This window comes from Panicum virgatum, chromosome 9N, assembly GCF_016808335.1.
Source record: "Panicum virgatum strain AP13 chromosome 9N, P.virgatum_v5, whole genome shotgun sequence".
NCBI lineage: Eukaryota > Viridiplantae > Streptophyta > Magnoliopsida > Poales > Poaceae > Panicum > Panicum virgatum.
The window spans coordinates 77469828-77747851 of NC_053153.1; the positions used below are offsets into that span (position 1 = coordinate 77469828).

The 278024-nt window shown below is 48.7% G+C and overlaps 25 protein-coding genes, 2 long non-coding RNA genes and 2 pseudogenes across 34 annotated transcripts; 14 read left to right on the top strand and 15 right to left on the bottom strand.

Moving 5' to 3' along the window:
- Positions 1–11320: 11320 nt before the first annotated feature.
- LOC120693351 lies at positions 11321–11867 on the bottom strand. Its single transcript, XM_039976770.1, has one exon. It carries the CDS (start codon positions 11662–11664, stop codon positions 11407–11409), a length of 258 nt encoding a protein of 85 aa, XP_039832704.1. The 5' UTR covers positions 11665–11867; the 3' UTR covers positions 11321–11406.
- A 1540-nt stretch (positions 11868–13407) lies between these two features.
- Positions 13408–18666, bottom strand: LOC120692738 (nuclear pore complex protein NUP96-like). 2 transcript variants are annotated; one of them, XM_039976123.1, is made up of 6 exons: positions 18361–18666; positions 15183–17743; positions 14905–15028; positions 14529–14674; positions 14327–14424; positions 13408–14025 (listed from the first exon to the last, which is right to left on the bottom strand). In XM_039976123.1, the coding sequence occupies exons 2-6, from the start codon at positions 17646–17648 to the stop codon at positions 13839–13841; spliced, it is 3021 nt and encodes a 1006-aa protein (XP_039832057.1). In that variant the 5' UTR covers positions 17649–17743; positions 18361–18666; the 3' UTR covers positions 13408–13838. The 2 variants fall into 2 exon arrangements, with proteins under 2 accessions (XP_039832057.1, XP_039832056.1); XM_039976122.1 differs by having other exon boundaries at positions 14327–14442; positions 18361–18657.
- A 254-nt stretch (positions 18667–18920) lies between these two features.
- LOC120692741 (alanine--glyoxylate aminotransferase 2 homolog 1, mitochondrial-like) lies at positions 18921–22013 on the bottom strand. Its single transcript, XM_039976124.1, has 9 exons — positions 21674–22013; positions 21048–21278; positions 20791–20961; positions 20401–20544; positions 20097–20276; positions 19765–19990; positions 19529–19642; positions 19335–19421; positions 18921–19244 (listed from the first exon to the last, which is right to left on the bottom strand). The coding sequence occupies exons 1-9, from the start codon at positions 21914–21916 to the stop codon at positions 19201–19203; spliced, it is 1440 nt and encodes a 479-aa protein (XP_039832058.1). The 5' UTR covers positions 21917–22013; the 3' UTR covers positions 18921–19200.
- A 4109-nt stretch (positions 22014–26122) lies between these two features.
- Positions 26123–27499, bottom strand: LOC120689378. The gene has a single exon (XM_039971667.1). It carries the CDS (start codon positions 27497–27499, stop codon positions 26123–26125), a length of 1377 nt encoding a protein of 458 aa, XP_039827601.1.
- Positions 27500–32345: 4846 nt separating this feature from the next.
- On the bottom strand, positions 32346–33758 carry LOC120692911 (transcription factor ILI3-like). The gene is made up of 2 exons (XM_039976298.1): positions 33254–33758; positions 32346–33077 (listed from the first exon to the last, which is right to left on the bottom strand). The coding sequence occupies exons 1-2, from the start codon at positions 33356–33358 to the stop codon at positions 32925–32927; spliced, it is 258 nt and encodes an 85-aa protein (XP_039832232.1). The 5' UTR covers positions 33359–33758; the 3' UTR covers positions 32346–32924.
- Positions 33759–34385: 627 nt separating this feature from the next.
- On the bottom strand, positions 34386–34987 carry LOC120692912. Its single transcript, XR_005682789.1, has 3 exons — positions 34944–34987; positions 34801–34869; positions 34386–34719 (listed from the first exon to the last, which is right to left on the bottom strand). It is a non-coding gene; the product is annotated as an uncharacterized LOC120692912 (long non-coding RNA).
- A 12907-nt stretch (positions 34988–47894) lies between these two features.
- Positions 47895–50421, bottom strand: LOC120688761 (F-box/kelch-repeat protein At1g74510-like). Of its 2 annotated transcripts, XM_039971133.1 has the most exons (3): positions 49922–50421; positions 49750–49819; positions 47895–49619 (listed from the first exon to the last, which is right to left on the bottom strand). In XM_039971133.1, the coding sequence occupies exon 3, from the start codon at positions 49549–49551 to the stop codon at positions 48280–48282; it is 1272 nt and encodes a 423-aa protein (XP_039827067.1). In that variant the 5' UTR covers positions 49552–49619; positions 49750–49819; positions 49922–50421; the 3' UTR covers positions 47895–48279. The 2 variants fall into 2 exon arrangements, with proteins under 2 accessions (XP_039827067.1, XP_039827068.1); XM_039971134.1 differs by lacking the exon at positions 49750–49819 and having other exon boundaries at positions 49922–50328.
- Positions 50422–72563: 22142 nt separating this feature from the next.
- Positions 72564–78342, top strand: LOC120687750 (transcription factor ILI6-like). Its single transcript, XM_039969779.1, has 3 exons — positions 72564–76396; positions 77430–77573; positions 77952–78342. Exons 1-3 carry the CDS (start codon positions 76322–76324, stop codon positions 78102–78104), a joined length of 372 nt encoding a protein of 123 aa, XP_039825713.1. The 5' UTR covers positions 72564–76321; the 3' UTR covers positions 78105–78342.
- A 24704-nt stretch (positions 78343–103046) lies between these two features.
- LOC120689578 (sucrose transport protein SUT1-like) lies at positions 103047–109025 on the top strand. Its single transcript, XM_039971882.1, has 13 exons — positions 103047–103468; positions 105782–105847; positions 105937–106035; positions 106166–106230; positions 106328–106412; positions 106505–106538; positions 106679–106778; positions 106898–106973; positions 107293–107487; positions 107573–107716; positions 107803–108036; positions 108153–108260; positions 108362–109025. Exons 1-13 carry the CDS (start codon positions 103283–103285, stop codon positions 108530–108532), a joined length of 1563 nt encoding a protein of 520 aa, XP_039827816.1. The 5' UTR covers positions 103047–103282; the 3' UTR covers positions 108533–109025.
- On the bottom strand, positions 108878–110650 carry LOC120689579 (uncharacterized protein At3g28850-like). The gene has a single exon (XM_039971883.1). The coding sequence runs from the start codon at positions 110494–110496 to the stop codon at positions 109504–109506; it is 993 nt and encodes a 330-aa protein (XP_039827817.1). The 5' UTR covers positions 110497–110650; the 3' UTR covers positions 108878–109503.
- A 3887-nt stretch (positions 110651–114537) lies between these two features.
- On the top strand, positions 114538–118105 carry LOC120692409 (homeobox-leucine zipper protein HOX21-like). 2 transcript variants are annotated; one of them, XM_039975686.1, is made up of 3 exons: positions 114538–114818; positions 114950–115344; positions 116197–116540. In XM_039975686.1, exons 1-3 carry the CDS (start codon positions 114611–114613, stop codon positions 116476–116478), a joined length of 885 nt encoding a protein of 294 aa, XP_039831620.1. In that variant the 5' UTR covers positions 114538–114610; the 3' UTR covers positions 116479–116540. The 2 variants fall into 2 exon arrangements, with proteins under 2 accessions (XP_039831620.1, XP_039831619.1); XM_039975685.1 differs by lacking the exon at positions 116197–116540 and adding an exon at positions 117271–118105 and having other exon boundaries at positions 114545–114818.
- Positions 118106–124003: 5898 nt separating this feature from the next.
- On the top strand, positions 124004–124914 carry LOC120693145. The gene has a single exon (XM_039976551.1). The coding sequence runs from the start codon at positions 124090–124092 to the stop codon at positions 124633–124635; it is 546 nt and encodes a 181-aa protein (XP_039832485.1). The 5' UTR covers positions 124004–124089; the 3' UTR covers positions 124636–124914.
- Positions 124915–130959: 6045 nt separating this feature from the next.
- On the top strand, positions 130960–134863 carry LOC120687799 (probable serine/threonine-protein kinase PBL3). Its single transcript, XM_039969815.1, has 6 exons — positions 130960–131869; positions 132586–132944; positions 133032–133167; positions 133262–133398; positions 133492–133615; positions 134119–134863. The coding sequence occupies exons 1-6, from the start codon at positions 131812–131814 to the stop codon at positions 134586–134588; spliced, it is 1284 nt and encodes a 427-aa protein (XP_039825749.1). The 5' UTR covers positions 130960–131811; the 3' UTR covers positions 134589–134863.
- Positions 134864–135738: 875 nt separating this feature from the next.
- LOC120687800 (3-dehydroquinate synthase homolog) lies at positions 135739–138851 on the bottom strand. 3 transcript variants are annotated; one of them, XM_039969817.1, is made up of 10 exons: positions 138693–138851; positions 138266–138448; positions 137782–137951; positions 137399–137497; positions 137206–137274; positions 136861–137001; positions 136571–136660; positions 136294–136461; positions 136128–136203; positions 135739–136005 (listed from the first exon to the last, which is right to left on the bottom strand). In XM_039969817.1, the coding sequence occupies exons 1-10, from the start codon at positions 138778–138780 to the stop codon at positions 135881–135883; spliced, it is 1209 nt and encodes a 402-aa protein (XP_039825751.1). In that variant the 5' UTR covers positions 138781–138851; the 3' UTR covers positions 135739–135880. The 3 variants fall into 3 exon arrangements, with proteins under 3 accessions (XP_039825751.1, XP_039825750.1, XP_039825752.1); XM_039969816.1 differs by having other exon boundaries at positions 136855–137001; XM_039969818.1 differs by lacking the exon at positions 137206–137274 and having other exon boundaries at positions 136855–137001.
- A 22273-nt stretch (positions 138852–161124) lies between these two features.
- LOC120693457 lies at positions 161125–161978 on the top strand. The gene has a single exon (XM_039976901.1). It carries the CDS (start codon positions 161405–161407, stop codon positions 161744–161746), a length of 342 nt encoding a protein of 113 aa, XP_039832835.1. The 5' UTR covers positions 161125–161404; the 3' UTR covers positions 161747–161978.
- A 2814-nt stretch (positions 161979–164792) lies between these two features.
- LOC120689816 lies at positions 164793–172366 on the top strand. The gene is made up of 3 exons (XM_039972231.1): positions 164793–165234; positions 165394–165675; positions 172035–172366. Exons 1-3 carry the CDS (start codon positions 165217–165219, stop codon positions 172080–172082), a joined length of 348 nt encoding a protein of 115 aa, XP_039828165.1. The 5' UTR covers positions 164793–165216; the 3' UTR covers positions 172083–172366.
- Positions 172367–173707: 1341 nt separating this feature from the next.
- Positions 173708–174449, top strand: LOC120689813 (annotated as a pseudogene).
- LOC120689815 lies at positions 174428–175829 on the top strand. The gene is made up of 4 exons (XM_039972230.1): positions 174428–174921; positions 175115–175153; positions 175390–175474; positions 175569–175829. The coding sequence occupies exons 1-4, from the start codon at positions 174568–174570 to the stop codon at positions 175649–175651; spliced, it is 561 nt and encodes a 186-aa protein (XP_039828164.1). The 5' UTR covers positions 174428–174567; the 3' UTR covers positions 175652–175829.
- Positions 175830–179636: 3807 nt separating this feature from the next.
- LOC120688493 (cyclic dof factor 1-like) lies at positions 179637–182425 on the bottom strand. The gene is made up of 2 exons (XM_039970833.1): positions 182008–182425; positions 179637–181100 (listed from the first exon to the last, which is right to left on the bottom strand). Exons 1-2 carry the CDS (start codon positions 182128–182130, stop codon positions 179916–179918), a joined length of 1308 nt encoding a protein of 435 aa, XP_039826767.1. The 5' UTR covers positions 182131–182425; the 3' UTR covers positions 179637–179915.
- A 5544-nt stretch (positions 182426–187969) lies between these two features.
- Positions 187970–192135, bottom strand: LOC120692574 (annotated as a pseudogene).
- Positions 192136–196622: 4487 nt separating this feature from the next.
- On the top strand, positions 196623–197757 carry LOC120690538 (50S ribosomal protein L18-like). The gene is made up of 4 exons (XM_039973223.1): positions 196623–196917; positions 197008–197111; positions 197180–197332; positions 197411–197757. Exons 1-4 carry the CDS (start codon positions 196788–196790, stop codon positions 197561–197563), a joined length of 540 nt encoding a protein of 179 aa, XP_039829157.1. The 5' UTR covers positions 196623–196787; the 3' UTR covers positions 197564–197757.
- Positions 197641–205209, bottom strand: LOC120690537 (pectinesterase 31-like). Of its 3 annotated transcripts, none has more exons than XM_039973220.1 (6): positions 204882–205209; positions 199430–199534; positions 199296–199336; positions 198596–198706; positions 198195–198371; positions 197641–198017 (listed from the first exon to the last, which is right to left on the bottom strand). In XM_039973220.1, exons 1-6 carry the CDS (start codon positions 205173–205175, stop codon positions 197858–197860), a joined length of 888 nt encoding a protein of 295 aa, XP_039829154.1. In that variant the 5' UTR covers positions 205176–205209; the 3' UTR covers positions 197641–197857. The 3 variants fall into 3 exon arrangements, with proteins under 3 accessions (XP_039829154.1, XP_039829155.1, XP_039829156.1); XM_039973221.1 differs by having other exon boundaries at positions 197641–198043; XM_039973222.1 differs by having other exon boundaries at positions 198596–198797; positions 199279–199336.
- LOC120690536 (pentatricopeptide repeat-containing protein At1g74630-like) lies at positions 205086–207298 on the bottom strand. The gene has a single exon (XM_039973219.1). It carries the CDS (start codon positions 207176–207178, stop codon positions 205661–205663), a length of 1518 nt encoding a protein of 505 aa, XP_039829153.1. The 5' UTR covers positions 207179–207298; the 3' UTR covers positions 205086–205660.
- A 1239-nt stretch (positions 207299–208537) lies between these two features.
- LOC120693363 (rhamnogalacturonan I rhamnosyltransferase 1-like) lies at positions 208538–213328 on the top strand. Its single transcript, XM_039976777.1, has 8 exons — positions 208538–208936; positions 210319–210386; positions 210482–210570; positions 210655–210817; positions 210900–211189; positions 212016–212220; positions 212482–212639; positions 212768–213328. Exons 1-8 carry the CDS (start codon positions 208774–208776, stop codon positions 213003–213005), a joined length of 1374 nt encoding a protein of 457 aa, XP_039832711.1. The 5' UTR covers positions 208538–208773; the 3' UTR covers positions 213006–213328.
- A 588-nt stretch (positions 213329–213916) lies between these two features.
- LOC120693364 (ribulose-phosphate 3-epimerase, chloroplastic-like) lies at positions 213917–218012 on the bottom strand. The gene is made up of 9 exons (XM_039976779.1): positions 217685–218012; positions 216978–217086; positions 216484–216624; positions 216278–216391; positions 215709–215787; positions 214729–214838; positions 214593–214649; positions 214400–214469; positions 213917–214259 (listed from the first exon to the last, which is right to left on the bottom strand). The coding sequence occupies exons 1-9, from the start codon at positions 217777–217779 to the stop codon at positions 214210–214212; spliced, it is 825 nt and encodes a 274-aa protein (XP_039832713.1). The 5' UTR covers positions 217780–218012; the 3' UTR covers positions 213917–214209.
- Positions 217928–219420, top strand: LOC120689379. Its single transcript, XM_039971668.1, has 2 exons — positions 217928–217981; positions 218306–219420. The coding sequence occupies exons 1-2, from the start codon at positions 217928–217930 to the stop codon at positions 219149–219151; spliced, it is 900 nt and encodes a 299-aa protein (XP_039827602.1). The 3' UTR covers positions 219152–219420.
- A 138-nt stretch (positions 219421–219558) lies between these two features.
- LOC120693365 lies at positions 219559–222198 on the bottom strand. The gene is made up of 3 exons (XM_039976780.1): positions 221939–222198; positions 220744–220817; positions 219559–220094 (listed from the first exon to the last, which is right to left on the bottom strand). Exons 1-3 carry the CDS (start codon positions 222119–222121, stop codon positions 220016–220018), a joined length of 336 nt encoding a protein of 111 aa, XP_039832714.1. The 5' UTR covers positions 222122–222198; the 3' UTR covers positions 219559–220015.
- An 813-nt stretch (positions 222199–223011) lies between these two features.
- Positions 223012–225214, top strand: LOC120693014 (methyltransferase FGSG_00040-like). Its single transcript, XM_039976414.1, has one exon. It carries the CDS (start codon positions 223243–223245, stop codon positions 224863–224865), a length of 1623 nt encoding a protein of 540 aa, XP_039832348.1. The 5' UTR covers positions 223012–223242; the 3' UTR covers positions 224866–225214.
- A 2641-nt stretch (positions 225215–227855) lies between these two features.
- Positions 227856–229356, top strand: LOC120693317. The gene is made up of 2 exons (XR_005682958.1): positions 227856–229051; positions 229125–229356. It is a non-coding gene; the product is annotated as an uncharacterized LOC120693317 (long non-coding RNA).
- Positions 229357–278024: the final 48668 nt, after the last annotated feature.

A 278024-nucleotide genomic window follows, 5' to 3' on the forward strand; every position in this document is an offset into this window, starting at 1 on the left:
AGGGGGTACGGCGCACGGCGAGACAGGACGAGCGAGCAGGGAGAGGCCGCAATTGGGGGGGGAGCGAGCAGAGAGGACGGCCGGCGTGGTGGTGGCGGTGTGCGGCGAGGGCAGCTCGCCGGGGCGGGCACGGGCGACGAGGCAAGCAGGAAGGACGGTGGCATGTAGCGGCAAGTGGCCGGTGGGGGCGGCGCAAGTGGGTTGGGCAGCGTATAGGGACGGCCGGCGTCAAGCTCTGCTCGGCGTCGTGCTGCGTGTGCTCGGCAGGGAGAGAAGAAGGGAGAAGGAGAAAGGTAAGGAGGGAGAAAAGAAAAGGAAAAAGAAAAGGGAAAATGGAAAAGGAAAAAGGAAAAAAAATAAAGAGAAGGAAAGAGAGAGGGCTGTCGGCGGGATTCGCAGTGGCGGCCGATGCACGCGCACGGCGGCTTCAGTCAGAAGTGACGTGCACGCAGAACGAGGAAAGGGGAACACAAGGACGCGGATTGAATTCGGGTGTCGGAACGGCGGATCATCGGAAAAAGATTTCGGGGAATCAGGAGCTCGGACAGAAAAGAATTTGGAATGATTTGAGCTCAGCGACGAAAAAGATTTTGGAAAATAATATTTTTTGCGGGTGATTTATTTGGGCGTATTTTCGGGATGTCACATAGGGCCACCGCCGTTGGCCGCCCGATCCCCGCCCGCAGGCCGGTCCCCGCGGACCTCATTGGCCATTGCTTCAACTGCCTCTCCTACGACCACGTCGCCGCGGGGTGCCCTAACCCCTCGCGTTGTCTGCGCTGCGAGGAGACTGGCCACTCCGCCAAGAACTGCAAGAGGTCGCGGCGGGGGCCGCCTCCTGCTCGTGGCCTCGGTCGGCCGTTCGCCGCCCCGGCCTGGTTGCGGATGCGGCTTTGGCTCGGCAGCATCTTCAGGCCACCCATTCGGTTGCTTCATCCTCAACGACCTCGCTGGTGTCTGGCTCAATTGCTCGTACCTACTCTGGCCCTCCTTCGATTTGTGCGGCCTCGCCAAGGTCCGAGCCACGCCGTTCGGAGATCCATTTTCCGGCAGAAGCTGCTTCTCCTTCTCCGGCCACGGTCGCGGAGCTCGACCCGCCTAACCCTCCGCCTGCCGGTCATCCTTCTAGGCGGCCGGCGATGAGGATGTGCGTACTCCCCCGCTCTGACGAGCTTCAGGCCGATGAGGATTCATTGGCGGAGCACGCACTGGTCGCTTTGGTGGTCGGCACGCGCCCTAATTGTTCTGTTCGACGGGCTAGATGTTTCATCATCGACAACTACAACATTTCCGGGAATGATTTCTCCATTCACCGTTACCAACCTGAGGACTTCCTGTTGATCTTCCGCGACAACGCAACTCTTGAGTCGATCTTGCATGCCTCACCCCTACCCCCTTCAGGAACTGGTCTGATTCTCCGATTTAAGAGATGGCAACGCTTCTCTACTGCTGAGGCCGACTCCATGTACTTCTGGGTGCTGGTCGAGTTGCGTGGCCTTCCTTCCCATGCATGGTCTGCAGCCACGGCGTGGGAGGTTCTGGGTGACTTCTGTGCTTGCCCGGAGCCCACACCGGCAACGATGGCTCATGCTGACCTCCGGCGGTTCCATGCGGTTACTTGGTGGGCTGACCCTGATCTCATCCCTAACGTCGCGTTCTTGCACATTCATGAGAGGCGTGATCACAATGCCGGCACTGAGCTATTCCTGCGCCCTGATGAGATCATCTACCATCAGTTGCCCTTGTTGAAATACAGGATCGAGATTGAAATTTTGGTGATTCAGGACTGGAATCTCAACTCCGATGACTCCGATAACCTGTACTGGCCAGATCACCTCGGCACTGACTCTAATTCTGATGAGGATGAGTATCCGGGGTTCCGTGATTGCTCCAGGCCCTCACCTTGGCCCAGGAAGATGGTGTTCCGTCAACTCGACGGTGGAGGTGATTCTGGTCCGTCGAGCGATGGTGGAGGTGATTCTGGTCTGTCGAGCGATGGTGGAGGTGCCGGCGATTCCGGTGAGCCAGTCGATACTGCTCGGCAAATGGGTGCCAAAGACTTCCAAACCCGGTCGTCACTCCGTTTTGGTGACTTCTCCGGCGACCTGGGCGGTGCCGGTGAGCATGCCATGCCGCTCCGCTTCATGCCTCGTACACGTTCTCCTAGGAGCACTATTGCGCATGCACCTCGGAGGGATAGGGCTGATCCTCTAGCCCACTCTCCTAGGCTAGTAGCTTCGCTGCCCGAGTCGCCCGTGCTAGCTTTTGACCCCATGACGTGCGACGTCCTCCTGCTCGGACAACCGTTGGGCGTGGCATCTCGTCCGCGACAATCGCTACAGGACATCTCTTTGATCCAGGTTGAAGATTTGCTCCTGCACCGATATCCCGCTTTGCCAGTGGAGGCAATCGATGACCCCATGATGTGGGAAGCGGGTCTACCCTCCGGGTCATGTACTATTCCTGGGCCAACCATGATGGAGGACGCTGCTGGGCCGGGTTGCATCCTTGGCCTTGATGGTCCTGCTCTGGTCGATGGTCCTGCATTGGTGGAAGGTCGTGATGAGGCAATTCTTGAGTCGGTGAAAGGAATCGGGTGCTCGTAGCCTAAGAGGGGGAGGGGGTGAATTAGACAAACTAAAATCCTCAACCACAAGCTCAACTAAGATCATGCTATCTAGATGTGCAACTAGTGTGAAAACTTTCATCCCAAAAGAGTTATGCAACCTATAGCCAATCCTATCAAGATTCTACTCTAGAAAGTAAAGGCAAACAAGGATTGCAATAAGTAAATGCGGAAGCTAAAAGAGGGATGAAAGAATGCAAACTCTTGTGACACGAGGATTTATCCCGTGGTTCGGTTAGCCACAAAGGCACACCTACATCCATGTTGTTGAAGCACTCACAAAGAGTATTGCTTCTCGGTCATCAAGTCTCTTCCGTGAACACAATCACGGTCACCTTGGCCCCGGGTTCCACTAAGGAGTTTCTCCACCAAGGAAGGGGGTCTCCACGTCCCCCGCACAAAGCTTGTCGACGCCGCTCCACACCAAGCTGGAGAGTTGTTGACGTGCCGGCGAGTCACCAAGACTCCAAGGATGGCCGGCTCACCGAGATCTTCTTGTTGGCTCACTCAAGAACCAGCCACAAGGTACAACACCTTGCTACTACACTCACTCATGAGCTATCCTAGCACTCTCACTTATAAGGATGTGCTAAACCTAAAGGATTTGATCACTTTGCTCTTTGGTTGGCTTGGAGATGTTCTTAGATGTGTGTGTGTCTTCTCTGAACTCCAGCAAACTTCAAATGACTTGGGGAACCCATATATATAGCCCTCCAAACGAAGTAGCCGTTTAAGAGCCGTTGATCACTTTCTGCGTAGGGCGTCGGATAATCCGACTAGGTATGTTCGGATAATCCAATCCCACTATGGTTCCCCCCGTAGCCGTTGCAGTTTAAACCCTTGCTGACATCATTCATCCGACGTGTTTATCCGACCCATGCCTGATCAATGCATCGGATCATCCGGAGCTGTGCCAAATTTGAATTCCATCGTAACGGCCACTGATCATTGCCACTAACGATTACTCCGACGCTCAGACTCAACCATGTCGGATCATCCGATCCCACAGCATGATTTCCAACCGAGAAAACAGCCTCTCTGCAGAATCACCCGAACATTAGTCCGACGTCCATTTTCTTAAGGGTCGGATAATCCGATCCCACTATGGTTTCTCGGCCCCTAGAAACATGCTCTCTGGTACATCATCCGAGCATTAATCGGACATGTGTTTTCAAGGCGTTGGATAATCCGGCTGCTTTGATGTGTTTATCCAACCTGAGCATTTCGGATTATCCGAACCCACTGAGAATTTCCTGTTTCCTTGCTTCACTTGTCCAACTTGTCGCAGCGGTCATTTGGACACTCCAAATATATTCTTTCAATGCGACTTGATATCTCTACGGCGGGTTGGACACTTCATCTCGACGGTGCATTGGACGTCTCGTCTCAACGGTGCATTGGATGTCTCGTCTCAGTGGCGCATTGGACGTCTCGGATATGGTTTGGAAATCATCCAAGGGACCTAAAGAATCCTACAAATGTGATCTTGCAAACTTGTTAGTCCCATTGATTGCATTGTCATACGATCACCAAAATCACTCGAAATGGCTTAAATGGAGCCTTGTTCGTTACAGTCGGTATGGTTTGACAATGATTCCTCATTGGTCGTTAGTTCCACCCCAACCAGTCACCGCAATGTCACCACTACTCGTGGCACTTTTGCTACGTTACCACTACACCTTCCTGCCGATATTTGCACCCCCATCAGGGAGGCGGTTGCTGATTATGCTACAAATGTGTGCAGGGTCGCCTCTCCCCCAGTGGTCGCCGACCCGACAAAAAAGGTTCGGGCACGCCCCCAGCCCGAGGTGATGAGCATCAGACGCAGCGAACGCCTAGAGAAAAAGTCCCATCTTGCGCTACGAAACCGGCGTTGCAAGCACAGAACGTGCTCATGAGGCGGCTCGGTTTAACAACGGAAACTGCTCCACCAGATGCTACTTCATTCCAGCATTTTGTGGATACATTCTCCAGCACCCTATCCAAATCCCAATGTGAGGCACTAGATGTCCTACTCCCAAACGTGTCGTCCTTTGTTACTGAGGTCGATCCGGAGACACTGCTTGCTTGAGTGTCCTCCAAGTCTGTTGTGGTCGTCAACAATTGTTTCCCATGTTAGCAGATAACATTCTCATTTGGAATGTACATGGTCTTAATTCGAGGGCCCGTAGGTCGGTCGTTAAATTACTTGTTGCTCAGGAACGCTTCACACTCGTTGCTCTCCAAGAAACTAAGCTCGACATGTGTACTGATGCGCTAGTCATGGAGACGCTGGGGGTTGGTTTTGACTATTTCTTTGTCCCGGCCACACATACCTGCGGTGGAATGCTTCTTGCTTGGCATAGGGACTACCGGTCGGCTACAAACCCAGCTCTCCACGACTTCTCCCTGACGGCTCTACTTCATTGCAAAAATGCTGATGAGCAGTGGTGGTTCACTTGTGTATACGGTCCCCAAGGGGACGCTGAGAAAACACAATTCTTGGACCACCTCCGGCACACCAGGAGGGGATGTGCTGGCCCCTGGCTCTTGTGTGGGGATTTCAATCTCATCTACAAGGCGGAAGATAAAAACAATACGATTTTGAATCATCTCTTGATGGGTCGCTTCCGCAGATTCCTTGATGACGTTGAAGTACACGAGTTGCATCTTTATGGTCGCCGCTTCACGTGGAGCAATGGGAGAGACAACCCAACCCTTGAGCGACTTGATCGGGTTTTCGCCTCTGACGAATGGCTGCTCTCTCTCCCAAACCATACTCTCACCGCTTTGGCTTTTGAATGTTTCGATCATGCACCACTACGCCTATCCACGGTCGCTGTGACACACACTTTCAAGCGCTTTCATTTTGAAAGCAACTGCCCAAATTTGACGGAATTCTGCAGAAAATCAGTGAGGCTTGGGTCTATCCTTGGACGAATGCTGATATTTTCACGGTGCTTGATTTCAAGCTCCGCAACACTGCAAAAGCCCTGCAACGTTGGAGTGCGAAGCAGGTCGGCTGCGTGCGGCTTCAGCTCGCCATTGCCAAAGAGTCCCGAAGCCTTGCTGTACACGAGCTGCAGCTTAGAGGAAAGGCAAAGGCAAGCTGCATAGGTTTGGCATCTTTAATGCGCACCATCATCCCCCAACGCTCCCGAATCACTAATATCGCTAAGGGTGTAACGAACATAGCACCATTTATGCCATTTCGAGTGATTTTAGTGATCGTATGACAACACAATCAATGGGACTAACAAATTTATTAAGTGAATCTTTTTAGGTCCCAAAAATGTATTAAAAAGGGTTAGCAAAGCAAAACATGAAGAAAGAACTCAAAGAAATGCTGAATTGGACGAGTTATGCAAAAATCAGTAGCACCGGTCCTTCCTATGACCCTGCACCGGACCTTCCGACAAGCATCGGTTTAACCGACGCTCAAAACTTATTTAAATGAGATGGACTTTAGCAGAATCTTGTAGAGAATTTCACAAGCTTTCCAAATAGTACAAAATCATCGAAATCGGAGTTCCGAGTAAAAAATTATGGTCAAAATACGGAGAAACTGATTTCTGTGTGGCACCGGTTGAACCGATGCCTATCACCGGTTATTCCGATGCTCAAAATTTGGTCAACTGAGATGGACTTTAGCAGAATCTTGTAGAGAATATCACAAGCTTTCCAAAGAGTACAAGATCATCCAAATAGGAGTTCGGAGTAAAAAGTTATGGCCAAAATACGAAGCACCTTGAAGCTGATTTCTATAACCACTGGAAATTCCGATGCTACAAAAAAGGTATCGGTGCAATGCCCGTACTATTGTCCAGAGAGCATGTTTTTGACCCCAGAAAGTTCCTTTAGCACCGGAAGTTCCGATGCTACCACCGGATATTCCGATGGTACCATTTTTCAGCAGTAGAACTCGTCAGAAAGGCCCAACGGCTAGTTCAAGCTATAAGTGACCGGAAGAACCGATGCCTTTGCACCGGAAGTTCCGATGCCTACGCAAAAATGTGCCCAACGGCTCTAAATGGCTAGTTCAAGTTGGAGACCTATATATATATGTGTTCCCCCGGCCATTTGAAGCTTGCTGGAGTTGTTGGACATCCCACTCACACCCAAGAACACCTCCAAGCCATCCAAGAGCATAAAAATCAAATTCTTAGTCCTTAGCACAAGCTTTGTTAGTGTTAGTGTTAGGTTAGCTCTTGAGTGAGTGATCAAACAAGGTTTAGATCCTTGTACTGTGGTTCTAGAGTGAACCATCCTTGTATCTTGGTGCGCCGGCCATCCTTGGAGCTTTGGTGGCTCGCCGGCAAGTCAACGACCCTCTAGTTTGGTGTGGAGCGGCATCGACGACATTGTGCGGGGGACGGAGACCCCTCCTTCGTGGGCAATCTCCCTTAGTGAAGATCGGGATCAAGGTGACCGTGATTGTGTTCACGAAAGAGATTTGATTGCCGGGAAGCGATACTCTTCGTGAGTGCTTCAACAACGTGGACGTAGGGGCGCCTTTGTGGCAATCCGAACCACGGGATAAATCCTCGTGTCGAGAGTTCGCTTCCTCTCATCTCTCTCATTAAGCTTCCGCATTTCATATTGCAACTTGTGTGACTTTACTTTCTTGGTGTAGCATATTGCTAGAATTGGTTATAGGTTGCAAAACTCTTTTGGGATGAGGGTTTCACACTAAGGTGAACCGTAGTTGCACATCTAGATAGCTTGAATTAGTTTAAGTTTTGTGCAAACTAGTTGGAGCCATAGGTTTAGGTTTTAATAGTGGCTAATTCACCCCCTCCCCCTCTTAGTCTAGAGCACGCGATCGCTTTGAGAGAGTGATGCCGACACCAAATACTTTCACCTGCAAGCTTGCCATAGAAAGCGTAAAAGTCACATCGACAAAATATTTGCTGGGGACAGCGTACTGATTCAGGAAGCTGAAAAGGCCAACGCTTTCCATGCTCACTTTGATGATCTGCTGGGCACTTCCACTGCACGAGGACTACATCTGGATTTAGAAGAGCTGGGGTTGCCAAAGATTGACCTACAAGGAATTGATTTCTGTTTCAGTGAAGAGGAGATCTGGTCGGCCATTCAAGAAATCCATCCGGAGAAAGCCCCTGGCCCCGACGGCTTCACAGGTGCTTTTTTTCGCGCTGCCTGGCCAATCATCAAGGATGATATCTTCAGAGCTTTTCAGGCTTTATAGTCGTTAGATGGACGTAGCTTATACTTGGTTAACCAGGCCTATATGATTCTGCTCTGGAAAAAGGATGATGCAGCTCGGTTGGGGGATTTCAGACCCATTAGTTTGATCCATAGCTTTGCTAAGCTGTTCACTAAAGTCCTGGCCAGACGACTTGCACCCCACATGAATACTTTGGTTCGCGCCAATCAAAGTGCTTTCATCTCCGGTCGCCTCATCCATGAGAATTTCAAAGCTGTGCAGCTCACGGCCAAACTGCTACAATGGAAAAAGATCCCGAGTGCGCTCTACAAAATTGATATAGCCAAGGCTTTTGACTCTCTTGACTGGTCCTTTTTGCTGGAAGTGCTAAAACACATGGGTTTCTCAAGACGGTGGCTAAACTGGATATCCTTAATCCTATCAACAGCGAGCACAAAAATCATTCTGAACGGCTCCCCGGGTTGTCGCATTCGGCATGCACGCGGCCGTCGTCAAGGTGACCCTCTTTCGCCGCTGCTTTTCGTCATTGCCATGGAAGCTCTGAATGCCCTTGTCAGACATGCCGAAGCGAAAGGAGTCCTACAGACTTTAGGAGATAATGCCATCCAAGAAAGAATTTTCTTATATGCCGATGATGTCATCCTTTTTACCTCCCCCAATCAACAAAATCTGGTCGCAACTCAGTGCATTCTAGACATTTTTGCGCATGCTTCTGGCCTCAGCATCAACCAAAACAAGTGTGCTATCACCCCGATTTGCTGCACATTCGAAGAGACGACAGTGCTAATGAAGTTCCTTCATGATCAGCTACAACCCTTCCCGATCAGATACTTGGGTATTCCTTTATCGGTCAGGAAATTAAGGAAATCTGAATTGCAGCCCTTGGTAGACAAGATCGTGACAGGACTCCCTCCTTGGAAAGCAAACTTGCTAACAAAAGCAGGAAGGACAGTGTTAGTCAAAGCTAAGCTGTCTGCCATCCCATTTCATACTGCTTTGGCGATCTCCCTTTATCCATGGGTCGTTCAATGCATTGACAAACGCAGACAGGCATTCTTATGGAAAGGTGCAGATTCGGTGTCTGGAGGACACTGCCTCCTGGCATGGCCGAAAGTTTGTAGGCCGGCTGATTTAGGTGGCCTTGGTCTGCCTGATCTAACTATCCAGGGTTGAGCACTTCGGATGAGATGGCTTTGGCTAAAGCGTACTGACCCAAACCGGCCTTGGTCCCGTTTGCCGGAGAACTCAGAAACTGTTGTGGATGCAATGTTCAATGCTTCCTTATCAGTCGTTGTGGGTGATGGCCTCAATTCTTTCTTCTGGACTGATAAGTGGATTCAGGGGCGTTCGGTCAGTGACTTAGCTCCTGCCTTACTGAACGTCGTTCGCCCTCGCACGCATAAGATGAGAAAAGTTGTGGATGGTCTCCACAACAACTCCTGGGCTAAAGACATCAAGGGTGCACTAACAGTTCAGGTGATCCTTGATTATCTACTACTTTGGGACACCATCCGGCTCTGGCAGCAGCAACGCAGCTCAAATACACCTGACACTTTCAGTTGGAAATGGACCGCCGATGGTCAGTTCACTACTGCTTCGGCATACAGAGCATTCTTTATTGGCCAACATGCAATCCCAGGAGCCAGGCAACTAACGAAATCTCGGGCTCCAGGTCGCTGCAAATTCTTTATGTGGCTTGCAATTCACGATCGTTGCTGGACCAATGAAAGGAGGAAGAGGCACAACCTGCAGGATGGTGACAGTTGCACATTCTGCGACCAGCAATCCGAGTCAATTAACCACCTGCTGGTTGGATGCGTCTTCGCAAGAGAAGTTTGGTACATGGTGCTTAGGAAAGGAAACCTGCAAAGGCTCACGCCAACCCCGTCTGCTTCAGATTTCGTTCTTTGGTGGCTACAATCGCGCAAGCAACTACGAAAACAGATGAGGAAGCCTTTCGACTCTCTGGTTATTCTGGTGACTTGGATACTCTGGAAAGAGCGCAATCAACGTATCTTCCAAAAGGTCGCACTCCCAATAACTGACCTGATCAACTTGATTAGCGACGAGATGAGCGTTTGGGGACATGCTGGGATAGCGGACTTTCTCATCCTCTACCCCAATTCAAGTCAAGAGAACATCTCAACTAGAGGATTAAACGACACGAGTCGTGCATTGAATCCTATGTAATCTTTCTTAGATTATTTCTGCTCGTGGCCTTTACAAGGTCACTTCTTGTAACAAACTCCTTATTCTCCTTTTAATGAAAAATGTGCTCAGTCACGGTCGCTAAAAAAGGGTTCGGATGGTCAGCACCTCTGGGGGAGTTTTGACTTGCCAATCGACATGCTTTTGCCACTGCAACTGATGACTCGGGATACTAAGTTGGTATCTGCATTGGCTAGCGGTTGGCTCAATTCAGGCTTCTACACTCTTTTCTTTGGCATAACAGATATGCCGAGTCTTATTACCTATAATGGCCCCAAGATTAGTAGCGTATATATATTGGCCTAATCCCTACTGCAAAGCATGGACATATAATAGGGCTACTTATAGGGGGGGCGATTTCAGAAAACAAGTGAAGAAATCGGCGAGCACAAACATACCGGAGACGTGGAGCCGCCGCAACAAGAGGTCATGCTGTTGTGTATGTGTGTGTTGGGCAATCGGTATACTTGGGTCTTGAGCTGGTACTGGACCTAAGGAATTTCTACCGAGGCAAAGGGGGCCGGAGCCCAGTTTCACCTCTACTAGGCTCTGCCCCTGGATTCTTGACCATAAGGGGTCTATTTGTTGCGAGTGACAAATTTTAAGCTTCCGATCTTGACAAGGAGGTCATGACAAGGTTGACTCTGGACCGCTGTGTCGCCTGCACGGCTGCACCTCGCAAGCCGCGCGGCCGGGCTGCCACCAACCAGAGCGGCCGCGGCGGGTAGGCACGCCGCGCCGCGCCGCGCCGAGCGCTCCGTGTCAGCGGCCGCTTCTCCGCCTGTGGCCAAAAGCTTCGTTTCTATACTCCAGCATCGGACCCGCGGCACGTGGTGTGGGGCGGTGCAACTCCACGACGAAGATAGGACGACTGCATCGGCAATTCAGCGTTGCCACCAGGTGATCGCGTTCGGTATCAGCAGGGCCGGCTTGTCCAGTCTGATGAAGCATTATATAGGTCAGCCCCCATTCCTAGCTTCCAGTGCATAGTTTCAGTCTAGACTGTCCGTAGCATCAGCTTCGAGTCGTTGCCTGAATAGATTGAACTTAGTGATACAGACGAAGAGGGATCAGACTTGTCCTCTTGCTTTCAGTATTTGCCTTGGCCGACAGGTTTAGCGCCAGCCTGCCCAGCTATGAGGCGACAGTTTCAGTCCTGCCAAGGCGATATGGGCATATGGCTCGGTGTTGTCACCCAGGCTAGCTCTCGCAGAGCAAACGAACGAACTGGATTCTGGCCGGCCGGTGTTTGGAACCGTTTCCGAGCACGAGCACAAGAATCAGTTTAACACATCACAGGTCGCAGTGTCGCACACAGCTTGGTGAAATGGAGATCGATTATGAATGTACAGGTTACACCGGCATATATTTTTTGAGTTTTGACTGATCACTCGAGAAGATGCCACTAGGCGGAGAAGAAGCCGTCGACGGCGGCCAGGCCGAGCCCGCTCTTGGGCTCCAGCTCCCTGAGCTGCACGGCGACGTTGACCCGCACCCCGGACGCGGCGGCGGAGGCGGACTCCACCCACGAGCTCCACACCTTGGCCACGGCGCCGAAGTTCCTCCTGTCGCCGCCGTCCCCGGCCTCCTCGCCGGCGCCGGGGGCTCCTCGCTTCACCCTCTTGTCGAACTCCTCCGCCACCAGCAACGCGATGTCCGCCATGGCACCAGGAGGCTGGAACTTCAAAAAAATTCCTCTTTTACTGCTGTCTGCTGATGATGATCTCACTCTGCTGCTGCTCTTGTTTGCCGCTTGCTCTGCTCTGGATGGTGGTGGGCGGGCGGGGATTTTATAGCCCGGCGTCGGTGCGGTGGTGGGCGATCATTGCTTTGAGCTCCGTCCGGATAAGCATGGCGCGTTTATTTTTCGTCCTTTTTCAGTCCTGCGGTTTGCGCCGCGATCTGATTGATGATGGTGGGGCCTGGGGCGCCGCTGGTTTTGTTTTTGCGACGCCCATTTGTTTTTACTACGGGGGGGACAAGACCGCGCCGTCCGTCCGACGCCCATTTGTTTTTGCAACCCGCGGCCGTGTCTCTTTCTGTGGTCTCCCCATTTCGATTCGTGGCCGGTGCGGCGGCGGCAGCGACGTGGCCTGCGGGGCGCCGCCTGCCGCTGCGTGCTGCACGTTCTCTAGGCTGTAGCACCATTCCCATTTCCGTTTAAAATTGTCACTCTTTTTTACGTAGCAACTTTGACCATCCGTTTTTTTTCGTAAAAACTTTTATAGATACTTAAAAGTATATAGCACTAAAAATGTATCATTCATAATAAATTTATTAGTACATAAATTTTAAATATTCATAAATATTTTGTAGGAAAAAACGGATGGTCAAATTTGCTACAGTAAAAGGGTGCGGCAAGTAAATGGGTTTTTTTCTCTTTTTTTATTGACGCGTCTGTCTCGGCGTACCATTTTATTAGTACCCTGGCATATTTGCAAGCAGGGGCTATAATTCTCCAATATCAAGTAGCCTTGTTAGTGTTTATCGTGAACAAATGTAGCGTTTGTTTTTTGAAAAAAAAAAGAGTAGCGTTAGGTCTACGAGAACGGGAAGATAGACTGTGAAGGTAAAACAGTCACATGTACCGTGTTGGCGTGTGTCAGCATCACGGCGGTATCTTTCTCGACGGGCGGCACAGGCTCGTCCCCGCGGTGCAGATGAGCGCCGCTCTTGTCCTGTGTTTGGCTCCTGGTCTCTCTTTCTACGAGTAGACACACGGTTCCTGGAATCCGAGGGCGGTGCTGGGAGCCTGGGACACCTCACTTGGGCGCCGCCGGTTAAGGCAAGCACTGAGCACGCCAGGTCGCCAGCAGCCCAGCAGAGCACGGTCACGCCATGCCTTGGGCTTCGGTCACAAGAGTACTAGTAGTATTTTGTAGGACTCGATTGAGATTTTCTTTCATAAGCACGGGTTAAATAGATACGTCTTGTATGATGGATCCAGACCTTAGCTGACTCATCATCTTATCATTTCTCTTAGACAGCTGGGCTACGAGCTACATCATTGAGATTATTCCAAACCATCACTAAAGCACAAAAAACCATGCAAACTACACACCATCGGCAGCGAAGGACCAACTTCTCGAGTTAACCATCCACAGAAACAAAGCTGAATTGCAGAGGATAGAGACGAGTCAGGAATTCAGGGTTTGATGCCTGATGCCATAAAAGATGCTATCGTTTTCCTGCAAAGTGAAACGCGCGCGCCGCGAAGCCAGAAACCCATGTGTGCCGCGTCGCCATCCGTCTCCGGTATTAGTCCACGGCAGCGGGTCCCCGTTTCGCTAAACAAACCAGAAGCTTCCCAAGTTTGTTCAAAAGCAGGCTTTGCTCACTCCAGCAGCGTGACCTGACACCTGATCCTCTAGACGTGAACGCCAGAGCAAGATCAACACACTTGGGAGGAACAAACAAACCTGCACGGATTCATTAATCTTCAACGTATCCCGTACAAAGGTCGCTGTGGCGCAATTCTTTTCGTAATCACAAAAGGAAGCCGAGGAAACAAAGCTGATGGGCAGAGCCTCACAACAAAACAGTTTACAAACCTGTTACTCTATGCAACCCCCACCCCCGCGGCACCCCAAGAAAAAAACAGCAACATGTCTTCCGGGGGTTCACAATGTATGCCAATTAAGCGTTGACAGCATCAGATTATACATTTCTACAACACGAGACGTGCAAACTCCTGGAGCTCTTCGGTGCATTGTAGAGGCTTCAGAGGTCTCCTTCACCCAGATTCCACACCGGTATGAACAGCAGCCATGTTTAAACGCTGCAGATCAAAAGAAAGGTCCCAGAGAGCCTACGGAAACGATGGCACGGATCCTTCTGTCATGAATCACTGCACAGAATTTCTGTGAAGATAGAAACTGCCTCCTGTACGTACGACGACTTGCGGTCATCAGGGACCGGAGCATTCAACATCGTCTGGAAACATTCCATGTGTTGATTCATTGCCACGCCTGGGGCCTTCATGAAAAGCTCACATAGCTCATCTGCCATCTTCGAGTAGCATGCCCTGCCATTCTCAACACTGTCAGCAAGCCCAGCATGAAAATATTCTAAAACAAAACCTAAAACGGTCACAACACACTGTGGGTGAACTCAAAGTAGAGTTAACCAGACAAACTTTGAGTAGTTAATATAATGAAAACGGTTTTCCTCAGGTACCTTGAGATTGCATAAGGTAATATAGAATTCAGTTGCGACAAAGGGACCAATTCCACTAAAACATGAATAAAAGCAAACCTATCAAGCAGAGATTGGTTCTTAATCTCTTAAGTGCTGGATCTATTGTACATTGAAGAATCAAATGTTACCTTGATTCAACAGGTAGTTTGCTTCCCCATACTAGTAATGAATCATTTAATCGGCCAAAGAAATTTTTGCATGATTCGTTTTTCCTCGAAAGTGGATCCTGAAAGATAAAGTAATGCTGCTTTCATTTACATATATTCAATTTCTTAAAAAAAATACATATATTCAATAAAATGTTATAGTAGCTGAAGAAAGAGTTCATACTGAATCATCCATTGCACTTTCTTCTTGCATTGAGTTCTTCAGAATGTAGAAATCAATGTATATCCCAGCACCAAGGTCCCAATCAGCAATTTCAGACTTATGATTCTCCAAGGCACTTGTGATCTCCCAGATCTCCTGATGGTTTGCTGAACCAAATACCAAGAAATAAAGCGATTGCATACTAATATCACAGCATCAAGAATGACATGATTATTGAGAAAAAAAAACAGAAGGGAAATGAAAAGGACACCTCCACCAAGCATATAAACAAATAGATGATGAAGAGAAAAAAGAATAGTAGACTTATGCACAGGAAATACAATGAATCAAGGTATTCACTAAAATATTTGGCCCGTGCACTGTAGGGAATACTTACATGACAGAAACATAGTATGAGCAACAGAGGTCATGAAAATAGTATGAGCTTTCTTCCAATTGCCACACCGAATAAAATTCTCTAGTGCACCCTGCTGATCTCCATAGTATTCATGATAAAGAGCCTGTATATAAAGCTTATTAGCAATGTTTCATGTGTAATGTTTCTCTCTTTTAAACCCACTGGCATCCCAAAAATATTTGCAATATTTTTAAGGGCCACATACTCAGCAAATATGAGCATTACATAATTTGTGATAAGCCCAAAAAAACACTCACCAGAGCTTCATACATCCATTCTTCTGGTATACCCAGTTCCACAATGTATTGCCTTTCAGCATCATCTTTACTCCACAACTCACAATACTGTGATAGAACTTCCCTGATTAACTTCTCATGGATGTATGGGGCATCATCGAGATATGGCATGTGTAGAATGACATAGATAGCCCAATGGCACTTCCCAAGACAAAGTAACTGATAAACATAACTCAAATCCAGCAAGTGAAGATCATTTGAATTGAAAGCACCAATAGCTTCCAAAATTGAACGCTGATGCCATATCATATGATAGTCCAAGGGATCATATGAAGATGAGAATGCACTGAACATAGTTTTTAGCAGCCTAAACTTCTCATCTTGACTGGCATGAAGAAGCATTAGGTAAAAAGAGATGTCAAAACGGTCGCCTGGGGACCAATTAAGTGCTTCATCAAGTGGTCCTTCATCTATATATACAGGAACAGGATAGGGAACTTTGCCCTTACTCAGGAGATGATCATAGAAACAAATTATAACATCAAGTGATGTATCAGGTTGTAATTGATACCACATGATCAAACCAAGGTACCTTTTCCAGTCAATTGATGAATCTAGGAAAGCAGCCTGTATGTTACCAGCAAGCAACTCATATACTTTTAACCTGTCTTCCTCTATATAATTAAAATCTAGACCATTCATTTTCCATAGATCCAGTTGGTGAGAAAGGTCAGATCGATTTGACATTGATCCACCTGCCTGACTTAGCAAGATTGCCAACCGTACATCACCCCTTGAGGCAGCAACTTCTGTGGCCGAGTCCAATTGTCGACCAGTCAAAAGAAGAAGAATATGTTCCAAGTACCTGGCATCACTTAAGGAACCGACCTCGCCTTGCACCCGATGGCAAACACTGTCCTGCAACCAATTGCTAAAGTCTGCTCTCCTTACCAAAGGGAGTGCATCAAGATCTATGTTGACAGAACCTTCTTTCTTGTCTAAAACCATGCCTTCCTGATCATCATCTCCAATGGGCTCCAACTGGTTTACATTTGCTTTTTCTGAGAACAAGACCCTAATTAATTCCCAGACTGTAACTTGATGCATTAACAGCACCCGTGATGACATAGATAAATCACTGACTTCAAGCTGCCTTTCAATGATGTCAATATATGACCTGCAGATGTCTGGCAAAACTAAACGATTTGCCACAACTTTCTGAAGCTTTAATCTGAACGAGTCAGACTCCGTCTCCAGAAATTCATGATCGAGACTCTTATGGAGGTCCATCGGATCAGAAAAAACTAGCTCTGCTAGGTCCTCCTTAATCTTGTTCTTATCATCACGCACAACTTTGTCGCTTGCAACTTTCTCTATGTGAATAACAGAAGATAGGCCAGTTCCAGGACTATTTACCAGACTACCTGAATGAACAAGCATACCATTTGGTCCCCAACCAACACGAAATGACCTACCCATGAATAAAGCAGCATCCACTACACAATTAGCATACATTTTTCCAGCAACAGGAGTTTCTTGCTCAGCTGGCAGCTTAAAGCCTTCAACCTTGGTCATTTTCACTGGAAATCCTTTTTTTTGCCCAGACATTAGCATGCCTTGAGTCGATGGACCAAGCTCTGAAGAATTCATACTGTACTCCAATAGTGCGTGTGGTTCTTTCCGAGAAGGCATACCAGACCTTCTGCCAGCCTTTTGAGAAGACATGTGCAAGGGTGAGACAGACCTTAACTTTGGACCTTTACCACTTGAAGTGGGTGAATCCACATTCATCCTTTCTCTGCTAAGGTACCTCTCATCAGATGGGAACCCATCCTCCATATATCCATCATCTTCCTCATTGTAAAACATAGCCATTCTCATTTCTTGCATCTTTGCAGGGTCAAGCCCAAGGTGAGCAGGCAATGAATGCGAAAGCTCAATTTCATAACCATTTGCAGGTGGGTCTCTTTCTCTTAGTTCGGCAATTGGCTGCCGAACAGCTGCCTCATCCATCACAACATCTTCTTCCTCCTCGTCCACAAGCCCAAATCTACTAAAATGATCAACCTCAAATTTCCATTTACCATTCACTGGATTGAACGAAAGAAACCTAGCACCTTGCGTTCTTGCACGACACTTTAGCACTTCAACAAGGAAACTGGGCTCTGGAAGGTCCTTTAGATTCAGCAGCAATGACACTTCCGCTGCTTTATTAAGACCATGCCCTACAGGAGGCTTACCAGTTTCATCCTCATAAACCACCACAGAATGTTTATCAAACCTGACAATATCATTCAGGTCAATCCCCCTCACATCAGTGTTTCCCAGGAACCTAACATGCCCATATCCAGTCCTCCCGATGACGAAGTTCGGAACCCTGCTGCAGTAGCCAGGATCAGCCACCTCCCTCTCAACCATATCATTGATTGACGGCCTTGTGAAGTACTCAGAGGAGCGCAGCACAGGGAACACAGTGTCAGCAGCCATGGGAGATAGTGTGGTGATAACCCAGAGTCAGCAGCAGTGAGTGAGGGATCCCTGTCGTGCTTCTGAGTACTTCATAGCTCCATGCACAACCAGCCCTGCTCCACAGAAATGGTTCAAGGTGAGATCAGAGCACATGCCAGGGTGGACTGAATGTCATCGTCAAACTTAGAAATAGAGCCAGGGTGCACATGCTAAGTAATGAGAAAAAAGTTTGACAAGGTTCCAGCTAATTTATGTACAGTAATCACTACTCTAACAACCAATGCAGAAGTGAAATATGCAATGACACGAAAAAGGGCCTAAAGCCATTGCCAATATTAGAACCAAACTCGTCAATTGGCTTACAAACCCCGTATTAGCAAGAGCACCATCCTTTTTGACACTGGCGGAACCAGCATTCAAACCTGGGGTAGTCCTGACCAAATTCTTCAACATGCAATTCGGTATAATCCAGTACACAATAAGGTATTTAAGTACAAAATATGCATATACAAACATAAATTAACTGAAACCACGGTACACATAGCACAAATATTTTTAGAAACTTGCTTACATTACAATAAATAGCTCTAATATAAGGTCTTACCGTTCTACATGCTCTCTCAAGTCCCAACAGTAGCAGTAGCAGATAACATCCAATTTACATATCAGGCAAAAAATGCAAAAACTGGATTGGGCAAAAAATGAAAAGAGAAGTGAAATTATAGCTCACCACTGAATGAGATGAGAGAGATGAAGACGGCGAACCGACCGGCGCCCTGGCCGCAGCGATTTTCGGCAGAAACCCTAGCTCCGGCCGTCCGGCGGCTGCTTGGCACTCCGAGGCGGGGCCGCGAGGGAGAGCAGGGAGCTGGGCAGCAGCGACCGGCGCGGGCGGAGGAGGTGCAGCAGGATAGCAGGTAGGGGCCGCCGAGGCGCGGAGGCCGGAGGGCGGGCGCGGGGCGGCGGCGCTTCAGCTAGCTCCTGGGAAGAGGAGGCGCGGTGGGCAGGTCGCGAACTACAACAATGAAATCCAATCGCAATGGGCCTCTCAGTCAGGTTAAGGGAGCAGATGTATTTTGGGCCATTGGTGGGCTATTTACACAAACAGAAGAGAGCAGAGAGCCTGCCATGCGCCGGAGAACCGGCGATGTGATGGACTCTGGCCATCTTGTTAGACCTGCTCGTTCAGCGAGTAAAGTGTGCGTCGGTATTGCCGGTGTACCGCTCTGAGTGCTGCTTAAAATCTGGGAGAAGCTTACAAAGGTAGTATTGGATTGTGCTATCCGTAAATGCTGGAAAATGCAAATATACTTATAAGTAACATGTTTGCTCGCTATTATTTATTAGCTAGTTCTTATACACACAACACGCAAGCCGACAATACATTCTAAATTTCTAATATTTTCTTCCCCTTCATTCATTTATTCCTGCGGAGTTCTATTTCACCATGTCACCACCAGAAGCACATCAACCGGCAACATGCCATCGAATAATGTTTTCCTTTCAGCATCAGGCCATGCATATCTTGCGATTGCAGGAACTGTCGGTTCAACGGAGACGCATTCTCAATTCAGAGGCCTGACATTGCGTGATCCATGGCGTCCACCAAGAAGTCTGTGATAAACAGCGTTTTTGTTAGGTTCATAGTTTGACGCGCAACGGAGCAGTTGAAAGGTATTTTAATGACTGGAGAACTCTTTGAACCTGCGTCGTCCTTTGAAAAGCACATTGGTGGTTTTATTCTGAAGACGTTACCATGCAGACCACCTTTTCCAACCAGTACCCCGAGATCTGGTTAGCAAGGATTATGGAGGAAAAAAACTGTCAGGGCACGTACAGATCTACAGATCAATATACGACCATGGGCATGGAGAGGGAGGGAGAATGAGCGACGGCACCTTTGAGTTTCTCAAACAGTTCGGTAGTTTCTGCCTTGGCAGGGGTCTTCTCCTTTCTGTCAGTAACGAGTTCAACGCCAAGCATGAGTCCCCTTCCTCTAACATCACCTATGACTGACACCAGCAAGACGAAAGGTAGCTAAGTAAGAAAATTTAAACTTTCAGAACAAATGGTTAGCAGAAAAGGTTGGGCCAAAGAAAGACTAGTGAACAGAAATGGAGATTGGAGATTGTACTTTCGTGCTTCTCCTGAAGTGATTTTAGACGCTCCACCAAGTGAGCTCCAACATCAGCACAATGTGCCTGGCGTTTCTCCTTGTCAAGAACCTTAAGCACAGCCAAACCACCAGCAGAACAAACTGGGTTTCCACCAAATGTATTAAATTGGATTTTTTGAGACAACACACTTGCAATCTCAGGAGTTGTTACAACAGCTCCCAATGGTAGACCATTGCCGATGCCCTGAAACAATGGAAATAGCAGAAACAATCATATTAGCATCTGAACATGTGGTATATTTTTTCCTAGGGTCTAGAGGACATGCTTGCACGTCAGAATATGAGATAACCTTTGCCATTGTTACAATGTCTGGAATGACATCTTGTGTCTGGAATCCCCAGTAATGACTTCCAGTACGACCGAAACCACTCTGGACTTCATCAGCAATACAAACACCCCCAGCCTTCCGGACAATGTCATAAGCTAACTTAAGGTATCCAGGAGCTAGTTCGACAGCACCTCCGACACCCTACAGCCATGACAAGGTATCAGCAAGATTTGCCACGTGGATAAGTTATTCTGGAGTGATATTAAAGGACACATGTTATATCATGTCTATAGTATTTTATGAATGGTCTGTTCAAAGTTTATACCTGAAATGTTTCTGCAATGAAGCCTGCAACCCTTCCTGAACTTCCATAAGTTATATGTTCTTGGACCTCCTTGGCATAAGCTGCAGCATCAGATCCAAAAGTCCCCCGGTAAGGATCAGGGTTCATGACATGATGTATTTCACCCTGCAAAAGTTTTGATGAGAAACTGATCATTAATATTAGAAAATGGATACTATTTTGCTTTGTAATCAGCGTGATTATTTGTATCTCGTTTTCAATATGACAGCAGAAGTTCATATAACTAAGATATGCTTAACCTAGATAGATGAGGCATATAATGAAATTTTTTATCAGAAAAGCATTTGAGTGAGTCAAATTGAGTAGTAAACCATCTCTAAAGTGCATTAACTGATTATGCGTTACACAAACCTGAGGAATCGGGTACTTCCATGTCTGCAAACCAGTCAATCCTATTGTTCCAGCACTTCCACCGTGATATGCATTTCTGAGTGCAATCATACTGAGGTTCCCACTATACAGCCGGGCCATCAACATTGCCAGTTCATTCGCTTCAGTCCCAGAATTGACAAAATAGACAACCTGTGGCACCCAAAACATGAAGAAGTCTTCCACTCTTAGATACAGTAATGTGCATTGTGACCAATAGCAGGGAGACAGTATTTTACCTTGAGATTGCCAGGCATTTTGGAGGTGAGTGCCTCTGCAAACTCGACAATGGCATGATGCAAGTATATGGTGGTTGTGTGCTGGAGCAACTTTGTCTGCTCCACCACAGCATTGACAATGTCCGGATGGCAATGGCCGCACGAAACTGTGACGATACCCCCAAAGCAATCGAGGTATCTCTTCCCATGCTCGTCATACAGATACTGCATCTTCCCCTCCACAATGTTGAGCTGTTAACACAGTTGAAAACGAATTCTTCAGTCACCGAGTCAACTAACTTTCAGTCTGTCACTGTCTCATCGTTTACATATAGAATAAGACTACACGGTGGTTGTTGTACTTGTACTGCCAGAGTTCTTGGCACGATCAGTTTATCCCGAAACTTACATGGTAAAGCTAGTAAACCACTATACGAAAACACAAGGAAAATCTATCCTCCTACTGAAATGGTAACGCGCCAGTGATGATACTGATTTGTGATCAGGATCAACCGATCAAGACATGTCCACCGAAGCTCCCCACTTCTTGGAACGTTAATTTCATCGCACGCGGAAAACAACAGTTTGGAGGAAGAAGAGCAGGCACCGAAACAGACACGATCAAACATGACAGAGGGAGCCTTTACCGGCTTCTGGTAGTAGTGGAAGAGCGACGGGCCGAGGAAGGCCTTCCTCTTCTCGAAGATCTCGGCGCCGCCCATCCCGGCGTACGGGCGGGGCTGGTGGTGGAACGGCGGCATCTCAGGCGGCGCCCGCGAGGTTGCCCGCTCGGGCGCCGCCTCCGACGAGACCAGGCGCCGCAGCACGTCCGCCGGGCACCGCCGGCGGCCTGCGGCGGCAGCGCCGCGGCGAAGCAGCGAGGCGGCCATGGACGGACAAGGACCACCGGGAACGGAACCTGAATTCGCCGGGCCGGGTGGTTTTTTTTTTTGAGAGGAAGAGTACTCTATTACTCTTCTGTCACAGCTGAATCGCTGGACGCCACACCCTCAATCGATTGAGGTACAGAGTCCAGGTGGCGGAAGTACCACCGGGTAGCTTACAACCCATAGCAGTAAGTTCGTGCGCTAGCTTATTACATATACGGGGACAGTACAAAAATTCACAGGACACAAACTCCAGAGCCTTTAGGATTTTTATCTCTGTGATTATACCACCCATAGATGAAAGTCTGTAGTCTTCTCCTTCAATTGCAGCCTTCACCATTGTTGCATCCGTCTCCAGACTCACCCTGGGCATCCCCAAATTGGCTGCGATCCTGAGCCCCTCTCTGCAGGCGATCAGCTCTGCGTGGAAAGCACTTTGTAGAGCTTCTTCACTGCCAACACCTGCAGCTCGAACCACCCCATATTCATCTCTAATCACAAAACCCCAGCCACCTGTACCGATTTCCTGTGAAAAAGCACCATCGACATTAATTTTCAGTGTTCCTTCAGTCGGCTTGATCCATTTTTTCACATGACTAACAGCCGCCCCATGGCTTAGTTCTGCAGACTTCTTCAAACTGTCAGCACGCGCAGCTACTGCATATGCTAAGATCCGGCCTGATCTCCTTTGTTTCTCTTCTCTCCATCTGTTCCGTTCATTCCACCAGAGCCACAGGAGTGTAACCACAGTGATTTGTTTTTCTACTGGTAGATCCATAATCTTTGTCATCATTTGTATAGGTGAGCATTCTTTTATCAATTCAAGCCGAATGCCCTCCAGATGAAGCTCGCGCCATAGTTCTTTTACCTCCTTACATTTCAACATCAAATGTGCACCGTCCTCCTCCTGCCTCCCACACATGCAGCAACGTGAATCTATTTTCATTCCCCTTCGTTTCAGTACAGCCCTCACCGCCAATGTATTATGACACATCCTCCATAGAAAATGTTTGATCTTTGGATAACAGTCAATCTTCCATAGCTTTCTCCAAAAAGGATCATCCCCTCGGCTTGTACTTGCTCCACCTGGTTTGCTTCCAGCTTGTGCCCGCAGAATTGCATCTCTATGAACCCTGTATGCCGATTTAACTGAAAACCTCCCCTTCTTGTCAAAATGCCAAGCAATCATATCTCCCATCTCTACATGGATTAGTATAGACTTGATAATTTTAACATCCTCTTCCCAAAAAGTCTGATTCAGCAGTTGGTCATCCCATTTATCAGAGACTGGGTCAATCAGATCTGCAACTTTCCTCAATAGAGTTCGGCCTTTTGGAGTGATCGGCCTGCGGGTTACTTCTCTTGGGAGCCAGGGATCCTCCCATATATCTATGCCTTGTCCATTGCCTACTCGCCATATAATACCTTCCTTCAGAACATCAACTCCCATCAAGATGCTTCGCCATGTATAGGAACACCCATCCCTTACCGAGGCCTTTAACAGTTCAGAGTTTTTATAGTACTTTGCCTTTAGAATTTTGGCACACAGCGAATCCGGATTTTGGATCAGCCTCCATCCTTGTTTGGCCAGCATTGCCATGTTAAAGGAATGGAGATCCCTGAAACCAAGTCCCCCCCTCTCCTTCGGGAGTACTAGCTTTTCCCAACTCAGCCAATGCATGCTGTTGTCTTTATCTTGGTTATTCCACCAATACTTTGCATTCAGGGTGCTGATTTGCCCACATATCTCCTTTGTGATATCGAAACAGCCCATAACAAAAACTGGGATAGCCTGCGCCACTGCCTTGATCATGATTTCCTTTCCTGCTTTTGACAGTAATTTCTCCTTCCACCCCTGTATTCTTTGCCACACTCGCTCTTTCAGGTAAGCGAATACTTCAGTTCGCGATTTGCCAACATATACCGGCATGCCCAAGTATTTTTCACTTCTAGTCTCAGCCCGAATGCGTAAAATCTCTCGCACTCGTCTTCTACTGTTTTCCCCCGTATTAACACTGAACATGACAGCTGACTTATCTGTATTTATAGCTTGACCTGAACATTCCTCATACACCTTAAGTAGTTCTTTCAGCTTTTCTGCTTCTTGTTCATTTGCCTTACACAAGATCAGTGAGTCATCTGCGAAAAGAAGATGTGATACCGATGGGGCCCCTCTGCATACTCGGATGCCATGGATTTTGCCCTCCTCCTCCGCTTTCTCTAGCAAAGCTGAGAAACCCTCTGCACATAACAAGAATAAGTATGGAGAAATTGGGTCTCCCTGTCTTAAGCCACGCTCTGGGGTGAATTCATCCGTCAGTTCTCCATTGACTCTAATTCGGTACTTCACAGTCGTTACACATGTCATCACCAAATCAACCCACTGTTTTGCAAAACCCAGTTGGAGCATCATGTCTCTCAAGAAATTACATTCCACTCTATCATAAGCTTTACTCATATCAAGCTTTATTGCTGCATAGCCCCCCTTACCCTTTGTCTTCCTCTTCAGATAGTGGGTAAGCTCATAAGCAATGAGTATATTATCTGAAATTAGCCGCCCAGGCACAAAGGCACTTTGAGTCTGAGATATAATACTCGGTAGAATTTTCTTTAGCCTATTTGCTAGCACCTTCGAAACCAACTTATAAATGACATTACACAGGCTTATTGGCCGGAGATCCTTAATGTGCTCTGGCTTTTTAACTTTAGGGATTAAGACCACTGTAGTGTCATTCCAGTTGTCCGGCATTGCTGCACCCCTCAGCACGTCAAGCACTGCATTTGTTACATCATCTCCAACTATCTCCCAAAATTCCTTATAGAAAATGGCTGAATTCCCATCCGGCCCTGGCGCCTTTAGATTACCAATTGAATTCAGAGCGTCCCAAATCTCTTCCCTTGAAAAGTCCCTTAACAGACTATCATTCATTTCAGGTGTGACTTTCTCTTTCACACAATTAAGCAGCCTATAAATATCCTGACTGCTTGAAGACCTGAAAAGATGAGAAAAGTGGTTAGTAATAAGGGTCCTCTTCTCCTCCTCATTCTCCACCCAGCCCCCTCCTTCTCTTCTTAGTTTGCCAATCCTGTTACACCGTCTACGCTCTGAACATGAAGCGTGAAAGAAAGCTGTGTTCCGATCTCCTTGCGCCAACCATTTCACATGAGCTCGCTGCCTCCAGTATTGATCAATTTGCTCCTGTGCTTTATCTAACTTATATCTCAGCACCCCCTCCCTTGAGATATCTTCTTGGTTCAATCTCCTTCTTCTACACATCTCCAGTTCCTTTTTTAGAAGCTTCACCTTCCTCTCCAGCATGCTCAAAAAGTTTCCACCCTTCCACTGCCAAAGCTCCTTGGAAACTCGCTTCAGATTCTCAGCAACAGGATTAGGGCCCTCCTCTTTTGCTTCCCTCCACGCCTTCTTTACTACCTCCTTGCACTCCTCTTCCTCAACCCAGGCTGCCTCAAACCGGTAGGAGTGCGCACCACACCGCTGCATCCTCTCCTCCACTCCAGTTTCAATGATAATTGGTCGATGGTCAGAATGGCGGGGGTCCCCATTTATTATTTTTACATTGGGAAACATCTCCAGCCACTCATGATTTGCGACCGCACGGTCTAAGCGCTCCCGAATGTACCCTTCAATTCTGTGATTGTTGTTTCTCCAGGTGAACCTATCCCCCTCAAACCCCAAATCCTCAACTCCACACTCCTGCAAAGCATCCCGGAAGTTGTCCATGAACTGTTGACCACGTTGTCTCCCCCCTTCCTTCTCATGCGCATATAGTATCTCATTGAAATCTCCCGCCAGCAGCCATGGTTTCACAGGGATTGAGATCAGATTCCTCAGTGTCCGCCACGTTTTCACTTTGTGCTCCAACTGGGGTTCGCCATACACCCCAGTGAAGCGCCATTCCTTTCCATCCTCTTCCCTCACATCCACATCTATGTGATACTTGGAGAAATTCCGAAGTGTCACATCTACTCCCTTCCGCCACAGAATGGCGATGCCCCCACTCCTCCCATCGCAGTCACGTACCACCATGTTTGTGAGCCCTAGCGCCCACCTGAACCATTGCATTCTTCTCTCCTCTAGCTTTGTTTCAGACAAGAAAAGGATGTCCACTCTCTCTGACTTCTGGAGATCCAGAAGCCCCCGAACTGCCGGGCGGTTGCCCAGGCCCCGGCAGTTCCATGCCACTAGCTTCATTGGTTCCCGCGGAGCTGTTCCGGCAGCCCCGCTTTTTCAGAGTGCTCGTTCCTTGCCTTCTTGCCCCCCCTATCCGACTCCTCATCCACATCCATTGTCTCCATTCCATTTCGCTTACCCATCACAACCCCAGCCCCCGATTGCTCATCCGAGGTTTTGGATCCCCTCATCTGGCGCTTAAACTTTCTTGGTTGGGTTTGCAAGTTCTGCCCTTCCCTCTGGTTGCTCTTTTCAAGTTGCATGGAGCTATTCGTAGACCCCTCCAAAACCTTCTCTACTCCTGCTCCCGTCTCCTTGTTCTTTTGCCCCTTCTCCTCCCTTTTACCACTACCTCCTGCTGCTGCATCCTTTTCATCCTGGCTCATCTCTGCTAGAGCATCTTCCAGGCACTTCTTGGCCTTATCTCCCTTCTCGTGCGTGGCAGGCAGGTCCATTTTAGATGGACTGTTTACCTCCTCCTCGTCTCCTTTCCCCCTGGTCTTCTCCCCCATATCATCCTTCCTCCATGACAGGGCATCGCTGCGGGTTCTTCCTCCAACACCTCTACCACCCGAACCACCCGAGAACCAAGGGCCCGAACCTCCACTACGACCTCCCCCAGATCTTCTATTCTCCTGGCTCCTCCAGCTCTCTCCTCCAAACTTCTTTTTTGGTGGGATATACCTCAGTTCCCTACCAAAAGGAGCTTGCTCTTCCGCGGCCAGCTTTGTCAGACATGCTTTGTCAGTGTGGCCAATTCTTCCACACACATAGCAGAAGTCCGGCAAGAATTCATACGTAATCGGGCACCACCTCTCCTGAGCTCCTTCTCCAACATCAATCATGATGCCCCGTCTCAGTGGTTTCTCAATCTCAATTCTCACCTTCACACGCAAGAACCTCCCTGCAGCAAATACATCATTCTCCAAATCTACCTCCATAAACTCCCCTAGTTCCTCTCCAATCTGAATCGCCACCTCTTTTTTCATCAGTCCCATCGGGAGGCGAGCCACCCTGATCCAAATTGGAATAGTAGTGAATTCCACCTCATCTATGGATTTTGATTCATCATAATCCGCCATCACCAGCGCTTCCTTGGAGATCGTCCAGGGGCCATCATCCATCGCCCTCCTCTTTCCCGATGTCTGGAGGAATGTGATCAGGAAGCAGTTATCCCCCAGGCTCTTGCATTCGATCCCCTTCATTGGGCACCAGATCCACCCCACCGCCTGCTCGATCGTCTCCACTCTTGCCTCCTTATCGGACAACAGTTTAGCGAAAGCTTTTAGTAAACCATCGTCCCCTCCTGGTTGCTGAATCTTTCCGATCCGGATCTTCTTCCTCTCCTCCTCCGAAAGTTTCAGATCCTTCAACAATCCTTCCACCCCCTCCATCTTCTGCTCACTGCACCTCACCGATCTCAGATGACGACCGCCTCCCAAATTGGTGGACTCTCAGTGAAGGCTAGCACAGACTAGGGTTTAGGTTTTCACGTGGACACTGCGGCACAACAAAAACTCCCCTGCCCTAGATCCCCGCAGACAACAGAGTATCAAGGCAGGAACGAGATCTGTGAATGGGAACCTAAACAACAGATCGATCCTGGTGATCGGAGAGAGAGAGGACGAAGAGGACAGGAAGGGAGACGGCCAGAACGTAGCACCTCCTCGAGTCGCCTAGGAACCCTAGGCGCCGAGACCCCGCGCACACCAATTACGCTATGCTGCAAAACATAGGGATTAGCACGAGGGGGTGGCCGCCGCCGTAGTGGCAGTGACGTGGCAAAGGTCCAGATTCCGGTAGGGACGCCAGCCATCGCGCGGGATCTCTTTATTCCCCCTGACGTGGTGCGGCGTGTGCTCCGTCACTGGCGCGTGGGACCACGGCTGCCGAGGAGCCGGTTGGTGGCGTAGGAGATCTTCCAAGTGGTGGGGGAGTCAGTCGGCGCCCGTGACAAGGATGTTCGTTCTCTTTGGCTTTCGCTTTCCCCGCGGTGCGTGGATGTTTGTTAAAGGATGGTTATCTTGATACGGATCTCTGATCCCTGCCGGGCAATTCAGTAGTGGTGCCTTTGGTTCATTGCTGAGATGAGCCTTTGCCGAGCTGAGACAAGCTCGAGACATACAGCAGTTTGATATTTGGTTGAACGAATTAATATGTACGAAGCAACACAACAGTTGTTTGGTTGCTTGTACTAGTATATTTTGTATTAGTTTGAATGAAAAAAGATAAATGATAAGATCAGATCTAATTTGCTTGAATCCATAATATATATTACTTCTTATTATCATGTTAAATCTTAATCTATTCTAAAATTTGCTAATATACCTTAATTATGAGAGTATCGGGCCGTTCGACCACAGCGCGCGCATTGTACAGAAGTGGTGTGGTGGGCTCGGCGGGTAGCAGCTCCTTGGTCGGCCGGGTCAATTCATTGAGAAGCGGCCCCCGTATCCCGCGACCCGGTCCATGTCGCACGCCGAGCGCAGCGGCGGGGGCCACGTGCGGCCGCCGGCGTGGGGGTCTAGATCCGACCGCGCGATTCGACGACTCCCCCGGCCCGATCGATCCGAGCGATGCGCGGTTCCGTCGCGCGCCGTACAAACACCCTTCCTGCTGCTGGCGCCACCACGCCGCGCATCGCTCCTTCTCCTGCCGACTAGCAGTAGCGAGCAACTGCAGCCGCCCCGCGGCCCGGGTCGTTCATTCGTTCGGGAACACAGGGCCGCCGTCCTGCGGTGTCCCGCGCTGCCGCCGAGGTAGCAGGCGCGCAGGCGATGACCTATCGCCACAGGCTGCCTGACAGGCACCCCGCGGAAAAGCTCGTGGGCGCCCCCGCGCCTTTTTCGTTGCTGCGATCTGCGGCGGGTGAGCCCATGGAAGCTGGTGTCGTTGGTGAACTGGTGGTTCCTCCTCCAGCCCGGTGGCCCGGGCCGCCTGAGCTGTGGTACCGTGGTCCAGTGCCGCGGCGCAGGCGAGCGGCGCGTGGGATCGAATCGACCGATCGATCGATCGATCGATCTGTGCCTGTGCGTCGCTATGGGGGGGTGAGGACCATCTTATCGGGAGCGCCTGGTGCCCGACCTACAGGAGGCTGCTGGGACGATTCGCTTTCGTGCCGGCAATTGCCGCCCGGATCGCGGTGCCCCGATCCGGCGGCAGCGCCTCGCGGCCCTGACAGCGACGCCGGCCCCGCGCGCCACTGTCACGCCACGCCACCGCCGCCCCTGCCGGCCACCATCATGCCACCGCCGGCCGGTTCGCGACCTCCCCTGCTGCCCGGCAAGTGGTGGATCGGCGTGCTTAATTGGCTTCTCGTCGCACGTCACTCGATCCCTTCGCGAAAGAAATACTAGTATATGCATCCACCGATCGAGCACGCGGCGTGCATGGATTATAGACTAAACACTGACGATCAGTGCGAGCTATTAGCACGCCATGCATCTGTTTGTCGCCATTGAAGAAGCGTACGATTGAGAAGTAGTTGCTTGTGCCGCCAGTACGCGCCTGCCTGTCCTAGTATAGTGGCTGCTTGGACCTGGGCGTGGCGCGTCGTTTGACTGACGAGACAGGTGAGGCACATTTCTAGGGCGCGCCAGGACAGGGTTCCTCATTATGTGGGCACCGGCCTGGCCGGCGACCCTCACCTTCTCAGCGCCGGCCCTTGGCGTCGCGGACAGAAAGCTTGCTCTCTCCTCAAATCGCTCCCGGTCCGGCCGGCCGGCGACGACACCTTGGGCGGATCCTCCTGAGCTCGGCTTTCCATGCCGCATGGCCCGGGCCCTCAGCCGTGTGTGTGAGCTGCCTGGATAATCCCCTCCCGTGTCCCATCCGTCCAGGGTTTCGGAACTCATAAACAAACGCGAGCTTTCTCCTCCTCTGAGAGCAGGTATTATAATCGGCTGCAAGGCAGCGAAGTCCGATGTGGAGGAGAGAGTGAAGAGGAGAGAGAAAAGCGGGCGCTCCGCTTGTCGCCGGCTGAATGGAGTGTGTTGTTCGCTGCTGATGGGCCCGGATGAAGCTCTTCGTCGGCTTGCAGCCCGCAGCGGGCGTGGGCGCAGGCGCCAAAGCCTCACATGCAGCCGGCTGGACGGCGCAACCACTATCCTTGCTCTCAGGCTCTCCAAGATCGAGCTGGTCTGCTCCGGCAGAAATGGCTCCTTCAGTCCTTCTTGTGTGCACGCTCTCCTGTCCAGGTCTCTCCTTGAACTGCGAGTGAGCCATTTCCTATGCGCGTGTGGTTAATAAACTAGTATCTGCCAGTGCCTTGAAACGGGGCGTCGAACTAGTAAACCCTAGGAAGTAGGATATATAATCTGTCCTGTTGGATGGATCGTATCGTACGTTTTGGACGCATCCGCGCTTCTGCATAGGCCCTGATAGATCTGACTGGATGCCTAGAGCAAAGCCCCGGATACTCCTGCACAGTCGTTGAGATCTCAGCAAGCAAACCGGCGCGTCCAGACGAGCTCGGGTCAGTAGCTAGCTAGGGACAAAAAGGTTCCTGTGCATCGTCTGATCGATTTGGCACCAGTATTTTTAAGTCGTCCGACTAATCGCGCGCTTATCGGTCTGCTAGCACCACCAAGGTGATTATCTCGACTGGAAGTCTGGACGTCCGACTAATCGTTGACTAACCATTCCATTAGCATAGGGATGACAAGTTTATAGCAAGTTCTGGGTAAGTTTTGGGCCGTCGATAGTTTGGATCTTTTGGCTGGTAATTTGGTAATTCGATGGCAGGTTTTAGGTACGAGTCTCACTTATGTGGTTAGGTGAGTGTTGGTGTGTGCTTCCGTGCTCAGCTCCTAAATGGTTCGATGTGTTTATTCTTAGTGATGTTCAATTAACGGGCTAGTTGCTATAGAATCACAAATAACTAAGTTAGTGACCATCTCACCATCATCATTATCTTGACCTTTGTTTTAAATAGTCATTCTGTTCAGCTGGCTGGTCAGCCAACCAGGCAGCAGCACTTTTCTCTCATAGCAGACCAGCACCAGACACCAGCCAGTCAGCAGTATTTTTCTCTCACAATAAATTAGCACCAGCCACAACCAGCTGAACAGAACAAGTATTGTATAGAATATACCGGACGACTAGACTAGACTATGATTAGGACTGACTTAGCTCGATCGACGACTAATCACTACAAATTATCTTATCTAATTTGAAATCATTGTTTGGCACGTGAGTGATGGGAGTGAATGGACTGCTGCACAGTGGCCGGGATCGATCTCCGTCCTCCCCTGGCAAAAAAAAAAGGGGAAGCCGTCATGGTCTTGAGACCCGTTCGTTCGTCCTCATCAGCCAGCCACTCTCGATCACGGCTCCTTAATCCAGACGTCTAATCGTCGTCGAATCTCGCGGGAATTGGACTGAGCTCGGAAAGCCGGTTTTCGCCACCTCTTAAGAGCGTCGTACTTGCTGTCCCTGCGTCTCGGACACGAGCCTTGATTCCTGATGGTAATGGCTGGCCGGGCTCCGATCGAGTAGTGTAGTCCGGTAGGGAGCGGCGATCCGACGCGACGCCACCATGCCCGGCGAGATCTTGCTGCGATTGACATCTGGTGGGTCCCCATGTCTCTGGGACTGTCCATTTGTCCAAGATACTACTACTCCCTGAGGATCCAAGTCCGATGGACGACAGGCCGGGGCGCCCAGGGGCCCAGGCCAGGCCAAGCCAGAAAGTTTGACCCTCTAGAAACTGGGGCCAGCCCTAGCTTAGTTCCGATCCTACCCACAGGCACCTTCACCTCGCTTTGAAAAAGCCTCAAATCATTCTTGTTTCAAAAAAAAAAAGGCCTCAAAGCAGAGCTCGTTTTTGAACTCCGATCCTCAACCACGTTGAGGTTTCTTTAACCCGCATCGATCGCCGCGCCTCTTCTCTCTCTCGCTCGTCGCCGGCCTGTCCCCTCTCCGTCTGCGGCCGGCACCGAGCGAGCTTGCCGGAACTCGAACCGTTTCCACGTTACGCGCGCGCGCACGTACGCCGGCCGGCGCGCGGCCGCACGAGGGGCCTTCGTTCGAGTCGCTTGCCGTATCCGTGCTGGGCGCCGCCACGTGAAGCCCTCGAGCACCCTCGCCATCCATCATCATTCTATGGCTTAGAGCCTTCTCCGGAAGCCCATTTTCGGCCTCGCTTCTTCTCTCGATATGTTGTCGAAAACGATTTCAACTTTTCAATTAACAAACAAAATTTAACGGACGGGGCACATTATTAACGAGTAGACATCAGGGTGAAAAGACAGGGCAAACACATGGTGCTGCTATATATTTGTCTCCAGAGTGGTCGTCGTTAAGACGTTAAGCTAGCTTGTCCCTCCACTGGCATGGCAAAGGACAGAGCAGACAAGCAGAGCAACAACAACAGGCGATTTACAAATAAGCAAAAAATAAACTCTTAGCTAGGATGCATCTGCAACTCTGAACAGCTACAGTCTACTACAGATGACGAGCTACTACAAGCTACCGCCTACCGGCAGTACCTTGCTTGGTCGGTTAATAGAAGTCCATATATTTATCTCTACTAACCCCTCTGGTACACCAAGAGCTAGCCCTTCGTTCGTTGTCTTCTGAACGAGGGTCCTTGGAAGATAGCAGGTACGGAAACAAACACACGCACATCGGATCGGAGGAGGAGGAGGAAGAAGAAGAAGTAGAAGAACAAGAGAGAGAAAAAAACGAATGAACATAAGCTCCTGGTCGTAGCAAGCGCCAAGCGAGCAGCTCCATCGTCTTCTTCACTAATTAATATAATTCAGCTGCGGCGCGGGCCGCTGCAGCTAGCTGGCAGGAGAAGGCCCTGCTGCCGGCCGGTCACCGGAGCAGGCTCCGGATTATCTCCGCCTGGGGGCTGTCGTTGTCCATGGTCGACATGAGCCCCGACAGCCGCTCCGAGAGGTCGTCCACCTCCCGGTGCAGGCTCTTAATGTAGCTGCACGTCTCCTTCAGGAGCTTCGACGCCGACGACTGCACACATAGGCACGGCCGGCCGGCATCAGACAAAAGAGCCCGCGAGAGCAACAATCCATGTCGGGCTTGGCGGCTGCACCGACGAGAAATGGGGCTGTACTGCACGCACCCTGCTGGACGTGCATTTGGGGAACGGAATGAATTGAAGTGAGCTGTGAATTGAATTAGCGTACCCGGCTCGCGTTCCGGCGGCGTGAGGACTCCGGGAGGAGCGCCTGGAGCTTGGAGATGAGCTCGTTGATCTCGTCGTCGCTGATCCTGTCGCGGCGGCCCGACATCTCCGGCCGGCGACCGTGTCCTATCCTACCTAGCTCAGAGAGTACTTGCTTTGCTTGGATGATGCTACAGCACCTGGCGGATTCTTCCTGGTCGTCGTCTCTGCCTCGGCCTCTCTCGCGGAACTTGCGTATATAATCAGTACGTGTGCGAGCTCGAGTCAAGAGCAAGCGTGCAAACGGAAATAGGAGCCAAGGGAGGAAAAGAAAAGGCGAGAGGGACCTGAAAAGGATTGGGTTTCAATGCCTTAATAATAAGCCTAGCTGCAGGTTAACTTGTTACAGTGTGCGGGAGAGGGAGAGGAGTGGCAGAGCAGTGAGTGGTGGCAGCTGGTTGGCAGCAGCGAGGTAGAAGTAGAACTGGAAGCAGGTTGCAACTGCAATTGGGAGGAGCCTGTGGGTTGGTCCGAAAGAGATGGGGAGGGAGCGCGTATTAATAGGGAGGAGAGGGACTGTCACAGTGTCACTGGGACTGGGAGAGGGGAGATGGCCCCCATCCCCGGCCCACCGCGGATGAAGTCCGGCCCGCATGACCTCCATCGTGGAGCGTTTTTTAATTTTAATATTTTTCAAAATCATTTTTTACAGAAATATATTTTCGGTTTCATAATTTACAGATTTATACTCCTACCGCCCGGCTGCGGGGCGGCCGGCCCCCTGCCGCCCTTCTGCCGGGCGGTAGGGACCTTAATATAAATAAAATTTATTTTTAATCGCATTTTGGCCCCTGGGGGAGCCTGCCGCCCGGCAGCCGGGCGGTAGGCCTACCCGCCGCCCGACAGGGGGGCGGCAGGCCCCTCCCGCAGGTTAAACCTCGCTCGTCAGTGCGGTAGTGCGGTATTAGATGTGGTTTTAAATATTTTGGATAGAAATAAAAACCGTTAGTTAAGTAGATGAATATGAAAAGTATAACTTGGCAATTCATACACATACGCAACTGAGAACGAAATATGTGATGCATGAGAACGAAATAAGTATAACATGACGACATGTTCATAACAAAAATATAGAAACAACTAGAAGCACCTCCTAACCACCCGGCCATGTCGACCTCTTTTACGCTGTGCGTGGACGTGGTCTGTAGGGTATGTGTGTTGGTCTGGAGGCCCTACGTCTCTACCTGGACGTCCGATGGCCACAGGTGTCTGTAAGGTAGGATCGGCCTGCTGGTTAGGTGTAGAAAATAACTGACTCCAGTCTTCGAAGTTCGCCTCCAAGGTATCTTGTGTGGCCCCTATGCAGTAGCAATTAAAATATCTTAATCATCGTCTTATAAGTCATCTATTTGGGTACATATTCATCATACGTACCTGTTGGTGGTGGATACGATGAAGGACCAATATCAGGAAGCTGGTGGTGCGATCCTGTAAACCGTTCAAATTATTTAAAATATTCATAGAAATAAGAAGAACATGATAAATTCGGATTATGGATTAGGTATTTACCTTGCGTTCCTTCTGCTGTCGCCATAGGGTAATACGAAGAAGGTCCCGCATCATATAAGTGTTGTCATCCTATATGTAAATGCAAAAGGAATTAGACTTTATACCAAAATTAATTGAAATTAAGATATGGACTATATGTTTACCGAAATGTCGTGGTGGTGCCTGTGTTGGTTGAAATGACATCCCTGCAGCTGGTGCCATGGTACTAAACGGGGTCCCTCCGTGAGGTTGATAAGGTGGGTGTCCATCACCTGTATGGACTGAGAATTAATTGTTGTTATCAAAGTAGGAAGTCAGTAAGTATCCTCACGTACCTGGATAATGTTACGGAGACCAATAAGATGCTGGGGAAGGCTGCTGCTGTATGGGACCACAAGGAAATGAGGTCGAGACTTGAGACGAACCGTAGGAGTCCTCGTACGATGTCCGGCTACCAAAGGCTTCAAGCATGGAATGGGCTCTTTGTGAAACTCGGGTCCAGGCCGACTCTTGCTCATTCCTATCCATCATAGATCCCGCTCGAATCCTCATCAAATTCGCCCTGGCATCTACATCCATCAACCTGCACATTTCAAACTGCATGCAAGAAAAAGAAAGACATTAACACTCTAATCCAAAGTATTTGAAAAGCGATGATAACTTTGACTCACCGCCCCAGCTAATGCCTTATCCCTATGTCGTGCATAGCCATACTGTGGGGTCGCAACATGCGGCTCTGGATGCATGTCAGCATATATCAAGCGGCAACGAGTCTTAGGCCGGTACCATCTCAGGTACGCCCTGTACGTAGCCTCCGTGTGTGCAGGGGTCGGAAGCGTCACGTTCTCCTTGGTCCCAGCCATCGACCCAAGGCTGCACCCTTGTCACCCACATGTTCGAGAAGGGTTGACCAGCCCTCGACAAACTAAATATTGATTAGTTAAAGCAGCAATGCATTATCACTGAAATGACATATGAATTGTTACCTGTGGTCATGACGTTGGACCCGATCCAATGCTGACAGCACATGATACAACTGCCTTTGACCGAACTGCCTCCTAACCCTGTCCGGGCAGTGGGCCTCAATGTAAACGTCGTACACCAACGCTGTAGTTGTCATCCAAAAGGCCCTGGTCCTGAGAGCAAACCGAAGATATCCCGAATGGGGCACGAGTGTTTATAGCCAACTGAGAGTAGGGCTCCCACACAACGTCTTCAGGTGTCAACCGATCAAACTCAGCTACAAACTCAGGATAGGACCGCCGAGACTGTACGTGGGCCCAAATCTTCTGCACGAAATTAATAATATATACCAATAAGAAATACAAAGAGGGTCAAACAAAGCAATAGAATTGCCAACAGAATAGTACGAGTAGCTGTCATTTCCGTACCTGACGAGTGTACCAGAGAGTCCCCATGGTCGGCCTATCATCCTCGGTGTCACCGTACATATCCGGCTCATACGGTGAGTGGTCGATAATCGGGCGACCAATTGCTATCCTCTCGTACGACCAAAGCTGTAGCAGAATCAGACATCCTGTAAGAATTGCATTGTGCTTATTTTGCACCGATGCCTTGCAGAGGCCACGGTACGTGGCTGCAAGTACCGCTGAACCCCAAATGTATTGAGGCATTTCCCCCACAGCTGCCTCTGTGTTCTCCTGTGCGTAAGGCACAAGCACCCTATCCACATAAGCCCCGTGTGAGTTGTTGAACATTATGTATCCAAACAACCACAACAGGTATGCCTCAAGGGATCGAGTGACGCTATCCTCATCAGCATCATGTGCCAAATTGTCGGACTGCATAGAAAAGATGAACATTTATGAGTACAAGATCAATTATAAAATAAAACCATAACTGCACTAGTCAAAAGCATAACTCTAACATTACTCATAACAAAACGAGGTATGTACCTGTAACTGCAGAATCCATGACTTGGCAGGCTCTTTTGCTTTTGGGTGCTCCTCTACATCAATCGTGATGTCAATATTTGCAAAATGCTCTTCTAGATCGTCCAACCACGTAGACGGGACAACGCGAGGCCCTACGGAATCCCCACTGATAGGAAGACCCAGCAGCATCGCAACGTCCTGTAGGGTCGGTGACATCTCCCCGCAAGGGAGGTGGAAGGTGTGTGTCTCAGGCCTCCATCTATCAACCAGAGCCGTCAGTAGGGACCTGTCCAGCTTTGTCAAACCACTCTCAGCAAGACGGTCTATAGTAAGAAGACCAACCTCACTCAACCTGAAAAGTAGAACGATCAAAGGTAAGTACATTATGTAGGAAACGTATACGAAATAAACGTATTCTCAGAAACATAATCCGACGACATATCACCTGGGCACCCATCGTGGGTCAACAGGAATCAACTCCGCTGGTGGACGTGGACGCAGCATGTTAAGTTTCACGCGCTGAACCACTGCAAGGAAGGACCGGTGCGACGAGTCTATGACTCGGTCAAGTAGACCTTGCGTATCTTCGGCCATACCTAACATAAAAAATATAAGTTTTCTACATTTTCTACAATTTATTTGAAATTTTCATAAACTTTTCTAGCATTTTCTAGCATTTCCTACAATTTTTGTACAATAAATTTTTATAAATAATTTTTTCTAACATTTTCTACAATTCTTCTGCATTTTCTACAATTTATCTGAATTTTTCATATACTTTTCTAGCATTTTCTATAATTTCTGAGCATTTTTTAAAAAAATTTCTCGCATTAAACAACTAATGAATACCACAAAAAAGGTTGGTAAACCTAAATGGTTTTTCTAAAAACTAATCTTAATTCTACATAAATCATAATAAAAACAGTATCTAAATCGCTGAAATATCATTACTGCTGCATACACTAATTATAGAATTAAACATACAAAAAATTTAGAATAAGAAAGTTGAGAAATATTTATTACCTGCGGTTCGGATCCAAAATCCGGCAGGGTTTCGCCGCTGCAACTCCCTCCCTCACCCCTCCTCTCTCCCTCCCCCTCTCTGGATGTCGTGAGAAGCAAATGAGGGGGAGCTCAACCTTTTATGTAGAGGGGGGCAGGCTCCCCCTAGGGGCCAAAATGCGAATATAAATAAATTTTATTTACATTCAGGTCTCTACCGCCCGGCAGCAGGGCGGCAGGGGGCCGGCCGCCCCGGAGCCGGGCGGTAGGGGTACAAAACTGTAAATTATGAAACCGAAAATATATTTATGTAAAAAACAATTTTGAAAAATATATTAAAAAACGCCATCGTGGAGGAGGAAGTGGACACGAGCTGCCCTGGCCCGGCCCAGCCCATGGGCTCCAGGTACAGGGCCTAAAAGGGATGTGACAGTGGTACTATACCAACCGACATGTACTTGTGACAGACAACGCCAGTGTTGATCATGTAATTAGTACCAACAGTACTAACTTCCTACTGGAAAGTGAAGAGCCAATCTATTATCTATTGCATAATTTGCTCGCCTAAGACAATGCGTTTAGTCAAGCGCTCGGATCCACGTGAGCGCTTCTTCTCTAGCTCGCTTGTAGCAACTTGGTGCCAGTGACAATGAGGCCAGGCGGGTGACTGGTGCAGTCTTTAGGAGATACGACATCGAATTGAAATGGGTATTCTTGTGGGAGCCAGCCGGGTTTCCTTTGCAGTACTGCAGGGTAACTTCGGTCGCTTACGTATGGGCCCAATTGCATAAAGATAGGTTCATCGCTGATGACCTGAACTTTCATAGGTGCAATACTCGATTATTGCCTCTCTTCTTCTTCTTTTTTTGCAAATTCAAAAAAGAAATAATCAGTTGAATTTGCAAAAGAAATAACCGGCTTTTGGTACGCAATCAGTTGACGGCAAATGTTGACTTGGGAGCGCCAGCCACATGCACGGACCAGCTGAGCAACGGTCGGACGAGAAGGTACTACCCGCAGATGCTGATGCACTAGCGAGCCACCGCGTTCGGCAGGCTGGAGCTGGAATGAGGTGAGAGAAAAATACTGTTGGGCTGGCTGGAGCTGGAGGGGATGACTGGAGTGGTGTGAGAAGAAATTACTGTAACGCTGGAGGGGAGAAGACTAGCCGAACGCAGTAGTAGTATTCGTAGATCCGTGCTCGGCGAAGACGAAGAGGGCTGGTGGCTTTTGGCGCTGGCCCGGACCGGACATGGAGAAGGACGTGCCTCCTGTGTGGGGACGAGGCCCGAGAACGCGAGGATCTTTGGGATCGCCCCGTTTGAGGCGGTGCGGCGAGATCTTTTTTCCCGCGCGATATGACCTTCATAACTCGGCAGGGGTGGAGCCAGAATTTGATCATTGGGGGGGCCAAACAGTGGTTGGAGGGGGCCAACAGTATTGCCGCAAGCCATCACTGAGGCGATTTCCACCTTTGCTAATGGTGTTACGTGAGCATTAGGGGGCCAGGCCCCTCCCGCCCCCGTCTCCGCCCCTGCTCGGCGGGAACATGACACCCCTGCGCATTCGGATCGGAGGGACCCCACGTATGTATGTACATTTGTGCCCCCCAGGCGGATGGGTGCGTATCCATCCATCGACCATCCGTATCCCCCGCGTATTTTTCAGGGCTCCAGTACCATTCAGACATGTACAGTAAAGATGACCCCTGGCTGCTGCCTGCCTTCTCCTCCTGTTCCCACTAGGCCACTGCCCACTGGCCACGGCACGGGTAGGATGCTGACTGCAGTGGCCGAGGCCTCGCTACCGTTCGTTACTCGCCGTCGGACTGGGTCGGTCGCTCCGCTCCCGTCGTCGTCGCCCGACGGCTCGAGCCGCGGCTGCTGTGCTACATATACGCAAGCTAGGTAGGACTAGGAGGTGGTTTAATCGCTGTGCAGAGGGGCCCACCACCCGCCTCCCCTGCCAGGGAGAGAGAAGTCGCGCGCTTTCAGAGCAACACGGTGCCGCGGCCCTGCCCCCGCCTGCCGTGTGCCGCGCGGCAGATACGGGTGGATTTCAGCGACGACATGGTCGCGTACGCTCGTGGATGGATCGATCGGTCGGATGTGACCGCGGGACGGGAGAAGGGAGAGGTGATCATCAGATGCCTCAATGGACATGTGACGCAGCTCGTGCCACTTGGCACGGCCTTCCGGCGGCACACTAGATGCCATTCATACATGCCGGACCTATCTACGCATAGATGAACTCGTGGTATCTGCGCGAGGAAGCTGGACCATGATGCTTCCGTATCATGTAGGCGTGCCGTTACTCCTGCTAGTATCTCAATTTCTACTTGGTTTCAGACTGCAACGGCTGCACATCCATGCGACTACAGTGGCACAAGTGATGCCAAACGTCCCCGCCGCAGGCAATGATCGCGTTCCGGCGTCGAATGACAACAAAGCTGTAGATAGAAGCACGGCGGCGCGCGCCGTGGAAATTGAAGATGCTCCGTGCTCGGCCGGCGCCATCGTCCGATCCCCTGCGCCCTGACATTTTCACATGGCGAGCAGCGGTTGGCGTGCGATTCGCTGGGAGCCCCGTCCATGATTGCGCCATGATGACGCCGATCGTGCAGCGGTAGGCGCGGATCCCGGCACCGCGGCGTGGTTACAGGGGCCGCTGCCAGTCTGCCGATCGATGATCTCGCCGGCCGGACCCCGGCCAGGAGCCTGACGGATCTCTGGAGAAGCCATGGATCGAGGCACAACGGTGTACCCAATGGCAGTATTCAGATCAGACCATGTAGCCGCGCGATCTCATTCGGGTAGTCGGGCTGCATCCTAGTAGGATTGTAGGAGTGCTTCCTTTCCTCACGAGCTGCAGTGTACGACTGGCCGCGCGGCGGGCAAAGAAAGTAAGAAACCAGTTTGCGTGGGCTGTTTGTTTGACGGGCGAGGACGGACAGCGAGCATGCGCTGCCGCGCCACAGCATGTGCCCTTGTCGACCTGAACCTAGCTTTCAACAATGTGTGTCACGATGACTGGGGCTGTGTTTAGATCGTGTAGCACTTTTTGTTTGTTTGTGGTAAATATTATCCTACAATGATCTAACTAGGCTTAAAAGATTCGTCTCGCAATGTACATCAAAACTATGCAATTAGTTTTTTATTTACCTACATTTAGTACTCTATATATGAATCATTTGTTATATTTAATGTTTTGATGTGATGAAAATGTGATAGAAAGTTTGGAGTTTTTTGGGATCTAAACACACCCTGGAACAACGAGTCGGACACTGGAACTTGCATTGCCGGTGGTCGGTGGATGGAGGACCAAGACCTACTAGACCCTAGATCCGAGCCACAGCCATCTGCATCCACTCCTCGTGCTACGACTGCGACTGCAACCTCGACGCGATGCGACCGGTGCGTGCATGGCAGTCAGGGGCAGGCACGCTGGCTAGAGTGCTAGTGCTTGAGCTCCAGTCCCATCCGACGATCCAACGCAGTGAGGCCAGTTTCAATGCCACAGTTAACGAGACTGTAAACTAGGTAATCCAGCGGGAGTAGTATTATCACCACGACAGTCCTCTCATAATTCATGACACTCTCCCTTCTATCTTATGTCATATCAGTATATTTAATGCTCATGACACTCCCATCACATTTTCACTAAGATTGGCCTGGGCCCGTTTGATTTCCTAGAAAGTTAAGAAATCAACACTTTGACCACTAATTACGGTGTCAAACTAAGAGCCTGTTTGGGAGCACTACACTCCCAAAACAGCCACTCCACTCCACCAACTCCACTCCACCTCCACTCCACTCCACCACCTGTGATCCATTCTGTTTGGGAGAGCTCCACTGCACAAATTTTAGAGGCCCAATTCCCTCAAGCCATCGGCCCAAGAAGCAAGCAGCGGCCCAGCTCAGCCCATCTCAACTCCTCTCACTTCCACGCGGGCCCTGCTTGTAAGTTATCTTCTACCTCTACACCCTCTCTTCCTGAGTTCTCGTTCTTCCTCCCTCCTCCCGTGTGGCCTCCGCCGGTGTGCCCCTCGCCCGCGTGGCAGAGGTCACCGCCGGCGTGCCTAGCGATGAGAGGCGGCATCGGAACATCCTGGGGCGGCTGGACCTCCAACTCCAAGGAAGCGGCGGCACGATCACCAGGGAGCGGTCGGACTTCTAAGGGGGCGGCGGCGGGACTTCGAGGCGGAGGCGGCGGGACTTTTAGGCGGCAGTCAGACCTCCAGTCGGCGGCGCGGACCTCCAGCTCTAGGAAAGCGGCCGGATTTCCATGATGGCGGTGGCGCGACCTCTAGGGGGCGGCCAGATTTCCATGGCGGGTGGTGGCGCAACCTCGAGGGGCGCTCGGGCTTCCATGGTGGGCGGTGGTGCGACCTCCAGGGGCGGCCGGACCACCAGGCGGCGGCGCGGGACGACCTCCAGGGCGGACCTCCAGGCGGCTGCGCGGGGTGAAAGTAGGCGGCGGCCGGACTCCAGGGCGGCGAGCCCGGGCTGGGGCGAGCCCAGCGGGGGCGGTGGGCAGCAGACGTCTCTGGGTTGGGAACTGTTGACTTTTTCTATTTCAAAGGGTATGGAAAGTTTGTAATCAGTAGCAGGTGGGTAATATTCTCCAACTCCACCAGCTCCACATTTTGGTAGAGCACTGTTGAGGAGATCTAGGTTTTTAGTGGAGTGGAGCTTAGTGGTGTGTTTGGACAAAAAAAAAGTGAAGTGGAGTCAAATTTGGTGGAGTGGAGCTCTCCCGGACACCCCCTAAGTTAGTTTACAAAACTAACTCCAGAACTCATGCACTAGGAACCCTGAAGAATCTAATGAGATTTTGACCGCGTAATTAGATGATGGTACTGTAGCATCACTATAGCTAATCATCGATTAATTACTGTTATTAAATTCGTCGTGAAAAAATACACACATTCTTAAAAAATTCTACAAATAAATTTGGTTTAGTACTCCATGTATATAAGAATTTTTTTCTCAACTACAGTGCGCGAGGATTGCTAAAAGGAATTCAAATAAGGCCCTGAGCAGATCGACTGGGCACTGACCGGGTGGCACCTCCCCTCTGGCTCTGGGTCTGGGCTACCTGCGCCAAAGCATACGATAGACCAGAGGCGCTCACTCGGGCCATGTTTGGTTACTATCTTGGAATTTTTTTCAAAAACATACGAATGCATACATGAAGTACTAAACGAAGTTTATTTGCGAAACTTTTTCACAGATGAGTATAACTTTTCGAGACGAATATAATGAGCCAAGTTTCACCATGATTGGCTACAGTAATGCTACAGTAACCACCAATAATTATCCTCTAATCATGCAGTCAATGCCTTATTAGCCACAGCATATGCTACAGTACTATAATTGTTGAGCCTATTTTTTAATTAGACTTTATTTAATATCTCTAATTAGTAGTCAAAAGACATGAAAATTTTTTTGACTCCCTAACCAAATAAAGCCTCGTATAGCGCCGCTCTGCTCCTGCTGCTGCGACGGCGCCTGTCACATGCATACGGGCCGGCCCGGCTCACGGTTGGGGCTGTCTGCCTGTCTCTGGTGCTTCCTCGGGGAAAACAAGACGACGAGCACACCCTGGGCCCTTTTCAGCTGTACGTGGTACCTGCAGCCAGTCCTGGAAATCACTTGCACTTTGACAGACGGCCACGGCCGGTCATGGATTTTGAAAAAACGCCCCCAGCCCTGTTTTTTTTCAAAAAAAGAAAAGAAAGTTAAGTTCCCAACCCAACGAGAGGACACGATTTATATTTTCAATTTTTCATTTAGAGGAACATGTCGTTTTGAAGCCCAGAGTTTGCGGGAGCTCCTATGCATCTTGTGGAAGATAGATAAACTATCTATCTTTAAAGCCAATTTGGCCCAATTAGCTGCTGCAAATATGTTTAACATTTTGATAGCATTAACTCAATATTTTTTATAAAAAGATTCAACATTTGATTTCAAATTGTTGGAACTGTAAAGAGAAAATGTTGAAATTGGAAGCGCGAAATATTGAAAATACTAAATTAAAATGTTGAAGGCGCTTCTTCTCCGGCGAGCTCGGCGCGCAGCGGCGGCACGGGCGGGCGCGCGGCGGTGGCTGGCGAGCATGGCGCGCGGCGGCGGCACCGGCGGGCGGAGGCGGGCACGACCTCCGCGTGCGGGAGCGGCAGCTCGCCGAGCTCAGCGCGCTGAGCCGCGGAGGCGCGTGCGGGCAGCGGTGGCGGCAAGTCAGGCGCGACGTGCGGGACAGGAGGGCGGCGGGGCAGGGAGCGCCAGCGGCGGTGGGGTGCGCGGGCCGCGTGGGATGGCGGCGGAGGTAGGGAGGGAGCGCGCAAGTGAGAGAGGGTGAGAGTTAGGGTTTGGTTGTGTCGATCCAACGGTTGCAAAGGGTTGCTCGAATCTCAAACACTGGAAGGTGTGGAAGAAAAAAATCTACCGAAAGATATATATGATGGGCGAGAGTTTGCAGCACTCACTTTTATGTAACCTATAAACAGAGGAGCACGCTTTTGGGCCGGATTAGCAGCGTCCGGAGCCCATTAATCTCCGACCTCTAAACTGGAGCACAAGGCCTCAATCGTCGGTCAATCAGCAGCCCACAATGCGAAAGAACAAGAGCAAAAAAGCAAGTGGCCACCGATTCATTTCAATCGGACTTAAAAACTGCAAGACCACACCATGTAGACACGTGCGCATACACGGGAAACCGCGTACGCGCAGCCGTACTGGGCGACGGGTGTACGTTATTTTTTTTTCTTTCGGTTCGGCCATACTACGAGCCGTGAACGACGACCGTCGACCGGGAACCCGGTCAACCGCGTTGAAGCAGCATGGAGGGGCACGCCGCGACCATACGGTCTCGGGCGACCCGCAGCCAGCCGGCGGCACGTTTTGCTCACGCAGGCGCGTGCGCCATCGATCGATCGCCGCGACGCGGCACCGGGAACAGCGCCGGCGACCGGCGGAAGGGCCGCAAGGTTTGTTGTTGCGTGGACGAATCGGCAGGCGCAATGATATATTCCCGGGCTGGGTCGCGAAAAATATATTCCCGGGCTGGCCCTAGTGTTTCCTGCCGTCCATGCACCGCGCGCCGCGAGCCAGACGGGGGAACGGGGTGGAAAGGCGAGGCGGGAGACGGAAATGAGGCCCGGTGCGTGCTCGCGAATAAAGGAGATCGTCGATTAGGCAGCACAATGCGGTTTGTGCGCCAGACGTTTCCCTGGATATATATATAATATATATATATAATATATATATATATTCTGTTAGTTATTCTCCACTCAGATTTTATATTCCCTCCAGCTGCAAGTTATACAGTGTGTAAAATGGACGATATTTCGCATCGGTTGATTCGGTGATGGCAATATTATTCTTGAAGAATAGCGTCTGTATGGAGTAGAAAAAAAAAAAGGCTAGCTCAATTTGCTGGCAATAAGCAGGCCTGGCAGCAAAGAAGAACTGCACTCGCGAGATTTAAATTGGCAGCCAGCTCAGAGGGTTACACGACGTTTCAGAACACAGTGGAAGCACAACTGTGAAGGGAAAATAAGAATTTGGAGCTACAAAATTACTGACAACTAACTAGTGCCTGTCTACTAAGGGGTTATTTGGTTCCAGAGACTTTTTTTTAAGTCTCCGGAATTTTTTAGTATTTAGAAGTATTAAATAAAAGTTAATTATAAAATTAACTGCAGAACCCCGGAGCTAAATTGCGAGACGAATCTAATGAGGTATATTAATCTATGATTAACGGATAGTTAATGTAGCATCACTGTAGCAAATTATGAATTAATTAGGCTCATTAGATTCGCCTCGCGAAAAAGCACTCAGCTGTCAAAAAACATTTATAAACATATTTTATTTAATACTATAAAATAGTAAAATTCCTTTTAATGTGATAGGGACTTTTGAAAAAAGTTTGGTTCCAAACAGGGCCTAAGCTAACAAAGGAGGGGAGAACACGCCCTGGCAAACAATCAGCTCTCCGGAACGGGGATAGAAAGAAAGGCAGGGAGAATAAAGCTCTGCCAAGTGAGGCATGTATGCAGTGGCCGCACGGCACGACTCGATACCGGAACAGCAGTACAACAGCGACGCACATCAAAATTATTGCGATCCTATTCCGAACGCAACGCATTCCCATCCCTTGGAATCATTGCGCCCAGGCGACGAAGGAAAGGCGAAGCGGCCGCGCTGTAAAGCGCCGCGGCCAACGTATCCACAGGGAAACCAAACCCCCGACGCCAGACTGGGCGGGCGCGTCCATCATCCTGTATTCCTGTGCCTGGCCGTGAGGCTGATAGATGGAGGGATGGACAGTGGACACCGGAAGCTCCAGGAGTCAAAGGAACAAAGCTTCACGCAACACACAAAGAACAATCAGCTCTCTGCATGCGACTTCATCGGTCCCATCTGTGGACGACTGACTGAGGAGCAGGGTTAACCATTTCGTTTTCCGGTCAAATCCCGGTGTTTAGCGGAAACGGAATTCCGTTCCGAAATTTCGGTCGAAATTTGTTGAATTTTGAATTTGAAAACGAAATATACCGAAAAATACCGAAATTTCGGATCCCGGTAACTAGCGGAAACGAAAAATTTTCCGAAATTTCGCCGAAATTGTTAACCCTGCTGAGGAGTCGGTCACCTGCTGATCCGTCCAGCTCCGAGGACATGTCTATTACACTAGAAATTCAGAGAGTTTAATCAGGTTGGGATACCTGTTATGGAAAGGCACCTGATCCTACAAGGTTAAGCAAAGGCATTGTTGACCGTTTATCCTATATATATATACAAACGTAAGCAAGGCTCAGTCAAGATTCAGAACCTGCCAACACAGATTTTTTTTTGGCACGCACTTCTCTGCACCACAAGGCATAGCAACATGCAGGGAGCCAACAGTTCCTAGTCAAGAAGCAAAGCTTGAAATACATGCGAGGTTTATATTCCTGGTATCCAACTCTACGGAAAGGAAAAGCAGAATGCCTCCTTTAGCAAATCACACTTGCTATTGCTACTACAAATTTTAAACAGGCCGCATGTTACAAACAGATAGTTTGAATGAAAATAGGTCATGGGAAGCAAATTTACACTCTGCGAGCCAATCAGGGCTATTCAGGCAGAAGATATGGCAAGCACAATAATCTAAACTGTTTAGGCAGGTTGCAGCAGAAAGAATTGCACTCAATTTTGGAAATAGTGCAATAAACACAAGGCTAGAAGAATAAAATTACTGGTTCCAGCCAATATGCAAGCACTTTTGTGGCTAGATAAATGCTAAAGGCGTACCCAGTGCCGTAGGCTTCCCGCACTGTGCGGGGTCTGAGGAAGGGTTGTTTTTAAGCCCCAAGCCTTACCCACACAAATGTACAGAGGCTGGGGCTCGAACCCGGGACCTTCCGGTTACAGACGGTAGGCTCTACCGCTGCACCAGGCCCGCCCTTGGCTAAATAAATACTGCAGCACACAAATAATTCCCTTCCCTCCCTGTTGCACACAGCTTACGCTCAGGAGCACCAGATCAATGGGCATCCTAGTAGTTTACTTCCCACAGATGTTAAATAGGCAGGCATAGATCTCACCTTTTCTGCACTTCACAAGTAGCTGGAAAAATGTGGCAACTTTTTTCATTCGGTGAAGAATGTAAAAGCATTCTATACACTCTGTTTTCACTCTAGACAACAAGACCATCACTTTGACATGTCATGGACGTGTAATCCTGATATCGACAGGTAACACAACCATCTTTCAAAAAGCAAGCACTACCATTACAATTTCTTCATAGGTGCGCAACATGTGTCTTACAATTACCATTAGTTATCCAAAGGAATTCTGCCGTCTTATGATTGCAAATATTGTTCAAGGCTTCAAGCTTCTCAGGCAAGCAGAAGAACACAGCCAATGAGTGAGAACAAATTTAAATCCTTTTTTATCTTATGAAGTCCATATTCTCTTATTGCAGCTACTAATTGAGGATGATATCTAGCAGGCAAAAGTACTAAAACAGAACATGCAGAATCAAACAGCTTCAGATTAAGGATCATTTTATTATCCATAAATATGAACAGAACAAATGAATTGTTAGAACCAAATGGATCAAGAATATGCCACATGAAAATTCGCAACAAGCAATTCACATACATAATCACCAAGTACCAACTTGGTAGCTCATAACATCAAGAAAGGTACGCACATTATGAAACAGGCACGATGGATGAAAAAGAATTAGCATTTGTTGCAACTGCAGGCGAATCAAGTATTTCTTAACAGGTTCCTCACATCAATAGATAAAAACCCTCTGAAAGTTTTTTTCTAGATTATTAATATGACATTTGTTTTGCCTAGTCTCGTATCTTTGAAATCACGAGCAGTTGATCCAAATGCAAATGTGGAAATGGATTAGCAGGGAAATAGAAGTATTAGAACTCAAGGGTTACATGAGACTGCTGACAATCAGCTGATGTCCAGTTAATTCCAGAACTGGGCAGAAGGCAGAAATCGCTACGAAGAATAAGGGCTGAAGCAATTGGACAAGCCGCCTCTGAGCATACAATCCTTCATAAATATCCACTTCATTCATCTTTTATTCAGTGGACTCAGCAACCCATCACGGCGCAGTTATACACAAAGTTCCCAGATGGCCGTCTGGCAATCATATTCCACACAGGCGGCTGATCATTTGGGATCCATGAGTTGAGCTCAATAGTACCACCAGTATAGGTCCTCGGGCCTCCGATGACAATCAATCGGTCACCACATGCTCGGAAAGCAAGCCCCCACCCATTCATGGAGACAGACCGTTCAGGCAGCTTTCCAAGAGTGATCCACTTATTGTTCTTCTTGTCATACTTCTTGAGATCCTTCTCACTATAATCAGCAGCATAGAGCTCATTGTTGACAACTGCAATAAGGGGAGGAGCACCAGTCACTCCGTTGAGGCCTTCAGACATGTTCTCGATGATCCTCCAAGACCGCCTCTTCAAGTCATACTCCTCCCCGCAAGTCAGTACTTTGTTGTTGTTGGCTACGCCACCTATTACATAGAACTTGCCATCCATGAAAACCCCAGAACACATCTTCCTTGCCCTATTCATGCTGGGGAGAGGCGTCCAGGTATGTGACTCAGAGTCATACATCTCTGCAGAGCTCAGTATGGTGCCCATAGAATCGGTGCCTCCAGCTACGAAGGCCTTCTCCCCAACACTTGTTGACCCAAACAGGCAGCGGGGGGAGTTCATTGCATCAGCCCTCGTCCATGAATTGGTTAGGATGCTGTATCTGAACACAATACGCGCCATCTCAAACACAAGCAGCTCAGTGCCGACTGCAAGTGATTCCTTATCGGAGCACATGAAGCATTCATCTGGTGGCATCTTGGGCACCCGGATCCAGCGATCTCGATATGGGTCATATGCATCCCATTCAAGAACATTGCAGGAGAAGTAGACCCAATGCTCCGCCACCCCATTCTGGCGCCGCAGGCGGTAGATCTCCCCACTGCGGACCAGGGAGCGGAAGTCCCGGCTGAGGGAGGCCACCGAGCCGTAGTCTGACCGGGATAGCCGGAGGAGGCAATTGATGGTCAGGTCACGGCCGATAGAATTAATGGGGTTGCTCCCAGTGCCCTGTTGCTCCCCACCACCGGAGGCATGGCGGCTGGAGCCGTGGCCCTCAGCGATGTCCGGCGTGTGCGGCTGCGGAGACGGCGGCTTGCTGCGCTTGCCGCCGCCGTCAGCTTCCTCAACTTCTTCCGGCGCCGGGCGCTTGCCGCTGAGGACTTCGTGCGCGAGGTACGCCCACTCCGTCTCGGGCTCGCAGGAGCTCGGCAGGGAGCGCGAGACGAGGTAGGGCTTCCCTTCCAGCATCATGCCTTCTCCCTTGCCCACCCCGAGAAATTCTTCCTCCTGTTGATTTATTTGCTCCTCCTCTTCTACAACTGATCCAGAAAAAAAAAAGAACTCTAAGCTTGCTAAGCAATCGAGACTCGTAGTTACGACTTACGATCTGCAGGCCACATAAATCGAATGGAAAAAAATAAGCGGGGATGAAATCTGAGGAGACCAAACCTCGCGAATAAAACAGGCGCAAAAATCGAATCTAGATCTCGTGGCGAGAAGCCGATCGATCTCCCCAAACCTATGAGCAAATAACCGAATCTCTCAGCGCCACAGCAGCTGAGCTACCACGAATCTTCCGAGCCAGACAAGCAAGACGCCAAAACAAGTAAAAGGAGCTCACCTAAACCGAATCCATGGCAGATCGCAGGCACCAAATCTGCGCTCAGAGATCGCGGCCCGGAGCCCCCAATCAGGTCCTCCCGGGCGCTCCTCCCCCGAGAAATCCCCCACCCTCCGGCCCTCCCCCACTAGGTAGTTGGCCTGGTGGCGGCCTCTCCCGTGCCCTCCTCCCCACCCTCGCCCTCGCCCTCCTACCGATGCGAGAGGATCTATACCAGTAGAGCTAGATAGATGGATGGGCTCTATCTACTGATGCCACTTGGTTACGACTGCCGCTTCTGGCCTCTGCTGCCTCAAGTAGTGTGCTGGGGGAGACCTGCTGGTCTCTGCCCCTCTCTCTCTCTGCTCCCCCTCTCCTCTCTCCCTCGTGTAGTACTTGGGGAAATGGAACCCTCCCCTCCCGGCCTCCCCCCTCACTTTATTTCTTTTTATTTATTCCCCCTCTATTTTCTCTCTCCTCCCCCCTCCATGTTCTTTCGCTTGTGTGCGTCCGTCTGTTTTGGCTCGTCGGAATTGGAAACCGCGCAGGCCTCAGAAATAGAAAAGGGCGGAACCGGCCACCGGCCAGCTCACCTGAAAGCTGAGGTGGACTCTCTCTCTCCCCTCGCGCAGCCGCAGCGCATCCTCCGCTCCGCCGCCTACTCTACTGTACACGCGACGGCGTGAGTCTCTCGCGTAGTATCCTTTCAATTTCTTTTTCATCCGATGCTGATTGGCGGCAGTACAACTTGTTCTTTTCTTTTCATCACTCGCAGTCACAGTACAACTTTTTTGTCCTACTCCTACTATCACCTGTATTAGTACTAGTATTATTACTCCGTACCATATACCAGAAAAATAAACATACTGTATTTTTTATTCCGTCGTCGTTGTCTTGGTTACTCGTCTCCGTCGCAGGCTATATGTATATACATAGACAACCACCGGCTTGAAGTCAATTCAACCACTATTTCTATTTAAAATGCGTACAGATAATCAGTGCATTGATTATGAGCCCCAAGGATTTAATAAAGTGGCCCTGCAAAGAATCTTCAGTCGTTTCTCTTTGCTCAAATTTAATCCTTTTTCTTTTGCGTATGGTAGTAGCAGTAGCAGCAGCAGCACATTAGTGTCTGGATGTACATCAGCACTTCAATGCATATATTTACGTCCCCATTTGCGAATACACCACTTGATACATTCAGGCCCTAGACTAATTGATACGCATGAAAAAAAAAGTTTTCCACTTAAACAGCAGAGGCTAGCACACTGCGACGGGCCTTGTCTTTGCCCAACGGACAAATTTTTTTTAATCGCAACATCATATTTGTATTATAAAAGTTTCTGATAAGCATATTTTTGTATCACGTAAATAAATATTAATGAAATAATTATTCGTCAAGCCTCCCCTTCTTCTAATGGAGTGAAATACGTCTAAGACCATGTTTAGATCACAACCCGTAAACCCCATAAATGCAAAAAAAACATCACATCGAATGTTTGGACAAATGCATGGGGTACTAAATGAAGTCTATTTACAAAACTTTTTGTATGGATGGGCTGTAAATCGCGAGACGAATCTAATGAGGCTACTTAATTCATGATTTGCAGCAGTGATGCTATAGTAACCATTCGCTGATTATGGATTAATCTTGGATTAATTAGCATCATTAGATTCGTCTCGCGATTTATAACCCATCTGTGCAAAAAGTTTTGTAAATATACTTCATTTAGTACTTCAAATTAGCAAGATTCCATCGCAAAATTTTTTTGTGTTTCATCTAAACACGCCCTAATTCTAAATGAAGGGGGTAAATCTTTTGAACAGCTATTGCTCTTTTATTCAAGGAGAGAACGATAGTTACTACAGTAATAATATTGATTACTCCCTCCGTCCTGCAATGTAAGGCATTTTAGTTTGTTCTAAGTCAAACTGTTCCAAGTTTGACCAAGTTTATAGAAAAAAGTAGTAGCATTTTGAATGTCAAATGAGAATAATTGGATTCATTATGAAATATACTTTCTTAATTTACTTATTTGATGTGTTAGATGTTAGTATTCTTCTCTATAAATTTGGTCAAAATTAGACTACTTTGACTTAGGACAAAGCAAAATGACTTACATTTCAAGACAGAGAGAATACTCTCCTTAAATACCTTCCACTGCATAAAGTGCCTTCTGCCGTGGGGGAACAAGCAAGAATTACTCCGGTGGCGGTGGGTTAAATACTCATTTAAGCCATGAAGAAGCTTGTGCTGGAAAATGTTGGCAAGGATGGAGTCGGGATCATGCTGCATGAAAAGGTAAAGGGTATTTTAACTAAGTACAAAATCTGGTGTACTAGGTGGGCTTTTGCTTTATAAGACCAGCTCCCCAAGATGTTAAGTTTGCTCGATCAAGGTGACACACGTACCATTCCTCACTAGGATTTGTGGATTGTGATAGGGCACGCCGCATGTTTGAGGAGTTGGAGCTCTGGGTACACCACAAGTCATTGGTTGAGCTGCTTGTTTTCTCTTGGACTAAAAGAACATGCATAAATCATCTTATTTTGTGGTCTTTTAACAACTCTATTTCAGAGGTGCAGTGGAGATCAATCTTAGCTCGCTTAACTTGTTTAGCAAGATTGAAGTTATACGCATTGCTTTCTTGTGTTCAATTAAGAGGAAGGCGATATGCCATCACCCATCACACTGATCCCACTTCTGAACTAAAATGTCTTCAGATCTGCAGTTGCAGACTTCAAATGCAAGCTCATGTCTGGACTTCACCATGATCTGGCGCTGCTGTCAAAGCCAAGATAAAGGACAAAGGAAAACTTGATTACTGGCAGCACAAACGCAGCCTGAGACTTGAGGTTTAAGCTGCACTCGATGAGACGATGAAGCAGGGAATATCTTTTTCCAGAAAGCCTGATCAAGCGGGCACGCCCTGCCGCTCTGAACAAGTACACGTACTACTAGCAGCAAAGCCGCCGAGCAGAATCTACCCCTGTAACAAGTACACTGGGAGTCTACCTTTCCCCCCTGTACTTGTTGGGTTGGTTGGGCGCATATGGGCGTCGCCGAGCTGCAGCGTGACCGGTGCGGCCATGCCAGAGGGCGCGGGTGCTTCTACACGAAAGCGTGCAGGCATGAAAGGGCGGGCCGCGTCAGCACCCGGTGCTCGCGGCGCTCGGCGGCCGAGAAAACTGCAGCGCGCCCACCAACCAGCCAAGGCAGCCAACCTCTCTGTATGCGTCTCCACCAGCTCCCGAAAGCTCATGCCTATTCCAGGGTTTAACTTTTCGGCGAAATTTCGCCGAAATTTCGGTTTTTTTTCGTTTTCGATAGTTATCGGGATTCGAAATTTCGGTATTTTTCGATATATTTCGTTTCAAAATTCAACAAATTTCGTCCAAAATTCACCGAAATTCACCGAAATTTACCGAAATTTCGGAACGAAATTTACCGAAATTTCGGAACGAAATTTCGTTTCCGCTAAACACCGGGATTTCATCGGAAAACGAAATGGTTAACCCTGGCCTCTTCTGCGGCATCTCCGCGGCAGGAGCCCTGTACTGCTCTGCCTTTGATGACTTGCTCTTGATGAACTTATCTGTTCCTTCATGTTACAGGTCACTGCCTGCATGTTTAGCACCATCTCCTAGCATTCTCTTTGGAAATGCGGGGATTTACCGTGGCTTTTTGCAGGACGTCTCTGAGGTGAAGTCAGCGCCTGCAGCTGCAGTTAGAAACCTGGAATTAGCAGCATCAGTTGTTGTTGAGTACAGGTAGTAATCAGCAGGAATCTCTCTCGCTCACTCCCTGGTCCAAACCGACCGGTCTCTGGCTGCTCTTTTATCAAAACGCATGTTGGGGGTGTGGATCTATCCACGAGAGAAGCGACAGATGCAGCGATCTCAACGACCGGGGCCATCTGCAGCGGCACGTACAACCAGCATAAAAGCGACAGCAACTGGTTTGGTTGGAGCGTTAAGCAAAGCAAGGTGCCCCGGTGGCCGGTGCTCTCGCTCGCTCGCTCGCTTGGCCACGCACCGGGGCCATGATTTCTGCTCTGCTCGTTCGTAGCAGCGCCCGCCCACCGGGGGAGGGATGTGCTCGCTCGCTCGATGGCCGTTGCTGCCCATTAGTTTATTCGTGATCGGGTGTGTTTAGATCATTTGGCCAAAAAATTTTGGAACGGAATTTTGCTATTTTAAACTACTAAATGAAGTCTATTAACAAAACTTTTTGTTCGAATTAGTTTTAAATCGCGAGACGAATCTAATAAGCCTATTTAATTCATAATTAATTTATAATTAGCGAATGGTTACTGTAACATCACTGTTGCAAATCATGGATCAAGTAGGTTCATTAGATTTGTCTCGCGATTTACAACTCATTCGTGTAAAAAAATTTATAAATAGACTTCATTTAGTACTTCATGTATGTGTCCAAACGTGTAATGTGATGGTTTTGACCAAATTTTTTTGGCTTCTAAACACGGCTGTGCGAGTGCGTGGGGTTTAGCAAGGGGATCCGTCCTGAAAAGGAGTGCCCTCCAATCCATGGGCTTATTTGGGTTGGCGCTAGAATCCTAGTAGAGAATCTTTCCCACATAAAGGATTGAATGAAGTTTATTTACAAAATTTTTTTAAGGATGGGTATAACTTTTCGCGACGAATCTAATGATGATAATTAATCGATGATTTGCTACAGTGATGTTACAGTAACCATCCTCTAATCGCGTGGTCAAATGGCTCATTAGATTCTTCAAGGTCACTAGCGCGGAGTTCTGAAGTTGGTTTTGTAAACTAATTTTGTTTGATACTGTAATTAATAATTAAACTGTCATTATTCACTACCACGCTGCAAACCAAACTAAATGGACTCGTGACACCCAGTGCAACGCCACTTTACCCCCTCTCTCTTTCTGTGCCCCGCCTCCTTTCTCTGTGTTCAGTCCGTAAATGCAGTTGCCAAAAAATTCTCCTTTCTCTCTCTCCACCTCCGTCCCAACTGCACTGCATCTGCAAGTACTAGTACTGCTGCGCTTTGCTTTAGCTGCAAATTGCGGAGGATGATGACAAGTTAACCCACCCACTAATGGGGAATTATTCCAATGCCCGGGACTTTCTCCGACGATACCCCCCCTCCTCCCCGGTGTGGAATCAGGGCCGGCGCCGCCGCGCATCCCGCGCCCCGGTTACCGGATTGTCGAGAAAGTCTCACAAAGTTAAGGGGAGAATGTGATTCGCCTCGTCACCGGTGTGAAAAAAATTGCGGTGTCTGCTGAGGACAAAACGACCCCGCGCGCGATGACAACGGAACGTCGAGTGGTTTGGGCCGTGCACGTCGCCTTCAGGCAGGTTGCATCGCCTCGCCTCTGCGCGCTGCGCGACATGGTGGTGGTGGGAGCATAGTTTTCATTTGACCTCCGGGGGTTCGCTTAGCTTGCATCCGCTGCTGATTGCCGGGGAGTGCTTTGGCGATGGACACCATGCGAACGTGTTGCTCCCCCGCACGACTAGAATATTTTTTTTTCGAAATAAACCGCACGACTAGAAGAAGAATATCGTGACTAGCCAGTAGCCACCTGAAAGTGATCGGGTGCTCTAGCCTAAGAGGGGGAGGGGGTGAATTAGGCACTAATAAAAACTTAGACCTATGGCTCCAACTATTTTGCACAAAGCTTAAACTAAAACAAGCTATCTAGATGTGCAACTAGGTTGTTCTAGTGTAAAACCCCTATCCCAAAAGAGTTTAGCAACCTATAGCCTTTCCTATCAAGAAACTATTCTATGAAAGTAAAGGCATACAAATTACTAGAATGAAATGCGGAAGCTTAAAGAGCGGGATAGGAGATAGCAAACTCTTGACGCGGGTGTTTATCCCGTGGTTCGGTTAGCCACAAAGGCACACCTACATCCACGTTGTTGTAGCACTCACTAAGAGTATTGCTACTCGGCCACCAAGTCTCTTCCGTGAACACAATCACGGTCACCTTGGCCCCGGGTTCCACTAAGGAGCTTCTCCACAAAGGATGGGGGTCTCCACGTCCCCCGCACAAAGGTGTCGTCGCCGCTCCACACCAAGTCGGAGGGTCGATGACGTTGCCGGCGAGCTCCACGCTCCAAGGTGCCGGCGCACCAAGCTCTTGTTTTGGTTCACTAATGAACCACAGCACAAAGGCTCTAAGCCTTGCAAACTCACTCACTAAGAGCTAATCCTTTACACAACACTCTCAAAGTGTGCTAAGGGCTAAGGATATGATCTTGATGCTTTTGTATGGCTTGGAGATGTTCTTGGGTGTGTGTGGGATGTCCAGCAACTCCAGCAATCTTCAAATGGCCGGGGTGAGGCGTATATATAGGCCACCAAGTCTTGTAGCCGTTGCTCCAACGGTTAGTTGAAAATCTGCGTACCACCGGAAGAACCGATGCCTCTTGGCAGGGTAGCGTCGGTTCATCCGGTCACTCATAACACGAAGTAGCCGTTGGACTCCTGATGGCTGACGCAGAGACCACCGGTTGAACCGATGCTTTGCACCGATGCCTCACCAGTTCAACCGGTGCTGAAGGAATCTTCTCCTGGATGCTGACGTCATTACACCGGTGGTATGCACCGATGCACCGTCGGTTGAACCGGTGCTGAAGAAACTTCTTCTGGGCACTTGACATCGTCTCTGGTACAAAGGACGGCCATTGCACCGATGCCCTATTTTAGACCGTCGGTTCAACCGGTGCCTATAGGCTGACTTGGCTTCGATTCCCTTCTGCACCAAAGTATCAAGGCGTCGGTTCTTCCGACTACCATCGGATGCTCCGATGCCCTGGCGTCGGTTCTTCCGGTGCTCCTGAATCGAAGAGCTTTCAGGGCGCTGCCCTGAGACCCGCGAGGGGCGGCTCCCCCTCGACCCCCGTCCGCTAACCGGGTAGCGGAACCCCCGTAGGGGCTGCCCTTCGGGCCTTGCTACGCCTATTTTCTCTTTTTCTTTGTCATCACTTGAACCTAAAAGCCTGAGAATGATCATCTTAACAATCATATTAGTCCAAGTGTTGTGTTGTCATTCGATCACCAAAATCACTCGAAATGGCATAAATGGTGCCATATTCGTTACACCACCACCACTAGCTAGCCCCCCCGCATTTGAGAGCGCACGGGTCCTGTGCCCGGCACGGATGATTATTCCTTCCGACCCCTCCAAAAGCTTGGTTCGTTCGGCTTCGACCGCTTTGCATCCGTGCCGCGCGTGGCTCTCGGCACGCGCCCAGCAGAGCTAGACCCGGGTGCCCGTGGCGCGTGGCGACAAAGGGGAGGAGCGAGCCAGCCGGCCACGGCGGCGGGGATGGCCGGAGGGGACTGGGAGCGCAGGGGTACAAGAAGGCGAGAGAAGCCCGGATTTCTCTGAGCGGTGGGCTACTACCATGGAGTGGACGGGGGAGCGGCCACATGCGCCGCGGATCCGATCTGCGCGTGTTTCTCTGAGCTGTGAGCCTGTGAGGCTGTGACCACCCCTGCTCCGCGCCTCCGCCCGCCCTCCTAAAGCGATCTCGTGCTCACATGGCTAGCCGCCCTCTTTCTCTCTCTGCTCTGCTCGCCTCCATCTGCGTCGATCCGCGACGTGACGCGAATGTGATGTTTCTTTCTACACAAGCATGTTTTAAGGCCCACCTCAAACCTCATCCCATCCACTCCCTCCATCACAATGCAACTAGTACTCGCTAATTCAGAGGGAGAGGGGTGGATGCATGTTGCCCACTGTAGCCATCACGCCCAATGATTCGCCACGTCTCGTATGGATATATACATGTGTCGGGCAGGGCAATGGGCTATGGCTCGCCAGGGTAGCCCTCCGAGTTGTTGCGAGATTGAATGTCACTTCAAGGGAACGGCCCGCACAATCGGTCACGGCGCCACGCGGCTCGCTTCGCTTTTCCAGTCACTGATCCCAAGCCGTGCGGGACTGGTGGACACTGTGGAGGAGGTACAGGGGGCGCTTTCCCCAGCTCCTACGCTCGCTTCCACTTGACGCCAACCCCCCGCGCCTTGGCTTCTTCCCCGCGAGCCCGCGTCGCCAACTGCAGCTGATTGTACTACCAGTACTCCCTCCTCCTCCTCCTCTCTCTCTCTCTCCGACCCGTGTGTGCAGTACTCGCTCGGTCCATACAGAAATACGACTGTGCTATCGCTCTATCGCAAGCCAGATGAAGCATGAAGCCGTCTCGCAAAAATCACAGCCCCGTGTAAACTCTGTAACGCTAGTTAGCATCCAGGTAATGCTAGCATTTGGGGTTCTGGACAGAAAAAAATACTTGGACACGCGGAGGCCAGGGTGACGTGGGCCAGGCGGACAGACACGACTACACGAGCGCGGACGGACACGAGCCATGGCCAGGGTTCCCCAAACCGGTGGAAATCGGTCCGATTTGATCGGTTACCGGTTAAACCGGTCCGGTCTGGTTCTGGTTTGGACCGGTACTAAACCGGTCAAAATTCAAAATTTAAATTTAAATTCAAAAAAATAAAAAATTCTCAAAAAAATTTTAAAAATACTTCAAGGTGCGACGAATCTAATGGTGTCAAATTTTTTCAAAAATTCGTTCATTTAGTATAGTTTGCGGGCATTTGAAGTTAAACAAAAAAACGTGCATACAAAAGTATACAAATACAATGTAAAAGTAGTAAAAAAAGGATTGGATGGTTCATTTAGACTAAAACATGTTATACAAACGTCATTTAGTATACTTTGCAGGCATTAAAATTTAAACAAAAAAAATTGAATTTGACCGGTTACCAATCAAACCGGCCGGTAAACCGGTACAAACCATTTGAACTGCGAAATTTGAATTCAAATTTGACTTCCACCGGTACCGACAGGTTTCCGGCCAAACCGGACCGGTATACCGGTACCGGACCGCACCGATTTGGCCGGACCGGTCGCCGGTCGGTAAGTAAAACCGTGGCCATGGGGCTCGCCAGCTCCATACCAGCCCAGGTCCCAGCCTAGCAAACCTGGCTGGAGATTTGGGTGTAAAACACTGTAGCACTTTCATTTGTATTTGATAATTATTGTCCCGTCATGGGTTAACTAGGCTCAAAAGATTCGTCTCGCAAATTACAATCTAACTGTGTAATTAGTTATTTTATTTAGCTACATTTAATACTTCATGTATACATTGAAACATTCGATGTGATGGGGAATCTTGTAAAGTTTTGGAATTTTGAAGGGAACTAAACAGGGCCCGGTTCCCGCCCGCTCCTCCCATTGCCAGGGCCGTACCGGCAAATCCTGAGGCCCTGTGCGAAACTATGAATTGGGGCCCTAGTAGCCTAGTAATAAGTACTATAAAAAAATATATATGTTATAACATAGTGCATGTAAACAAGATATTTCAAAAATTATTATCATACCTATTCACTAGTATTTGGTGCAATGCCCTGATCAAGTGTCTGATTAAGAGGAGGACAAACTTGTGGTTCCTTTCTAATAAATCTTTTCATTGCCCCTTTCTGAGATTGAATTAGTTCATCTACCTTTTGTTTTTTTTGACGCTTTTGATAACCAGATGGATATTTTCTAGAAGACATGGCTAATAATATAAACAATAAAATTGATAGACGCATTTGGAACTAGTAATTAAAAAGCAACATTGTGTCATAGATGCTGGGCGGAACCTAGTGCAGACGTGCAGGCCTGCAGACGTGAGATGTTTGGCCGTCTGGGCGCAGGGCGCCAGGCCACGCGATCGCCGATCGCCGAGCGGGACGCGTGGGCGCAGGGCGCTGCGTCGCTCGATGCCTGCAATGTCGCCTGGGTGCAGACGTAGTGACAGGCCTGCGTCGCCACTCATGTCGGTCCCCGGTGAGTGGTGACGGCGGGGACGCGGAAAGGACCGCGGCGTGCGGATGGGATCGACGTTTTCTCTTCCGTGGTATATTTGAGCCACAGTTTATTTTTTATTGGGCCAAAATACAATTAAAATAAAACCTACTATATAACTATACTTGATATACACATTATATTTTGGAGGCCCTGTGCGGTCGCACGGGCCGCACGGGCCAAAAACGGGCCTACCCATTGCACGTCCAATCCGGCGCCGACGCCGCGTACGGGGCGGCGGCCCGTCTGCCGTCGGTCCCATCCGTCCGGTTGATGTGGTCCGGCTGGCGGCCGCGAGCCCGCGACCCCGACGTCGCGGCGGCGGCCGAGGGCGATCGATGGGCCCGGAGCCGAAAAAGGCTACGCGCAGGGCGGATGTCACGCGCGACAAGGGACTTTTTGGTTAGGCGTTATAATTCTAGCACTAAAAGATAATTTTTCCCCACGAAGGATTGAATGAAGTCTTTTTGCAAAAGTTTTTAGAAATGGGTGTAACTTTTCGTGAAGAATCTAATGATATTAATTAATTGCTGATTTGCTACAGTTATACTACAGTAACTATACTCTAATCGTGCGGTCAAAGACCTCATTAGATTCTTTCGGGTCACTAGTGCGAGGTTTTGAAGTTGGTTTTATAAACTGGTTTTATTTGACATCGTAATTAACGATTAAACTTTCACTGTTCAATAATAGGCTACAAACCAAACGAGAGCGAGACCGCCTCCTGTGGCGGCTGGGGTTGGGGCGCGGTCGACGCGCTGGTTTCGGCTCGGTTCCCTGCGCCGCGCCGCGCTGGTCAATCCCACCCGTCACCTCCGACGATGACGTTGCGTCCAACCACTCCACTCCTGCACAGATAATATATTTATATAACAGTTTTTTTAGGGCGTGTTTAGTTCTCACCTCATAAATTTTGTAAACATTAAAAACACATCACATCAAATATTTAAATACATAGAAGTACTAAATGAAATCTATTTACAAAACTTTTTGCATTGATGGGCTGTAAATCACGAGACGAATCTAATGAGCCTATTTAATCTATGATTGCAACAGTAATGCAACAGTAAATAAAAAAGATGAATGAACGATGTGAATCGATCGACGAGTCTATCGGAACCAGCAGCCGAGACATGGGAATGGGTTCCCTGACACGTCACGGCTCGGCCTGTTGAGAATTACTCGGAGGGGCCCGTATCATCGTGGCGTTGCAAGTTCGCAGCTGCCCCCGGGACGGCGGGACCTACTGATCCACGCTGCTGCGGCAGCAGGTGGGGGCGAGGTGAGGTGAGGTGCGCGCGTACCCTGTACGTGCAGCACGCCGATGTTTGCTTCATCTCGCGATGGCGGTTTGCTTCATTCAGGTGCCGCGCCGTGCCGATCGTTCACGGGCCACGCCCCTCGTCCTGGAGCCTGGGCATTCCGGCTTCCGGGGAACCTGACGAAACGGCCTCTGCCCCTGCGCTGCCTCCTGACACATTCATTGGGGGCGCATGGCCGTGCTGCCTGCCGGTTCCTGAATCTCGCGTAACTGGCTGGCCCGCTCCCGGCGCGTGGTCCCGCCCCGCGAGCGAGGGGAGCAACTGGAAAACTGCGAGAGGAAACAAAAAATGTGTGGGCGCGCAGGCTCGGCCACCCGCGCGTACGTCCTGGCTGGCCCCTGTCCGGCGAGTCTCGGCGTCTCGTTCTCGTCCAGCCGTCCCCATGGCGTTCCTTGCATTGTTAATGTTAGTGTTACACCAGAACGGGCACGGCTGGCCCGGCTCCAATCGGGATAAGGATTGGCGGCTTGGACGGTAGCTCGCTCGTCCGCGTTAACCTTTTTTTTTTTCTCTCTCTCTCTCCTTTTCCCGTTGCTCGAGGGCGACCGGTCGACGGCGACCGGTCGACGGCGAGGTGCGGGGGGTTACGGCGGTCGTACGACGGCGACGTCGGACGTGGTGGCGTTTTCCAGTGGGTTGTGCGGCTTGGAGGGGAAGGCAGGATCCTGCGCATCGGATCCCGCCCCGGGCGCCGGCGCCAGCTCGCGAGTTCCCGACTGGACGAGGAAGGCAGGACGATGGGATGAGGGATCCGCTGGTCACTGGTGGGTGCTTTCATTATTCACTCTGTTCGCCAGGGCCGTCCCGGTACAAACCGGGGCCCTGTACCAAAGTATAAAGCTGGCCCTAATAGAAAAATAATAAATACAATATGATATATTAAATTTCCACAGAAAACATCGAAAGTTATACCTATTTAATAGTTGCAAATTTTTTTACTTGAATAACACCATTCTTTTCATGATTCTCGAAATGAAAATTTCAATGATAAACTCATAATCAATCTTTTACAATATGTCAGTCTTAAGTGCTATCATTTCTATTTTCTTGTGTCATTGTAGAACACAAATAAGACTTCACTACCTTCAGTTTAGAAAAGCTTGATTGCGCTGATCCATAGCTCTATGAGATTGAGTTAAATTCTCTATTCTTTGCTTTTCTTTTCTACGTTTTCAAGAATCCGAGTCATATTCTCTAGATTGATTTGCAAAAGACATGGCTTGGATCTTGAAATAATAAACGTTTAGATCAATTGATGCATAAAAGATCAATTGATCCATTCACCATCCATCAATTGAAACAAAAGAATTAAAGAAATTAGAAATACATTAAGCCTTGACTTGTAGCAAGTACGGCTTGAAGTTTAACTTGAACGCGTGCACGTACGGACTAACAGCCGATCAGGAATGGATTAGCAAGCTGCAAGACGCAGGCGTGCGAGAATTTGAAGCAGCAGACGGCGGACAAAATATTGGGGCCAAATACTAATAAGCTTAATGGATTGTTGATCTGTAACTTGGGGCCCCTAAAAAATTGGGGGCCCTGTTCAGCCGAACCGGCCCCACGCCCATAGGGACGGGCCTGCTGTTCGCTGTTTGGTTTCTCCAGCCAGCCAACAATATTTTTCTCTTACACAGCTCCAGTACCAGTCTCCAGCCAACAGCCAGCAAACAATATTTTTCTCTCACACCACTCCAGCATAACACAGCGAACAGAATGATTGCTGCCCTGCGATGGCGCGGCGCCACCGCTTGGCCACCTGGTCGGATGGCGACGCCTGGGCGGCCGCACGAGCAGTCCACCGTGCCAACTACCCACCACCACCCCCGCGCCGCATTGTCGAATCCTCGGTTTGCGCCGCCCTCCAGCGCGGCCGCCGGTCTCCACAAATGGATCGGATCCCCCGCCCGCGCCGACGCGAGGCGGCGTCTGGATGGGCCACACCCACGTCAGATGAAGGCCTCGAGTGCGTCTGGGCCGAGCCAAGTCAACAACTAGACAGGCCACCCTGTCTGTCTGTGTGACGGGCGGCCCAGATCCAGCATTGAATATTGAAAAAATGTGATTTTTTCTTTTTTATATAAAAAAATCAAAATTTCAAAAATATATGTCCCTTTCGAAAAATTTCAAAAATATACCCCGGTCGCCTTATGGGAGGCAACATGCCCTAAATGTAATTTTTTTCTTCAAATTTGCAACGAGGCCCCTGGCCAGGGGCGCGCGGGAGCAAGGGGGCCTGTCGCCCCCCTCGGGCGATCGGGGGCCCCACCCACAGGTGCGAAAGGGGGGCCTGTCGCCCCCTTCGGGCGACCGGTCCTTCCCCTCCTATATAAGCATTCTACCCCCATTCCCTCCTCATTTGAGCCCAAAAATTCCACCAAAAATCCAGAAAAAAGAGGGGTGAGGAGAAGGGAAGCGGCGAAGCCCTTCCGGATTGCGCACTTGTGATATGCAGGTTAATACATTTAGCTTATGTATTTTTCCATTGGTATTGTAGAGTAATTTAATTTAATTAGTGCTATAGTAGAACCATTTAAGTAGGAGTTTAATGATACTTTAGTTACGTAGTAGTAAATTAGTTTAGAAAATTAGTACTATGCATTTATTATTACAATTGCAGTACTATTAGAGACGTGTTTATAAATTAATTACGATTTAGAATAGAATTTCGCATATGCAGTATAGAATTTGAGTGTCATCAAATAGTTATTAATACTTATATGTTGTAGTTGAAATTTATACTTAGTTTTTACAGATTATTGAATAAGGTAGTGAATTAAAGAGTATAACTCGATAAATATTCTGTGATATACAGATATGTCGAGCAAGATGCAGTTTCAAATATTTTTTGGTGACTACAATGTTTTGTATGGGCCAAATGGAGTAGACTTTTCTGCCTTTAAGTGCACATCTGGCGCCATAGATAAACCTCTGGAGAGGAGTTTTGGTTCCTTATGTAAGTGGCTGCAGCGTGGGTTCCATGTTGATCCGGAGACACATATGATGACCGTCCAGTCTCTTGTTAATTGGGAGGTAGAAAGTGATTTATGGGAATTGATGATGATACACAGCACTGATGACTGGCAGAAGTACATGCAAGCAGCTCTAGAGTGTGGGTGGCCTCTGGCCATTCTTGTTCAAATCCGGGAGAAGGCACAAAATGAAATCCAACATGGTGCAGATCAAGCAACTCCGTGTATTCGAAGAGAGACCAACTATGTTGAGCAATATGAGTCAGAAGAGATAGAGAACCAAAACATCGGACCACAGGGCCTTGCTGATGAGGGAGAGAGGATACATAGCATTGTGGACGAGATGGAGGCGGAAGACCAAACCGCAATGGAGATGGAAGAATATGAGGGCTCATCTGATGACGAGCAGTACTCATTGCCAAAAGAGTGGAAGGAACATGGTTTTGGCAATTATGTCGCAGAAGACGTACGAAATCAGGAGTGAGAGTACAGAGGGAATGAGGTAGTGCAAGGTGCAACATATCTAAACACTGAAGCCGTAAAAGATGCTGTGAGACTATAGGCAATATCATTGAAACGAGAATTTAGAGTCGTAAAGTCTGGCAGTAAAGAATATGAGGTGAAGTGTGTGAATGATGGATGTCCATGGCGAGTACATGCATTCAAGGGAAAATTGAAGTCGAACCGAAAATGTTCCATTGTGACAGAGCACACTTGTTTGCTGTCAGAAGTTCTTCCCTCGCATCGCAATATATCATGCGACTTTGTTGCAAAGCAAATATATGGGTTGATTATGGACAACCTAAATTATGAGCAAAAAATGATTGTTCGACACATTGAGCAGACTTACCAGTACACCATTAGTTATTTGAAGGCATGGTGGGCTAAACAAAGGGTGTTCGAGATGCGGTTCGGCACATACGAGGCATCATATGATAACCTACCTCGTATGTTATCCCAGGTTGCTGCTAGAAATCCTGGAAGATTTTATGACACATTCCTCGTACCAGCCGTGACTAGGGGGCAAAACATTCTGCAACGAGTCATCTTTTGCCTAGGTGCCTGTGTTAGGGCATTTCAGTGTTGTCTTCCGGTGATCTGCATTGATGGCACATTTCTGATTGGAAGGTATAAAGGTCAGATACTCACCGCAATCGGGGTAGATTGCAACAACCAAATAGTTCCGCTCGCATTTGCATTTGTTGAGAATGAGAACTTAGACAGTTGGTATTGGTTCCTTGAACAAGTGAAGGTTCACGTTGTTGCTGCACGTCCAGATGTGTGCCTTATTAGTGATAGGCATGCAGGTCTGCTACAATCAATACTGAAATTGCAACGTGGAACTGCGACAACGCCTCCATTGTGGCCCGATGTTCAAAACAGGTGGTGCATTAGGCATATGGGTGCAAACTTCTATGACCAGTTCAAGAACAAGGATCTTAAGAACATGTTTAAGAGGTTGTTCACCCAAAATCAACAGAGAAAATTCAATGCATTATGGCAGATGCTTGATCAGTTGACTGCAGAGCTAGTGAAGGTAAGGGCATCAGGAACAAGTACGAGTCAGGCTGCAGAGGCTAGGGATTCAATTGAGAAGCCATTTTCACACTGGATTCGAGGTGCACCTAAGGAGAAATGGTCATTCCTTTATGATACCAACGGAATACGGTATGGTATTCAGACAACGAACCATGCAGGGTGTTTCAATATAGTTATGCGTTCTTGTCGTGCCTTTCCTCTTGTGGGAATTGTTGAGTTCATCATGTATGGGTGCATGAAGTATTTCAGAGAGCGTTACATGGCTGCAAGCATAAACATCAGCAACCCCAAATTCAGTTTTGCACAAGAGTGACACAATATATGCAACAGAAGATTGAAAAAGCCAAACTGTACCACGTCATATCAACAGGTACAATGGAGCATAGATTTGAGGTTTTATGCAAGGATAGAACTGGTCGTGGTATCCGTAGAGATATGGTGGTACAGGAGAGTTTGATTACAGTAGATGGCAAAAGCAAAGGCCACTAAGAAAGGCAATTCTGAGGATAAGATGTTTATTCTTGATCCAGCCACTAAGAAAGGCAAATGCCGCCGTCAGACACGTCGTATTCGTAATGGTATGGACGAGTCCGAAGCAAGCAAGGCACAAAAGCGTTGCAGCCAATGTGGAGCATTGGGTCACAACTACAAGAAGTGTCCTCAGAATGCACTTCACGATGCTGCTGACGTCGGTCCTTCCGGAAATCCCAGAGATGGAGCACCTCCTACGTTCAAACGACCATCGGCGAGAATTGCTCGTGGAAGGCACTCGGTGTCATGATCCTCCCAGTGTGCAGTTTGTACCTATATACTAATCGTGCGTAGAGTTTGTATCGAACATATCTGTAATATGTAGTAATCGTGCGTCCAGTTTGTATGGAACATATCTGTAATGTGTAAATATCGTGCGTGGAGTCTGTATCGAACCTATCTGTAATATGTAGTAATCGTGCGTGGAGTTTGTATCGAACCTATCTGTAATATGTAGTAATCATGCGTGGAGTTTGTATCGAACCTATCTGTAATGTATAAATATCGTACGTACAGTTTGTATGGAATATATATGTACCTATGTGTTCTCATATATTTTTGAATGCAGGTATGAAGATGGACTCCTTGCTAGACCCAGTTATCGACTCGAGCCACAAGTCTTTCTTTGCAGCAGTTGAGCACCGAGCCCTAGAGGTGCTACGTCCTCGTCCACCTGGGGAGGCGATCTCTGTACACCACGATTGGGTTGACAGGTATGTAATGAAATATTATTATTTATCACTTATGTATTAGTAAGTATTCCTTTGTTTCGACAATTTTGTTTATTGCAGGTTACGTGAGTCCGGTCTACTGACTCTGGGCCGTCTTGTCGAGGGTGGGCCTATTCAGCTCGACCGATCCCTCCTGATGGCGCTCGTTGACAGATGGAGGCCGGAGACACACACGTTCCACCTCCCGTGTGGGGAGATGACTCCTACACTGCAGGACGTGGCCTACCTCCTCGGCCTCCCAATCGTCGGGAAGGGGGAGGCTGTAGGTCCGCGTGGAAGAAGCAGGTCCGATCAACCCGCACCCGCGAGCAGCAGGTCATTCGAAGACCTGGTTCCTACAGTTTACAGTACGTATTCATTGCATATTTAAATTTAATTATTACAATTCACATGTTGCATTGTCGGTTCAAACCATTAATCTTAATTGTTTATGCAGCCTACCCTGTTGGCTGCGAATGCCGACGAGTACAGTGTGACCAGATCGATGTAGGCGTACCTACTTTGGTTGTTTGGTTACATCATGTTCAACAACACTCATTGCAACTCGGTGGATAGGATTCTCCTTCCGTATGCACGGGAGATTGCGGATGGAGACGAGGACGTATCGCCCTACAGCTGGGGTGAGGCGGTACTTGCAGCCACTTACCGTGGGCTCTGCGACAGCTGCATGAAGACACATGGGAATGCTATCCTGGCGGGGTGCCCACTACTGCTACAACTTTGGTCGTACGAGAGACTAGCCGTTGGTCGGCCCATCGTCAGCCACGAGCCTTACCACGAGGCCATGTACGGCGACGAGGAGGACGACAGGCCCACTATGGGAACTCTCTAGATCTGGCGTCAGGTACGTTCGCAATAAATCTAATTTTGTTATTCATTGTTACATGATGCATTAGCGCAATTTTAATTTTACTTATTCAGACTGCAGAGGTCTTGGGCGCATGCGCAGGTTAGACGCGCATATCCTGAGTTGGTTTCGGAGCTCGACATGCTGACGCCTGAGGACGTTGTCTAGGCGCCTGCTACCCGTGCACCAGCAGGCCTGTCTTCGCACTGCTCCACGAATGCGAGCCTATGGTTTACTACAGCCGTCCTGATTTATGACATCGCAGTTGAGGCATATTGCAACTGGAGAGTCAGGAGACAGTTTGGGCAGCGCCAGGAGTTTCCGGTGCCCACCGCATTGGAGCGTGTCAGTCGCCAGGACCACAGATAATTATGAATGAACTTGGCTCATACATTCGTGTCGAATCTAACGATTCTTTGTGGTCCACTTTTGTAGGTTGTCAAGGAGTGGCTTGCCGTGCTCTGATGATTGGCTCACCAAGATGCAGCCGTGGGTGGACCAATGGGAACATGCAGACGAGCACTTGGTCCATCCAACAGGACCACACACAGACAGCTCTTTTAGGGCTTACCTCACCTGGTATTTACCCCGGACTTGGGCTCGTCTGGTTTATGTTGACACTCACCCGCAGCCACACCAGGCGAGGCCTCAGGATGGCTATGCCCGGCACCACGTGGAGGCCCTGGGGGGCGACAGGCCCCTCCCCCGGCCAGGGACCTCTTTGCAAATTCAAAAAAAATTACATTAAGATTCTGTTGCCCTTTGCTTGGGCGACAGGACCCCTGTCGCCCCTGGGCCGGGCGATCGGGGTATTTTCGAAAATTTTCAAAACAGACATATATTTTTGAAATTTTTATTTTTTTTAAATATAAAAAGAAAAAGACGCTCGAAAAAATATTAGTTGAGCCATGAAAGAGCTATGGGCCCGTTAAGGCCTACGAAACCGAAACCATGCGCTTCGGCTCTGCCTCGCCGTCGCCATGGCGGAGCGCGAGGAGATGCCAGATGGAGACGAGCTACCCGTCTGCCACCGCTCCCTCTCCTTCACCTCTCGCGGTTCGCCTCGCAAAATTTTGATGGATTCGGCTCCGATCCCCGTGCGGCTGTGCTCGTTCCGAGTCCAGTGACCAATGCGGGTCTCGCTATGTCGTTCTGCTCCGACTTTTGGGGGAATGGCGATACGGTCCCCCGCTAGGGTTCCGCACTGTAAGTCCACTCGTCCTCCATTTCAAGCTGCGCAGTTCTGGTTGCTCTTTACTGGATAAAGCAATGCTTTATGTTCTACATATTGCACCTACCAACCACAGTGCCTTGTACCCTCACAATTTTTTGTTCACTTTTCTTAGGATGGGAAATAATGGAAGATTAGGAGGCCAATTAAAGTGCCTAACATACTGATCATAAGATGCAATTATACTACAGAGCATACTAATGGAAAACCTTCAATTAAATTCTTTTGTTGTTTATTTTATGCTCCTATATATTTGTTCCTTTAATTCCCTGTCAGCAACAGTTCTATTTGATCCAACAAACTCCCTATCCTGTGCAGATTGCAACCCTGTTGCATGGACATAATGTAATTGGAGAGATAACATTTGTTAAACTGCAATGGAGATAGGTACCTATTTCCCATCGACTGGGACTTATAAATTTCTCCCAACTACACTTGGATGCTTTGAAATCTGTTCATAGGCAACTTCCTTATCTCCTAACCTTGTAATTTAATTTGTATTACAACTGTGATGTTGATGCTGGGACGTAGAGCTGTCCCTACGAATGTTAAATATATATTAGGTTGATTAGTTTTTGACAACCGAAACATCTATAGATCTGGACCACAAGGGGTACCGATGCTTTGACCTCACCTCTCGCCGCGTCATGATCTCCCGACATGTCGTCTTTGACGAGTCGGACTTCCCCTACTCCACCTCCTCCACACCTTCTCCTAACCCCGAGCTGGAGTCTCTGTTTCCGACTGACCCGGTGGTTCAGCCACCTTTTCCTGTCCGTCCTTTCCCTGCAGGTTTTCCTGGCACACCGGCGCCGCTTCCGGTGATCCCTGAGCCACGTGCGACCCCGGTGCCGGCGGTCGTGTCACGCGCGGCCCCCGGACCTCCAATCGTGCCGCGCGCGGACCCGGTGTCTCCTGCTGCGCCACGCGCGGCCCCGGTGCCTCTCCCTGCACCTGCGCGGTACGCTCAGCCGGTGCAGGTGTACCGGCATCGCTCGGTGCCGACACCGGCACCGCCGCGCTACGCTCAGCCGGTGCAGGTGTACCGGCGTCACTCGGCGCCGACACCGGCACCGCCGCGGTACGCTCAGCCGGTGCAGGTGTACCGGCGTCATTCGGCGCCGACACCGGCGCCGCCTCCGGGCCCGGAGGCTCCTGCAGTGCCTACACCGGAGCCGTCGCCGCCGCCTTCTACACCGGAGCCGCCGCCGCCGCTTCCTCCGGTTGCCTCTCGAGCTGAGCCGGCGGTGTACCACCCGCGAGTCATTCATCGGGATCCTCGGCATACCATCCCATGGTGACTCGGCGGATGGCGTCTCAGGCCGCGACTCTCTCCGCCACAGAGGGCGAGCCGCGGGTTTCTCCGGTACCCTCCTCTGTCCGCGATGCCTTGGCGGATCCTCACTGGCGTCGTGCGATGGAAGAGGAGTACGTGGCTCTTCTTGCCAACCAGACGTGGGACCTCGTGCCGCGTCCGTCTGGTTGCAATGTGGTTACTGGCAAGTGGATCTGGACGCATAAGCGTCGGGCTGATGGCACACTGGAGCGATACAAGGCTCGCTGGGTTCTCCGGGGGTTCACACAGCGGCCTGGTGTGCACTATGATGAGACCTCCAGTCCAGTCGTGAAGCCCGCTACGGTGCGCACGGTCCTCTCACTTGCGCTCTCGCGCTCTTGGCCTGTGCACCAGCTGGACGTGAAGAATGCCCTTCTTCACGGCACTCTGTCAGAGATTGTCTATTGCTCTCAGCCAGTGGAATTTGTGGACTCGAGTCATCCGGATATGGTCTATCGGCTCAACAAGTCTCTCTATGGTCTGAAGCAGGCTCATCGGGCTTGGTACTCTCGGTTCGCCACATTCTTGCTGACATTAGAGTTCACCGAGGCCAAGTCTGACACGTCTCTCTTCATCTACCGCCGTGGGGATTAGACTACCTATCTACTGCTATATGTCGATGACATTGTGCTCACAGCCTCCAGTCAGCGATTGCTTCAGAGTGTCATCTTCTCTCTGTAGCAGGAGTTTGCTATGAAGGATCTGGGTCAGCTCCACCACTTCTTGGGCGTCACTGTTGAGCCTCGCCCGTCTGATCTTCTCCTTCACCAGCGCCAGTACGCACTTGATATTCTGGAGCGGGCTGGGATGACTGATTGCAAGCCATGCTCCACTCCTGTCGACACTCAGGCGAAGCTGTCTGCTGATCTAGGTGCTCCGATGGCTGATCCTACTGCCTACTGGAGTCTGGCCGGCGCTTTACAGTACCTCACCTTCACGAGGCCGGAGTCACAAAGTTCCTGGGTCGACCGGGTCGAGGAGCGGGATCGAGGGTTGTCACTTTTATAAAATTGTGGTACGAAGGGGGTATACCTCTGTGGAACGATAAATTATTATGTGGAACGTGACCCTGATTCATCCGGGTCGATATTTTCGGGTCGATGCGTCTTTAAAAAGACAAAAACTATATATGTGCTACTAATGAAAAAACTAATCTGCACAAGCATATAAGAAATATATAAAAAAAATATATTTAGACCATTGTACACGTACTCGGCTCATTATCTAACAAAAACCACACCCTTAACCTTCTTATCCCAATTATATCTGCTAGTAATGGGGCTGCGACCCCTCTCAAACCGAGACGCGATCCAATTTTGAATGGGACACTAACCCTCTTTGACCCCGACCCTCGAATCGGAACAACGTTTCCGGGTCGTGGGACGAGGCATCGACCCCGAATCCTGTGACTATGGGCCAGACCTCACCTACGCGGTTCAGCAGGTCTGTCTCCATATGCATGATCCCCGGGAGTCACATCTTGCTGCGCTGAAGCGTCTCCTCCGCTACGTCCGTGGCACTGTGGACCTCGGTCTGGTTCTTCACCGTTCGTCCTCTGCTGAGCTGGTTGTCTACACCGACGCTGACTGGACTAACTGTCCGGACACTCGTTGATCCACTTCCGGCTACGCCGTCTTCCTCGGCGGTAACCTGGTCTCCTGGTCGTCCAAGCGGCAGCCGGTTGTCTCCCGCTCCAGTGCCGAGGCGGAGTACCGTGCTGTCGCTAACGGCGTGGCGGAGGCGTCCTGGCTATGACAGCTCTTGGCGGAGCTTCACAGCCCGCTCGTCTACTGCGACAACGTCAGCGCAGTGTATCTCTCCACCAACCTCGTCCACCATCAGCGAACGAAACACGTGGAGATTGACTTGCACTTCGTGTCCCGACCACCTCCCAGTTTGATGACATCTTCACCAAGGGACTACCCTCCTCGACCTTCTCGGAGTTTCGCTCCAGCCTCAACGTAGCAGGTGGCTAATTGTGGCTGCGGGGGAGGGGATTTGCCCTTTGTACTTTCTTCTTGTCCAGTCTTGAACACCGCTGCGTCGGTAGTTCATACTGCGGGGGGTGTTAGCTTTCTTGTTGTCCAGTCTTGAACACCGCTGCGCCGGTAGTTCAGACTGCAGAGGGTGTTGGTGTATATTGAGCACATGTTTAGAGGCCCATGTGTAGGAACTATATATCCCACCATTTTAGGGTTTGGAGGAATACAAGCCATTATTCTCTCCTATTCTCCCTATACATCATATAATTATACATATAGCGCCCCACTTGTAGTGGTTTGTTTTGATGGAATGAATATTACTCCACCAAAAAGTTCAAATATGAATACGCTGGCCTGGCCTCAACATGCGCAGATCAGAGGAACTAGACACTTTCAGTTTTTCAGTGTCAGGACAGCACTTGACACGCACTCGGTTGCTTCCTTTCCTCAAATTCACTTCCCAACTCATCTTTATCCATTCCGTATAACTGATATTCAGCTTTATGGATATTTGGTACCTATTTTCTTATCCTACAATATTAGCCATGAAGTTACTATTATTTAGGCGTAATTGGTATGCAATATTGGTGTCAGTCACCTAAAAAAAACTCGACCCCGGTCCCCGGGGGGTTAGACACCCCCGAGGCATTACCATGAAAGACAGAAGGTTTCTCTTCCGCAGGGTTGAGAAAAGGCCACAAACCCCGGTTGTCCAGGACGTGCCACTAACGGCGAGGGTGTGCGCCTGCGGCTGCGCGTTCACGCTGCAACCGACAGTGGACCACGCATTTCACTGAAATAGCACAGTGAGTGGCCTTTTTTTGTGAGAACGGGGAGTCGAACTCTTGACCTGCAGGCTGCACACCCGCAAGCCTACCACTGTGTGCTCTTTTTGCTTGTCATTTTAGGAGCTCTTATTTTCATCAAATTCCACGCGAGTTACTACAGAGACCACAATCATCCTGTCCTGAACGACTTTCACCGTCAACTTCAGAGTAAGGTACATATTTGGCTGCTGATCATTACCATAGATGCTTTCAAATGCTAGCTTTGGTCTAGAAGCTTTTATTCTATTTCTCGTGTACCAACTGTCCACCCTAATATAATCTAGCTTTCAATGATGAGCATGTTGAGGTCCTGCAGCAAGATCTGGATTCTTTTCCTTGTTAATTCAAATGGCTATTCTTTTGGCTTTTAGCACAGAACATTGTCAGGTCTCTTGTTCCATTATTTATTGGTAGGTAGGTCTTGGATTTCCCTGAAGTGGGTGTATATTTTGCCTTGTTTTCAATTGAAGATGGCTAACCTTCAGTGTCTCCAGATAAGATGATACCTCTTGTGTCAGAATTATACCTGGCATTTTCCAGTCTGGTTAAGGACCTTGGTAGTTATATAGAGTGGGAGCTTTGTGTGTAATGAACTCAACTTTGGTAAAAGTTTCCAATCTATATTGCCTGTGTATACCTTGAATGTTTTATACATATGATTTACTTTCATTCAGGAATCAAGATTCTACCCTGTTCGGTGATTTTGGAGTTATGGCAACATTTATTGATGATATTAACTAATTTGAAATCTTCACTGGTTTTGGAGTTTGTTACGTCAGTGATCTAAGACAATTTCATCATGCTGTGGAGATTAAATGTTAAGGGATTCTCTTACTAATGTCAAATCATGCCAGTGCTGAGGTAGGAATGGCTACTTTCTGTAATCCCACATATCCTAATCATTCCTGATGTGGACCATCCTCTTGAGGATCTTTTCAGTATCAGACCATGAGGCTTCATCACTGTTCCTGGTTGATCTGCAGTACAGATTTACTTGGTCCGCATGATTCACATAAGCCTTTTCAAACTTTACGAACAAATAGTGACAGATTAGTTATAGGTGAAGCATGTGGGAGCTTGTTGTTCTAGCGCTATATGCTAAGATAATGCATGTGATTCCAGCCATCTGTATAGTAGGCAAGACCTACTTGGCCAATTGTTTAGTAGATAGGCAGTACTGTTGATTCGCTCCCTTGATCAAGTGCAGACTTAAACAAAAGACTGATCTCACTTGGTTGTCAGTGTGTGTGTGTGTGTGACCTTGCGTGGAACTGAAGGGGTTCTGCATAAATTAAATCGTGTTCACGTGACAACCTGTATGGTGCTTTCAACTAATTGGATTCAGCTACATGTGCCCCGTCAGACATGCTGCCATCAGGATACGCTTAGATCATCTCCCACTAGCTGGTTTTGATTGGTGATTTGACATACTATACTGGATTAACATCGTACTTAACAGCTATATGGTCACTTGCCGAGTGTCTTACCCTGCAATTGGTATTATATGCAAGTCTTTTGATGGTAACTATGCTCATTACACAGCTAGGCTATTAAGTCTATTGTTAGGGTCAATGGCTCAATTTTTTAAACAGGAAGCAGCTGATGATCTAGGATTATATTAATAGTAGCAGTGGATCGTGTGAATTTGAATATTCAAGAGACAATGAGAATTTGTGCTGCATCTATTTGCTGTCATTGGCTGGCTAATGAGATCCTTATTAGGTTAATGGGATATGTATTCTCTATTATTGCTCTCTTCCTATATCATTAGTTTTTTTTATGATCTATACATCTCGCATTAGAACATAACACCCCCCCCCCTCCAAAAAAAAAAACTTTTGAGGGCTACAATTTCCCACAGCAATCTGTTGTGAAAAAAGATTAGTATCTCAATCATGCATTATGGTGGAATCAGAATATGATGGTTTATGTAGTGAATTTGCACAGAATATAATACTATGCCTTTAGCCACAGCCATTGGATTTGTATGGCAGATACAGTTGTATTTGCAATTGCAAATCTAGTTGTGAAATGCCTTCGACTATTCTACTAGTTATTATTAAGTTTCCCACCGTTATCATGCAACCTTAGATCTCTATCAAGCTTATAGGGCACAGTTCATAATCATTAATTGGAATTTAAATGCTATTTGTCTACTAATATACTTGCTTATGGCTCAGTTTTATACATGCTACACAGATTGCACTAAAATGACCAATGGGATTGAACTGCCTGGAGAAATCTACATGTTGTCAACTTCTGCTATAATTTTTAGTTATTTCAGATCCGCTTTTAATCAGTCACTGGTGTGCAGACTTTTTAGAAATTTCTGGTACACTTTCCTTTAGGAGTTCAAGAGAAAACAGTGTGAAAATGCAAGTACAAACGAACACCCACTACACATGCTAACACTGTAAGGTCACATTCTAATGGTTGAGCTTCTGGTTGTTGTGAAGGGCTAATCTACACCGTATTAACATCATTGGCCATTAAAAGAACAAAGAAAAGCTTGTAGTACAGGCTCAGCTGGTAGTTGCACTATAGCTTCTGCACAGGTTGCATTGACTGGTCAAGCCTCACAATGATTCTGCCACGATGAGCAGCAATTGTTCCTTTGGAAGGGCATATTCATTGTATCATTTCTGCATATACTATTTTCCACTCACTAGCTCATTGGAGTTGAGTTGCCTATATATTTTTTGCTTCCGTCTTAAGTTGCTACTTATTAGAGTTCATTGGAGCTGAAATCCTTGGTAATGACTGCTGTGTTAATTTTTCAAGGATATTTCATTGCAAATCCCGATCTTAAGAAGGTAAAGTTTTTTTTTGTTAACCCGTTGCCCAAATTGTATTATCATATGGCAAGAAACAAAGATTCTCCATATTTTCTCACTAAACCATGATATAACCAATTGAGCAGCCATTCTACACTTATCCCCCCAACGAACACCCAACTTGGTTTGTTACATTTTATGCAAACTTTAGGAAGAGAACAAAACCGACTGGTTTGATTCAGAAGTGTTTATATAAGCAACTGTTTTTAACAAGGCTGCTTGTAAAAAAATTGCAATAAGATAATTTCTTTGTTTACCTCCATTTTTTTACTGGAAACTTTGTGCAGGGATCAGATGCATCAACAGCTAGCATCAGATGCGACATTTGCTTATACTGTGAGGAGAACGGTTAATTAAACTTGACTATGTGACCCATACCTGTATTGATTATGAGGTGCCACAAGACATGGGCTGTGGGTGCCGGATTATCGGGCAGACCAATCAACATCTGGACACTGCTGAATCTGATGTACAGTGCGAGGTATTTAACACTCTTGAATCTATTCACTGCCAATTAATTGTATATGTTCACTTATTAATTGTTTATCGGTTTTTGGGAAACACTTTATGGTTTCTCGATGCATACTGTAGTGGTCATCTCTTAATATATGGTGCAAGAGCAATTTTTATAGGGAACAAAGTTCAATGATGCTAATTTCCTCATTGGCTATATACATGAATTAAACTGTACACAAACATCAATACTATTAGAACTCACGATGCCCCAGAATGCAAATGCTTATTGATTGTAATTGTGAGTACTAAATTTGAACCAGCATTGTTTGTTTATGGGTCCATGGGTTCAATTCCTACTCCTGTTCAGGAAGACAAGAGATGCATGATGCACTCATGGGTATATACTGAATCCTAGACACGTACAAAGATAGTTGTCCACAACCTCATCTATCTAGACATCTACCAGTTACTGCAGAACCACTGATGTTTGTTCATGTGCATATATTCTATACATAATGTGGGGCAAAAATAATAAACATGCATATTTTGGTACGCCAAGTAACATGGCATGTGTGGTTCCTTCTGACAGTTCTGATCTCCAAGTCCGCTTTCTCATTGGCATTTCTTCATATCCCAGTAATCAGAGCCTGTTCCACTTGCAGGGCAATGCACGAGTAACACAACACTGACGCAAGCTCCAATAACCATTCTCTCTAGCTCTCTGAACTATTTACATCCTAGCTTTCACTAAAGTATACCCTACATGTGATGTACTTTGTCCCTATAGGTCAGGGACTCAAGTTGGAACTTGCACTATCATAAGGCTACGGGAAGCTCACCTCATCTTGCCTTCTCTTTAGGCTTCTCCTGTAGAGCTACGACTATTTAACCACCCACAACCCGTCCAATTCTTTCTCCCATGCACTTGTCTTCCCTCTCCACATAGCTTCTCCCCAGTGCTTGATTGCCATTGCGTCATCTACATCTCGAACTTGTTTATCTCACTCCTGCCATCCTAATTGGTCTCTCTTTCAAAACCATTTGCTCCCATCCTCCAGGTAACCACTTTAAGGGAGATGTCGAGCCGGAGGTCACGGTCTAGGCAATCTGGCTCATCAAGGATCACCGAGGAGCAAATCAGTGACCTCGTTTCCAAGTTGCAGGACCTCCTCCCGGAAGCTCGCCTCCAGAGCAATGCCAGAGTATGTAAAACAGTTTGTCGCCATTCCCTCTTTATGAGCTGAATGCTTTGTCCAGAACTAATTTCTAGCAGCAACCAACTTATATGGACCATTGTGAGCTGTAACTTACATTACCCTTTGGCATTCACTGCATTAAGGCCTAAAATTAGAACTTGATCTCGTACCTATGGCCGGTCTTTTGGTACAACTACCGAGTTCGCCGAAATTGCCGGTCAGAAAGCTGAATGGCTTCTATTATTGAGCTGAACATGCTATGAAGTAATTAGCTGCTCCTACAATTGCATTCCCTCTTGCCCTTGTACTCGCGCTTCAACAGTTAGATATGGCATGAGCTTCGAGAGGATGGAGAAGAATTCACCCTTGTTTCCTCCGATGCAGGTACCATCCGCGAGGGTGTTGCAGGAGACGTGCAACTACATCAGGAGCTTGCACCAGGAGGTGGACGACCTGAGCGAGAGGCTGTCGGAGCTGCTGGCGACGTCCGACATGAGCAGCGCGCAGGCGGCGATCATCCGCAGCCTGCTCATGTAGGGAGACAGACAGATCTCGGTACCCTTGGAGCGTTCATAGCCTAATTAAGTAGAGTGATGTTTAGTACTTCGAAGCAGATTAATTCCCTAATTCGCCAATGTACTTTGCCTACGTGCGCGCTGTTGTCGTGTCGACGCTTGAGCCAGAGCTATCCTTTTTTTCGTGTACTTAATCAAGCCCATCGCAATTCGTGCAAAGCTTAATTGTAATTTGTATCATTGCTGTGTGTTCCTTGCAACTGCTAGTAGCCTAGACATTTAACCATGGGAATGGTTCAACCATGGATCGAACCGCAACTGACCCACCGATCCATTTGCTGTGTACAGGAGCACCGGCCACTCCATTTGAATAAGTTTTTAACCCGTGGTGCACCAGTGGATAATATGGGTCGGTTGATTACTTAGATAAGAAGACGATCAGCTTATTGCTTCATGTTGCTTACTTGGTTCCGGTTGCTTACTAGCTTCCTTAAACAAGAACGGCTTGATTGCTACCGGCTACCGTTGTGTACAAATTTTTTTATAAAACATCAAATACGGCTTTGCGCAAAAGTTGCAACATCAAAATATAAGAGCATGCATAAGATTTCGACATAAAGAACATGAATCAGTACTTCAGTAGCCATATCAAAGTTTTTTATTGCATCAGATCACACAATCCCTTCATGCTTGCAACTAGAGCCCGGCAAATCGTAACACAAGAGAGTAGCCACGCAGCGACCCCCATATGTACTAAAGTTTAGACTGAACTATACTATGAATGACTATTAGATGCCACATGAAAAAATTGACATATGACACTTCTTCGCCAAGAATAAAACCTTTTTATCTTTGGCCTGCATAGAAGAGACATTCAGATCAAACATGAGATGGATTTGTCAATGCTATTGCTTACAGCTGGTTAGTTGCCGACTAGCCTAATGCTATTGTCAGTGCTTTTACTTAACTCCAGTCAAATAAAATGGCATTAAAAGGGCAACATAACCAAACTACTACATTGACTTGCATAATGGTACTTCTGCATTTTTTAATATTATAACAAGCTACATTTTTAAGATTATAACAAGATCATAACAAGAGCATAAAGGAGAGTTAAGTGGGCAACAAAAAAACATTTGGCAAATATCCGTAACAAGCAGAAAACTACACTGATTAGAACTCTTTACTGCCATCAAGGAATATAAAAAAAACATTTGGCAATCCAATCAGCACCCCTCTACTATATAGCACTATAGAAAGCACGATTGGTTAAGTGGGCAACTTTCTTCTAAGAAATAGAATCTTAGCACCTAATTGACAGCTAGATGGAACATTATCAAACAAGGTCAGGCATGGAACATTATCAAACAAGGTCGGGATAGTACTGTAACTGAAATCTCAGGTATGCAGTAATAACTTGCATGCGCATGTGTGCAGGCTCTGACCTGCATGATGCGAAAACCCAAACATATATATAGATCTCTCCAAGGAAAAGGAACTGTAACATGGTAAAAAATTCCTCAAAAAAAAAAGCAAGGTAAGATCTCTCCAAACATATATATGCTGGAATTCATCAACAATCTGCACCTCAACAATGTAGCCCCTATCAAACTCATCTGTATCTTCTCCTCTATAACCCTGTTCTGAGTTCTGACCAACCATCACCCTTTTGATTATCCAAACCAGCACACATTTGTTCTGCTATTTCAGCTTCAGGCATAATAGTTGGACGGAGAGTTCTATTTCGCTTCGATCGACTGGAATCAATAGTCTGCCTAGTACTCGGCATGCCTGATTGTCTAGTGGTTGGCGGAGGCCGGCACCACCTTGTTACCTCTCATTCGGTACTTGTGAATGTGCTGCTTCCTCTTTTGGCGCGAGAAGATTCTTAGGAGTTGCCTTCTTTTCTTGCAAACAGGAGGAAGATGCAAATGTGGCTTCCTTTTTCTCCCTGTTGTCTGGTTTTAAAAAATGATGTTCTTTCAACCCGAATCTAAGATACTTGAGAAAACTTAAAATGCAGTGGCACCAGGTGTTTTGAGGTGTTTGGATGTGGGGCATTATATATCTCACTGGATGAAACTTCCGTGGAGGTTCTTTTTCACGAGGATGGTACAATGGTAGACCGGAGCAGACAAAGGATGCGTCATGCATCTGGGCAGTGAGCTTTGACAGTCAGATGAACTGTAGCCAGTTTTAAGTAAAGCGTGCGTTCAAACTGCCTCGTGGGCTGTTGCGAGGATCAGGTACAGTTCTAGTACTTCAACAGTAGAGAAGATAACATTTTCAATTGCGCCTCCAATACCAGCCTCCTAGCCTCCTAGGTAGAAGGAAATGGAAGAAATGAGGGATAGAGAGGATCCAAGTATTCTTTAAAAAAAATTCCAACGGATCCTACCGAATTTTCAAGCCCTCCTCCGCGCATCATGCCCCAGCCACTACTTGAGGTCTTCTTGGTAGGGCTCCAGCTCGGCTTCCTCGTGGCTCCTGCTGGAGCCCTACCAAATGTTCTAGAGGTGGACGGCTCCATTCTATGGATTGTAAAAGCCGCAAAACCAGCTTTACCTATGAGGTTGAAGCTAAAAAAACAAGCTCCGTCATCTCCAGCTGAAGAGCCCTTGGCGGTGACAACCGCCAGGACTCGCATCGCACTAGTGTTTTGCGCGCGCCCATGCGGCGCGCGGACAAGCACAAAATTTAGCAGATGAATGTGCTGAAACTGGAAGCACGAAAAAATAGCAAGTACTTCCTCCATCAAAAAATAAGTCATCTTAAAGATTCTAGGATAAATTAACAAAAAAAGAAATAATTATATTTACTCCTATTTATTACCCATATTTGAGCTAATAATTGATTATGGTTTGCACATGCACTTTCTAATTAGAATAAGATGACTTATTTTTTGTATAAATTTTGGATTCCAAAGTGACTTATTTGTTTTTTAGGTAGAGGTTGTATAATGTATATTATAACCGCGGATCTGATTGGACCGACTAAATCACGTACGTATAGATATGTCTTCATTTGATAGGACGTAGCATGGAAAAGAAGCGCAGAGCAAGAATAAGCCGCAGCAATCTCCCATACAAGAAACCGCCGCAACACTGCACGGAAATCTCAAGGGAAAAAACAAATTTAAGGGGGTGTTTAGTTGGTGAAAAATTTTGACGAAGAAATTTTGCGAAGAGAATTGTACCATTTAGGAGTGGTAAACGTAGATTAATTATAAATTAATTACATGTCTCGCCTAGAAATCGCGAGACGAAACTAATGAGGGTAATTTGAGGAGTAATTAATCCATGAATCGCATATGGTTACTGTAGAATGTTACAAATTATGGATTAACTAGGCTCATTAAATTCATTTTGCAATTTACAGCCCATCCGTCTATATTTAATATTTCATGCATGTAAGGTTCTCTTTGATGTGATGGGTTTTTGGCAACGTTTACAACATTAATTAGGCGTGTTAAATATAGACTAAGCATAAAACTAATTATACGGATGGACGAAAAATCACGAGGCGAATCTATTAAGCCTAATTAATCCATCGTTAGATATTATTTACTGTAGCACGATATTGTCAAATCATTGCATAATTAGGTTTATTAGATTCGTCTCACGATTTTACGCAGGGGTTATGAAATGAGTTATGTCGGTTATCTATATTTAATATTCCTAATTAGTTGTCAAACGTTCAAAGTTACTGTAGCGTAGTGAAAATGTTTGAAAACGGCACAAGCCAACGGATGGACATCGGAGGGCCGGTGATTTTCCGATGATGTGTACCGGCCGGGCGGGCGCCTCCCCGCGCGATTGTTATTGTAGACTAGTGTATTGCGCGCGCTCATGCGCGCGGCAAAGAGCTGTGGTTGAAAAGTTGTGTTCTGCAGCTGAAAAAAGCCACAGAGCATCATCATCCGAGTTGTAGTATGTGCGATTGAAATAGTTAATTGCAGAATAAACTTTACTATCAAGTTGTATGAGGCAGTTTGGTTTATTCCTGTCGCAGAAGATAGGGTCTGACATAAGAGTGATGCAGGTTAAAGATATATCTTACATACACACGTTGCAGAATTGAACTAATTTACACTTACTCTATACATCTTCAGAACTTTTAAAACTGGAAGTCGTAACTATTGCTAAGTGCTGGATGGTCCTCCTATTTCTTCTTTTCGACACCTATATTCTTTGTGCTGACCTTCGATGAAGTCTTGTCCATGAAGCATGATTGTCTTGTGCATCTGAACTAAAGAAGCAGCTAGCTTGCTGAAAGGATCGATTGGAAATGGGTGACCAGTATAAGCTAATCTGATTTTTTTCTTCAGTGTCTGATTGTCCCTTGTAGTGATTTATTTGCAAAGGTAGTACATTAGAATTGTCCATACTAGCAGCGTTCAACGCGTCTTCCATCTTCTTGTAACCCGATATTTTGAATTTCAGCTCTTTTTCTAGTATGCTTTCTCTATCTTCAGAAAACATAAGACTTCTCTGACTGGAAAAAAAAAGATAGGCTCTAGCTGTTTCGAAATCTGAACGGCTGAAGTCATCAATAATTACTACTTTTTTGTTCACTAGAAATGTAATTGCTTCGTCATAAGCGCTTTGGATGGCTTCGTTGGCATTGCTTTTGAAGTTGCCATAGAATTCTTTTGCATTATTTTCAGATATATTGCTGCCGTGGATTCCAAGAACTATTATTTTGCCTACGAAATCGTCTGGATATATTTGGATTGCTACCTCTTGTGTAACTGAGAGATGTAGCCTTTGTGCTGCTGCTTGAAAAATTTGTTTCCTGTCTATGTAGAGACGGAGAGGTTGGTTGACATCAGAATACGATAGGTCCTTTTTCAATTCTCGAAAGCTACAGTAGAGACAGGCGGAAGGAGCGGCGAATCCGTTTCCGGGGCCGATTCCGGTGGCTCCCATCTTCTCCGGCATCACCTCCGGCACCGGCGAAGCAGGGGAGCAAGGAATCGGCCGCCGGTTGTGCATACTTCTTAGATAGTAGTAGATCTAGGGTAGTTTAGGTTTGGTCCGTGGTGACGTGGTCGCATGTGACCTTTTGCTCCTCGGTGGCGGCGGCGGTCCGGCTAGCGACGAGGAGGTCTATCCTCCGTCGTTGCGGCATGGATGCAGGTTCTGTTGTCTGGAGGGTGGTGCTGTATCCCGGCGTCGGTTGCAAGGTGAGGGCGGTGGCACTTTAGTGGATTTTGGTCCTCCGGCTCTTCCTCATCCTCGTCGTCCTCCACTCCGAGGCCGGCGATGAGCTTATGGGGTTTGTCCTCGTCAGATTTGGAGTCCGTGCCGGTGATTCAGATCTTGTCGAGGCTTGTATAGGAGCGTGCCGTCGGCCAATGGTGGCGGCGGCCCAGGTTCTTCGTTCTTTGCCTTTGTTTTAGTTGATGTTTGCCTTCTTCGCTTTGTTGCTGCTGTGGATTGGAGTGGATGGGTGTGCGAAGGCGTGGGGAGCACCAGATCGGGAGGTCCGACGGCTGCTGTTCTTTCAACGGAGATACTTTGCAGCTTTCCAATTTTTTGTCCGATCTTCGATCTGGGGGACAGTGGATGGAGGTTGGCTGCTTCGATGTGCAGAGCTACGAGCGGCAGGGCGGCATCTCCTCGGTGCGATGTTGACGAAGAACAGTAGTGCCAGTAGTAGGGACTTGCTTGTAATTATTTTATCTTTTGGGGTCCTTTCTGCAAAAGAAGGGTATAATGTCCCGTCCTTATCCTTTTAATATATGTGCCATCCTTCTCGAAAAAAAGAGACGGAGAGGTTCCACGCAGCACATGCACATCCTTAGTGTTTTCTGACAGGAGGAAAGGGAAAAGGGCGGTTTTTTATTTTTATATTTTTTAATTTCATTTTTTATAAAAATATATTTTCATTCTCGAAATTTACAGAAATATACACCGGCCGCCCCACTATCGGGCGGCCGGCACCTGGTCGCCCCGCTGCCGGGCGGAAGGGGCTTTTCTACAAAAGTTTTCGCGGAAAATTTGCGCTGAAGCCCCTGGAGGACCGGTCGCCCGACTGCGGGGCGACCACCTCTCCCAGCCCTATATAAGGGGTTGGCTGCCCCACTCCCTCATTTGCCTCACTAAAAATCCAGAAAAAAAAGAGAGGGAGGGAGGGAGAGAGGCGAAGCCCTGTCGGATTTTCAAGCCGGCGACTGCAGGTAACCAAAATTCTTCTACGCTTTACAAACAGTTTATATTGTAATTATTTTTGTTGACACAGTAGATTAGCAATCAGTTTAATACAAGCGTTGATACAGTACATGGCACCCTCAGAATCCACCTGCATTCCAAGGAGTAAGGTGACGGCAACAGTCCCCCAAGGAGTCCAGGTGCCTATGTGATTTTATGAATCCTTGTGCAAACTAATGAAATCAAGGGTTTTGGGGGACGACTTTGGCAAGAGGTTCTTCATGTACGAGAATTACGAGTATGACCCGCCCAAGCATTACGACAAGGATCGAGCAAAGGTACTACAAAACACTATCAGAGTTTGCCACTTTCAGATCTGGTAATGACTTCTAACATGATTGGGGAAAGACTCCACCGCCTCTATGTGATTTCGTGCAATGGTTAGACACCGAGCAATCTCAGCAGGATAAGGACCACGTTGAGCGTCAAGCAAGGTGGGCTGCACAAAGGTGGCAACGAATGCTACATGAAGAACAGATGGAGGAGAAGCGCAAGAAAGAACATGAAGAGATTCAAAAGAGGATTGCAGAAATGAAACGTCAGAAGACAGAGGAACGTGAAGCTGATAGGGAGAGGAAGCGAGAGAGGGCCCGCCGTGCTAAGGAAGCAGGGCCTGAAGCTATTAGGAAGGTAAAATATCCCCGGTGTACTCAGTAAAGCACCACCATGTAATCCCGGTATTTTACATTTCCTAAGGCATGTTAGGTTTACTCACTACACGAGGTTATCGTGTTGCACATGCCACTGCTTTTTATTGTTCAAGTACCTAGTAGTACGAACACCTTAGGCCTCTGCTTTGTAATCGTAGCATTGTTTACAAAATTGTATTGCAAACCAGAAATTTATGGTTCGTAACTACCCTTCTATTTTCAGTACACTACATTCAGTGAGCAATCTATTTCAACCAACCTACACATTTAAAACTGCAACCAATAAATCTTACTACGAAAATACCTTCGTAATGTTACATGCTACCATCTGGTTCAAATACATATCCATACATAACGAAATGTAATTATCACATACAAATGAGAATACATATCCATACATCTGGTTCAAATATATATCCACACATAACGAAATCTAAACGCGACGGGCTCCAAAATTCGGAGGCAATCCATCGGAGGGATTCCCAGAAGGTCCAACCTCAGCACCAGCATTATCTTCATGTATTTTAGGGCGCTTCTTGTAAGTGTGACCATCTGCTCCACACAGGTTGCATCGTTTTTTCTTCTTTCCTGCATTAAACTCATCCATTCTGTTACGGATACGAAGTGTCTGCCGGCGACCTACCCCTCTCCTAGCATCTAGATTGGGAATGTACATTCGAGAGATATTGGATGTAGTGAATTATCCCAGACTGGCTATGCCATATATCTCATGCCCCCAAGTGTGCACAGCGGTTTCTTTTCTGTAATATTCTGAAACAAAAACCCCAGGCTCCAACCCAGATTCTGAACATGCCGCAATGACATGGGAGTATGGTAAGTGAAGAAGCTGTGGCTTCTTGCATCTGTAAAACACCTTGCTTTCCGGCGTTATCAAGCAATCCTGAATGACCCTTTGTCTGCGAACACCCTGACCTGTCCTGTCCTTGCATGAAACCTCAAACTTTTGATCCTTTGTGCCCATGGAGACCACTCTGTGATATTGAGCCTTTTTAATTTTTTCTTTCATGTATTTAGTGACCCTATTACAAAAAACCACTCCTGGATCATTAAATAAGACAACAGTTGCCTGGTACCGCTCTCTGAAGTACCTTGTGCATCCGTACATGATGAACTCAACTATGCCAACAAGAGGAAATCCACGAACATGACGCATTACCATATTGTAACACTCTGCGTGGTTGGTTGTCTCGATCCCATATCGACGCCCACCAATGTCGTATAGAATTGACCACTTCTCCTTAGGTGCATCCTTAATCCACTGTGTGAAAGGTCCGCCGCCGGAACGTCTCAGGCTGGAGGTTGAGGCATGTTCCTTTAGCAGCTCGGCGCATATGTTATCTAACACCTGTCACAAAGCATCAAACCTCCGCTGCTGATTCTGAGTGTACAACCTCTTGAACAAATTCATAAGTTCCTTATTTTTGAAGCACTCATAAAAGTTTGCACCCATATGCCTTATGCACCACCTACTCACAACATCTGGCCATAGAGGAGGTTGTCCTCGACTTCCTTCATATAGTTGCCTTATTACTACTAGAAGACCTGCATGGCTGTCACTGATGAGGCAAACATCTGGCCTTACAGCAACAACGTGAATCTTCACACGTTCAAGGAACCAGTACCAGCTCTCTGTGTTCTCATTCTCAACAAAAGCAAAGGCGATGGGAACCACATACTTGTTGCAATCAACTCCAATCGTTGTCAGTATTGTCCCCTTATATCTTTCTGTCAAGAATGTGCCGTCGATATACAGAACAAGAAAACAATACATAAATGCCCTCACACATGCACCAAGGTAGAAGAAAGCACGAAGCAGAAATCCAGGTTCCCCATATAAACTCGGTATAATGTAGGTATCAGTCGCGCTTCTAGGATTTCTCTGCGTAATTGCTGACAGCATATGAGGCAGGTTATCATATGATGCCTCATATGTGCTGAACCTCATCTCAAACACCTTTTGTTTTGCCCGCCAAGCCTTTGCATAGCGGATTTTGTATTGAAAACGGTCGTCTATGTCCCTAATTATCAATTTTTGGCTCATAATCAATTTTGTTAAGAATCACCACATACATCTTCTTGGCCACAAAAGTGGATGTGATGTTACGGTGATTTTGCGCAACAGCAGTCAATCTGTATGTATGTGGTGTAACAATTGAACACTCCCAGTATGTCTTGTACTTGCCCTTGTAGGCATGTACTCGCCATGTACAATCGCTATTGACACACTTCACCTCATATTCTTTGCTGCTAGACTTCACAACTCTGAATTCCTTCCTCAATGATATAGCCCAAAGCTTCACAGCATCCTTCACAGCTTCAATGCTAAGATACTTTGCCCTCCTGCACAACCTCATTCTCTCTGTATTCGTACTCATTACCCCTAATATCCTGTATCACTGGATTTCCAAAACCCTTGTCTCGCCATTCACGTAGCAACGGGTAGTCCTCATCGTCTGATGAGTCCCCACATTCTTCCATCCTTCGAGCCTCCTGGTCTTCATTCTCTACAGCTTCCACTATTCCAGGTATCCGCTCCTCCTCATCAGCTAAACCTTGCGGCTCAGGTTGAATGACATGCATGTTCTGATCTTCTTTTTCTCCTACCTGATCAGCTATACCTTGCGGCTCAGATTCTATGACATGCATGTTCTGATCTTTATTTTCTTATTTCATTGATTGGTTCATATGAGATGATGTACTTGTGGACCCTTTACCGAAATGACCTGCCTTCTGGTGAATCTGAATTAGCATTGCAAGAGGCCACCCACGGTCAAGAGCTGCTTGCATGTAGATCCGCCATTCTTTGGTGTTTGTTATAAGCATCAACTCCCAGAAATCCCCGTCAGTTGCCCAATTCGTCACAATCTGAACGGTTATGAAATAGGTCTTTGTATTCACATTGAATATCTCGTGAAGCCATTCGCGTATGGAACCAAAACTCCTCTCTAAGGGTTTATCTATTCCGCACTCTCTGTGTTCAAAAGCTGATAGATCTACTCCATACGCATTATGAGAAATATAGTAGTCACCATAATGAACTTGAAAACGAAGCTTCCTCGACATATCTGGCCACACAATAATGATATTAAACTGATTGCTAATCTACTGTGTTAACAAAAATAATTACAACATAAACTGTTTGTAAAGCGTAGAAGAATTTTGGTTACCTGCAGTCACCGGCTTAAAAATCTGGCAGGGCTTCGCCTCTCTCCCTCCCTCCCTCCGTCTCTTTTCTTTTTTTTTCTAGAATTTTAGTGATGCAAATGAGGGGTGGGGGGACCAGCCAACCCTTATATATAACTTGTGGGAGCTGTTCGCCCCGCTGACGGGCGGTCGGGGCCGGGGTATATTTCTGTAAATTTCGAGAACGAAAATATATTTTTATAAAAAACGAAATTTAAAAATATAAAAAAAAACGCAGGGAAAAGGAAGCGGCCAGCCATGCAGCGTGCTGTGCGGCCCGCGCACGATCGCCTCCAGCGAAAGCCCAGCCCGTGGGGAGATTGTGAGCACTAGTGCGGCGCGGAAGGTGGCCTTTTTAGTGGGTGTGAATAGAATGGCCGAAACCACATGCCATCCGTCGTATAGCGCGGGCCAGACATAGGGCCTGTTTGGTTTGAGGGCCCAAGAGCCGAGCTCGAGATTTTTGTCAAAATCGAGGGGGTCAAGCCAAAGTTGGGGGTTGGGGGAATAATTGGATTATCTGTTTGCCCAGCTGTTTGATAAAAAAAATAGCCGATAGAAGTTTCCTGGCGTGGTAAATAATTGCCTTAAATCAAACAGAGGCCACATTCTATAGACGTGGCCAATTTTTCTTGAGGGATGATCCGCACCGACCCATACAGGATATAGCAAGCTACACCGAGCGATAAGTGTAGAGCAATTAGCTTATATGGGACATTATTGTATAATAATAATTCATAAACAGCTGTAAAAGCAAGGAATAAATAGTACCAAAGATAACTTTATTCCAGCATAAAAAGATAATTTTATTCCTATTAAGAAACACAAACACGCTTACTGAAAAGCAACGCCTAAAGCAACAACAAATATAGAAATTGCTATCAATAAGATAGTAATCATCATCATCATCATCATCATCAAAACACCAGCATTTGATAAAAAACGATTTTTTGTGCTAGTTACCTAATTGCAGAAGTGACCTCCACGAACTTATATTTTCGCGCCTTTCTAAAGTTGCAATCATGGTAAGGTTTTGATTTATTCAAACCGCGAGAGATCCCGGCCACGCAGCCGCCGGCAATGCTCTGCCACGGCCCACGAGCCGTCTCCATCACCACCGATCAACCACCGCACCGCAACTCACGTTCCTCGTCAGCACCTTCACAGAATTACACTCACGGAAAAAAAGACAGACAGACCCAGACAGTCTCGAACTGAAACCTCGACGGTGCGGCTCATCTCTGACGTGAAGCTGGCATCACACCGGTGACAGCGTCGCGTCGCGCGAGCAGGAAGAAGAAGACGACGACGAAGAAGAGGCGGTGTCGGCTACCTGCACACGGGGCCCCACGCTGACACGCACCGCACCATCTCGCCTACGCGTGGGGTCGCCGGGGAGGCAAGTGATCGAGCGGCCGGTGTCCACTCGCCCTTGCCTAGTCGGCTGGGCCATGGCAGGGCGCCAGCAGGCAGTGCGCCAGTGCGGACGCGAGCGAAACGTGCCGCGTGCGCCGCCCTCCCCCGCAGGAACCAACCCGATCGCCGCGCCGTGCGCCGTGTGCGCCCGGGGCTCCGGCCGGCGACCGGCGGCCCACCGGGTTAGGAATCGGGCCCGGGCGGTTCGCGCGTCAGGCCGCCGCGAGGGAGGGAGCCGGGATCCGCCTGGTCGGCGGGCGCTGCCTCCTCGCGGCCGGTGCGCGCCGGAATCCCGGGCGCCCGCAAGTGGTTGACACGCGTGCGGACGCGCGGGGGTGGGTGGGTCCGCCGGGAGGCGACCTGAGCTGCGCGTTGGGTCGACGGGGGCCGGGCCGGCGCGCCTGTCGTCAATGGAGCTCGTGACTGACGGGGGAGAAGGACGGTTAAGTTGGGTCCCCTTGTCCCGCTCCGGCGTGTTGGAGGCGACGGCACGGCGTGTCCGTTTCCCGGTGGGTGCGGGCGGGTCAGGGCGGGGGGTGGAGGCCGTGGCGGGCTGGCGGCCATTCGCGCGGCGAGGCAGAGGCGCGGAGCAGGGAGGAACGAAGATGCCATTTCCCTTGCCTTAGCATCGCACGTCCAGTCCAGGTCGATGGAGAGTCCCGCGGGCATCTGACACGAATCAGCAGCGATGGATGGGGAGGGGGCAGAAAAGTCCACCAAGCATCTCAGAGTGCTTGGCTAGATAGATAGACGACCTGCACGACCGCCGTATATTCCATTTCCATCCCCACGGGCACGATTAGTTGAATCGTCGCCGCCAGTGCCGGTCACTGCGCCGCCTCCCGGTCCCGGTGGTAACCCGACGCCCCACCACCAGTCCACCACCCGCGAGAAAAACAATTGCGTGCGCCCGTCAAGGGAATGGAATGCTGGCCAGCACGTGAGATAGATTTTTTTAGTAAAGTCCATCACCGGTTTCTAAACTTATGTCGTTGTGTCATTTCGGTCTCTAAACTCATAAATCGACCGTTCAGATCCTCAAACTTGTCCATATGTGTTATCTCGGTCCATAAACTTGTTCCACTGTGTCATCATAGTCTCTAAACTAGAAAATCAAATGTTTACGTTCTTAAATTTGTTCAATCATATCACTCCGGTCCCTAAACTTGATTTTAAGTCTCATATGAGTCAAAACAAGGCGATCTAAAATCTATATATCAAACAGAAATTCATAACTTTTTCATATGAAATTGAATAAAGATAAATTTTATATCAAAATGGTAGCACTCGATGTAATCTATAATTTTGTAGTTGAAATATTTTTGAATTAAATCTGTTTACAGTCTCAAAATATTGTTGTAAGTTTATAGATTTTGAAATTTAAAAGTTAAAATTAAATTTTGGGACTCTAAACAATTTTAATTCAAAAACTTTTCAACTGCAAAGTTGTAGATCGCGTCGAGAGATACAATTTTGATATAAAGTTTGTCTTCATTCGAATTCATATGAAAAAGTTATAAATTATTTTTTGATATATAAGTTTTAGATGGTCCGGTTTGGATTTAGATGAGACTCAAAACCAAATTTAAGGACTGGAATGACACGACTGGACAAGTTTGAGAATCTAAACAGATGGTTTATAAGTTTAGGGACCGGAATGACACAGCCAAACAAGTTTGAGGACCTAAATGATCGATTTACTAGTTTAGGGACCGGAATGACACAGTCGAACAAGTTTAGTTACCGTTGACGCACTTTACTCTTTTTTTTAAAAAAAAAATTGCACGTGAGATAATTGCGACCCTGATCCGCCAAGTAGGTAGCGAGCATTATTACCTCATGGCTCATCCAGTTGAAACCACTTTCTTTACGGGCACGATACGATACGATGCTCCGGTGTCATCATGACGCTTCAGAATATGGAACACGTTCCTAATTATTCCCATTATTTTTAAACCATATACTTATGCGAATTCATACTAAAATGCTCCTCCCAAGTAGCAGTGTTCCAGAGTTACAGCTGCTTGCATTGAGCTCCGGTGCACGGTATTAATTCCATGCTCACTCCCGGCCGGGTGCAAAACGAATAGTAGCACTCCCGGGCGTCGCCGTAGCGGGCACGCCTTTGGTACAAGTACGTCGTGGTCGCATCGTGGCTTTGGTATAATGGTATCCCGGAAAAACAAGAAAGGGGCCGGGGCGTGCGTGCCGTGCACCAGAATTCGAGCACCTCCGGTGATGGCCCGCAGCCACACCTGTGCACCGAGCCATGCCTCCATCTGGAAGGAATCGCACCGCACCGCACCGCAGCAGTGGCAGTGGCAGGAGGGCATCCAATAATCGAGAGGCCTCCCCTGCCAATCAGCCGCGCCATCCGTGGCCGGCGCGATGGCGGTAGATACGATGCCCAGGCCCCCCCCCCCCCCCCCCCCCCGCCCGTCGCCGGTGATGGCCGCCGGCCGGCCGGCGCGCGCGAGCCGAGCACACGCGCTACAACTGCATGCAAAGCTTAGCGCCTAAGGCTACGCTACGCGCGCTGCGACGACGGAGGCCAGGCACCAGGTACCAGGCAGGGCTTAGTGTAGTTAGGTCTCGGCCACATCATCTCATCACATTCTTCCTTATCCCGTCCACGCACGCCCCAGCCGAGATTTAACTCCTCGGTACTGGAAAACCGGCCGGATAGCCTCGGGAAGCAAAACCTCTCTCTTCCTCCTCCGATCCTAGTATCCTACGAAACACGGACGGATCCATGATGTGGTCGACTAGCTGCTCTAGCTATAGCCCAGTTGTGCGTACGTCCATCCCGTCGCCCATGCCGCCATGGCTCCATCTCCATGCACTTGGCCTTGTTTGGTTGGTTCCAGTAACCCTAGAACATGATTTCCAGTAACCCTAGAACATGATTTCCGAGAAAGGAATTTCGCATGTATGGAGTACTAAATGAAATTTATTTGTAAAATCTTTTTAGAAATGAGTGTAACTTTTCGCAACGAATTTAATGACAGAAATTTCATTTTGACTACAGTTGTGCTACAGTAACCGTCCTCTAATCACGCGGTCAAAGGTCTCGTTATATTCTTTAGGGTTCCTAGCGCAGGGGTTCTGAAATTGGTTTTGTAAACTGACTTTGTTTGACACCCCTAATTAGTGGTCAAACCCCGTTCTAGAATCTCTAGAACACAAACCAAACAAAGTCAAGCTCTGCTAGTGCTAGCACAGTATAGTTTCGATCTCCTTGGACTTTTCGGATAGCACTAGTGCTCCATTCCTCGAAGCTAACCTGAGGATCGGAAAAGCATTCCTTCTTGGACGACCAACCCCATACAGCATACTAACAGTGCATATTCACAAGACATTCCTTTCCCTCGCAGACTTGGCCGGACAAGCAAGCAAGCAAGCAACCCGTATACAGCACTGTATATTCATAGTAGGAATTTTTTTAAAAAGAAAAAAATCGTCAACTAGCTAGGCATGCAGCAGCGATCCGATGCCTTCAACAGTTATTCCGAAAGCGGCGCTGCACTAGGATGCCCATCAAATCAAATGGCATTTCCAAAGGTTGGCATCCATCGCCCGGGCCGAGCGGAGCAGCAGACCGGCGCAGGCCTCGTCGGCGTCCAATCTCTCGCGGGTATGGATGGATGAGGTCAGTGTTAGTGGTGGCGTCATTAGAGTGTGATAAGTATTAAATTTGCTGATATGGCACAAAAGAGAAAAAAATGTCATGAGATGTGAGAGGAGTGTCATCATCATGACACTCCTCCGGCTCGATTACTTAGTTTACAGTCTTAGTAACTGCGCGATGATACTCTCCACTGAGACTGGCCTAATGGATCCGGTGCTCCATCCCCCGCAGTTTTTCGAAATCAATCACCGTGTTCGGCTGGTGCACCAGCCTCCAGCCCTACAATATTTCTCTCTCACATCGCTCCAGCACTAGCCTCCAGCCACCAGTCAGGTAACAGTATTTTTCTCTCACACCACTCCAGCTCCAGCCTGCCGAACGCAGTGAATATGTATAATCCACCAACGGGAGCAGCCGCGCTTTGAATAAAGCGCACGTCCGCCTGATCGATTATTTCTTTTTAGAGGAAAAGGTTTCCCCCGTTTCATTCAAAAGAAAGAAACTATTTCGATATATGAAGTTCAGAGGGTATTCAAGGCGCGCCCGCCACAAGTTCAAACCGCATCCACTATCACAGAATTATCGAGCGAACCAACAGAACTATCATTGTGAGTGACGCCAGAAGTTGATAAACTTTCCACACTCGCCCGATGACGCGTCGCCCAGTTTGATGTTGGAGGAGCAGCCTGCACCGAAGGCTCTGCCCACATGATCCTCAACGGTTCTCTGCATCTTGCCTCTAGTCGTGAGATGATCTCCTCCAGGAATTGCACGTTTTCTCCCTTGCCGAGGCATGTCCACCACCTTAGCATTCTTGCCACCTTGCCCACCAACACCTTTTCGTCCTTCCATTTTGTCCCCTGAAAACATAAGTCATTTCTTAGTTTCCAGATTGACCACAAGGTAGCCGATATACACATGTTCAGAACAGAATGTTTTTTTCCTACTAAGCCACCACTTAGCAACCGGCCCAAAGCCTCCCTCTAAATGAGTATCAAACACATCAGAGAAGAAAGACCAAATTGCTTTAACAGCACAACACTCAAAAAAAATGTGGTTAATACTTTCAGGTTCAGCACACAGAATAATCAAGACTTATTAGACACTTCACTTCTCTTGGACAGATTGTCCCTAGTGAGCAGCTTGTTTTTACTCAGGAGCCAAAGAAAGACTTGGACTCCAGGTGGAATGCAAAGGCCACAAATAGCATTGGGATAGACAGGTTTAACCCCACGAAAATTCACCACCGCATAAAGAGATTGGAGAGAGTATTGACCCTTGGAGTTAAAGGTCCAAATAGGTGAGTCTGGTTCATCAGTGAACACAATGGATTCAGCAATGCTAACAATCTCCCACCACAAATCCATTAAGGTGGAAGGAAAGGTACTCCTAAAGGAGAACTTCAAGGAATTTCCATCCCAGGCATTCTTAATTGATTTGCCTTTTTCATTAACCAGTATATACAGAGGCCAAAACTGGATAGCCAAACTAGAATTGCCAAACCACCTATCTTCCTAGAACCTAATTCTACTACCATCACCCACATTCCAAGCATACCCCATCTCACCCACATTCCAAGCATACCCCATCTGGGCAGCTTGTCTAGCCCAGAGCACCCCTTTCCAGAATGGGGGAAGCACCTTTATCAGGGCAGCAGAACAGATTAGGAGAATTAGTCTTATACTTGTAATCAACAATTTGTCTCCACAAAACTTCCTCATTCAAATGATATCTAGCAATCCAGGAAACCAACAAGCACATATTCATTTGCTGGAGGTCAGGAATCCCCAGACCCATACTCCTGCTTTTGAGACACTAACTGCCAGTTGGCCAAGTGATATTTATGCTGCCCATCCTCTAGATTATTCCAGAGGAAGTGAGCCATTTGGGAGTTGATAGACTCAATGGCCCATTTAGAGAACTTAATAATAGACATCAAGTAGGTAGGGATGCTGGCCAGACAGGATTTCAAGAGGGTCAACGTTCCTCCATAAGAAAGAAGTTTACCCTTCCAGCCAGCAATCCTTTTAATAACCTTGTCCACCACAGGTTGAATATCCACTCTTCTAAGTTTAGCATGATGTAGGGGAACACCCAAGTAGGTGAAAGGAAAGCAGTCAATTTGACAGCAGAAAAGTCTAGCAAATTGTCTACTCCTTTCCTCATCCAAACCCAGCATTAGAACATTGCTCTTGTTAAAGTTGATTTTTATCCCAGAAAGCTTCTCAAAGCAAGCCAGGAGTCATTTAAAATTGTTGGCCTTGTCTAAATTGTTTTCCAGAAAGAGGAGAGTATCATCTGCATATTGCAGGCTAATGATGCCCCCAGGAAAGACCTCTGACATGAGGCCTGTTATCAGGCCATGATCAGCTGCCTTAACCAACATTCTTGTGAAGACATCAGCTACTAGGTTGAACAAAAGGAGTGACAAGAGGTCACCCTGCCTCAGACCCTTACCAGTCTTAAAGTAAGAATTGTCCTCATCATTAATTCTCACACAAATAGAACTACCTCTAACCACACTCTTAATCCAACCTCTCCACTTACTACCAAAACCTCTAGTGAACAACATTTCCTCAAGGAAATCCCAATTCACCCTGTCATAAGCTTTTTCATAGTCAAGTTTAAGAATAACACCATCTTGTTTTTTCCTAGCTATCTCATGAATTAATTCATGAGCTGTAACTACACTTTCTAAAATAAATCTGCCTTTTATAAAGGCGGACTGGTTGGGAGCAATCAGTCTGTGAATTATCATAGTTAGTCTGTTGTTCAGGGCTTTGGAGAAAATTTTGAAACTACAGTTTAGGAGACTAATATGCCGAAATTTTCTAAGAGATTTGGTCTCATTTTCCTTAGGGATCAGCACCACAGTGGCATAATTGATTCTAGAGAGATTTAAATCTCCTTGCTCAAAGGCATGAAACAGGCCCGTCAGATCCTTCTTAATCACATCCCAAAATTTCTGATAGAAAAGGAAAGGGAGACCATCAGGTCCAGGGGCTCCTTCAGCATAGGAGCTGAAAATAGCTTCCTTGATCTCTTCTTCTGAGAAGTTGGCTTCCAGGGCATCATTCTCTTCTGCAGTAATTTTCTCAGGCTCCTTCCAGAAGGTATCTTTCAGGTATATGCCCAAATCAGGCTTAGAACCAAAAAGGGCACTATAGTACTCCATTGCAAGCTTAAGCATGCTTGGGGTATCTTCAACTAGGCCATCAGGACCCTCAAGGACATTAATGGTCTTCTTCCTTCTTCTCTGGTTGGCTACAGCATGAAAGTAAGCTGTGTTCCTATCACCTTCCTTGATATCTCTATCTCTTGATATTTGTCTTGCTTTTATTTCTTCCATTTTTCAAATATTGTCTAGCTTATCCAAGGTTCTTTCCATTTCCTCCTTTTCCATCCTAGTGATGGAGCCATTCTCATATTTTTTGTCTAGGAGGTCATATCTTTCTCTGAGAACTTGTTTTTCTTTCCTAATATCAGCATCTACATTCTTGGTCCAACCTCTCAACTTCTTCCTTAGGAGCCTGACCTTGAACTGCCAGACATCCATAGGATTATCAAAGTGGCAAGGTGTGTCCTAGATCTTCTTAACAAGATCAGGAAAACCAGGTTGAAGGAGCCACCACTTTTCAAATCTAAAAGAACTGTGTTTAGGGGTACTATTAATACCAAAGTTTATGATCAAGGGAGCATGATCACTCCCTGCTATAGAAGCACTCATAACATTGGCCAAAGGGTAGAGATGGTCAAAAGAAGTATTCACCAAAACCCTATCTAGAGCAGCCATGATGGGGTTATCCTGATTATTAAACCAGGTATAACTCCTATAGGGGTTTTTCAGCTCCAGTAACTGTAACATCTCGGGATTTGAAAAAAATTGAAGTTGAAAATAAAATGTGGTTAACTCGCCAAAATCGGCGCCGCTGGTTTTTGGAATCCGGTGCCACCGGATTTCGCCGCCGGTCAGGGAAGAGCTCGCATCTCGGCGTGCCATGCGTCGCCGCCGGCGAGCTACGCCGAGAATGCGCCACGTCGCCTTCCTTATCACCTCCCGTCACCGTCCTCAACTTGCCCTCTTCTTCTTCTCCCTCCTGTTGTGCCCTAGCTCGAGCAGAGCCACCACCATCGCCGCTCCGGCCATCTCTGGCCGCCATTCCTCTATTCCTTCCACGAGTACCTGCCTAGCTTCGTCCTCCACCCCTCCACAAGCCCATTTGAGCGATACCCGGCCGAAATCGGCTCCCCCACGGCCGCCACCGCTTGAAGCTTTGCCTCACACGTCGATCTCCATTCTCCGGCCTTTGCCGCACCAACTGAGCACAGGGTAAGCATCACGGCATCCCCTCGACCTTCCCGAGCCCTCCCTTCTTCCGTTCCAGGCGCGGCGTGCCAAGTTGTGTGCCGGAGGCCAAAACCGGTACCATCGGTTTTTCCTGTGACCGGTGCCGAAACCGGTACCACCAGTTTTAGTAATCCGGTACCACCGTTTTGGGTCCGGATACTCCAGGAGTTTTTCCGGATAATCCGGATGTTGAGGTCCAGATACTCCAGGCATTTGTCCAGATACTCCGGATTTTGGGTAATTTCTTCGTGAATGAGAGCAGTTTGTATAGATCCTTAGTAGTATACTCGGTTAATGTTTATTTCAAAGTTACAAATCATATTTGCATTGGCTCATATTATATACATACGTGTAGATGCCGGCGCCGAAGGAGTCGCATTCGAGGTGATTGCGGAGCTACAGGTGCCACTAGAGCAAGCCCAGCAGGAGGTTCACGAGCACCCGGCCCAAGGCCTAGTTGACCCCAGTAGCGAGCAGCAGCCCGAAGGCAAGCCCCGGTGCATAACCCTAATTTAAATTTATGCAATATATCTAATTAAGTACTTGTGCATTAAGTTTATAGGAATTGTTTGAAACCTTAGTTGCACAATTTTTAGGTTCCCTTGAGTCTTATACTAGTAAGTGTAGGTCGTTAGTACCGCCATGCTTAATAGGCCCCGGAAGAAGTCGAGTGATTCCCTGTCACTCGCGAGTTATAGGATAAAAGTCGAGTAACCACGATTACTCGCGAGAGCTAGAATGTATTATATGTCAGGATACGAGTTACTAAAATTCAAGTTGAGATAAATAGAAATTGAGACCGGGCGGGAAATGTTAGTGAGATGTAGGTGTGGCAGTAGGACAGGGTTCCTGGTGTCTAGCCCTGTCTGTGTCGATTGAGGACCGTACTGTTGTTGGCCCTGCTGATCATGTTTGAATTGTACTAACCGCATACCGGGAGTAGAAGGTAGTCGAAACCGGTAAGCCTTGTACTGCCTTATCGCGGAAGTACATGACTCCATCTCACCTCCTGGGGTAGCCGAGTAGTCGCGGAGAAATGGGGATGCGTGTATTTACTTTTGGTGGTCTCACGTTGAGCTCGGCTGACCATATGATGGTGGGGGCGGTCCTATAGTTCGAGGTGGGGAGGGGAATGGTTGGCTCGTATAGTCCGACGGCGCAAATACGCACCGTGTTGGTTAGATCCACCCTGCAAGGTTAAATCGGATCGATTCGCCGTCAGTCGCTCTCGGATATGAGCACCTTGATCATTGCGTCGCATCGTAGTAATGAGATGGAATATGAAAGATATATAATGATGATTACTTTGAATTATTATTTAATGCTCCACTATGTTTGCTCTAAGTTGTTATGCAAATGTTAGCTGATGGTTAGGTTAAAGAGAATCTTGAGCTAAAATATTGAAAGTAAGGACTCACTTTTAGCTGCTTTTCCGCAAAGCAAACCAATAGCCAAAAAACTTGCATATCTAGATATGTGGGCTAAGTATACCCATAGTCGGGTAAGTCTTGCTGAGTTTTAGTTGCTCAGAGTTTGTTGTTTACCCTATTTCAGGTATAGGAGCTAACCCGGATTCACATCGGTGGGCTCGATGTGACGTCCTCACGTCTTTGTAGTTATCGTTTTATTTATTTGGTTTCTAATGAAAATTTTCCACAGGTTAGACTCTCTTCCACCGCTATCATTTATTATGTGAACTTTAATTTGGAAAAAAATCATTTTGTAAATACCTTAACATTGTTTACTATTTTTGTGAAATTGTATCAAGCTGGTACCGTCTGCGCTCGCCGTCGTGCGAGACTACTGGTGTGTTTCGATCGGTCTGTGGGTGGAAAACAGGCTGTCAAGTTACACTTAATTAAGCTAATGCGCCTGATGTGTTCAAATGATGGCGGTTACATTTAATTAAATGTTTTAATTTGGCGGTTCCGTCACATCAACCCCAAGAATTAATCCAGTTATTAAAGGCATCAGCCCAAACATGGTCAACCATGCCATTACTTTTCTCTGTAGGATTCCTGACTAGATTAAAATCCCCACCTAACACCATTGGACCTTCCCAGTTATCAAAGATAGTATGCAGTTCATCAATGAACTCTTGTTTGCCCTCTTCATAAGGAGAGCCATACACAACATCTAGTCTCCAGACTTTCTTATCAACAGAATTATGGACTACTGTGGAACATAATTTAAAATTCTGGCAACCAAAAAATTCTAACAGATTGTCCTTGACACCAATAAGAATGCCACCAGCTATCCCATTAGCAGGCAGCCAATGCCAAGAAAAGGCAGGACTAATGGCTCTAAAGAGAGCTTCACTGAACCCCTCCTTTTTAGTTTCTTGCAGACCAACAAAACTAAGGTTATTGTTAACAATAAAATCAGACACACATTTAACTCTACCTGCCTTATTCAGGCCCCTAACATTCTAAAAAGCACCTATCATTATTAACAGATTTAGATATAATATTGTCTTGGCTAACAATCTTGTCCTAACTTTTTCCCCCATCCTCTAGATCAATCTCCTTCACAAGAGTTGGTTGCAGAGCATTTAGAGGGGGGAAATCTTCATGATTACCTGGTCGATTATTCCTTCTGCTCGATTGATTGATATCCACTTCCAGCTAGATGCGGATAACAATATGCAGAGCGCGTAGCCTTGGAATTGGATTGGATGGATATGTATTTGCCTCGCTTATCTTGTTATCTTATCGCCCCTACCTCTCTACAGTACTCTACACGCCCTCCACTTTATAATCCTGCTAGCTAGCCTCCTCTACGGGTATTTGTGTGTAAGCAGCAGAAAGAACAGCGCCTTTCTGAAGCCGGCCGGCCGGCCGCCGGTGTTTTTCCGGAGTAAGGAAACTGAGGCATCACCGGCCGCATCTCTCCAACAGCTACAAAAAGATTGCACGGAGCCTGCTCGTCAAAAAGGTGATTGTGTAGACCGCCGTGTACGAGAGTATGAATCACGGGTTGGTGCCGGTCGTCGATTGTACGCCGTCGGAATATAAAGCGAATTGTTCGCATTTCTCGATCAATCAATTCAGGCTTTTTAGTAAGCTAGGCTCAAACTGGTTGGGGTGGAGACCGGTGCATTAGTGTGTAGCGCAAACATACAAATCATCCATGCGAGTGAAGTGATCTATAGCCGCTATAGCAAGCGAACAAAGCTCTGATGAGCCGGCGTTTTGGAATTGAACGAACCGACCGGGGCACTACCTGACTGCACGGGTCCAGAAGCGTCCATGATGCATGGATGGTGATGACCACACCGCATTTGATGCCTCTTGGGGGCATGCTTTGGCATTGGGTTTGACTCCGACGTGGCATGCAGCTACGGTCCACAGGTACTTAAGATGATGAAATCATATCCGTCAGTGCTGTACTTGTAGCCTAGTACTACTCCAACGACTAGTGGAGAAGTAGAATAATGGTGCCTTGGCCCGGAGTGGAAGTCGTCGTTGGAGTTTGATGGAAACTCAACGAAGGAATGAGAGGCGACTAAACCAGACCAAAGTTTCATACTTTTCCGTTTCAACTTAAGTTCAATCATGAGCTAATTAGGTTTAAAACATTCATCTCATTATTTACAGTTAAACTATGTAATTATTTATTTTGTGTCCAAAGATTCGATATGATGAGTACTGTAGTGGCTGTGGGGAGGTATAAAATATAACCTCACAAAATACAGGGAGCTCATGCATGCATGGGAATCGGAGCTCCATTGTTTGCAAATTAACAAGCTGCTGATCCTGAGCTTAGAATGCATGCATGCATGCGCCCATGCGTGGGAGGAGCTCACTAGCTAAACCCGTGTTCTTCGTCGCGGATTACGGCCTTCACCCCCCATCCTATATATAGAGAGAGAGGCTCTGCCGCTCCGAGCAAAGCATCTACGTGAAGTGACGATGACGATGCCAACGGGAACTCCAAAATTAGCAGCTTCAGAGCATCTCCAAGAGTTTTTCCAAAATCTACTCTCTAAATTATCATTTGGAGAGTTATTTGAGTGAAAATCGTTTTCCATATCCCTGTCTTTTCCAACAGCTCTTCTATATCTTATTTGTAGTCTAGAGAGCCATCTCTACTCTCCATCTTTGGCTAACATGAAATCCGGAATAGAGAATATTTATCTTTGAATATTCATTTGAAGAGCCTGTTGGAGGCTAATTTTTCATCCACGTCTTTATTCCTATAAATTAGGGAAGATATAAAGAGTCTCTTGGAGATGCTCTCAGACTGATCTGATGGCGTGTCACCCGCCCTGAAGCTGTGATGCCCCCTTGACACATACCAACTACTTTATGTGTTTCAAAATATTTGGCACTTCACGTTCCCTGAAATATGATTTTCTATTTTAATTTGCCCTCACAAGAATATTAGATAGAAATGCTATAGAAATACTAAAAATTTCTAAAAGATATTATGGTTGCAAGGTGAATTGCCTTGATTTTCGTGTCTTGATCAAAGTTATCAAATATTTGGAAATGGAGGTTACTACTAGGTAGGACATGCTGGCCGCCTGCAACTGCGTTAAGGCTCCCCGTCCGGACGTGATTGTGCCACTGCTAGCTCCCATCCATCATCCACCCTGCACGTCACCGTGCTTGGACGAACGCGCGCAGTTGACCTTGCGCCAAAGACCACCGTGCATGGGTTAGCATTTTGGCTCCTTGCTAAACACTGACGACGCCGGTTGTAGCCATGCAGAGCAGGTTAACAGAGCAAGGTCTTGTTTGGTTGCCTCCCGTAAATTTTTTGAAAAGCCATCTCTCTACATTTGAAGTACTAAACATAGACTAATCACAAAATAATTACAGAACTCGTCTGTAAATCGCGATACGAATCTAATGAGCCTAATTAATCCATCATTAGAGGTTATTTACTATAGCATTACTGCAGCAATTTAGCATCTAATTATAGCCTAATTAGGTTCATTAGATTCGTCTCGCCATTTACAGACAGCAGTCGCAATGTGTTTTTTATTTCGTCTAGATTTAAGTCTTCATGCAGGTGTCGGAAAAAAATTAGAATTTTGATTTATGCAACCAAACACGGCTCAAGGCAACAACAGGGCCTGCCGCTGCTGCCTGGTGGAGACCGGAATCGCTACGAGCACCCAGATGCCAATTCCTCACAGGCCGGATAAAGCGCTCCGCATCGGTCCGATCGAGATCAGACGATCTGGAAAACAATTATCCGGTTATCCCAGATGGATAAGGGCACTGCATGCTATGCTATAGCCTGCGTCCTCCTTGATGCCTGTGGTGGATGTAGTAATAATTAACTGCTCCAGCAGCAGCAGCATCCCTCCCGCTTGGTGGAAGGAAAGGTGTGTAGGATGGCGGACGGGTGGCCGCATCCGGGCTAGGCCAGGCTGGTCCGGTGCTCCGGCCCGGCCCGGTGGCCGGTGCGGTCTGGTGCGCAGAGGCGGGGGCGGGCAACGAAGGTGCCACCGCGGCCTTCCTTTAAATGCCTGGCCATCTCCCCCCTGCTCCAGACACAAACCCACCTCGCTCGCCTCACTCCCCGCGCGCGCTCCCCTCCCCTCCCCCACCCTTTCCATTCTCGTCACCCCCCCCCCCCCCCCCCCCCCCGGCACAGGCCTTCCCAAGCTCTGCTTCTTCCCCTTTGGTCCCTGCGATCCCGATTCGAATTCCTCGACCGCCCGGCGACGACCCATATAACAAGGTTCTTCTGGTGACCTCGGCGGCGGCGGCGGCCTAGTCCGTGTACGCCATGGCTCGCGGCGACGGCGAGCTCGAGCTCACGGTGGGCGTCCGCGGCGCCGGGCGCGGCGCGGCGGCGGCGGCGGACGCGCCCGCGCCGATCACCCTCGGCAGGCTCATCCTCGCCGGCATGGTCGCCGGCGGCGTGCAGTACGGCTGGGCGCTGCAGCTCTCCCTCCTCACGCCCTACGTGCAGGTATACATGTTCGATGCACGCTCTCCCTTCCTCCCGTCGTCGTCGACGAGCCTCGCGATCAACCTGCACGGTGGGCGCGCGTGCGCGCATGCTACGAGATTATTATAATTTTTTTGAAAGTTAAGGTTATTATAAAATATATGTTCACGTGCGTGCGCCGCGCACCTACACGTACGCTCGTCGCCGACTCCAACGGCTGTGACCAAAGAATTTACCTGCAAATTTGATCACGCACTGCACGCCGGGTTTTTTTCTTAGGAAATGCGTATACGATAATCGAGTAGTACATCTTAAATTTTTTTGAAACGGTAGCTTTGGCCGAAACCTTCTCTATCGAGGTCATCGATCTCTGACGTGCACAAGTCAAACCATTCAAAAACATTTGCTTGTTTCATCTCTGACGTGTACAGTGGATGAACTTGAGTGACGTTACCAGTAGTATGTTGTCCGGAGTCACTGCTTCGTCTCATCATGAGACCTCGTGCGTGTGTGCCAGTAGTTACACCATGGCCCTGTTTAGTTCCCTTCAAAATTCCAAAACTTTACAAGATTCTTCATCACATCGAATGTTTTAACGCATGCATGAAGTATTAAATGTAGCTAAATAAAATAACTAATTACACAGTTAGATTGTAATTTGCGAGACGAATCTTTTGAGCCTAGTTAACCCATGGCGGGACAATAATTATCAAATACAAACGAAAGTGCTATAGTGTTTTACACCCAAATCTTTACGCAACTAAACAAGACCCATGACTTCCTATCAAACTCTCATCATGACAAAGAGGAAGGCTTTCCCAAAAATCCGGAGGCGTACGGTGGCCGCGTGCAGTGTGGTCGGCCGGCGAACCGGCAGCCTCTCGCCAAATTAATTCTCTACCAGAAGTTTGGAAACTCTGGTGGATAGGGAAACCTCAAGCCATAACCGACCATTTGGCCCGCCGTCCAAAGTTCCAAAAACAAAGACCACACGTTATGTATGGTCGTCCTAAACAAACCCTGGCCTACCGTGTTTTCATCGACACAAAAACAAAAGTTTAAGTTTTTTTTGTAAGTGATTGCCAAATTTGTAATGTTCCGGGCTAATTTTCTAGGCTCAGAAATAAAATACGTAGCCCAAAAGGCCACATAACTTATTTGGCTTTACCCACCTTTTTTTTGCCACTGGCGGAACAATAAGATATGGAAAAAATAAGTATGATATTCTTTCGAACATACAAATAGATATAGATAGTAAAACAAAAATGAAAAATATCAACTAGTGTGGCCCCTTTAGAGCACAAAGATTCTTTTTTGAAAAAAAAGGAATTAGGACAAAAAATTGGTGGAGGGAATTTATATGATTTGATTCCTATATGATGTTTTTCCTACGTGCCCCGTGAAACATATTATTGGACATCCTAGAAATAGAATCCCATATAATTCGTACCAAACAATAAAAAATTTAGAGGAAATCTAATATGAGGCCCAGCCAGATCTGCATTATATTTTTCATGTCTGCATCCAAACTTTCCATTACAAAATTCCTTACGTTATGGATTCCTGACAAATCGCAATTGAAAGCCAACTCGGATTCACGTTTTGAGAATCTTACTTGCGTCATAAAGGTGGCCTTTCTTTCTGTGCACACGGCACCATGGCCTTGTACCGGTGCCTCCTGCCTTGCTGCCCATGCCGGACAAAATCAGCATGTGTTTTAGAACCTTCATCCATTGTCCATTAAAAAAGAACTGTTCATGTATATGTTCCTAAAAAAAGTGTTCATTATTGATCGAATGGAATATTTTATTATAGCCATGCCTATTCGGCGGGCTACTTTGGATAAAGTTTATGCTCGCTGCGGGTAGGCCGTAGCCTTGTTGAGCCAAGTGCCATCGAGCCGATTGGTGCGTGTGCAGGCGAATCTGTCAGGTTTGATCTGGCACGTTGCCTAACCGCACCGTGCGACCTGGATGGTCAGATTAAAGAGGAACCTTCTTTACTTCTTCAAAAAAAAAAAAAAGAGGAATCTTCTTTGGGCCAGATATATTCCCTTTTTTCCTGTATCTGTAAAAAGATATGTCCTGGCCGATGTATCTCGACGTGCAGAACAAACAAACTAACAAAATCTAATGACAACGTTCTTCTCTATTGATGAAACTGACACTGCCTTGTATATATGTCGGTTCGTTGCAAGTAGTTTTCTCCATTAATGATAATAACAAGAATCAGTTGCAAAGAGTAGTGACCTTTGCAGTGCAAAATACACAAGCTGAAATAGCTGCAAAGTCGATACACATCGCTGATCTCTGAATTTTGCCTATATTCGTGCAGACCCTGGGGCTTTCACACGCCCTCACATCATTCATGTGGCTGTGTGGCCCTATTGCTGGCTTAGTGGTGAGTACCATATTATTTTTTGCACAAATGTTATTTTTCTTTCTTACTGCGGTAATTATCCATTGATCCTTCTTCTTACTGCCTTTCAGGTTCAACCGCTCGTCGGTCTGTACAGTGACAAGTGCACCACGAGATGGGGACGACGGAGGCCATTTATTCTGACTGGATGTCTGCTCATCTGTCTTGCCGTAAGAACCTCACACGCACTCTCTCTAATCCCTTTCGCTGTTTTCTTAGAACTGAACTAATTAAAACTTACTCACTGTTGCTCCTCTCTTGAGGTTCCCTATTAATATTTTTCAAGCTTATGATGTGCAGGTTGTGATCGTTGGATTCTCATCAGACATTGGAGCTGCTCTGGGAGACACAAAGGAAGAGTGCAGGTTAGCTGCTTCGCTCTGGGGCTACTGCCTCAAATAGATTTGTCTTCTGCTTGGCATGTGTCTCAACTGATCTAATACTAGATGATGTGTAACACAGCCTCTACCATGGTCCTCGTTGGCATGCTGCAATCGTCTATGTTCTGGGGTTCTGGTTACTTGACTTCTCCAACAATACCGTGCAAGTGAGTACATTTATATCAGCAATTCAGAGTTTCAGACGAGTAAGTTTGAAATGCACTATAATAAAATCTGACATTCTGCATTCAACTGCCAGGGTCCAGCTCGTGCCCTAATGGCTGATTTGTCAGGTAATTTCACGGCTAACTCACTTCAGGTTTTACCAACAATTGTTACTTAGAGCAACAGACCAGTACTTGTTGTGACATCAGTGGAATTGGCAACCTGATCTGCAACTCTTTCTCTCTCTCTTTTTTGTTTCGCTCAACAGGTCGTCATGGCCCTAGTGCAGCTAATTCAATCTTTTGTTCTTGGATGGCGTTGGGAAATATCCTTGGGTACTCCTCTGGTTCCACAAATAATTGGCACAAGTAAGTCCTGCACTCTTGTACATAATTTTTATCCGGCTGAAAATGTGGATCCTGCATAACTGATAATTTTTATCCGGCTGAAAATGTGGATCCTGCATAACTGATATCATCATGTACAGGTGGTTTCCCTTCCTGAAGACAAGAGCCTGTTGTGAAGCCTGTGCAAACCTGAAAGGAGCATTTCTGGTGGCTGTGGTAAGTTTTATAAATATCTCGCAGCATGTTCACAAGATATTTATGAATACAAATATATCAATGATCTGATTATGTATCACTTAATAACCTTTAAGCATATATTCTTCCCATGTTGATTTATGATTCGCATAGATGCTAAAACTCGGATATTTTTCTTTTCGTTATCTTTCCGCATATATTCCTCCCAAGTTGATTTATGATCTGCATAGATGCTAAATCTTGTTAACCTGTCGGGGGCTGTTCAAAATAAACAAATAAAATAAAAAAAAACGGATGCTAAATCTTGGGTGTTTCTTTTCCTTTCTGTTTATGTGTTCAGGTGTTCCTGATCTTCTGCTTGACCATAACCCTGATCTTCGCCAAGGAAGTACCATACAAAGGAAATCAAAACCTCCCAACAAAAGCAAACGGTGAGGTTGAGGCTGAAGCTACCGGTCCACTTGCCGTGTTCAAGGGCTTCAAGAACTTGCCCCCTGGGATGCCGTCCGTGCTCCTAGTAACTGGTCTCACTTGGGTACGCCATACAGAGCTATCCAGCTAGACTAGTTTCAGAGTTTCTCTGACTGAATTCTGTACTGATATTGGCACTGTCCTTGCAGCTCTCGTGGTTCCCGTTCATCCTCTACGACACCGACTGGATGGGTCGTGAGATCTACCACGGCGACCCAAAGGGAACCACCGCTCAGATCGCAGCGTACGACGAAGGTGTCAGAGTTGGCTCGTTCGGGTTGCTACTCAACTCTGTAAGAATCGTCCCATTCATTTCCAGAAGCCGCAGACTCCGTCACAAATTAATTGCTGACCAGGAGCTTCATCATCCCGCGTGCAGATCGTTCTAGGGTTCAGCTCCTTCCTGATCGAGCCGATGTGCCGGAAGGTCGGGCCGAGGCTGGTGTGGGTGACGAGCAACTTCATGGTCTGCATCGCCATGGCCGCCACCGCGCTCATCAGCTTCTGGTCGCTCAAGGACTACCACGGATACGTGCAGGACGCCATCACGGCGAGCACTAGCATCAAGGCCGTGTGCATGGTCCTGTTCGCGTTCCTCGGTGTCCCCCTCGCTGTAAGCATGTCTTCATTCACCCAACGCCACGGCGTCTTCCATTCCAATGCATGTTCCAACAAGGCTAGGATTTGCTGCTGACACGGCCATGCGTGGCCTTCGTGTGAACCGTGCAGATCCTGTACAGCGTCCCCTTCGCCGTGACGGCGCAGCTGGCGGCCACCAAGGGCGGCGGGCAAGGGCTCTGCACCGGCGTCCTGAACATCTCCATTGTCATCCCTCAGGTCAGCAGCGCTCTTCTCATCTGCGGCCTCTAAATTTCATGGCAGGGTCTGTCTGTCGTTGATCGCAGTGTGCTCACGGCCGCAACTGCTTTGGTGTGCAGGTGATCATCGCTCTGGGCGCGGGCCCGTGGGACGCGCTGTTCGGGAAGGGGAACATCCCGGCGTTCGGCATGGCGTCCGGCTTCGCGCTCATCGGCGGCATCGTGGGCCTGTTCATTCTGCCCAGGATCTCGAAGCGCCAGTTCCGGGCCGTCAGCGGGGGCGGCCACTGAGCCCGGCTCCGCCCGGCGGCCGCCGGCGGCCGGATCAGGCCAGGCCGGCGTGCAAGAAGAGTTTGTATGTTGAACAGAATAAGAACGGGAAACCATGCCATCGTGCAGTGTGCGCTTGTTGTGTCCGGTAGATAGGCAGGCGTGGGCAAGTGGAGAAAGGTAACGCGAGCATCCAGCACCAGGTCTGGTCTCTGCTAGCTAGCTAGTGTAAGGAGCGAGTAGGTCGGTTAAAAGCTGGTGCGTCGTGAGGGCTCGGTCGACCGGCAGCGGTCGCGCTTGCTCCTGTTGTCGATCATGCATGTGTGTAGCTCAGCGGACTGATCAAGAAAAAAAAAAGGTTTTCGATCGACAAGAATGTGCAGCATGCATGAACTGTGTCATGTTAGAGGCTGCAGTACTAGATGATGTTCATGATGGTACTAGACTATGTATTGTCCGCCGTTTAAGATTTTTGGTCGGAGCAGTGGAATTGAAGCGCCTTGTTTTGCTCCAATTGTCCCGTTCTTGCAGCTGGCTTTTGTTGCCTACTCTTTATAGTTTATAAAAACGCGCCGCGACGGCGGCAGCGCCGGCTTTGAATCGGAAGCAACTGCTCCATCCAACCAGGCAACGGCCACCGCGCCCGTGTCGTGTCGCGAGCAAAAGGAGCGACGCGTAGACGAAGCAGTCCACGGCCACTCAGGCCGGCGCGGAAGGTCGACCCAGTTCGTTTTCTAGCATGAGAGCTCAGAGTTTCTCAGGAAACGCCATTGATGAAGCATTGGCACATGTTACTTAACGTGCCAGCCAAAAATCCAAACAGAGACACCACGGTCATCGCGGACCGTCGATCACGCACGCAAGAATACAAGATCATTCACAAACCACGAGGGGGCTTAGCGTTAGCGTGCACCACATCCAAGTGGCGCACACGAATTGAAGGGAAAAAAGAATGGTGCCCGTCACGTCGCGTATCCAAAACCGCAAACGCCTCAGCAGCAGCACGCGGGACACCTGACGATGCCGTTCTCGTTGCAGTCCGGGCACCGCCGGAACCCGCCGCCGCCGTCGTCCTCGTCCTGCCCGCCTTCGTCGTACACGTACACCTTGCAGCTGCCCGAGCACGTCTCGCAGAGCACGAACCGCACGTCGCCGCAGGCCTCGCACGCGCCGGCGTCGCTCGCGGCCGCCGCGCTCTCGCACCCGGCCAGCCTCGCCGCGAGCTCCCCGGCCTCGTGCAGCCGCTTCAGCTCCTCGGCGTTGCCCACGAGCTCCCCGTCCACGAATAGGCTGGGGAGGACGGGCGCGGCCGGCGCCCAGCACCTGGCGAGCGCGCCTCCGCCCGTGACGCCGAGGAGGCCGTTGAGCTCGTCCCGGAAGCCGCGGTGCATGGACACGTCGCGCTCGTCGAGGCGCACGCCGTAGCCCTTGAGGATGGCGCGCGCCAGGCAGCAGTCCTCGTACGTGGCGCGCACGCCGCGCAGCGACGTGAAGTAGAGCACCGCCCGCCGCGGAGGCGCCTTCTCCTTGCTCGTCTTCCCCTCGCCGCCGTCCATCGCGACGGCGGCGTGAGGCTGAGGCATCGGTAGCGGCGTGACCTTGGCGAACGCCGCGAGCTCCTGCGGCGCCGTGGCGACCGGGAACGAGAAGGAGTGGCGCCCGAACGGCGCGGTGAGCAGCGGCGAGTGGTCCTCCAGGCCCGCCATGAGCGCCCACGCGTCGATGTCCTCGGGCTCGTTGGGCGGCGTCATGGTGGGCGTGCGCGGCGCCAGCCTCGTGGGCGCGCGCGCCGCGGCGGGCTCCGGCGCCCGCGGCAGGGCCTTCTCGAGCTCGAGGGAGCCCAGCGTGGACGACGTGAGCCGGACCACGTGGACGCCGGCATCGCCGGGGCACCGGGCTGGGAACGACTGGCTCCGCGGCAGCGCCAGCGGCGACGGGCAGTACCGGAGGTCGTGCCGGGCTTGCCTGGAGGTGGTGCACCCCATGGCTCCTGTGGACAGCACCAGCGACAGCGGCTACTAACTGGCAATATGAAGGAGCTAGTAGTTTGGATTGGATTACCAGGCTGCCAGTGTCATCACTGGTCAGTCAGGTAGGAGCACAATGTTGAGAAGTTCCAAGCAGCGGATGGATGAGCTGGAGGACTGATCTTTTGGGATCGGGGTTTCTGGGGTTTAGGATCCTTTATATATTTGGCTCTGGCCATTGGGGATACTCCCTCCGTTCTTTTTTATATGACACCGTTGATTTTTTTTTCAATTTTGACTAATATTATTTAATTAATCAGTTAGTTAAATGAAGTGAAATGAGTATCTTTATGTCTATTGTCAAGAGTCTCTTGAATCTAATTTGAAGATTTGGCTATTTGCATAAATATTTGTAGAAAAGACTAATAGTCAAACGAAGAAAAAAAGTCAATGGTGTCATATATTTAAAAATGGAGGGAGTATAAAACTACTGCCAGGATTAAGCCTTGACAAGTGCTGAGATTTACCAGCAGCATATGAATAATGTTTGCCCAATTCAGTGATTGTCAATTTGTCATAAAAAGAACAACAGTGCTAAACACATTCTTCTACTTCTTTTTTCCCTCCTGAAGAGAGTGGTTTTGGAACATTCACACTTGGGAGTCTGAACTTTAGGGGGGAAGTTCAAATGGTGGTCTTTCATGTTTTTTTTTAATTAAAGAAGAGTCGGATAATGGCCCTCATTTGTTTGTTTATGTCCATAGCAGTAGCAGCTAGTGAATTTAACCTTTGGTTTAGGGTCGTGTTAGTCAAACAATCATTGATTTCTTCCTTTCGCGCTGCTTTTTTTGTACGCATCTTCCCTGCCCTTGATTCAAGGACCCTGTTCACAGGGGCTCTGGCTTTGGAGCTTCTCTTTTGTAGCACTTGCACGAAGTTACATATACGCGTGCAACTTTGGGTGCAATACAATGGTAGCATAATTATTTTTATATAATGTGAAAATTCAGCATAACTTGGATAGGGTTGAAAACGGTCGGGATAATCCTGTTACCGTTTTCACTTTTACATTTTAATACGAAAACAATATCGAAAATAGAATAGTTGAACACGAAAAAGAATACGGACTTACGGAATATCGAAAACGAACCAATTCGACCGGATATGTGTCGAAAACGAGCGGTCTACGGAAAGTCAGAACGGAAACACACCAAACCGTATGATATCCAATCATCCAACAAACCCGACATAAGTGCCTAAAAACAATAGACAAAATGATAATAACACAAGTAATTGTAAACCATAATAATAATTCACAACCTCACAAAAAAAGTTCACAGGTCACAGCCACACACATAGTAGTGCAGTATATAGTCGTAATGCACAAACCCACACTTAGATAGAAGATTTAACAAATTTATAGCCATAGCCACACACATAATAGTAAAGACAATATATATCGAATTAGTAAAAATGGGAATCCCGATAAAATACGGGAGATGCGGAAACGATCGGGATACAAGCCAAATCGTTTCCGTCCCGTTTTCGAATTTGACATCATGTATTTCGTACCAATTTTGTATTTGTTCGAAAATACAAAAATGAGCGGATAAAATGTAGAAATCGAGGCAGAACATAATGGGATTTATCCCGACCGTTGTCAATCCTAAACTTGGGGAAGTAGGCAAGTAGCCAGTACATGCGAATTTCCAAATACTCCTTTCATTTTTATTTACATTGTATTAGGTTTGCCCTAAGTCAAACTTGACTATTTTTGATCAAATCTATAGAAAATAGAGCAACTACAATACTAACCAACCTATGCATCATCAACATATATTTCATGATGAATTCAATGAAACAATTTTGGTATAGGAAATGTTATTATAATTCTATAATTTTTGTCAAAATGGAAAGTTTAACTTAGGACAAACCTAAGACAACATGTAAATAGAAATAGAGGGAGTAGAAGGCCTTCATTTAAAAAATGTCTTTCCTGATAAAAAGAAAAATAAGATCTGTAGTATTATTTAGAAAAAACAACATCTGTTGACCGCACCCGTTCCGTTCCGTTCCGTTGGAGCGAGCATGGGCGCCCTCGCGCGAGAAGAAGAGAGAGAGAGAGAGGAAGAAGGGTCCAATCCAAGGGGAAGCGGGGCCGCTGGGATCTCTCCTCTCCCCGCCGCTCCCCTAACTAACAAGGCCATGTGCCGCTGGCCTCGCGCCAACGCCAGCAGGCCAGGCCAACTAGCGCCAGGGGCCACCCGGCTCGCGCACTAGCAGCAGGGCCAGAGTGCGACACTGACCACATGCGTGCGACGCGGTGCCTGGTGCATAGGTCACTCTCCGCCCTGTGCGTGCCATCCATCCCTGGCTGTGCCCAAGCCCAACTTTTTTTCGTTTTTTTTTCTCTCTAATAACGTGGGGAGCTAGCTAAGCCAACGCAAGCCACAATCTAGACAGCACCATCCATATGCCCAGTGGCGAGAGTCCAGAGTGGATGGGATCCATCGATCATGCATCCACCCGTCACCTGCACATATGAAAAAACGTTCAAACCATCCATGCAGATAGGTATATATGGCACGCTGCTCGTCATCAGCTGTGTACCAACCAACTATATGTACGTACGTGTGTGCTGTGCGGCGTGCGGAACCTGCGTGGGTCGGTTAGGATTCGGGATTCTGCTTGTCGTCTGAAATTGACGGCCAGGATCGGACCAGACTAGATCATCTTCATCTCGCGCGCGGTAGAATCAGCCGGCTAGCATAGATCCAAATTAAACTTAGGATGGATGGCAGGACAGGGATGGTTGATCGCAATTGCACATGAACGTAATGGCGCCCCCCAGATTTGTAATAAAGGTCCATGCATCTAGCTAGCTAGGAAAAGGCTCTTCAACTAGGTACGAAGAGAGGAGATGTACTGAATCCATTATTTGTTTCCCCAGGGATTGCACTTGACTTTCCAAACTTCTCTTGCCACTTTAAAGTTAGTTATCTTGTGTGCATGCAAGCATAATTGCACTGCATGCTGCAGGTGCCGACTATGATGGAGCGAGATACGCTACTCATTTGCTCATCAAGTTGGAATCATGTGTGCACTGTCATTGGGTCGTCATCAATGTAGCTTTTGGTCCGATGAAAAAAAGGGTAATTATTACCAGATCCTTGTCAATATATAGCTAGAGCCATTTTGTGCAATATGTTATGTTGAGCCACTTTTTTTTGTATTTTTCCCATGTGGTCAACCATATCTCTCCTCATTCACTCTACGGTCCCTCACATCTTCGCATTGTCACATATAACTAGGGATGAAAACGGCCGGAATCGGTATCATAATACGGAAAACAGTGGCGGTCGGCACGGGAATTTCTCGTATTTATGAAACTAATAAAATCAAATATGGTGAAAAATGACTATAAAATTAATTGAAAATAATAAATTTATATTTTTCTATAAACAGGAGCGGTCGGAAATGATATCATAAAACAGAAAACGGTCCCACTTTCATCCCTATATATAACATAGGTCTTCAGTCATCCTTTCTTACGGTACACTGTCATTGTATGGGTAGAGGATCAATATTATAAACAAATGAAAAAGTACAGCACAAAGATAGGAAAAAGTTGCATCAAGAAATTTTGATTCTACTTAAAGAAGGAAAAGGAACAACAGAAGCTAGGACCTATTCATTTTGAGGGTTAGCGTCCTTTTATTTTCCCTTTGTGCCAGCTCATGCATTTCACTTAAGCAGTGACACACTAGAATTTTTTTGGAAATTTAATTTGGAAACACTAGGCCATATTTTTCCAGAATATATAAGGAGATATTATATATGTATGTATATATATGCTATAAGCCTATAACCTTTTTGTGCAAATGTGCACATCAATTTTGTACCATTTTTCTCAGCATAAATATATGTCTCTCAAGGAAACCCTAGAGTTAATTTGATTTTCTTGAGAAAAGATTTATTGGATCTTTTATAATAATTTCCATTTTCCTTTTCTTTTTATAACAACCACCACCCCTGTTATATTTCCATTTCCTCGCCCCTCTCTCTCTCTCTCTCTCTCTCTCTCTCTCTCTCTCTCTCAAATACTCCCCATGCTCCTTGCCCTCCTCCTTTGATGAGGCCAATGGCCAGCAATGGCATGGCGTCCTCCCCCTCGCCCTTCTTCCCTCCAAACTTCCTCCTCCAAATGCAGCAGACACCTCCCGATCATGACCCCCAAGAACACCACCACCACCATGAGCACCACCTCCCTCCTCCCCTTCATCCTCACCACAACCCATTCCTCCCCTCCTCCCAATGCCCATCCCTCCAAGACTTCCGAGGTACGCAGGCACACATCCATCGATCGCCATGAAGTTTATTCGATGGCAGCCACCCCCTTGCGCAGATCGATCACTAGTTAACAACACAGCTGCCTCCGACAGGAACTGATCCACCGCGCACATGGATGCAGGTATGGCGCCAATGCTGGGGAAGCGGCCGATGTACGGCGCGGAGGTCGGAGGCGGCGACGAGGCGAACTGCGGCGGCGGTGGCGGAAACGAGGACGAGCTGTCGGACGACGGTTCGCAGGCTGGGGAGAAGAAGCGGCGGCTGAACGTGGAGCAGGTGCGGACGCTGGAGAAGAACTTCGAGCTCGGGAACAAGCTGGAGCCGGAGCGCAAGCTGCAGCTGGCGCGCGCGCTGGGCCTGCAGCCGCGGCAGGTGGCCATCTGGTTCCAGAACCGCCGCGCGCGGTGGAAGACGAAGCAGCTGGAGAAGGACTACAACGCGCTGAAGCGCCAGCTCGACGCCGTCAAGGCCGACAACGACGCCCTCCTCTCCCACAACAAGAAGCTCCAGGCCGAGGTACCGCGATTATTCAACCACGCCGCGTTCTGTTACTTCTCGCCGCATCTGATGATCCTCGCCGGCAGCCCGGATCTAGCTGCGCGCGTGAGCCTGTGATCCGCACCACGCTGTTGATCGATCCGGATCGATTATTGGTCGTGGCTTCAATTGAATTCCCAGCTCAATGATTGGTAGGTGACGCCTAGCTAGCTTAGGCCGTGTTTGGTTAGTTTTGATGGAATTTTTTTCATTTTTGACCACTAATTTAGAGTATCAAATAAAGACTAATTACAAAACCACCTCCACAACCCTCGTGTAAATCGCGACACGAATCTAATGAGGTCTTTGACCGCGTGATTAGAGGATGATTATTGTAGCATCACTGTAGCAAATCATCAATTAATTAACGCCATTAGATTCGTCTCGAAAAGTTACACCCGTCCCTGAAAAGGTTTTGCAAATAGACTTCATTTAGTGCTCCATGCGGGCATTCGTCTTTTTCTTTTTGTATAATCTTGATTTGACCCGTAACCAAACGCGGGCCCTGTTTGGTTGCATAGCATGAGTAGCACACACAATTCCCGAAAAAAGAATCTCACATGCATGGAGTACTAAACGAAATTTATTTGCAAAACCTTTTCACGGATGGGTGTAACTTTTCACGACGAATCTAATGATAGTAATTAATCGATGATTGGCTACAGTGATGCTACAGTAACCATTCTCTAATCGTGCGGTCAAAGGCCTCATTAGGTTCGTCTCGCGAAGTAGTGCAGGGTTGTGGAGTTAGTTTTGCTAATTGATTTTATTTAGTACCCCTAATTATTGGTCAAAATTTTTGAGCTACTCATACTACAACAAACCAAACAGGCCCTGCATAGCTCAGCTGGGATCCATGTGGGTTTCGGTGCACGCAGCAGAAAGGTTGTTGGAAGCGGCGCCCATGGCCGGCGCTGCCTTTTCACCTGCGCGCCTACGTACCGCCTACCTGCCTGCCTTTGTGGAATCTTGATGCTGCAACGGCAGGGCGGCGTCGCGGCGACCGCGAGTGAGTGGCTTTTGGAGTGGGAATTGGAAAAGCCAGCAGCAGAATATGCAGCGAGTCGAGTCTCTGTTTCTTCTTCCTTCCTTTCTCTCTTTGGCTGTGTTTAGCCCGTGTTTAGATGTAAAAATCAAAATTTCAATTTTTTTTGACACCTGCATGGAGACTTAAATCTAGACGAAATAAAATACGCATTGCGACTGCTGTATACTGTAGCAATTTTCGTTTGTTTGTGGTAATTATTGTCCTATCGTAACTTAACTAGGCTCAAAAGATTCGTCTCGTCGTGTATATCAAAACTATGCAATTAGTTTTTTTTATTTACCTACATTTAATGCTTCATGCATGAGGCAAAAGATTTGATATGATATATGAATAGTGAAATTTGGAGAGAGAAATTTTGAATCTAAACACAGCCTTTCTAGCCTTTCTCCTCTCTCTGCGACACTGCGAGCGAGTCCATTGAGGAAGATGCTGTGGCTGCCGCAGTCAATGGCTTCATCATGGCCGATCCGGCATCTCTGTGCCTCGTCTCAGCGCCGCATGTGTGCAGTGCAGTGTCCCTTTGCTTTCCAATCGGAACTGAAATTAGCCATGATGTGTGCCTGTACATTGCAGAACTTTTGGCACAATCAGTACTCGTGTGATTGGTAATGCAAATGTACTGATTACTTTTATCAGATGATACTCGTTTTGGACCGTGCTGCACTGCCAAGAATTTCGCGTCAAACATATGTAATACTACTAGCAAGAATGTCCTAGGTTTACAGTGATAGATCATCTTCTATGACGTTTCCGCTCTGAACTTGACATCAACGGACGCAAAATTCCCATGACCTCTCAAGGAGTCAAGATGAATTGAATCCAACGCTGATCAGTTGTTGGCTCGTGTGGCACTGCAGATACTGGCGCTGAAGGGCAGGGAGGCAGGGTCGGAGCTGATCAACCTCAACAAGGAGACGGAGGCGTCCTGCAGCAACCGCAGCGAGAACAGCTCCGAGATCAACCTCGACATATCGCGCACGCCGCCGTCCGAGGGCCCAATGGAACCTCCGCCCTCGCATCATCAGCACCCCAGCGGCGGCGGTGGCGGCATGATCCCGTTCTACCCTTCCGTCGGCGGCCGCCCCGCCGGCGTCGACATCGACCAGCTCCTGCACAGCACGTCGGGGCCCAAGCTGGAGCAGCACGGCAACGGCGGCATCCAGGCTCCGGAAACCGCCAGCTTCGGCAACCTCCTGTGCGGCGTCGACGAGCCGCCGCCGTTCTGGCCGTGGGCCGACCACCAGCACTTCCATTGATCCATCACGGATGTCACAATAGCATTGCAATGTTGTGATAGCAGAATTGAAAGATCCGACGAATTCATTTGGATTCTTGGTGACCTGGAGGAAGGGGCACAAAGCTGTGTATGATCTGGTCTGATCGATTGGCGAGGTAGCTACGAGACGACATTGAGAAGGTGATGCAAATTGGGTAATTGGAGTTGAGAGGAGGGGTTGTAAGGGGGAATAAGTGAGGTGGTGTAATTTAATTAGGTAGATTTTTTGTTTGAATTTTGATAGTATCTTTTGCATCTTCTTTCTTTTTGTTTTTTGGTCTTTGCTTTTTTTTCCTCTTTTGTTGACACATATAAAAATTTGTGAATTGTGAGGCACTGTTGTAATTTGTATAGGTGCGTGGTGTTTTCTTTTTGCAAATTGTATGGATGAAGAGCAGTACATCCATCTCTATCTCTCACTCTCTCCAGCTGTATTGCTATTTATATTTTTGTTTCTGAAAAAGATAGAATGTGTGGCTGGTTTTTTTTGACATGTGACTAATGATGCAGTGGTAGGCATTGTGTTCAGCGGTTTTCTATATATACTTGGACAAGGTTAAGATGTTTTACTAAAAGGATAAATGCCATTGAGGTTATTACACACACACAGTGTACATTGAAGTAGTTTACTGCACTTAAGCATATTCACATTGAATGACGCAAGTGAGATATCATCCTTGTCAAATCTAGCTACCGCCCATTACATACTGACCCTGAACACGGATCCATCTACTACATTCTTGTGAAATTTGTGATCAAAGAAGCATGCGTGCATGGCATCCCACAGTGCAATTAAGGCCGCTTAAAAAGGAACAGAAAAGCATGGCAACAGCAACATTTGGACAGCTATCTATGTTTCCCTAGGGTCCCTTTTTCCCTTTCCACGAGAGGTTGCTCACCAACCACTTACGCTTCTGAAAAAGGCCAGCTTGTTTTCTTTTTTTGACAGAGTTCAATCAATCAATCTTGTGGTAAATTGGCAACTCGTTCAGTCAGGGACAAAACACATGTGTGTAACAAACCCGTGTACTGGTGGCTCTCAAGATGGCCTCTTGAGGTACTCGTTGAAGATTGATCACTATGGAACTTAACATTGCATCTTGTGCTGGCACCCAGCACTTCTTCATCCTGGAATATAATACTTTGAAGGGTTCAAAATTTGTACTCCTATAAGGCATTCCAGAACTTTTGGATAAGTATTAAAGGAATCCATTTAATTTTCCTTAGCTCTCGGCTGCATACTTACCTTTTCTATTCCTTTCATCCGATGGTTAATCTTAGAAAAAACTTTAATTACGGCTGGTAAGAGCTCTCAGAGATTTATGTGCCTTTTGTTGTCTCCCTTAATCTGTCCTAAAATTGCTAGAATGTCTATGTTACAGGAAGGGAGTAAACACCTGATTAAATAGCGAAAAGGAATGTTTATGTTTTTCATTTCTACCTGCTGCAGCGGTCTCATGAGCCGTACGCTTACATCATGCATTGGCTTATTGCTGGCAGCTACAGTTTGTCTGAATTGGACCTTGCTAGATTGCTTGCCTACGACCGGCGAGAATTGATTGGTGGGATGGTAATTGCAAGAGCGCAAACAAATCAAACGTAATAAAAAAAATGGCAGGATTGGAACCATAAAATTCTCATCAAAGGAACCGAAGGAAAGGGTGCTTGAATGCCTCGAGCCTCGAGTACGGACAAATTAAGTGACAGTTTTGAAAAAAGAGTAGTAAACAGTTTCTAAGTTATAAATGGCACTGTATGGATACTCTAACTTGGTTAGAAGTTAGAGTTAGTTTCTAGCTCTAAACTAACTCTCAACTATCTCTAACCTGAGTGGTGTTTGGATGTAAGGGTTAAAGTTAGATTAAAGACACTTTTCCAATCATTTGGCTGGATCTGGTGTGGCCAGCTCTTATGTGGCCTCCTGCCGCTCACAAATGTCACAAATAAATCCTCTCCACGAATCCCTCCGCGCCGCCGCCGTCACCCCAGCACCCGCCACTCCCTCTGGCTACACCACCACCACGGCCCACCTCCAACCCACCACCGAGGCCCACCTAGGCAGCTCCATCCCCATGGAGGTCGAGATCAAGCTCCGCCTCCCTGACCCCGACACAGCCGCCCACCACCGCCTCTCCTCCTTCCTCGCGCCCCACCTCCGCTGCACCCACGCCCAGCGCAACCTCTTCTTCGATGTCGCCGCGCGTGCCCCACCACTCTAATCCAAATAAGCACCCCTTAGGAGGATAGTTTTTTGGGTGGGTTCTAACTCACTCTAACCCATTCTGCTTGGATACTTTTGGATTAGGCGATCCCAATCTAACCCAATCTAACTCTAACCATGGATCCAAACAGGACCAATACCACTTGCATCTCCACAGTACATTGTATTTTCAAAAAAAAAACTCCACAGTACATTTACTGGGAGAGGAGTAAGAAGAAAATATTTTTTAAAAGCAAAGAGAGAACGCAGAACAGTGAGCGTACATGGCGTTCAGTGTAGGTCACGTCATGGGCAGGGTCCACAAGTCGTGGAGCAATCCCTGATTCCCTTGCCTTGTGTAGGGGTTGATCACAATGATCAGCAGCGGCGGGGCCAAGTGCTACAGGCGCAAGAAACGAAAGGACCGTGTCTGGCCCCGTACCTCTCTGCCGAGGGGGCTACGGTGGCCGCACGCGTCTGTTTAGTTACCACCTAGTAAATACAAAAAAACCGTAAACGCATTAAAGTGAAAAAAAATCTGGCTAATTTGAAGTACTAAATGAAATCTATTTACAAAATGTTTTGCATGGTTGGTTTGTAAATTGCGAGACGAATCTAATGAGGCTACTTGATCCATGATTTGCAACAGTGATGCTACAGTAACCACCCGCTAATTATTGATTAATTATGGATTAATTAGCATTATTAGATTCGTCTCGCGATTTACAACCCATCCATGTAAAAAGTTTTATAAATAGACTTCATTTACTACTTCAAATTGAGAAGATTCTGACGCAAATTTTTTTGGCCTTTACAGGCCTCACGAACTAAACACAGCCTCAGTTTTTTTTCCTCACGCACACAACGTCACTGGCTGCAAGTACATCATCTCTTTCGCCATCGCCTCTCTTTACAGATCGACGATCCATGGCCGATCCGGCAATCCATGGAGAAAACAGCAAGCAAAACATTTTACTTTTTGCGAAAGGACACAAGGGTTTTTGTCTCGTATCATGGTTGATCATGGTAGCCTGTGGAACGGCTTTTGGTGGGTAATTTGGTGTCAGATGAGCACTAGTACAGTAGTAGTACTGGACAATGTGCAGGCACGAGCCCGAGCTACAAAGCTGACTAGCTGGGGCACACGGTTCAGTACCGGCATGAACAGCCTGATCGATCTGGTCCAGATGTGAATCGCGAGATGCTCGTACACCAGCTGGTACCCGGGTAGGATTTATACACACACGGCTGCACGACCGGCCACTGATTCCGACCGGTATCAAGAACCGGTGAGAAGTGAGAGAAGAGAACATTCCAATCCTTATAGGCTTCTAACTGTTCAGTTTCTGAATCTGGCACACTGATGAACACCATGGGCTAGTTTATTTCCTCAGTGCAGGCAGGACTGGACATCCTCCAATTTCTTGCGCCTGTACATTCAGAAATGCAGGTTCTGGCTGGTAGACGCAATTTTCTCCCGGCGCATCAGGGGAAAAAGGAAAGGCCAGTAGCATTAGGTGGTTCTACCTTCTACGTCTGCTCCAGGTGCGTATATACGAGATGCTCCCGATGGATCGCCGGGCTGGGCGAGGACGAAGAGGCCGGTCGGTCTCGGTCAGCTGCCGGTGATGGCATGGCATGTACGCATAGTGCGTCCAAACTGTTCCATCCATTGGGGGCTCAGTCTAGGTGTCTTTGCTTCGAGATCGATCAGCAGGCCGGGCCATGCGTGCCCAGCCGCCGCCCAGGGGCCACTTCCTCCTCCGCTGTCCGCTCCACGTGACAGCACAGTGCCCGGCTGACCACCATGTGTCCTCCTCCCCCACGTCCCAGCTCGAGGGCGAGATCGATCCAATCCATGGAGATTTACCGATCTGCATCCTCGCTCCATGGAGCCTGGCAGCCTGCCCTGCCGATGAAAACCAACCGGGTGGGTGCAGGTGTGGCCTCGGCGTGTAGGTAGCCCATCCGCCCAAGGGCGCCGGTGGTTGGTGTTGCCATGGAAACCGCACGCACATGATGATGAACCGGCCGCGGCTGAAAGTCGTCAGCCGGGGCGGCCATGGCGGACCCGAGTTTTTTTTTCTAAAAATAAAAGCCGAGTTTTTTTAATGGCGCCCCGAAGGGGAATGGGAGGGGAATAGCAGATTCCGCAGCCGGAGGCATCGAGGCATGCCAGCATGTGTCGCCAACTGCTGCTCGCCCCAACTGATTGACAGGCACCCCACACCCCAGTAGCCGCACGGCACGCACACGCTGGAGAACTCCCGCGCCCGCCATGTGATCGATACATGTAGATGTAGGAGGAGGAACCTGTACCAACGGATCCTCCGACTCGTTCCCAGCAATGGCCAACACGCCGAGCACTTGCGCCTGTCGCCTCGCCTCGCATCTGCTCCGAGCCCTTGGCAACCTGCGCGTGCCTTTCGCGGAGTTTTCCGTGGCATCGCGTCGACCTGCTGGGAGCGGTTGGCTGCCCGCGGCGGCTGCGCTGCGCGAGGCCACGTCTCAACTCTGAAGAGGAAAAGGTTGGCAATTTTCTAGCCGACCGGGGAAACAAAGAACGTGGGTGTCACTGCGGATCCATGGAGCCTGTCACTGTGTTCAGACTGTTCGTGCTTTTGAAAGCAGGTAATGATCTGTGATGGGGATTGGAGAAGAGATGGAGGGCAGGCAGGGCTGGATCTGCATGTCTCTTCCTCCTGAGGATACCGAGGGATTGTTTAGATCACAAATTTTACATCCAAACACCCAAATTCATCACATTGAATATTTGGACACATACATAAAGTACTAAATAAAATTTAATTGTAAATTTTTTGCACGGATGGATTGTAAATCACGAGATGAATCTAAGAGCATCTCCGAGAGTTTTTTCAAAATCTACTATCTAAATTATCATTTGGAGAGTCATTTGAGTGAAAATCGTTTTTCATATCTTTGTCTTTTCCAACAACTCTTGTATATCTTATTTGTAGTCTAGAAAGCCATCCTTACTCTCTATCTTTAGCTAACATGAAATTCGGAATAGTGGATATCTATCTTTGGATATTCATTTGAAGAGCCTGTTGGAGGCTAATTTTTCATCAAAATCTCTATTCCTATAAATTAGAGAAGATATAAAGAGTCTTTTGGAGATGCTCTAATGAGTCTACTTAATCTATGATTTGCAACAATGATGCTAGAGTAACCATCCACTAATTATAAATTAATCGTGGATTAATTAGGCTCATTAGATTCGTCTCGCGATTTACGACCCATTCGTGCAAAAAGTTTTGTAAATAGACTTTATTTAGTGCTCTAAAATAGTAAGATTCTCTTTAAAAAATTTACGCTGAAAAGATAACACACCCTGACACCGGTACACATGTACATGACTAATGACCCGCTCTTCTAAGATCTCGGTTGCTTTTTTCAGTTAAGTCATAAGTTCAATCACATCGCATATTTAAACATTAATTAGAAGTATTAAATATAAACTTATTACTAAACTAATTTCAAAAATCGTGACTTAATCACGAGACAAATCTATTAAACTTTTTCAGACTATAATTTTACCACTAATTGCTACAATAATTATCCGCTAATTATGCATTAATTATATTTAATAGATTCGTCTAGAGTCCTAATTACAACTTATACAATTAGTTTTGTATTAAATTAGCATACGAACATTTAAATTAACATTTAAATATTTGATGTGACTGCTACTTAGAAAATGAGACCTAAGTTTTTGATCGCTCAGTACTACTACATTCGGACAGCGTCCAGTTGAAGCACCAATCCAGCACTCTAGTTGGATGTGAATTCTGTAATGATTTTTTTTTTGAACATGTGAATTCTGTAATGTTAGTTGTTCTAGGTTCGTTAGCAATTTGTTAACTGCGGTCGATCAGTTCATAAGAAAAGTTCTTCCGTGTATTCTGAACCTGACCAGCTTCGGCAGCACAAGCAGCTTCAGTTCATCAGCCCAAGTTTGGAGACCAACAGCGGCGAGCGGGCTCAAATGGTAAGGCAGAGCAATGAGGCCCACGAAGCCCAGGGAACTCGTGGGTCTAAAGAGGCCTACGTGCCCCAATTCGATTCGTCCACGTGCCTTGACTGCACGATAACCACCAGAACCGGGAATCCCCACCGCGCGCGCCTCCAACCCAGTCCACCACCACCAACCAGAGCCCAGCGATAATCCACCGGCGCGCCATGCCGCCGCCGTCCGCCGCCGCCGCAGCCGTCTCCTCCATTCTCCGCCCGACGCCACCACCGGCGCTCTCCTTCCATATGGCCCCTCTCCCGCTGATCAGGCGCTCAGCCAGCGCCGCTTCTTCCCGACTCGTCCTCGCGCGCGCCGACGCGGCGGGGGCGCGCGGCGAGGGAGCCGAGACGGTGTTCTTCGACGGCGGCGCCCACTACGGCGACCTCGCGGCGAACCTGCTCCTGGGATTGACCCTGCTGTGGCTGCCGCTGACGCTGGCCGCCGCGTCCCGCGCGTTCATCCTGCGGTACCGCTTCACCTCCCGGCGGGTCACCGTGGTGTCCGGGCTCTCCGGCGCCGACCGCACCGACTTCCCCTACTCCTCCGTCCCGTCCGTGGTGGTCGTGCCGCGGTTCATCGGCGAGTGGGGCGACATCATCATCACGCTCAGGGACGGCACCACGGTCGACCTCAGGAGCGTGCCCAGGTTCCGTGAGGTCGCCGACTACTGCCGCTCCATGGCCGCCGCCGAGGGCTCCCTCGTCAGCCAGTGAGGAGGGGCTGACGGCGACGAGCGAGGCTGTTCAAGTTGTAATCCCTTGGGTTTCATAGTCTTCTTCTCATCTTCTGCATTGCTCTGTTCTGTTTGCTACGCGAGAGCAACATCTGAAGTTCTGCAAGATGAGAAATTAAGGGTTGTTGATATCTTCATATTCAATACGAATTGTTTGATACGCCGCATTCGGGACAAAGAGCAGAATTCTTGTCATGAGCCACATTTTTTAATGAGAATTTCTACTCATCCGCCATTCCGCCGGATGATTCGTGGGCAAGCGCTGTTGTGATCTGCACACTTATTTGGTTTGAATTTGTGGGTGATTTTGGGTTTCACGTGGTTTGCTATTCTCCAACCACGATTTTCCACTATAACATTTTCGTATGAAAACCTGATTTAGTAACAATTAACAACGGTCATCACTATCTTCATCTAAAATCACAATTCATTTCTCTTAATAAGCTTTGCTACTTGCTAGTCCAAACTATTAAGAGCTATGCGTCTGTAGTTCATATGATTTCCAGTTCAAATTCAATTATTTATGTTGACTGGAAACTTCTTGTTTTTTTAGAAAATGTTGACTCGTGACTTTGGCCTGGCTAGCTCAGCTCGCACATCCAACAAAAAAAATAGTAGTATACAACTGATGTAAATTTTGCAAAGATCGATTGTAGTTGGGCCTTGGCTTTGATTTTATTTATGGGCTTTTTTTTTTGCCTTGTTGTGGCCTTTTAGTTATTCTTGGGCTTGTGTTGTGTTTGTTATTTTTTTGGGTCACGGCTCTGTGTTTTTGACAGCTTTAGCCTGATAATTATTCAATGAAAAAACAAAACACAATCTCCATTTTTTTTCAGGCAACCCATGCAGTGAACTATGCATGGCGCCCATTGGTAGTTCCATTGCGTACTTTAGCAGACTGCCGAGCACCGAGCCAGTTAGGACCACGGTGTTCAGGAGCGAGGCTTGCCACTTTCCTGCCAGTGCCAGCCTGCCAGGTACCAGTCAGTCATTGCTCCCGCAACAGAGCAGTGCTGCAACAGTGGAACAAGAATTAGGCGCCGTTTATTTTTTAAGCAGCTGTCACATTGAATGTTCGGATATTAATTTAATATAAATATAATTGTATAAATTACAATTAGAGCTCTAGATGAATCTATTAAGTATAATTAATACATAATTAGTGGATTGTTACTGTACCAATTAGTGGTCAAATTATGAAGTAATTAGTCTTAATAGATTTGTCTCTTGATTATGTCATGACTTATGAAATTAGATTGTAATAAGTCTATATTTAGTGCTTCTAATTGGTGTTTAAACAAACGATGTGACGGGATTTATGACTGAAACTTAAAAAAATCAAACCTGGCCTTATATTGTTCTGTCGGTGTTCATCTCTTTCTCTAAACATGGTGGTGAGGTGGTCCAGTCCTAATGATGATGCATAGCTAATCAGTAACATGACTCATCACTACTTAGGATAAGCATCAGCGAACAGTGGATTCACACCAAGGATTCAACACTAAACTAGTTTCAAGTTGCTCCATACATGGCCGGCATTCGATTCTCGCGACAATTTGCAAATTTTAAAACATCGGCAGCTTTCACTCCTCCGTCCTAAAAAAAAGGACGATTCCCCTTTCACAGTCTAAAATCTCTCTCTGTCTCTCTTTTTGAAATAACAACCTAAAATCTCGTACGTGTACGAGTGGGCGTGTGCCCTTTCTGGCAAATGGCGATCCTTCTCTTGATGAAGAATTGAAGGCCAAAGCAAAGCACACGAGATGCCTGGCTGAGATGATTGGCGTCAGCGCTGCAGTGGAGTGCTGGGCCGGTAGTAGTGGACCGGTCGACCACCATGGCCATTGGCCCTGGCCCCTCCGATTCCTTTGCCTTTTCTCCGCATCTCCCTCTCGCTCCCTCGCTTTGCTTGCCCTCTGCTGCACCTCCTCCAGAATCAGTGGCTGTTCAGAGTTCAGAGAAATTGTCAACCGCTTGTTAGTAGTGCGGTGTGTCGAGAGGGTTGAAATGTTCCCCGTTGCTCTGCGGTTATGTTTGTTAATTCCAGCAAAAGTTCCAACGCTGGGTTGTTTACCATATCCTGAACTTTTGGTTAATCTTTGCTTCTTATGGTTCTCTTTTTTTTGGCTTAGAACAATCCAGTACACTCCTCACTGTGGAGAGATAGTGCTCGCTGCCTAACTGGTCTGCCTGTCTCCAATCTGCCACTAGCCAACTGCTTGCTGATGTTACATTTGCAAGTAGATTAGAGTAGGAGCCATAAGAATCTAAAAGGCTACTAATACGCAGTATTTCTTCAAAAAAAAAAGGCTACTACGGAGTAGTAGTGATTTTTGTTTCAGTGAAGCAGTGTGCCAGTAGTGTGAGACACAGGAAAGGTCAAACAATACTCTCAACCGCTAATCACTCAACCAGCGGCCTCCTATATTCTGCTGCAACCTCTATTCTATCTTCTAGATAGACCTTCACAGCAAGATTCTTATCCTTTCATTTTCAATACTCCTACCTTTTTTTTCCCTCACTCTTGCAGGGTATGCAAAATTGTTGGCAGTTCAGCCATTGACTTGCTCCGGCCATTGATTTGGGACTCTCTTTTTTTGGGAACTCTAAAAATATGAATGAATGAATGTTGCCGCTGCGCCGCTGCCTGCCGTGCACTGTAGTATAGCTCAGTGGGATCAGGACACTGCAGTCTTCTGTAGTGTACCAGGAGTAGCATTCGGCCGCTGGTTGGACTTGGACTGGACTTGATTCCTGCTGTTCCCCATGACTCGACATGAAACCAATGCAAAGGATTTGGGGCAATCCAAGGACCATGGACTATACTATTTGCAGTCTTTATTGGATGTACTATAATCCTTATGAAACAGATAATCTCTTTGTTCTCTCAGCATCAGAGTTGAATGTCCTACTAATAAACAAGTTTTTTTCGCTCCATGTCTAGCTTTGCATCCCCATCAGGCTCTCCAACTCTGCACACGCTGCTAGGGTTCTTTCACCGTGACATGCAATACTGATAAGATCACATAGGAATTGAAAGCACACAAGGGACAAGAGAGCAAAAGGAAGCAATCCCCATCTGTCTGTAGATCCGTCGTCCCCTTTGCATTCTCGAAAGCGTGAAGCAAAGGCACAGCGGACACGAAGACAACGCATCACGTACAAGAAAAAGGCACATACAGTCGTGATTGATTGCCATGCCCCCTGGCTTGAGCGCCTGAAAACGCCAAGCCACAAAGGAACCTCTTTTCATTTCCCCTTATGCAGTTAGGTCTCCGGAAAGGGAAAGGGCCGCGGGTGGATGCAACATGCATGTCAATGGAATCCTTTTTCTACATGCAGATGGGTTCGTGACGGCAGCTAAACGACCATTTCAGCTGAAGAAAGCCCCTTTCTCCCATGACATCTTCAGTCCCAACTCCCAACAAGGATATCTGAATGATCACAGTCCAGCGTTCAATTGTTTTTGTCGAATTTTGAAGAATGGCGGTGCACCTAAAAATTACTAATTAACACCCTAGTAGATTCTATATTGACTCGATGAACTCTAAATAACATCAGAATCATAAGACGTAAACCAGCCAGTAGTACTGTTCTCTCATACTAAATCAGTAGCAGCTACCAGCCAGTCAGCAGTACTGTTCTTTCATAACAAATCAGCACTAGCCATCAGCCACAGCCAAGCGAACACAGCGTTCTCACGGGCTCCGGTTCACCCTCGTCTTGCTCCGGCGTCACGGTCTCTACACGAATGCAAATGATGCTTAAGAAATGAGCATGTCATGAATGTGTGCAATGATTTGTAAATGACATGAGGAGGCATGCTCTAACAAAGCCAAACTATGATACAGAGACTGGGTATAAGGTGCATAAGTGGGTTGTTCATGAGTGAGTGCAAGGGTGTTAAGCTGGAAAGGGCGGACTGTCCGTTGAGAGGAAGCGGACCGTCCGGTTCTGAACGACGGACTAAGCGGCGAACCATCCGCCGGTCTGCCACGGACCGTTTTAGGGCGATAACATGCTCTCTGTGTAAATTGCGGACCTCCGCGTAGATTAAGCGGACCGTCCGCCTCACAAATTTTGAAAGGCTGGAAATGTCCAGAGGCTCTGCCGGTTGGGTCGGAATCTGGCGGACCGTCCGGCCATGTCGGGCGGACCGTCCGCGACATGTCCGAGGCTCACCGGCGAGCTTGCCGCCGGCGATTCCGGCCACGGTTTGTTCCTAGGGGTTTCTGGGAGCTTAGAGGGTTCACTTTGGGAGCTAAATCCCACATGCATTAGGGTTTCGAAACTCTAGGTCATCAATGGTGATTTGTGCTCTAGGTGGGTTCTTGGCCTCAAATCCCAGGGCAATGGGGACGGATCGGGAAGGGGGTGCACTCACCGGAGACGAGTAGAGTATCGGAAAGAGCTCCAAAGCAACGGAAAAAGCTTGGGGAAGCTCGGGGTCGTCCTCCTTGCTTGGAGCTTGAGGAAGAGGATGAGGATGAGGAAGAAGCTTGTTGGGGAAGCTCCTCCCCAAGGAAGAAGAGGAGATTGGGGCGGTGCAGCTCGCCGGCGTCGTTCTTCGGCGTCCTCCGGCGAAGCTCCGGCGAGGTGGAGGGGCTTCAATGGTGGGGGATGTGGTGGAGCTCCTCCATGGCTTGGAGCTTGAGAGAGGGGGTGAGTGGAGTGAATGAGAGTGAGAGAGAAGGCTGGGAGAGTGGGAGGAGACTCCCAGGTGTTGTGCAGGATGGACTGACGGGTGGGGCCGAGGGGTGGACGTGGCATCAAGTCTCTGCGCGCGTGACACGCATCGGGGTGCTCTAGCGGACCGTCCGCGTGTGGGGTGCGGACTGTCCGCGAGTGGGTGACGTGGTAGGGAATCGATGCGGCCGAAGTTGACCGTGGTCAGTAGTGTGGAGGAACCGCGGACCGTCCGCCGTATAATGGCGGACTGTCCGCCACTACCCTAATTAGTGGATTAACCCAAGAATTTTAAATCTCTCCTAGGTGTTGGCTAATCATGCTTAATGCTTAATGATGCATATGATGACATGTTTCTCCTGTTACTTAACATAAGGCTGTTACAGTGCATGCATCTGGGAGGTGGAAATGGATAGATCAAGGGCAGCAGCATTACTGAAAGTGGTGCGCGGACAAGGGAGTGAGGACAGAAAAGGAAAATGACAATGTGAGATTCTCAAAGCTCTTTTTTTTTATAGAAGTATGATGCAAGCCTCAAGCTCCCTTTTGATGCAGCATTGAAAAAGCGAGACGATAAGATTGATTGGGCCGTATTTAGTTGCCTCCCGTAAAGTTTTTGAAAATACATCTTTCTACATTTGAAGTACTAAACATAAACTAATCACAAAAATAATTACAGAACTCGTCTGTAAATCACGAGACGAATCTAATGAGCCTAATTAATCCGTCATTAGAGGTTGTTTACTGTAGCATTAATGTAGCAATTTAGCGTCTAATTACAGCCTAATTATGTTTATTAGATTCGTCTCGCGATTTACAGGCAGCAGTCGCAATGTGTTTTTTATTTCGTCTAAATTTAAGTCTCCATGCAGGTGCCGGAAAAAAAAATGGAATTTTGATTTTTGGAACTAAACAGGGCGTGATTTTAACTCCCAAGGTCTCATGGGAGGTTGGAGGAGGACAACGCTGCAGAGAATACTCTTGAGCCTTGTGATCATGGCGCTTCCGTGTATGGTTTACCATTTGTTCTAATTTTCTCAAGGACACCGGTGATTACGATTTTGTATTTCAACTCTTGTTTTTAGAGTTTAATATTTCAACTCTTGTTTTTAGAGTTTAATATTTCAACTCTTGTTTTTAGAGTTTAATATTTCAACTCTTGTTTTTAGAGTTTAATATTTCAACTCGGGTTGCTGCACGTGCTGGATGCTTTTCCCCGTTCGCAAGCAATTATAGTAGTATGCCCCCACAAGTTAAAGAGTATTCTCGAGTTAACACCTGATAAGTTTGGTTATTACCGGCTCATCTCTCCTCTATTCGTAGATGCTCACACGCGTACATGCACTCTTTATCTTTCTTTTTTCCAGTCAATTTCATTTTAGCTTGCAAATGACGTGAACCGAAAGCATGATTTTTTCCCTAATCTACCCCCTTTGCTTTAGCAAAAGCTCAGACCAAGATTGGTGTTCAAGATCACGAAAGATACCCTGCAACTTCTGGGTAATCCACTGTTGCTTGGGGGCATATGCGAGGGGATCACCTATTCATCTCTACCCAACCCATAGAACCCTTCGAGGGTATAAATGTAAATCTCCGCTCCCAGAGCGCGGTGCACAAGAGGGAGGGAAAAGCCAGGGCAGCAACCGCTCCCGTTCGCAGCTTCCACACCTCACCACCTGAGCTCGGTCGGTGGCGGGCTGCCCGCCGCTTCCTTCCGTCTGCCGCTTTGCTTTCTCCACCCCCACCGCACGCAGCTCGCCTCCGTCCAGGCAGAGACCCGGGTCAAGCGATCCGGTCGCATCTCCACGCGCACCTCGGCTTCCCCGTGCGTGCGGTTCTTGGTGGCGAGGGTGTGCGTGGCGGCGGCCTCGAGTTGACTGCTCGAGGTGTGAGCTCCGACACCTGCTGCGGCGCGCTCGTTTCTTCGCTGCGTGCGCGGCAGCCGTTCTTGCAGCAGGGTTTCGCCCCGTTCAGGAGTGGGTGAGTCGGTGGGCGGGGTTCGATCTGAACAAGGCTTGGGGTTCTTGCTAGGGGCGCCCGGTTGGTCAGCTCGCAGAAGAAGCTAAGCTGGTTGGGCATGGAGGCTCTGATTGACTTTTGAGGTACCGGGGGTAGACAGGTTGCCTCTTGCTCGCTGGTTTCTTGGCTCTGCAGCTACGGAGCTTGCTGATTTTCCTCCAGAATTTGTGGCGGAGCTCCGTCCTGACCTTGCGAAGATTGGACCTTTGGGGCTGCTTGCTCACTGTTTGCCTTGCTGGAGAATCTTGGGAGCCTCTGTTCCTCTTTGATTCCTTGCATTACTGGTCATCTTGTGCTCCGAGCCAACTAAGGGAGGCCATCTTTTCCCGCTCAGCTCGTTCATGTAAACGGAGGATTGAGCTGATCTAGCTGAGGATCTTGAGGCGACAGAGTTCTTGATTGCCTGCACAGTGCATGAGTAGTGGGTGAATTGGTACAGAGGGAGGGAAACATGGGGAATTGCATGGACACCACGGCGCGGGTGGATCACAGCATGAACAATGCTGCCTGTGAGTGCCCTGACTCTCTCTAGAATTCTTTTGCTCTATGTTGCCAATTTTGCCTTTTACAGTTACAGCTCTGGATTGTTATGGCTGCTTATATGAATTAACCCCTTTCGTGCTAAATAATTTTGAGATCGAACTACTTGTTCTGGCTCAGTTACCTGTTTTGATGTAGAGTTTTTGTTTTTAGTGGTTAGTACCTTCCTTTCTACTTTTGTTCCTCTTTGTTACTTCTGTAGAGGATAAGACATAGCGGTAGGATTTAAAACCAACAGTGGGAATTTTTGTTCCTGAATATATTTAGGGCACTTTCACAGCACTTCTAGGGCCATTGAGGTGGCAATCGAATCTGACAATTGACCTACGAGTGTCATGATAACCCTGATTTACAAATTGGAATATTAGGTTCGATGTACTCTGATTCCACATTAGCAAAACGAATAGAGGTTACTAATGATCCAGTAAGAATTTTGTAGCAGATGGTTATGGTAGGTAGGTTCACAAATTGGGTAGAGCACAAGTTAGGGAAAAAGTCCCTTCTGATCAGCTTTGAAATTGATTGCTGTTAAATTGACAACTTAAACATGTTTACAATTTTCTTAATTATTAGCATAATTTTAGTACCAGAACTCATGAGTATGACATCATCATAATTTTTAAATGCTATCGATATCAAGTTGTTCTGATCCATATTTTTTTTCTGCTTCTTGTTGAGAGATCAGACCCATCAAAAGTGACCAGCAAGACAAGTTTATCATCTGTCCCTTCCACGATTAAGAGCAACTCAACCCGCTCAACTTTTACTCTTTCGTCTATGAGAGAGCGAAGTGAGCTTCCTACTCCTCGGACAGAAGGTGAAATCTTGTCATCTTCTAATCTGAAGGCATTCACATTCAATGATCTAAAAACTGCAACCAAGAACTTCCGACCGGACAGTCTTCTTGGGGAAGGAGGATTTGGGCATGTCTATAAAGGTTGGATTGATGAACACACGCTTGCCCCTTCAAAACCGGGTAGTGGTCTGGTTGTTGCTGTCAAGAAGCTTAAACCGGAAGGTTTCCAAGGACACAAGGAATGGCTGGTAGGTTCATCTCTCTTCTATATATTTCTAATGCTCCAAGAATATTTTTTATTGTTCCCGATTTTTCTTACCCTTTCCCTGCTGCAGACAGAGGTTGATTACCTTGGCCAACTTCACCACAAGAATCTTGTTAAGCTCATTGGTTACTGCTCAGATGGTGACAACCGGCTTCTGGTATATGAATTTATGCCCAAGGGAAGTTTGGAGAATCATCTGTTCAGAAGTATGTATTTAATCTCTATGGCACTGGATTGTGGAGTCCCAAGTTTCATATAACTTGTTTGAGCATTTAATAATGCAATATTTCTACTTTTCAGGAGGTGCTGATCCTTTGTCATGGGCAATAAGGCTCAAAGTTGCTATTGGTGCTGCTAGGGGTTTATCATTTTTACATGATGCTGAAAACCAAGTTATATATCGTGATTTCAAGGCATCGAACATTCTCCTCGATTCGGTATGCTTAAAAACTATTCCAACTCTGATTATGAAGCATGCGTATCTTGTTGAATACCCCTTTATCTTGTTCTTTGTTGTTGTTTCAACGCAGGAATTCAACGCAAAACTTTCAGATTTTGGCTTGGCAAAAGCTGGTCCAACTGGGGATAAAACCCATGTATCCACTCAAGTCATGGGCACTCATGGATATGCAGCTCCAGAGTATATTGCAACAGGTTAGATATTTTGTCTCGGCGTATTTATAAAATAATTGGGTATATACTGTGCATTATTCTTGTGTATGGCTTCATCTTTAACGGGAGATGCCAATGCTGGGTCCTTGTAATGCACTAGCTAAAGCTCACTCAATTATCTTGTTTCCTACCTAAATCATCTTTGGTGGTCCTGGGTGTAATAGATGACTACTTGTTTATGCTAAAAGAAATTATTGTGCCATCCTGCCATCGAATAAGTGTCTTTGCATTTCCTTTTTATTTCAACAACTTGTATCCAATTGTACGTATGTTCTGTTTTGTGTTGCATTCCCTTAAATGGAGCATTTCATTTTAATATGTCAGATTAGTCCTTTGCACATTGCGAATGCTCCAGTGAACTTTATTCCTACTAAGTGCAGAGGGAAAAATATTCCTGGATTTAGGACATAATCGAACATAATGGTAATGAATATAGATGGTTATTTCTGGATCTATTTGTTCTCATGTTGCTTGAAATTTCGTAGGCCGTCTCTCTGCAAAGGCAGATGTATACAGCTTTGGGGTGGTGTTGCTTGAGTTGCTCACTGGAAGAAGAGCCCTGGACAAATCGAAGCCAGGCATAGAGCAGAACTTAGTTGATTGGGCCAGACCTCACTTAGGCGACAAGCGCAGGCTATACCGCATCATGGACACGAAGCTTGGAGGCCAGTATCCAAAAAAGGGTGCAAACGCCATTGCAAGCATTGCCTTGCAATGCATCTGTGGTGATGCCAAGATGCGGCCTCGGATGTCTCAGGTGTTGGAAGAGCTGGAGCAGCTGCAAGATGCCAAATATGGTTCAGCGTCACCACTGGTTGACATTCGGAAGGCCTCACACGCCATACCAAGATCGCCCAGATCACCAATGAGAGTCCAACCTTCGCCGCGGCGCTCACTTGGAGCAGCAGCAGCAGCATCCCCATTGCCAGGATATCGCACTGCACAAGTGCACTAGGACGAGACTTAGAAGATGTGGCGGACCTGTAGGTTGTATATTTGTTGGTTCAGCAATGAGCAGCGTTGTAAGTTTTGCTTCTACTGATGTTTTGGCGATCATGTGTGACACGGGAACACCACTATGTCAATCTATGATAAGTTGCCTTGCCTGGTTCAGAAAGCGTATAGCGTAGTGGCCTGTGTCGTCAGTGTTTTGAAATTCACTCGGCTGGCACGTGTAACTTCCTCGATCTCTTTGTTTGCTGCAATGGAAAATCGCAATGGAGTTGCTCAGTTTCTACTGCAAAATAGATGAATGTTGCTCCATCTCAAAGGCGATTCGAAGTCTTGGTTTCGTCAGGGCTGGCCCTGACTTTTTGGTGGCTCAGTGCGAAAAAAATAATGGAGGCCCCCATTAATTATAAAAATATAAAAAGTCAAATTGGTAATCGGCATGACAAGTAGGTAGCAAATCGGCGATCTGTAGACAGTGGCGGCGTCTCACGAGGATGTCAAGGAGGCACTGAAGCGTGTAGTTGGGCAGATGTTGGAGAAGTTGTCCATTGATTTTCCTCTATCAAATCAGGGCGCGGCTTTATTCCGCCAACTGGACAGAGATGTCACGCCCAACAATATAGGTTACAAAATTTATGAGGGGGTCATGGGTCTGTTTGGATACATAGAGATAATGGTTATCCCTCACCTTTTTAGCTCCAAATTATCCCACCTGTTTGGATGTATGAGGGATAATTTTAAGTTAAAGTAGATTATCTCTCCCAAAATTTTTAGCCCCTTCAAGAGGTGATAATGGGGCTAATTTAGTATGAACCCCACAAAAAAATGTGAGTATACACACACCTAGATATGGGAATGAGAGAGAGGGTGGGCATTAGCCCATGGATCCAAACAACCTATCTTGGGCTAATGCTTAGTCTACCAATTTAAGACTAAACATTAGCTCTCAAAATTAGTCCTAGGCTAATGTTCCAAAGCCCATGCCAAATACTTAGATGATCGAGTCTCTTTCAATATCTAAATGGGCTAGCTTATAAACAAAGATGTTACTTATAACTTGACATGCCTCATAACATAGAAATTTTTGGAGGCCCCCGATTTTTTGAGGCCCGGTGCGGTCGCACCGTCCGCACCCCCTCAGGGCCGGCCCTGGGTTTCGTGTGCAAGTTTTTTTTTGACACAGTTTCCCCCGCTTTTTTCACTCGAAATTTGGTGCGCAAGTTGCATCCATACATAAATTGTTTTGGGCAAAACGAAAGTTGGTAGCAGGTAACAGCTGCATTCTGCGTTCTGTTTTCATTTCTCGACAATGAACTCCTGAATCTCTATCCCAGTGTGACGAGCGCCACCCTGTTTCCTCACCAAAACTTCATCACCGACTGTCAGCGAAGTCACAGGAATAGCAGTTCTTCCACTTGATCCTGTGTCGAACGATAATACAGGCTAGGAATTAGCTGATTGAAAGAGACCTTAAAATGATAGAAGCAAATTAGAGATATTCAACGTGTATAGTCCAATTAATTTTGGACCACAATGGATTTACCTGTGTCGTCGGTGATGAGCGCAACCGTCTCTGCATTCTGTAGGAAAATGCTATACGTATCGTCTCCAGAGTTGTCCTGCAGCAAGCCAGTAGTACCATGAAATGGACATTCACATGAAAAAAAAACACATAAAGCTTACAGCAAGGTACACCGATTTTTTGTTACCTTTGCTTCTACAAGGACGAGAGGCCTTGATTCAATCTTCACACGACCCACAATCGCAGTACGCCATAGCCCATGTTGATCAACCACAATGATTTCCTTTCCTGATCGCAACTCAGAGAGGTAGCTAGTCTTGCCCCCAGGGACAGTGACATATGCATGCACAGGCCCCTAAAAGTGACAAGATCATATATTTCGTATAGGTCTTTGCTGTGTTGCAATACACTAATACCCAGTTACACATAACATCTTACTGCCATCCAATTTATTTTAGACTTACCGCATTGACCCTGAAAGGCCTGCTTGCAATGTAGTTCGTCTCCAAGCATTCAGAGTGAACAAGGAACATTCCTCTTGCATAGGATCCAACCTGAAAAAAAGATGCCATCTAACTCTAGATGCAGACTTGTATGCTTGTATGGACAACAGGAATCAACAAAATGCCACATATTAACCGAACCAATAAGGCAGATCCATGAGGTAACACTGAACGGTGAACATTTTAATATCTCCATAATTTTTTTTTCAAAATGCGTGGCAACAATGAACAAGTGAGATATATACACAAACCAGAAGGCCTTCACCAGGTCGCATCATACTGCAAAGGTCCACACAAACACGATCACCCATACCAACAACTTCAACCTTTGATACAGTAGCCTTTGTCAATGGTAATTGACTCTTTGCCTCATTCCTTCTGTCAAAATAATCCTGAGTCATTAAAAGGGGAGGAAAAACAAACATCTGGTAAATCGTACATGAGAAAACAAAAAGCAGTAGCAAGAAGTAGCCTCCTATACAGCCACATATAAATACACTACAACCATGGCATTTAATACTACAAGCCCATTTTATACTGGCAGGGGTTTACTAGTTAAGCACAGAGGAACTTTGCACAGAGTTATTATAATATACCTTGAGCTTAATGATATCATCCATTTCATCTACTTTAAGTACAACTCCATCAAGCCCTTGCTCTAAGGCCTACGAAATGAGTGAAGGAAACAATGACTCAGCCACAGACAACATAATTTACAACAAATACCTACCAGTATTGTATGTGCGAGATGGTGTTATATCTTATCTGTTGAAATCTCTGGAAAATTACCTCAAGAAAAACTTGAGCCTCAGTTGAATTTGTTGAAACAGCCAATACAGTTCCTCTACATCCTTGGAATGCAGCAACTATATTTTCGGCCGGTATAACCTATGAAATGTGGAAAGGAAATACCACTGAATGATAGGGTAGGTTTATGCAATAATGTTTGGAAGCCACTGATCGGACACACACACTCGTTACATGCTTTTGATGAAATATAAATAGAAAACCTAGAGTGTAGTAATGGACTAATGGTTAATCAATCTCAAGTCATTATGATAAGTTACGGCATATCATAAAAAAGCAAAACAGAACTTTGAAACAATTCTCTTGCTACGGATCAGGGGGGCTAATAAGATTGGTGCTTATGCTGCAATGTTCAGTAGTCTAACCTGCCAACCACCTCGAAAGTCTATGACAATGTTCTTGACTTCTACATTGTCTGGTTGTACGAGTTCAAGCTCTCTGGGTGAAGAGACTTGCGAAATTTCAGCAACTTTTTGATTTTCGCCATCGAAAATCTCTGGACCATCAATAAAGAGAGGATTGATGCGAGCAGTAGCTGAAAAAGCAAATGAGCATGCAAAGTCAAGAATTCATGAATGACTAGAATCTAAGAAGTCTTAATGCTTTGTCAAGTACTCAGACACATAGCTCTACTAAGCCTACACTAACTTAAATAGGAACACAAGGTATGGACATGTTGTCACCCTTTTGGCCTGTTTCCAATGTAAATTAGTCTGCATCGGTCTTTGGAATTTGTAAATTGTAACAGTTTAAATAGGGGATTCAGGCCATTCAACAATCACCTAGTTGTCGAACCAGCAAAGAACATAATATTATGGACTTGAGATAAAAGGAAATAATTGTTCTCACATGACCAATCCTCGCCGAGATCTTTGGATCCGAAGAGGAAAGTGCTCCACCCCCTCTCCACGGCCGCCTTCATAACCTGCCGATTCTCGGTCCACACCCAGACGGTCTTCTTCAGCTCCACCGGCGCAGCAGTAGAGGCGCGCATCCTGACGGAATCGCGACGCGGCGAAGCTGACGCCACCGCTGCACCACACCAATCAGAATCCCAGGCTCACAATCAGTAGCCATCCCAATAGCGAAATCATCGGTTGGCTGGCTACTTGGACCCCCATTTCCCGCCAAAGCCAAACGATGGCACCAGCAAGTGGTGGAACAAAGGGATGGATTGAGCCATTGAGTTGGGAGCCACGAATCGGGTTGGGGGATCTGCGTATGGGCGAAGAATCTAGTAGGAGAAATAGAACAAGGTAGGGACAGTGTGCAGTACCTGTTCTTCGGGTTTGGGGCGCGAGGAGGGAGGCGTGGAAGCACGCTAGGGCATTGGCAGAGCCCGAGGAGGAGGAGGAGACTGCCATTGATGATTAGAGCTTTTGTGGTTTGCTTAGCGCTTCGCTGGCATCATCATCTTCCTCCTGACATTTTTGGAGGGCCCCCATCGTGATGAGGGCTTTGTATGGAGGCCCATGCAGAACTTATAAGAGCGCGATCATTTGTTGGGCCAAAAGCCCAAGTGCGAGAAGGCCCAATACATACACACATGCAGTGGCCAGTGGATTGTGGCCCATGAGATCTAGCAGCCCTGATTAGGCGATTAAGGCCCTGTTTGGATGGCCATATCCAAAATTTTGGATCAAAGAATCATGCATGCATGATATATTAAATAAAGTCTATTTGCAAAATCTTTTCACAGATGAGTGTAATTTGGCGCGACAAATCTAATAAACCTAATTTAGTCATGATTTGCTACAGTGATGCTGCAGTAACCTTTCACTAATTGTTAATTAATATATCTCGTTAGAATCGTCTCGAAAAGTAGCCCTAGAGTTCTACAATTAGGTTTTTTAATTAGACTTTATTTAGTACTTCTAAATGGCAAGATTATTTGATCCAAAATTTTGGATATGCCCATCCAAATAGGGCCTAAGTTGGTTTCCGTACAATTTCACGGGAGAGGATTTGCAAGTCCTCTGCATCGGCGGAAAAAATAAAATCGACCACCTCTACAAAAAGGAACCATTTATAGCTCCTGTTACAAATTAGAATGCAGAGCAATTTTTTTATTACACAGTACAATTCAAACACATACAACAACACATATATGCTCATTCCTAAAACAGACCCATGCAAACCCTAATTTTATGAGCATCTTTGAAAAGTAAGTTGACAACTTTTCTGGATTGATAAAGTCATCACAAACGTCTTGCTGTGGACGGGAACGCCACCTATTATTAAAAACACAATACAGTTAAATTTTGAAATATTATTTACACTGCTGAAAAACTCTACATTCGTCCAATGCCATTAGTACTAGGCACGGTTTCGACCAGTACTAACGTGCCAATTTAGTACCGAGCCTAACCTACAGTGCCCCTGGGAGCCGTTTAGTACCGGCTGGAGGCACCAGTCGGCACTAAAGTGCGCCACCAACACCGGCTCGCAACGGCTAGTGACCATTTAGTACCGGCTGGAGTCACCAGCTGGTACTAATGCGCCCACTATATATCGGGTCCCTTCTTCCTCCCCAAGCCGAGCTAGCCATTTCACTAGAGAGCAGTCGAGCTCGGTTCTTCTCTCATATTAGAGTGGTGCCGCCATTTTATCAATTTTTTGTGTGATTTGCACTCATCCAAGTGCGTTAAAGATTTGCAACTTCATCCTCTCATCATTGTTGGTCTTCATGCTTCGTTTTATGCTCTATAGTTAGAAAAATTTGTGATTTTTAGAAATAGTGAGGATTAGCATGATTTCTTTGATAAATGCAATGATTTGAGGTATATAGAACTGATGACTTGAATGTGGGAATAGGTTTATTGGCTAGGTTGAATGTGGATAATTTATGGACATATTTTTCAATCATTTTCTATATATTAGAAATGACCGTAGTATATTTTTAGAATGAGATGAGTATGTGGACAGTGGAAATTTTTAGAGTAAGTTTAGATAGTTCATGTGATTTACTTGTATATATGACCATATGTGGATAGTTAATTTTTTATAATGAATTATAGAAATGAGTATAGTAGAATTTTTTTATTATGGATATATTATTTTGACACTCTAGAAGCTAAAAAAATATTTGTTTCGGAACAAATATAGGTTGTTAGTCTCCATCCAACGGTGATGGCACTATCTTTCGGGGATACATGATGTGCTATAAGGACGTCGTCAATCGGCTGGTCGCAGCACCAGCACTTCCGGTTGATACGAACACGGCATTTGGCGCAGTCAGCGTGGCCGTTGTTGCACTGAGAGCCTATCAACGAGCACGCTGCCTATGACAAGTGCTGCGTTCCTATGAACCGTAAATGTTGGTGCTGCGACTAGCCGATTGGTGACGTCCTTGTACCGCACCGTGTCCCCCCAAAAGGCAATGTCATCACCGCAGGGTCGAGGTTAACGACATATACATTTTTCGAAATAAAGTTTTTTTTCTTCTAGATGGTTTTTGGATATTGAGCCTGAATCAAAGTGTGTGAACCATGATTGCATTCCATCCCAAGACATCGGCCTGGTATAAAGAGTGTTCGCCTCAAACTGAAGAGTGTCAAAATAATTAAGAGATATAGAGATTTATTTCAATTAATTTGAAGTGACATGGTTAGTTTGGTAGTTATGCAATGCTGAAATGTAAACGAATTAGTGTAAATGTGAGTAGTAGATCTATGAATTTATTCAGGTTTTTTCTGAATGAGAGTTAATGTGATTTTGCATTGTAGATCTACTAATTATGTGTTTTCTCATCCTCTCCCGTCATTTTTAATCGTGTAGGATGAAGGTGCAAGAATGCCAGAAAAAAGAGATCTACCACGTCGGCTTCATAGACCCATTTAATATACATGAGGAGAGTGTCAGGAAATGGCCTAATCGGACTGAGAACAACATATTCAGGGCCTTGCATAAGCAGCATATGTCAGACCCGGGGCAGCGGGACTGCTTATAGGCATAGAATGTTCTAGAGTAAGGAATAGCTCATGGATGTACCTTACCTCTCTTATAACAACCCGAATAGGCGTAGAACTAGCTGCAGTACAAAGGAAACTACCCATTGTATTGCAATAGTACTCCAGCTGTACTCAGCTAGGACTTTCCATGTAACCCTGTCCCTCCGGATATATAAGGGCGGGCAGGGACCCCCTCAAAAGACATCAACACCTAAGGCAATACAAAAAACCACACAGGACGTAGGGTATTACGCAACTCGCGGTCCAAACCTTTCTAAATCTTTGTGTTCCTTGTACCATTGAGTTCCAGAGTAGTCGATCCCTACCTACAACCCTACTGCTAAGGGTATCCCTGATCAGGCTTGGCGGTAAACACCGACAGCTGGCGCGCCAGGTAGGGGACTCGGCGAGTTCATCGGCGAGTTCGATGGCCACTTTCGCTTTCAGCACCATGGTGCCTCCTCAAGGCGTCACCTTCGTCTTCGGCTCGTGGGTCTGCATCGCCAACGGTTTTGGTGATTTTGACAGCCACCTAACCAATCTCCCCACGATAAAGGCAACCTCGTCGGAAAGCTCCAACAAGCTCGCCGGATCAGGCGATCATGGAGTCATGCTGCTTCCCGACTTCGCCAAGGAGATCGAGATGAAACTCGAAGACAACTCGGGTTCCACTTGGATTGAGACTCCTCTTGCCCAACCCACATTCGGGTTGCGCAACGCATCATCTACCTACCGACAGATGATCAAATCCATCTATGAAAATAGCTTGGATCGGTTACCTTGCGTCGAGAACTCCTCAGTCACCGCTAGCCGGGAGGCACCCGTTTTCGACGTATACCCAGATCCAGACGGCTCGTCTGTCGATAGCTTGGATTTCATCACCGATGCGTTGGCAATAATTCAACTCAAATCCTGCCAGGATCACGCACTCGCAGAACTACTCGACAACCTCCAAGAAGTCGCCAGCATTGATGATCTCCCATTCCAACACGGTACTCCTCTCACACCCGAGCGAGAAACCGGGTCTGGAGCAACTGAGCTAGCTGATTACGGGTCTGACTTGGAAAGCTACTCTCCGGAACGCCTGGTCTCCGTAATCAATCAGCCAAACAGGGGTGCTCCTAGCCAGCACGACCCCAACGAAACCGCGGATCAAATCTCAGAGGACAATCTGACTCAAGATGCTCCGCAAAATGAGGATGAAGCTACTTGCACAGCTCGCAGGACAAGGAATCAACGTAAAGAAGAATGCAGGGCCCGAGTTGTTGAGCGTGCTCGCCTTCCCCCACGCAACCTCAACAATGAATTCAACAACGCTGCGGATCCAGTCTTCACTACTCCTATTGCCGCGATGACAGAAGCAACTCTGTGACTCATGCAGATGCCTCAGAACCCGAAGATGGAGCACGTCATACACCTCGCCAAAAACACCGTCGAACAACTCGAGAGACAAAACCCCTTGTCCTAGCTTCATGGCACCCGGTCAAGGGCTACCGCGACAGTCATACCTCAAGCAAGTCGTACCCCCGGAGGACATCATCGTCAACAACGACCGGAGCAGCAAAACCAAAGAAACCAAGAGGATCAGGAAGTCGCAAGCAACCATCGCTCCAGGGGCGGCCAGCCACCAGCTAACCAAGCCCCTGGGCCGCAGCCAAACCGCAACACAACAACCGAGAAGAAGTAGCCGATTCCATCATGGACGCTCGGGACATCATCAACGCAAGACGCCGAGCGCAGCTTGCAGATAATTCTGACCGCTTTCCAGCCCTCAGCAGCGTTTTCGACAATGCCGAGTACCCAAAGGATTTCAATCCAACAAATATCCAGAAGTACGACGGTAAGCAAGACCCTGCTCAATGGTTACGTTTATACTCGACCGTTATTAGTGTTGCAGGAGGAGACACCAACACCAAGGTCCTCTACTTCCCGATGGCCCTAGAACCCGCACCTCTGACATGGCTCGAGAGCTTGGCGCGCGAGTCCATACACCCGTGGGAGGACCTCAAGAAGGCCTTCATCGACAACTTCCAAGGATCACTACATTGAGTAGCTACTCGGCACGCCTTGTCTATGTGCAAGCTGGAGCAAGGCGAATCCATCAGATCCTATGTCAAGCGATTCTTCGACACAAGAGCCACCATCCCCAACATCGCGGACGACGACGTCATCGACTACTTCCAGAGTGGCATTACTGTCCAATCTCTCCACCGTGACTTCGGGCGTAACCGCCCCAAAACAGTAGTGGAGCTACGCGACATGATGCAGCGCTAGGCAGACGAAGAGGAGCAAAAGCACAGCCGCTTCCCGCGCCGTAACAACAACAACAACGAGAAGTGCCACAACAACGGGAAGTGCCACAACAACCGTGGAGGGCCCAGCAACCAGCGGGATCCTGCGCACAAGCGCAAGCCTGACGATACTGTCGGTACGATGGATCACACTCCGCGTGGTAAGAAGAATGAAAAGCCGCAAGATCAGATTGTCAAGATCCTTCATAACAAAAGGTGCCCAATCCACCCCAAGAGTAACCACTCGATGTGGGAGTGCACAATCCTGCACAAATCCTTCCAGTCGGCACCACCAGAGACTCCTAAAAAGAAGCAGAACAAGGATGACGAGGATGACAAGAAAGACCCTGACGGGTTCCAACAGCAGCAAAACGTCGTCAACGTCATATTCGGAGGAGATCCTAGCTTCTCCAAGCGGGCCCAGAAGCTATTACTCAGAGAAATTCTTTCAGTTGAGCCAGCAATTCAGAGACCACTAAAATACAGCGAGGTCCCTATCACCTTCTCCAGGGAGGATCGATGGACCATCTTCTCTGAACCAGAAAAATTCCCGCTAGTACTCGATCCAGTTGTCCAAGGATCCAAGCTCACTCGAGTACTCATCGACGGCGGAAGCAGGCTCAACTTGATCTTTGCAAGTACATTGGCTAAGATGGGCCTCAACTACATGAGTCTGTTTACTCCAAGCAAGGCCCCGCTCTACGGCATTGTCCCCGGAAATTCTTCTACCCCAATTGGCTCGGTCACCCTTCCGGTCACATTTGGTATAGAATACAACTTCCGGACAGAGTACATCAAGTTTGAAGTAGCCGACTTCAAATCCTCCTACCACGCCATACTGGGAAGACCGGCGCTGGCTAAGTTCATGGCAGTACCACACTATGTGTACCTGCTCCTTAAGATGCCGAGCAATACAGGAGTCCTTTCCATGCGAGGGGACCTCCTCAAGTCCTTCGAATGCGACAAGGAAGCAATAGATCACGCTTCCACGATTCAATTCCCTAGCTCTGTCAGCGAAATACTCGCTGTCGCCAAGGAACTCTCACTCAACAAGGACTCGATGCCTTCCAAGAAGCCAAGCCAGTTGTCGGCTAAACCAGCCGGCGGCGTGGGTACCAAGACTATTCAGTTACAAGAGGGAGATGATTCCAAAACTGCCATCATCGGTGCTGATTTGGGCGACAAATAGGAACTTGAGCTCGTCAATTTCCTTAGGGCCAACCGAGACGTATTCGCGTGGAAACCAGCGAATATGCCAGGCGTGCCCAAGGAGTTGATCGAGCATGCCCTGAAAGTCGACCCCAAAGCCACACCAAAGAAGCAATGGCGACGACAGTTTTCCCCAGACAAGCGAGAAGCCATCAAGAAAGAGCTGGCAAAACTACTCGCAGCAGGGTTTATCAAAGAGGTCTATCATCCTGAATGGCTGGCCAGCCCTGTTCTCGTTCAGATGAAGAACAACAACGAGTGGAGGATGTGTGTCGACTACACTGATCTGAGCAAGCATTGCCCAAAGGATCCTTTCGGGCTACCTCACATTGATCAAGTAATCGACTCAACTGCAAGATGCGTCCTATTACCCTTCCTCGACTGCTATTCAGGCTATCATCAGATCGCCTTGAAAGAAGAAGACCAAATCAAGACAGCATTCATCACCCCTTATGGGGCATACGCCTACATGACCATGTCATTTGGGTTGAAGAACGCAGGTGCTACCTATCAGCGCGCGATACAGCTGTGCTTCACTGATCAGCTACATTGCAATGTTGAAGCCTATGTTGACGACGTCGTTGTCAAGACTAAGACCCAGGATCAATTCATCGCTAACTTGGATGAAACCTTCAACAGCCTCCGAAAGTTTCGCTGGAAACTCAACCCAACCAAGTGTGTCTTCGGCGTACTCTCTAGAAAACTACTCGGATTCATCGTCAACAACCGAGGGATCGAGGCTAATCCAGAGAAGATCAATGCCATTATGGCCACGGATGCTCCAGCTACCATCAAGGACGTCCAAAAGCTTACAGGCTGTATGACAGCCTTGAATCGATTCTTATCCAGACTTGGTGAACGGGGTTTACCCTTCTTCAAGCTCCTCAAGCGACAAGATAAATTCGAGTGGACTATAGAAGCCGCGGAAGCACTCGAGAATCTCAAGCATCACCTCCAGTCGCCGCCAATTCTTACAGCTCCACTACCAGGCGAGGAACTACTCCTCTACATCGCTGCGACTACTCATGTAGTCATCACGGCGATAGTAGTCGAACTACCGGAGGAAGGCCATGCTTATGGCGTCCAGAGAATAGTCTACTTCATCAGTGAAGTACTCTCTGAATCAAAGGTTAGATACCCATCAATTCAAAAAATTCTATATGGAATTCTAATCACCTCCAGGAAGCTCCGACATTATTTCGACGAGTACAAGATCTCAGTAATCGCTGACTTCCCATTGGCGGATATACTCCACAATCGGGATGCCACTGGACAGATCTCAAAGTGGGCAGCTAAACTGGGACCCTTAGAAATCAACTTTAAGCCAAGAACAGCAGTCAAGTCACAAGAACTAGTTGATTTCTTAGCTGAATGGCGGGAAAATCAAATCCCAGCACCTCACAATGTCCCAGAGCATAGGGTAATGTACTTTGATGGCTCACTCAAGCTCGACGGAGGCGGCGCGGGAGTTCTGTTCATCTCCCCCAAGGGAGAACAGTTGAAGTATGTGTTCCAAATCCTATTTAAAGTCTGTAAGTGCATCTCGGCCCCTAGTGTGTTTTGGTGGATTGATTGACACCACGATTAAAGGACTAACTATCTTATTGAGTATATGAGCAGGAATTGATTATCATAATTTTAATCTATGTGATGAAATGAATCAAGATTCAAGACATATGCTCATATGACAAGATGAATGACATATTCTTGTATGAGAATATTAACAAGCAACAGCAACCATGGAAATTTGGATATGTATCAACGATAAAGAATTTATTCGTATATCCAAATGAAGCTTGTTGATGTAAGTGGAATTCAAAATGACAAGCCAAGGTATTATGAATGAGACAAAGTTGTATGCTTAGACATAGTCCCGCAATTGGAGAAACTTGTCATAAGGAATGTATGAGATAGTTGATGATCAAGCAAGCGTGAAAGAAATGATGTTCATTGTAATGGCAAAATCAATGTGAGTTCAAGAGGGCTCTCGAGAATAAATGGAATGGGATCGAAAGGCGAGTTTCTAGAGGCTACGTAAGCAAAGGCTTGGCATGAGCAAGGAAACCGATAATGATCAAGTCCAAAAATTCTAAGAGACAAGGAGAATTTCACATTGAGAAGCATTATTCATTAGAAGAAGAAAAATAGCTGGATCAAAATGGATTTCATTGTAAGTTAAATGTAATACAAGCCTACATGAAGCTATATGTGATGCAAGGATGAATAGTTGGAAATCGAGAATGGGTTTCTAGGTACTAAGCTTGGAGAAGGACAATTATGGTTGTGCCGAGGAACCAATGCTAGGGTGACGAAACGTTCTTTGGGTTCAACTTGAAGAATCTTGGTCATGCGTGGTGTTCATGTTGGCAAGTATCAATATTTCTAGAATCTTATTGTGAAGACGGTGACTTGAACTAGAAGTGGATTTCATTCAAAGATAAAGGTTCAAGGTCACTAGCTCAAGGAAGATGTGCTCAAAGTAAAGAAGTCAAGTTGGATGCACACCTCAGATTGTGATTGATCAACACACAGCATAGGATGAAAAAGAGAAGCTCAATAAGTTGAAATATAACTTATCTTTGATCTTGAGTTTAGGTATGCCGTACTATCAAGAGGGATGCATCACAATGGTCTTTGGTTTAGTCTCAGTGCTCAAGTAACCCATGTGAGTTGAGAGAGACACAAAAGCCTCACGTACACATTTTAACATTGCTGCCAGGGCAAATCCGGAAGTTCCGGATTTGGCACACGTGGTAATAACGGCTAGTTGGTTTGAAAACCCGGAGGTTCCAGGTTGTAGAATCCGGAAGTTTCGGGTTCTAACTGTCACATAACGGCTAGTTTTGTTGGGACCGGCTATTTATACCCCTTAGCCCCCTCCTTGGTGGGCTACTGTTCCAGGCTCTATTCTGTTGATTGCTGGTCGTCCCAAGAAGCTTGGTAGCCATAGTTGAGCTCTCCCTAACCTCTCTTTGTGAGATTGTGTGTTTAGTGTATATCCTAGAGTTGGGTTGAGAGAGTGAATGTTTGAGAGCACTAGAGAGCATAGCAAACCTTGAGCACTTGAGATTAGCCGTGATTTGTGTGGTTCGCATTTGTTACTCTTGGAGGTGAAGCCTCCTAGACGGCTAGGCGTCGCCGGCTAGCTCCCAAGGATTGTGGTGAGCAGCGGTAAGTTTGTTGCAGCACCGATCTTGTGCCACAAGGGCACATGGTCATATAGTGGAAGGAGGAAATAGCTTGACCTTGGGGTCGATATAAGCTTCCTCAACGGAGACTAGGATTCACACGTGGGTGCATGAGGTGAATCTGAACTTCGGTAAAACAAATCCTTGTGTTCATTGCATTTACATTTGTTTTGTGGATTTGAGGAGCTCTCCATTAGACACTTGTGTCTTGGAGATATTGTTGTTTCGTATGTGCATGATATGCGTGAACCTGCTCAAGGAACTTCTCTGAGCAGACTCTACAGTTGGGGTTTGAATTTACATTCATTTATTAGCACTACTATTATTGTGTTCACTCTGTTCTGAGTGAACACGGAAGTTCCGGATTGACAAACCCAGAAGTTCCGAGTTCACCTACTATCTAGCCCAAATTCGGAAGTTCCGGATTTGAAACCCGGAAGTTCCGGATTTGAAACCCGGAAGGCAGACAGACAATTTTATCCGCTGCGTTTGAGTGAAATTTTGTAGGTGCGCCTATTCACACCCCCTCTAGGCGACATCACGGTCCTTTCAAAGTCTCCAACAATGAAGCAGAATACGAGGCACTGCTACACGGGCTTCATCTAGCAGTTTCTCTAGGCATCAAACGACTACTTGTCTACGGCGATTCCTTACTCGTCGTTCAGCAAGTAAATAAAGAATGGGATATCAATAAGGATACAATGGATGCGTACGTTGAAGAAATCAGAAAACTCGAGAACAAGTTCTCAGGTTTGGAAATCCACCACGTAGATCGTGGCAACAATGTGGGAGCCGATGTTATGTCCAAATTTGGATCTACTCGAGCAGCTATCCCATCTGGAGTCTTTGTTCATGAACTACATCATCCATCAGTCAAGATTCAAAGTCAACAAGCTACCGACGCGGAGGCCCCGGCCACAGTCAGAGAAGTTCTAATGATCGAAGAAGACTGGCGGATTCAATTCATCGACTTCATCAAGGAGTTCAAGCTTCCACCACACGTTGATGCCAAGAGCGCCGAAGCTGCTCGCATTATCAGGCGAAGCAAAGGTTTCGTCCTCGTCGGCGACAACCTGTACAAGCGCTCTGCCTCCGGCATCCTCATGAAATGTGTTACCCTTGAAGAAGGCAAAGATATTCTCAGGGAGATACATGAAGGAGTATGTGGCAACCATGCCACATCAAGGACACTAGCCGGCAAGGCCTACAGGTCTAGATTTTTCTAGCCAACGGCTGTATTAGATGCAGAAGACCTTGTCAGACGATGTCCTGGCTGCCAATTCTTTGGCAAGAAGACTCACGTTCAAGCACACAATCTGATAACAATCCCTCCGTCATGGCCATTCGCCTGTTGGAGTTTGGACATGATCGGACCATTAACCGTAGCTCCAGGAGGATTCAATCATGTGCTGGTAGCAGTCGACAAGTTTACCAAGTGGATCGAGTACAAACCCATTGTCAATATCTCATCGGATAGAGCAGTGGATTTCATCTCTGACATCATACACTGGTTTGGATTTCCTCACACCATCATCACAGATCTGGGCTCTAACTTTACATCGCAGTCTTTCTGGGATTTCTGCGACAATTCTTGCATAGAGGTCAAGTATGCTTCAGTGGCTCATCCTTGAGCAAATGGTCAAGTGGAGCGTATCAATGGCTTGGTACTCGACGGCTTCAAGAAAAGACTCTACGATGCCAACTCTAAGAAAGGTGGCAAGTGGATACAAGAACTACCCCATGTGGTCTGGGGCTGCGAACCCAGCCCAGCAAAGCGACTGGACAATCTCCCTTTTTCCTCACCTACGGATCAGAGGCTATTCTACCCGCAGATATCATGTGGAAATCTCCAAGAGTAGATGCCTATCAAGAAGGAGAAGCAGATGAAGCTCGACAACTTGAGTTGGATTCAGTCGAAGAAGGCAGGATCAATGCTTTCACCCAATAGGCTAGATATCTTCAAGGAGTCAGACGCTATCATGATCGCAATGTCCAGCGAAGATCTTTCACATATGAGATCCAGTCCTACTAAGGATTCAAGATGAAACAGGACTGCACAAGTTAAATTCCAAATGGGAGCGACCTTTCATTGTGTCTAAAGTTATAAGACCAGGATCATACAGAATTACTGATGCAGACGGTAATGAGGTACCCAATTCCTTGAATATCGAGTAGTTGCGCAGATTTTATCCTTGATCCAAGTTACATGATGATGTCAGTTGAGCTCTTTAGTAAATCAAGGGTTTCTATCAACTTTTCGGTTATATTAAAGGCAGTTTTCAACTTGACAGCATCATATTGGACTACTCTCTACAAGGTTTTTCCAACCAGGATAATCTCCACATATTTATACCGACCTGGATAACCTAAGCTAGATAACTTACACAGTTTTTCTACTGGAATAACTATACAAGCAACATCCTTGTCCTCAATATAGGGACATAACCTACTCGCTGGCTCAAGAAGGTCACCTTTACTAGTTTGTCCAACTTGGGTAAATCGACGGGGTTCATCCTAACAGGTCAACTATATAGGTGACTCCAGCCTTGCGTTAAAGGCACAACTACTCGCTTGCTCGAGTACATTTTGGATACTCTTTCGACATTTTCGTCTTGGGTAACCTGACGGGGTTCATTCTAACAGACCTGTCTTAAGAGTTACTCCAGTCCTTGGTTAGGACACCCTACTCGCTGGCTCGAGTAGATCTTGGATTTTTTAAAGATGGTTTCATCTTGGGTAACCCGACGGGGTTCATCCTAACAGATCTATCTTAAAAATTACTCCAGTCCTTGGTTAGGACACCCTACTAGCTCGCTCGAGTAGATTATGGATATCTCTATACAGTTTTTTTATCTGGGTAGTCCGACATTATTCATTCTAACTGATTAACTACGGAGATTACTCCATGTAAGCACTCTACTCGACCAATCGAGTAGTCTGTACTTACCCTACGGTATCAGATTATATTTCTAAAGACAAACCAAAAGGATAAAAGAAATACATACAAAGACAAGTTCTTACAGAAGATCACAAGAGCTGTTACAAGCAGATTACTCTGCCAAGTTCTTCAAGATCTCATCAGCAATCACTTCTGATTCTTTACAATAGCCCTGGAAATCCTCATCAGAGCAATTAGCGGCTATTCCTTTAGCTATAGGAGCTAAGTTATGACGAGGCCAGTAAGACTTAACAATTCCAATTATATGGGTCAGATAATTTTTGGAGGTGGCTGTCATGATCTCGAAAAACTTTTTAGGAGTTTCCTCTAAGCGTTCCACTAAAGACTTACTCGACGATCCTCCTTCAGACTCTACCATATCCACAATGACTTGAGCTGCCGCTACTAGTCGAGCTTGATCACTCGAAGAGCCTGATACAAGGACATCTTGGTGATTATTCAATTATTGACAAAGCACTGTCAAGAGAAGATTCAAGTACTTACAGGCTTGGGCAGTCTGTAGTTATTTTTGGAGCTTGGTTTTTTCCTCCTCAAGGCTCTTGATCTGCTGCTTCATCTTGTAAAGCTCTCGCGTGTGCTCACAGTTAGCTTCATAAAGTTTGTTCCGTACAGCGAGAGCTTCATCAAGACATTTTGCAATTTCTGCATTCTTCTGAGCCAAGGTGTTCCGATTGTCTACCGTCTGATATAAAGCCTGAGATTTCAAGAAGGACCGATTGGCAACATCCTACAAGTGCAACAAATGATATGTCAGATATCATAAAGTACTCGACATCAGCAAAGACAAAATAGTGGAAATGTTACTTTGGTAAATTTGAAGCTCCATTGCATATAGTCTGCAAGTTTCTTCACATTTTCTACAGTCAGCAGCGGATCATCAAAGAGTTCCTTTCCCAACTCCTCCTGGGCAGACTGTGGAAGAGATTGAAAGGGTACTACTCAAATAGTAGGATTCCTTGACCCTTCAGCCTTATCATGACCAATTCCAGTAACAGTGGAGGTATTTTCAACAGTCACAGATGGAGTGAGCTGGGGTGCTTCAGGATTCGACTCCTTTGATGTTCCAGATATGCTTGCATCCTGACAGAAAGCAGGGCGGTTTTTGATCAACCCAATTACTGGTGACTCGGGGGCTGATCGAGTAGTGGCTTCTGGATCCCTTTGCACCCAGATACAAAAGTCTTGGACCTGACTTTTCTCATGCTCAGGAAGATATTGGATCCTATATGAGCAATATTAAGAATAAGGAAGTTGAGGCTAATTGAATCTAATTTGAGAAGTTCAGATTCTTACTGGCCACTGTCAAGGCGACATGTCTTCCTGTGCAACAAAGATCCAGGAGCTGCTTTACGCTTTTTATCGCCACCAGACTGGGCGGCATCTTCGAAAGAGAGAGGCATGCAGTACCATGTCTTATAATTCTTCTGCAAAAAAGAAAATTCATCAGAACACCAGAGAGCTCATCTTCAAGTACTCGACAATTCTTCTTAACACTTACCCAAGACTTCTCGGGTGGATTGACTGCCGAGAAGAATGCTGGCAACACCAAAGACTTGTCGAAATCATCAAGTACTTTGCAACATCTTCTGACTACCTCAGAATGAGACATGGTTTCTGGAGAGAGTCTGGTGGGGTCTTTTGTACCTTCATATCTGAAGGCAGGATGTTTTCGACGCTGAAGGGGTTGAATTCGACGACTTACAAAGGAAAAGACTACATGATCCCCAGTAGTTCCTTTGCTCTTCATCTTTGAAATAGCATCTAGAAGACATTTTACTTAATTGCCACCAGGTCCAGTACTCGACCAGCATGCTTGGACTTTGGGGGCGCCCGGAATTCTTTCTAGAAGAGGAGATTCAAAGTTCCCGACATGAAACCAAAAACTTTTCCACTCGATTCCCTTACCCGATGGCTTATAAGAAAGGTACTCGTCTCGGGCCTCAGGACAAAGTACCAATTCATAGCCCCCAACAACGGCGGGCTATGTAACATTGGGAATGGGAACAATAATAAAAAAATGTTGGAAAAGATGGAAGTGGGGAAGGATGCCAAGGAATGCTTCGCAGAAATGGGTGAATATAGAAAGATGCAAGATAGATTGCGGGGTCAGATGATGCAATTGGATTCCCCAGAAGTGAAAAAGAGTGTGGAAAAATTCAAAAACAGTACTGCAAAGCCACGTTCCACGAAATCACGGAACAGAACGGTTTCAAGAGTACCTTCGAAAGGATAATCTTCTCCTTCACCCGCACGCCATTGGATCACAGCTTGACTCTGGAGCAGACCCATATTCTCCCGTTCTTGTACAGCTGCTTCAGACATTTTGCTTTTGCGCCAGCCCGTGGAAAGATTGGCAACCGCTTCATCTTTGATTTTGGACTTGTTCTTCTTAGGATCCATCTCAGTGTCACGAGCTATGCTCGGGGGCTACGAGAGGGGCTAATGGATGGCACAAGTAATTGGGAAGTTTGGATCTAAATTTGACGGCGGCCAAGAGTCAAAAGGGTAAAAACCATAGAAGTCACCGCATGGGTTTATACAGTTTCCAATGGCAATTCTGTGAATACCTAGAAGATCAATAGATTGTTCACTACTCTGAGCAGTTTAAACACATATTTTGTCACGAGTTTTTTATCCTTAAATCTAAATTGAGAGATTTAAATTCAAGACTTGGGGGCTGCAGGATATGTGTATCAGAGATTTATTTTTCAAATTTTTTGAAAAATAATAAAGAAAAAAGACTGAAGTAACCCTCAGCCTGATTCTACGATTCAACCTAAGGCTCGGGGGCTTCTCCATATGGAGCGCGAGTACTTCACGCACTATATATAAAGATTTCGGGGGCTTGAGCACCTCACAGCCTCGAAGCAACCGGAAGTACTTGGAAGACTACTCGACGTATCTGAAGGAAGATCCATGAGCAATCAGAAAGACGTTCTGACTGCTTGAAGTACTCGAAGACGTCCATCCAAGTACTCGACGCCTGCAGGACTCGGCTACGAAGAGCTCGGGGGCTTGTCAGACCCGGGGCAGCGAGACTGCTTATAGGCATAGAATATTCTAGAATAAGGAATAGCTCATGGATGTACCTTACCTCTCTTGTAACTACCTGAATAGGCGTAGAACTAGCTGCAGTACAAAGTAAACTACCCGATTGTATTGCAGTAGGACTCTAACTGTACTCAGCTAGGACTTTCCATGTAACCCTGTCCCCCCCGATATATAAGGGCGGGCAGGGACCCCCTCAAAAGATATCAACACCTAAGGCAATACAAACAACCACACAAAATGTAGGGTATTACGCAACTCGCGGCCCGAACCTGTCTAAATCTTTGTGTTCCTTGTACCATCGAGTTCCAGAGCAGTCGATCCCTACCTACAACCCTACTGCTAAAGATATCCCTGAGCAGGCTTGGTGGTAAACACCGACAGCATACTTGTCAATATACTCTGTTACCGTACAATTTCGAGTGAGTTATTTACCTTTTTTTTCTTGACTTGACTATATATATATATATGTATATATATCTAATATTTCTTATACATATATGTGTATGAAACAGATTCCACTGGATACTTCTTATTATTGAGTTCGATAAATGCCGAGTTCGGGTGACGACTCCTTGAGGAAGCCAAAAGGATATTACCAAGACCTCATAAACATCATGCAAAAGGCATGGGGTCGCTTCCTCAAAAAACATATAGGAATCGCATCAACACCATGCGAGCTAGAATTCAACACTAATTTTTCGGTACGAATACATATCGCACATCTACTGTCATTTCTTTAAACAACATAAATATTTCATAACCCATATATATATATATAATACTGTATATATATACAGTATTATATATATAGTGTTTGAGACAGCAGCAATGAAACAACCTATGTGGCTACTATGTATGTGAGCACATGCAAGATTTTTGCACCCGCAACTCGATGACACAACATGAATTCAATGTACGTAGAACAACATTACTAATAATTACTTGCATTTAATTCTATCTAGGTATTAATTGAAAATATTGGTGTTTGCACTTGACAGATTACTGCTATGACGGAGGCCCTCATCGAACTAGAAAGAATCAAAGCAATTCAAGAATCAATCTGTGAATTTCTGCTAGATGAGGTCATAAATCCAAATGGAGAATTTTATACGGATCCTAGGATAAGTGTGGGTCGACTAGAGGCGGAGACTTAGTAACTTGTACAAATTTGTCGAACAAAATTTATGTGCATGACAACTTGTAAATATATTATGAATCCCGAGTGCATTATTATCATATATTAGAAGTACATATAATATTTCAAGTGTATATAATTATGTCGTGGGAATTTTCAGGGGTACCCACAGCCGGGTGGCGGAGCGCACCCGCCTATTCCCAGTGAGGGAGTACTCGGGGAAGTACTAGGCGATGGGGCTAGATCTACGCTGAGATTGGGACTCAGGAACACACGATTTAGAGTGGTTCGGGCCGCCGGAGCGTAATACCCTACGTCCACTGGGAGATGTATTGTCTTGGTTGTGAATGAATCTATCCTCTGCTGGTCTTGGCTCTTACCCAGCCTGAGGTTTTCTAACGGCGCTCTCCCCTTTTATAGATCAAGGGGGGCGGATACATAGAACGTTGATGCCCCGACAGGTGGGCCCAACGTGACTGTGGCTACAGTGGTAGCGAATCTTTCCTTCGATATGCGTACTGCTGCTCTTCTGACACAGGGGGTCTTCTCTTGTCCCGTCAGCGAGGCGCCCGTTGGAGTAGCGTAGCTTGCGGCGTGGCCTGCTGAGGCTATTATGTAGCGTCATAATGGGTGAAGCCGTGCCGTCGTATCCGACTGTTACGGCAGACTGGCAGACGCGGCATGGGCGGCGCCATCGGCTCCACTGCCTTGGTAATACGCGACCAATAGTGCCCCCTGGTCAGTCAAACGCCTCGGCTTCCACTATATCAAAGTGGACGTTCACCTACCGCAATAAATGCGAAGGTAGGTGGACCTCAATATGGAGACCAAGGGCCTCATACACGTGTCGGCCCCGGACCACCCTGAGGCGGGGCGTCCAAACCTTCCCTTGGAGAGGGGTCCGGTTGCTATCCAGGACCCTATGAGGGGTCCGGGACCCCGCGGGGGTCCGGATTCCTTGGGAGGTCCGGAGCCCTGGCTGCTTGCGCTTGAGCGCCTGTTTTTCCTGGGACACGTGGCGTTCCCAGACCTTCCCCGGCCGTGGAACAGGTCCGGGCCTTTGTCGGGAGGACAGGACTTCGGACTGCAGGGGTCCGGCTGTTTGGTTGTAGTCAAGGATGACTACTAAGGCTCTTGCCTAGTCACAGCAAGAGGGGGTACCCCAGTCCTGGGGTACCGACAGTGGCCCCCGGGCCCACCTCGGGAGAGGTCCGAACCCGCGGGTGGGGCCACCACCGTGATGTGTTCTTACGCAACTTGATTGCGTTGGTGTGCTCTTGGAGAGAGTGGGCATCCCGGACCCCTGAGGCCGGTATGCTTGTTGCCTGATTTAGGTACTAGAGTGCTCTCCACGGGGCGACGAAGGTGTAGGCTTAGGGTACAGAACCAAGCTAAGCGGCTACACGGACTTCGGATCGCTCAGGGGGTAGCACTACTTCCCGGACCCGGCTTTTGTCGACCGTGGCGAGCGGTCTCCGCCGGAGCGGGCCACCGGAGTGGACTGGGAGCGACCGGGGCGAGCGGTCTCCGCCGGAGCGGGCCACCGGAGTGGACTTGGAGCGACCGGGGCGAGCGGTCTCCGCCGGAGCGGGCCACCGGAGTGGACTTGGAGCGACCGGGGCGAGCGGTCTCCGCCGGAGCGGGCCACCGGAGTGGACTTGGAGCGACCGGGGCGAGCGGTCTCCGCCGGAGCGGGCCACCGGAGTGGACTTGGAGCGACCGGGGCGAGCGGTCTCCGCCGGAGCGGGCCACCGGAGTGGACTTGGAGCGACCGGGGCGAGCGGTCTCCGCCGGAGCGGGCCACCGGAGTGGACTTGGAGCGACCGGGGTGAGCGGTCTCCGCCGGAGCGGGCCACCGGAGTGGACTTGGAGCGACCGGGGCGAGCGGTCTCCGCCGGAGCGGGCCACCGGAGTGGACTTGGAGCGACCGGGGCGAGCGGTCTCCGCCGGAGCGGGCCACCGGAGTGGACTTGGAGCGACCGGGGCGAGCGGTCTCCGCCGGAGCGGGCCACCGGAGTGGACTTGGAGCGACCGTTGCTGACAATCCGATGAAGCATGTTACCGGACCTCATAGTAAGGTGCAAAGAAACCAAGCCTTATACTAGAAGAGAGCCCGGGACCTCTAAAGTCAGCAGTCCTGGATACTAGAGTACTTGTAACAGGGTAGTGAAGTACGTAACTTTAGGGTACATTACCAGGCTAAGCCACGCGGAGCTTCTCTACCCCAGGATACAAATACCACTTCTCCAGAGCAGGTCCCTAGGGGTCCGGACTGCCTTCCAGCTAGAAGGGGTGTCTTCACCTGACCACAAGCCAGCAACTCAACTTGGATTGTTAGCAACAAAGGTAAAGACTCTGTTTGGGAGGAAGAAATGGTCAACCGAAAAAAAAAAAACAGCCATCCAGAATGAATGCATGTAACCGGGGTGGAGCCTAGATAAGGTCAAGAAAGAAAATCTCCTTTATCATTGTGGTTATCACGGTATACATCAGAGGTCGGGATTACGAGGTCGGACCTCCACCGCTCCGGACCGTTTTTGCCTGTTTGTGTGATAGGGCCAGAGGCCGGGTTTACAAGGTCGGACCTTAACCGCTCTGGACACACACATAGACACCACGTTATTACAAAGGAGAAATTCTCTCATTCCTTTCTTAGGAGTAACCTACGGCTGCATGCTATACAGCGTGTTCTTCGGAGGTGAAGGCACCTTGGACGTGCCTGAACCGCATCATCCAGGATCACCTCGGGAGCTCGGGGGACCCCTCCTTGCCTAAGAGCTGTCACATGCTTACATGGCATGAGACAAATTCTTTGGCCTTGAATGAAAGAGGCCCCCTCCCCCTGCCGTCGCCGTTGCCGATGGAAACCAGAACCCTTGCGCAGCAGATGGACCGGTGTGACGCGTGGAGAAGTGCGGTCGTTCGCCGGCTTGTCCTTGGTGCTAGCGCCAAGGGCCCCCGCGCGAGGTGGCGGGGTCCTGCCTGCAGCAGCACCGAGCAACGCTGAGGTGGATCTCCGGTGCTGCTGCGGCAGGAGGTCTCGGTCAACTTCCTCCGGGATGGCTGTCGGCACTAGGCTCCAAGTTGAGAGAAAGCCTTGAGCCGACGTCATGCCATCGCAGAGGGGGCGTGGCCGTTGCTTGAGAGAAAACCTTGAGTCGACGTAGGAGCAGCGGCGCGCAGCGGCGCCTCCGCTGTATGCTGCTACGCCGGCTCTGAGGTGTCGCGGTGGCGACACACAGCAGACGCCGCTGCCGTGCGCCGCCGCACCGAGGTCGTCGGAGCGCCGGTGCCATAGCATGCGGAGTGAGTGTGCCTTCCTTCATCTTCAAGTTTGCCGTTGCAGAGGGAGAACGCAGCCCAGAGGCCTGAAGATCCAGCCAACGCCTGTCTTCCCCACGGACGGCGCCAAAATGTCGTGGGAATTTTCAGGGGTACCCACAGCCGGGTGGCGGAGCGCACCCGCCTATTCCCAGTGAGGGAGTACTCGGGGAAGTACTAGGCGATGGGGCTAGATCTACGCTGAGATTGGGACTCAGGAACACACGATTTAGAGTGGTTCGGGCCGCCGGAGCGTAATACCCTACGTCCACTGGGAGATGTATTGTCTTGGTTGTGAATGAATCTATCCTCTGCTGGTCTTGGCTCTTACCCAGCCTGAGGTTTTCTAACGGCGCTCTCCCCTTTTATAGATCAAGGGGGGGGCGGATACATAGAACGTTGATGCCCCGACAGGTGGGCCCAACGTGACTGTGGCTACAGTGGTAGCGAATCTTTCCTTCGATATGTGTACTGCTGCTCTTCTGACACAGGGGGTCTTCTCTTGTCCCGTCAGCGAGGCGCCCGTTGGAGTAGCGTAGCTTGCGGCGTGGCCTGCTGAGGCTATTATGTAGCGTCATAATGGGTGAAGCCGTGCCGTCGTATCCGACTGTTACGGCAGACTGGCAGACGCGGCATGGGCGGCGCCATCGGCTCCACTGCCTTGGTAATACGCGACCAATAGTGCCCCCTGGTCAGTCAAACGCCTCGGCTTCCACTATATCAAAGTGGACGTTCACCTACCGCAATAAATGCGAAGGTAGGTGGACCTCAATATGGAGACCAAGGGCCTCATACACGTGTCGGCCCCGGACCACCCTGAGGCGGGGCGTCCAAACCTTCCCTTGGAGAGGGGTCCGGTTGCTATCCAGGACCCTATGAGGGGTCCGGGACCCCGCGGGGGTCCGGATTCCTTGGGAGGTCCGGAGCCCTGGCTGCTTGCGCTTGAGCGCCTGTTTTTCCTGGGACACGTGGCGTTCCCAGACCTTCCCCGGCCGTGGAACAGGTCCGGGCCTTTGTCGGGAGGACAGGACTTCGGACTGCAGGGGTCCGGCTGTTTGGTTGTAGTCAAGGATGACTACTAAGGCTCTTGCCTAGTCACAGCAAGAGGGGGTACCCCAGTCCTGGGGTACCGACAAATTATAATAAATATATTCTCTTGTATGTTGGATACGAATATATACGAATACACAGACGTACAGGAATACGAATACGAATACGCAGACGTACACAAATACGAATACGCAAACATACACGAATACGAATTAGTTGAAACCTAAAAAAATAAAAAAATAAAAATTAGTACCGGTCGGTATCACCAACCGGTACTAAATGGCTGCTCCAGGCGCCCCTGCGTGACAAGCACTTTAGTACCGGTCGGTGGCTTTTTAGTACCGGGCGGTCTGACTGGTACTAAGTGACGGCATAATTAATACTGGCCAGACGGTACCGGGTGGGAAACCGGTATTAACCGAATTCCCGCCCGGTACTAATAAGTTTTTTTTCTAGCCGTGTTATTTCCACGAAGAGACAAACCTATAACCTAAGTTGCTATAAAAATAGCTTTTTCACCAGATGAGCAATCTTTAGGCTAACAAATTCCTGCGCCATTGGTGTGTAAACCACGTGCAACTGAACTGATACAGCACCTGACAACAGTGGCGGATCTAGAAAAATTATTAGGAGACGCTTATTCACTTCATCTTCTACCTATAGATATTTCTTTCAAACTTCAATGGCTACAAATTTATAAAAAAGACTTAGGAGGGGCTCGATGCATCTAACACGGCGGGTAGGGGGGGCTCTAGGCCCGGCTGACCCGGTGCTAGAACCGCCCCTGCCTGACAAGAACGGCCGCGTTTTTTATTTTTTGGTCCCCTGCTCTCTCCCTCTCCAACGGAACCAAGAGCGAGTAGAAACACGCAACCAGTGTCAGTTTCTGCCTGACAAGAACGGCCGCGTTTTTTATTTTTTGGTCCCCTGCTCTCTCCCTCTCCAACGGAACCAAGAGCGAGTAGAAACACGCAACCAGTGTCAGTTTCTGCTGATGGCCCCTGCTGGCGCAAAAGCTCGTAAGCAAGAGCCTGTCGCCGTCCCGGTTCGCGTACAAGGTACAGCCAGCCTGTGGCCCGCCTGATGCCAAGATTCCGTTCCGTTTCCTCAGGATTTGTTTTCTCCCAGCAGGCCAGAGTGGCGCCGCGCGCGCGTTCCGTTTCCCAATCGCCCCCACCAGGCCACCACGACGTGTTCTCCGCGCAGCCCTACCCTCCGCCGCGTACGCCGTGGAGCCGTGTCCTCGACCACTCTGCGCCGCCGCCGCCGCCGCCGCCCCCGCCGGTGCTCGGCGAGACGGCACGCGCTAGCGGTTTGGTGAGCGGTGGACCATGAGCCGAGCGGGCCAGGTCCGACGCGACGGGGCTGCCTCCAGTGAGCGAGGACAGCGAAACGGAACGGAGTGGCGGACACGGAGACGTGGTCCCGCCCAAGAATACGCGGCCGGCCTGTCCCTTTCCATCATCTCTTGCCCGGACGGAGCATGGCCAGGTCCAACCCAACGGCTATCCCGAGACAAAGCTAGGAGTAGCATCCAATGGAGGAACATTGTTTCTTCTAGACCCTCTTGTTACCTTGATATTCAGTAACACATGGAATCTGGTTGTGTGGTTTTTAACGCCCTTACTACAGAGAGTGATTTCACGAAGAACCAGGGACTGTTGTGCAAACTCTCCCCAACGGCTCGATCAACCTCCTTGTCGTCTGATATAAACGAGTTCGCTCCCGCCTCCCACAAGAGGCTGAGCAAGATTCAGCTGCAGCCACCATCCCGAGGAGCAGCACGAGCGGAGCCACCAAGAACCAGAGCAGGAGCACGCGATTCGCCGTCGCCATGGCCGGCTGCTGCGTCTTCCTGCGGTGGCCGTCGGCGTCGCCGTCCCGCATCGGCTACCGCTCGCTCGACGACGAGGCGCCGGCGACGGTCACGGTCGTGGTCGGGAAGGAGCGGCGGGCGTTCTCGGTGGACCAGCTCGTGCTCGACTCCTACCCGTTCCGGGTGCTCCTGGAGACGGTGGCGCGGAAGGAGGAGCGCCGGGGCGGGGCCATCTTCGTCGACGTCGACGCCATCCTCTTCGAGCACATCCTGTGGCTCGCCTGCGACGGCCGCTCCGTCTCGCAGATCCTCCAGCTCGACCTCAAGGAGATCATCGACTTCTACGCCCAGGACGCCTGATTCTCTTGTCCGGCGGCCGGCCGGCCTGCCCGTGCGGCCGTGCCCGTCCTTGGGGTGCGGCTCCTGATTTCTTGATCAGATTTTTTTATTCATTTTGTTCTTCTTCATCTTATATGCTAATTAATATGCATATTGATGAACTTATGTTACAATGATACTGTTGGAAATACTGAAGTATAAACACATGGCCGGTAACCATTTCTGACTTGACTGCCGTGCACTTGTTTGGTTAGTACTTGGTCCTTCTGAAGCTTGCTGTTCAGCTCCGTTAACTCTGTTTCTCCTGAGTTCTTGTTCATTTACAACAAGACGCTGTCAAACATGCAACGCAATTAGAATCTAGGAAGTTCCTTCTGGTCATTTTCACTCAACTAGGCATACAGCCCGCGTATTTGCGCGGCTAATATTGAAAATTCAAAAATTACCTATGTTGTTGTAAACTTATTTTCTACCATACATCACCCATACATCACCCTATTCATTATCGTAAATTATGTCTTATTGTTGGTTAAAACAATTTAAATATGATCTACCTGTAATGACAATTTGATTTGTTGAGTTTTAAAAATATTATGTATATAATTATTCTTATTTTTGTTTTATTTTGATTGATTATTGTTAGCTTTAGTTTTTTATCAATAGTATATGTTTGTAACTAATTGGTATTTTATATTTAATTTTTCATAATGGCATTGGTGGGTGATGTTTAATTAGGCACAGGGGTATTTTAGGCTAATTTTTATCATAATGGCAGTAGTGGATAATTTTTATTTTTCTATTTTTCTCCAATTAACGTGGGAATTTTTAGTCCTTGAGAGCGAACGTGGAGGCTCCGTTTGTTGGCCAAAGAATAATAGCTAATTGGTATTTATATTTAATTTTTCATAGTGACATTATTGAGTGATTTTTAATTAGGCATAGAAGTATTTTAGGCTAACTTTTATCATAATGGCAGTGGTGGATAATTTTTATTTTTCTATTTTTCTCCGATTAACGTGAGAATTTCTAGGCCTTGAAAGCAAACGTGGAGGCTCCGTTTGTTGGCCAAATAATAAGATAATAAATAGGTGTTCTAAAAACACATTGCCTGATGATCACAAGCTGTATACAATAAGCTCTGTCTGAACGTGACGTCCACCAACTCAGAACGTCTTGACCATTTCGTTCGCTCGGTCTGGTGATCCAACTGTCGACTACCTGACAAAGAAAATGCAGATAAATTGAGAGACGACATTATTGTGGGACTGACGAGAGAAAAACAAAGGGCGTTGTTCCTTCCAGGCAATCACATCCTTTGGTGTTTACACAAGACTCCAGCTATTCCAGTTCTGTGTTGGCATCAAATCATCCTCATCTTGTCGTAACTCGTAAACAATCCAAGAAGATATTGCCGGTCTGGTGATGCAATGGTGCTTGTTTCCTTGGGAATCTTCAGATTTCCACCATTCTGTCTTCCATTTTTTTTTCTTGATGATATACTACAATACAGTACTAGAATTTTACATTGCAGTTATTTACTATTAACGCCCTACTCATCCAGCCACTGACTGCGTCATCGGATTAAGTTTTTTATTCAGTATAAAAGCCGCCCTACCTGTCATTGTTACTCGTGTGCATTTTACACCTAGCCCTTGCAAACCATTGACTTAGCCCAAATAATGTTTGGCAGGTCAGGCCACATCCTGGGCTAGTTGAGGGCTTGAGGCCCAAACATAGCCTGGCTAATGTTTCCTAAGTGCTGCAGCTTTTATAAGAGAAGGCACCATCATAATCAGAAGTTATCATTAGTGTTGTACCAACCAAAGTAGTTTAGCCGCACAAAAGAATGTTCTTTGGAATAATAACCAACTCTAACAACCAGATTGGTTGAGAGTTGAGGCGCAGCTTTAGTTCAGAGGATGACTAGCCAATCTTGTTTGTACCTTTTTTTTTTTGATAAACCTTGTTTGTACCAGTTGGTTGCACAGCTGCCGACTCTTGTTCAAAATCCTCTTTTCTTTTTGCTACTTACTTCTCACCAAAACTGTACCAGTGCTGTCTATGGTTGCATCATGTAGGTAGAGCCACAAAAGGAGATGAAATATTCTACACCTTGGAACATATTGTGTTCTCATAAGTATAGCATCTTCTGTTCCAACCAACAAAAACTACAAAGTCCTCGGTTAGAACAAAGGGACAAAAGTCTATTGCTATTGGAACCAAAACTCCGAAGTCTGAACTGTTTTCCTTCAAAAAAGAAGTCTGAACTGTAAAGCCTACTGCCTACACGCATCCTAGCAGAAAAAGCACTTCAATCACAGGTGTCCACCACTCTTGCATGACCTCTCCAGAATATCGCCTATGCATATCTGGGACATTAAAACATGAACAAAACCTTGCCAACGCGTCCAGCCGCTAACGCTATCATCATCATGAATGAATTCATGATGGGAAGTTGGGAACAGTGGCAGTTGGCACCAGCACGCTGGAGCCTGGAGGTGCCGAGAGCTTCGGCAACTGTCTGAAACCTCCTGGGTCGCTGTGGTCTCTAAGAACTTCATGGAAGAAACGAAGTAGTCTGAAACCTGCATCTAGAAGAAGTATGCCTAGAGAGACAGATAACCGCCTGGGAGATGTGGTCCATGTGGACAGCACGCATGCTGCTTTGTCTCTGTGCAAGTTGCAGCCATGGAGCGAGCGAAGGAAGGAGGAGCTCGGCAGCTCGCTGTCGCCTACTCGCCTCCGATCAGCAAGGACGTTAGGCCGGGTGATCCACCGGACTCTGCCTCTCCTTTTCGGGTCACAAAAGGCGCTGCGGCGAGCTGGCCACACGGAGCCGCCGCGGAATTTCCCTGCCGGCCACCATTCACCATCCTCTGCTCCCGAAAAGGCAGCTCCTCTTCAGCTCGCAGTCCCAGAGAGAGGCAAAGCCGTGAGTGTGATCGATGTGTGAAGCTATGGCCGGTGGGCCGGGTGAGCCTCCTCGCCGCTCACGGGTTTGTGGGCCCAAACTGGGAAGCAAGCATCAATACACCACAGCGAGTCACCAGCCTGTGGCCGCCCGCTGCCCGCTCGCCCGCCTGCCTCCGCACTTCCGCAGACGCGGGGACGGCGTCGTGTGCTGTGTGCAACGGGCAGTCAGAGCACGCCGGTGGAGCTCTCGCGGTCGCGGTCACGGCATTGACGGGCCACGAGCCAGGGTTAGCAGGAAGATTAGCCGCTAAGTCTGCCGTGGGCACCTACTGTTAGCTTGATACCAGCTGGATTTCTTTTCTTTTTGCCTTGTCAGCCTATATAACGTCCAGCTTGTCCTCTCCCTCTCCTCTCCAAACAATCGCTGTGCGGCGCCCGTGCCTCTCGAAGAAGACAAGTCCAACACTGTTGCTGCGTGAGGCGCTGAATTTGCTCCACAGCTTCATCAGGGAAGACAGGGGTCAGGGAAGACAACTAGACAAGAACACCAAAGAGGGAGAGAAAGCGAGAGATCATCCATGGAGAACACGAGAGAGGTAACAGCGATCCCCATCTCCCTGAATCATTCGCAGCATCTGCTGTCCCGTGAACAAATCGTTTCTTGCTTCCAGAGGAGATTAGCCATCGGATTCCTGCTGTGATCCGTGAACTCGTTCGTCTCAGTTCTCACTGCTTGCGTTCTTTGGTGCGTGCAGCAGCGGGGCCAGGACGCGGCGGGCGCCAACGGCTGGATGACGGTGCCGGCGTTCGGGGACTGGGACATGAAGAACGGCGCGCTGCCGGACTACTCCATGGACTTCTCCAAGATCCGCGAGATGCGCAAGCAGAACAAGAAGGAGCTCTCCCGCGCCAGCCTCGGCGGCGACGAGGACCTCTCCCAGGCCCAGCAGCAGCGCAACCAGGCGCAGGCCAAGGCACAGCCCAAGCTCGGACGACCCGCCGACGACCACCGCCGGCAGCTCCACGACTCCCCAACGGTAAATAAAGCTCCCTCCCTCCCTACTTCGTCATTTCTCTCATCGTGCTCTGCTCACCAAACGGTCAAATCCCAGGTCTCATTTCAGAATCAACCAAAATTAAATGATTTTTTTTGCGCAAATCCAACATATTTGCATTTCGATTCATCTGATGTTTGGTGACGCGCAGAGTAATAACTAGTGTAAAGATTTTAACTTTCTATCATGTGACAGGAGTACAGAGTGCATGTTTAAAGATGGGGAAAAATCTATTTTTCAACCCTGAACTATCACGATAGTCCGATTTTCAACCTGGAACTATAAAACCGGACATCATACACCCTCAACACTTCAAAACCGTACATATTACCCCCTCGAACCGAAACGACCCGGTTTTGGTCCACGTCATCCGGTTTTGTCCACATCACCCATCCAACGTGGCACCTCTCCTCTCTCTTTCTCTCACAGACAGGTAGGCCCTGCGCCAGCCGCGTCACCCGTCCGCATGCGCCTGCCGCTGCCTCGCCGCCGCTGCCTGCGCCTCCCGCCGCCTCGCCACCGCCGCGTCCTCCCCTGCGCTCCCGCTCGCCCATGGAGCTCCGCGGCGGGCCTCGCAAGGCTGCGCCGGGCCCGCGGAGCTGCGCGGCGGCCGGGCCGGCGAGGTCCAGGCACGGCGGCCTCCTTCCCCCTCCCCTGCGCCGCCTCCCTCCCGAGCTCCGGTGGTGGCCCTCTGCTCCCAATCCTCCTCCGTGCGCGGGCGCGGGGCGGCGACCCTCCCCTGCTCCCTCGGCGGCGAGCGCGGACGGCGGAGCGCGGCGCGGGCGGCGGGGGAGGGGGGCCTCCTCCGCGCCTCCGCGGGAGCTCGCTTCGAATCGGCGGTGGGCCTCCTCCCCGGCGAGCTTCAAATCGGCGGCGGGCCTCCTCCTCCCCGGCGAGCTTCGAATCAGCGGCAGAATCGGTGGTGGGCTCGCCCTCGGCCCGCTGCTCCTCCGCCTCGCGCGCAAGGAGGGAAGTGTGACGGAACCGCCAAATTAAAACTCTAATTAAGCATAATGGCCGTCATTTGAACACATCGGGCGCATTAGCTTAACGGCTTGCGCGCGATTGAAACATCACCGGTAGTCCCACGCGAAGGTGGGCGCAGATGGTACAAGCACGGCATAAAACTTAAAAATATAAACTCAAGGAAAACGAAACAACAAGTTTTACAAACCGAGTTCAAATATATACAATTAATTTACAAAACTTTACAATAGATGTAACTGAAGTTCGAAAATAAAAGATCCTACAACTACTTTTGCTCCCATCAGTTCTGGTCCTACCCGACCGGTCGGACCGGTTCACCCAACTGGTCGGACCGGTCGGCTCCATGCTGCCGACTCCACCGGTCCCACGGACCGGTCAGACCGGTCTACACAAAACAGAAAGGCTGCACACTCAGCCCACAAGTGCACAACCCGACAGCGCCCTAACCTAAGAGTCTCTCTCCTCGACCTGCCACCCCTCTGCATCCCGGCGGATAAACTTGACACAACAGGGGCAGAAGTCGACGTCCGGGTGTCCTGTAATAATAAATGTGGCAACAAACCCTGAGTATTCTAATACTCAGCAAGGCTTACCCGACCAGTGGGTATAACTCATAGTCACAAAGTTCCTGGGTCGACCGGGTCGAGGAATGGGGTCGAGGGTCGTCACTTTATAAAATTGTGGTACGAAGGGGTATACCTCTGTGGAACGATAAATTATTATATGGAACGTGACCCTGATTCATCCGGGTCTATATTTTCGGGTCGATGCGTCTTTAAAAAGACAAAAACTATATATGTGCTACTAATGAAGAAACTAATCTGCACAAGCATATAAAATATTACATTTAGACCATAGTACACGTATTCGGCTCATTATCTAACAAAAATCACACCCTTAACCTTCTTATCCCAATTAAATCTGCTAGTAATGGGGTTGCGACCCTCTCAAACCGGGACGCGATCCAATCTTGAATGGGACACTGACCCACTTTGACCCCGACCCTCGAATCGGAACGGCGTTCCCGGGTTGTGGGACGAGGCATCGACCCCGAATCCTGTGACTATAACATAGCCCATATACCTAGACATGCACGACATTTTGGCTGGTGGTTATTTTGCAGAAATAGCATCTAGAGGTATATCCTTACTTTCAATGTTTTAGCCGCATTTTATCAAAAAATTACTAATCATCTATGATTGGCGAAACTACAACAATCAAGGTAATCAAATCATTAATGGGATGTCATCAGCCCACATTTCATCACTTCTCATTCTACTCATTTTCCTTTCTACGATGTGACCAAGAGATCAAGGCTCTTATAACCGCGAGACACGGCGAATCGATCCGATTTAACCTTGCAAGGTGAATCTAACCAACACGGCACGCAAAAGGCCCCGTCGGACCCCACGCACCAACTTTTCCCCTCCCCGCCTCGCACTGCAGGAACCAGCCCAACGACATATGGTCAGCCGAGCTCAACGTGAGACCACCAAAAGTAAACATATGCATCCCAATTCTCCGCGACTACTCGACTCGCCCCAGGAGTTGGGTGCGGGTTCCTGTACTTTCGAAGTAAAGCAGTACTCGGCTTACCGGTTTCGACTACCTCATACTCCCGGTATGCGGTTAGTACAATTCGATCCCCGATCAGCACAGCCGACAACGGAACGGTCCTTAATCGACACGGATGAGGCTACTCCTTCCCACATCCGGTCTCCCATCCCATCTCTTTCCTCAGGAATACAGTACCTCTTATAATGTAATATAGAAACAACCTATCTCTCGCGAGTGATAGCATTATCACTCGACTTCTATCGAGCCCTATTAAGCATAGCAGTGCTAGCGACCTATTCATACTAGTAAAAGGCCCAGAAAAACCTAGGGATCATGCAACTAAGGTTTCAAACAATTCCTATACCTAATGCACAATTATTAGAGACATATATAGGTGACATAATGTAAAATAGTAGGATGTGCACCGGGGCTTGCCTTGCGTCTGCTGCTCAACACTAGGGTGAGTTGGGCCTTAGGCCGACTCCCCGCGAACCTCCTGCTGCGGGGCTTGCCCCTGCGGCTCCTGTGGCTCCGCAACCACCTCGTATACGACCTCCTCCGCTGCGGACGCTACACGTATGCACATGCATATGACATGAGAAATGCATGCATGATTTTATAAAAATTACAAGTAATCAATACCCAAATAAATTTCTAACTAATTGTATCCACAACCACCTATTTACCCCTGCTCAGCCCAGCTATACCGGTCAGACCGGTCCACCTAACCGGTCAGACCCCCCCCCACCTTAACCTGCCGTGATACCGGTCAGACCGGTCCCTCCGACCGGTCAGACCGGTCTCACCCAGAGAAAAACCTAGGAACCTTGGCGCGGCAAAAATCGCCCACTAACTCCAAATACCTTCTAGGATCTAGTTCAGGGGTTCATGTGGATGCTTTGGACTAGAGGAAACTGCCTAAAACCTTCTAGAACAAGAGATCGATCCAACTCCTAAATTTACCTTGAATGGCTCCTTCCCCCACGAAGAACTCGCGAATCCCGCGTCACCCCATGGAGGAGAACTTGGAGGAGATGATCCTTGACCGATTTGAAGCTCTCCCTGCCCTTGGAATCCAATAGAGAGGATGGATTTGGGAGTGAGGGTTTGAGGGAGGGGGAGCTCGGGAGAGGGAGGAACGGGGCGCTGAGGGGATGAGTGAGTCGTTGGAAGAGAGAGGAGAGCGATTTAAATGCTGTGGGGCCCAAAACCGCCAACTCGGGTTCGACCGGTCAGACCGGTCGCCCATACCGGTCAGACCGGTCCGGGCCAATCTGCCAGCAGAAGTTTTTGGTCTCGGTTTTGATCGTGCCAATTTACTCTAATGGTCGTGGTTAGTGTAAATTATGGTGATTAACACCTGGGTGTTACGGGAAGCAGGGGAAGGGCGCTCGCCAACGGAGGCGAAGCAGGGGTGGGGCGCCGCGCCGCCTGGCCCCGCCGGGAGCAGGGAGGAGCGCCCGCGTCGCTCCGCCCGCCCTCCGTCGCCCCGCCGGCGACGCTCCGCCCGCGCGCGAGCCGAGCTCCCCCGCCGCGAGCCGAGCTCGAGCTTGCGCCGCTCCGGTGGCCCGCCGCGACGGTAGCTCGCCTGCGCCAGCTGCCCGCCCGTGCCGGCTATGCACCGCGCCGCCCCGTTCGCCTGCCCGCCGCGCCGCGCCGCAGGGAGGGAGAGAGAGGAGCGGGGAGGACGCTCCGCCGTCCCGTCCGCCTGCCCGCCCGCGCCACCGCCGTCTCGCCCGCCCTCGCCCCGCCGCTCCTCCGCCTCGCGCGTGCGGAGGGAAGCAGGGGAGGGGCGCTCGCCGGAGGAGGCGCAGCAGGGGAGGGGCGCCGCGCCGCGCCCCCGACCCCGCCCGATGCTCCGCCGCGGCCCCCGGCGGCCACGAGCGCGAGGGCGGGCGTGGCGAGCTCGGCCACGGCGCGCGGGTACGGGCGCAGGGACGGCCGCCGAGAGGAGGCCGGGCCGCTCGCCGGCGGAGGAGAAGCAGGGAGGAGAGAGAGAAAGAGACGTGGGGAGAGAGAGTGGCCAGGCTGGCAGCCACGTCACAAAATCGCTGCCACGTCATAGCAATACCGGTTTGGTTTCAGCTCGAGGGGGTATTTTGCACGGTTTGATTAGTTCAAGGGTGTAGGATGTCCGATTTCGTAGTTCAAGGTCCAAAATCGGACGATCGTGATAGTTCAAGGTCAAAAAACTGACTTTTCCCTTAAATAAACGAGTTAAATTATCAACGGAGACTATGGAGTAAAAAAAACTAACAAGAGGCAAAACCAATTCTTGGAATGTACTGCATTACGACACAGTCAACACTAGTAGCTAGCACCTCTGCAGTCTGTAAGCTACTTTCTAGCTGCTCTCTTTCTCATTACCAACCAACTACCGCGTGAGGTTTCATGGTCAAACTCGTATTCCAAAGCATCGAAAATCTTACATGGACGGTGGAACTGAGCATGTGAATGTGGGGAGGACAGCAACTTGCATTTACATGTGGTAGTACTTGGAATTGGGGTAATAGTTAATGTCCTAAAACAAACGTTCTCTTCTGGTAACTCAGTATAGGATGCTCTGCAATCATGATCGCTTTTGTGCTTTTAAAATGGTGGGATATCTTTTTGTCTAAGGCCATGTTTAGATCCGACCCGTAAACCCCGTAAACGCAAAAAAAAATCACATCGAATGTTTCGACATATGCATGGAGTACTAAATGAAGTCTATTTATAAAACTTTTTGCATAGATGGACTGTAAATCGCGAGACGAATCTAATAAGCCTACTTAATCCATGATTTGCAATAGTGATGCTACAGTAACCATCTGTTAATTATTGATTAATCATGGATTAATTAGCATCGTTAGATTCGTCTCGCGATTTACAACCCATCTGTGTAAAAAAATTTGTAAATAGACTTCATTTAGTACTTCAAATTAGTAAGATTCCTTTGCAAAAAAATTTTGCAACGGAACTAAACACGCCCTAATACTCAGAGGACAGGATAAAAACACAAATGGAGTCAAATGAGCTCACAGCAGCTCCCTGATGATCCCTCTAAGGCTCTAAGCATTAGCGATTTAGCATAATTGTAGTAAGATGTAGGCACTAGAGTGGTGTGCATCAAAATTCTGAATAGCTTCTGAATGCAGGGTTTAGAGAAATAATAACATGAAAGATGCAAAAATCTCTTCCAGTTATCAGGAGATGTACTGAAATATAATTTGGTAAGTTAGATGATTGTTTCAATGTGCGTCGTATCTACTGCCCAAATTGGGATCAGAGTTGGTTCAAACAACTATAGATTTGTTGGCCTGTACATGGACGTGTCCCAGTTTTATGAATTATTCTTTTGTTATAACTGATTGGAAAGGACGAATCTTCCTATTTTCTTAATTATATTCTCCATATCTACATGCCTTTAGAAAGCTGCGCTGATGTACCAGTTGTGTCACTGTCCATATAGGGGAATCTTAGGGAAACTAATGATGGGCTTAGTCAGTTGAGGGGATAAGCAACACCAGGTTGTGTCACTGTCCTAATGGTTGAAGAAGCAGCACACTAAGGATTAGTTGCCAACAAACTAGAACATTTGCTCAGTTTGTTGCCATATGTTCATAATTTTACTCATGACCCAATTGCTGCCACAGATTCAAGATTGCATGTACTTGTAAAACATCAGAGATGAAATAGCGCGATTAACTGAACCTCAAACAATCGCATATTGGACGTCTACTTCACTATGCATCAGTCATTTCTCAGCATAACACTGATCTGCATCATGGTTACTGATCCGAAATTTGCTGACGCAGGGAGGGAAGAAGTTTCTGAGCTACTTCCAGTGCTGTATCAAGGCCTGAAGAGGAGGAAGTGCTTCCACTGCCTGTGTGAACAATTAGGTCTCGGTTTTGTTAAATATCCAAAAATGTGTAATATATTTGTTCTGATGGCTACTCTGTCGATCTGTATGAAGAACAAACCAGTTTTATGGGGGTAATGGTAAACACCGGTCTCCTTGTACAATCCGTCATTGATTTGTTTGTGACATGTGGTACAATGTTACCCTGTAATCTAATATGTTGGAGGGAGGATTTGGCATCCGCTCCATCTTTTTTGTGCGATTGAGGGCCATGATTCGTTTGGATTTGTTTTGTAACTGTGATGGGGAAAATCTGTGGAAAGAAGAAATGACCTTGCTCTTCCACTCCAATTTCTCTGCTCTGTCAGGAACCGAATTGCACAGACTAAGAAAGTAATAATGTAGAACCTGCATTGTGTTTCTACATTCATCAGTGCTGTGCTGCGTGGGTTATGTTGGATATGGCGAATGGTGCACTCTGAATTTTAATTTTTGACACGGGTACATTCTGAATTGAAGCTGTTTATTCGAAGACTACTTCAGTGCAGTGCTGTGTTTTTTCTTTTTCTATAAGAATGTGCTGTGTTGGTTATGTTGGATATGGCGAATGGTACATTCAGAATTGATACTTTTTATTTGAAGCCCAGTTAACACGCTCCAGCAGATTCGACGAAAGAACCGTGAGAAAACAAATACCGAGTTCACATACACAAATGGTGCCGCGATATCCCAACATGTATAGGGAAAATTTGCCGAAACGATGATCAAGTTCATGGTTTAAACGCTAAGTATATGCACTATTTGATCACGAAATTTTCCAATTTTGAATGGGGATTCAACTGATCTTTTGAAATCAACTATATTCCAAACGTACCTCCTCATCCTCAGACGATAAACCTGGAGGCAATTCCTTGTGAGCCATTATAAAAGTTCTCAATTTCTTGTATACCACTAAAAAATTTGCAACGCTATATGAGCCACCACTCCAATTTTTTGATGCCCTGCGTGCCAATGCCGTTAGTTTTTCGGAGAACGGCAGCTAACATCAGGTTAAAAAATCATTTTTGCCCTCTCTTACAGGTGGGCCCCGCGCGTCAGACGTCTTCTTCCTCCAGCCTCCCCACACGATCCGTCCAAGTCGAGGTCAGCCCACGCCGATCCGTCCAAGTTGAGGTCAGCCTCCGCCTCTTCTCCCACCACCGCCCGCGCCGATCCGTCCAACACCCCCCCCCCCCCCCCCCAAATCCTCCCACCAGTCCGCCGCGCGCCGGCTCCGGGAGAAGGCAGCGGAAGCCGAGCGCGAGATGCGGCGCGGCGCCAAGTTGGAGGAGCGGCTCGTCCGCCTCCGTGGCGAGGCGGCGGCGTGGCAGGCGAGGGCGCTGTCGGAGCAGGCCGCCACGGTCACCCTGCACGCCCAGCTCCAGCAGGCCGCGGCCGCGGCGCGTGCGTCGGTCGAGGAGCTCGCCGCAGCGGGCGACGCGGGCCCCGCGGAGTCCTCGTCGTCGGCGTACATGGACCCCCGCCGCACCGGCCCGCTCCTCAGCAGCATCACCTGTACGAGCCGTGTTGGTGGAGACGGAAGGTGAAGAGGGAGGAGGACGGGGGTGGGCTGGTGGTATGGTGGTCCGGAGGAGAACCAGCGGCGGCGGTGGCATCCATGGGCATGCACGGGCGGTCGATGGGCTGGTACCTTGGCCCGCCGGGGTCGCCGGCGCCCGGGAGCGCCGTCGCGGAGGCGCAGCACGCGCTGAGCAGCAGCCCGGGGGGCGGCGACGCCAGCTTCGACACCAACACGGTCATCATCCTCGCCGCGCTGCTCTTCGCGCTCGTCTTCACGCTCGGGCTCAAGCAGCTGGCGGTGCCACATCCGCTGGGCGCGCCGCGCGTCGGAGGGCGAGGCTGGCGCCGGCGCCGGCGCCAGGGGGGAGGGCTCAAGAGGCGCGCGCTCCGGAGCCTCCCCGTGGAGGTGTACGGCGCGTGCGCGCCGACGGGGCCGCGTCCGTCGCCGCCGACGTCTGCGCCATCTGCGGATCTGCCTCGGCGAGTTCGCGGACGGCGAGAAGGTGCGCGTCCTGCCGCGCTGCGCCCACGGCTTCCACGTCCGGTGGGCGTCCCACTCCTCGGCCCGCACCGCGCCGCCGTCGTCGGGGTCGGGCTCTCCTCCGCCGCGAGCGAGAGAGAGATGCCAGTCGCCAGGGGAGCGGGCAGAGAAGCGAGCAGCGGAGAGAGATGGAAGAAGACTGACGTGCGGGGCCCACCTTCCAGAGGGGCAAAAAGTATATTTTAAACTACTGTTGCCGTTACACGAAAAGGCAACAAAAATTTGGAGCAGTGGCTCGTAGAACTTTTATAATGGCTCACAGGAAATGGCCTCGTAAACCTGGCCTTCACCGATCTTATCCGGACAGGGCCCATCTGGCAGTCTCTCAAAAATCCCCAAGGCTGCAGAACCCTGAAGTCCTGAACGGCTCATCGACGAGGAAGCGATGGTGGGGCGAAAGCCGATGCGCCGCCGCAGAACTGATCGGCAGCCGCCTCCGCCGCCGCAGTCCTTCGGCGCCACGGATCGCCCGACCTCCCCACGTTCATCCGCCTCCGCCGCCGCGGTGGCCGCCGACCTGGACGAGCTGCTGCTCACGGCGCCGCCGCCGTCGGCGTCGGAGCCCCGGAGCTTCTCGTACGCGGTGAAGCAGCAGTGCTGGGAGAAGGCGGAGCGAGTGCCGGGGCGCGACCCGGAGAGGTGGCGCCGCGACGCGCTTGGCAACATCGTCTTCCGCAAGCTCGTCGGCTGCCCCGGCTGCCTCTGCCACGACTACGACCACATCGTCCCCTACTCCAAGGTCTCAGATTACAACCGCACAACTAGTTCCTAAAACGCTGCTTTTGTGCATGTCGGTGCGAAAAGCCGGAATCCAACAGCTCCTGGACAGCAATAAGGCTCAGCTTCAAATATTTTTAGGGCTTCTAGATCGTATATATGCGGTTTTGTGGTGACGTTGTATCAGCAGATCACTGACCCTGTAAAATTTACAGGGCGGGAAGAGCACATTGGAGAATTGCCAGGTTTTGCAGGTACGCCATATCTTCTGCAGCGCAATTGAGAATTACTTGAACAGACAGAATCACTCACACACACACAAGCAAAAATCTCTAGACTAAATCGTGTTTGATCGAAACAATTCACCTGCGTGATATCTTGTTGGAAAAAAAACTGTATTGCAATTAGTATGACTAGTGTGGCAGATCTGTTTCTTTTTTGAGGGCACAAACCCACAACTGCTGACTGATGTAGAGATTCGTGCTTGCAGGCTACAGTGAATCGATCTAAAGGCAACAAGACTGAGGTATCCAAATCTGAGCTCATACAGAAGAGTGCGTATTGTAGGGTTTCAGGTAAATAAAATCTACCTTAAATGAGTTTTGTTTTAGTGAAATATTTAGTTATTCAGGTTCTCAGCTTACCGAGTAACTTTTCTGATGTCTTCAGGACGCGATATGGATCTTGTTGAACTCTCTGCCTATGGAAATGTCCGGCGAGGACCAGATTCAGGGGGCTGCAAAATCCAATGAAGTACAGAGTAGATATATCTGAGGAGTTGTGTTAATCAGTTCCAAGTAGTTGCCAGAATCTAAATGAAGAAAGCTTGATTAATTTTTCTGTCAAACATGTTCGATTATGTTTGTACTATGTAGCTTGACGCTTCAAGTGATTTATCCGAGAACAGCAATTGTGATATCTTCGAATCAATATCGTCTGCATTCACACTCAGTAAACCTACCCATTCTCACCCCCCCCCCCCCCAAAAAAAAAACAAAAAAACTGCAGTGCCCAAATGACAGATCTCTGATGAAGACCATAGTTTGGTATCCATCCAACCGATAACAGGTTGAGTGGGTAATTTGACTGGATTTTTCAAGATGATTCTACCAACCTACCAATGTCTTTTCTTTTACTCTGCAGCATGGTAAGTTTACTATCATATGAATTATCTGGAAACACTAATGACAGTACAAACTATACCTAATGTGAATTTCGTTCAGTTGGGATCCTGGCAGGCAACAATTGATAAGTTGCGTGCTTAGTTTAAATGTTCTGTGGTACTATATACTCTTATAAGCTTTTCACTTTATTTTTGTAAACGCTTCAGTCGTTTCGCCATGTATTTGAGAAACTTCTGCAATTGCCTCCCACATTCCAAGGATTAACTATCAAGAATGTTGTATGAGTTGGGGTCAATTTAACTGTGCTGGACAGGATCATTATTTTTTAAATTCCATACAGAAGCTCAAAGGTGTGGTCAAGTCAATCATGTAAGCCTTTTGCTTCAATTGAGACATCACAATTGATCTCATTTCTTGCGCTTGTCTGCATATTTTGTTTGCAGGAGTGTGTGCACATGCTGCACTCTATCTGCATAAATTGATTGATCTGACATTTATATCCACAGATGTATGTGTGGATGAGGATGCATGAAGCCCTATAATCTTAAGTGACAACACACAGAGAAGCAATATATGTATCTGAGCCATGATGCTGCCAACGAAGTGACAGTGACTGGTATTATCTCGAGATCTTTCAGTATGTCCAGAAATCTTTACATTTTTATATTATTGTTTAAACTTATAACCTTGAGTATGATTTTAGGCTTGTCCTGAATCTCTTGTAGTGTAATCAATCTCATATTTTCTGTCATTTTGAATAACTCTAAAGTGTAGTATATTGCTGTCATTGTGTGATAGTGTGAACAGTATTTTTTTGGGTCAAGATAGTCAACTAATCATGGCATATCTAAATTCTGTTAATTTAACTTTTTGTTGACAAACCAAATTAGTTTGTTTTTTTGTCAGTGTTGTTGACATCCATGAGACATTTTTAGATATATTTTGCCATGTGAAATCCAGATCTGAAACTCACATGCTAAATTTTGCTTTACCTTAAAAAGACGTGTGCTACGACTTTATCCTATAAGAGTCTTTGCCATTAATGTGTACTGCACAGTGTTTTTAAAATAGTGCTACAAGTATTGGAAAGACCAGTGGAACCGTGTGTCTAGCAGTTCATTTCCATAATACTTGGCAGGTACCAGGTAACCAGGATTAGATTAACAAAGTAAGGTCTCCAAGTTTAAGTCAGGTTACACCAATTTGCCAGCCATATTTAGAATTATTCCCTTTTGTAGCTTAATAAACAGAATTTGATGCCTTCAGATTAGAAACCTTCAGAATTCCTTATAGTTTTAATTTTGTTGTTCATACATGACAAGGGTACAATTAAATATTTACTGATTAAACACTCAGGATTTTTCTTTCTGTAACAAAACACCCAAGTGAGTTATCTGCTTAACTAATTTTGTTTAGCATGGTTGTTTTACTTCAGACGATGACGTGCCCACTGCTCTACCTGCGACCATGGTGGGTTAGTTGAATCTCGTTGTCATCCATCTTTTTCTCTTTTTACTTTTTAAAAAATTAAGCTTGATTTCATACATAAAATAATTTTCAAAGAAACCATGACGAATTTGTTAAATACTTGTGGACTAGAAGGTAGGTACTCGCTCAGGGACCAGTGACTCCACTTCAGCATTCTAGTGCAACTTTTGCATTACGTGCCTTTGATAGGAAAGTGCACTAAAAAAGTTTGACAACGTTATTGTCCTTAAGGTTTTAAGCTGCCAATGGTATGTAGACACCAAAAGGCAACTGCTTATTGGGTTTGACCTTTAAATATCAAAAGGGATCATTCACTTGTTTCATAACATTGCCGACAGTCACAATGATAAACATGGTGCGTGCCCAATACTTGAGAAAAGTATAGTTTTCCTCTGGCATGTTTTATTATTAGAGAGTATTTCTAATAAGATATCACATTAAACATGTATTTTCACCACCAAAAGATTGCTCAGAGAGGGGGAAAAAAGTCAGAAGTATGGTCTTACCAGAACTATGCTTAGTTAGAAAACCTTTATTCTTTATGCTTTAGAAAAGGGGGGGGGGGGGGGGGGGGGGGGGCTGGCATCTTTAAGCATCCTTTTCTTTTCTAAATTCATTTATTGGTTTGTCGTGTCTTTACCTGAGGTTTTTGTTTGGGGTGCAAAATTCGCATTTGTCTCCTGATAAGTAGACTGGATATTAGATGGACATTAGAAGTTTTGATTTAAGGTCAAACATGCTGGCCTATTAAAGTGGTTGACAATGGCCTAGGTGGAGTTGGCACTACCAGATTTCAACAAGTGAAAAGTAGGATGAGTGGTGGTAATAATACATATTATGGAAACATTTTAAAGGTTGGAGTGTTACCTAACAAATGGGAATGCTTGTTTACTAGTAGTACCTACCAGCAACCAGCATAGGTTTCGTGATGAGATGTGTCTAGGATTTTGTTCGAATCAATGTTTCCCAAATTTCAAGTTTCAGCTAACGGAAAACACTGTAACCAAACTTGTCTGCGTCTTACTGTCATGTCAACACACACGGAGGAGATCCCAACTATAGAATATCAAATATTGATATTAAAAATACTGCTCTTTGCCATTGTAAACTTCGAGTTTGACTAGAATATTTTTAAACTAAATAAGGTCTAGGGCAAAGCTGCTGCCAGTCAGTTAAAGAAAAAGGTCAGCGATTAGGTTTAAATGCACCAGTTATCACTTTTTCTTGTCAGAAATATCCACTTTATGCCTAATTAGAAATTAGACTTTTTGCAGAAACTTTTATCTCTTTTAAATCGTATCGTGGCATGTTGAATACTGGCCTACACTTATCAGATATCCAGATGAGAACTTGCCTGAATTCGAATATTTTTTTGTGAACTTGTTTTCTTATTGGCTAGATTTTTCTGCAGGACAGTTGGCAGTATGTGTGAAGGCAATAATATATTCCTCTTTCGCATTTAAGGTCAGTGGGGCATTCGGTAGTTGTCTATCGCTTTCCTACTTTCTTCTGTGCCTTAGTCCACTTTTTGCATCACTTTCATGATCCAATTATGTCAAATAATAAAAGGAATAAAGAAACAAAGGATAAGCCGAGAAGGAAAGATACTGACAAAGAGTGACAAAGATTAAAAAAAAAAGGAGAGAAAATTGCACCCAAGCCCCCTGAACATGCTCGATTGTCTCACCTGGCCCCTTAGGCTGCAGTTTTCTTTTGCTGTTCCTTGAACTTGCACAGTTGTCTCACCTAGCACATGGGATTTGCAGCTTAATTCCTCAAACCCTTGAACTTGCAATGTTATCCCACCTAAACTCCCAAATTGAAGTAAAGTTTGAGCCTGGGTGAGAAAGCCAAGCAAGTTTGAGGGGCTAGATACGACAACTGCACAAATTCAAAGGGCTAAGGATGCAAATTGCTAGTTCGGAGGGATAGGTGAGACAACTGCGCAAGTTCAGGGCCTATATGCAATTTTCTAGCAAAGAAGAATAGGACCCGGATACTGTTTCTTCAGCACCTGCCAATTCCTATTCAAAAAGAAATTTAAAAAATGGAAATGAGCTGGATATATGCTCAAACGTATCAAATTTCCAAGAATGCAGTGGACCACTTTTGTTCACTGAAATGAGCCAACAGCCAATTGTTCTGATGCTATTGCTGAAAGACAGTTTTGTAACCAAAATTATTATATTATTTATCCACATATAAGGGAACTTGCTCTCCCTATCCCTCCCCAACCCATATAGCTATCTACAAATATCTATTGTAGTTACAAGGTCCGCTTGCAGCTATGAGCTATGTCATACACTCCACTGTCCATACCTAGTTTACAATCCTCTAATGTACAAAATTTCAACTGTACCATGATAAATGGTTGGTCTTTATATCTTTGAGGCTAAGGTGATACTCAAGATCCCTCCTGGAAGGTCAGTGAACGTGAGAGTGCAGCTGGGTTCCCTTGCAAGAATGGCAAGCTGTTGATCACTGCGTGAGTTGCTGTCTTTGCCTCTTCCTTCTGCTCAAAAACTCTTGAAAGCTTGCACCCTCTGCCATCTTTGCCCACCTTATCGCCATTGATCCCAATTAGTGACAAGATGGAACTCCTGGCCACCTCGTCTGCGTCATCTATCCGGATCGTCTTCGGCACCCACACCTTGCCATTTCCTTTGGTGTCTCCTTCCTCATCAGAGTCTCTAGAGCGCTTTCCTGGCGTGAGGCAATTGGACTTTGTGGATGCTGGAGAAGCAGTGCTAAGCGATGAAGCAGACTCAGACTGGGAGTGAGGCGGCCATGGGGCGTTCCAAGCTCCTGGAACTATGCAGCCCCAGTAGGCAGCAGCTGCTGGGTAGAACGGAATTGCGATGCCTGATGTGTAACAGGCAGGTGGTGGTGCACAGCTAAATGGCCACATGGTTACCCCGTTCATGCATGGATGCTGAACAACATTTGCAGATTTATCTGCTGTAACTTTCTCCTTTTGGTTCATTTGGTTCGAGTCTTCTCCCTTTGCAGATCCTTCAGTGCAAGAACCAACTGATCGGTCATCGCTGCTCTTGATCCGCGTTATTGGGACAAGTTTCTCCTTTAGGTGCTTCATCTGTTCTGAGAGGTCTAAAGAGGACATGTCGGAGCCAAAGCTGAGCACTGTGCCATTAGTCTTGGCTGCCGTGCAAAGAGGATCGATGGGCAACGCGGCCCTGACCCTCTGAAGGAAGTGGGAAGCGGCCGACGCACTCTTGCTCTTGCGCCGTCCTGCACCCACAGGCACGTTGCGCATGGCACCGCCGGCCGTCCAGTACCTCTGGCAGTTCTTGCAGAAGTGGCGCGGCTGATTGATGTTGTAGTTGTTGTAGTAGCAGAACTTGGTGTCCATGCTGTTGCACCGGGGGCACGGCAAGATCTTGTCAGGCTTTTTCAGCTTCTCCTTCTGGTTGGCCGTCTCGCCCTGCTGCTGGTCTCCTGACGAGTTCTTGGCAGCTGATGAATCTTCAGTGTCTGCAACCTCATGCTGCAGAGGCGAGCCCGTAGAGTCCTGAAGGGTGTTCTCTTGTCCTTTCAGTTCAGACGTGCTGCTGCCGCTTTGTTGGATGTCCTGAAACCATGCAGATAGTCCTGCTGAGTTCTAGAGTTACTGCAGTTCTTGTAAAGAGTGTTCAAATTTTCAGTTTAATTGAAAATTAGAAGTTCCGAGTTCCGACCCATGGATAATTGAGCCGTTTGGATCAGTAACTAACAAAGTTCTTTTCCTCTAATCCTCGTAGCTAATGAAACAGCTATTGATGTAGTATGAACTTCTAGTACTAGAGCACAATGATGTAATCGACGTGTATCACGCGACACAAATGTTCTGGATCCAAGCTTAAGAAACAAATTAAGGGTGTTGCAATCAGTAGTGGTTGATACAGCTGCTTCTGGAGCCCAGTAGTTTAAGCAAAAGATATGAGATGCTTTCAGCCTTTCAGCAAAATCTTTTGGAAGCAAGGGAAAAAGGGACCAATCAGAAGAGGCAACATAGCAATAGGATTAGTGGTTCAATTTTTTATGCAGCCAAATCCTGCACCACCTTTGAATAAACTGCTACTAGAAGTTTCCTCTGCTGACAAAAGTCACAAAACCATGCTCATAACTTCAACGAAAACAGCAAGAAAGCTGTTGTTATTCTTGAAGTGGATGGTACAGAAAGAAGGAAAATTGGCTTGCTATTGGGAACCAAAAGTGGCAAACATAGAGGAAACTGAAAGGAATAAAGTGAAAGAACATAGAATTCATCACCCTGTAATCTTGATGGAGCAACTGTACATGAGTTGCCATGATCAAACCGTGGGAAAAATAACGAATTCGCCAATTCCAGACTCGATAAATTCCCAGCCAAACTTCAAGACCCAATTCTGATTGCCCCGCTCAGATCACTGTGTCCAAGCACATACTACTTCTCCCTCCAATTCCATGTTCCCCGCCCTTACGAAACATAGAACATCAGGATGTACGGAGAAACCAACCTTGTCAGCCTCGCCCACGGCGGCGGCGGCGGCGGCGGCGGCGACCTCCGGCACCGGGATGGTCTTTCCGAACAGCTTAATCAAGAAATCCCCGCCGCCTCCTCCGACTCTGCACTCCGCCATCTCAGCGCCCTCCCACTCCACCACTCTCACGAACAGCTGGGAACTCCGTTTCTCTGCCTGCGTTCTTGGAATTTTCTTGCAGCAGTATATTTTTCTACCGCATCGTAGCTGCAAGGAAGGGGGAAGCAAGCAGCCGCGGCAGGAGCGATCGCTCTGTAGGAACGAGATTTCGTCTGTCTCCGGATCGATGGATCGACCTGCAGAGCTCGGCCCCGACGGGAATGGGGATGGATAGTTTTTAAAGGAGCACGGGGTGGGGGGTGGGGGCCACGTAGGCGAGCGGGCGGTGGTCGAGAGCCACAAGCTTGATTTGTGGCCTCGGGGGTGCGGTTTTTTGATTCTCCGGCACTATCTCGCTTTTGCCCCTAGGTCCCTCTCAGCCCACATGACTTGGCAAACAAATCCTTCACAGCTGACGTGGACACTTGTTCTTCTTTCCTTCTAGCTTTCACCTCCACCCGGGTTGAGTGCTGTACATATGGAACGTGAAAAAGCAAGGCTCAAATTTATTTGGACGAAGAACATCTTCAGCAATAGCCTTTAAATCATACCATCTACTTTTCGTGTAAGGGCTCCCTCTATTTTTTCGAGAACTAGTTTTTTAACCTCAACTCCAACAATAATATCTAAATCCTACCATCTTTTAATCTAAAAAGGTGGAACCTATTTTATCTGTGGATAGGGGATGGCTCCCTAGAGACTCCTCAAGATAGAGGGTGGAAGAAAAGACTTGGATGCCTCCCCAAAATAGAGGCTTCAAGTTCAATATAACGGAGTATCTGCTGGAGTGTGATTTTTTTATTACACCCTCCAAATTCAAGATGGGAGCTTATTCAGAGGATCTCTTGGAGTTGTTCTTGAGTTGTCAAAAATTAAAGTGACCATCGAGCAGATGGCGGTTTAAAATTAGGAATCAAATCGGCGCCCCTTGAGATCACCATCTAAATCCATGTTTGGTTTTAGGCAGTAGCACACGTAGCACAAATTTTGACCAATAATTAAGGGTACTAAATAAAGACAGTTTATAAAATTAACTCCACAACTGCTGTGCTACTTCGCGAGACGAATCTAATGGGGCCTTTGACCGCATGATTAGATGTTGGTTACTGTAGCATTACTATAGCTAACCATCGATTAATTACCATCATTAGATTTTTCGCGCAAAGTTGTACCCATATGTGAAAAGGTTTTGCAAATAAAATTCATTTAGTACTGTATGCATGCAAGATTCTTTTTGTAGCGCGAGTAGCGCAACCGAAACAAACAGGGCCTAAAATAAAACTAGCAATCGAATCAAAGAGGGTCGATGGTGACGCTTATTCACACGCCTATTTGAATTTGAGATAAAAGTATGTACTTGTGGCTATGAGTTTACATTTAAGCCCTCTAACCCTAGAAGGGACAGACTTGGATGCGTGTAGGTTGTGCTGCAAATTTGTAATGAAGTTGGTTATGAGGAATTTGTTTGTGCTCACAGAGTTGGCGTGATTCGTTTTGCTTTTACACAAAAGTAGCATGGTTTTCACCTACAGGTAGCAATAGGAAAGTGTCGGGCTCTTAAAGAACAGTTCGAGCTCATGGCATTTGGTAAAACTCATACATCTTTCATCATGTGCCACTTGGCTTCTGAAGGCGATGTTCCATTTATATTCAGGCTGGCAAAAGAAAGGCAAAAATGACAGTGTTGCGATATGTTTTAGTCTCCACTTGCATCGTCTTTTCCGATTTGATTCCTTTTCACCTTTCCCATATTATTCCCTTTTTTGTTTTGAGTTTTTTTTTGTGCCCCTCTAAAATCAGTTCATCGGTGTGTGGTTTTCGTCATTTCTGTGGAAAGGACAATGTGATTGTGATGCTGTTGTTGTTGGCAATATTTACACCTGCGTTTCTGTTCCTTAATTGCCAATCTACCCAAAACCTGTTGTGTCAGATGTCCCTTGTTTGAAGCAAAAGGCTGCATCTGAATTCTGAAAGCGATTATGCATTTGATTGTAAGGTCAGCACTGTGATTCAGGTTTGAGTCCATGACAAAACACCAACTTAACGCATGCATCATGGGGGTATGGGACTTGAACCCATAATTAATCGATATGTTTTGCTTTCCTTTTTTTTCTCTTTGCAGGGACGATGCATATGCATGGGGCATTATTTCATTTATTTAGGAGCGTTGCCTGTCACTACTCACCGGCTAGACTTCAGCATAGCTGGCATGCACATGCCGGTTTTAGATGCCGTATTATTATTGCTGTAGCTTCTGTTCCGATACAAATATACATATGGAGAACTGTTACATCTCATGCATGTTTCATATATATATATATATATATATATAGGACATCCCCAGGCTATGCTCCCTGATGAAGGTAGCTACATATACGTCTTCTCATGTCCCTGTTCATGTGGCAAACTTTTCGTGGCTACTTTGGCTAGGGTACATATCCGTTTTCAGGCACATATATATCACAGGAAACTGTAGGTTAATGTCTGTCCTTTATGAGCTATTATATTGTGACTCTCAGCCGTTCATTCTATACCAACCTATGAACTGCAACTAGGCATAGCCACGGAGTTCCATCAACTTAAAAGTTAAAGATGGCTGTTGAGAAAAGGTTTATGCTTTCTCATGATACCTGGCAACTTCTTGTGTTATAGCCGGACCTATCCTTGCAAATTCCAAGCGTTGAAGCTTCATCAGGAAACATTGTAGTGGGGATTAACAGGAGTCAGTCACGTGGGTTGATTTTGTTAAAGTTATATATAATTTTATGATAAACAAAAATACATGTCCATGAGGAATCGAGCAGGTTTCCATGAAGAAGATCTTGTGGCAATCTTTATTTTTTCAATATTTAATTAGTTTAAGGATTCATTCCCATAGTTATTTGATATTTGTGCAAAAAAAATTTACATAAATTTGATATTTGCCCGTTTAGAAAGAAGAGTTCATAATGGACGTAGTGGCATTGCCACTATCTCCACGAACTACCGAGATTATTTATTTTCTCAATCTTTCCTTGAAGTGGGTGCTTTGTAGTTTAATTGGTTCCCCCCTCCAGTCATATAAAGTCTTTGCCGATTATACAACTGATTCAAGGTTTCTCAATTCTTTTCTAAAAGGAGGTAGTACCCTACAATATCTAGACACTTTTGCTTCATTTGTTCTTATTATGCCTTAACCTTAAGCAAAAATGCGTATATCTAGTATCCTGAAAGGCAGACTCAAACATATCATCATGCGAAATTACAGTTATTTGACATTAAGGAAACATTATCGATGTTAGGTTAAATTTGCTGTACGTAATACCTCATCCGTTCCAAATTATAAATCATTTTGCATTTCTAAAGGTATAGTTTTTACTTTGCATCTAGATATATACTATATCTCTGTACATAACAAAAATTATGCACCTAAAAATACCAAAATGATATATAATTTGAAATGGAATGGAAGGAATAGTAAATTGACAAAATTACACCCTCAATTTCTCAAATAAGGAAAACTTGAAACAATGGAAACTTCAAACTTGTGTGTAGCCTTCTTCCTCCGTCATTCCATTTTGCATATGGTACTGTCAAGTTGAGCCGGCCTGTTTGGAGAGTCTAAAATTGAGTGTAAAATTTTAACATATATTAGCACTTATGAACATGCTAAAATTTTTAAATCTTAGTTTAACTTTAGCCCGCCCCACCTCATTAGCACTCTTGTTTGGAGGAGTTAGTGCTAAAATTTAGCACTTCCATCCATTAGCATCCAATTAGCGGTTGCATGCGAATAGAGCCTAGTTTGCGGTATTCTGCTCGACCCTTTTCAGAGTGAGATGATTGTTGGCTTCGTGGTCAGACACGCATACCATTTTCAGAGCTGATGAGACTTGTCCTAATACAAAAGATTATCCTGACCCGAAAAGTTTTCCCATAAGCTCGTACACGTGTAACGAATCAGAGGACACTCAGACGCATCATATCTTTGTACGTGCACAGAGGAACAGTATTGCTCCGAGATGGATCCACCTGTCAGTGATGCAAACTGTCACATCGACGCCCTGTTGGTCGGCCCTTTTTTTCTCCAATTTCCCTAACATGCCCTCGTGGTACAGGGAGAAAAGAACGGTCACGGAAAGCGACGAGACGGCACTCGGATCGCGGGCATCTGTACAAAGATTCAAATCCAGTGCAGAGGAAATGGGAGTCGTGAAGAGAACAGGTGTCGATCAGAACAAGGGCATCTGGGACCTCAACTAAAAAAGCGAGGTGCTGCCGGGATTTATAAATCCAGGAACATGTCGACCAAGGAAACGAGCCAGATTTTTTTCGCGGCCTGAAAGCGAGAGGTTTGTGTGCTTCTTGGCTGCCCTTTTCCGTGAGAGATCGAGCGTTTCTTGTTCGGCCTTCCGGCCTTTTTGTTTGCTTCTCCTTGCTCGCCGGGGAGAAAAAGGGTTCGTGTGAACGAGTCATGGGTCTTACATTATTTGTGCCGTCCTGTGGGCTGTGGCCGATGAAAGCGACGGCGGCGGCCCCGCTGCTGGCCATCGTCGCAGCGCAACGACGCATTCAGACAAGTGTTGTCAAAACCCACCGGCTACTCGGTCAAAACCCACCGGCGAGTAGCGACATGCAATACGAAGAGCCGGAAGGTCGCCGGGGCGCTGGCAGTCACTGCTCCCTCGTCAACGGCCCGCAATCCTGGCACACGCCGCGGCTTGCTAAGACGCAGGGCGTGCCACCTGACCTATACCCGATCAGGAAGGTGCGAACGTGCTTGCGACGATTTGCCTACAAGCACAGACACGTGTAAACATTAGTCCGAGCCGTGGTCGGCTCCCCGGGACGACTCTTGCATCGGCTTTAAAGAGCCGATCGAGTCCCGGTGTCAGATTGGATCTGCATATCCAGATGGTAATGAATAAAGCAAATAACTGTAAAATTGCTTCAATTGAATTTAGCTAATCTAATCCACAATGGTAAAAGCTTCACTGCTAGATCGGAACATCATACACGTAATTGGGCCTAATGAGCGTAATAAATAACTAAACCTTAACCAGAATAGAGGCCTAACAACAAGCGAAAGCCGATTCCCAGATCAATTCCCTGTTAAAACTAGGGCAAAGCATCTAATACATCACCGGATCATCCAACCCGTTTGCAAGGCCTAACCTAGCAGATATTGCGCTGATTCTTAAATATAAGAACAAACCATAACAGATTGGATCTACTAGATGGAAAAGAAGCAGGGTGTCATCTCTACGCAACTAATTCTATACAACAAGAATTAGTATAAGATTAAAACATGATCGCGCAGAGATGACATGATGTTCGTAGATGATAAGCCATAAAAGCACGATGAATCTACTAAAGATCATGCTACGAAAATCAGGATAACTAGCACTACTCGCCATAAAAAACGCTTCAGTACAAGTAATATCAAGGTAAAAGCAAGAACAATGCTGCCCTGATCGCAAGAAGCGATCAAGGCAGCATGACGCTTATTTGGATGAAACCCTAGGATTAGGGGTGGCGGTGCGCCGAGAGTTGTTGTTTACAAAATGTGATGACGTTCTTCCTTTACAAATATCATAGGGTACATATTTATAGTCCGGAGACTTGGAAAACAATCTAAACTAATGTGTCTATATCGGACTCTATCTCTAACTCAATCTGAACTAAATCTAAGAATACATGGCCCAAATGGCACAAATGCTCACGAAGAAGCCGATTCATAAGTCTTCTTTGATTCATGTTTTAAGTCCAACTCGCCTATTAATTTATGGTGATAACAACATGCTTCTGGACCACCCAACAGGCCCATCCCAAACCACCCAGCCAAGAGCCAACACCGTGATTCAGTCTCTGCTCAGTGTTCACCGCTCACCGGGTTAATTACCTTCAGCGGCTGTAAAAAATGCAGAAAAAAATGCTGGTATTCACTTCATGTCGAGTTCCATTTACACAAAGAAGAATTGCCTTTTCTAGTTACAGTGAGGCTGAGGCCAATTGGGGAAGAATGCAGCTGCTGCTATGCAATGGTCTACGGACAAGAACAGGGTCCAGCTGTGCCAACGAAGCCAAATCCCAGCAAGAGGAAAGCGAAAGCCTGGAGGAAGATGTACAGGTAGTAGCGCCCGGCTCCGAGTACAAAATCGTAAGAGGCGCATACCAGGAGGAAGAACGCATCCAGGACCTCAGGAACGTAAATCCTGCAGCAGAGGTCAGATCAGGCAAGCAGCGTCAAGCACACGTTTTTCCACTGTTCTAACGGTACGCAAAGGACACCTGTTATGTGATGAAGTGATTGGATTGCTACCTCTCGACGCACTCAGTTGGCTTCACCGGTGTAAGGAGAGGGACCTCGAGCTTCTCCCTCACATGATCGCCCAACTTCTCGGTGACCACCCACTCGTCAACGTACATGGTCTCCAGCAGCCCGGTCAGGGCGGCGCGCATCCGATGCATGGACATGACGTTCTCGAACAGAATCCATATCGGCACCATATGGATAGACCTGGCATGTATAACATGATATCAGTAAATATGCGAGATTAACGAGCAGATAGGGAAAGCCACTCCCGAGTCTGGAGAAAGATGGGGCACTTTACCAGGGATTCCTGATGGCATTCATGATGGTGATGGCAGTGGGAATGTAGAACATTCCCCAGACAGGGATACTGACTTCAGGGACCATGACGGACAATGGAATCACAATGCAGTAGAACAGGAATGTCAGGATAGGAGCGATGACCCTTCGTACAAAGAAGAAGCTATACAGAAGATGGAATTTCTTCCATACAGATACGCCCTGAATCACACAGAGTAAATTTGCATACCATATGACAATGCCCTAACTTTTCATCAGTCAAATCAATTAAAGTATGCTTGCCTTGCTTCTAACAATGTCCGGTGCCATTTTTCTGAAGAGGTTGGTAGCACCACAAGTCCACCTATGCTGTTGATGTCGGTAGGCCTTTAAGGTACTGGGGAGTTCACTCTTAACCTATACCAAAAAATTTTACTGCAACAGATAAAATGCATATGCAGATGCATATGCATATCCATATTGAAGAATCACCCATTGGAAAATTGCACAAAAGACATACCCTTATATCACCGACATACAAGAATCGCCATCCCTTGAGACTCGCTCGTACAGCCAAGTCCATGTCTTCCACAGTGGTGCGATCCTTCCACCCTCCTGCTTCACTAATAGCTGATACCCGCCACACACCAGCAGTTCCTGCAAAAGTTTCAGTCAGATACAGTTGGAAACTCACATGATTGCTTCTGACAGAGGCTCTTACCGTTGAAACCAAAGAAAGCATGCATAGATGAGCCTGATTCCTGCTCAACCTTGAAATGATAATCCAGCGACATCTTTTGTATCCTTGTCATTAGGCAAACATCATAGTTCACTGCAAAATTTCCCGGCAAAGGCCACATCAGGAACATCCTGAAATCAGAATGAACAACACTTCTCACTTCAAATTATTGACACAACCACATTGCCGGTAGGCAGAGGAAATTGCGTCGAAATATTAGCACTAATCAAACTACTCAATGTTCGATAACAAAAAACTGCACTATATGTTGTCTCACAGTATAGAAGGTAAATGAAAAGCTTGCTTACCAAACTCCCAACGTGTTTGTACCAGAGCAATCTTCGGGTTATGCATGAGAAACGGTACAGTTCTTAAAAGGAAGTCAGGTTCAGGTTAAAAAATGGCAACAAAATCGCACTCCTGGGCATAGCTATGTTCCATGCCCTTCATCAGGGCTCCTGCTTTGTATCCTTTCCTACTCTCTCGAATTTCATATTTTATATTGATTTTCTTGCTGGCCCAATCCTTGCATTCAAGCTCCACAAGTTCCTGCACTTGATAAAAAAAAATGATAAAGACAAATAAAGTGTTCAATTCAGCACAAACAAAACGGAGCTTAAGATAAGCTAAAGAATGAAAAATGGAGCTCTCTGGAGTTTCTTGGGAACAGGAAATTATTTGGTAGAGTCATCTTGTAAATTGATTTTGATCCGCATCTACTAATTGTTTGACCATGCCTGTCAATCAAGCCCTACTTGATTGGAACAGCAATGTCTTGCAGTTGAATTGAACTACGTGAAGTTTCTCCATAAAGGATGATTGGCTTTTCAGATAGCAGCCTTTACTATTAAAAGTCATACTAGAAAATTGCTATACTTTCTGATAGCATGACACAATGGCACGCACACTCTTGTAATTCAAGCCACTAAGGCTACCACCAAGCAGTACAAGCTGTACTCTCCAGCTGGGTATACAAAATTTGTTAGCTCAATAAAAAACTGATAGAGATGGACCAATTTTAGTTGATCAGCATTTCCTCAATGCCAGGGGCAAGGGAAATGGTTTGGTACAGAATTAGGTGAACAATCACACATTTCAAGAAAAAGATGAACACTCACAATTCGGTTTAGCATGCAACAGAACAAAAACCATATGATTATGCAGCGCTCAGCACATGTTTAATCTCATGTTCTTCTGAAGCTGATTCGGTGTTAATTTATCATGAGAGCTGCTTGCTAGGCACTACCTGTTTGACATGGGCATCACATAAACGGAAGAACTACATCTTGATCCAAAAACTCTCCATAAGTTCATGCAAAGATAAAAAATAAACAGCTTAGTATGGGTTACCTTAATGAACGGATCGGTGGAATCATCCAAGACTTGGATTATGATACGGTCTGGTGGCCATGTGAGGGCACATGCTGCTCCGATAGAGAGCTTGTAGACCTGCAAAAGAATGGTATACGCAACACGCTCATTGCCACATGTTGTAAATGACCAAGCACACCACTTGAGTACAAACTTTGGCATGAAACATAGCTACTTAACGTTCTGGATTCCACCAATCAGACAGATTGGGCGATTAAAAAATTAGACAGATTGGGTGACCTGTCAGATGTTGATCGTTATTGCAGCTTAAGATATTGTCCGGGCTTACCTGGGGCACACTGCTGAAAAGCAAACAGTTCAGACAATCTGCTCTGCATTTTGTGACGCTAGCGATGTGGTCCGCACATCATGTACCAACTAGCAGCAAGCATATTTTTGATTGAATTTTACATCTGACAGAACTAGGGGTGGTAATGGGGCATGGCCCTAGTAGCCTCTTCACAGCCCAACAAGACCCTTAAATTATTTAGTTCAAAATTATATAAGATTAGAGCCCGGTCCTTTTAGGACCCGGACTTTAGATTTTCTAGTTCAAAATCTTGGGCCCTTTACCACCCCTAGACAGAACCCCAAGTCTCCTACTAACCTACAAATTTAGCGTGCTATGAACATGAGTCATCAGAGATCCACTCCCCAGTTTTCCCCACCAGGAGAAAAACAAACAACACAAAGCAGCTTACTCGGAGAACTCTAATGGTAAACGCAATTGAACTTGAACCTATACTAATACTACGTACTATTTACCCGCAAGAGTAGGAAAATTAAGAGCTACTAAGAATCGAAGCAATGCGCTGCTGAGTGTCGCATTTGAAAGTGAAACCTCCTAACACAAGCCGGTGATTCCGATGTTTGAATTAGAAAACAGGTCGCGATAACGAGAATCAGCAGCAACGTTGGAGAAAGCCAGCTGGAAAGGCCTCGCCTCCCTCTCATTGTACATGGGGATCTGCACGAGCACCAGCGGGAACGCCTCTCCGCAGGCCACCGCTGCCTCCTCGTCCTTGCCGCCTCCGGTACCCCCGACGGGCATGGGCTCCCACTTGTACCGCCGTTCGGGGACGCGCCGCAGCAGCTTGACGGCGACGAAGCTGACGACGCTCATGTAGTAGACCTCGAGCACGAGAATCACCGACATGGCCAGACACACCCACACCGCGGCCTCCAGCGCCGGCGCCACCGCGCGCGCCAGCACCGCCGCCCACGCCGCCGCGACCCGGTCCCCCGACGCGGCGGCAGCGAGCGCCCGCCCCCACACCGCCTCCATGCCGCGGCCCCCCGGCTCCGGGCTCCGAGAGGTCGGAATCGGAAATGGTGGCGGTCTGGCGGAGCGGAGCTTGCAGCAGCTGGCGACTCCATTTTGATTTGAAACGGGGAAGGCTTGTCCCTTGCCAGGTAGGCTCGCTCGATGGGCCCGCACCGCGCTAGACCCCGGATGCGCGAGCACGAGGAAAAAAACTGGCATTTTGATACGCGGGGGGATTTTGCGAGTAGACCCCTCGGCCCGTGGTTTGACCAGCAGATTACGCATCAGGCGAGAGGATTAAACCATTCCCAGTGGGGGAGTACTCGGGGAAGTACTAGGCGATGAGGCTGGATCTATGCTGAGAAAGGGGACTCAAGAACACACGATTTAGAGTGGTTCGGGCCGCCGGAGCGTAATACCCTACGTCCACTGTGAGATGTATTGATTTTGGTTGTGTATGAACTTATCCTCTGCTGGCCTTGGCTCTTGCCCAGCCTGAGGTTTTCTAGCGGCGCCCCCCCTTTTATAGATCAAGGGGGAGCGGATACATAGGACGTTGGTGCCCCGACAGGTGGGCCCAACGTGACTGTGGCTACAGTGGTAGCGAATCTTTCCTCCGATATGCACACTGCTGCTCTTCTGACCCAGGGGGGTCTTTTCTTGTCCGGTCAGCTAGGTGCCCGTTGGAGTAGCGTAGCTTGCGGCGTGGCCTGCTGAGGCTATTATGCAGCGTCATAAAGGGCGAAGCCGAGCCGTCGTATCCATCTGTTACGGCAGACTGGCAGACGCGGCGTGGGCGGCGCCAGTGCCCCCACTATCTTGGTAATATGCGATCAATAGTGTCCCCTGGCTAGTCAAACGCCTCGGCTTCTGCTATATCAATGCGGACGTCCACCTACCGCAATGAATGTGAAGGTAGGTGGACCTCAATATGGAGACCAAGGGCCTCATACACGTGTCGGCCCCGGACCATCCTGAGGCGGGACGTCGAAACCTTCCCTTGGAGGGGGGTCCGATTGCTATGCTGGGGGTCCGGGACCCTATGAGGGGTCCGGGACCCCGCGGGGGTCCGGACTCCTTGGGGGGTCCGAAGCCCCGGCTGCTTGCGCTTGAGCGCCTGTCTCTCCCCGGACCTTCCCCGGCCGTGGAACGGGTCTGGACCATTGTCGGGAGGACAGGACTTCGGACCGCAGGGGTCCGGCTGTCTGGTTGTAGTCAAGGATGACTACTAAGGCTCTTACGTAGACACAGCAAGAGGGGGTACCCCAGTTCTGGGGTACCGACAGTGGCCCCCGGGCCCACCTCGGGAGAGGTACGAACCCGCGGGTGGGGCCACCACCGTGATGTGTTCCTACGCAACTTGATTGCGTTGGTGTGCTCTTGGAGAGTGCGGGCATCCCGGACCCCTGAGGCCGGTATGCCTGTTGCCAGGTTTAGGTACTAGAGCGCTCTCCATGGGGCGACGAAGGTGTAGGCTTAGGGTACGGAACCAAGCTAAGCGGCTACACAGACTTCGGATCGCTCAGGGAGCAAGCACCACTTCCCGGACCCGGCTTTTGTCAACCGTGGCGAGCGGTCTCCGCCGGAGCGGGCCACCGGAGTGGACTTGGAGCGACCGTGGCGAGCGGTCTCCGCCGGAGCGGGCCACCGGAGTGGACTTGGAGCGACCGTGGCGAGCGGTCTCCGCCGGAGCGGGCCACCGGAGTGGACTTGGAGCGACCGTGGCGAGCGGTCTCCGCCGGAGCGGGCCACCGGAGTGGACTTGGAACGACCGTTGCTGACAATCCGATGAAGCATGTTACCGGACCTCATAGTAAGGTGCAAAGAAACCAAGCCTTATACTAGAAGAGAGCCCGGGACCTCTAAAGACAGCAGTCCTGGATACTAGAGTACTTGTAACAGGGTAGTGAAGTACGTAAACTTAGGGTACATTACCAGGCTAAGCCACGCGGAGCTTCTCTACCCCAGGATACAAATACCACTTCTCCAGAGCAGGTCCTTAGGGGTCCGGACTGCCTTCCAGCTAGAAGGGGTGTCTTCGCCTGACCACAAGTCAGCAACTTAACTTGGATTGTTAGCAATAGGGGAAACTCCGGTCAGGAGGAAAGAATAGTTAAACCAAAGCGAATAAATGTAATCAGGGTGGAGCCTAGGTAAAACTGAGAAAGAAAATCTCCTTTATTATTGTGGTTGTCACGGTATACATCGGAGGTCGGGATTACGAGGTCGGACCTCCACCGCTCCGGACCGCTTTTGCCTGTTTGTGTGATAGGGCCAGAGGTCGGGTTTACAAGGTCGGACTTTGACCGCTCTGGACACACACGTAGACGCCACGCTATTACAAAGGAGAAAATCTCTCATTCCTTTCTTAGGAGTAACCTACGGCTGCATGCTATACAGCGTGTTCTTCTTCGGAGGTGAAGGCGTCCTGGACGTGCCTGAACCGCATCATCCAGCATCACCTCGGGAGCTCGGGGGACCCCTCTTTGCCTAAGAGCTGTCACATGCTTACATGGCATGAGACAAATTCTTTGGCTTTGAATGGAAGAGGCCCCCTCCCCCTGCCGTCGCCGTTGCCGATGGAAACCAGAGCCCTTGCGCAGCAGATGGACCGGTGCGACGCGTGGAGAAGTGCGATCGTTCGCCGGCTTGTCCTTGGTGCTAGCGCCAGGGGCCCCCGCGCGAGGCGGCGGGGTCCTGTCTGCAGCAGCACCGAGCAACGCTAAGGTGGATCTCCGGAGCTGGAGACGGCAGGACGACACGGTCCACTTCCTCCGGGATGGCCGTCGGCTCCAGGCTCCATGTTGAGAGGAAGCCTTGAGCCGACACCATGCCACCGCAGAGGAGGTGTGGCCGTTGCTTGAGAGAAAACCTTGAGTCGACGTAGGGGCAGCAGCGCCCAGCGGCGCCTCCGCTGTGCGCCGCTACGCCGGCTCCGAGGTGTCGCAGTGGCGACGCACAGCAGGCGTCGCTGCCGTGCGCCGCCGCACCGAGGGCGTTGGAGCGCCGGTGCCATGGCATGTGAAGAGAGTGTGGCGCTGCCTTCCTTCATCTTTTCGCTCGTCGTTGCAGAGGATGAACACGGCCCAGAAGCCCGAAAATCCAGCCAACGCCTGTCTTCCCCACGGACGGCGCCAAAATGTCGTGGGGGTTCTAGGGGTACCCACAGCCGGGTGGCGGAACGCACCCGCCTATTCCCAGTGAGGGAGTACTCGGGGAAGTACTAGGCGATGAGGCTGGATCTATGCTGAGAAAGGGGACTCAAGAACACACGATTTAGAGTGGTTCGGGCCGCCGGAGCGTAATACCCTACGTCCACTGTGAGATGTATTGATTTTGGTTGTGTATGAACCTATCCTCTGCTGGCCTTGGCTCTTGCCCAGCCTGAGGTTTTCTAGCGGCGCCCCCCCTTTTATAGATCAAGGGGGAGCGGATACATAGGACGTTGGTGCCCCGACAGGTGGGCCCAACGTGACTGTGGCTACAGTGGTAGCGAATCTTTCCTCCGATATGCACACTGCTGCTCTTCTGACTCAGGGGGGTCTTTTCTTGTCCCGTCAGCTAGGTGCCCGTTGGAGTAGCGTAGCTTGCGGCGTGGCCTGCTGAGGCTATTATGCAGCGTCATAAAGGGCGAAGCCGAGCCGTCGTATCCATCTGTTACGGCAGACTGGCAGACGCGGCGTGGGCGGCGCCAGTGCCCCCACTATCTTGGTAATATGCGATCAATAGTGTCCCCTGGCTAGTCAAACGCCTCGGCTTCTGCTATATCAATGCGGACGTCCACCTACCGCAATGAATGCGAAGGTAGGTGGACCTCAATATGGAGACCAAGGGCCTCATACACGTGTCGGCCCCGGACCATCCTGAGGCGGGACGTCGAAACCTTCCCTTGGAGGGGGGTCCGATTGCTATGCTGGGGGTCCGGGACCCTATGAGGGGTCCGGGACCCCGCGGGGGTCCGGACTCCTTGGGGGGTCCGGAGCCCCGGCTGCTTGCGCTTGAGCGCCTGTCTCTCCCCGGACCTTCCCCGGCCGTGGAACGGGTCCGGACCATTGTCGGGAGGACAGGACTTCGGACCGCAGGGGTCCGGCTGTCTGGTTGTAGTCAAGGATGACTACTAAGACTCTTACCTAGACACAGCAAGAGGGGGTACCCCAGTTCTGGGGTACCGACAGACGTTCCTCAAAGAAGATTAAACCATTGAGCACGTTGGTAAACGGTAACCAGCGTGTGCCAAGCTGTGGAACGGAGCACATCCATGGATCCACCACCTGCATTCACTTCGTTCGGCAGCCAGCTCCAGCTCCAGCTCAACAGTATTTTTCTCTCACACCACTCCAGCCACCAGCTCCAGCTTCAATCAGCTCAACAGTATTTTCTCACACTATTCCAGCTCCAGTCTGCTGAACGCAGTGATGCAGATGGATGCTGCTTGTCTGGGGTGTCCGTCCCAGTCCCAGCTGTCATCCTCACGAGCTGGGCCCTGTGCTCATGGTCCGTCTGGCATGCTTGCCGTCTCCGCATCCTCCTCATTCCACTACTGTGGCGCCGGGGCCCGCGCCCAGATCCAGACATCTCTGTATCCGGCAATCCCTCCCGCCAATCATCGCAGCGTCTCGGGCGCACCCAACGGGCACGCGCCCGCGCGGCACACCTGTTCGACGAATTTCCCCGCTAGGTCGCCAGGCGCCAGGCCGGCCCTTCCCCGCGCCATGGCGTTGCCACGCGCCGCGATTGTCCATCCGCCATTCTCGCCGTGTCCCGCGCTCCCGGCCTGCCGCCTTTCGACCTCGACGACAGGCTCCGGGCCTAGCTTTGCGTACTTCCGGACCCAGCATCCCGGTGAGCGGAGCCGCCGCGCGCCGTCTCCCCATGCAATGTAGCCCAGCAACGTCGTGCGCGTGCGCTCTTATGTCTGTCTTGCCCGTGCAGGCGTCGGCGCGGCGCGGCGCGCGTACCCCAGGATCGAGGCGGCGGCGAGGCGCGGCGCGCGCACGGAGAACCCCAGGGTCAGGAACCGACGGCTGCAGAAGAAGGTAGGCTTCGACGCCCTCCGTCTGGGTTCTCAGGATAAGGGCCAGCGGCTCAACGGAATGTGTTGCAGTTCAATGGCACGGCGACGAAGCCCAGGCTGTCGGTGTTCTGCTCCAGCCGGCAGCTCTACGCCGTGCTCGCCGACGACCACAACAAGAAGATCCTCTTCTACGGCAGCACCCTGCAGAAGTCCATCTGCAGCGACCCGCCCTGCAGCACCGTGGTAGGCCGCCGTCTTCTTCCCCGCCTGAATTTTGCATTCCGGTGGGCAGGCGTTTTCAAGTTGAGTTTGCTTCCACAGGAAGCTGCCCGGAGGGTTGGGGAGGAGCTCGTCAGGGCGTGCGAGGAGCTTGGCATCTCCGAGATCTCCTACGACCGCAACGGCTTCGCTCGAGGCGAGAAGATGATGGCGTTCGAGGTTCCCGTCTCACAGCACGGGTTCCTGCCAAGATAAGGAGGCACCAGGCTTGCACTGACAGTTCACCGTAGCAGCTTATTCAGGAGACGAGAAAGGAAGTTTGTCCCATTCCATGTGATACTGTAATTTGTATGATCCAGCAGTCCTTCAACATCATGTAGTTCATATTTCACAGCAGTCACTAAGCAAGTCAGGCATTGCCAGCAAGAACAGTTTCTCTTCCGGCACTAGACATGATTCCAGAACCGACGGCGCTCAGCCCTCATTACATCCTCCCAATTTATTCATCTAGGTGAAGATGATGAAAGTGGACATAGTAGGTACTGTGTCCTACAGCGAAGCTGTTGAAACTGGGAGTTTTGTTCCCGACCTGTGGAGCAACCATGGATTCTGCACATCTGGATCGACGAAAGTTTTTACGAGTTCATCACCAACCAATTCCTTGCACCAAGCTACCCGTTCCGACATGCTGGATCCTGGACGGGAGCACCTGTGATGAATGCCAATAGCAGTTGGCTATGCCAAACATGCCAATTAAGCAGCAAGTCATGTATAGCCTTATAGCTAGACAAGAAAATGAATGATCCACCAATAAGCTTTCTCGGTATTTTTAAGTTCAAGTGACACTATTATTTAGGAGTAGAAAACAGAGAGACAAAGCTGATACCTGTACTCACAAAAGCAAGCAGTTTGCTCATTCTCAGGTTTGTCCCAGTTATGCCACCCAACAACAGGTTCTATGCAGTAATCCATAGAAGTCTCTGCAAAAATAACCCTCCAAAGAGGCTCCCAAGGCCGACCTAGGTACATGTACGCAGCTTCGCAATTGCCAGTAATAACACACCTAGATGGTATCATTTCACTTAGCATGTAAGCTCTCTATAAAGAAGTAAAAGGAAATGGTAAAGTCACAGGCTCAAGTAAATATCATTATGCCTTTTTACTGTCAGTGTTGTGCAAGGGACTCAATTTTGAAGATTGCGATAAGCCCACTCTAGTCTGTAGATAATCACGTAGTAGGTTTCCTTTCAAAGTTAATAGTGAGAATACTGGTTGTAGTAAACTCACCTGAAGAATACAAATCCAGTTGATTCGGAAGAGGACTTCCGGCCATGAGCAGTAATATATCCTGTTGATTTGCAGTGGATATGGCAATGCTCCAGAAGGGCAGTAGAATCCCTGAAGATGAAGTCATAATTACCTTCAATGTAACAGTTTTTGAAGAACTGCTTTCCACCATGCAAATGTAAGGTTTCCTGAATGATTTTGCCTAGCAAATTAGAAAATCTGAAAGTAATAAAACAATAAACTAAATAATGACCGATATGTTTATGCCTCCATACTAATTGGCACCAAAGGACATCACAACTCATGCGACATTCTTGTGTAGCATAAGCATACTACGATAGTATATTTCCAGTATTCTACTAAGCTACCGCAGAGGTGACTGGCTGACAAGTCAACCCAACAAATGTGGTTATCCAAAGCCTCATGCTGAAGCAAAATGGTTATGCAATTAACATGTATGTACCTTTATGCCATTACAACATATTAGACAACTACATTACGAGGCAAATGAAAAACATATCTGAAAGATCCTATTTCTTGTAACAGGAGAACATTTTGCCAAAGAAGGAAACATTCAATAAACATGAACAATATGATGAAGCACATAGAGCTAGAGTGCAAAAGAACCAACAAAAAGAAAAAGAAAAGGATGCCAAAAATAATGAGCTGACGCAGGGATCAGCAATTGTAGAAGGCACACCTATCTGCTGTGACACAGGCTGCAGCTTCTTGCCCAGACACCTATAATACAGAAGTTCACATCATTACATCAAAACTCACTGACTGACCCGATTCACCATAGGTACCATATATATAAGTCTGCTAGGATAATACCTGGGGAGCTGAGTTCTTAAAAATGACATTTTCTGTAATGAAATCATCCCCCTCCACAATAACTGTTGCACCGCTATATGTTGCTGTACCAATCATTCCTGGTGACTGATGAGAGAATAGAAATGGAATATGTGAGTATCCAGAAAAGGAAAAAGGAGAAAATCATAATGCACAGACTTTGCATGATTATTACATCCGATTTGTGGTAGCAGAACAGACAAAGTAATCCCAGTCAGGCTTATCACTTCGTTCAGATTCAAGAAACAGAAGTGCACACCACTGTTCTTTTGAAAAGATACATTTCATCGCTAGCAGTTTCTCCTGCCCGAAGAAGATTTCAAGTTTAAGGATGTCTAGGAAAATTACTCACTAACGAGTTGCAGTTTGTTAGATGTATGTATAACTCGAGTTTGAGACCAATAGTTATAATACTCAAAAGCCACAATCGTGCTGAACTGCTGGTCACCATGACATACTAACATTTTCATAAGGGATACAAATATCCAATAACCTCACTTCAGCAAAAAAAGGTTCGTGTCTAAAGCTACATGGGCACTAGCAGTAATAAAAAGTCAATACCCTTTATGCATCATCCTTGTCGGAGGATTTCTCCAGCCGGGTGGCGGATTGCACCCGCCTAATCCTAAGTGCAGGATGAGCTTGGGGACAGCCAAGGAATGCTCGATCTAGAGACGTATGAACACGAAAAGCACACAAGAATTTAGAGTGGTTCGGGCCGCCGGAGCGTAATACCCTACGTCCACTATGAGTTGTATTGCCAGAGCTTAGAGAGTGCTGTATGAGAGCTTGCTAGAGCCCTGGGCTTGAGCGAGAGTGTGGAGGAGGAGAGAGACCTGGAAGAAGTCCTGAGAACTTGTGTCTGTGTGAACTTGTCATCCTACCGTGCGTGCTCTCCCTTTTATATGACCAAGGGGAGCACGTACACTGAGCGGGGCCCCGACATGTGGACCCGGCGATATATTATCTTACAACGTACGAATCTTCTGACCAGGCGTAGTCTTGAGCTGTCCTGTCGGAGTAGAGTCTAGCCTCTGTAGCCGCGCGTCAAGGTCATGATGAAGCGCCGAACTACTGACTCAGTCCACTGTAGCAGCGTGCACTGTTGGTCCAGTCAGTAGCTAATCATCATGACTCCTCGCCCATGCACACGGCGCTGAGTTTTTAATGCTTGCCTTGGTAACTGACGAGCCGCCTCGGTAACTGGCGGGCTTACCGTGTTGTCATTCGTGCCTGTCCAACCCATCAGAGGGCGGCTCATGCCCTGCTCTGGCAGCACACGCTTCAACCACCATCATTTAATGCGGCAGGAGGGCTGGCTTCAGGCGGAAGACTCGCGCCTGTTGGACACGTGGCGGCACCGGACCCAGGGGTCGGCGGCCGCGCTCACAGGGGGGACGTGGCGGCTCCGGACCCCTGCCCGAGCGGGGAGCGGAGGTCCGGAGGTCCGCGCCTGTGGGACACGTGGCGGCATCGGACCCGGGGGTCGGCGGCCGCGCCCACAGGGGCACGTGGCGGCTCCGGACCTCTGCTCGAGCGGGGAGCGGAGGTCCCGAGGCTTTCGCCTGGCTGGCTTGATGACTCAGGCCTCCTGGAGGTCCGGCTTCCACTTGTAGAGGCCCAGGTCCGGCCCGCCGAGGTTCGGGACCTGTCCGCGGGGGTCCGGGCCCGTAGTCCATGTTTACCGCTCCTGAGCGCCTTCGTCCTTGTCTTGTAGGAGAGGGTACCCCTATCTGAGTGTACCGACAGAGACCCCCGGGCCCACCTGCGGGTGAGGTATGAACCCGTAGGAGGGGCCAAATCCATGTCGTGGTTGTTGCCTGTTCGGACGGACCGCGCCGGTGTTCTTCGCGGGGGAATTCGTCCCCTTCAACGCCTGCAACGCCAGTAGCTGGTGCTGCCGGTCTTCAGGTACTCTGGCCCCCCGTTTTGTACACAACTTAGGACTGGAGTTTAGTAACTTGCCCACGTGGTCCCGGATCCCGTTGGCAGAGGTCCTTTGGAACAGAGTTTAGGAGGCCAGCCCTCAAGCTAGAATGAGGTTCGGACCTCTAGGTACGCAGTTTCGGGTACTAGGGCACCTGTTACAGAGTGGTGGAGTGCGCAGGCTTAGGGTACGGAACCAGGCTAAGTGGCTGCACAAGGCTCCGGACCACCCCGGGAACAAGTATCTCTTCCCCGAAGCAGGTTCCTAAGGACCCGGACCCCCCTCTAGCAGTGAGGGGGTCCCCATCTGAACCACATGCCGGCCAACTCAATTCGGACACAGGAGTGGGAACCACGCGGGGGTTAGCGCAAACAGAATGCGTAGATTGAAATTGGAATGTAACATCCTTAGAGGCGAACTGAGAATAAACTTTTCCTTTATAACTAGTTGTACATGAGATGTGCGATGTAAGCCAGAACACGGGTTTATGAGGCCGGAGCTGTCCGGACCTCCGGGCCCCCAGTTTTAGGTACTACGGTACTCGCCCTAGGGAGGTAGAGCATGCAGGCTTAGGGTACGGAACCAGGCTAAGCGGCTACACGACTCCGGACCTCCGCGGAGGGTGAGTACGCTTCCCTGAACCTGGTTCGTAGAGGTCCGGACCCCTCCATTGGGGAGGCTCACCGGACTGGACCACACGGAAGTACTACTTAGTTACAAAGAAAAATGTTTTATTCCTTGCTGGGCCTCTAAGGGTAGGACTTACAGAGATGTAAAGTTGGGGGTGCGACCGGAGTCGGCTTAACATCGGAGAGAGCCACCAGAGTCGGCTTAGTGCGACCGGAGTGGGCTTTCCGCCGGAGCGGGCTTGGTGCGACCGGAGTCGGCTTTCCGCCGGAGCGGGCTTTCTCACATGAGTGAGATATGCTGCGAGCTGGGATTTGTTGAAGCTGTGCTCCCCCAGACCTGCTTGATGACGAGCTGGGAGAGCATGACCCGCTGTCGCCATCCTGCTGATGCGGGTGCTTGCCGCGCGAGTTCTGGCCCCCGGGCGTATCTTGAGGGGCCGAGTGCCATGCACGGCCCTCAGCGGCCCTGGCGCACTTGTCCGCCAAGGCAAACATGGTGGCAATAGTTTCCACCTGGTGTGTGGCCAGCTTCTCTAGCATCTTCTCATCACGGACCCCCTGTCGGAAAGCCGTGATAATAGATGCATCAGAAATACTGGGAATGGTTCCACGTACCTTGGTGAAGCGGGAGATGAAGGCCCGGAGCGACTCCCCGGGTTGCTGCCTCACGGCGCGAAGATGGGTCTCCACACCGTGCTGCTGGTACGCGCTGGCGAAGTTCGCCGAGAACAGCGCGCACAGCTCGCCCCAGGATTGGATCGACCCGGGGGAGAGGTTCATGAGCCAAGTCCGGGCTGGCCCGGTCAAGGCTACATGGAAGTAACTCGCCATGACGGCATCGTTACCCCCAGCCGTCGTGATGACGGTGATGTAGACCTGCAGGAATTCCGACGGGTTAGTCGTCCCGTCGTACTTCTCCGGCAGGTGCGGCCGGAACTTGGGTGACCAGACCACCGCGCGGAGATGCTCCGCGAGCGCGACGCAGCCCACACCAGCCACCGGGGTCTGGATATGACCCTGGGACCTTGGTGCCACCGCGCCGAGATCGGCGTTGAGGTTCCGACCCTCGATGTTGAGCCGGCGTTCACGTGCCCGCTCCATGGAGACGCGGGCGTCCTCTCCCGCACGCCTGCGGTTGAGTTCTGCCCGCAGATCAGCTGTCCGCGCGCTTCCCACTGTAGGAAGGCGCGCAGCGGGTTGCTGCGCCGCCCTGTCGTCGACGCTGTCCCGACCCAATCCCCGTGGAGCCGGGGGTGGCCTGGGCCAGGATGATGAGGCGGTCGATGTCATCGCGCCACTGCCTCATCACGTCCGGCTAGACCGCCAGTTCTGGCGGGTTGCGGAGCAGCTCCCTGGCCGCGGCTAATGGCTCGCTCGGAGCGACCTGCGCGGGGGCTCTGGGGGCATGCTCCGCTGCACGCTGCTACGCGCCGTGGGCAGCAGCCCTCGGCGTTGGACGGCGAGAGGCCTGCGGCGCGGGTGTCGCCGCGCCCTCCCCCATCGGGTGGTCATGGAACTCGACAATCCGAGCCATGGAGATGCCAAGTGGGCGATCAAGCGGAAACCAAGCTAGCCCCTACCTGGCGCGCCAAATGTCGGAGGATTTCTCCAGCCGGGTGACGGATTGCACCCGCCTAATCCTAAGTGCAGGATGAGCTTGGGGACAGCCAAGGAATGCTCGATCTAGAGGCGTATGAACACGAAAATCACACAAGAATTTAGAGTGATTCGGACCGCCGGAGCTTAATACACTACGTCCACTGGGAGCTGTATTGCCAGAGCTTAGAGAGTGCTATATGAGAGCTTGCTAGAGCCCTGGGCTTGAGCGAGAGTGTAGAGGACGAGAGAGACCTGTAAGAAGTCCCGAGAACTTGTGTCTGTGTGAACTTGTCATCCTACCGTGCGTGCTCTCCCTTTTATATGACCAAGGGGAGCACGTACACTGAGCGGGGCCCCGACATGTGAACCCGGCGATATATTATCTTACAACGTACGAATCTTCTGACCAGGCGTGGTCTTGAGCTGTCCTGTCGGAGTAGAGTCTAGCCTCTGCAGCCGCACGTCGAGGTCACGATGAAACGCCAAATTACTGACTCAATCCACTGTAGCAGCGTGCACTGCTGCTCCAGTCAGTAGCTGATCATCATGACTCGTCGCCCATGCGCACGGCGCTGAGTCTTTAATACTTGCCTTGGTAACTGACGAGCCGCCTCGGTAACTGGCGGGCTTACCGTGTTGTCATTCGTGCCTGTCCAACACGTCAGAGGGCGGCCCATGCCCTGCTCTGGCAGCGCACGCCTCAACCACCATCATTTAATGCGGCAGGAGGGCTGGCTTCAGGCGGAAGACTCGCGCCTGTGGGACACGTGGCGGCACCGGACCCGAGGGTCGGCGGCCGCACCCACAGGGGCACGTGGCGGCTCCGAACCCCTGCCCGAGCGGGGAGCGGAGGTCCCGAGGCTTGCGCCTGGCTGTCTTGATGACTCAGGCCTCCTGGAGGTCCGGCTTCCACTTGTAGAGGCCCAGGTCCGGCCCGCGGAGGTTCGGGACCTGTCCGCGGGGGTCCGGGCCCGTGGTCCGTGGTTGCCGCCCCTGAGCGCCTTCGTCCTTGTCTTGTAGGAGAGGGTGCCCCTATCTAAGTGTACCGACAATCATGTACCTGATCAATGCAAAATACACTGGTCACCTTCACAAATAATATTTTCACATCAAAATGACATGATTCTTACATATATAAGTAATAGCAACCCTTACTTGTTAAGTGAGATTTTTACGAGGCAGTGTTGTAATTTCTCTTAGGGAGCACATACATGATGGACAGTCTATTCTCTAAGGTTCATATCTCATCAAGTAGGAGGCTAGCCAGAAGGGGCACTACCTGGGTATGCTTGATGCGAGTAGCCGTATTGTCCCAACAGATCCCAGTGTCCTTTATTTCCAATCCACGCAAGGTGATGAAACTCTTGGTCTTGGTCTTGGGAGCAATGGCCATGATTGAAGCCTTGGGGGAAAACAAGTAGCTGGTGCACACACCGGGGGCAATCCTGTTGATAGTGCGCACTTGGTTGTTCAGTGGCACAGCATCCTGCAGACTTGCAAACGAGTCAACTCCATCATAACCAAAGGCTTCAATCTCGGGAGACACAACAACTAAAACCCTCCTATCCGCCATTGCTCCTTATTTTCCCCCAAGTCTTTGGTTGAAATATTTTGGCCCATAGAGCTGTTGGAAGGATTGGTTTTTATGAAGTCTAATCATAATCCTTCAAATACTCTGTTTTATGAAGTCTGATCCTTCAAGGTTCGGTTCCACCGAGGCTCCATACATGATTGCTTTGTACTTTCCTTGCTGATGTGCAGGATATCACATAAACAATTCAAGTAATAGCTATAGAATTGGACTATCTGTAAGATGCATTCATAAAGACAGAATTTCACTATGGTGCACTGTGCCTCTGTACCTGTCTCCTGATTCCAGCGTACCCATCACTGAGGAAGAACTGATGTACATCAGTCATCAAAACTAGGAAGGCAGAGAAATATTGACATGTAACCAACCCTTAGGCATCATCTGGCTTGAAGTGAAAACCAATTGATAGATCCCTCCAGGAGAGATTAGCTTGTGATCCAAAGGCTGACCAGATAGGCCTCGGAAATCTACTGTTGCAGAAAGGCAGTAGTCCAGCTGCTCCAGCCTGTAGCCTTCTTGGCCCCATTTTCATTCATGGCCCGTCTAACCTCCGTGGCATCTGCTGTTCGGCCAGCGGCTGTGTACATATCTATGAGCAAAATGTAATAACCACCCTCCTGCGGGTTTAGGCTCCTTAGTTTCTGGACTGCCTTCTCTGCCATGTCAATATTGCCATGCATCCGACATGCACCAAGTAACACACCCCAGACCACATCATTTCTCTGAATCGGCATTTGCTCTATCATCTTATATGCTTCCTCAAGTTGCCCTGCCCGAGCAAGCAAGTCCACCATACACCCGTAGTGCTCAATGGTGAGTTCAACTTTGCCATAATTTCCTCTTTGCATCGCATTGAACATAGTGCGCCCCTCCTCAACAAAGCCCTTGTGTGCATACACCGTGAGCACTGCAAGCAGTGTCACCCCATCTGGCTTCACAGAATTGTCATCAGCCAGCATCTGATGAAACAAAGTAACTGTGCTATCCACATCACCATGTGATGCATATGCTGAGATAAGTGTGTTCCAAGAAGCCAAGCTCCTCACGGTCATCCCGTCAAACAAAGCACGCGCTTCAGTTAGGCAACCACACTTAGCATACATATCCATAAGTGCATTGCGGAGTGAAACCATCCAACCAAAACCATTGGAATCAACATACTGCCGCAAACGCTCCCCAGTTGCAAGGTCCCCAAGTGCAGTGCATGCCGACACAACACTCACCATGGTCACCTCGTCTGGTTGCACTGCCATTGCATCAAACAACGCCAGGGCCTCCTGTGGACGCTGTGCCTTGGCATAGGCAGAAATCATGGCAGTCCAGGAAACGACGTCCCGCTGCGGCATTTGGTCGAACACCGTTCGTGCGGAATCCAAACGGTTGCCTTTGAGGTGCGCTGTGAGTAGCCCCGAGAAAGAGACAACATCCCGGACGGGAATTTCATCAAACACCCTGCGGGCGTCATCCACGGCAGCCCACGACGCGTACGCGTGCAGCAAAGCATTGTGGACGTGAGCGTGCGAGCTGCGCGCACCGAGGCAGCCGTGCTTGAACGCCTGGGCATGTAGGTCAGAGGGTAACCGTCCCAGTGAATGGCAGCGCGAGAAAGACTTGAGGACAAAGGTGAAGGTGAAGGCATCGGGTCCGACGCCCGCGCGGCGCATTGCGGTGAAGAGCTCGATGCCAGAGCCGGGCAAGGAGGAGGTTGCGAAGCCGCGCATAAGGGTGTTGTAGAAAAAGGCGAGGTGGGAAGCGGCGGCGGAGATGAACGGAAGATGAAGGGAGAGGAGCGAGGAGGCGTGGCGGAGGTCACCAGCAGGGGAGACCGCGGCGAAGCGGAGGAGCTTGGCGAGCACCGTGACGGCATCGGCCGTAGGGAGGATGTGGCGGCGACGGATGAGGGCGGCGTGGAGGAGCCGGAGGTCGCGCTCCGTGGAGCACCGGCCGGAGCAGACAAGCAAATCCGCCGGCGAGATCGATGGCATCACGGAAGCTGGCTGCCTGGTGGGAGAAGCGCGGCAGAGATCGAGGAGGGCGTGGCCCTGCCGAGAAGAACGCCTCCGGCGGGAAAGTGGGTGGCGCGAGCAGCCGCCGCAATCGCCTGGAGCAGAGATGGCATTATGCAAATTTGCAATGAGCCAAACATCATTCAGGCTGTGTTTAGTTCTCCGTTTGACTGGAAATTTTTTCACATTTAAAATATTAAATATAAATTAATCATAAAATTAATTACAGAACTCGTCTATAAGCTACGAGACGAATCTAATAAACCTAATTAATTAATCATTAGCACATGTTTACTGTAACCTTTTTTTGAGGGAATGTTTACTATAACTTTACTATAATAATTTAGTGTCTAATCACGACTTTACTAATAGTGCAATTAGAATAGAATGTATATCTTGGTACATCAATGCATCTAATCATGCCTTGATGGATCTAGTCACATCTGCATCCTGCTGCGGTAGAGAAGCGGCACACCTCGTTCCTGCGATGGCCAACATGGACCTCCCCCATCCTTGGCGACGGACGCGGTCTTCTCCAGCGGGCAGCTCGCCAGCGCCACTGCACAAATAGGCTTCGGGGAGAGCGTTTTGTCCAACAATGTTGTAAATCAAGAAATCTGCACAATGAGTTCTGCTTCTTTGGCTGCAGCTGCAGCAGCCAACAATAGTCAGCTACTGAAGGTAATGTTGGCTGCCATTGCGGTTGCCAGCACAAGATAGATATTTGTTCCGGTAAATTAGTTCTGGTAAATTAGTTCCGGTAAATATTCTTCCAAGTGTTTATATTTGTATAACCTACTTCCTCCGTTCCAAAAAGAATGCAATTGAGTCAAATATTTTTTAAGTTTGATCAAATTTATATAAAAATTCACTAATATTTATACCTCCAAATATATTAAGCATGAAATATATTACATACTTAATCTAATGATATTTATTTTGTAATATAAATATAAATATTATTTTGTATAATTTGGTTAAATTTAAAATTGTCTTACTCCTCCTTTCCTGAGAGCTGCATTCTTTGGGGATGTAGGAAGTATACAATGTACGCTAGATTGTTTCTACTGTGCATATTTCGAACTGTTAAATTTATGCAACTCCATCTCTAGTGGCAACCATCATCCAGTGACAAGCATACAAAAGGCACCGTTTGTCAAGTAGTTATCTGGTTCTCTTCTACTAGTCTTTTTGGCCCAAACCTACAAGAAGCTAACACAGGCTAGACAATATTGCACAGGGTCCACGAATCCAATCCTACTGGACTACTCGTACTCTCGTAGTCGTAGGAAGAAAGTGAAATCAAAGACCCAGAAGCCAAGTGCAAACACCTCCTCCGCTCTCACGGTCACGGGCTCACGGCCTCACCTCACCTCCCCCGAGTCCCCCACTCCCCCCAACTAGGCAAACAAAATCACGGCACCCCACCTCCCGGGCTCCCGGCCGTCGCGAATCTTCTAGAACATTCTCGAACCGCCGGAAACCCAAGCCGCCGCAGCCGCCGCCAGGACCCGCTCCAATGCCCGCGGCGATCGGGAGGCGGCCGCCCGCCCGCCGGGTCTAGGCTGCGCGCGATGGCGAGGTCGAGGCCTAGGGTTTGGCTCGTGGCGGCCTGCGCCGCGGTGCTGCTGTGGGCCTCAGTCGCGCAGCTCGTCGCCGTCGGCCGCCTCCTCCTCCTGTTCGGCGTCGCTGGCAACGCCGATCCTTCGCCGCCGCCGTCCGCGCTTCCGCCCCCAAGTGCGTGGTTTCTGGATTGTTTTGTTTTCCCGAATAAGTTCGATTTGATTCTGCTCTTGTTACTTTCTGTTTGCATGGGACTTCTTAGAGTACTGAGGAAATGGAAATGAAAAAACAAACCCTGCGAGTTACCGGTGAAGTGCACTGTGGGTGCATTTGTGATTGTCCGTACGCAGCTTGGCACTTGCACATTTGCTAAGCTGCAAATGCTGCTGCCGAATGCTTTCATGCGATTAATGAGATTAAAAAAATCTTGCCTCGGATAGGCATGCCAAACGTATACTGCTGTGTAATGATCCTTTGATGTTGACACTATTGTGAAGTTGCAAATAGCCTCATGTTTCGTTGAGATGAACTGGTGTAGGCTCTGTAGGTGCATTGGGTATATGTTGTTCAATTGCTACGGGAACATGGTTTTTACGGCGGTAAGGCGAGGCGAGGCGACCCACCCCCTTCCAGACGCCTAGGCGAGTATGGCGCGCGGCGAGGCGACGCCATATGCACACCTTAATCTTCCATGGGACAGCACAAACATAAACTAATGCATACCTTTTTGCTGCAAAGTTCATCTCTTATGCAACAAGGTTCCAACAGACAAGCACATATTCACCCAATTAGGCAACCACAGGGGCATATACTAGCAGAATGGAGCACACCTATGAGCTATCTATTCCTGATAGCACTACAAATAGCAGAGAGGAGCAGAGCAGAGCACGAGTACTAAGAAACAGAGTAGAAGAAGAGGGGGAGGAAAAGCAGTATAGCAGAGGAAAGAGTACGGGAGGATTGGGGGGAGAACAGAGCAAGGATAGGGGAAAACATCTATACATACACGAATCGAGGAGGGGGCTGGAGGCGGCTGAGAAGATCCGAGCACGGTCGCAGGCGGGAGGCAAGATTCGCGGTCGCAGATGAGAAGTCCCGAGCACGGTCGCAGGCGGGAGGCAGGATTCGCAGGCGCGGATGAGGCAGGCAGGCGGCAGCGGCGCCGGATTCCAGGTTCTCCCGCCTTCTTCTTCTCTTTCCCTCCCACTCTCAGATGGTGCGGATTCCAGATGGGCGCCGCGCGTGAGCCCCTTCTTTTCCTCCCGCGCTACACCTCCCTTTTATGCTCCTTTTCCTCCCGTGCGCCCCTTTTCCGCTCCGTCTCCTCCCGCGCGCCCCTTTTCCTCCCGCGCGCATCGCCTTTTCACGGGTGCGGCGTCCATCCGACGCCTTGGCGAGCGAAGCGACGCCATACGCACGGAAGCCATGGCGAGCCCGACGCCTCAATTGGAAAATCGCCCAGACGCCTAGGCGACGACTAGGCGACGCCTAGGCGACGCCATGAGAACCATGTACGGGAATATGGCAAATTCAATCATTCTTCAATTTTTTTTCAGGAATATACAAGAGCAATGGTTATCTGAAGATATCTTGCAATGGGGGTCTGAATCAGATGCGATCAGAGGTTAGTTGTCGTTTGCTTTACTTCTTCCACTCAACTTCTGATTTCCTTTTTCGTTCCTAACTTCTGTTGCTACTTGGAACCTTCATGTATTTCAGATATGTGACATGATAGCAGTTGCTCGTCTGCTAAACCTCACGATGGTTGTCCCGGAACTTGACAAGAGATCATTCTGGGCTGATCAAAGGTAATCTTCTTTTTCTTTGAGAGGTACACTATGCTACTAACCATATTGATATCTAAAGTGATTAATGCTCTGTGTGGCCGACAGCAATTTTGGAGACATATTTGATGTGAGGCATTTCATTGACTCATTAAGAGATGAAGTGCACATTATTAAACAGCTTCCAGAGAGGTTTGATGCAAGAGATTCAGATATTATACTTCAAATGCCACCTGTGAGCTGGTCAGATGAAAAATATTACTTGCATCAGGTTTGGAACTCATCTGTGACGCACCCTTATTTTCATGGTAAATGCATCACCTTATACTCTTGGCTATCTCTCATCTGTGCAGATCTTGCCACTGTTCAGCAAACACAGTGCCATCCATTTTAACAAAACAGATGCTCGGTTAGCCAATAATGGTATCAGTACAGAGCTTCAACTGCTTAGATGCCGTGTGAACTTTCAAGCACTGAAATTCACCCCTCAGATTGAGGGATTGGGGAATAAACTAATACATGAACTTCGAGCTAAGGGATCATTTGTAGCCTTGCATTTACGTTATGAGATGGATATGCTGGCCTTTTCTGGTTGCAACCATGGTCTTTCACCTGAAGAAGCTGAGGAGCTAAAAAAAATGAGGTTTGTGGCTAACCTTTTGCTTCCTTACTGAGTAGCATAACTATCTGTTGGATATGACTCAAATAGTTCTTTATAGCAAGTGGCAAGTTATCATATCACTTGAATTATCTATATAATTTGTTTGGTGAAAAATTGTTACGTTCTGTACTTGTCTGCCAATGTCAAATACAATGCATAGATATCATAAAAGGTCGTTTCCTGTTTTTCCTCCAAAGCGAAGGCACTATGATTTGATTTTGTGTTTCTATTCTAAGTAAGGTATTTGTGCCATCACTACTGCTGTTAGCAAAATGGACTAGTAAAGTGGCCATAAAATCTTGGCTTTGTTAAATTAGTTTAGTGACAGCTTATTCTGCTCTTACTCATTTTGAAGAGCTGAGTACAAAATGATGCAGAAAGGGACACCACATTATTGAGTTAGCTTCCCGGCCTTCAATTTCAATCCATTGAGCAGAATTGCATAAAGAAAGAGACGACCAGTATTAACCATAGAATCCAAACCCTACTGTCATAAGAAATTTGATAAATCTCAGTGCAGTCTATTACCTACATATATCTTGGAAACAGTGAAAGTAACAATACAAATTTATCTATTCTTTATTGACATCTATAGCTTATTAGGTAAACAAGTCATCGATATTGCAATTTTTTCGTTCTAACTGTAAATGAGAATAGGATTCCCGAATGATGTGGCTTCAACCCTAGTATACTCTACATGTGGCCATTATTAGTTAATACTGACTGTTATTAGAGCTGGCCTGCAAGTATAGTATTGTTCACTAGATGCTAATTTTCAAGGAGCTAACCTTTTGTTTTTCCCAATCAGATATGCTTATCCATGGTGGAGAGACAAAGAAATTGACTCCCAAGCGAAGAGGTCACAAGGACTATGCCCACTTACTCCTGAGGAGACATCACTTGTTTTGAAAGCCCTGGGATTTCAAAAGGATGCTCTTATATACATTGCAGCTGGTGAAATTTATGGGGGAGATAGGAGACTAGAACCACTACGAGCTGCTTTCCCTAAACTTGTAAGTAGGTAGTTATTGTTAAAAATATCTGTCTATTATAACACCCCTTGTTGTTTCGTGGCCATGAATCTTTTGCAGTTTTCTAGTATGCCATTGTTTTTTTTTTTAAGATACAGGCATACCATTGTCTATAGTGAGAGTTCCCCTGTTTTCTGGCAACACCACAGCTCAGTTCTCCAATTGCCCATTATGTCTGGAGATACCATTTTTTTTCATCGTTCCGTCAAAATTACTGTATAAGCAGTGCTGAATATCTTTCAGGTAAGAAAAGAGATGCTGCTAGACTCCGATGTTCTGCGTCAATTCCAAAATCACTCTTCCCAGATGGCTGCACTTGATTTCATTGTATCCACAGCCAGTGATGTTTTCATTCCCACTTTTGATGGTAACATGGCAAAACTTGTTGAAGGCCACCGAAGGTATGGACATTCAGCTAAGGCCATCTTATTCAGAATAAATGTACAACCAGTTTTCTTGTGCAATCAGTTTTCCTTTAAGGAAATCGATTATCTGGTTATTAAATACTTGTTTGGATTATTATTGACAGGTTCCTGGGTTTCCGGAGAAGTGTGGTGCTAGACCGACGGAAATTAATTGAACTTCTAGACCTATACACCAACAAGACAATCTCTTGGGACAATTTTGCATCTTCTGTTCGGGAAGCTCACAAGAGCCGTGTAGCCCAACCATCCTGCAGGCGGAAACTTGAGAACAGACCAAAAGAAGAGGATTACTTCTACGCTAACCCCCATGAATGCCTGGCCAATTCAAGCTTGTGCAGCTAAACCAAGTTTCCGGTCTCTGTAAGATGAGCAGATGAGAGTGAAATCACTTGCAACCTGGTGGAGGCTAGCAGTCGTTTTGATGTGCAGGGACTGAAGCTAACGTGCACAGCCCATCACGATCAATTGACTGACATTCCTGATGCCTGTTGTATAGCCGTATATGTCAGATATTTTTTTCCCGCTTGGCTATTGATTCATTTGCTTTCCAACATGCCAAAATAGGGGCCTGTTTGGAGCATGTAAATTTTGGGGGGTTGTCTGTCGCACATGTTCATTGATGATTACTCGTGATAGTGAAAAGGATATTTTTTTAAAGGAAAAAATATCCCTTTCTTTTTTCTCGCAAAAGAGCTGCGTATCATTGTATTAAGATACGCGGATCTCCTGCGTATTCAAGAAAAAAGAAAGGGATATTTTTCCTTTTGCAAATACTTCTAGTTTTACAAATGTTTAGTGGAAACTTTGCTTTTAAAATTGTTAAGTCAATGCTAGAGTGTGCTGTGGGCAGGATCTGCCTTTATTTCATGGAAAAGACATGCCAATTTGCGCAACGTTTCGATGAAGACATTACTGTTAGCAAAGCCTTTTATCATTTGAAGTGTAGTTGCAACTTCAGTACATCAGTACGGGTCTCATCTGGACTGATCCGTTTCGCCCCAGGCCCGTGGCGTTGCGTAAGCAACAGCGGCATGCCGGCGCATCTCCGGTTCATGCTTAATGGACGCTTTCAAGCGGCCGCAAGAGAGGCAACACGGTTTTCTCCTGCTCCGTTTGAGTGGTGTCGTAGCAGGAACGGCGTGAGTAAATTGAAGAGACAAGTTCACCGCTGATTCATGATATGATTAGAACGGCTAGAAAAACATTGCTACGACTCCTCTTGAGAACCCCTAAAGTTCCAGACGGTTTAACAGTGGAAAATTGGGGAGGCAGAACTCCCATGCTCAATCAACTGCCGATATACACATGCCGGATTTTCGCCAAGAACATCCCATGTATGTTTTAATATCACACAACATTCTCGGAAGCAGTACAAGGCAGGCACCCTTGAGGAAAATAAGGAAAGAAAAGGGATATTTCTTCACTGCCTCCAGTCTTCTTTGATGTCCAATATACCAATATAACGTATGGCTCATCAAGAAACACATCTATACAAATCGCAGCACTGCTAAACTCGCACAGGGTAATTGAGTACAGTTCCAGTTCCTCATGCCGGTACAGCTACAGGTCTTTGGCTGGTCTTGATTCCTTTGATAGCTGCAGAATTGCAAGGAGGATCGATAAGAAATTTAGTATCGGTTGGTAATGTATAGTTGATCCGGAACCTATATGAAATTTCAAATTCAGAATATGAAAAGAGACACTTGAACAATTGTGACACTGAGAAGAAACCATGCCTTCAGCGTAGTCTGGAGCCCCAAAAACTGCAGAACCAGCAACAATGGCATTCGCCCCAGCTTCAATGACCTGTAAGTAAGGAGACATTAGCACCTAACCGGACCAGAAGTGCAGGATTGATCCACAAGTGCAGTATGAGAGGATAAGTTAAATGCCAGCATGGCAAAAAAACAAAAAAACTTAAAATGCCACCTTGTAAGCATTTTGCGGACCAACACCACCATCAACCTCAATCCAGGGGTTTACTCCCTACAAAACAAGAAATTAAATTTTCGATGCTTTGACTCTCAGGGCAGTGAGAATACTTTCAAGCAAACAGGGGATATACCTTCTCTGCGCATAATCTTCTCAACTCTGCAATTTTCTTTACTTGACTCTCAATAAAGCTCTGGCCACCAAACCCAGGATTCACAGACATAATCAAGACCAGGTCGACAACTGCACACAAGAAAGTGATGTAATGTAATTAGAATGATAGTGTATCTGGGTTTATTAGTAATTGGGCTAGTGATGAAGTGATGAGAAAAGTAGTTAAATGTATTCTCAAGCAACTGCAAATTTTTACTGGAAGTCCCTCTAATTTTCTCAAGCAACTACATGGTGGCTAGCCCCACAAGCAGCAGCATAATTTGCATCTTAATAACTAAGGCCGTGTTTAGTTTCAGCACAAAAATTTTTTGCGTTAGAATCTTGCTAATTTGAAGTACTAAATGAAGTCTATTTATAAAACTTTTTGCACAGATGGGTTGTAAATCGCGAGACGAATCTAATGATGCTAATTAATTCATGATTAATCAATAATTAGCAGATGGTTACTGTAGCATCACTGTTGCAAATCATGGATTAAGTAGGCTCATTAGATCCGTCTCGCGATTTACAGCCCATCCATGCAAAAAGTTTTGTAAATAGACTTCATTTAGTACTCTATGCATGTGTCGAAACATTCGATGTGACGTTTTTTTGTATTTACGGGGTTTATGGGGTGGGAACTAAACAGGGCCTAAAGACACTATTATAGTTGTGCTGGTAGAAGAAGCAAAATCAGTGGCTAAATAATGGGGGTGAGTAGCCCGGTTCACACTTCACATGCTTACTCGGATGGACTTGTAATTCCTCCACCAATCCTCAACAACAACCATTTTACTATAAATTATTAATAACTACTTATGAGTATAAGCCTCTAGGGCTTTTGGAACCTAATGTGGCAAGAACAGATATTCTAAACTTGGTCTAGTAGCATCAACAGATTTTTGGAACTTTACATACATGTCAAGATATCATACACTGAAATGAGCACCACGATCTTACCATCAAGAACGTAATCTATTGCAGTGAGTGGAGTCGCTGGATTCAAAACAACTCCTGCCTTTGCTCCTAGACTTTTAATCTGACAGAAAATGGAAAGGTAACATCGGTTACAACTTTCACCATCACAATAAAAGGGATAACATGACGCCATAATGACTAGGGCATTCAAAGTTCTGCAAAGGAACTTGGTGTGCCAGTTAGTTCTAAATCACAATTCACAACTATAGTATATCTTGGAACATTTTGGTTGTAGGTCTAACAGTAGCAAGTAGCAACTGTGCTCCTGTAGTAGGATCCTAGTAATAGTTCAACCTTACAAAACACATACAAAAAGGCACTCTCCTTTCGGATAGCAGTCCATGATTCTATGCTAAATCATAAATGAACGAAAGTACAGTGAAGTGTTAAGGTGAAATGTTAATTGAAGCCATTTTTATTGTATAGCATCATGTAAGCAGGACAAGAACACATTCACTGGTTTATATCCAAATAAAATTGAAGTTATCCACACTGAACTCTATTATCGGAGACATTAACTTGTATAAGATGATGGTGGTGCAAATGTTTACCTGATTGACTGTTCGGTGCAAATGGATGGTTGATGATTGTTCACAGTGGACACTAACAATATCAGCACCCGCCTTAATAAAATCTGGGACTCGCTGCTCAGGTTCCACAATCATCTGCAATAAATCCACATTCAGCATGGGTCAACAAGGGATGAAAGTACAGCATGTTACAACCTAGAACTTGACTGGGGCTTCCAGAAAAGTACCAGATGTACATCCAATGGAAGATCAGTCACCGGACGGAGAGCATCAACAACCAAAGGTCCAATGGTGATATTTGGCACAAATCGTCCATCCATGACGTCAACATGAATCCAGTCGCATCCTGCCATCTCCACAGCTTTTACCTAGTAAAAGTTAAACAGCATGGCAGGATGAGTATGAAATACTTGCTGATTGACATCAACAAAAACACATATTGTTTCTACGCCACAGCTTCTTCTATCGCCTTATTTATTGTGAAAGATTGGGAAGAATTTTTTAATGAGCTGGTGGAACAGGAATACATCATGTAAGGCCAAATTTGCTGATAGATTGATGAAGATGGCAGTACCAATCTATTCCTTCAATAGTAGGCTAACATGCATGTGGTTGTGTAGTACGTATTATTCACAGGTAGTTGTCAGTTCACAAGTAATCATCGGTGCGATAACTCATCTCAAGGAAATGGAATTTGGTGGATTCTGGTATCTTAACGGACCTGTTCACCAAGCTTGGAAAAGTTTGCAGATAGAATGGAAGGGGACACAATGATGTCAGTCTTTGAGTACTTGTCAACCCGAGCAGATGCCCTCACTTGGAATGCTTTCCTGGAAACCACAAAACAAAACATAGAGGGCTTAGCTCACATTTCATAACGAACCGAAAGAAGAACCAAACAACAAATTCATCATCAAGTGGCCTGACTAGATTTTTGGGGGAGCCCTTCCCCTGTTCTCTCGTTAACAGGTAACATGACTGAAGATCACTTAACGAGCATCATCATAGACATGAGAGCAGTGTTTCCGGAAGAAAAAAAAAACATGAGAGCTGTGAACTTAAGCATATGCTAGGACGATCTATTGCATTTCCAGATTGACAAATTCCTCCACAAACAGCATCGAAGTAATCAAGTAACACACGCAATTATTACCCTCACCACCCATCACGACAAGAGCTGTTCGGTGCCAGGGACCCAGGCCATTTGATCCAGAGCGCGCAATCCATGTTCTGCTTCGGTGACGGCACAGCTCACAGTTTGCAGCAGCGCCGCTCGGAGCCATCGGGGGCGATCGCTAGTAACCTCCGGCGAGATCGGACGCGGGGGAAGGGGGGGTCAAACCGCCCTCGACGTGCTACTACCACGCGCGCGGTCGTCGGGGCGGCTAGACGGGGAGGGGAGAAGGGGCGGCGGCGCGTGTGACCGACCTGGGGGTGGAGAAGACGAGGCCGCGGCGGTGGCCAATGGAGGCCGTCCGCAGGGAGGCGAAGCCGGAGCACAGCGACGACGACGGCGACGCCATCGGCCTTGCCACCAACGCTTGCGCCTCTTCGCTTGTTGCACGAGCACAGCTTTGCTCTGGCGGCCAAAACGCTTCGGGTCCAAAGCGATTTGGTTTGGTGGGGGGCGTCTACGCGCGTGCCTGCTGGCTGCTGCGACCTGCGACTGCGATGCGCGACGGGGCGAGATCTGGAGAATGCGGGGCCAAGGCGAGCCGCCCAGTCGTTCGTTATCCGCTCGGCCGCGCGGCACCGACCCAATTGGAGCAGCGTTTCCGCCGCCGTCCGCCCGCCTCGCGCGTTTCGTCAGGTCTTTATGGTTGGTGGCGGCCGAGCCCAACGACCGCGGCGGTTCCGTCGTCACCTGACTACCCGTCTTCCCCCTGTCGCTGCGCGGCCTGGGCCTGTGCCGCCCCCTGCTAATGGGTTGAAACCCACACCTACCCACAGCCAATTAAGATATATGACTAACCCAACTCACCCCAACCCGCACCATTAGAGATGGATTGCCATGGGTTATTACAGTGGCGCACTCCACCCATCAATTAGAGCTTAAAGCGACCAAACAACCGCAGCGAGCGAAACCAAACCGCTCTCCCTCCCCTAGCTAGCTCCCCAGTAGCCCGCAAGCAAGGCAACAAGGCGGCCACGAGCGTGATGGTCCTGGACGGCTCGACGGTGCGCGCCTTTGTGGCGGACGAGGCGGCCTTCGCGCGCAGCGTGGACGCGCGCTTCGCGGCGCTGGACGCCAACGGCGACGGCGTGCTGTCGCGCGCCGAGCTCTGCCGCGCGCTCGAGTCGTTCCGCCTCCTCGACGGCGCCGGCTTCGGGTCCGCCCGGCCCGCGCCGCTCCCCGCCGAGGTCGCCGCGCTCTACGACGCCGTCTTCGAGCAGTTCGACGCCGACCACAGCGGCGCCGTCGACCGCGCCGAGTTCCGTGACGAGATGCGCCGCATCATGCTCGCCGTCGCCGAGGGGCTCGGCTCGCAGCCGCTCCAGGTCTGCACCGCTAAGGAGCTCGCGCTGCTCCGCTCCCTCGTCGCCGCGCGCGCGCCGTGTAGGCTGCTAGTGTTCGGCCTCTCCCCGCCGCTCCTCGCGCTCGCCAGGCTCAACTCCGGCGTCGGCGCCGGCTCCGGGGCCGCCACGGCCTTCGTCACCGACAGCGCTGACGACGCGGACGACGCGCACCACGTGCTCAGTTCCGGGCGCCAGGCCGGCGGCGAGCAGCTGGCGGCGAGGAGGGTGGCCGGCGAAGATGGCAGCCTGCACTCCCGCGCCCTGCGACTGCGACAGACGGGCAGAGCCTCCATGTTGTGCGGGAGGACTCGGGTGGAGTCACGAGTACTCGCCGTCACCCAGCCGCATCAAAACTCGCACCCAACCCGCACTCAATAAAAACCCAACCCGCCCCAACCCAATAGATCCTAAAACCCATTCCCACCCATACCAATTAGATCCACATCAATATCCGATCCAAAAAAACCCAAAACAACCCGACCCACTAACAGGGCTACCCGCCCACGATTCCGCGCCGAAATGGACACCCGATGTCTTCCTCTGTTGGCCTTGGCCAGTGGCCACTGGAATCGTATATGCTGCCTGTGAATTCGGAAAGTTTTTCTCCGACTAAAATACAAAAGGAGAATCAGAGATCAATTGCTACAGGACAAGCAGAACTTCTGTTTCTGGAAACGAAACAATCACTCTCATGCTGCAACGCTGGTTATCCTCCCACCACAAGCAACACATGCAAAGCTCCAAATCTGGACATTCACACCTAGATCAGGATATTCACATCCCTCTGAAATGGTGAATTATTGGCAATATTTTTTTCCAGTTTCTGACGATTACAGCATAAGGCAAACAAATGCTCAGGAAAAAGGTGGCAAACTGATAGCAGCTTGACAGAATGGTTCTAAAGACAATCACTGCGTTTGGCTTGTTGCTCCAGCTCCAGCCGAACAGTACTTTTCTCTCACACCGCTCCAGCTCCAGCCAGCCCAACAGTATTTTTCTCTCGCACCACTCCAGCTCTAGCCTCCAGCTCCAGCCTGCCGAACGCAGTGAATGGGAGTAATACAATAACGGGCCCCACCCTTTCCACTAGCAGATAAAAGTTTGAAATGATACTATGAAATCCAAGCTACAGTAAGTTGTACAATAATTAGACGAGATGTGAGAACTTTGGTTGCTGGTATTACGATATCCAGAGTTCAGACATAGCTTGGCGCACAAACTAAAGTAGGAAAACCCAAACATTTATGAGCTTGATTCGCCGGGGTTTCCTCTTTCTCCGCTGCAGCAGTAGAAGTGAGGTAGTTTCACACGGCCACAACACCTGGAAGCCACAAAAGAGAGACATGTCACAACAGGGACGGGACCAGATGTACCATTGGATCTGTGCTTGTTTTGTTAGGAGCATTCAGAAGATGAAGTTTTTTTTTTCTGCAACAAAGTTCAGGAACTTTGCTCTAATTATTGCACAGTGATATGACAAGAACCACATGAAACAAACATCAACGAAGTATGAAGATAACCAAGACAGGAAACTGAAATGAGATAACCGTTTTCCAGATCATGTGAAGGCAACAGATATACAAATATACAACACTCGAATTACTACAAAGCAAAACTGTTGATATATGGCATGACAAATGTCTAGATCAGTAACCTACTGTCCTAGACTATGAATTTTGGAAAGTACACTGCGTTTTGTGAGACACTAAAACACTCTCTGTATCATGTATTGATCCCAATACATTCTTAAGGGTGAGGACATTGCTAAAAGTAGCCTATATGTTTCTATCTGATCAGTCCAATAATTGTGCAAGACTAAACCTGATTACTAAAACAACTAGAGTCTATAACACTCTTTTGCATAGGGAAATTTATGATAATTCCTGATATACCAAATTACTCGGTAAAGACTACCAATGTGTTCAACAAATTAAATAAGAAGCATTAGCAAACTTAGCTTTTAAATGTACCTGCAACGGATAATTACTGGGACAGGCTTTAGGGCTTTGGGTCCATTCCTCAAGCCCTTCTTGTACTTGGAGACCTGAAATGCATAAGAGAGTATAAGGACCTCTACTGACATCAGTGCCTAGAAAAGGCGAAAACCATAAACCAAAGAAATTTTTTCTAAATTCCACAACTGAAGCATGTGGCTGGTGAAATCATGCAGATTTTACTGAAGAACAAGCATTCATATGTTGTTATTGTCAGTCAATGTTTTTTTTCCATGAAATCAGTCTACTGCATACATCTAACTTCTGGAGGGTGTTAGATGATCATAACATAGGCCTGAACTCAGAACACCTTCTGAGTAATTGTTTTTTTTTCGCGACCGTGCCTGAGCACATTTTTCATTAAGAAGAAAGCAGTTACAGACACAATCTTGATGCGGCCAAACAAAACATGACCAACACAAGAGCACAAAGGACTAAAAAAAGAGAAAAACTGAAAAAACGCACACACAAATGAGTAAACACAGCGACAACACGAACAACAGCAAAGCAATACAGAGATGACATACCAGATACCACGGCCCAGAACTCTACAACTCAACCTGCAAGCAGAATAAACAACATCCCGGGTGCAAAGGTCTACGACTTAAACATGGTGGCAAAGCATCCACCCGAACCATCAACCATGGCGGCAAAGCATCCGCCCGACAACCAACGCGACGATGGCGGCAAAGCATCCGCGGTCCGCCAGACCGGATTTAGCACACTGAACTAACGGTATCATGAATTCATGATGACTTAAACCTACATTGACATGCTACTCAAACCATCAAACACATACAAAACAGTTTATCATGTCTGTTATTAAAACAAAACTAATACTAGTTCTGATAATCTATACCGCATGCATTTGCAAATCACATCAATCTAACATACTCCTAAAACCCGACCTAAGATAGTTAGTTCTCCAGGAGCAAAGAACACCATCTATCTCTATGATCCACTGGTATAACAGGTCGAAATGAGTCAAATGACACATTTCTGCTAACAGGCAATTCAACGAACACCTAGAGCGCACCACACAATAACACACCTCCAACCGCAATCACCACGACAAGACCACACCTAGCTAGGCACTTGGCAACAGGCTTGAACGACAAAGTATAACGGGGATTTATTTCAAAGAAAAAGGAACGGGGAGAAGCGGATACACCTTCTTCTTAGGAACGGCCATAAGCTCCATGGCGGGTCCCACGGCGGCGCCGAGGCCTGGGACCATGAGCGACTGCACCTCGGCTAGAGGGGCAGGGGGAGGAGGCGGTATGAGGGGAAGGCCAGAAGGCAGGCGAGGCACCGCCGCAGCAGCAGCACGCCGGAGCCAACCCGCCGCCGCCATGGATCGCCTTTGGGTTTGGGGTTTCGGGGGTTTGGAGCAGGTGGGCGAAGTTCTCAGATAAGGCGTGGCAGTGGTGTTAATCTGGCCGTTGAGTTTTAATCGGTCGGGCTAGATGAAGCAGTAGTGGAACCTGAAGGCGGAGAGTTACGAAAACGTAAATGCCTTGCAATAACGTATTTTACAATTTGAAACTCCGCAGAATGCAGGGTAAAGATTCGCTTTTAGGGTCTGTTTGGCAGGGCTCAAAAATCGGCTCCAGCTGAAATCATGCCAAACGGTTTATTTTGGAGCAGCTCCAGGCAAGGAGCCGCACTTGGAGCCCCTTCCGGCTTCCACTGGAGAGGTGGAGCCACAAAACGTGGCTTCAAACGGCTCCGGCACCAGTCCTGGAAGCTGTTTTGCCAAACATTTTTCAAAACGGCTCCAGCTCCACCAGAGAAGCCGCTCTACTAGAGGGGCCAGAACTGGAGCTGTTTTTGGAAGAGTCGGAGCACTGCCAAACAAACTCTTATTTTTTACATGTACAGTGCACGTGCAGCTCAGACTTCAGAGTTCAAGCTGATATTCGCTCAAATGCAGCCTGCACTTTTATTTTTCAACATTTCCAATCAGAAACCAATTCCTTGGACAAAAGCCCAAGTGAGGACGAATATGAATGAAATGGGTGAAAATTTGGTGTGTGTTGTTGCTTTGTGCTTCTTGTGTAATTTGTAGCTATTGATGGAACAATCTCCCAATGAAGTGCATCTCACTCCCGCCTTGTGGCCTTATCATTGTTCTTCTACCATTTCAATCGCAGTTTTCAAACCCAACCATTCTGAATTTCCGAAATCATTCGTATTAAACTCGCAATGAAAAGCACCATAAATGAGCCGACCTCCACTGACAGCTCATAGCCGTTACCCCAGCTACAGGAGTCAAGATCCAGCCGTTACACTCCACAGCATTCAAAATTTCCCAACCCAAACCAGCACTCCGACATCGCCGCGCCGCAGTCCTCGCTCCTCAAGTCCTCAGGGCGTGCAGCGAGCGCCACACTCCCAGCTCCACCACCAACCAACCAAGCCCAAACATACTGCATTAATCTCGCGAGCGGCACCCACGGTCCCACACCCCGAGGGATGACCGGAGTCCGGGGCGGCGGCCTCGACGACGAGACGCTGCAGCGGCTGCGGAGCCGCGCGACGCAGCTGCTGCTAAAGGAGGACTGGAGGGAGTACATCGCGGTCTGCTCCCGGATCGTCGACGGCGCCGCCGCCGACCGCCGCGTGCTCTGCTCCGCGCTCGCACACCGCGCCGACGCCCGCGCCCGCCTCGGGGATTCCGCCGCCGCGCTCGCCGACTGCGAAGCCGCGCTGGCGGCGGACCCGGTCCACCTCGGCGCGCTGCTCTCCAAGGGCAAGATCCTCCGCGGGCTCGGCCGGTACGCGCTCGCGGCCGACTGCTTCCGCGCGGCCGCGCTCGCCGCGGGCGGCGGTTGCGGCGCGGATGAGGCGCGGGAGCTCTTCGAGCAGTGCAGGCGGCTGGAGGCGCAGGCTAGGAGCGGGGCGGTGGACCTGTCGGAGTGGGTGCTAGCGGGGTTCGCCGGGAAGTGCCCGGATCTGGCAGAGTACGTCGGGCCGGTGGAGGTGCGCCGGTCCGCGCGCGGGGGCCGAGGGGTTTTCGCGGTCAAGAACGTCGAGGCGGGGGCTACTCTGATGATGGCAAAGGCGGTGGCTATCGGGAGAGGGGTGCTTCAGGACACCACTGACGGCGGTGAGAAGATGGTGGTATGGAAGGATTTCGTTGACAGGGTGCTCGACGCCGCCGAGAAGTGTCCGAGGACGGCGGCTCTGATTCACACCCTGTCCACCGGTGAGGAACGGCAGGACGATCTTGTCGTTCCGGAGATGGCATTGTTCAGGCAAGAACTCGAGGGTCTCAGTCTCACTGACGACACCAACATGGTGATGCAGGGGACGCGGGAGGTTCTTGATGTGGACAGGATATTGAAGGTGCTCGATGTGAACTGCTTGACCGAGGACGCTCCAGCCGCCGATGTGCTCGGGAACAATGGTGTCGTCAACTGCGGCGTGGGGCTCTGGATCTTGCCGTCTTTCATCAACCATTCTTGCCACCCCAATGCCCGGCGCACTCACGTCGGAGACCATGCCATTGTCCACGCATCCAGAGACATCAAAGCCGGGGAGGAGATCACATTTCCCTACTTCGATGTGCTTGTGCCGGTGAGCAAGCGCAGGGAGGCATCCAGAGCTTGGGGATTTGAATGCAGGTGTGATCGGTGCAGGTTTGAGTCCGAGGATTTCACTCTTAAGCAGGAAATACTGAAATCAGAGAACGATTTGGTCAACGGAGGCGACATGGGAGCTCTGGTGGTGCGGCTGGAGGAAAAGATGAGGAAGTCCATGGTGAAGGAGAGGGGAAAGGCATTCTTGCGCGCATCATTGTGGAGCGCATACTCTGCCGTGTATGATTCCGATAAGTTGGTGAGAAAATGGGGCAGGCGAGCTCCAAGCGAGGCCCTTGTAGCAGAGAACATTGCTGATGCAGTCGGTGGGAATGAGAACGTGCTGAGAGCAATGCTTAGGGGTTCCAAGGATGCCAATGGCTGCGGCAACCGGCTAGAGGTAGAGGACAAGGTGGTGAGGATTGGGAGGGCAACCTATGGCAAGGTGGTCAAGAGGCACGCAATGAGAGCTCTCTTCAGACTTACACTGGATGCCAATAACAACGTTAAAGTTTAGATTTTGATCCTGTTGTCAAGCAGCTTCCGATAGGTTTATTTTGCCAATCGTTAAGAATTTGCGCAGCAAGCATTCAGGTTTGCGCAACATTTATAATAAGCGGGGGGGGGGGGAGCAAGAATCAAAGATTATCCAACATAACATCCATGAGAGCACTATTTTCATGCTCTCTTGATCTTGGTTTCAGGTTGTTCTCTCAGTGTTCACATGAATCCTCTCATAGCTCTCTTGATCTTGGTTTCAGATTGTTCTCTCAGTGTTCACATGAATTCTCTCATGGCTCTCTTGATCTTGGTTTCAGATTGTTCTCTCGGAATTCTCTCATATCTATATCCATTTAATTTTTGAAGTGACATTCTTTAAATTTCATGCAATTTTATTTTGAAGTGACAAAAACTGGAGCCCCACGCAGCGGTTCTTACATGGCAATAACATTTGTTCTTTTGTATTTTTTTTATAGTTCGTTGTAGTCTTTCTCTCTCAGATCTCCCCACCCCAACCCCACCACAAACTGTTTTTGGTCAAAGAAGGGGAGTGACGAGCCGGGAAGAAAAGGTCTGTACTCCTATTCCAGTTCAATGTGGGGTTTTTTGACCATATCTGGTGGAAATCAGAATTTTTATGAAAAATCGTCTAAATTCATCAAAAAAATCTCATATGTAGATGTTATGATGATATACAATCTTGTAAAATATTTTGTCCAAACTCGACTTTATTTGTGAGATATAAAAATAATAAATTTCAAACCAGAAAGCTGTCCAGATGATTTGTTAGCAATTTGTAATTTTTATATCTCACAAATGAATTCGAATTTGGATAAGATAATTCACAAGGTTGTGTATCATCATATCATCTACATGTGTGATTGTTTTTTTTAAATTTAGACGACTTTTTTCCTGTGGTTGCACGGGTTTTCACGAAAATTGTGGTTTCCACCTGATATGTTTCTTTTTTGTTTTACCAAACCTGTTCTTCTCTTCTTTTTACCAAAATATCCATATACTCGTAGTACATGTGTATGTATCAGAAGAACATCCCTGTCGTAAGATATTGATCTGAGTAATAAGTTACACCATACTTCAACGGTCCAAAAGTAATAAGTTACCTTCCCTTGAGTTGTCTAAAGATATCAACCTCTGGAGTGACTGGAGTCTGGGTCTGGAAGCCGAGCGGCGGCCTTTTTCCCCTTCCCGTTGAAGGCTTGAACCGAAGCGGCCGGCGGTGGATTTGCTTGGTGATGACGGCGCGGCAATCGTTCGACGGCCTTGGCGGGGTTGCGCCTCCGCCGCCTCATCTCCTTCCTTAGGCTGGTTCCAACGGGGGTCGGTACCGACCCCCGCCGGTCGGTACCGACCCGGATACCGACCCGCGCCGGTCGGTAAGCGCGGAAACCGAGAGCGCGGGGCGGTAGCGCTATCGACCGGCCGGCCGGTCGGTACCGACCGGCGTTGGAGCCGCGCGCGGTCGGTACCGACTGGTCGGTACCGACCCGGCCGGTACCGACTGGTCGGTACCGACCCGGCCGGTCGGTACCGACCCCGCGTCCGGTCGGCTGCCACGCGGCGCTCTGTGATTGGCCAACGGCTGCCACGTCAGCTAGCCGTTGCAATTAGTCGTTTTTGACCGTTTGGACTCCAAAAAATTCGAAAAAAATTCCAAAAAATCACAAATTTCGTCCCCAACTCATCTATAAATAGAGAGGGGCTGGTTGGAGCTCATTCCACACCTCTCACTCCCCATTTCACCCACTTCCTCTATCAAATTCTTCCACCATGGCAAACTGGAGTCCAAATATGCAGTCATACTTCGACCTGCTCAACGCCGACCCCGAGCGTTCGACTACCAATACGCCGGGTACCAATGCTTCCGAGGAGGAGTTCGACTACTCGCCGCTCCATCGCCGCTCGGAGACTGCTCCACCCTCGCAACCCCGAGCGCTGTTTCCTCCAGCTCCCGGCGCTTTCATAGGTGCTCCTCCGCCGTATCCGTACCCATCGTATCCCTACCCACCGTACCCGTATCCTCCAGCTCCCGCCACTTCCAGAGTCGCTCACCCACTCCGACATCGCACCGCCAAGCAACTGAAGGATCATTAGTCCATGTACAATGCACGGGTCTCCCTGTTCAATGCAATATACAACCAAGAAGTGTCGAAGCGGCAAAGTGGAGCCGACGACGACATGGTGATGGACGAAGCCAAAGCAAGGTATGCACGAAGGGCTGGCCATGAGTTTAAGCTTTTTCATTGGTGGGAAGCTGTCCGTCACCAGCCGAAATGGTCAGTGAAGCATGGTGGTGGGCCGAATATAGACGTGTCGAAGAGATCACGTCTCGGAGCTTCCGGTGAGTATAGCTCCGGCTCTCGGGAGACCGACGAGGAGGTGAACGGTCCCCCGGGTCGTGATAGATCGAAGGCGGCTGCGCGGAAGGGTAAGGGGAAGGTAGGCTCAAGCAGCTATACTTCTACTGATTCTGCAGAGATGGGCGAAAAGTTGGAAGATCTTTGCAAGATCACCCACGAGTACGCTCAAGCAAAACTGTGGAAGCAGTGGAACATACTCAGTTCACGCTCGACGGACGGTATGACGGATGCTCAGAAGAAGGTTCATGACCGAGCGTTAAAACGTCTGCAACAACAGCTTCACCTCAACGACGACGACGAGTAGATTTATGTAATTTTTATATTTTTATGTAATTTTCTTTATTTTAAATTGTCGTGTAATTTTTATTTCGAATTTTTATGTAATTTCTAAATTTTTAAATTTAATAAAGTAGTTTTGTTGTGTCAATTTAAATCATAGAGCAACGCGTTCTGAAATGGTTAAGTCTGGAATGGAGAAACTGACGTGGCGCTGATGTGGCTGTGGGCTGAGGCTGCAGGCTGACTGATGGAGCGCTGGGGTCGAGTGGGCTGGCGAGAGCTAACGTGGCGCTGACGTGGCTGTGGCTGTGGGCTGGGGCTGCAGACCCGCTGTTGGAACCAGCCTTAGGGCATGTACAACGCACAGCCGATCCTTGTCTTTTTGCTGCCACATCAGCACAGGAGTCCTCGGTGTACATCAATAAATGAAGAAAGAGGATGGAGCCGTCGTCTCGTTCGTCGACGGCACGGGCTCGTGCTCCGGAGCGAGTCGCCACCCCACGCCGCGCGTTGTATGGTTTTTGCTGCGGGTCGTCGACGGCGCGGCGGATCCCTTGCGCGTGAGCGGGATTTTCCCGCACGATGGCGGCAAAATCTTCTGCAGCGCGCCATCTTCCCTCCCCAAATTTTCCACCTTTGGCTCGTATTGCATCTCCCCCACGAGCACCATGGGAAAGAAAAGGAGCGGGCGGCGGCGGTGGTGCGTGAGCTGCTTGATGCGGCGGCACAGCGGGAGCGGAAGGCTGGGGCAAGCGCGGAAGGGCTCATCGTTGGTAGGGGAGGCAAAAGGAAAGGCAGCTGCACAACAACAGAAGGGTGTTTCGCGTGCAGCAGCAGCGCCGGAGAAGAAGGGCACGCCCCGCGGGGCAGCTGTTTCCGGCGGTGGATTTGGTGGAGCTGCTTCACCCACGTCCTTCACTGGTCGGAGCAACTTCTTTAGCAGCGCATTCTTCCCCAATGCTGGGTTTTGAGTCTCAATTAAATCCTGCTACCTGATAACATATCAGTCTCAATTTTACTAGAGATTGCTCGTAGAAACTAGTGAGTGCAATCAATTTTTCCTGGTAACACATCTTTGTTGATGCATGCCGATTGAGGAGAGTTTTGAGTCTAGTTCAATTGCATGGTATGGTATGGAGTTCAGAATACAAATTAATTTTGTAGGGATTGCAGATGTACTAGATATCAATCACTATTAACCATCTTTCCCAAAATCGAGCTGAATATATAGAGACGCCAACTTGTAGTTCTATGTTGATTTAGCTGGGAAAATTTAGCTATTCAATCGGACAGTTCTCACTATGCTCCATTCAAGCTAGATAATGTTTTCTTTACTAGTGAGATTCAGTGCAACGATATGGTCTGTAGTTACTTTATCTCTCTGCTTCAGCTAGATAATGTTTTCCTTACTATTAGAAGACAGATAAGCTCTTGGCTGCGTATTTCTATCACAAGACATAGCACTAATGTCTGATGAAGAGAAGGCTGATCAAGCTGCTACCATGAAGTATTTGAAGAAAAAATTATTTGTTGAATCTAATTAAGGTATGTTGCAATCTTTATTTTCAGTATGCATATAATTTGACAGCTGCTATACATTGAACTTTTCTTTTTCTAGGAGCTTCAACTTGCTTTGCATGAAGCTCTGGAACCTGAACCTGAAGAATAAACTCTGAATGGCAACTGTAATGCTGATATGTAATGGTATTTGAATCTGAACCTGAAGCATATTTATCTAGCTTCCTGACTTACAGATATGTAATACTATTTGAACCAATGATCTATAATGCTTTATTTTGTTAGCTTATTTTGAACCAATTCTATGATGTCACTTTGGACATCTGTGTGCACAGGTTGTGTTTGTGTTGCCTGTTGGAATTGAAGAGGCTTCCATTTATGTTTTCCACTATCTGGCCACATATCTTTTCCACTATCTAGTCATTTATCTTCTCCACTATCTTGCTATTTATCTTTTCTGGCCATTTGTCTTCTCCACTATCTTGCATATGTGAGTATAAATTGTAGCTGAGTACCGATGGCTCTGTCATGGCAATATCTGTTCTCCATGTCATGTATTCCGAGTATCTATTGATATGTTTATGCTTTTGTAAGAGACTCATGCCATCTATTTGAATATATAATGTATTCTCTAATGTAAGCACCAAAATAGCTACAAAGATCAAATGTATACTTGATCATCATGATTTATGTGCCAATTTATACATTAAATAGCTTGCGGACAGCTAAACAGACAGCCCACTGTATAAGTTGTCTATTTAGCCGTTTATGTATGAGTATGGCATAACTTGCAGACAACAGCTGTCTTGTACATACTCATCCGTACCCCCCCTCTCCCGCGGTGCCACGGCATCGTGATTAATTGTCGTCTGCGAGTTCAATTGCCTGGACGGGGTCGTCTTCGACGCCAAGCACCTCCGCCGGATGCTGGATCACGAACGCTGGGCCGCCGCCTCGTCCTACGCGCTCAGCTTCATCAATGTCCGTGACTGCAGCCGCGAGGCCGACGTGTTCAACTTCCGCATCCTCGTCCTTGCCGCCTTCGCTGCTGGCGGCTGGCCAAGGCCGCTCCGTCGACGCTCTCTTCCGACGCATCTACTCTTTTGTCCGCGTCTACGACGATTGCGACGGCATCCGCAGGCTCCTACTCTCAATGCGTTCAGATGACAACAAGTGCGTGCTTTATTGCTTCACTCCATAATTTGCTTCGATCATTACCAGTTTACCACCCGTATTATCTATTTGATTTGTGCAATAGCATCCATACAGTGTCTTCTGATTTTCGAACACCGCAATTATGCAATGCGTGTAAGAATTTAGTCTCTCTTCTGTGGCTTTTGTCTTCTGGATCCTCCATTCTGTATCGGCGTATCAGGCCAAAGGCCAACGCAGCAGTCCAAACTCCCGTGGTATACATCATGTCGCTCGGTCCTAGGTATACATCTGGTTTCAATATATATACACTCCAAACTCCCGTCCTTTATATTCCTATCTTATCTATCCAATGCGCCCACCCCTCAATATAATTATCCACTTCAGTAAAAATATGTGTCTTAGCTTGTTGCAGGTTGTGGCAACAATCCACACGCCACACAAACAGAACTAGCAGCGCCCCGGCACATATCATCGTTCTTTCCTTTGTGCGAAAAAGGTATTTGCCTCTGGACACTTACACTCTTCTTGCTTTGCTTAGGCTTTCTCAGATTAGTCACAAGACGAATAATTCAGGTATACTTGCCCCCCCTTTTTTCATCTATACATGTGCTCGCATGTGCCGCGTCACATTTGTTGATGTAGGTGATCTGCAACCGGAGGCCGTCTTTAGATACTTCTACCCGGGGACAAAGGTGCAAGTGAGGAGTAGAAGTTCTTATGAAAAAGGCTATTGGTATATAGTGTTAATCTTCTTATTTTATATTATGTATGGAGTGAGTGCGATGTAGAACTTTCTGCTGTAAAATTTTAAGACTTGATGTCATGTACCTTGAACCTTTTTATGTAATATGAACTCTATGTATGGGTGTGCTTGTGTGATGATCTAACTTGTTGTGCTTTGTGGAGTGTGTTTAAATCCTTAGCATTGCTCATGATACATTCCAAGAACTACTAGGATTGGTTCTCTTTAATTGAGTTGATCAATGGATGATAATTCAATTAAATAGGATCAATTTGGGCTGGTTCCTCACATGGAGGCCGGACATGGTGCTTGCCTGCCGGGCTGGGTCCTGAGCTGGTGGAACCACAGCTTGGATGGGATGTAGCGCTTGAACACTTTGTGGCAAGCGAGACAACTGTTATATTGTGATCCAAATTCATTGTACAAGTCGGTACCCTGTAACAGGGATACCCACTCTTACTGCAGCAAGGCAGGACCCGCGTAGTTACCCGTAGCTGCGCGGGAAAGATGGAGTAGCCAGGCCCCACAGGCCAGGTTTTTCCCTCACCAGGCCAACGGCCCCGGACCGTTCCCCGCCTGAGGATGGGTCCGGTGACGCCACGTGTCTACACCAAGGGGAAGCTCCGAGTTGACCGCCGAGGCCTCGGGCCCCCAGAGGGGTCCGGGGCCTCCTGCGCCCGTCCGGACGCCCCTCACCGTGTAGGGGTCCGGAGCCGCCACGTGTCCCGGAGACGTGGGGTTGTGCGCGAGTCTTCCGCAGGAAGACTCTCCCACCTACCGCATTTAATGCGATGGACAAGGCGTGCTCTGCCGCCGCGGTACACAAGACAGCCTTTTGTCAGGCCCCGCTGCACGCCGCGTATTACCAAGGAGCACAGTGGAGCCGCCTGAGCCGCGCCCGCGCAGAGCCCGTCTGCCGCGTTAAATGGATACGACGGCTCGGCACTTTTCCATCATGCCACCTACGCCGCTCCCTACACAGCCGCTCAGCTACGTAACAGGCGATGCTACTAGCTGCGTCGGGCTCCGTCTCGACAAGACAGCGCCAAGACATGATGGACGGAGGGCTCCGGGAGCAGGCGAGCGAATCCAAGAGAGAGATCTCCTTCGCCTGCAACGCCATAATGTATGAACACCCCGTTATTTTATATCGCATCGTTGGCCCCACCTGTCGGGGGTCCAACAGCCGTGTACGCGCCCCCTTGAGATATAAAAGGGAGGTGCCCGCTGTGCACAGGACAATCTCCACAATCCGGACAGGCGGAAACTCTCGCACCTTCTCACTCTCGTGGGAAGGCAATACAACACACAGTGGACGTAGGGTATTACGCTCCGGCGGCCCGAACCACTCTAAATCTTGCTGTGTTCATCGAGTTCTTGAGGAAGATCGATCTAAGACTAGCTAACCCCCGAGTACACACCCTCTGGGCTAGGGCGGGTGCCTTTCGCCACCCGGCTGTGGTTTGCAGCACCACGACATTTGGCGCGCCAGGTAGGGGGGAACAGCTGGTCGCATTCCATCATCTTCCTTCGTCCCCATGGTTCGCGTAGACGACGTGGAGATGACGGAGGGGGTGGCGTCCTCCACGCCACATGCCTCTCGCGTTCCTGCTCCAGGGGCAACTGTGCCTGTGGAGCAGGCACCGTTGGCGGTGGCGCGCGCCGCCCGCCGGCAAGAGTCAGGGCGCCCGTCAAGGGTCCCCTCACAGGCTGCGAGCGGCGGAGCGCTGGCAGCGGCTAGGGAGTTGCTTCGCAACCCCCCGGCTGAGGCAGCCTCGCCAGACGCCCTGAGGCAGTGGCGGGACGACGTCGATCGTCTCCTCCATCTGGCTCAGGCCTCCCCCAGTTCTGCAAAGACTGGGCAACGACCTCCGCCTGGCAACGCGGTGGTACCTTACCACCAGCGTCAGGGCGGTGCATCGGCATCTGTGCGCTCCCCTACCGTGAGGGGTGCACGAACAGAAGACTTGCGGGCGGAGCTCAACCGCCGGCGCGCGGGGGAGGATGCCCGCATCGCTGTCGAGAGGGCGCGAGAGCGCCGCCTCAACTTTGAGGGACGCAACCTCAATGCTGATCTGGACGCGGCAGCACCCAGGCCTCCGGTGAACGCCCGGATTCAGTCGGGCGCACCGGTGGCCGGGGTGGGCTGTGCTGCGCTTGCGGAGCACCTCCGCGCCGTGGCGTGGCCACCCAAGTTCCGCCCCCACCTGCCAGAAAAGTACGACGGTACTACTAACCCGTCGGAATTCCTGCAGGTGTACGTTACCGCCATCACAGCGGCTGGTGGCAACGGCGCCGTCATGGCAAGCTACTTTCATGTAGCCTTGTCTGGGCCAGCCCGGACCTGGCTCATGAATCTCACACCCGGGACGATCCAGTCCTGGGAAGAGCTCTGTGCGAGGTTCACAGCGAACTTCGCCAGCGCCTACCAGCAGCATGGTGTGGAGGCACACCTTCACGCCGTGAGGCAAAAACCCGGGGAAACGCTTCGGGCTTTCATCTCGCGCTTCACCAAGGTACGGGGTACCATTCCTCGTATCTCAGATGCATCTATTATTACTGCTTTCCGTCAGGGGGTGCGTGATGAGAAGATGCTCGAGAAGCTGGCGACGCACGAGGTGGAAAGCGTCACTACGCTTTTCTCCCTGGCAGACAAGTGTGCCAGGGCCGCTGAGGGCCGTGCATGGCACTCAGCCCCCCAAGATGGAGACACCAAAGCTGGTGGCTCCAGTGCTACCGCTCAGGGCGGTGGCAAGAAGAAGAAGAAGAACCGGGGTCGCGGGGAGCCGCATTCCGGCGGACCAGTCGTTGCAGCAGCAGCGCCAGCAGCGGCGCCGGCTGCGGCTGCAGCGGCTGGGGGCCAGAATACCCACGGCAAACGCCCTCGCCCGCAAGGTGGAAGCGGAGGTTCATGCCCAGTGCATCCCACCGCTCGCCACAGCGCCGCTGACTGCCGCGAGATCCAAAAGCTCGCGAAACGGGTCAGTGGGCGGCGTGAGCAGTCCTCTAAGGATGGCTCACCCCCTCCTCGCCAGCGGGCCGGCAAGGAGAAGGCCTCTGACAGTGGGGCCGCGGCCGGGGAGAAGGAGCTGGGGTACCAATCCCCCGCCCGAGAGCTAAAGGGCGTCTATCACAACGACGACTCCGATTCCGACAACGGCGACCGCCGCAAGAAGCTGTACGTAATGTATGGCGGGAGCTGGGAGCTTGTCTCCCGGCGGAATGTGAAGACCCTTCGCCGGGAGGTCCTTTCGGTGAAGCCGGGGGTCCCGAGGGCGGCGCCGCACCAGAGGTGGATGAACACCACCATCTCTTTCGGGCCATCCGACTGCCCGGAGAATATGGCCGGAGCTGGTGTGCTACCTTTAGTCACCGCTCCTGTCATATCCAACGTGAGGCTCTACCACGTGTTGATTGACGGTGGAGCTGGTCTCAACGTCATCAGTTATGCAGCATTTAAGCAGCTGCAGATCCCAGAGTCCAAGCTGACTCCCTCTCGCCCATTCTTCGGAGTGGGCCCACACCCGGTGTTCCCCCTGGGGAGCATCACATTGCCGGTCACGTTCGGGACCGAGGAGAACTTCCGCACAGAGAGCGTCATGTTCGATGTTGCGGAGGTGAACCTCCCGTTCAACGCCATCATTGGCCGACCGGCACTCTACCGCTTCATGGCCGTTGCCCACTACGGGTATTTGGTCCTGAAGATGCCTTCCCCTGCCGGAGTCCTCACCGTGCAGGGTGACCGCACCGCTGCCGTCGCTGCAGTTGAGAGACTGCATACTCTGGCGGCAGAGGCTGCACGCTCCGAGGAGGATCCGTCCACCTCGCAACCCAGGGCGCCTGCAAAGGCTCCCAAGGTCCAACCATCTGACCCGGACCAAGTTCTCGTGAAGTCGGTACAGATTGGAACAGACTCCACCAGGACCACCCGCATCGCGGGAAACCTGGAGGAGAAATAGGAAGACGCGCTCATCGCTTTCCTCCGGGCAAATGTCGACGTGTTCGCCTGGGAACCGTCACAGATGCCCGGGATCCCCAGGGAAGTGATCGAGCACAATCTGAGGATCTACCCTGACGCCACGCCGGTGCGCCAGAAGCCTCGGAAGCAGTCCGTGGAGCGGCAGAACTTCATCCGCGAAGAAGTCCACAAGCTCCTACACGCCGGCTTCATCGAGGAGGTCCACCATCCCGAGTGGTTGGCCAATCCAGTCGTCGTCCCAAAGGCCAACGGGAAGCTCCGGATGTGCATCGACTACACCAGCCTCAACAAGGCATGTCCAAGAGACCCCTATCCTCTTCCGCGTATCGATCAGATCGTGGACTCCACCTCCGGGTGTGAACTTTTGTCTTTCCTAGATGCATACTCTGGTTTCCACCAGATTCAGATGTCTAGAGAGGATAGGAAGCATACTGCCTTTGTAACAGTAGATGGGCTTTATTGCTACATTGTCATGCCGTATGGTCTAAGGAATGCCTTACCCACGTTTGTACGAGCTATGAACAAAACCTTCGGTAATCTAATTAGAAATATTGTTGAGGTTTATGTCGATGACATTGTGGTCAAGACTAAGGTAGGGTCAACACTAGTGGAGGACCTGTCCCTCGTCTTCGACCGTCTTCGCGCCACGCGCACCAAGCTGAACCCAGAGAAGTGCATCTTCGGCGTCTCAGCAGGGAAGCTGCTAGGTTTCCTGGTCTCACATCGAGGCATTGAGGCAAACCCAGCCAAGATCAAGGCGATCGAAGCAATGAGGCCTCCTGGCCGTATCAAGGACGTCCAGAAGCTTACTGGATCTCTCGCTGCTCTTAGCCGCTTCATATCGAGGCTGGCTGAGAGGGCCCTTCCCTTCTTCAAGCTGTTGAGGAGGTCCGGTCCATTTTCATGGACCGAAGAGGCTGAACAAGCCTTCCAGGAGCTGAAGCAGCGCCTCACCTCGCTGCCAGTACTGGTGGCTCCAGAACCCGGTGAGCCGTTGTTTCTGTATCTTGCTGCATCTGCGGAGGCGGTCAGCATGGTGCTGGTCGCCGAAAGGATGGAGCAAACTCCCCAGGGGAGCACCAAGGACTCCTTGGCCAAGGGTGGTGAGCCGGACCCCGGACACGGGGGCCCGTCAGCCTCACCCCAGCTGGAAGGTCCGGGCCCTGCACAGGCATGTCCGGAGGAGCCTCATCCCAGTGGGAACCCAGAACCACTGGGGGCCCAAGGGACAGACGTGATGGACACGGGCGAGCCGGACCCAGGAACTAGGGTCCGGACCGTCCAAAAGCCAGTCTACTACGTCAGTGAAGTCCTCCACGAGGCAAAGGCCAGGTATCTTGAGACGCATAAGCTTATCTATGCAATACTTATTGCGTCCAGGAAACTGCGCCACTACTTTCAGGCACACCAAGTTGTTGTAGTGACCTCTTACCCATTAAGAGCGATCCTACACAACTCCAACGCCACAGGCAATATCGCCAAGTGGGCAGCAGAGCTGGCAGAATTCCAACTGGACTTCCAGCCACGCCACGCGGTCAAGAGCCAGATCCTGGCTGATTTCATAGCGGAGTGGACTCCTTCCCCAAGCAACCCTGGGGGTCCGGTCATAAATGCTGGACCCCCGGAGCCGGAAATCAGGACACCAGTCTTCACCGAGCCTCACTGGACACTCTTCTTTGATGGGTCCGCCCGCGATAAGTGGTCCGGGGCTGGTGTGGTCCTCATCGACCCAAACGGAGATCAGCTGAAGTACATGGTGCACCTTGAGTTCAAGGCCACTAACAACATGGCGGAATACGAGGCTCTGATCTTCGGCCTGACGCAAGCCCTCTCATTGGGGGTCCGGCAGCTTCTGGTGAAGGGGGACTCCCAGCTGATCATCAAGCAGGTCCGAGGGGATTGCAACTGCAACAATCCCCAGCTCGCGGCATACCTCATTCACGTGAGGAAGCTCGAGAAGGACTTCGACGCCTTGGAACTGCAACACGTTCCCCGCGAGCACAACTCAGCAGCAGATGATCTCTCTGCGAGAGCATCTACCTGGGCATCTGTGCCCGAGGGTGTCTTTGAAAGACGGCTGCTGAAACCTACCGCCCAGCCTGCCGAGCCGGGTGAGGGGGATCAAGCTGGCACCTCGAAGCTAGCGGTCCCGGCAGCATTCCACCTATGGTGCCCAACCGGGGCTGTGTGTTCTGATGAGGAACCTGGTGTCCTCACGGAGCCACTCCTACCTGCTTTGGGAGCTCCCGATGCATGGATCTCCGAGATCCGGGGCTACCTGAAGGATAACATCCTCCCTGATGACGATGTGTCCGCTGAGCGCATAGTCCGATTGGCTAAACGCTACGCGGTGGTAGAAGGGGATCTCTACCGCCGTGGCGCCAACGGAATCCTCATGCGATGCATTTCCCAGGGAGAGGGCCGTGAACTGCTCGCGGAGATCCATGGAGGCGAGTGCGGAAGTCATTCCTCCTCTCGCACGCTTGTTGGCAAGGCCTTTCGGCATGGCTTCTACTGGCCAACAGCACTCCAGGATGCGGCTGAGCTGGTAAGGTCCTGCAAAGCATGCCAGTTCCATGCAAAGCAAATACACACCCCAGCTCAAGCCCTGCAGATGATTCCACCCTCATGGCCATTCGCTGTGTGGGGTGTGGATATCCTGGGGCCTTTCCCCCGGGCTGTCGGCGGGTACCGGTTCCTCTATGTCGCCATCGACAAGTTCACCAAGTGGCCGGAAGTTACTCCTGTGGTGAATATTACTAAGAAATCTGCAGTCGCATTCCTCAGGTCCATTGTGTGCAGATTTGGCGTCCCAAACCGCATCATCGCGGACAACGGGACCCAATTCAAAAGCAGACTCTTCCAAGGGTACTGTGAGGACATCGGCATCCAGCTATGCTTTGCGTCCGTGGCACATCCCCGCAGCAATGGACAGGTTGAGAGAGCGAATGCAGAGATCCTCAGGGGACTCAAGACTCGCACCTACAACTGCTTGAAAAAGCATGGAGCCAAATGGGTTGACGAGCTTCCTAGTGTACTATGGGGCAACCGGACCACACCCAGCCGAGCTACCGGGGAGACTCCGTTCTTCCTGGTCTACGGGGCCGAAGCATGCCTTCCCCCAGAAATTCACCTGGGCTCCCCACGGGTCCAGGCCTTTGACGAATCCATGCAGGAGCAGCTGCGGTGCGATGACGTGGACTTCGTTGACGAGCGAAGGTGGCGAGCAGCAATCCGAAATGCACGTTACAACCAGGCGCTCCGGCGCTATCATCAACGGTTCATGCACAGTAGGGAGCTCCGGGCTGGCGACCTCGTCCTCAGGCGGATCCTGAACCGAGCGGGGCTCCACAAACTCTCCCCCAGCTGGGAGGGGCCTTTCAAGGTTACGGAGGTATGCCGGCCCGGATGCGTTCGCCTCGCCACAGAAGACGGAGTGCCGCTGCCCAACCCGTGGAACATAGAGCATCTGCGTAAGTTTTACACCTAGGCAGAGCAGGGAAATAACTTTTCCTTTGTAATAAGATAGAGTCAGCGTGCGGCCCAGAGCGGTCGAGGGCCACCCTCGTAAACCCGACCTCTGGCATCCATCGCACCGTTGGCTAACGCGCGGCTCAGAGCGATAGAGGTCCGACCTCGTAAATCCGGCCTCTGACATCCATCGTGCAAGCCATGTACATCGAGATTGCAAAGGAAAGAATTTCTCCTAGTTCTATCTTGTGTCAAAGCTAAATTACGCACTTCGATTTTCGGAATTTTCGCCTTTTTCTAACCCCCGCGGGACCTCCACTCTTGTTGCTGCAACTAAGATCCGCATTGAGCTGCCGGACTACCGTACAGGTCCGGACCCTCTTGCTGCTGGAGAGGGGTCCGGACCCCTAGAGACCTACTCTGGGGAGCGGGTACTTGTTTCCTGGGGCGGTTCGGAGCCCAGTGTAGCCGCTTAGCTGGTTCCGTACCCAAAAGCCTGCACTCTCCACCACCCTGTAACGAGTGCTCTAGTACCTGGAGCCGGGTAATTAGGGGCCCGGACCTCGTCCCAACTCAAGAGCTGGCTTCCTAAGTCCAACACGGCATGTCCAGCACTATATCTCAAAGGATCGAGCACAGCAAAGTGACCTCACCCACTGCTGCGAAGGGTCTGGGACGGTGAAGCCAGGTCCGGAAAGATCGTGCTGTCTCCTGGAATGGTCCGGAGCCCTGCGTAGCGCTTTAGCCTGGTTCCGACCCTAAGCCTACGCACTCCACCACTCTGTAACAAGCACTGACCAACCTGGACCTGCGCATCTTGAGCCCCGGACCCTGTACCAGCCTGGCACTGGTCAGGGATGAGTCCCGCGGGCCTGCTACTAAGCTGTGAATTTGAAGTGGTACACAGGTTAAGCCGCCTCTAGGGTGGTAGCCAGCCTCAAACCATTGAGCCTACCTACCAGGGGGTCCTGGCATCCGCTTCAAAGCCTTCATGCAGACCAAGGTCCGGTTTCAATGGTAGACAGACTCAAAACAACTGAGTCTATCTCCCAGGGGGCCCGAGCATCCACCTTGTCCCAGACACCGTGAATGGATTCTGCATGCGCCAAACAGCTAAGTTGCAGTATCATTGCTACCATATAAGCAAATTTGATTCTTCTCTCTGTAGTTCTGTATGCTACGCAGGGAACAAGACGCTTGCTCGTCTTACAAACTATGTGACACCCATGCCCAAGGAGGTCCGGAGTATCTTCTACGGCTCACGTGGCAGACAGGTCCAAACAACTGAACCTATCCGCCAGGGGGCCAGGGCGCCAGGGTGCCGCATACCGCAAATCAACAACCGACAAACAGCTAAGTTGAAGTTTCTTCTATTTCAAAAACTTTCAACTAATACAATGTTTGTTACATAATGCAAAGGAAAAAAGATACAATCCCCAGCCTAAGGGTCCGCAGGCTCTCGCTTGAAGTAGGCGGCGACGAAGTCAACGACCTCCCGCACGCTGTCCCGAGCGGCGGCCTCCGTCTCTGCTACAGGGCCATCGACCACGGGCGCCAGCGAGATGGCCGGGTCGTGGCTCCGGAGGAAGGTCAGGATGTGCTCCGCCACCATCCGGATCAGCTCGCGGCCCTCGGTTTCGAGCTGTCCAGTAAGGACCGGCCCAGGCGCTGGAGCCTATCCGAAGCAGAGCTCAACACTGGGAGGGCGTCAGCTATCGAAGCTGGCGGCTCCGCCACCTGGATCGGGCTCATTCCAAATGGCACCAGTGCGAGGCTCGCTTCGGCCGCCCAGTCAGCGATCCGCTGGGCTCCAGCGCGCTGGTCTTCCTGCTGCTTCTGGACCGCCTCCCGGACAGCCTCCTGCACCCGGGTGTCCAAAGCCGCCTTGGCCGCCTCCACCTCGCGGGACCTCTCCTCGAGCTCGCGGGATCTCTCCTCGAGCTCGCGAGACCGCTCCTCCAGCTTGGCCTCCTTCTGCTCCGCATATCCCTTCAGCTTCTTGAGCGACTCTCGCTGGTGCCCGAGCTCCTTCTCTATGCTGGTGGCGTGGGCCTCCCGCTTGGCGAGGGACTTCCGGCCCTCCTCCAGATCCGCCTCGTCGGCAGCCAGCTGGCTGGCTCTCTCCTGCAGTTGCTCGCGCCATCCCTGCAAAGTCGCAGAGAAGACGTCGAGCTCCTGCCTCCGGAACTCGAGGTCCTCGCTGCGACTCTCCAGCTCGGACTGTTGAACTGCGAGGTGAGCCTCGAGGTCGGACCGCTGAGCAGCGAAGCCAACTACCTCCAGGGTGAAGTCCTGCTCCCGCTGCGCCAAGGATTTCTCCCGGTTCGACACTGCGAGCTCTCGGTCAAACACCTTCTTAAGGCTGGCTCGGTAGGCCTCTTGGTCCGACTTGAGCTTCGACCGAGCTTCCGCAGCGCGGGAGGCTTCTGCCTTCGTGTGCGCTTCTAGGCGGGTGTGCCAGTCGGAGAGACGCTGGCGCTCGCTCTCCAGTGCAGACCACTCCCGCCGGAAGGCCGCCTCGGCAGAGGAGGTTGCCTCCTCGATCGACCGCCGAACTCGCAACAGCACCTGAGGAAGCGGAGTCGCATCCTCCTCCGGGGATTGGAGCTGCAGGAGCCGTCTGCCAAACACCACCTCCAACTCTTCCTCCGCAACAGGACCGGAGCTGGAGGTAGGGACTTCCGCTGCGGCACTTGTCTCCAGCGCCTCCGCCGCCGCCGAGTCGGGCGCGGCCGGACCCAGCTCCGGTGCCCCCGCTGCTGCTGAGTCGGGAGCGGCCGAGCCCAGCTCCGGCGCCCCCGCTGCTGCCCAGTCGGGAGCGGCCGAGCTCAGCTCCGGCGCCCCCGCTACTGCCGAGTTGGGAGCGGCCGAGCCCAGCTCCGGCGCCCCCGATGCCGCCGAGTCGGGAGCGGCCGAGCCCAGCTCCGGCGCCCCCGCTGCTGCCAAGTCGGGAGCGGCCGAGCTCAGCTCCGGCGCCCCCGCTACTGCCGAATTGGGAGCGGCCGAGCTCAGCTCCGGCGCCCCCGATGCCGCCGAGTCGGGAGCGGCCGAGCCCAGCTCCGGTGCCCCTGCTGCTGCCGAGTCGGGCGCGGCCGGACCCAGCTCTGGCGCCCCCGCTGCTGCTGCCGAGTCGGGCGCGGCCGGACCCAGCTCTGGCGCCCCCGCTGCCGCCGAGTCGGGCACGGCGGGGCCCAGCTCCGGTGCCCCCGCTGCCGCCGAGTCGGGCGCGGCCGAGCCTAACTCCGGCACTCCCGCTGCCGCCGTAGCGGACGCGGCCGCATCGGGTGCCCCCTCCACCGATGCGTCAGGAGCGGCTGCACCTTGCACTGGCACCTCCACCACCGTGTCAGGTGCGGCTGCACCCAGCACCGGCGCCACCGCCGCCGCCGCTGCTACACTGAGCACTGCAGAGTCTGGAAATGGCATGACAGTCAGCATCGCATTATGTGCCACGGAGTAAGCAGCAGGACGCCGTACCTGAGGGTCCCGCACCTGCTGCCACCGTCGCTGTCGATGCTGAGATCGCCGCCGCCCGGGCACCTGCTGATGTGCCAACGGTGGTAGAAGAACCGCTGGGGCGGGAAGCCCTGGTAGCAAAGCAGAAAAGCCATCAACAAAAACAAACAAACAGAACACCAGCGCAGGCAAGGAGAGCAGGATGACACTAACCCGGCAGTACTGGGTACCCAGCGTCCCCGGAGCCCGGGCCTCTTCTCTTGTGGCTGCTGCTGTTGCTGTTGCTGTTGTTGCCCGTGCAGCAGCGGTGCAGGCGCAACCCGGGCCTGCACCCGTTGCTGCTGTTCCTGCGGCTGCGGCATGGGCGCAACCCGGGGTCGCACCTGTTGTTGCTGCTGTCGTCCGCGTGCCTGCTGCCGCTGCTCTTGCGGCTGCTCCTGCTGCTGCTGCTCTTGCTGCCGGCGCGATGAGTTCCTCGGCGGCGATGGTGGTGGTCCAGTTGCGCCAGAGGACCCGTGGGGGCCGGCAGCCCGGGAGCTACCTTGGCCTGCGCCCTCAGAAGACCTCTGGCGCTTCGCGGCGGGCTCCGAGACCAGGGTCCCGTCGCCCCGGAGTAGCCTCCGCCGGCCTGCGTCCCCCGACGACGCACCGGAGCTGCTCTGAGCCCGGCTAGAACCGACCGCGGCCGCGCTGCTAGCCGCAGCCTGTTTCCCCTTCGTAGTGACGCCGGACCCCGCAGCGCCCAGCGTAGCCTGATCCCCGGACGTGCCAGGGATCCGGAGCCCGCGGTTCGCGTCGCCTCCGGTCTGGCGTGGGGCCAGTCCCCCGTCGTCCAGAGTCGGCAGGGTTGCCAGCACCGCCACCCTCGCGGAGTCCTCGCAGAGGGGGACTATGCCCTGCGGGAGGATCAGGTTCTCCGGGATGAAGGTGTCTCCCGTCACGTTCCGCACCAGGACCTCCAAGGCCTCCTGGGTCAGGTCGCTTCCCTCCCCGCGGTGGGTCCTGCTGCAATCGTTGAGGCCGGTAAAGCTCCACGCCGGTCGTGGCCGCTGCTTCAGGGGGGCGATCCGCCGCTTCACGAAGTCGCCGAGCACGTGCCATGAGGTGAGGCCGCTCTCCGCCAGCGACCTGATCTTGTCCAGCACGGAGTCGAACTCCGGCTGCAGCGACGGCTTGGCCCTCCAGGATGCTTTGTCGGAGGCGGGCCCCGCGATCGGCAGGGCAAGGCGCTCGTTGGCTTCGGTGGTGGCGATCACCCAATCCCTGCGCCACTCCTCCCACCTTCCGCCAGCAAGGCCGGGAATGTAAGGAGTCGGCAGGTCGCTCCTTATCTGGAAGTAGTATCCTCCCACTTCGTCCCTGCTCCTTCCGGACCTCACCAGAATGAAGAAGTAGCGGAAGAGGATGACGCAGGGCCGAACTCCTACGAACATCTCGCATAGGTGCACGAAGATGGACGTCAGGAGGAGGGAGTGCGGCGTCAGATGCTGAAGTTGGAGGCCGAAGTCTTCCAGCAGCAGCAGCAAGAATGAAGAAATCGGCAGCCCCACGCCGGCGGAGACATGCGAGGTGAATAGCACGAACTCCCCGGCGCGGAGGTTGCCAAGGGGAACCGAGCCTGCTCGCACCCCCCAGCCGGTCTCCTGAGCACTCCACCCAAGCAGGCGACGCACTGTGTTCAGCTCTCCCTCGGTCTGGAAGCGACGGGGATGAACAAGGGATGCCATCTCTTGGTGGGTGAGGAAGGAGCCTGTGTAAGGGGGAGAGAAGGGCGAGGAAAGCTCGGAGGCAAAGGGGCGCAAAGGCTGGAGGAAGAAGACGAATGCGGGAAAGCAACCGTGGAATGCGGTATGCCCCGTTATAAAGCCTGACTCAACCGGCGCGCCCCGGAACTGTCGCCGGAACTCAAGCGACGCCCGCACCCGGGGTTGGCCGCCCAGTCCATGACGTGGGGGGCCCAGGCCCACATGTCAGGGAGGGGGGGTAATCAACGAGGGTGCGAGAAGGCGGGATCCGAACCGTCGCCTGCGCGCGTGAAGCAAGGCGAAAGCCGAGCTGACGTGCGCGCATTAATCGCAGGCATGGCCGAGCTTTTCGGGAGCTGCGCCGGTGGTAAATGACCCGGTTACTCCGGCCGCAGCAATGCCGAACGTCGCGCGTGTGACTAGGTGAACCATTGATCGTGGGGCCCGTAGTCAGTAATCCGTTGCGACGTGATGAAGCAGCAACCAACCCAATGGGCGGTCAAAGCCGGTCAAGACCCCTGCGGAAAGGAGCTTCAAGCTATACAGAGCCAAATCGCTGAAGTGGCCCCACCTGTGGGTTCGTACCTCTCCCAAGGTGGGCCCGGGGGCCACTGTCGGTACCCTGTAACAGGGATACCCACTCTTACTGCAGCAAGGCAGGACCCGCGTAGTTACCCGTAGCTGCGCGGGAAAGATGGAGTAGCCAGGCCCCACAGGCCAGGTTTTTCCGTCACCAGGCCAACGGCCCCGGACCGTTCCCCGCCTGAGGATGGGTCCGGTGGCGCCACGTGTCTACACCAAGGGGAAGCTCCGAGTTGACCGCCGAGGCCTCGGGCCCCCAGAGGGGTCCGGGGCCTCCTGCGCCCGTCCGGACGCCCTCACCGTGTAGGGGTCCGGAGCCGCCACGTGTCCCAGAGACGTGGGGTTGTGCGCGAGTCTTCCGCAGGAAGACTCGCCCACCTACCGCATTTAATGCGATGGACAAGGCATGCTCTGCCGCCGCGGTACACAAGACAGCCTTTTGTCAGGCCCCGCTGCACGCCGCGTATTACCAAGGAGCACAGTGGAGCCGCCTGAGCCGCGCCCGCGCAGAGCCCGTCTGCCGCGTTAAATGGATACGACGGCTCGGCACTTTTCCATCATGCCACCTACGCCGCTCCCTACACAGCCGCTCAGCTACGTAACAGGCGATGCTACTAGCTGCGTCGGGCTCCATCTCGACAAGACAGCGCCAAGACATGATGGACGGAGGGCTCCGGGAGCAGGCGAGCGAATCCAAGAGAGAGATCTCCTTCGCCTGCAACGCCATAATGTATGAACACCCCGTTATTTTATATCGCATCGTTGGCCCCACCTGTCGGGGGTCCAACAGCCGTGTACGCGCCCCCTTGAGATATAAAAGGGAGGTGCCCGCTGTGCACAGGACAATCTCCACAATCCGGACAGGCGGAAACTCTCGCACCTTCTCACTCTCGTGGGAAGGCAATACAACACACAGTGGACGTAGGGTATTACGCTCCGACGGCCCGAACCACTCTAAATCTTGCTGTGTTCATCGAGTTCTTGAGGAAGATCGATCTAAGACTAGCTAACCCCCGAGTACAAACCCTCTGGGCTAGGGCGGGTGCCTTCCGCCACCCGGCTGTGGTTTGCAGCACCACGACATTTGTTGTGGGGATTCTAGGGGTACCCACAGCCGGGTGGCGGAACGCACCCGCCTATTCCCAGTGAGGGAGTACTCGGGGAAGTACTAGGCAATGGGGCTAGATCTACGCTGAGAAAGGGGACTCAAGAACACACGATTTAGAGTGGTTCGGGCCGCCGGAGCGTAATACCCTACGTCCACTGTGAGATGTATTGTTCTTGGTTGTGTATGAACCTATCCTCTGCTGGCCTTGGCTCTTGCTCAGCCTGAGGTTTTCTAGCGGCGTCCCCCCCCCTTTTATAGATCAAGGGGGAGCGGATACATAGGGCGTTGATGCCCCGACAGGTGGGCCCAACGTGACTGTGGCTACAGCGGTAGCGAATCTTTACTGCTGCTCTCCGACTCAGGGGGGTCTTTTCTTGTCCCGTCAACTAGGCACTCGTTGGAGTAGCGTAGCTTGCGGCGTGGCCTGCTGAGGCTATTATGTAGCGTCATAATGGGCGAAGCCGAGCCGTCGTATCCATCTGTCACGGTAGGCTGGCAGATGCGGTATGGGCGGCGCCAGCGGCTTTACTGCCTTGGTAATACGCGATCAACAGTGTCCCCTGGTCAATGAAACGCCTCAGCTTCTGTCATATCAATGCAGACGTCCACCAACCGCAATGAATGCAATGGTGGGTGAACGTTAGTAAGGAAACCCAAACGTCCATATCTTGCAGACACGTGGCGGCCCCGGACCACCCCGACGCGGGGCGTCGATCTCTTCCCTTAGCGAGGGGTCCGGTTATTATACAGGGGGTCCGGGACCCCATGTGGGGTCCGGGACCCTGCGGGGGTCCGGTCTCCTCGGGGAGGTCCGGAGTCCCGACTGCTTGCGCACGAGTTCCTGCCTTTTCCGGGACACGTGGTGTCTCCGGACCTTTCCCAACTGAGGAACGGCCCAGGCCGCTGCTGGGAGAACAGGATTCCGGACCGCAGGGGTCCGGTTGTTTGGATGTAGTTAAGGATAACCATAAGATCCTTGCCTAGACACAGCAAGAGGGGGTACCCCAGTCCTGGGGTACCGACAGTGGCCCCCGGGCCCACCTCGGGTGAGGTACGAACCCGCAGGTGGGGCCATCATCGTGATGAGTTCCTACGCAAGTTGATTGCGTTGGTGTGCCTACGGAGAGAGCGTGCATCCCGGACCCCTGAGGCCGGTATGCTTGCTGCTAGGTTTAGGTACTAGAGTGCTCTCCATGGGGCGACGAAGGTGTAGGCTTAGGGTACGGAACCAAGCTAAGCGGCTACACAGACTTTGGATCGCCCAGGGAGCAAGCACCTCTTCCCGGACCTGGCTTTTGTCGACCGTGGCGAGCGGTCTCCGCCGGAGCGGGCCACCGGAGTGGACTTGGAGCGACCGTGGCGAGCGGTCTCCGCCGGAGTGGGCCACCGGAGTGGACTTGGAGCGACCGTGGCGAGCGGTCTCCGCCGGAGCGGGCCACCGGAGTGGACTTGGAGCGACCGTGGCGAGCGGTCTCCACCGGAGCGGGCCACCGGAGTGGACTTGGAGCGACCGTGGCGAGCGGTCTCCGCCGGAGCGGGCCACCGGAGTGGACTTGGAGCGACCGTGGCGAGCGGTCTCCGCCGGAGCGGGCCACCGGAGTGGACTTGGAGCGACCGTGGCGAGCGGTCTCCGCCGGAGCGGGCCACCGGAGTGGACTTGGAGCGACCGTTGCTGACAACCCGATGAAGCTTGTTACCGGACCTCATAGTAAGGTGCAAAGAAACCAAGCCTTATACTAGAAGAGAGCCCGGGACCTCTAAAGACAGCAGTCTTGGGTACTAGAGTACTTGTAACAGGGTAGTGAAGTACGTAAACTTTAGGGTACATTACCAGGCTAAGCCACGCGGAGCTTCTCTACCCCAGGATACAAATACCACTTCCCCAGAGCAGGTCCCTAGGGGTCCGGACCGCCTTCCAGCTAGAAGGGGTGTCTTCACCTGACCACAAGCCAGCAACTTAACTTGGATTGTTAGCAATAAGGGAAACTCCGGTCAAGGGAAAAGAATAGTTAAACCAAGGCGGATAGATGTAATCAGGGTGGAGCCTAGGTAAAACTGAAAAAGAAAGTCTCCTTTATTATTGTGGTTGTCACGGTATACATCGGAGGTCGGGATTACGAGGTCGGACCTCCACCGCTCCGGATCGCTTTTGCCTGTTTGTGTGATAGGGCCAGAGGTCGGGTTTACAAGGTCGGACCTTGACCGCTCTGGACACACACGTAGACGCCACGCTATTACAAAGGAGGAATTCTCTTAGTTTTTTCTTAGGAGTAACCTACGGCTGCATGCTATACAGCGTGTTCTTCGGAGATGAAGGCGCCCTGGACGTGCCTGAACCGCATCATCCAGCATCACTTCGGGAGCTCGAGGGACCCCTTCTTGCCTAAGAGCTGTCACATGCTTACATGGCATGAGACAAATTCTTTGGCTTTGAATGGAAGAGGCCCCCTCCCCCTGCCGTCGCCGTTGCCGATGGAAACCAGAGCGCTTGCGCAGCAGATGGACCGGTGCGACGCGTGGAGAAGTGCGGTCGTTCGCCGGCTTGTCCTTGGTGCTAGCGCCAGGGTGTCACACCCTGAAATTTTTGAATTTCAGGATGTGATTGAAATTAAAAATAAAACAACAATTTTCTTATAATTTTAAAATTCTCCCAACATTTATTTTTCTTCACAGAGAATTTAGTGTAAAAGAAAATAAATATTGGTTGTTTTTCAAATTAAATGATGTTGTTCTTCTGGTGATGCATTCATGTCACATGCATAGTGTTGTTGAGTATGAAAACCTTTCAAAACGTGTTATATCATCAAAAGTTCTTCCCGATAATTTTCCGGATCTTTCTGGATTCTTTTCCCATTTTCCCTAGAGCAAACTCTAATTTTTAGAGGCTCTCCAAATCTTCTCTTGAGCTCCAAATATTTTATTTGAGTTCGTTAGGTCCCAATATATTTCTAGGATTTTTCCTTGAATTTTCGGGCCATTTGGAATATTTTTCGGACTTTAAATATGAATTCTAGATTTTTCTAGAATTATTTTAATTTCGAAAATAATTAATTCCGAAATTTTAAACGGGCTAAGTCTATCAAAAGTGCATAAATCCCTAATGGACCTCAAGGGCCCATTCATGTGTTCCCTAATGGGCTAAAGGCACGTAAAGCCCATTAGCATGGGAGGGAGGTTTAGTACCACATTGCTAGTTGATGTGGGATGGCGAGACTTTTCTCTCTATATATTAAACCAACCTCTCATGGCAACTCCACACAAAAATATAGACTACCCGTAGGGAGGCTCTTTGTTTGGGAATCCCTAAAATAATCTTTTCCCCAGAATCCCACCATCCTCCGCATCCGTGCATCTCCGGTGAAATCCGACGCCACCCCGGTGCTCAGCTCGTTGTCCTCTTCGTCGTGGTGTCTTCCTTCTCATGAGTCGTCGCCTTTTCGCCGTCGACCCCATGCCTTCTTCCTCGACTCCGACGATTTCCTTCTTCTCCGGTGAGCAACTTCCTCCGTCCTTTCTTCTCTCTCTTTCTTTTTTTCCTTTTAGCCTTCCGGCCCAGCCCGCTCCGCGCACTCCTCTCCAGCGCCGACTGACAGGTGGGCCCCGGCCATCAGGGCCGTCCCCTTCCTCGCGTCGGGCACGGACTCTCCCGAGTCCGAACGCCGCACGCGCCGCCGTTTCCGGGCGTGGCACGCATGCCAAGGCACACTAGGCCCCTATAAATAGCAGCCGCCCGCGCCCCTAGGACCTCCTTCACGAAGCCGCAGCCGCCGCCGCCCCAAACCCTAGTTTCGTGGCTGTCATTAGAGCTCGAGCTCGAAGCTCCGTGCTGCGACGCCGTTCTGCCGTCGCCCCGTCTCTTTTGTCTTGCCTAGGAGATTCATATCAAGGTGAGCGAGCTCGCCGTCTCCTTTGCTCCCTCCCTCTCGCCCTCCTTCACCCGGGACCGCTCGCCGGAGCTCTAGCTCCGCCGGCCGCCGCTGCGCGCCCGGTTCCGGCCGCCTAGGCCATCTCCTGAGCGCACCAACGAGTTCGAGTGCTCGCGCGCAAGCTTCCTGTCCTAACCCGAGATCGAATCGAGCCCCGGAGTGCCAAAATGGCAACTCCGGCGAGATTCCGGCTGTGCGCCGCCGCGCACGCTCGCCGCCGGCGTCTCCCACCACCGCCCGCCGCTCCTTTTCACTGGAGCTGTCCGATCTCGATCCGATGGATCGGATTAGATCCAGACCCAACCAAACCCAAATCGTTAGATCTAAAACCAGTGGCCCAGATCGGGTTTGACCTGAGTCAACTGGGTCAATACCGGTCAACCATGCACGTTTTGCAAACGAGTTCCTCTTCTTTTTCAAAATTAACCCGCAGTCCATCTTAGTTCAAAAATAATTACGTACAAGCTCTTTTCTTTTTAGTTTAGCCCCTGTTCTTTTGTAAAATAGAACCCGCCGTCCCTGTGTTGTAGTTTAGCCTGCTAGCTCCTGCTATTAAGGTTTAATTATGTTTAGGCCCCTGGTTTCTTTAGATCTAGCCCATGGAAGTTCTGTTTCTTCACAAATAAGTCACTAGAACCTTGTTTTAGCCATAACTTCTTCGTTTTAACTCCGTTTTCATTGATTTTCGCGCTCACATGATCCTTGCAACGTGTGCGATAGCTTTATGACCTTGTTATCCTCTGTGAGCACAGTTTTCTGTGTCTTACAGATCTTTTTTGTTAGTCCTTAACCCTTTGGTTAATCGTGACTAATAAATTCCTGACTCACCGTTTATCCCATAAAATCGCTGTTTTAGCTCCGTTTTCCGCGTTTCTTGCGCTCTCGTAACTGTAGCAGCGAGCTCTATCCTTTAGTATGCTCTTTTTAAGCCTTTCTTTTGTTTTGGTGTATTGTTCTTAGATGTATCTTCTTGTTTGCTTTGTATGTTTGCCCGAAGTTTGTTCCGAGTAGAAGGATCGCTGTTCGAAGATTGAAGATCAAGTTTTCCATGCGAGCAAGAGCTAAAGAGCAGCAAGAGTAGCTTTCGTTGGAGAAAGGCAAGTGACCCTAACCATCTTTCTGTCTATGCTTATTTACAAGAGTATTATGATGATTTAATTGGAACATGGAGAACCACCCAAGAAAACAGTACAACCACAATACTATATGGCTCTAGTCTTGGCTGATTAATTAGAGACTCTAGCTTGTGACAATCTTACCGAAAGGGCAAGAGGGGATGCATCGACGGGGTATAGCTCGGTCCTCTTGGGGCAATTGGTATTGTTTAATGGTCCTTTGGCAAGGTACCACCTCATTAGGACAGTGTTATGACCGCTTTGGCTTGAAACCTTAGCGGATTGTCATGGGTTAGGGAATCTTTGTAAAGGCCTCGTAGCGTCCCTATGCAATCACACCTCGGAAGTGTGGTATTGTGCCTAGCTAGCACATTGCGTGGTTGGGTTCAAAGTTCTTCGGAACTTTTACGCGAATTGTGGTGAAAGTGTACAACCTCTGCAGAGTTAAAACTAACCGGTTAGCCGTGCTCACGGTCAAGAGCGGCTTGGACCCTCACATGATTAATAAACTTAAAGATGGATTTAAATCATTTTCTGGTTATTTCTTGTGGCCTTGCTGAGTACCAACCATAAGTGTACTCACCCTTGCTTACTACTGCTCAGAAGGGAAAGTTGTTGTGGAGTATTTTGAAGATGTTGCTGAGTTCTAGGCGTACGCAACCCCCAGTCGATTGCCTGTGAAGTTTGGAGCCTTCGTTTCCAGGATAAGCTGTATAACTCTGATAGTCTTTTATTTGTTTTAATTCTCTTTTACGTGATACTGTTACTGATTATTCACTTATGATGTCTCTATATGTATGAAACTTGATCCTGGCATACATATAGCTATGCATTCGGTTTTGTCCTTAAAATCGGGTGTGACAGAAGTGGTATCAGAGCTGTATCGACTGTAGGACGTAAGCCTAGATAGTAATGGCCGTGATCTAAGGTTTCTTTTGATATCAAATCTATTCCTGCTTATTCCTTGACCCCCTCCATTGAATATTCTCACTCCTTAGCTTTTTCTTCTCTCAATCCGCTTTGATAACTCACCTTTCTCATCTGACTCCTTCTCATTTGCACCTTATTATTTCGCAAATGTTAGACCCTCAATTCTGGACGGTCTAATTTCCCCTTCTAGATCACTCCTTGATTTTAATCCTTCTTGATGTATGATTATACAAATTCCATCCTTGAATTTCTTTTAATCTTTCTTGAGCCTATTTTCTTTGTTACAATGTGCTCAATTTTCACATTGTGCCTCTTCTTTCCAAAATAATAATAATAATAACAATACCGCTCTGGAATCATCCCTTGATTTTTGATTCCAAGTTATCTTTCCTGATTCAAGAAAATTAGATGATCCATACCACGTATCCTAATGCCCGTCCAAGTCCTCTGAAGGTTTGAGCTGACAGAAGTCGAAGCGATTGGAAATTGTACCACTTACCCACATTCTTACTCAAGTTGGATGAAGGATTCAGAACTCCACTAAAGAATCAAGCCTGAGCGAGATTATGACACTCCCACTACAATCACGAAGGTGGAGTCAACGCTGGACAAATTGAAGGAGGCACGTGTCATCAACGATGAAGCTGGAAAATATAACCATGCTTAGGATGATCCCTTCTAACTCTATTAACAATGTTTAGCATCATTCTTTGACCGTGTTGACTGGTGGAATTCAGTGTTTGCATGATGATGCTTGTCTTTATGACCTTGTTTGATTCGCTTCTTTGTAATGATTGTCGGTGTATTGTGGGTCTTCTACCTACGATAACATCGGTTGCCTAGACGGGTTCTTTTGTACCTCCCACCTCCTTGTTATCCTCCGTCTTTTTACCTAATCCTTTAAAGGATGTCAAGAAAGAAGTTCATGGCAACACTCGTCTACAATTATCAACAAATGAAAGAAACTGAAGACAAAAAAATGCACTCTTTTCCTTTTTTTTGTTACCCCCAAGTCTTTTCCCCCCTCCACCTTGATTTATTTAAGTTGCGACTACCAAGAGTTGGTGAAAAGGAGGATGATGATCAACCCAAGAACCAAAGCTCCAATAGCCATTCACTCGGTCAGACGTCATCAGTTGATCCCCTTGCCAAGACGGATGATCAGGATACCTCTGCCAAATGAGAATGCCATCAGTCTCCAATTCTCATGCCACCACGCGTCGCCAAGATACTAAGCCAAGAAAATCATGTTTCTACAACGCAGTGGCTGCCTGAGGAGGTATGAAAAGATCTGAACTTTATGGTTGGTTTATCTTCATCACTTTACTTGAAGGTTATGAGATGTGTTTGTGGACTTGAGAAGTGATACCATATACTCAAGCCAGAAGAAGCAACTAAGTTCTATTCAAATCACTTTATCAAGGTACGAAGGATGTTCTTCGAAAGATGAGTAAACAAAGCTGTGGAAAGAATGGAAGTTAAAGAAGGAATTAGATTGAGTATCTGCGAAGTGTTTTGTGTGAGTTATCAGGAATTAAGAAGAATACATTGCAAGAAGGAATAACTGAGAAGAAAGTTATATGTGTTGGATGCTACCCACCTAAACCTTTGTCTCTTGCTATCCTTGTGAATCTCGGGACGAGATTCCTTTTAAGGGGGGTAATTCTGTCACACCCTGAAATTTTTGAATTTCAGGATGTGATTGAAATTAAAAATAAAACAACAATTTTCTTATAATTTTAAAATTCTCCCAACATTTATTTTTCTTCACAGAGAATTTAGTGTAAAAGAAAATAAATATTGGTTGTTTTTCAAATTAAATGATGTTGTTCTTCTGGTGATGCATTCATGTCACATGCATAGTGTTGTTGAGTATGAAAACCTTTCAAAACGTGTTATATCATCAAAAGTTCTTCCCGGTAATTTTCCGGATCTTTCTGGATTCTTTTCCCATTTTCCCTAGAGCAAACTCTAATTTTTAGAGGCTCTCCAAATCTTCTCTTGAGCTCCAAATATTTTATTTGAGTTCGTTAGGTCCCAATATATTTCTAGGATTTTTCCTTGAATTTTCGGGCCATTTGGAATATTTTTCGGACTTTAAATATGAATTCTAGATTTTTCTAGAATTATTTTAATTTCGAAAATAATTAATTCCGAAATTTTAAACGGGCTAAGTCTATCAAAAGTGCATAAATCCCTAATGGACCTCAAGGGCCCATTCATGTGTTCCCTAATGGGCTAAAGGCACATAAAGCCCATTAGCATGGGAGGGAGGTTTAGTACCACATTGCTAGTTGATGTGGGATAGCGAGACTTTTCTCTCTATATATTAAACCAACCTCTCATGGCAACTCCACACAAAAATATAGACTACCCGTAGGGAGGCTCTTTGTTTGGGAATCCCTAAAATAATCTTTTCCCCAGAATCCCACCATCCTCCGCATCCGTGCATCTCCGGTGAAATCCGACGCCACCCCGGTGCTCAGCTCGTTGTCCTCTTCGTCGTGGTGTCTTCCTTCTCATGAGTCGTCGCCTTTTCGCCGTCGACCCCATGCCTTCTTCCTCGACTCCGACGATTTCCTTCTTCTCCGGTGAGCAACTTCCTCCGTCCTTTCTTCTCTCTCTTTCTCTTTTTCCTTTTAGCCTTCCGGCCCAGCCCGCTCCGCGCACTCCTCTCCAGCGCCGACTGACAGGTGGGCCCCGGCCATCAGGGCCGTCCCCTTCCTCGCGTCGGGCACGGACTCTCCCGAGTCCGAACGCCGCACGCGCCGCCGTTTCCGGGCGTGGCACGCATGCCAAGGCACACTAGGCCCCTATAAATAGCAGCCGCCCGCGCCCCTAGGACCTCCTTCACAAAGCCGCAGCCGCCGCCGCCCCAAACCCTAGTTTCGTGGCTGTCATTAGAGCTCGAGCTCGGAGCTCCGTGCTGCGATGCCGTTCTGCCGTCGCCCCGTCTCTTTTGTCTTGCCTAGGAGATTCATATCAAGGTGAGCGAGCTCGCCGTCTCCTTTGCTCCCTCCCTCTCGCCCTCCTTCACCCGGGACCGCTCGCCGGAGCTCTAGCTCCGCCGGCCGCCGCTGCGCGCCCGGTTCCGGCCGCCTAGGCCATCTCCTGAGCGCACCAACGAGTTCGAGTGCTCGCGCGCAAGCTTCCTGTCCTAACCCGAGATCGAATCGAGCCCCGGAGTGCCAAAATGGCAACTCCGGCGAGATTCCGGCTGTGCGCCGCCGCGCACGCTCGCCGCCGGCGTCTCCCACCACCGCCTGCCGCTCCTTTTCACTGGAGCTGTCCGATCTCGATCCGATGGATCGGATTAGATCCAGACCCAACCAAACCCAAATCGTTAGATCTAAAACCAGTGGCCCAGATCGGGTTTGACCCGAGTCAACTGGGTCAATACCGGTCAACCATGCACGTTTTGCAAACGAGTTCCTCTTCTTTTTCAAAATTAACCCGCAGTCCATCTTAGTTCAAAAATAATTACGTACAAGCTCTTTTCTTTTTAGTTTAGCCCCTGTTCTTTTGTAAAATAGAACCCGCCGTCCCTGTGTTGTAGTTTAGCCTGCTAGCTCCTGCTATTAAGGTTTAATTATGTTTAGGCCCCTGGTTTCTTCAGATCTAGCCCATGGAAGTTCTGTTTCTTCACAAATAAGTCACTAGAACCTTGTTTTAGCCATAACTTCTTCGTTTTAACTCCGTTTTCATTGATTTTCGCGCTCACATGATCCTTGCAACGTGTGCGATAGCTTTATGACCTTGTTATCCTCTGTGAGCACAGTTTTCTGTGTCTTACAGATCTTTTCTGTTAGTCCTTAACCCTTTGGTTAATCGTGACTAATAAATTCCTGACTCACCGTTTATCCCATAAAATCGCTGTTTTAGCTCCGTTTTCCGCGTTTCTTGCGCTCTCGTAACTGTAGCAGCGAGCTCTATCCTTTAGTATGCTCTTTTTAAGCCTTTCTTTTGTTTTGGTGTATTGTTCTTAGATGTATCTTCTTGTTTGCTTTGTATGTTTGCCCGAAGTTTGTTCCGAGTAGAAGGATCGCTGTTCGAAGATTGAAGATCAAGTTTTCCATGCGAGCAAGAGCTAAAGAGCAGCAAGAGTAGCTTTCGTTGGAGAAAGGCAAGTGACCCTAACCATCTTTCTGTCTATGCTTATTTACAAGAGTATTATGATGATTTAATTGGAACATGGAGAACCACCCAAGAAAACAGTACAACCACAATACTATATGGCTCTAGTCTTGGCTGATTAATTAGAGACTCTAGCTTGTGACAATCTTACCAAAAGGGCAAGAGGGGATGCATCGACGGGGTATAGCTCGGTCCTCTTGGGGCAATTGGTATTGTTTAATGGTCCTTTGGCAAGGTACCACCTCATTAGGACAGTGTTATGACCGCTTTGGCTTGAAACCTTAGCGGATTGTCATGGGTTAGGGAATCTTTGTAAAGGCCTCGTAGCGTCCCTATGCAATCACACCTCGGAAGTGTGGTATTGTGCCTAGCTAGCACATTGCGTGGTTGGGTTCAAAGTTCTTCGGAACTTTTACGCGAATTGTGGTGAAAGTGTACAACCTCTGCAGAGTTAAAACTAACCGGTTAGCCGTGCTCATGGTCAAGAGCGGCTTGGAGCCTCACATGATTAATAAACTTAAAGATGGATTTAAATCATTTTCTGGTTATTTCTTGTGGCCTTGCTGAGTACCAACCATAAGTGTACTCACCCTTGCTTACTACTGCTCAGAAGGGAAAGTTGTTGTGGAGTATTTTGAAGATGTTGCTGAGTTCTAGGCGTACGCAACCCCCAGTCGATTGCCTGTGAAGTTTGGAGCCTTCGTTTCCAGGATAAGCTGTATAACTCTGATAGTCTTTTATTTGTTTTAATTCTCTTTTACGTGATACTGTTACTGATTATTCACTTATGATGTCTCTATATGTATGAAACTTGATCCTGGCATACATATAGCTATGCATTCGGTTTTGTCCTTAAAATCGGGTGTGACACAGGGGCCCCCGCACGAGGAGGCGGGGTCCTGTCTGCAGCAGCGCCGAGCAACGCTGAGGTGGATCTCCGGCGCTGGAGACGGCAGGACGACACGGTCAACTTCCTCCGGGATGGCCGTCGGCTCCAGGCTCCATGTTGAGAGAAAGCCTTGAGCCGACGCCATGCCACCGCAGAGGAGGCGTGGCCGTTGCTTGAGAGAAAACCTTGAGTCGACGTAGGGGCGGCAGCGCGCAGCGGCGCCTCCGCTGTGCGCTGCCACGCCGGCTCTGAGGTGTCGCAGTGGCGACGCACAGCAGGCGTCGCTGCCGTGCGCCGCCGCACCGAGGGCATTGGAGCGCCGGTGCCATGGCATGTGAAGTGAGTGTGGCGCTGCCTTCCTTCATCTTCTCGCTCGTCGTTGCAGAGGATGAACACGGCCCAGAAGTCCGAAAATCCAGCCAACGCCTGTCCTCCCCACGGACGGCGCCAAAATGTTGTGGGGATTCTAGGGGTACCCACAGCCGGGTGGCGGAACGCACCCGCCTATTCCCAGTGAGGGAGTACTCGGGGAAGTACTAGGCAATGGGGCTAGATCTACGCTGAGAAAGGGGACTCAAGAACACACGATTTAGAGTGGTTCGGGCCGCCGGAGCGTAATACCCTACGTCCACTGTGAGATGTATTGTTCTTGGTTGTGTATGAACCTATCCTCTGCTGGCCTTGGCTCTTGCTCAGCCTGAGGTTTTCTAGCGGCGTCCCCCTCCTTTTATAGATCAAGGGGGAGCGGATACATAGGGCGTTGATGCCCCGACAGGTGGGCCCAACGTGACTGTGGCTACAGCGGTAGCGAATCTTTACTGCTGCTCTCCTGACTCAGGGGGGTCTTTTCTTGTCCCGTCAACTAGGCGCTCGTTGGAGTAGCGTAGCTTGCGGCGTGGCCTGCTGAGGCTATTATGTAGCGTCATAATGGGCGAAGCCGAGCCGTCGTATCCATCTGTCACGGTAGGCTGGCAGATGCGGTATGGGCGGCGCCAGCGGCTTTACTGCCTTGGTAATACGCGATCAACAGTGTCCCCTGGTCAATGAAACGCCTCAGCTTCTGTCATATCAATGCAGACGTCCACCAACCGCAATGAATGCAATGGTGGGTGAACGTTAGTAAGGAAACCCAAACGTTCATATCTTGCAGACACGTGGCGGCCCCGGACCACCCCGACGCGGGGCGTCGATCTCTTCCCTTAGCGAGGGGTCCGGTTATTATACAGGGGGTCCGGGACCCCATGTGGGGTCCGGGACCCCATGTGGGGTCCGGGACCCTGCGGGGGTCCGGTCTCCTCGGGGAGGTCCGGAGTCCCGACTGCTTGCGCACGAGTTCCTGCCTTTTCCGGGACACGTGGTGTCTCCGGACCTTTCCCAACTGAGGAACGGCCCAGGCCGCTGCTGGGAGAACAGGATTCCGGACCGCAGGGGTCCGGTTGTTTGGATGTAGTTAAGGATAACCATAAGATCCTTGCCTAGACACAGCAAGAGGGGGTACCCCAGTCCTGGGGTACCGACAATTGTACAAGAAAAATGCCAACTTTCGACGGAGCGGAGCGGAGGACCGTCGACATAGTTCATTGATTTCTCTTGTAAGCCGCTGCTAGACGTTGTAAACACACACCCGATATAATGAAATTCTTGCTGGCTAGCGCCCGTGGTTTTTACCCTTCGCATTGGATGGATTTTTCATGTTAAATCCTCGTGTCTTCTGTGGTTTGATCTTTATGTTCTTCGTTGTTTTCTCGCTGTCACTTTTAACAGCAGTGCACCCCATTATCCTACTTCTCTATGAATAGATCCACCTGTGCGCTACCTTCCTCAACCTCCACATGTCTGTGCATGTATGCATTATCTGCGATGGATATTACAAGTCCAGCAGATTAAACAAAATCAATGTATATGCTGATGCATATACCTGAACGTCGGGAAGTAGATCCTAAGGTAGTCATTGATGGACTGGCGCGTCTTCATGGTATCAGTGAAGTAGTCTCCTGCACTGTGGAGTATATAGCAAACAAGTAGATCATTCAATCATCCTGTATCCCTACAACGCTACCAAGTACCAACAAGTAAATTGTTGAAAATAACAATGTATACTTGAGAAGGTTCTAGAATAATTTGAAAATTGCAAAAGAGATGAGTTGTCATGCTTCATGGTAAGGCAATAATTCTCTAGAATTAGATATTTTGCATAGTTGAATAAGAATGTGGAAAGAAGAGTGTGGACACCCATGAGCACCTATAAATAAATAGGGGTGCTCTGCTCCCTTCTTGCCATACCATGACATAAGAGGTCTCAAGTAGGAGATGACAAAATTGTCAATAGTGTAGTAGTGTCATGGTAGGGTAGCCATACAAAGAGTGCAAGAGTCTTATGTTGTACTAAGTTATGTTGAACAAGTTGAGTCCTCATATAGAGTTGGTCTCACGTACTTGTGTCTAGGTGAAGTTCTCTTTGGTATAGTGTGGGTATAGGGTCCACAGAAGAAGTGACATCACACTACTTTGGTACCGATTCTCGAAAGTTAGTTTGTTGTCAAGATTAGGGGCACCGATTTATCAACATAAATCATTCATTCGAAGTATGAACAGTCTGATCGCGTAGCTCGGTAGGGTTGTAGTCTGAGCCGATGCCTTTATGGTCTCCAAGAGTTGGTCGATGAACTCGCAACTGATGCCATCTAGGTAGAATTTGTTGATGTGGTTACGAAAGTATCATTCTGCTCAAAATACATCACCCTTTCCAATGAGATCAAATAGAGCTTGCCCACTTAGAAGGAGTATCAGCTCAGGGTGAGCTCTGTTGATATCCAAGCACATCCACATCAGTATTGATGCTTGGAGCGACAATTTCTCCGCTTAGGACCATCAGCGTCAAAACATCTAGAGCACAATATCTTATAGTGTAGTAATGTGTCACATCACATTTTGTTGAGTAATCAGTACGTGGTGAATGGATAGGTAAAGAACTCACGCAATCTCTGAAATGTTTCCCATTTTTTGTTGATCATGAGAGGGTAGATAGGTATGCTCGATATGGTCGTGTTGTTCTGATAGTAGTAACCTCACCATATTGTCCAGCCAACAAAAGATTTGTACTATCTCAAAAAAGAACATATTCTTACATGAGATGAGAGTTGAGACAATGCTAGACTGCAAAAATGGCTGAAACATTGCTCTAGAGATTAATGGTTGCTGGAAGTGCAATGATGATTGTGCTAGCTTTGCTGTTTTACCGACTTAATATACTGGACTGGAAATAATTTCAATTAAATGCATATTATAACTCATCTAAGCCTGTTATTTTGATTATTGAACAGACTCCTTCCTGTTCTGTACAGAAACTCAAAACAAGTAACGTGCAACTTGGAAGAATCCAACAAACTGGATGGTATTTCTTCTATGGCCATCATTTAGGAGTTGTTTGATTACCAATTTCTAAACAGTCATATGGTTGCAAATTATTGTCTTAATGAAATGACATGCACATCTTTTGCATTGTTTGAGGGTGGGGGGGTGGGGGGGCTGGTTGCAAAATTAATTATATATATTAGGCGTGTTAAGAATGGCGTGATCACCGTGTCAGCAGAAAATGGGTTTCCCAGGTTTGATCTCCAGCTTCTGGGAATGGGACCTGATGGCCATATTGCCTCTATGTCCCCTTGGTCACCCTCTTGTTAATGAGAGGATCACATTTACATTTCCCATGATCAAATCACATACTGTAACATCCCGAAAATTTACCAAGACAAATCACTCGCTAAAAATCATTTTTAAAATATTTTTCGTCGTTGAGCTCAAATCATCCCAAATCCTTTTCTATCCGAGATCCTGTTTTTCCCCAAAAAATTTCCCGGCGATCCGCCGTCCCGACACCAGTACCAATCGCCGTCCTATCCCCTTTCCCTTTCTCTCGTTCTGCGTGCTCGTCGCTGACCGGCCGAACGCCGCAGCGCGCGCGTGGCCGACCGCCACCGCGAATCCCGCCGGCGCCACTCTCCTTTTCTTTTTTTTCCTTTTCCTTTTTCTTTCTTCCTTCTTCTCCTTTCCCATGCGCAGCACGCAGAGCAGAGCACGGCGCAGCGCCAAGGCGCCCTCCCCTCCCCTGTGCAGCGCCCCCTCCCCTGGGTGCCGCCTCCCCCAATTGCGCGACCTCCCCTGCACGCACCGGGCCCTTGCCGCCTTGACGCTCACACTCGCCGCGAACCAAGCTCGCACGGCCGCCGCACATCGACCCGCCATTGGCCGCCGCCCCTCCACTGGTGCCGCCCCCTCCCCACTTGCCTGTCCTTCTCTGCACGACCGTCCTCTCGCAGTCGCCTCCGAGCGCCACCGTGCCGCTCCATGACGACAAATCGGCCCCCATCGCCATTAATCGTCGTCCTCAAGCTTGCCGCCCGCCGGCCATCGCGCACCCCCTCCCTCTCGCCTCGCCGACCTATAAATAGACCCCCTCCGCGCACTCCCCGGCCGCCGCAACCCCCTCCACCGCCGCACGCCTCCTCCCCGGCCTTGCGCGCTGCCGCCATAGACGCCTCTGCCCGCCACCGCCGGCCTTTGTGGCCCCGCCCCCTCGGGCCGCCTCCGCGCAAGGTGAGGGCGGGAATCGATTCCCCGTGCCTCCCTCTCCGTTTTCCTCTTCTTCCCGAGCGCCGCCAAGCCCCCAGGGCCGCCAGCCCCTAGCGCCCCCCCTGCGCCCCCTCCCCTACTTCGGTCGGCAGGAGGAAGAAGAAGGGGCAAAATTGCCCAAAACCCCCTTCCTTTCTTTTTATTCTTTTAAAAACCCTTCCCCTCTTATGTCCTTTTCTAAAAGAAACCCCTCCTATTTTCCTTTTTGAAAATGAACCCTTCCACCACATAAAAGTAATTTCAACTAGGCCCCTACACTTTTCTAGGGTGATCCTAATATTTTCTAAAATTCCAATCAAGTCCTTGCCATCCCAAAAATAATTACAAAGAAGCCCTCTCTTATTTCTTTTAATGAATAAGCCCCACCAATATATAAAATATTTATGAGTAGGTCCCTGCCTAATTTCCAGAATAGCCCGAACCTTTTCCAAAATTCTATTCAAGTCCTATCACTCCCAGAAATAATTACAAATAGACCCCCGGATCCTTATTTAGCCCCTAAACCCCTCTTTGGCTTATCATTTCATGCGCCAAAAATTCTCCGTTTGCCACGAAACTTTACCACACCATTTCTAACATAATTTCAGCCATGTCATTAGAGAACCACCCAAAAATATTACTCCCATCTCCATATCTTAATTTCTTCCGATTCGAGCTCAACGATAAAACCTTTATTTCTTTTTCTTTATTGTGTGTTTGTTTGTGTGCGCCATAGATCACGGTGTGAACGAGGGAGAACCCGTCGACAAGTAGTACCACGAGCAAGTGTGCGAGGACCAGTACCGCGAGCCCGAACCCGAAGAACAGTACCTCGATCAGGACTTCCCGGAAGGCTTTGTGAACGTCAAGTTCAATCTCATCTTTTGATGCATATTTTGTCCCAATTTTATAAACACAACCTACTGGCCTGTTTTATAAAACTGCATATGCTTTTACTGCTAAAACATGGTTGGATAGCCACCCCTTGATTTGTTATAAACATTCCTTGACCACCTAGATTGATGTCTACACATGATTCGTTCTGTGTGGATGTTAATCACTGCTAGAATTGCTCAGGGCCTTATATTCGTTCTACTACACATCAAATGTGATTATTTATAAAAGAAAATATGTGAGTGTGTGGGAAGAGAAAAAGGTGGATTTGTTGAAAATAAATGAAAGACGTGTCTTGATGAGATGGATGACATTTCTGTGTGAATTGCCAGAAGGTGTGCTCGTACCTATGTGGTTGAGCAAGGTTGGGAGATATCCATCTTGTCACCATTAAGGACCGAGTTGAGGTGTCACCTCACCTAACTCAACTTATCGTACAACCACTCGACTGTTGTGTGTGGCAACGGCTTAGCATAAATCCCACTAGTTAGTCTGTTAGTCATCAGGAGAGCTGGTGAGCAGCGGGTGATCAAGGAGACGGGATAAGATCTTTGTGAATTATACCCCGGTTGGGCCTCGTTGGTAGGTCAACGACCCCTTGGTGGATCCCGTGTTGGCTACTCAGGTCTAGCTAAGGTGGGTAATAGCTTCGATGGGATCTGCACCGACACTAAGGTGATCGTGCTGTGGTACCCCGCTTGTGGGTAAAGTGTACACCTCTGCAGAGTTAAAAACTATTCGAATAGCCATGCTCACGGTATTGAGCGGGTTACGGTTTGGTCATATAACTAGGGTTTCTTCTGGGAATGGTTGGGATGGCGTGTGTTGTTTTGGTAAAGTGTCCGGTAGTTGTGCCATGTGCTACGGCGGATGAGGAGTCCGGTAGCAATTTAAAACTTGAATCCTGTGTGGATCAACCCTACGTGTCAAGATAATTGCTTTAAAAATCCTGCTCTTTCAAATAAACCTGTGCATAAAAATTAGCTTTACCGTAAATTAACCGATAGCCTTATCCTTGATTAATCCTGTGCATATACTCTGTTTATACCCCCCCTCTGTGGGTGTGGTTGGACTTGCTGAGTACGTTTGTACTCACCCCAATATATGTTGTTGCTTCAGAGGAAGATCCGGACTTCGTGGTTGAAGACGTTGAGTAGAGGTTGCGTCCGCACCCAACTCTGCCTGTGGTGTTGGCCTTGTTCAGGATGTTTCCGCTGGCGCGATACTCTGAGCCCGAGCTGGATCCCATGTGGGTCGTGCTTTGGTGTATCACCGTAGCCTTTTTACTTCTTGTTATTGTCTGTCTCGAGTGTCCACCTCCTCGGAGGATTGTACGGTGATGTACCATCTGATGTAATAAATGTGTATTAGCCTCCAGGGACTGATATTTGTGTCACATTCAAGTCAACTCTTATGAGGGGACGCTTCACATGCATATGTTGCTATGGTGGTCACTGGAGCAGGGAAGACTGGTGTGTTGCAGAAAGTACTATCTGATGAGAATGGAGCAGGCTTCATAAGATGGCTTCAGAAAGCACTATCAGAAAGCACTAGCTTGGAGTTATTTTATCTTAAATAAAAGATCAGGGCTTGCATACTTGCATTCATCGGCCATGGATTTCATGTAAGGGAGACGGGACCTTTGTAGTATATTGTTTAGAGTAATGTGTTTCAGAAACTACTTTGCTTCCAGCTTAGTAAATAACATTTTCTAAAACATTTATCGACAAGTGCTTTGTTTAGTGCCTGCAATTTCTCGGCTGACTGTTGTCGTTCCATGCATCCAGCAATGATAGGCAATCTTTTTTATGTATCAGCAGGTGCCTCTTTTTATAAAAATCCTGTTCAAGCATGTGAATTTTAATATATATTTTGGTCTCAGATTTTGATTGTACTTTTAAATAAAGATGATCATAATTTGTATTTTTTTTACAAATCTGTGGTAACGCACAGGCATCTAACTTAGATCTTCCTTTGGATGGGGATAATGTTGGAATGATTTTGTCAACTGACATTTTTTGCAGTTCATTTTTTTCTTTTCGCTAAGGCAGGCAAGGGTGGCCCCAGCAATTGAAGCATGGTGTTTGAAGGGAATGCTAAGCGGAAACTGCTCCCTCATAAAGTTGTGATTTTTCTTTATTGATGTGCTTGTGTAATATAGACAGAATAACTCTCTGTGTTACATCTTTGTGTGAAATATGTATTTCTCATTTATGGATCATGTGTTATTTTTTTCATCCACTATTGTACTTGTATCCATGGCATTTAGCATGGGCACACTTACTAGTCAAGAGAAAGTATTCATATATGATATATCCCAACTTTTGGTCAGCCTATATCATCTGAAATTCCATTAAAGTATAACGGCCATCATGCATCGGTACTAGTAATTGTATGACAAGCGTTGGCTGGGCTGTCAGGTGTTGACACAGAATCGCGCCAACACACTCGAATGCGCTAGAACGCGCAGGAGATCGTCAAAACGATCTGAACCAGCGATGCCCTGGCGGACCGGTCTGACCGGTTCCACAGACCGGTCTGACCGGTCTGGAGCAGAGAATCGCGAAGACCTAGAAACACGAGCTCGGGAGGGACCCCGTCGGAGCTTGCATGGATAGGGTTGCTCTGAGATCGGCAAGCCACTCAGAACGTCTTCAAACGTCGTTGAGACGAAAGAAGAAAGCAATCTAGGGTTGGAAAAGGCTAGGGTTTGAGAGACAAAAAGTAATGCGATATTTTGATTTGATTCGATTGGGAATACCCTCAATCGGCCTTAGCCTTTATATTTATAGGCCGGGAAGTCGTACCCCTCTCCAAGTCGGTTTATACAAGAATTTCCAAAATAAAACGAAGCCTACTCGGATTACAACTGGACAAACCGGTCAGACTGGTCGGCCTCTGAACTGCCAGAATTGGCTGTCAACATATGCCCCTCTGCTTTTTGGTGAGTTTCACAAGCCAAAAAGCAAAAACTATCCTGATGTACATGTTTTACACAGAGCATACAAGTCTAAAAATAAAACTAAGGGCGATATTCAATACCGGCCATCTTCGTCCTCATGCACTTTGTCATACGCTAGGATAGAACTTCTTCAAGTACCTCCCATTGATAGCCCTTGGTAGACGCTCACCTTGCACCGTCTCCACCATATACGAATTACCGGAGATAACTTTAATAATCTTGTATGGACCCTCCCAACTTGGCGATCATTTGCCAAACTTGTTGCTTTTCATCCCAAGAGTCAAAATTGTCTTCCAAACCAGATCCCCAACCTGAAAAGATTTAAGTTTTACCTTTTTGTTGTAAGCTCTGGCCACCCGAAGCTTGTCTTTCTCAATCTCCTTCAAATCCTTCAAACGCTTGTCGGTCACCTCATCAATATTATCCATCATCAAATCATGGTAATCAACAGCAGAGAGGTCATTTTGCTTTGCCAATCTATATGCATCCAGATTTACCTCAACAGGTAAAACGACCTCTTGACCATACACAAGCTCAAAAGGAGTAACCTTAGTAGCACCATGTCTAGATATACAATGAGCCCACAATGCTTCGGATAACACTTCATGCCACCTCTTAGGATTTTCTTCTATCTTCTTCTTGATAAGTTTGATCAAAATCTTATTACTAGACTCGGCATGCCCATTGGCCTGAGCATAGTATGGAGATGAATTGAGCAACTTAATCTTGTAAGATTCGGCAAAGGCACGCACCTCTTTTGATATAAATGAAGAACCTTGATCCGTTGTCAAAGTTTGTGGAATGCCGAATCTATGAATAATATGCTCAGTAATAAACTCAATTACCTCCTTATGTGTCATATTCTTCAAAGGAATGCTTCGGTCCATTTAGTGAAATAATCCGTAGCAACCAACACGAAGCGATTTCCCTTTGAAGATGGAGGATTAATTTGTCCAATGAAATCCAACCCCCAACCTCGGAATGGCCATGGTTTAATAATAGGATGCATCAACGCAGCAGTCACTAATTGTAAATCACCAAACCGCTGACATTCCTCACATCCCTTATAGTACTTGAAACTATCGGATAGCATGGGGGGCCAATAGAAACCGGCTCTTCTAAGTAACCACTTCATCTTAGGAGCCGATTGATGAGTACCACAAATGCCTTCATGAACCTCACCCATAGCAACCCGGGCCTGATCCGAGTCTAAACACTTGAGAAGCAAATCTTCGGCAGTTCGACGATAAAGTTCGTCGTCAATTAAAACGTACTTGAAAGCCAAATGCCGAATATTTATCTCTGCACCACGACCAGGATCTCTCAAATACGATATAAGAGGAACCCTCCAATCCAGGGCGTTGGCCGAGACAATTGAATCATCTTTTTTGGCCGAATCAGAACCAGCAGCTGCATCACCGGTCAGACCAGTCTGGGCGGTCAGACCGGTCTCTATACCGGCCAGACCGGTCTAGGCGGTCAGACTGGTCTCGCTGACCGATCGGACTGGTGCGTCCAGAACCAGACACTCGGCTTTCATTTGCATCGGCTTGCGAATGTTGAAATATTTTTTCGTAACATTCTAGCCAAATGCTTGCTGAGCCAGAGTATTTGCCTTTCCATTCTCCTCCCTCGGAATATGTTTGATAATAAATTTATCGAAGGAAGAAATAATATCGAGGCATTTATCAAGATATGCATTTAGAGAACCATTATAGCACTGGCATACCTTAGATACTTGCTGCACCACCAGAAGAGAATCTCCAAAGGCTTCAACATGCTTCACGCCCATGGATTGCAAGAATTCCAGGCCAAATAGAAGAGCCTCATATTCAACTTGGTTATTTGTGCACTCTTCTTCCAATCGGTTTGAAAATTCAAAAACAGCACCATTCGGAGAAATAAGAACAGCACCAATCCCTTGACCATCATCACTAACCGATCCATCAAAGTACAACTTCCATGGTGTGCAAGTAATATAGCCGACTTCTAGATCATGCTTGTCATTAATCTGATGCTCAACAATAAAATCCGCTACAATTTGGCTTCTCATAGATTTTAAAGGTTCACAAGCCAAATCATATTCAACCAAAGCATAAGCCCACTTGCCAATTCTACCACTCAAAATCGGTTTTTGTAACATATGTTTGATCACATCGGTTTGACATACTACTATGCAAGTACTAGATAGTAGATAATGCCTTAATTTGGTACAAGCACAATAAAGAGACAAACACAACTTCTCAATAAATGTATAACTCGTCTCCGCATCAATAAGTCGTCGGCTTAAATATGTAATGATATACTCCTTCCCTTCGATTTCTTGAGTCAAAACAGCCCCAATAACCTTGTCTTCAGCAGCCACATAAAGTCTGAAAGGTACTCCTCTTCTAGGTGCTTTGAGTACGGGTGGCGAAGACAAATAAATCTTGATCTTCTCAAATGCTTCTTACTGTTTTGCCCCTCAAGTAAATTCGGTTTCATCTTTTAACCGAAGAATAGGAGTAAAAGCATCGATCTTCCCGGACAATTTAGATATAAACCTTCTCAAGAAATTTACATTGCCCAAGAACTTCTGTAAATCCTTCTTGCATGTAGGGGCTTCAACCTTCCTCATGGCTTTAATTCTTTTAGGATCAACCTCTATTCCCTTCTCATGAATAATGAAGCCAAGAAACTTTCCAGCCGATACACCAAAAGCACATTTAAGTGGATTCATCTTCAAACCATACCGGCGCATTCTCTCAAGAGCAAGTCTCAAATCGGCTAAATGATTATCCAAACCGGCCGATTTAATGACAATATCATCAATGTACACCTCCAAGATGACACCAAGCAAATCATGGAAGATTAAAGTCATAGCTCTTTGATAAGTAGCACCCGCATTTTTCAAACCAAAAGTCATAACAACCCACTCAAACAAGTCGACAAATCCTGGACATCTAAAGGCCGTTTTAGATATATCTTCTTCGGCCATGAATATTTGATTGTAACCGGTATTACCATCAAGAAAACTAATGACACGATGTCCGGAAGCCTCAATGATCAACATATCGGCTATAGGCATAGGATATTCATCCTTGGGAGTAGCTTTATTAAGATCTCTAAAATCAATACACACTCTAATTTTCCCCGAATCCTTTTTCTCAACGAGCACAATATTAGAGATCCAATCAGCATAGCGACAAAAACGAATAAATCCAGCATCAAGGAAACAATTAATTTCAGTTTTAATTCGGTCATAAATAATGGGATTGAAACGCCTAACCGGTTGTTTATAAGGTCTAAAACCGACTTTAATCGGTAAATGATGCTCAACAAGATCACGACTTAAACCGGGCATTTCATGATACTCCCAAGCAAAGCAATCAACATATTCCTTCAATAAATTAACCAAATCGGCTTTATATTCAGCCGATAAATTTTTGTTTACAAAGGTTGGCCTAGGGATAGTTCCATCACCAATGTCTATCTTTTCTAAAGGATCGGCCGATGCAAACCCTTGGCCCAGCTTGTCTAGATCATCAGAATCTTCAATGGCTTCACACATATCGTTCGTACGCACCCGATACTGATCTAGCCTCTGCTGTAACCACTCTGTGTTGGACCGGTCTAACCGGTCGGGGTGTCCGGTCTGACCGGTCGGCTCTGTGCGCCGAATGGGACTGGACCGGTCTGACCGGTCGGCACAAGCGGTCTGACCGGTCGCTTCTGGAGCTTCTGTTGTATTCATCTGATTTGCATTAAATGATTTAGCCGATTATCCATCGGTTTTAGTACAGCAGAAACAAAACCATCCTTAGTGCAACTAATCAAATCATAATCGGACAGATCCACGCCCGATAAACACTTGACGTTGTCGTGTGCACTAATAGAATCCAAATCGGCTAAAGTAACAAAGGATGAAGTGTCCCCATGGACAATCTCAACCTCATCGCCGATCCACTGAACAAGAAACTGATGCAAGGTAGAAGAAACACACTGATTTGCATGAATCCAATCCCTCCCAAGAATCAAATTGTAGTTACCTTGCACCTCCGAGATGAAGAAAGCCGTAGCAAGCGTCTTGCTCCCAATGGTGAGATCCATGGAAACAACTCCCTTGGCGCTAAGGGGCTCGCTCCCTCCAACACCACTGACTGTCATGTTCGTCTTGATCAAGTCCTCGTCTTGGCCACCAAGCTTATTGTACAGCGAGTAGGGCATAAGATTTACAATGGCCCCACCATCTACTAGCATGCGAGTCACCGGCTTCCCGTTGATGTGTCCCCTCAGATAAAGAGCCTTCAGATGGTTGTCCTTCTTGCTTGGCTTCTGGAATACAGCTTCACGGGGCCCAAACTAAAGATGAGCCAAATCCTCTTCCGGAACCACGAAGTAATTTGAAGACAAGTGCACCACATTAATCTCCAAGTTGGGGCGCTCCAGAGACGCTTCATAATCCACCAATTCCTCATCTTCTGCTGTCAGAGGAACTACTGGGACTTCGTCTACAGAAGTAACTGAAACGGGCGGTGCCGATTCGGCTGCTGGCTCTGCAGTAGGCTCTACCGGTCTGACCGGTTGGTCAGAGCGGTCTGACCGGTCTATCTGACCGGTCTAACCGGTCGGCTGCGGCAGTCCGACCGGTCTGGCTGGCTGATCAGCTGTCTTGACATTCCAAACCTTGCTCTGAGGGAATATGGGCATGTATCTGTTGAAGTCCTCATCCCTCATCTTCTCTTTCTCCTGCTCCTTTTCTTTGTTATGAAGGCGCTGCAATTTTCTCTTCTGTGTATGAGTTAAACCTGAAGGGCACCACCTAGGCTGATGGTACTTGTCCGCTGCGCTCTTGCTGCTACCGGCCTCATGATCATTAGTTTGGAGCGGCTTTTGTGAAGGAACATCAGCCGATTCTTCAATATCCATCGGCTTCTTGCCCGTGTCTTTTATGGGCACTTTGATTTCAACGATTTGAATAACATCGGCTTTAGGCTTCTCTGGATCAGCAACAGGCTTCTGCTCCTCTTTCTTTTCCTTGATGCGATACTCGAATCTTGGAGCAGGAACCTGGCCCGGCCTCTGGTGAGACTGGTCTGACCGGTCAGAGGTGACCGGTCTGACCGGTGCAGCCCACTGCACTGGACCAGATTGGCGTGGCCCCAATCGGTCGTGCACGGGCACCCTGGAGCTTTCCCCTTGATAATGTGGAGGATAAGGCATCGGGAAACACTGCATCCATATCCCTTCATGCTCCCATGCCGGATTTGTTGCACTTGACGCCGGTGGCACCCATGGCATGGTAGCATACATCTTCTAGGGAGGATATAATGTGACAACATCACCTCTGCGCCTGCTGGATTCCCTCCTTGGGGACATTGGACGGTCTTGACGCGGTGGTGATCGCGGTATCTTTTTTTAGTGGCCGATCGTTTTGAACGGCCTTTGTGTACTTGTTCAACAACTGGTTGAAGGTGGGCTTCTGATCAGCAGTTCTTCCTTGCACCTTCACCTCGTTGGTCTTCCAAGTACCCACTTCCGGACGCTTTGGCTTGAAAGTCCGGGGATGGTCACCAGAGCAGTCTGACCGGCTGGAGGAACCGGTCGGACCGGTCTGACCGATCGGAGGCACCGGTCTGACCGGTCGGAAGCACCGGTCTGACCGGTCGTGCCTGATCAGCAGACCGATTTTCTGGTGGAGAGCTTCCTTGCCCCCCCCCCCCCGAGTCTGGGATTTCTGACAATGATCTTCAGAGTATCCTTGCCATCATCAGTCTTCTCTTTGATAACTTCCCAGGCAAGGATCTTGTCACTTGTATTCATCGGTCTTGGATCACCGATGACAACATGCTTCCCCTTAGCTCCTTCGGCTTGTTCCAGCCGAATGAGCACCTTTGGATTGTTCAATTCCAGCGTATGAACAGGGAAAGGAGCTTTGTCAATTTGCATCTCAGAAAGTACCAACCGTCCTTCATTAATGACCGATTGTACATGTCGACGGAAAACATTACAATCATTAGTAGCATGAGATGTAGAGTTATGCCACTTACAATATGCATGTCGTTTGAGCTCATCGGGAGATGGAATAGCATGTGACAATCGGATGTTATCGTTTTTAAGTAATTCATAAAAAATCCGATCATATTTAGAAACATCAAAAGTAAATTTCAGCTCCTCTTGCCGATTCTTTTGAATCGGTTTGAGAGACGGAACTGAACCGGGTTTGGTCTTTGATGGCCAAACAAATTCAGCAGCATATACCTCCTTGCTATCATCGTCCGAACTATCCGAATCATGATCAATAATATACGTGTTGGACCGATGAGCCTTGAAAGTATCTTTGGCATTTTTAAATTTAAACTCTAAACCCATGACTTTGACTTGCAAGAAATTCACATTATGATATTCAAAGCCCTCGAGTTTCTCTTTCAAATAAGAACGTAAACCATTAAACGCCAAATCCGCCAAATCTTTTTCAGAAATCGTCAAACTAAAACACCGATTTTTAATTTCTTTAAATCTTTTGAAATAATCTGAAGAAGATTCATCACGCCCTTGCTTAATCGATGTTAAGTCTAACAATTTCGCTTCGGTCTCCCCACTAAAGAAGTGATCATGAAACTTATGCTCTAATTGAGCCTAATTGCGAATAGAATTAGGAGCAAGCGAGGAAAACCAAGAGAAAGCCGTTCCAGTCAAAGATAAAGAAAATAAACGCACACGCAAAGCGTCATTGAAACCGGCTTCTCCTAATTGCAAGACATATTGACTAACGTGCTCCCAAGTCGTACGAGAATTATCACCATTAAATTTAGTAAACTCAGGAATACGCCAACCAGTAGGAAAAGGAGTAAAATCAAACTCAGCGGGATAAGATTTTTGATATAAACGTGTAGTACCCATATCCACCCCAAGCTTACTTTTAATCGCATTTGCCAGATCCTCTTTGAACTTAAGGAGATCGGCCTGATAGTGATGGCTAGTATAAAACTCAGAAAAACGATGTGCATTAGAATTTCCATGCGCCATCGTCTGTAAAGAAGTCGGGATCGGTCCTTGGTTAGGTCCAGATCCTCGTGGCCCTCCCGCTACAGTAGTAGTGCGAGGTAGTGTATACAGTGATAATTCATTAGTTCGGCTAGGGGCAGCCGAACCTGGAATTGTCTCGAGAGGCGTCGGCGACGGTACTGAGTAACCGGTCTGACCGGTTTGATAACCGGTCTGACCGGTCGTACTGGTCTGACCGGTCTGTGGGACCGGTCCGGCAGGTGCTGTGTGCACGGTCGACGGTGGCGGGGTTTGCCCTGAGAACGAGTTCGGCGGCATACCATAGAGTGGTTCAGATGTGAACTCAGGGGTAGCCGAACTCGGATCTAATGAGTTAGGATCTGGCATGGGTTGTTTACCTTTAAGCACATCAACATCACTACTCAATTTAATCAAAATGTCACCTGCATTAGCTTGTGCAGCAACAATCTTTTGATCCATTATGGATGACATTCTATCAAACATATCAGAGGGAGAGAGGCTTACATTGGGGATCTCTTCAATCTTATCTTTGCTAAGCTTGAGAGACGGCAGTACGAACTCCTCCACCCTCTTGACGAGGCCACCACGATCCTTCTTGAAGCCTTTCAAGAATTGTGCCTTGACGTGCTCCTCCACAAGAAGGTAGGCCTTGCGCTACTCTTCGGTGACCTCCTCCATTGTAGCCGTGATGATGTTTTCCTTGTCGATCTCTGAAGAGCCCATCTTCTTCAAGGAGTAGATTAGATCGGTTTTAAAACCAGATTAATCTTTCCCCAGCGGAGTCGCCAAAAAGTGTGTTGACACAGAATCGCGCCAACACACTCGAATGCGCTAGAACGCGCAGGAGATCGTCAAAACGATCTGAACCAGCGATGCCCTGGCGGACCGGTCTGACCGGTTCCACAGATCGGTCTGACCGGTGTGGAGCTGAGAACCGCGAAGACCTAGAAACGCGAGCTCGGGAGGGACCCCGTCGGAGCTTGCGCGGCTAGGGTTGCTCTGAGGTCGGCAGGCCACTCAGAACGTCTTCAAACGTCGTCGAGACGAAAGAAGAAAGCAATCTAAGGTTGGAAAAGGCTAGGATTTGAGAGACAAAAAGTAATACGATATTTTGATTTGATTCGATTAGGAATACTCTCAATCGGCCTTAGCCTTTATATTTATAGGCCGGGGAAGTCGTACCCCTCCCCAAATCGGTTTATACAAAAATTTCCAAAAATAAAACGAAACCTACTCAGATTACAACTGGACAAATTGGTCTGACCGGTCGGCCTCTGAACCGGTCGGTCGGCCTCTGAACTGGCAGAATTGGCTGTCAATCACCAGGTGCAGCCGAACAGCTGAACAGCCGAACGGCTGGCAGCACAGGTCTTCCCAGCCTTTCTTCCCGCATCGTCGCTAGGGTTGGGGGCAGCCGCCCTGCCGCCGTCGGGACCGCCCCGAGCCGCCGCCCCTCCCCTCGCCGGCCCCTCCCCCACCGCACCCGTCGCCGGCCCGCCGCCCACTAGCACTCGCGCTCGCCCAATCAGCGCTTCCCCCACTCGCGCTCGCCGCTCGCCCACTCACCGCCGCCGTTTCCGTGTCAGGCGTCGGCCTCCCTCCGCCCCGCCCCCCCTGCAGCGGGTCGTGCTCGCGCCGGCCTTCCACGCCGCATCCACAGCAGAGGGAGCTGAGGGGCCCCTGGAGGACGAGCACGTGCAGGAGGCCCGCCGGAACGAACCCGCTCATGAATCCGGCGCCCCGTACTACGACACCGACGAAGCAGCACCGCCTGCACTGCCTCGGCCCATCGCGACATCACCTCGCCACGGCGCCACCCCTCACCTCCGCGACCCGCCCGGTAAGCCATTGCTGCCCTCCGCTCCTTTCCACCATTGCTGCTGGCGTGTGTTAGCTGAATAATCCCATTGTGCCGTTGGTTAGTTAGCTAGATTAGTTAGCTTGTTATTTGCTTTGGTAGTTAGCCTCGCTCGCCCTGTATTCGCGGCGAGGAGAAAAGCCTGAGGCGTGTGAGTCCACGCCAAGGTGCATTCGCCACGTGCGCACTATCCGATGTGTGGGATGGCACACATCTTGCGTTAGCAGATCGTGGCGCGCGTGTTGCCCGGTGGCTCCCGAGGTCACCGGCATCCTTTTGTTTCCATTTCAATTAAGGAGAAGTAAAACAGAAAAGATGCAGCAGTTCGCAGTGCAAAAATCGTAGAGTCCAGTTTGTGTTCGCGTGAGTCTACCACAGAGCAGTCGCCGGCGCCCTCGCTGGTCATTGTCGGTGTCTAGCTTTCCAACAGTGTGTTTCAAAGATTAAGTGGCTCCACATAGTTTGTTTGCAAATAGTAATGTTACTTCGTTCCAAGACAACTATTCAAGCGATCAGAGCATGAACTGAGGCCGTAAATGCCAAATTCTCATTTTGCAGCATGATATTTACCATCTGTAAATGCTACCTGGAGTATTTTGTTGGTGAACTGATATGCTTACTAGGTTCAAGCAGTGCATCCATTCGCCCATTTGCAGCAGCATCCATTTTTGAAGTAGAAGCTCTAAAGCTCTAACGTCAATCTTATTATGTGCCCTTCTGTAACTACATCAGAATTACAATGCAATTGTGTATCAACTGATGCATTATAATGAAACTTTTTATCCCTGATGCCCTTTGTTCTTTCAGATTTGATCAACTTCGAGTGCTTCAATTTCGACTCATGCAGAATTGGTGATTAGCCATATGAGTGCTCTATAAGTTTAACCACAGATTTATAATATTCTTTGTGCTGCTGACATTTCCTCTGACACTGTTTATGTTTCCATGTCTACCTCAGCTGTGAACTATGTCAAGTTTAGTCAACCCCTGTGCAACAGTGACCATAATGGCAGCGTCATCTACTTCCTCGTGCTCTCCCCCTCCAGCCAGGCACTACAAAAGATCCAGCAGGGAGCATTCTGTTTGCAGCCCAGTAAAAAAGAAGAGTAGCAAGACGCCCTCCCTTGATGACTGCCTTGATGACCTAGATGACATCCTTAAGGACGCGAGGGAGCGCAAGTCCCGTCGTATCACTGAAGCTGAGGAGATGGCCCGAGTCAATCAGATTTTGAAAGCGGATGGGTACAGCGAGAGTGATCTATTTTTTGCCCAAGCCTTGAATCTTTGCACACACAGGCTCCATCGTAGGGCTTTCCTGAATTTCGAGACCAAAGAAGGCCGGTACAACTACGTCAAGGTGTCCTAGGACGTGATGACTCTAAAGTCCAAGTGATCCAAGTATCAGCGTCTGCTGCTGAGTGTCCTTCATTTGTTCCTGTTTTCATCATGCATGGTTTTCATTAGTACCTGTGTCGCATAGTTTGGATACGCTACCATCGTTTCGTGAGTCCTCTTTGTTGTAATATATACCGTTTCGTTAAATTTGGTTGCTGCTCAATGTTTGTGGGTCGAATAAATGATGTGTGCTGAACTCGAGGTGACACATCTTATTCTATGTTATCATTTGAATCTGAACATTGTTAATTACTTTATGTTGCAAATATGCGAGGGCACCTGCAGGGTTTATTGAAATCTGATTAATTGAAATGAATCAGGTTTGCTATGTGATTATTTTCTTACTTATTTGAGGAGTTGGTAACTTGCTGTTGATGGTCTCATTTGTGGAGTGCTTATGATGCGCATATACCCTGATGCAGGTTCTTGACTTCGCTGCCTTCTCAGATCCTGAATACGACCTTCCTATATTTTGTGCCAAAGCTTTGACATATTCTGCACGTAGTAGTGGTCTTTTAAGTGCCAGAAATGGTTGGCATTAGGAAAATTGTCATTCCATCATGAAATGCTTATCCATGAATTTAAGTATGCCCCGAATGGACAAGTTAATTATTGCTTTGCCTACTTGAGTTGCAGATGGACAGCAGCGAGGAATCGTGGACCAGCGAGTCTTCCAATGATAGTCAGGACTTGAAGAACTTGGCTGAGGCAGCTGTCTTGCTTAGAAGGATTAAAGCAATTCTGTCTGTGCAGTCATCTGTGGTAAACCCTCCTCCCATAACCAAGCTGACTGGGGCTCAATGGAAGAAACTGAGCCTTGATGACCCTACTAAATGCATAGATAATTTATGTATGTCTCAGTGATGCTTTCCTGAACTTGCATGACCACTTGCTTCACTATGGGTTGAAAAAAAAAACAAAAGAGTGTGGGTCCATGGAAGCTTTAGGTCTATATATCTGGATTTGTGCACACAGATCTGGTGTTAGAGAATGCAGGGATAGATTCGAACGGTCTTTAGATACAATAAGTAGGAAGACTACTAAGGTGGCAGAGATTATGTTTAGGTGGGCACAGACTGTGCTAATTCCAGCCGATAGGCATTATATACAAGTGAGTAGCGAACTTGCTGAATATGCACCATGGTTTGATGGATGCATAGGTGCAATAGATGGCACTCACATCCCGGTAGAGGTGAATCAAGAGGCCAAAGTTGACTTCATTAATAGGGGTGGAGAAGTTTCGATTAATGTTTGCGCCATAGTGGACATGCATGGCCGATTCACCTATGTTGGAGCCGGGAAGGCGGGTGCATGTCATGACATGGCGGTTCTACAAGATTGTCAGGCAAATCAAAGGTTCCCACATCCACCCCCAGGTTTGTGCTTATTTTTCAAGCTTATGATGTAGCAATTGTGTACCCAGTTTGTTGGAACCATTGTTTTGTTACTAAGACTGGAAGTTGTTAAATTGTTGTAGGATGGTACTACCTGGTGGCAGGGGCGAATCCAGGAATGAGGAACAGGGGGGCTGGTGACCTTCTTCTACCTTGAGCTCCTCCCTTTCTTCATCAATGGTGCTAAAATTTTTAGGGGGGGGGGGTGCTGTGGGGGGGGATCCACGGTTTGCAAGGCAGTAGGGGGGCTCTAGAACCCCTAGCCCCCCATGTAAATCCGCCACTGTCTGGCGGACTCGGGGTACATGGAGCAGCAAGGATACATAACTCCTTTCCGGGATACTAGGTACCATAAGACACATTTTAGGGGCATTGATGTAATGTAATTCGATATGCAGCAGTGTCACTATTTTGCTTCTTTAATGTGGTGCATTGGCGCCAAAATTTGAATTTTAGTTTGAATGGAGCTTTGCCGCTAGGAAAGCGCAGCTGGGTGCCTCCGTCGGCGGCTGGGATGCTGACACCAGCCAGCCAGCCACCCTATCTAGCACGAACAGTGAATACTAGCCACCAGCCTAGCTATTCTAGCCCAGCCAGCGCTTTTCAGCTCATCTGAACGGGCTCTATGTTCTTGACAGTAGTCTTGGACAGGCATAAAGCGTGCCAGAAGTCAAGATGATTGTCACACTGGAACTTCTATTACGGGCCAACAGAATGTTACAAAAGATCACGGAGATCTGGAGATGTTGACATGGTAATTTTTCCTAAAATTATGAGATGTGGCTCATACTTTGTTTAAAATAACTTTATAGTTTGCTTGAATGTCTAAACATTTTACAATAAAAGTCAACGTGGACGATGGATATATTAGTCTTATTTGTTGTTTGGTGGTGTGTTAGCTTAATCTGAAACAACCTACTTTGGTTATATGATGGGTTAGGCCAACTCTAAAAAAAACTGGTTGGATACATGATGTTTTAAACATTATGTGGGCCTTTTTGTTTCTAGTCATATCACATATGCCTTTTCCAGAAGTGGATGGTGAACTGACGAGATTGATATTTCTTAGTGTTTTTCTGAGCAGAAACAAGAGAGTGATTTCAGCGGATGAATCGCTTTGGTGACAGAATTGGACGATCTGAGATCCGTTTGAACCGTGGAAGAATTAGGAACGTGGAAATCTGGCCCATGATAGTGTGAGGGCGACTAAGTTTGATACTTGTCAATGTATGGTTCCATTTACATCTGAACAGCTTGAAACTTAATGGTTCGGAACAGTATAAAATAAGAGAATAAGACTCAAGAGGAGCTTATTTATATGATTGTTACATGGCATTGGATAGACTGATCTAGTCAAGGCGAAAATGGCCTTCTCTGTCTCATGCATATATGTGAAGTTGTAAAATAGGATGCAAACATGTATGTTTACTGCCAGCAATGTTGTAAAACAGGATGAATCGCATTCAGCAATCTGTTAGTGATGAGAATTTTGTGAGGACTTCATGATTAATCACTGTCAGTGCACTGGTAAAGCATTGGATGGAGTCAATCCGAGTCGAGTCGAGGCGTTGAGCAGGTGTCTGTTGCTTGTGATTCATCGAACACCCTTTTACAATAAAAGCTATGTTGGATTCCATGCACTTTTA

Excerpts from the sequence above, each read along its gene's own strand:
- LOC120687799 (XM_039969815.1), top strand. The coding sequence starts at position 131,812 with ATGGGGAATTGCATGGACACCACGGCGCGGGTGGATCACAGCATGAAC. Across the intron at positions 131,870-132,585 it reads CAGCATGAACAATGCTGCCT|ACCCATCAAAAGTGACCAGC; the intron begins GTGAGTGCCCTG and ends TTGAGAGATCAG. Across the intron at positions 133,616-134,118 it reads TCCAGAGTATATTGCAACAG|GCCGTCTCTCTGCAAAGGCA; the intron begins GTTAGATATTTT and ends GAAATTTCGTAG.
- LOC120693364 (XM_039976779.1), bottom strand. The coding sequence starts at position 217,779 with ATGGCGTCGCCGTCGTCGTCGCTGTGCTCCGGCTTCGCCTCCCTGCGG. Across the intron at positions 216,625-216,977 it reads TTTCCAAGCTTGGTGAACAG|GTAAAAGCTGTGGAGATGGC; the intron begins GTCCGTTAAGAT and ends AACTTTTACTAG. Across the intron at positions 216,392-216,483 it reads TTCCATTGGATGTACATCTG|ATGATTGTGGAACCTGAGCA; the intron begins GTACTTTTCTGG and ends GATTTATTGCAG.
- LOC120693014 (XM_039976414.1), top strand. The coding sequence starts at position 223,243 with ATGACCGGAGTCCGGGGCGGCGGCCTCGACGACGAGACGCTGCAGCGG.
- LOC120693363 (XM_039976777.1), top strand. The coding sequence starts at position 208,774 with ATGGCGAGGTCGAGGCCTAGGGTTTGGCTCGTGGCGGCCTGCGCCGCG. Across the intron at positions 208,937-210,318 it reads GTCCGCGCTTCCGCCCCCAA|GAATATACAAGAGCAATGGT; the intron begins GTGCGTGGTTTC and ends ATTTTTTTTCAG. Across the intron at positions 211,190-212,015 it reads GAGGAGCTAAAAAAAATGAG|ATATGCTTATCCATGGTGGA; the intron begins GTTTGTGGCTAA and ends TTTCCCAATCAG.
- LOC120693145 (XM_039976551.1), top strand. The coding sequence starts at position 124,090 with ATGCCGCCGCCGTCCGCCGCCGCCGCAGCCGTCTCCTCCATTCTCCGC.
- LOC120689378 (XM_039971667.1), bottom strand. The coding sequence starts at position 27,499 with ATGGAGGGGGTGGAAGGATTGTTGAAGGATCTGAAACTTTCGGAGGAG.
- LOC120692738 (XM_039976122.1), bottom strand. The coding sequence starts at position 17,648 with ATGGCTGCTGACACTGTGTTCCCTGTGCTGCGCTCCTCTGAGTACTTC. Across the intron at positions 14,675-14,904 it reads TCATACTATGTTTCTGTCAT|CAAACCATCAGGAGATCTGG; the intron begins GTAAGTATTCCC and ends TATTTGGTTCAG. Across the intron at positions 14,026-14,326 it reads AAACTACCTGTTGAATCAAG|GGCATGCTACTCGAAGATGG; the intron begins GTAACATTTGAT and ends TGAGAATGGCAG.
- LOC120693457 (XM_039976901.1), top strand. The coding sequence starts at position 161,405 with ATGGCCGGCTGCTGCGTCTTCCTGCGGTGGCCGTCGGCGTCGCCGTCC.
- LOC120690537 (XM_039973222.1), bottom strand. The coding sequence starts at position 205,175 with ATGGCGGATAGGAGGGTTTTAGTTGTTGTGTCTCCCGAGATTGAAGCC. Across the intron at positions 199,535-204,881 it reads CTCGCATCAAGCATACCCAG|TCACCAGGAATGATTGGTAC; the intron begins GTAGTGCCCCTT and ends TTCTCTCATCAG. Across the intron at positions 198,798-199,278 it reads TAGGTGTGCCTTCTACAATT|GCAAAATCATTCAGGAAACC; the intron begins GCTGATCCCTGC and ends CTAATTTGCTAG.
- LOC120688761 (XM_039971133.1), bottom strand. The coding sequence starts at position 49,551 with ATGATGCTGGAAGGGAAGCCCTACCTCGTCTCGCGCTCCCTGCCGAGC.
- LOC120689579 (XM_039971883.1), bottom strand. The coding sequence starts at position 110,496 with ATGGGGTGCACCACCTCCAGGCAAGCCCGGCACGACCTCCGGTACTGC.
- LOC120692409 (XM_039975685.1), top strand. The coding sequence starts at position 114,611 with ATGAGGCCAATGGCCAGCAATGGCATGGCGTCCTCCCCCTCGCCCTTC. Across the intron at positions 114,819-114,949 it reads ATCCCTCCAAGACTTCCGAG|GTATGGCGCCAATGCTGGGG; the intron begins GTACGCAGGCAC and ends ACATGGATGCAG. Across the intron at positions 115,345-117,270 it reads ACAAGAAGCTCCAGGCCGAG|ATACTGGCGCTGAAGGGCAG; the intron begins GTACCGCGATTA and ends GTGGCACTGCAG.
- LOC120692911 (XM_039976298.1), bottom strand. The coding sequence starts at position 33,358 with ATGTCGGGCCGCCGCGACAGGATCAGCGACGACGAGATCAACGAGCTC. Across the intron at positions 33,078-33,253 it reads GCCGCCGGAACGCGAGCCGG|TCGTCGGCGTCGAAGCTCCT; the intron begins GTACGCTAATTC and ends CTATGTGTGCAG.
- LOC120690538 (XM_039973223.1), top strand. The coding sequence starts at position 196,788 with ATGGCGTTGCCACGCGCCGCGATTGTCCATCCGCCATTCTCGCCGTGT. Across the intron at positions 197,112-197,179 it reads ACCGACGGCTGCAGAAGAAG|TTCAATGGCACGGCGACGAA; the intron begins GTAGGCTTCGAC and ends AATGTGTTGCAG. Across the intron at positions 197,333-197,410 it reads ACCCGCCCTGCAGCACCGTG|GAAGCTGCCCGGAGGGTTGG; the intron begins GTAGGCCGCCGT and ends TTGCTTCCACAG.
- LOC120693351 (XM_039976770.1), bottom strand. The coding sequence starts at position 11,664 with ATGGCGGACATCGCGTTGCTGGTGGCGGAGGAGTTCGACAAGAGGGTG.
- LOC120689816 (XM_039972231.1), top strand. Across the intron at positions 165,676-172,034 it reads AGCTCCACGACTCCCCAACG|GGAGGGAAGAAGTTTCTGAG; the intron begins GTAAATAAAGCT and ends TTGCTGACGCAG.
- LOC120687800 (XM_039969816.1), bottom strand. The coding sequence starts at position 138,780 with ATGGCAGTCTCCTCCTCCTCCTCGGGCTCTGCCAATGCCCTAGCGTGC. Across the intron at positions 137,952-138,265 it reads TCTCGGCGAGGATTGGTCAT|CTACTGCTCGCATCAATCCT; the intron begins GTGAGAACAATT and ends TTGCTTTTTCAG. Across the intron at positions 137,002-137,205 it reads ATGATATCATTAAGCTCAAG|GATTATTTTGACAGAAGGAA; the intron begins GTATATTATAAT and ends TTAATGACTCAG.
- LOC120692741 (XM_039976124.1), bottom strand. The coding sequence starts at position 21,916 with ATGGCCGCCTCGCTGCTTCGCCGCGGCGCTGCCGCCGCAGGCCGCCGG. Across the intron at positions 20,277-20,400 it reads TCATTGCAGAAACATTTCAG|GGTGTCGGAGGTGCTGTCGA; the intron begins GTATAAACTTTG and ends TCATGGCTGTAG. Across the intron at positions 19,991-20,096 it reads ACATTGTAACAATGGCAAAG|GGCATCGGCAATGGTCTACC; the intron begins GTTATCTCATAT and ends CCATTGTTTCAG.
- LOC120693365 (XM_039976780.1), bottom strand. The coding sequence starts at position 222,121 with ATGGCGGCGGCGGGTTGGCTCCGGCGTGCTGCTGCTGCGGCGGTGCCT. Across the intron at positions 220,818-221,938 it reads TGGCCGTTCCTAAGAAGAAG|GTCTCCAAGTACAAGAAGGG; the intron begins GTGTATCCGCTT and ends TATGCATTTCAG. Across the intron at positions 220,095-220,743 it reads CCAGTAATTATCCGTTGCAG|GTGTTGTGGCCGTGTGAAAC; the intron begins GTACATTTAAAA and ends TGTGGCTTCCAG.
- LOC120690536 (XM_039973219.1), bottom strand. The coding sequence starts at position 207,178 with ATGCCATCGATCTCGCCGGCGGATTTGCTTGTCTGCTCCGGCCGGTGC.
- LOC120687750 (XM_039969779.1), top strand. The coding sequence starts at position 76,322 with ATGGGCTGTGGGTGCCGGATTATCGGGCAGACCAATCAACATCTGGAC. Across the intron at positions 76,397-77,429 it reads AATCTGATGTACAGTGCGAG|GTAACCACTTTAAGGGAGAT; the intron begins GTATTTAACACT and ends CCCATCCTCCAG. Across the intron at positions 77,574-77,951 it reads GCCTCCAGAGCAATGCCAGA|GTACCATCCGCGAGGGTGTT; the intron begins GTATGTAAAACA and ends CCTCCGATGCAG.
- LOC120688493 (XM_039970833.1), bottom strand. The coding sequence starts at position 182,130 with ATGGCGGAGTGCAGAGTCGGAGGAGGCGGCGGGGATTTCTTGATTAAG. Across the intron at positions 181,101-182,007 it reads CCGTGGGCGAGGCTGACAAG|GACATCCAACAAAGCGGCAG; the intron begins GTTGGTTTCTCC and ends GCATGGTTTCAG.
- LOC120689815 (XM_039972230.1), top strand. The coding sequence starts at position 174,568 with ATGGTGGGGCGAAAGCCGATGCGCCGCCGCAGAACTGATCGGCAGCCG. Across the intron at positions 175,154-175,389 it reads AGAATTGCCAGGTTTTGCAG|GCTACAGTGAATCGATCTAA; the intron begins GTACGCCATATC and ends TCGTGCTTGCAG. Across the intron at positions 175,475-175,568 it reads TGCGTATTGTAGGGTTTCAG|GACGCGATATGGATCTTGTT; the intron begins GTAAATAAAATC and ends TGATGTCTTCAG.
- LOC120689578 (XM_039971882.1), top strand. The coding sequence starts at position 103,283 with ATGGCTCGCGGCGACGGCGAGCTCGAGCTCACGGTGGGCGTCCGCGGC. Across the intron at positions 107,488-107,572 it reads TAGTAACTGGTCTCACTTGG|CTCTCGTGGTTCCCGTTCAT; the intron begins GTACGCCATACA and ends CTGTCCTTGCAG. Across the intron at positions 108,037-108,152 it reads TCCTCGGTGTCCCCCTCGCT|ATCCTGTACAGCGTCCCCTT; the intron begins GTAAGCATGTCT and ends TGAACCGTGCAG.
- LOC120689379 (XM_039971668.1), top strand. The coding sequence starts at position 217,928 with ATGCGCGACGGGGCGAGATCTGGAGAATGCGGGGCCAAGGCGAGCCGC. Across the intron at positions 217,982-218,305 it reads CCAAGGCGAGCCGCCCAGTC|AGCTTAAAGCGACCAAACAA; the intron begins GTTCGTTATCCG and ends CCCATCAATTAG.